We start from the raw sequence: 288,358 nt of genomic DNA, 5'->3' as shown, positions 1-288,358 counted from the left end.
AATTAGATGAAATCATTGTTGGATTGTTGATGTACATGATGAGATGAACACAGTGATATATCGTTTGTCCATTTTTGTGAAAGTTCGTTCATGTGCTGGAAATTTTGGAAGAACACTGAAGAACATGTTCAAAACCCTAGCCAAGGACGCGTTTGATCCTCATTTCGTTTGCATTGCATGTTTCTAGCGTTTTTCTCCCATGAAGCGAATCAAAACAGGCCACGCGTGATAGCAAAACGCGGCGTTTCACTTAGTGAACGCCTGAATTACAAGTTTGCCATTTTCAGTTAATAATTCATTTCGTTTCATTTTCTTTTTAATTTTTATTTCATTTTGATCTTCAATCTTAGAAAAATCATAACTCCTTCAATACTTGTCCAAATAATGTGGGATTTTTTTTTGAAATGTTCCTCATTATCTCTAGTTTTTTATGGTGATTTTTCCAGAAATTATGCACGTGTGGATTTTTGTTTTGCCTAGGGTTTGCTCATGTGTGTCCAATTTGCCTATGCTTTACCATTTTGCTTGTGAAATGATGATACTTAATCCAATGCCTCTCAAATTTTTTGTGCTTAAACTAGACATGTTCATGGTCATTTTGGTGTAGAGTTTGTGATTTTATCATTGCTGGTTGATGAGATATGATTTTTTGAATAGAGGTGTGACAATTTGTGTCACACCATTCTTGTCCAACTTCATGATTTTATTTGCATTGCTTGTAGACCTTGAAGTGAGCTGGATTTTGCATGATTGATCATATGAATGTTGAGAATGCTTGTGAATTTTTCTGGATTTATTGAGTTCATTTCCTATTTGTTTGATAATTTTTCCCCTGCTTGACCAATTGTTGACTTTTTGTGAGTCATGTTTTCATTTGATTTGGGAAATTCTTGTGGTTTATTGGATGAACTTGAAATTTGGCATGTGTATGTTAGACATCTTGAAGGTTGCCATGGCTTTGATCTCATTCATTTATCATGTTTTGTCTCTGTTTTATGATTGGCTGAAGTTGATGCTTGTTTTGATGCCATGTATGAGCTTGCTTGAACTTGTGTTGACTTTCTGAATTTCATTGACCTACTTCCCTTGATCCAAATGAGCTGAAATTTGGTGTGCTTGACATGTTGTGAATGCTGTTTGATCTTGAATTTTTTGAGGATTTATTGAAATGTTTTGATATTGATTTGATTGTGATCATTCTGTTTGGTCCTTTGAGGTTCTAAGTTGCATGTTTGATGCCTTTTCTTTCATGAAATGATAATGATGAATGATATGAACATGAGACCAATTGGATTTGATTCTTAATGGTTTAATCTTGATTTTGGATAAGTTTCATGTTCTGTTTTGATGATTTGATTTCATTTTGGCCCTAGTCTTGGACTAGAGGTTTGTGCTCTCACTTTTGAGTTGTGTTTCAGGTTAATAGCACAAATGGCCTATGCTTGATGATGTGCCTCCATTGGAGTTGACTTGTGACTTGTCTATGGCTAACTTTGACTTTGTTTTGCAGGGTTTGATACTTGAGTTTGAGCTTTAGGGCTTGCTCCTTTGTGCATTGTGATTGTGTTTGACTGTACAGATTAACTGTTGGCTTTTGCTGTTTAATGTTGGTTTGCCTGAGTACTGATTATATTGGATTAATTTCAGGTACCTTAGTCGCTTTAGTTCTATTGAGGACTTGCTTTGCTTTGCTTGATAGAATTTGCATTGAGGTATATTGATCTCTTCTCCATGTAGTCTGGAAGACCTGGTTTGTTACTTGGCCAGGCACCTGTCTGAAGTCCTCCTTAAGAGGCAATGCTTGTGTTTGTTTATATTTGTCCCCAAGCAGGTAAAGACCTTTTGATAAGGCAATTGGCAGAACCCAAGGGATGTGCAATCCATCCCCTGCTATTCTGTTGAGTCATCCCTCTGCTCACACCACTGTGTTGATGCATTGGGATACTAACCCAAGATCTTGTACAGTTGTACAGTTGAGTCAGTGTCATAAGTGTAGAAGGGTTCCCACTTTCTGGACCCACACTTCATTGTCTATAGCTCTCCCTGGCCAGGGATAAGAGCTGTGAAGTCCTATCTTCACTCACCTTTCATCTGCTTCACCCTGACTCTCAATGTCAGTGGTTAAGAGCAAAACTCACCCTGTACAGTTGGCCTGCTCTTGCAGCCTCACCCTTGTTTGAGCCTCACTTGTGTGTATATAGTGTGTGCTATCTGTGATTGTTTGCTTTGCTGTTTACCTGTCCTGAATAGGATAGGCTTGCTTCCTGTGCAAGTTAGCTAGAAACCTTAACTTAGGGATGATTTTGCATGATAACATCTAGGCTCGAGTTAGTCTCCCTAGTTGTGTCTCCCTCTGTTATCTGGTTAGGCTAGTCTTGTGTCCCTCCGTAGGGGAACTACGTTGCCCTGATCCTCATACCAGATGAGGTACGTAGGCAGGAGATGAGCAGATCTCTCCGGGCGCCTGTGTCTTTGTTTTGTCTTTGTATGTGTTAGGAGATGGATGTAAGCCCAGCGATTTGCATTCCGTATCCTAGTGCTTGTTGTGTGCTTGGAGTCCGGTATAAGTCCATCAAGTGGCATCTGGTTTCCAGTGTGGGTGTGTTTTGGGTTCGGAATCTGATGTAAGTCCAGCGATTGGCATTCGGATTCCACGTTTGCCTTTGTCTGTTGTGTTTGTTTGTGTGCGTGTTAGCCGAGCTACGGATGCTCTGATTCTCCTTCGTCCAAAGGAGATACGTATGCATAGGATGCGACATCCTAGCGAGCATGTGTCGTTTCCCCAGTCCGAACTACTTCGACTCTGATGTTTATGCCTGATAGACTAAGTAGGCCCAGGATGCGATATCCTGCCGAGTCAGTCTTGTTTGTTTTCTTGTGTCTCTTTCAGCCAGTGTGTGTGTGTGAGCAGTGTTTTTAGCAACCATTTTCCTTCCTTTTGTGCGTGGATCCCGTCGAGTACGACGGATGCGTAGGGGTGCTAATACCTTCCCTTCGCATAACCGACTCCCGATCCCACTTTCTTTGGGCCTGAGACCATGTCTTTTCCAGGTTTACTCTGAGCGTTTTCTTTCCCTCTTTTGGGATAAATAACGCACGGTGACGGCTCTGTTGTCTTCGTTTCCCGCCGGTTTTTCGCGTAATGCGACAACTACATGGAGAAGAGATCATTATACCTCAATGCTCAAGCTATCAAGCAAAGCAAGAACAAGTTCACAAGGGAACTATAGCAACTAAGGTACCTGAAATCAATCCAACATAATCAGTACTCAACTCAAACAAAAATCAACAGCAAAGGTCAACAGTTAACTGTACAACTGTACATAAGCAAACAACAGTCAATGCACAAAGGTGCAAGCCATAAGGCACAAGGTACAAGTCTCAAACCCTACAAAATAAACCAAAATTAGTCATCAACAATCAATAAACTAACTCCAATTGAGTAAGCATCATCAAGTTCAAGCAACTGTGCTCTTTGACCTGAAACAAAGCTCCAAATGTGAGAGCACAAACCACTAGTACAAGACTAGGGTCAAAAGGTGAGCAATAAACCAAAACAGAACATGAAACTTATCCAAAGTCAAGATCAATCAATTAGGAAACAAATCCAAGTGGTCTCACATTCATATCATCAACCCATATCATTTCATGAGGCAAAGAGTACAAAACATGCAATTTGAAGCTCATTGAACCAAACAGAATGATTCAATTCAAATCAACTCACAAACATTTCAACAAATCCTCAAAAAATTCATGGTTAAACAGCATTCATAACATGACAATCATACCAAATTTCAAGCCATTTGGACCAAGGGAAGCAAGTCAATTTAATCCATCAAGTCAACACAAGTTCAAACAAGCTCATACAAGGCACCAAAACATGCATCCACTTCAAGCAATCATAGAACAGAAACCAAACATGATAAATGAATGAAACCAAAGCCATGGCAAACTTCAAGATGCCTATAATACACATGCCAAATTTCAAGTCCATCCAATACACAACAAGAATTTCCCAAATCATATAAAATCAAGACTCACAAGAAGTCAACAATTGGTCAAACAGGGGAGAAAATCTCAATCAAATTGGAAATGCACTTAAAAAATCCACAAAACTTCACATTCAAACTTAACATCCAGAAGATTCAACATGCAAAAATTCAATTCATTTTAAGTTCATATGGCATGGTAATAAAAAATCAAGAAGTCAAGCAAGAAATGGTGTGACACCAATTGTCACACCCCTAATGATCAGGTCATATCTCACAAACCAAGTATGCAAAAATCACAAACTTTATACCAAAATGCTCCTTAAGGTGTCTAGATCAAGCACACAAAATTTCAGCTCCATCCAATTAAGCATCATGATTTCACAAATGAAATAGCAAGCATTGTGCAAGAAATGACATGTGAAAACAAACCCTAGGCATTTATTTTTTCCAACCGTGCACAATTCTTGAAAAAATGTCCAAAAAAAAGTAGACAACATGATGAACATTATGCAAAAAGAATCAAGAAATTTGGAATTGTATTTTTTGAGTTATGGAATTTTCAATGTGGTGAAAAAATGAAAAATGGAGAATGAAGCATGTAAACATGTGAACACAATTGAAATAAATGCCAAAAAGCCAAATGAAGAATGTCACGGATCAGAATCGAACACACGCGGTTTTTGAATGGGGGCGCTCACGCATGAAACGCGTCGTTTCATTTAACGACGTGGCAGAATGACCAGCAACGTATTTTTAGGGTTCATGAACATTCATCATGTTCTTCAATCATCAAGAACGAAACCTTCCATAAATCCATGAAACCTACACCATTCGAACCATCTTTCATCCCTCATTAACAATATAACCTCAATTTCTCCTAAATCTAATCACATCAACCAAATCGAGCAAAGTAACTTTCAACATCCAAACTTAGAATCAACCTAACTTCTTCAATATTCAATGAAAATTCAAGATCTAAAGTGCAGAATGACCAGCAACAAAGGATCTACAAGATGCATAGCTTAGATTCAACAATTATAAAGATCGAATTCCAACCTCTATGAAGATGCAGCGCTGGAATTGGAATTCTTTGGCCTTGCAATGTAGAAACAGTACTTCCTTGATGCTTAGGTTGATGAATGAGTGGAGATTCGAGGCTCAATGGTGCTTGATCTTGCTCTAATTCTGATCTGCCATGGATGAAGCTCTATGTAACAGCTCTTGAATTTGCTCGAAAATGGAAGATCCTGGCCTCAATCTTCTTCAGCAATGCTTGTGAATGCTTGAGCAATGAAGATCCAATGCAATGTTCTTGGAGAATTTGCAGAAAATGAAGAACAAAAGTTGAGAGAGTTTTGCTATTTTGGATCTAGATCTGTTTGGAATGAATGTTAATGTGATTTTCTATTATGATTAACCATTTATATGATGCACTAATCCATTTTGTTAATCAAGTTTAGCCAAATGTGAGTGAATTAGTTAAATGAGCGTTTATGTGCAATTTGATCCAACACCCTCCAAATGCATGGCATGCTACTACAGTGCACGAGTTTCTTGCTAAACACCCTCCAAATATGATTTAAAACCAAATTCAAATGGTAGGAAGCATGAAAAATGCATAGTTTTGAAAGTGACTTTTTTCCCTCCCTTTTTCAAATTCAAGCAAGTGAAAAAGTGCCATTTTTATGTGATGACTTTTGATGAAATGTTATGAAGGATTTAGACAGGGCATGTCAAATGTGAAATGTAGCAAGAAACCCCATTCAATTTGGCCAAATGGTGTGAAAGTTATCCCACTTTGAAGTTCAAAATTTCTTGACAATGATTTGATCATAACTTGCCAACCACACATGAGAAATGGATGTTATTGGACTTTTTGGAAAGGTGAGAGCAAGATCTTCAACTTTCATGTTGGACAAAATTCCATTTGAAGCTTGTATGATGATGTAAATTTGACAAGAAGACCTTTCCATTTTTGGCAGTTTGAAATTACAGGTCACTTACTATTTTTGGAAACTTTTCATCTGACCTCAAATTCTTCAATCTTGATCTTTGAAATGTCAAATGAGACTTGTATGGACATTAATGAAGCCTTTCAAACCATCTCCCACCTTCAAATCAATGAATTCATGCACAATTGACCACAGTTGACTTTCTAGGGTTTCAGATGAAATTCAGCTTGACTGTTGAGCTTTGATCATCCAATCTTTGGCCAAACCACATCAAAATGATCACATAATCATATGAACTTGATGAATCAACCATAGGGCTTTGCTTCAATAGGATATGCACATGCTTGCTTGTTTGACTGGTTCTCCTGACCAGTTGACCTAATCTTGTCTGATGACTTGCACTTGGGCAAAGGACAATGCAATGCTATGCAGTGGACTATGTAATGTTAATGACCTAATGATGAAAATGTATGTACAAAATGGGAGGTGAAAATTTGAGGTGCTACACCATGTTGATCGATCTGAAGAAGCTGCTGCTATCTTGGAAGAAGACGTAGAGGATTTGAGCAACTTCATCATTCCTGGTGGTGTCTGCCATAATTGGGTCGCTGTAGATGTTCCTATAGTCATTCATAAGTCAGAGTAATGGTTCACTTTTTTCAAAACCCTTCTCCCATGCCAAAAGGAGAAGTGATGACATTGTTGGCAGCATTTATACAATGATATTTCATTCAATTAATGCATTGTTAAACATTTGTTTTCCATTTGTTTTCACTTTTTGCTTTTTGCATGAAATCAGTGATCACAAAAAACCATAAAAACAAGAATAAAAACAATCTTTTTCATCTGCATAATGGTTTGCTTGTTTAAATTCTGAGGTTTTTTATTAACCAAAATCATTATGCAGGTTGATTCTAAAACCCATTGAACATAATGATCCAATGCCATCTCCCAATTTTGAATTCCCTGTATTCGAGGCAGAGGAAGATGTTTTTGAAGAGATTCCTGATGAGATTACCCATGTCCTTGAGTACGAGAAGAAGGTCATTCAGCCGCATCTCGAAGATCTGGAAACAGTCAACTTGGGGTCTGAAGATTGTGTTCGTATGGTGAAGATTGGGGCACTCCTTGAAGAGTCTGTCAAGAGAGAGTTGATCAGTTTGCTACGAGAATATTCAGATATCTTTGCTTGGTCGTATGAAGACATGCCGGGTTTAGACACAGATATTGTGCAACATTTCCTGCCTTTGAAGCCTGAGTGCGTGCCTATGAAGCAGAAGCTCAGAAGAACTCATCCAAATATGGCAGTGAAGATCAAAGAGGAAGTTCAGAAGCAAATTGATGCGGGGTTTCTGGTGACTTCTACATATCCTCTATGGGTGGCCAATATTGTGCCTGTGCCTAAGAAGGACGGAAAACTCCGTATGTGTGTGGATTACCGTGATTTGAATAAAGCTAGTCCGAAAGATGATTTTCCTCTACCACACATTGATATGTTGGTAGACAATACCGCTAAATTCAAAGTCTTTTCCTTTATGGACGAATTTTCCGGATATAATCAAATCAAGATGGCACCCGAAGATATGGAGAAGACAACATTCATCACACCTTGGGGAACATTCTGTTATCGAGTGATGCCCTTCGGTTTGAAGAACGCCGGAGCCACGTATCAACGAGCTATGACTACCTTGTTTCATGATATGATGCACAAGGAGATAGAGGTCTATGTTGATGATATGATTGCTAAGTCCCGGACGGAAGTTGAACATATTGAGCATTTGTTGAAGCTTTTTCAGCATTTGAGGAAGTTTAGACTTCGCCTGAATCCGAACAAATGTACGTTTGGAGTCCGTTCTGGCAAGTTGTTGGGTTTTGTTGTCAGCGAGAAAGGTATTGAGGTTGATCCTGCAAAGGTCAAAGCAATACAAGAGATGCCTGCACCCAAAACTGAGAACAAGTCCGAGGTTTTCTTGGCCGCTTGAACTACATTTCCAGATTTATATCCCACATGACTGCCACATGTGCGCCGATATTCAAGCTTCTTCGGAAAGATCAATCTCATGATTGGACCGAGGATTGCCAGAAAGCTTTCGACGGTATCAAAGAGTATCTGTCTGAACCTCCGATCTTGTCTCCGCCTGTGGAAGGAAGACCTCTGATTATGTATTTGACTGTTCTCGAAGACTCGATGGGTTGTGTACTCGGTCAGCAAGATGAATCAGGGAAGAAGGAATCTGCTATCTACTATCTCAGTAAGAAGTTTACTGATTGTGAGTCTCGATACTCTATGCTTGAGAAGACGTGTTGTGCTTTGGCTTGGGCTGCTAAGCGTTTGCGCCAGTACATGATAAATCATACCACTTGGTTGATATCCAGAATGGACCCGATCAAGTATATCTTCGAGAAACCTGCTTTAACTGGGAGGATTGCCCGTTGGCAGATGTTGTTGTCTGAGTATGATATCGAGTATCGAGCTCCGAAGGCTATCAAAGGTAGTATCTTGGCTGACCATTTAGCGCACCAGCCGATTGAAGATCATCAGTCTGTTCAGTATGACTTCCCTGATGAGGAGATTATGTATTTGAAAATGAAAGATTGTGATGAGCCTACACTTGATGAAGGTCCAGAACCTGGTTCCAGATGGACGATGGTGTTTGATGGCGCTGTGAATTAGTATGGAAATGGAATTGGGGCATTAATCATTACTCTTCAAGGTTCTCATATTCCGTTTACAGCAAGGCTAACTTTCAAATGCACGAATAATATGGCTGAGTATGAGGCCTGTATTATGGGACTGGAAGAATGCATTGATTTGAGAATCAAGCATCTTGACGTGTATGGTGATTCGGCCCTGATGGTTAATCAAATCAAGGGTGAATGGGAGACGAATCAGCTTGGTCTCATTCCGTATAGAGATTATGCAAGAAGGATTTCAATGTTCTTTACAGAAGTTGATTTTCATCATATTCCTCGAGAGGATAATCGGATGGCAGATGCTCTTGCTACGCTTGCTTCCATGATTGTAGTCAGACGGTGGAATGAAGTCCCCAATATTACCGTGATGCGCTTGGATAGACCAGCTCACGTGTTTGCAGTTGAAGAAGTGAATGATGACAAGCCGTGGTATTTTGATATCAAGAATTTCCTCCAGAACCAGGTCTACCCGCCTGGGGCATCTTTGAAAGATAGGAAAACTTTGAGAAGGTTGTCAGACAGTTTCTACCTCAGTGGTGAAGTGCTGTACAAGAGAAATTTTGACATGGTTTTGCTCAGATGCGTGGATAGACACGAAGCAAACCTGTTGATGATTGAGGTCCATGAGGGTTCATTTGGTACTCATTCCAATGGACATGCCATGGCTAGAAAAATGTTGAGAGCAGGCTACTATTGGCTGACAATGGAGTCTGATTGCTGCAAATATATGAGGAAATGTCACAAGTGTCAGATTTACGCGGATAAGATTCATATTCCTCCGACACTTCTGAATGTGATTTCATCACCATGGCCTTTCTCTATGTAGGGAATTGACATGATCGGTATGATTAAACCAAAAGCGTCCAATGGACACAGGTTTATTCTCGTAGCAATTGATTACTTCACCAAATGGGTTGAAGCCGCTTCGTATGCGAATGTGACCAGGCAGGTGGTCGTGAAGTTTATCAAGAACCAGCTGATTTGCCGTTATGGTGTGCCAGATAAGATCATTACTGATAATGGATCTAATCTGAATAATAAGATGATGGATGAGTTGTGCGCTGAGTTCAAGATTGCACACCATAACTCTTCTCCTTACAGACCTAAGATGAATGGGGCTGTTGAAGCTGCTAACAAGAATATCAAGAAGATTATCCAGAAGATGACTGTTACGTACAAAGATTGGCATGAGATGCTGCCATTTGCTTTGCATGGATATCGTACATCTGTACGCACTTCAACAGGGGCAACCCCTTTCTCTCTTGTTTATGGCATGGAGGTTGTTCTCCCAGTAGAGGTGGAGATCCCATCAATGCGAGTCTTGATGGAAGCCAAGTTGACTGATGCTGAATGGGTTCAGAGTCGTTATGACTAGTTGAATTTGATTGAAGAGAAGAGATTGACTGCCATGTGTCATGGTCAGTTATATAAGCAGAGAATGAAGAAAGCATTCGATAAGAAGGTCAAGCCTTGTGTGTTCCGAGAAGGTGACCTCGTGCTCAAGAAAGTCTTGTATTTCGTGCCCGATTCCATGGGCAAGTGGACTCCAAACTACGAGGGTCCATATGTTGTTAAGAGAGCCTTTTCAGGCGGTGCTTTGATGCTTACAACAATGGATGGGGAGGATTTCACTCGTCCTGTGAATTCAGATGCAGTCAAGAGATACTTTGCCTAAAAAAAAGTATATAAAAACAGAATAGCTCGCTAAGTCGAAAACCCGAAGGGGCGGCTTAGGCAAAATTGAGTGTCTCGGTGGTAAACCCGCAAGGGTAATCCAGGCAAAAATTAGAGACATGAAAAAAAAAAGTATATTTGTATCCCGCTAGATTGAGTACCTCACCCTGGGGCAATCTAGGCAAAAATTATGGATTTGGCAAGTAACTGCATCCTGACAAGACTTTTTGTCCCGCAGCTGTCTTTTCGTCAGAAATTCTCGATTCGTCGTCAACTGCAGCTTCGAATACATCGAGATTCAAATTGGTAGAGAAATGATCATTATGTTCAATGTAGCCCTCTTCCAATATATATCACTGATTTCAAATTTGTACAAATCTATGGAGTCTTGCCATTTGCAGGCTATCATTCCATCAAATAAATTTGAGCTTTTTATCCAATTATTTGCACTCTTATTTGTTTCAATTCAACAAATGTTTTGCATGTTTTAATTGATAAAATGTCATTGTTTTAAACAAATAAATTTTTCAAAATTGTTGTTTTAAACAAAGTGAACATTCACAATGATGAAAGGATACTTAAGAATTTCTCAGTGCTCTCCCAAGGGTGGCATGATTTCCAACATGTAAGACATTCGTTCATATTCCTGGCATGGCTGTATCCTTTTTCTCCAGACTGGTTGTTGGGGTTGTTCCCCAAGCAGAGCTGTTGTTGGGGTTGTTCCCCAAGCAAAGTGTTTGTTAGAGGCTTCATAGTCCTCTCCAGCAGCAGTCTCTCCTCAGCATGGATGCTTTCCTTTGGAAGATTCAGTGGTTGGTGGGTTGATATCCCGGTACTTCATCTATTTCCTCAGCACAGTCGCTGGCAGATTTGTTGATATGATATACTGCATTTATGCTATTGTCTCTCCATCAGAGTGCTTGTTGAGGTTTTCACCTCTTATTCCTTCAGCACAGCAGTGAGTATTTCTTCCTCAGCAGTTGTTGGTTTTCTCTTGGAAGGTTCGGTATTTGGTGGTTAATCCCCAGTCTCTTCCTCATTCCCAGTAAAGCCACCGGTAGATTTGTGGTATGGTGGATTGTATCCATATGATTTCCCTCCAGAGTCCCCTCCAGAGTTGGTATCCTTGACAGAGTTGCTGTTGTGGCAGTTTCTGCCTGTTGAAGTCTCTGTTTCCCCAGTAGGATTGGTTGGTGGTCTATCATCCAGAGATTTGGTTGATTCCTTGATGCTTTTGATCCTCAGTAGAGTGGCTTGTTGCAGAATCTACTTGTGTGATCTATGTTCCCTCAGTGGGTTTATCCCCAATAGAGTGACTGACAGTGTTTTCAATAGAGTTGCTTGTGCAGCCAGATTCTACTTGGGTGTTATGTTCTCTTCAGCAGTTCTTGCTTGTGAATTGAACTCTTGTTTCCCAGCTGATACTGAGGATCCCCTGCAGAAACCTCGGGATTTCTCCTTTTCCCCAACAGATTTGTCTTTGTGGCAGTTTCTTGCCTGTTGTGACTTTCTGTGCCCTAGTTGGGTTGATTGTTGATCCATCACTCAGAGATTTTGTGTTTTCTTGATATCTCTGATTTTGTTTGCTCCCCGCAGATCTTTTCTTGTTAGCATGTAGATCTCCAGCAGATTGACTTTCCAATTGGATTCTTGGTTTTTCCTCTAGAAGTGTAGTACCGGGCGTTTGATTCCTGGGCCTGTTTGTGTTAGATATGTCTGTTGTGTCAGCATTCATCAAATATAAATCACGCATATTCATGCATACTCATAAACATTCGGATATTCATGTTGCATTTTTTGCCATGTATCTTTTGTTTGTTGTCCCTGCTATTGGTGATATAGATCTCCTTTATAGATCTCCCCAAGCAGATTTCGGGTGTTTAATCTCTCCATATAGAGTCAGCCCCATAAGCAGAAAGCGTCTGTCCTTTCCTTCTGCAGTTCCCCACTGAGATATATCCTCGTGGATGATGGTTTCTTCCGTTTCCTCCCAACACATATATTGGGATGGATGTTCCTATTGAGTTATATCCTCATTAGGACAAGTTTTGATTCAGTCTGTCTTTTCGGCTTGATCCCGAACTGGCTTTTTGTCAACTATTTCTTGTATTTCCCTGTGGAATAAATGAATGAATTGCCCAGTAACCGACAATAATTCTTTTTATCCCCAGCGGAGTTTGGGCCTCTACCCTCATACCGGTAGTTGTAAGTCCTATGGTTCTTGCCCTCTTGGCGGAATTTGTGGTTATATACCTTTTATTCCTCAGCAAGAGTTGCTGGTTTTCTACCCAATAGTCGGTAGTCGTAAATCCTTATTTTGCTTGCTCTCCCGCAATTTGTGGTTTGTTATGAACCCTATTTTGTTTCCCGTGCGGATTTGCGATTCTTTCATTCCCCACGCGGAGTTGTGGTTTTCTACCCAGTATTCGGTAGATGTAAACCCTACTTTTTATTCCTCAGCAAGAGTTGATGGCTACTACCCCGTATTCGGTAGTTGTAAGTCCTATCTCTTTTCCCCTAGCAGAGGTAACCTTTGTGGTTCATTCTGGTTGATGGTGGATTTTGTGGTCTTCTACCCCGTATTCGGTAGTTGTAAATCCTTTTGTTGTGATTTTCTCCCCAGCGGAGTTTGATTCCTTGTGGAATAGTTGGATAATTGCTCAAGTATTCAGCAATTATTTCACTTTATCCCCAGCGGAGTCTTTGGTTCCCTACCCGTTTAGTTGGTAGTGGTAAACCTCTTGTATCTTCAGCCAGATCTTTGGTCTTCTACCCCGTATTCAGTAGTTGTAAACCCCAATTTCTCCTTTGCAGAGTTAACCTTGTTGTTCATCCTAACCGATGATGGTTACTCTTTGTGGTTATCTTCATTCAATATTCGATGTTGATATTCCCTCTTTGCTTCTGGATAATTGCCGTTTGCTAGCAATTGTATCCCCAACAAGTCCTTGTGGATAATTGCTATTTATGCAATTCATCCCCAGCGGGTCATCTTTCATTTACCCTTTTGTTGGTAATGTTGTTGCTCCCTTTGATCGGTTATCTTTATATACCTAGTTTTGGTATCCCGATGCCTTTCTTTTTGGTTGATTTATCCTTTATTAACCCAGTAACCGGTTGTGGATAATCTTCCATGCGAGTGTGTTATCCACGTTCTGACGGTAATGGATAATATATCTCATGCACTCTTCAGTCGAAGCCTTTTGTGTTTCCCCAGTCGAGTAAGATTCGTTATTCCTTTTGCAGAATCGAATATTCTTTCTTTCGGATAATTGCCGGATGCTTGCAATTTATCCCTTGTGAGTTATCTTTCGCTTACCTTGTTGTTGTCGGTAACGATTGTCTCTCTTTTAGGTAAGTCACCTATCATATACCCTGTAACTGGTATCTCTGGTGTCTCTTCCTTTCGAGTATATTATTCACGTTTTGACGGTAATGAATAATGTGTCTCATGCGCTCTTTGGTTGGAGTCCTTTGTTGATTTTCCCCAGTAGAGTAAGATTCATATTCTTTGTAGAATCGAATATCCATCCTTTAACCAGTTTGCGTTTTGGATGATGAGTGTTTTGGCATATATACCAATCCACGTTTTTGGTGGGTCACCTATTATATACCCCGGTATCCCTGGTGTTTCCTTCCATGCGAGTATATTGTCTACGTTCTGACGGTAATAGATAATATATCTCATGCGAGTATCTTATCCACGTTATGAAGGTAATGGATATTATATCTCATGCGCTCTTTGGGTTGTTCCCCAGCTGAGTAAGGTTCGCTTTCCCGTTGCGGATTCGAATGCCCATCCTGTAATTCGATTTGCTTTTTCAAGCCCTACTTTCAGATGATGAGTGTTTTGGCATATATACCAATTCACGTTTTGGTTGGTCACCTATTATATACCCCGGTATCCCTGGTGTTCCTTCCTTTCTGCTCCGTATTATGACCTCGGTCCCCCGTGGAGTCAGATTTTCCTGAGTTGATGTACCTTTTTCAGGTCTCTCTCAGATGTTTGGTTGATTGATATCTCTCACCCTTTACCGGTCTTAGATATTCATTCTTCCTGAGTTTGTTACCCTTATACCGGTAACACCTCATTCTTTGTTGCTTTCCCAGGAGTGTCTCGTTGTTAGACATTCCCCTGCGGAGTTTCTATTGTGATTTTACCCTTTTGGTGTATTGGCGTTTTCCCCAATATATGCAGGTTTTCCCCGGCATGGAGGTTCTTTGTGAATCTTTCCCAGTCCGAGTCCGGATTTTTATCCGATGTATCCTTTGTGGATAGTTTGAGTTAGCTTGTGTCTTTCCAATGGATGTGTTTTCCTTTGGAATTCTTCTTTCCCCAGTTTGAGTCCTTCACTCCCTCAGTGAGGTCTCCAGTCCAGTCGTGTCTTGTTCGCGCAGTGTCTAGTTTTGTTTCCCCTAACTCAGAGCCGTGTCCTGCTCACACATTTCTTTTTCTTTTTCTTATCCCCATGAGAGTCTTGCTAGAGTCTCTGTTCCTGGTGAGTGTATTACTCTGATGGATTGTCTTTTCTTCTGTGTGAACCATATCCCCACAGAGTTTGTTTGTCTCTTTTGCATGCATACATTTGCATCATGAGGTCTCTCAGGGACCAAAATTTGTCTCATTACTGTTATTTAAGCCCATTCTACCGCGTCGAGATGAAGATTTCTAAACTTCACTTCTCCGGCTAGAATGACCTTAAATAGGGGCATCTGTAAGACCCCAATTTTGTCCCTAAGATCCCTCATGGCATCATATCATATCACTGCATTGCCTCAAGGATCATTGTGCACCTTGCTTCCTTCCTTGTGGGTGGTGTCATACCCCGATTTTGGTCCTAAATCTTTGATGTTTGTTTGGCATGCTTGGCCTAACCTTACTTGGGTTTCATATGAAGTTTGTTTTTTTTTTATCCAAAGTTTTGGTGTTGTGATTGTGGATATTTCTATGGTCTGGGTCATCTGAACAACCAGGTTTCTTGTGTGGCAAGCCACTTACTAGTCATGTTATTGGTTCATGGATACTATGCCAAAACCCTAACCTTATGGTCTCATTTCATGGTTCCGTTCACTACCAGTCAAGTTATTTTCTTTTCAAGAGTCAAACATTCAAGTTATGATTAAACCAATTGTGAAACCAACTTCAAACCATTTTGTTAATCCATTTCAATTTTATTTCATTACATTTGATTCCATACAAAAAATACAAAATTTGGCATTTTTGACCAACTGTTGACTTTGGTCAACAGTTGACTTTTTGGTCAACTTTGACCAAAGTCAACCTCCCCATTTCTTGACCATCAAAAACCTAATCTAACCCATTTGGCCTTGATGCTTCATCCAAAGGTTTTGATTTGATATACTTTTGTTTGGTTTTTTCATTTTTAAGTAATTTGACTCATGTTCAATTTCATGTCCACCATGTCATATGTGTTGATGCACTTCCAACCCTAACTCCATCTGGCCAAACATGTCCTGCAATCACATAAACATGACCTGAGATACCTTGAAGCGCACATTGAAGCCTGACTGAATCCAAAACTCAGCAAGATGGAAAATCTCACCATGGCTGCAGGCGCATGAACCTTGTCCTGCCTTGTTTGCTGCTGTTGCCAATGCAAAATCCACACATCATGTTTACGCCCATAAACCAACACCCTGCAGCTTGTACAGCAGACCATAAGCCTGCAGTCACAAACGCATTGTATACCAATCCTGCTGCTGCAAGCATGACACCTCCCTGCAGAAATAATCCAGCATAACCAAACTCAGTCATGACATGTCAAAAACTATCAACAAGCCATACCAATAGTCAGGCTATAATGCACCAGCTACAGTTAAAGCATCAAGGTACAATAGCCTTATAAAACCAGTTCAGAGATGTTGCAAGGTATGACAACCAAGGTTTTTTTGTACATGAATATCCTACTACTACAACAGCCAACACACACGACAAACTCAGCTGTTCAATAAGCAAAACCAAGGAATGCCTTACTTGCTGCAGGGACATTAGCCAAGTTGGAGTTTGAAGCATTACCACTCAAGTGCCGTTTATGCTGCTGCACTACACTCCATTAGTCTTCCATTCCGAATATTACCAGTTGGGTCTACTGCAGATGCATGTTCTGTTTCTGGGATTGTGGATTTTCATGGACTTATTCAAATGTTATCAGGGCAAGGAAGGCAGAATATGGTGTCAATTCTGGATGTTTCCATGCCAACACCTGCTTTAACTGGGGGACAGAATGAAGTGTCTTTGTTAGAAAATTTTCAGCCGTTGACCCCAATGATTTCTGAGGACGTTGAAGACATACAGGCAATTGAACACTTGACAGTACATGGAGCTTTTGCATCAGAAGCTCGTCGCGCTTCAGTTTGTGAAGTAAAAGATTCATTGGATGCTGCTTTTGAGCGTGCCAATACAAGGCCAATTGCAGACCTCAATCACCCTGCTGCAGTACCTTGAAACCATCCTACAGTCCAACATAACATAACAACAAAGTCAGTCTTGACATGTCAAAAACCACCAAGAAACTTTATGCCAACAAACCATACCAATAGTCATCATGCAAACAGGCTGCAACCAGAGCAACTGACAGGCTAACCAATTCACAATGCATTACAAATGAACCTGCAATGTATCAATTGCATCTAAAGCACCAAAATTGCAGTTGGACATGAGGAAAAAAAAACATAGACTATAAGCAAGCCCTTCACAAGTTCTACAGTGAAACCAACTCACAAGTCAATATCCTTAAAACAAAGGAAAGAACGAGCAATGCATAAAAGTTCAGCAATACATGCTGACTTGCAAGCCACAAGCAAGATCACAAACACATCAATGCTCAGCTGACCTATTTCCAACCCAAGCACATGGTTGTTACCTTGCAAAACCAAAAAACCATGCTTAGCCACCTACCACATGCTGAACTGGAAGAAGGATTCAACATAATTTGCAAGGCCAAGTGCATAGCAGCAATGCATCCTCTTCACAATGAAATGCACACCTCAAAGCCAAACATATTCCAAGCCTGCATAAAAAAAAGCTACCATCGCTAAACCTTAATTTGAGATGATATACAAGTCCAGGCTGCAGCAAAAGAAACCAATGAGGGAAAGGGATTGAATACAAGCAGTGGGATTAAAACTTGTGAAGCGTGGAACCTAGTTATGAGCAGAGATTACATTCACAATGCCAACTCTCACCTGCTGCAGAGCTAAAGCATACACACCTGCAGGATGAAACACTGTGGCCATGCTGTTTGAGGCTCAAAATCATCTTCTTGTTGTAACCACGACCATTAAAACAACCTGCAGCAACATCAGTCTGCAACAAATGGACCTTTCTTGCATTCTACACAACCCGAAGTTAAACTGTAAACATAAACACATGGCATCCAAAACCAACATCCTGTAGTCGGTCATGATCATGAACTAGCATTCAATCCTGCACCATGAAGTAACCTGCAATGCATCAGACCTAACAAACACAATCCCATATTGCATCCACCAAGACCTGAACTATCCATCAAGCATATCCAACTTACATCAAACCAGAAATTACATGACAAAACCAAACAAAGGCCCTAATTTCCCAAACTTGGACCTAATCCCATGCTACTTTGCCTTAATTCATCACCAACAACCATGTCCTGCAGCATACAACAACACACCAAAATCAGTCCAATTCCAAAAAAGAGAAAACATATATTCAAGTGAGTTACAGTGGTGAATCTGTTTCTTACCAACAGTGAAGTTTTCACATGGAGAAACAAGCTACTCTTGCAAGGTTGAGTGTTGTTAACAGAAGCCTCAAAGTTCACTGCAGTAAAATCACAACAACTCGGTAAGATGGTAAAAATTCACAAGCAACAAAAATGAAACATTTTCACAGAAGAAGTACAAGGTACATGTTACCTTTTGCAGAGCAAACACCAAAATGGGATAGACAACAGAGCAGCACAAAGAAGAAAGCACTTCCAATTCCATACTCTTTTGATCTTATCCAAACCCTAGCAATGGGATTATAAAAAAGGAGAAATCAGTGAGGGACGAAAAAAACCCTAGAGAACAACAGAGAGCTGGAGGCGAAAATCTGAGAAGAAACCCTAAAAATCCCAAAATCAATTACCTGGAGGCCAGCTTCTTCGCGTCCTTCACCACCACCGCCGTGACACTTTGTAAGTACTTCTCTTTCTTTCTTTCTCATGTGCTTGTTGCTGAAAATATTGTGAGAGCTAAGAGTGATTGAGAGGGGTTCGTTGAGAGTGAGAGAGGGATTCGTGTGAGAGACGGAAAGATGCGAGTGAGTTGCTGAGGTACGAGCGATTGTGAGATTGAGAGAAATGTGAGGTTTGGCGTGAGGGAGATTGTGAGTGTTGATAAACATTACCGAGAGAAGAGAGAGTGAAGGAGTGAGTTTGGGAAGGTTGAGTTCGTGAGATGGGGAGGACGATGGCGATGAGGACGAACCTCTGTGTTTCCATTTTCTTTTTTTTCTTTTTTTTTAATTTTTCTTTTATTATTTAATTTATTTTGTTTTTAACACAAAAACCATAAAAAAGTTTATTTTGTTTTTATTTTAAATCTCTTTATTTTTTTTGCCCGGTTCATATATTTAACGTAGTATTTCAGTAGCAGATAATGGGGAGTGGTCTGGTGGAGAAGAGCAGTGTGTATATTCTTGAGTGGGGTGGGTTCAATACTCATGTGTGGTACTTTTTGCTTTTTATTTGATTTTATCTTCCTTTAGCATTTTTTATTCTTTTAGTATGTTGATTAATATCTTTTTTATGTTTATTATACTCATGATTTCATTTGTTAACAATGCAAAGTTGTTGTATTTTAATTTAATTCAAGACCATTTTTTTAAACTATAAAAATCATACTTTTCTCGATTTAATATCGAGCCCATTTTTTACACCCTTGTAAGTCGATTGCTTTTTAAGCATCGCCATCAACCTCACATAGCTTACTCTTGGGCTTCCTTACAATGAGACATGTCCCTTGCACTTACACTCATACATTGTTTATTGTTTATTATTTCATTCTTTGATTATTTGATTCGATTATATACTTGCACAAATATCTTATTGTCTGATTGACTGTCGCCTACTTGTATGATGTATGGGGCATATATTTATATTGTTTGATTGCCATGACAACCCCCATTCATAACAAATGTATCCCTCTCCCATGAAATGTATAATATTCTTTCATTCTTTATTCATCTGTTAATATAAGAATTAAAATGAACATTCGATAACCAGACCAAAACCAGACCAAAACCTCGATCCAACGTCGAGTAATCATTTTTCAAAACCTAACAGAACCAGCACGTATTCATCCACCCTTTTGTAAGTCGATTGCTTTATGCATCGCCATCAACCTTGTAAGTCGATTGCTTCATGCATCACCATCTACTCTTATCACTTTTCCTTGCTCCACTCGTCAACTCTTATTCCGATTAGGTAGCACCCATTAGATAGAACCCTTTGTATGATAACATAGATAGGTTTCCCATGACCCCCTTTGTATGATAACATAGGTAGGATTCCCATATCCTTTTGTATGATAACATAGGTAGAATTCCCATATTCTTTGTATGCTAACATTAGGTAGATATTCCCATTTGTAAATCCTAACACTTAAGTACATATTGCATGACAACTTTAGGGCAGAGCTTCCCCACTTCTAGACCTTTCCGAGCGTCTCCGATCTTGCGGCATGTAGTCCGTTCTATTGCAAAGAGGTAGCTGCCTAAGACTCGATTCAGTGAGCTGCGACACCTACTGCTAGGACGTGAACACATTGCCCACTCTCCTTTGACACAACTGGTGTCCTCCTTTCTAAGTCCATGTTCAGATGGCAACCCCACCAGGGGAACTACGTCGCCATGATTCTCATACCAGATGAGGTACGTAGGCAGGAGATCGTGCGAGATCTCTCCGGGTACCTTTTTTTCTTTCTTTTGTGTGTGTGCTTGACAGTTATAGGCTCGAGTTCCCGATTCCCTATTAATTTGTTTGGTTGTTGTGTGCTTGGAAGCTGATGTAAGTCCATCGAGTGGCATTCGGGTTCCAGTGTGTGTTTGCTTGGTTCGGATGCTGACGTAAGTCCAGTGATTGGCAGTCGGGCTCCACGTTTTCCTCTTTGTTTGTGTTTTGGTTCGGATGCTGATGTAAGTCCAGTGATTGGCAGTCAGGCTCCACGTTTGCCTGTGTTTGTTTGTTCGGCGTGCATGAGCCGAACTACGGCAACTCTGATTCTCATGTTCAGATGAGATACGTAGGCACAAGATGCGATGTCTTGCCGAGTTTGACTAACAACTAACAACTAATCCTTGTTTGCTTTTGCCCTCGTTGCGATCCTTTCTCTCGCCCTCGTTGCGATCGAGACCTTCCCTTTCTCTTGCCCTAGTTGCAATCGAGACCTTTGTTCCCGTAGTTAGTTTGAACTACATTTTGCTCTGATTCTCATTCCCGATGAGATACGTAGGCATAAGACGCGATGTCTTAGCGAGCACACTCCTCTTTAACCCATAGGTAGCCGAGCTACGAAGACTCTGATTCTCATTCCAGATGAGATACGTATGCAGTGGATGCGACATCCGTGCGAGTCATTTTCTTTGACCCTCTCTTTTAGTAAATAGTACATTAGATAAACATACACCCTTTAGACAAGAACAAAAAAGAGTGGATCCCGTAGAGTACTACGGATGCGTAGGGGTGCTAATACCTTCCCTTCGCATAACCGACTCCCGAACCCAAGATTTGGTTGCGAGACCTTGTCTTTTCCTTTCCTTTCTCCAGGTTTACTTCGAGCGTTTCCTTTCCCTCCTTTGGGATAAATAACGCACGGTGGCGACTCTTCTGTCATTTTCTCTCGCCGGTTGTTTTTTCGCACCTCTGTATTTTTTCAGGCTGCGACAGCTGGCGACTCTGCTGGGGACGTGGTTTCCCTAAGCGAGTCCCTCTTAGCTTTTGTAGGTTTCTTGTTTATTGGGTGTTTATTCTTTTGTACAGTTATTTATTTTCAGCATTTACCTGCTTTACCTTATTGCATTCATGTACATATGTTTGCTGTATCTGCTGCCGTTTATCTGTTTGTTGGGGTGGGGTGTTCTATGAGAGGTAAGCCCATTACCCAGGCTTGAGTGTACACACAAATTTTAGAGTGGATGTTCATGAGGCTTGCGTGGCATGTTGCTACGTTAAGTCGTTCGTGAAGAACCACACCCAGACGAGGTTTCTCTTGGATATATTATGTCCTACGGATGTTCCGTAACGACATGATGTTCCTCTAGAAATTGTCGACTCTGGTGACCATTTTCCGAGAACTCAGTCGAGGCCTCTCCTCCGAGACGTGATTATGTTAGCTCTGGTGGGCGCATTCTCGCTGATCAATCCGAGGACCCCGAGACTGGGAACTTGCTTTAGGATGTCCTGTTGAGGGGAGTCAGCAGAGGTTTTTTATCCCGTAATAATGCCAAACCTTCAGTGGTAAACGTATTATTCTCGACTGAAGGGCTGAAGCTGACAAACTTCTGTTCTTAGAACCTACCTGTGAGGGGAGGGTTTGATCTCTACAGATACAATTTCTGCTAGTGGTGCTGTGATGGTGACTTTGGTTCAGCCAAATTTATGGACGTTTATTTCTGGGACGCCGGAGTTCTGTCCGTGGTTTATCAGCGGGTTCCGTTTATTTCGGATCCCTGGGCTGAATCCGTGGGTGCTCACTCAGATGGTGACTCAGTTCTCCAGACATGGGTTCAGATGCCAGTTGATCAGATTGACTTTGGGTTTCAGATGGTTGTGATCAGAGTTCAAGCCGAAGCTTCGGATCCTGTGTGCCGAGATGCACAGCCTGCCAGTCTTGGCTCCATCATTTGCATCATAGCATGTTTATTTTCCAAAAAATAATAATGCATGAAAAAAGTTAACTCGCATGTGCATATCCTTTTCAGGATCATTCATGATAAAATAGCATCCGCATCATATGCATATCATGCACATATCATCCTTGCATTGCAGACATGCTTGGGAGAGACTTCTCACTCTGGGTTTTGACTGAGACTGGATTGTTGATCATCGTCCGCACCGCAACCAGATTGAATCATCAGAGGAGTATGGATCAAGTCCAAGCTGAGTTGGCTGAGATGAGGGCAAACATGGCTCAGTTCATGAGCATGATGCAAGGGGTTGTTCAGGGGCAAGAGGAGCTGCGTGCCTTAGCCCAGAGACAGGAAGCTGTGACTCTGCCGCCCAGTCGTGCTTCACCAGAGGGGGTCCTTGTCAATGATCAAATTACTGCTGTCACTATTCCCGTCAACAACTATGCCGTGGGTGAAGATTTGAGGGGTATTATAATCAGTGGACAGCCCCTTGCTATAGAGACTGTTAATGTCAGAGCAACTCTTGCTCCGGTTCGCCATCCTGGCTCTTCAAATCCTTCAAGTTCTAAAAAGCCATCCTCTGGGGCACCCAGAAGGGGAGAGGGTGAAACAAACGTTGTGCACCGTCGGAGGAGTGTGAACAAAGGACAGTATCGGCAAGTTGCTGCTGTGACTATTCCAGCCACTCAAACTCAACAACAACAGAGAAGACCAACTCAGCAATATCAGCATCAAAAACATCGTCCTCAGCAGCAGGCTTACCGGCCTCCCAATGGTAATCAAGCCAGTACGAGTAATGAGAGGAAGAAGATCATTTTTGATCCGATCCCTATGTCCTATGCAGAGCTGTATCCCTCTTTGATAGAGCGGAACTTGATTACTCCCAGAGACCCGCCGGCTATACCCGTCAACCCTCGGTGGTGGTATAGGCCTGAACAGCATTGTGTGTATCATTCGGGTGCTCCTGGTCATGATGTGGATAGTTGTTTCCAACTGAAGATGAAGGTTCAAGACCTTGTGAGGTCAGGGATTCTGAGCTTTGAAGACTTAGGTCCCCGTGTTAATCAAGCTTGAAGACGGCAAGTCCCGGGTTGGCGATGGTTGTTCTTCTGAGGTCTTCAACGAAGAGGTTTGTTCAAAAGCAGAAGTTGCTGATGCAAAGGATACTGACAGTTGTAATCCCTGGTGGGATCTATCACAAATGGGTCACTGTGGGTGTTCCTACAGTTGTTCAGAAGTCAGAGTAATAATCACTTTGTTTAAGAACCCTTCTCCCATGCCAAAAGGAGAAGTGATGACATTGTTGGCAACATTTTGTGCAATGATATTTTCATTCAAATAAATGCATGTTAAACATTTGTTTTTTCCAATTGTTTTCCTTTTTCGCTTTTTACATGAAATTGGTGATCACAAAAAACCCTAAAAAAACAAGAATAAAAGCAATCTTTTCATCTGCATAACGATTGTCTTGTTCGATTTTCAAAGAGCTTTTCATATCAAAATCTTTATGCAGGTTGTTTCTCAAACCCATTGAACATAGTGATCAGACGTCATCTCCCAATTTTGAATTCCCTGTATTCGAAGCGGAAGAAGATGATGTTGAAGGGATTCCTGACGAGATTTCCCGACTTCTTGAGCAAGAAAAGAAGATCACTCAGCTGCATCTCGAGAATCAGCAGAACAACCAACTGGGGCATCAAAAAAAAAAAAAGAGAAGAAAAAAAAGAGAAAAAAGAAAGAGGAGGGTGCAAAATCAAAAGAAACCCAAATCAAAAGAAAGAAAAAGAAAGAAAGAAACAAAAGAAAAATAGCACCCTCAAAGTCCCAAGTTGACTGATGCCGAGTGGATTCAGAGTCACTACGACCAAGTGAATCCGATCGAAAGAAAGAGATCAACTGCCATGTGTCATGGTCAGTCATATCAGCAGAGAGTGAAAAAGCATTCGACAAGAAGGTCAAGCCTCGTGTGTTTCGAGGGACCCTGTGCTCAAGAAAGTCTTGTCTTTCATACCCGATTCCAGGGGCAAGTGAACCCTAAGCTATGAACGCCCATAGGTTGTCAAGAGAGTCTTTTCAGGCGGTGCTCTGAGACTTACAGCAATGGATGAAGAAGTTCACTCGTCCTGTGAATTCCCGATGCAGTCAAGAAATACTTCGCAAAAAACAAAAAAAGAACAAAAAGCTCGCTAAGTCGAACACCCCGAAGGGCAACTTAGGCAAAAAGGAGCGTCTCGGTGGATTGAAAACCCGAAAGGGCGATCCAGGCAAAAGTTAGAGACATTAAAAAAAAAAAAGAATTCGCATCCCGCTAGATTGAGCACCTCACACTAGGGCAATCTAGGCAAAAATTAGGGATTTGGCAAGTAACTGCATCTTGACAAGACCGTGTTCTATATCTGTCATCCATCAGGAATCCTCGATGCATCGTCGACTGAAGCTCTGAATACATCGAAATTCAGAATGGTAGAGTAAGGGTCATTATGTTCAATGTAGCCCTCTCCAATATATATCACCGATTTCAAACTTGTACAGATCTATGGAGTCTCGCCCTTTGCAGACTACCATTCCATCACATCAATTTGAGCTTTTATCCAATTATTTGCACTCTTATTTGTTTCAACTCAACAAACGTTTTGCATGTTTTAATTGATAAAGTATCATTGTTTTTCAAAATAAATAAATTTTTCAAAATTGTTCTCAAACTAAGTGAATATTCACAATGATGGAAGGATACTTAGGAGACCCACAGTGCTCTCCCAAGGGCGGTATGATTACCAACAGGTAAGACAATTGTTCGTATCTCGAGCATGACTGTATCTTTTCCCTGTAGAACCTCTCATGGTTTCTCCTCAGCGAGATTGCCCAGTGTAGTGTTGGTTGAAGTTGTTCATCTTCATGTCCCCGGCAGTGCAGTTTTTTTTTCTTCCAAGTCCCTATTAGCACCTATAGTGGGGCATCCCCAGTAGAGTGCTGTTTGAGCCCTATTGTGGGGCATCCCTAGCAAGTTTGCTGTTTGGACGCTTTGTGTGGGGCAGTCCTAGGCAGAGCATTTATTGAAGACTTCAACTTTCCTCTCTCCAGCAGAGCAGTCTTCCTCCCTCCCCCAGCATGGGTGCTCTTCTTGGAAGATTCAGTATTTGGTGGATTGACATCCAATACTCCATCATGTCCTCAGATAGATCCCCAGCGGAGTTGTTAGCATGAGGAGCTTTATTAATGCCTATCTATCTTCATCAGAGATCTGGTTGCTTCTGAGTATCTCTGATTTCCAGCACGAGTTGTTGTGGCGCGTCCGCCAGTATGTTGAACTCTTTTCTCCGGTTATGACTGACGATCCCTCCGGAAACCTCTGGTGGCCTTCCTCCCCAGCAGGATGGTGTTGCTCCCTGATATCCCAGTCTCCAGTGGATTTTCTTGGCTCTCTGGTGACTTTGGTTTTCCCTCTGAAAGAGTGGTGCCGGATGGTTGATTCCCGGACCTGTGTGTTGAGCATGCCTGTTTGTCAGCATTCATCATACTTTTTTTTAGATATAATGCATGCATGCATAATCATAGCATTCAGATACTCATGATGCAGCTGTTGCCGTGTATCTGTTGATGGTTGTCTCCTGCTATTTGTTGATACAGATCTCTCCAGTAGATCCTCCTCTAGCAGATGTGGGTGTGTCTGATCTCTCCATGTAGATCCAACCCCTTAAGCAGAAAGTGTCTATCCTTTACTGCCATTTCCCCACTGAGATACATCCTCGTGGATGACGGTTGTTTCCGTTCCCTCCCTAATGGGATGGGTTTTCCCTATTGAGTTCTTTCCTCATTAGGATGAGTCCTGATTCAGTCTGCCTTTTTGGATCGATCCTAAACTGGCTTCCTGTTGGCTGTCTCCCGTGCTTCCCTGGGGCATAAATGAATATTCGCTCACTAACCGGCACTCATTCATCTCATCCTCAGCAAAATTTGTGGCTTCTACCTACAAACCGGTAGTTGTAAGTCCTATCTTTATGGTTTTCTACCTACTAGCTGGTAGTTGTAAAATCCCACTTTCATCCCCTTGTTGGAGTTAACCCTTTGTGCTCATCCTATCGATGACTGGTTACTTTTCCGTGGTTTTCTGCCTACTAACCGGTAGATGTAATCCCCTCTTTGCGGTTATCAGTACCCAGTTGGCGGTATTGATATTCTTTTCCCCTTTGGTTACTTGCCCTGATCAAGCAGTATTGTCCCCAGTGGGTCTTCCCCTTTCTTTTGGGTATTTGCTCCGAGTTAGCAACTTTATCCTCTTTTGATGGGTCATCTTTTGCATGCCTAGTCCTAGTACCCTGATGCCTTTCTTTTCGGTCGATTATTCATTTAACAACCTGCAACCCAATTATGGGTAATTTTCCATGCGAGTGTATTATCTACGTTTTGACGGCTATAGATAATATATCTCATGCACTCTTTGGTCAATCTTTCGATTGTTATCCCCAGCATAGGTCTTTGGCATGCGTGCCGGCTCACGTATCACTGTTTTGTTATCTTCGCCGATGCAGATAGACATGAAGAATTTTCCGGTGTTCAGACCGAGGCGGTATCCAGACCGAAGTGGCGTTCAGGCCAGTTCCCGGTATCCAGACCGAAGTGGCATTCAGGCCAGTTTTCCCGGTATCCAGACCGAAGTGGCGTTCAGGCCAGTTCCCGGTATCCAGACCGAAGTGGCATTCAGGCCAGTTTTCCCGGTATCCAGACCGAAGTGGCATTCAAGCCAGTCTTTCCCGATTTTCAGATCGAAGAAGTTCCCGGTATCCAGACCGAAGTGGCATTCAGGCCAGTTTTCCCGGTATCCAGACCGAAGTGGCATTCAAGCCAGTCTTTCCCGATTTTCAGATCGAAGAAGTTCCCGGTATCCAGACCGAAGTGGCATTCAGGCCAGTTTTCCCGGTATCCAGACCGAAGTGGCATTCAAGCCAGTCTTTCCCGATTTTCAGATCGAAGAAGTTCCCGGTATCCAGACCGAAGTGGCATTCAGGCCAGTTTTCCCGGTATCCAGACCGAAGTGGCATTCAAGCCAGTCTTTCCCGATTTTCAGATCGAAGAAGTTCCCGGTATCCAGACCGAAGTGGCATTCAAGCCAGTCTTTCCCGATTTTCAGATCGAAGAAGTTCCCGGTATCCAGACCGAAGTGGCATTCAGGCCAGTTTCCGATTTCCAGATCGAAGAAGTTCTCAACAATCAGGACGAAGAACTTATGGTATTCAGACCAGTTTTCCGGTATTCAGACCGAGGTGGTATTCAGACCAGTATTCCGGTATTCAGACCGAGGTGGTATTCAGACCAGTGTTCCGGTATCCAGACCGAAGTGGCATTCAGGCCAGTTTCCGATTTCCAGATCGAAGAAGTTCTCAACAATCAGGACGAAGAACTTATGGTATTCAGACCAGTTTTCCGGTATCCAGACCGAAGTGGCATTCAGGCCAGTTTCCGATTTCCAGATCGAAGAAGTTCTCAACAATCAGGACGAAGAACTTATGGTATTCAGACCAGTTTTCCGGTATTCAGACCGAGGTGGTATTCAGACTAGTATTCCGGTATTCAGACCGAGGTGGTATTCAGACCAGTTTTCCGGTATCCAGACCGAAGTGGCATTCAGGCCAATTTTCCGGTATCCAGACCGAAGTGGCATTCAGGCCAGTTTCCGATTTCCAGATCGAAGAAGTTCTCAACAATCAGGACGAAGAACTTATGGTATTCAGACCAGTTTTCCGGTATTCAGACCGAGGTGGTATTCAGACCAGTATTCCGGTATTCAAACCGAGGTGGTATTCAGACCAGTTTTCTGGTGTTCAGACCGAGGCGGTGTTCAGACCGAGGCGGTAGTCAGACCGAAGTCGCGTTCAGGCCAATTTCCGATTTTCAGATCGAAGAAGTTTCCGACATTCAAGTCGAAGTACTTGTGGCATTCAGGCCAGTTTTCCGATTTCCAGATCGAAGTGGTGTTCAGACCAGATTTCCGGTGATCAGACCAACATTGATACTCTCATATTCCGATGCCTAGTGTTTAGACTAATGTGCGGCGTTCAGGCCATGGGTATTCCTGCGTTACCATTTATTTTGGTATCCAGGTCAACTTTCTATTTCGGTACTCAGGCCGATTTTCACAGTACCAGACGGATTCTTCTTTTGGGATTGCTTCTTTGCCGATTCTGACAGACATGGTTAATTATTTCATAGGGATTCAGGATCAAAATCCGGGTCTTCTTAGTATTTAACCATCTCCCACATTGATCATACGAAGAACGTCTTGCTTCATATTCTCCAGTTGAAGATGTTTAAATAGGGGCAGCTGTCATACCCCGATTTTGGTCCTAAATCTTTGATGTTTGTTTGGCATGCTTGGCCTAACCTTACTTGGGTTTCATATGAAGTTTGTTTTTTTTTTATCCAAAGTTTTGGTGTTGTGATTGTGGATATTTCTATGGTCTGGGTCATCTGAACAACCAGGTTTCTTGTGTGGCAAGCCACTTACTAGTCATGTTATTGGTTCATGGATACTATGCCAAAACCCTAACCTTATGGTCTCATTTCATGGTTCCGTTCACTACCAGTCAAGTTATTTTCTTTTCAAGAGTCAAACATTCAAGTTATGATTAAACCAATTGTGAAACCAACTTCAAACCATTTTGTTAATCCATTTCAATTTTATTTCATTACATTTGATTCCATACAAAAAATACAAAATTTGGCATTTTTGACCAACTGTTAACTTTGGTCAACAGTTGACTTTTAGGTCAACTTTGACCAAAGTCAACCTCCCCATTTCTTGACCATCAAAAACCTAATCTAACCCATTTGGCCTTGATGCTTCATCCAAAGGTTTTGATTTGATATACTTTTGTTTGGTTTTTTCATTTTTAAGTAATTTGACTCATGTTCAATTTCATGTCCACCATGTCATATGTGTTGCTGCACTTCCAACCCTAACTCCATCTGGCCAAACATGTCCTGCAATCACATAAACATGACCTGAGATACCTTGAAGCGCACATTGAAGCCTGACTGAATCCAAAACTCAGCAAGATGGAAAATCTCACCATGGCTGCAGGCGCATGAACCTTGTCCTGCCTTGTTTGCTGCTGTTGCCAATGCAAAATCCACACATCATGTTTACGCCCATAAACCAACACCCTGCAGCTTGTACAGCAGACCATAAGCCTGCAGTCACAAACGCATTGTATACCAATCCTGCTGCTGCAAGCATGACACCTCCTTGCAGAAATAATCCAGCATAACCAAACTCAGTCATGACATGTCAAAAACTATCAACAAGCCATACCAATAGTCAGGCTATAATGCACCAGCTACAGTTAAAGCATCAAGGTACAATAGCCTTATAAAACCAGTTCAGAGATGTTGCAAGGTATGACAACCAAGGTTTTTTTGTACATGAATATCCTACTACTACAACAGCCAACACACACGACAAACTCAGCTGTTCAATAAGCAAAACCAAGGAATGCCTTACCTGCTGCAGGGACATTAGCCAAGTTGGAGTTTGAAGCATTACCACTCAAGTGCCGTTTATGCTGCTGCACTACACTCCATTAGTCTTCCATTCCGAATATTACCAGTTGGGTCTACTGCAGATGCATGTTCTGTTTCTGGGATTGTGGATTTTCATTGACTTATTCAAATGTTATCAGGGCAAGGAAGGCAGAATATGGTGTCAATTCTGGATGTTTCCATGCCAACACCTGCTTTAACTGGGGGACAGAATGAAGTGTCTTTGTTAGAAAATTTTCAGCCGTTGACCCCAATGATTTCTGAGGACGTTGAAGACATACAGGCAATTGAACACTTGACAGTACATGGAGCTTTTGCATCAGAAGCTCGTCGCGCTTCAGTTTGTGAAGTAAAAGATTCATTGGATGTTGCTTTTGAGCGTGCCAATACAAGGCCAATTGCAGACCTCAATCACCCTGCTGCAGTACCTTGAAACCATCCTACAGTCCAACATAACATAACAACAAAGTCAGTCTTGACATGTCAAAAACCACCAAGAAACTTTATGCCAACAAACCATACCAATAGTCATCATGCAAACAGGCTGCAACCAGAGCAACTGACAGGCTAACCAATTCACAATGCATTACAAATGAACCTGCAATGTATCAATTGCATCTAAAGCACCAAAATTGTAGTTGGACATGAGGAAAAAAAAACATAGACTATAAGCAAGCCCTTCACAAGTTCTACAGTGAAACCAACTCACAAGTCAATATCCTTAAAACAAAGGAAAGAACGAGCAATGCATAAAAGTTCAGCAATACATGCTGACTTGCAAGCCACAAGCAAGATCACAAACACATCAATGCTCAGCTGACCTATTTCCAACCCAAGCACATGGTTGTTACCTTGCAAAACCAAAAAACCATGCTTAGCCACCTACCACATGCTGAACTGGAAGAAGGATTCAACATAATTTGCAAGGCCAAGTGCATAGCAGCAATGCATCCTCTTCACAATGAAATGCACACCTCAAAGCCAAACATATTCCAAGCCTGCATAAAAAAAAGCTACCATCGCTAAACCTTAATTTGAGATGATATACAAGTCCAGGCTGCAGCAAAAGAAACCAATGAGGGAAAGGGATTGAATACAAGCAGTGGGATTAAAACTTGTGAAGCGTGGAACCTAGTTATGAGCAGAGATTACATTCACAATGCCAACTCTCACCTGCTGCAGAGCTAAAGCATACACACCTGCAGGATGAAACACCGTGGCCATGCTGTTTGAGGCTCAAAATCATCTTCCTGTTGTAACCACGACCATTAAAACAACCTGCAGCAACATCAGTCTGCAACAAATGGACCTTTCTTGCATTCTACACAACCCGAAGTTAAACTGTAAACATAAACACATGGCATCCAAAACCAACATCCTGTAGTCGGTCATGATCATGAACTAGCATTCAATCCTGCACCATGAAGTAACCTGCAATGCATCAGACCTAACAAACACAATCCCATATTGCATCCACCAAGACCTGAACTATCCATCAAGCATATCCAACTTACATCAAACCAGAAATTACATGACAAAACCAAACAAAGGCCCTAATTTCCCAAACTTGGACCTAATCCCATGCTACTTTGCCTTAATTCATCACCAACAACCATGTCCTGCAGCATACAACAACACACCAAAATCAGTCCAATTCCAAAAAAGAGAAAACATATATTCAAGTGAGTTACAGTGGTGAATCTGTTTCTTACCAACAGTGAAGTTTTCACATGGAGAAACAAGCTACTCTTGCAAGGTTGAGTGTTGTTAACAGAAGCCTCAAAGTTCACTGCAGTAAAATCACAACAACTCGGTAAGATGGTAAAAATTCACAAGCAACAAAAATGAAACATTTTCACAGAAGAAGTACAAGGTACATGTTACCTTTTGCAGAGCAAACACCAAAATGGGATAGACAACAGAGCAGCACAAAGAAGAAAGCACTTCCAATTCCATACTCTTTTGATCTTATCCAAACCCTAGCAATGGGATTATAAAAAGGGAGAAATCAGTGAGGGACGAAAAAAACCCTAGAGAACAACAGAGAGCTGGAGGCGAAAATCTGAGAAGAAACCCTAAAAATCCCAAAATCAATTACCTGGAGGCCAGCTTCTTCGCGTCCTTCACCACCACCGCCGTGACACTTTGTAAGTACTTCTCTTTCTTTCTTTCTCATGTGCTTGTTGCTGAAAATATTGTGAGAGCTGAGAGTGATTGAGAGGGGTTCGTTGAGAGCGAGAGAGGGATTCGTGTGAGAGACGGAAAGATGCGAGTGAGTTGCTGAGGTACGAGCGATTGTGAGATTGAGAGAAATGTGAGGTTTGGCGTGAGGGAGATTGTGAGTGTTGATAAACATTACCGAGAGAAGAGAGAGTGAAGGAGTGAGTTTGGGAAGGTTGAGTTCGTGAGATGGGGAGGACGATGGCGATGAGGACGAACCTCTGTGTTTCCATTTTCTTTTTTTTCTTTTTTTTAATTTTTCTTTTATTATTTAATTTATTTTGTTTTTAACACAAAAACCATAAAAAAGTTTATTTTGTTTTTATTTTAAATCTCTTTATTTTTTTTGCCCGGTTCATATATTTAACGTAGTATTTCAGTAGCAGATAATGGGGAGTGGTCTGGTGGAGAAGAGCAGTGTGTATATTCTTGAGTGGGGTGGGTTCAATACTCATGTGTGGTACTTTTTGCTTTTTATTTGATTTTATCTTCCTTTAGCATTTTTTATTCTTTTAGTATGTTGATTAATATCTTTTTTATGTTTATTATACTCATGATTTCATTTGTTAACAATGCAAAGTTGTTGTATTTTAATTTAATTCAAGACCATTTTTTTAAACTATAAAAATCATACTTTTCTCGATTTAATATCGAGCCCATTTTTTACACCCTTGTAAGTCGATTGCATTTTAAGCATCGCCATCAACCTCACATAGCTTACTCTTGGGCTTCCTTACAATGAGACATGTCCCTTGCACTTACACTCATACATTGTTTATTGTTTATTATTTCATTCTTTGATTATTTGATTCGATTATATACTTGCACAAATATCTTATTGTCTGATTGACTGTCGCCTACTTGTATGATGTATGGGGCATATATTTATATTGTTTGATTGCCATGACAACCCCCATTCATAACAAATGTATCCCTCTCCCATGAAATGTATAATATTCTTTCATTCTTTATTCATCTGTTAATACAAGAATTAAAATGAACATTCGATAACCATTTCAAAACCAGACCAAAACCTCGATCCAACGTCGAGTAATCATTTTTCAAAACCTAACAGAACCAGCACGTATTCATCCACCCTTTTGTAAGTCGATTGCTTTATGCATCGCCCTCAACCTTGTAAGTCGATTGCTTCATGCATCGCCATCTACCCTTATCACTTTTCCTTGCTCCACTCGTCAACTCTTGTTCCGATTAGGTAGCACCCATTAGATAGAACCCTTTGTATGATAACATAGATAGGTTTCCCATGACCCCCTTTGTATGATAACATAGGTAGGATTCCCATATCCTTTTGTATGATAACATAGGTAGAATTCCCATATTCTTTGTATGCTAACATTAGGTAGATATTCCCATTTGTAAATCCTAACACTTAAGTACATATTGCATGACAACTTTAGGGCAGAGCTTCCCCACTTCTAGACCTTTCCGAGCGTCTCCGATCTTGCGGCATGTAGTCCGTTCTATTGCAAAGAGGTAGCTGCCTAAGACTCGATTCAGCGAGCTGCGACACCTACTGCTAGGACGTGAACACATTGCCCACTCTCCTTTGACACAACTGGTGTCCTCCTTTCTAAGTCCATGTTCAGATGGCAACCCCACCAGGGGAACTACGTCGCCCTGATTCTCATACCAGATGAGGTACGTAGGCAGGAGATCGTGCGAGATCTCTCCGGGAACCTTTTTTTCTTTCTTTTGTGTGTGTGCTTGACAGTTATAGGCTCGAGTTCCCGATTCCCTATTAATTTGTTTGGTTGTTGTGTGCTTGGAAGCTGATGTAAGTCCATCGAGTGGCATTCGGGTTCCAGTGTGTGTTTGCTTGGTTCGGATGCTGACGTAAGTCCAGTGATTGGCAGTCGGGCTCCACGTTTGCCTCTTTGTTTGTGTTTTGGTTCGGATGCTGATGTAAGTCCAGTGATTGGCAGTCAGGCTCCACGTTTGCCTGTGTTTGTTTGTTCGGCGTGCATGAGCCGAACTACGGCAACTCTGATTCTCATGTTCAGATGAGATACGTAGGCACAAGATGCGATGTCTTGCCGAGTTTGACTAACAACTAACAACTAATCCTTGTTTGCTTTCGCCCTCGTTGCGATCCTTTCTCTCGCCCTCGTTGCGATCGAGACCTTCCCTTTCTCTTGCCCTAGTTGCAATCGAGACCTTTGTTCCCGTAGTTAGTTTAAACTACGTTTTGCTCTGATTCTCATTCCCGATGAGATACGTAGGCATAAGACGCGATGTCTTAGCGAGGACACTCCTCTTTAACCCATAGGTAGCCGAGCTACGAAGACTCTGATTCTCATTCCAGATGAGATACGTATGCAGTGGATGCGACATCCGTGCGAGTCATTTTCTTTGACCCTCTCTTTTAGTAAATAGTACATTAGATAAACATACACCCTTTAGACAAGAACAAAAAAGAGTGGATCCCGTAGAGTACTACGGATGCGTAGGGGTGCTAATACCTTCCCTTCGCATAACCGACTCCCGAACCCAAGATTTGGTTGCGAGACCTTGTCTTTTCCTTTCCTTTCTCCAGGTTTACTTCGAGCGTTTCCTTTCCCTCCTTTGGGATAAATAACGCACGGTGGCGACTCTTCTGTCATTTTCTCTCGCCGGTTGTTTTTTCGCACCTTTGTATTTTTCCAGGCTGCGACAGGTGGGTTATCTTTTGAGTGTGATTCTTGATCACCAAGCATGTCTTGCATTTGTATATCATTGCTTTTCTTTTTTACCACTAACCAAAAGTACAAAAATATGTCATCTAACCTTTGCCTTGCAGATGAAGCAATCACAGGTCAAAGCAGTCAAAGGCAGTCATTGAGCAATAGATGGTGGCCATTCTTGAGAATTTGGACCCCACAATTATTCACAAGAGTTCATTTGGACTCCACAATCATTTTGAAGCAAGATCCCAAGTGGTAGAGGCTTGAATTTCATCTGAACATTGCCAGGTCATCTGAAGGCCTAGGAAAGTCAACTACAAAGTCAACTAGGGATTTGGAGGTGGGAAGTGACTAGAAATACTTCATTCATGTTCAAACAAGTCTCATTTGACATTTCAAACATCAACATTGAAGAATTTGAGGTCCAGTCAAAACTTTCCAAAAATAGAAAGTGACCTATAATTCAAATTTGCCAAAAATGGAAAGGTTTTAACCTAACTTCAACTTCAAATTACATCATCAAGAAAGCTTCAAATGAAATTTTGTTGAACATGAAAGTTGTATATCTTTCTTTCCCATTTCCAAAAAGTCCAAGATCATCAATTTCTCATGTGTGGTTAAGGAGATATGATCAAAACTTGACAAAGTGAACATGAAGATTCAAATGGACATAACTTCTCAACCAAAGCTCCAATTCAAGTGGTTCTTTTTGCTAAATTCTCATTTTGACCTCTAGTTTCCAAATCATGCATTGCATTACACCAATTATCATCACATAATCATTTACAAGTTCTTGAATTTTTGGAGGGAAAAATTAAAGTTTAAAATTGGTGCATTATTTGAACATGGTACCATTGCATTTAGCTCCAAAACAGCATTTTGAGTGAATTTCAATCCAAATTCGTGCACTATTCACCATGCATTTCATGCATAGGGTGAAAATCCCAATTTGCACTTACACTCCATTTTTGCTAATCCACTTTGCCATTGGCCTAAACATGATTAAGGGATGATTAGCATGTCATATATATACTAAAACCCTAACTGTTTTTCAGAGGAACAATCACAAAATTCAAATCTAGATCAAAATCACAAAAAATTTCTCTCACTTTTTTTCTTGAAATTTCTTCACATTCCATCCATTCTTCTTGCTTAATTCTTGTTGCTGAAGTGTTTTTGAGCAGGATCACACGTGGAATTGAAGGAAACTGTGCTTGTTTTGTTCATCATTGAAGCTTGAAAGCAGCCATGGCAATGTCAAATTCTGTTGGATTCAAGAGCAGTTGAGCTTCGATTTCTCTTCCAATCATCCATACCAGTATTATAGAAGAACTTTTGAGCATTGCAAGGCCTTGAACCACGCGAATTCCACTTCTGCTCTTCAAAGAAGTTCCAAATCGATCTCTCTTTTTCTCAAAAATTTTATGCCATTGTTGTAGATCTTGCAATACTGGTTATTCTGAGCTTCGAACCATTGAATTTCATGCACTATAGGCTGAGTAATATGGATTTTAAGTTTCATGTGCAAATGTTCATGTGATCGATTCTCTTGATGTGTGTTGATTTAAGCTTAGCCATGCATATATCTGTGATCTATGATGAAAATACTACATGATTCTGAATCAATTGCTGCTAATATGCTACACTGATGAAGATGATCAAGCTTTCCTTTCACGGAATGGTGAGAAAATAAATCTCCCTGAGATTATCGATTCTGAATCAATTGCTGCTAATATGCTACACTGATGTTGAAAAATGATCTGTCTCTGCTGGGGGCATGAGCCAATCTGGTTTAAAACATGTATGCATATGTTTGAGTTTTCTATGGCGTAATGCTCCATACTAAATGGAAATGCTACGCGATTTGAGAATGCGAATGCAAATGATGATTACTATATGCAAGATGCAAAGGAAGGAAAACTCCTGCTGGGAAACCAAATGATCACTTTACTGAGCACACAATTTATGGTTCGATCTTCCAACTCTGTGGGGACATACAACAATTCTGCTGAGGATACTTACTGATCTGACATTCTCGGAACGGTAGAGAAACCAACTCAACGGGGGAGTCACTTGTTGGGAAAACACCAACCTCTCGACCATGCTGGGGAAACAAATTTTGAACTCGACTTAGACGACCCAACTTCTTACACGACTGGACAGTGTTGAAACAACAGGGTCTTCCTTCGAACAAACTTTGGCTCATCTACTTTAGCCATCAATCAAAGATAATAACCTGCAAAACGGCAAGACATACATGCCCCAGGGGATCGTATGGACAAAGTATACTCAAGTGTACTTAACATTCAAAATGATTTTCAGATGTTTTATCTTTCCGCACGTCATTGTCTAGCCTTCATGTTTTTAGATGCAATGCTTATCAAAACTTCGGACGTTTTTTTGCAAACAAAAACAGAAAAAATAAAAACAAAAGAGCAATTTGACCGAATAACGACTTTTATTGATTGAAAATGGCATATAAAGGCAAATACATCAGGAAGCAATTCCTAGGAAGAGGTAATTGTGCCAAAAGAGAAAATAAACTATCCTATTGGCAATGTGAACACGACATTCCACTATTTTCCAATTCTGTTATGACTCATAGATCTTCATTTTCCCCCAAATTCTTTGCTTTCTGAGAAGAGTGATTGGACCGATCATATCCTTCTAGATGGTAGACACTGAAATGCGATGAAATACAGATAACTCAGACTGTAGTCTTCGCTTTAATCCCTCTTTTGCCTGGACCGCCTTTTCAGGTTTTCAATCCACCGGGATACCCATTTTTGCCTAAGCCGCCTTTGCAGGTTTTCGACTTACCGGGTGTACATATTATTTTTATTTTTTATCCCTAACTTTTGCCCGAACCTTTTTCTTTTCTTTTTCTCTTGGTTCGCCGGGATGCCCCTTTTTGCCTGGACTTTCTTTTTTTGTCCAGCAGGTCAGTTTATGCGAAGTATTTTTTGACTACATCTGAATTCACAGGAGACGGAAAATCTTCACCATCCATTGTTGTAAGCATCAAGGCTCCACCAGAAAAGACCTTTTTAACAACATATGGACCTTCATAATTTGGAGTCCACTTGCCCCTGTTATTTGTACCGGGAGGAAGGATCCTCTTCAAAACCAAGTCACCTATCTGATAGCTTCGAGGATGCACTTTCTGATCAAAGGCCTTCTTCATCCTTCTCTGATATAGTTGTCCATGGCACACAGCTGCTAATCGCTTTTCCTCAATTAAATTTAACTCATCAAACCTGGCTTGAACCCACTCAGCCTCGTCAAGTTTTACATCCATCATCACCCTCAAAGAAGGGATTTTAACTTCTACTGACAAGACTGCCTCCATGCCATACACAAGTGAAAACGGAGTTGCCCCGGTTGACGTACACATTGAGGTACGATACCCATGCAAAGCGAAAGGCAACATCTCATGCCAATCCTTGTACGTCACAACCATCTTTTGCACGATCTTCTTAATGTTCTTGTTTGCCGCCTCTACAGCACCATTCATCTTTGGTCTGTAAGGGGAAGAATTATGTTGTTCAATCTTAAAGTCTTTGCAAAGCTCTTTCATCATCTTGTTATTGAGATTCGAACCATTATCAGTGATGATTCTCTCAGGAACCCCATAACGATAGGTAATTTCTTTCTTAATGAATCGAGAAACCACTTGTTTGGTAACATTGGCATAGGAAGCCTCTTCCACCCACTTGGTAAAGTAATCAATCGCGACTAGGATGAAGCGATGTCCATTAGAAGCAGTAGGTTCAATCTTTCCAATCATATCGATGCCCCACATCGCGAATGGCCACGGAGAATTCATAATATTCAGAGGGTTTGGTGGTACATGCACTTTATCTGCATAGATCTGACATTTGTGGCACTTCTGAACGTATTTGAAACAATCAGATTCCATGGTTATCCAGTAATAACCGGCTCTTAACAACTTCTTGGCCATTGCATGACCACCGACATGGGTACCGAAAGATCCCTCGTGTACTTCCTGCATTAACATGTCTGTTTCGTGTCTAACCACGCATCTGAGCAGAACCATGTCAAAGTTCCTCTTGTACAACACATCATCCTTGTTCAAGTAAAAGCTTCCAGTTAGCCTTCTCAATGTCTTCTTATCATTCTTTGACGCTCCTTCAGGATACTCTTGGCTTTTGAGGAAATTCTTAATATCATAAAACCACGGCTTCTCATCAATAACAGACTCGGCTGCAAACACATACGCAGGCCTCTCGAGTCGATTCACAGCAATATGTGGCACATGATTCTGCCAATGAACTTTAATCATGGAAGACAAAATGGCTAAGGCATCAGCCATTTGATTTTCATCTCGGGGTACATGATACAACTTTACTGTCTTGAAGAAAGTCAGGATCCTTCTGGTGTAATCTCTATAAGGAATCAAATGCGGCTGATGAGTATTCCAGTCTCCATTGACTTGGTTAATCACTATAGCAGAATCTCCATAAATGTCCATAGTTTTGATCCTTAGATCGATGGCTTCCTCAATCCCCATGATACAGGCCTCGTACTCAGTTTCGTTGTTGGTTACTTCAAAAGTCAAACTGGCGGAAAAAGGTATGTGTGCACCTTTAGGATTAATGAGTAATGCCCCAACACCATTTCCATTCACATTTACCGCCCCATCAAACATCAGTGTCCACTTGTCATCGGGATCCGGTCCTTCCTCGACAAGAGGCTCTTCACAATCTTTCATCTTTAAGTACATGATATCTTCATCGGGGAATTCAAACATCATCGGCTGATAGTCATCAATTGGTTGCTCGGCAAGGTAATCAGACAAAATACTACCCTTTATGGCCTTTTGCGACGTGTACTGGATATCATACTCTGTCAAAATCATCTGCCAACGAGCCACTCGTTCGGTAAGAGCCGGCTTTTCAAAGATATACTTTACTGGGTCCATCTTAGAAATCAACAAGGTAGTATGGTTAAACATATACTGTCTTAGTCGGCGAGCAGCCCATGCCAAAGCGCAACAAGTTTTCTCGAGCAACAAATATCTTGTTTCACAGTCGGAAAACTTTTTGCTAAGGTAGTATATTGCATGCTCTTTTCGACCAGACTCGTCATGCTGTCCCAGTACACACCCCATCGAATTCTATGTTACTGAAAGGTACATTATCAGAGGCCTCCCAGAAACTGGAGGTATAAGAATCAGAGGTTTCTGCAAATATTCTTTTATCTTATCAAAAGCTTTTTGACAATCGTTGTTCCACCTGATTGCTTGATCTTTTCTTAGCAATTTAAATATCGGTTCGCACGTAGCTGTTAAGTGAGATATGAACCGCGCAATGTAGTTCAGCCTCCCTAAAAACCCACGAACCTGCTTTTCCATTCTTGGTTCAGGCATTTCTTGAATAGCTTTTACTTTCGCTGGATCAACCTCAATCCCTTTCTCACTGACAATGAAACCTAACAACTTTCCAGATCTCACTCCAAATGTACACTTGTTTGGATTCAGCCTCAGTTTGAACTTTCTCAATCTTTTAAACAACTTTTGGAAGTTTACCAAGTGCTCATTTTCTGTCTGAGACTTCGCAATCATATCATCCACGTACACTTCAATTTCTTTGTGCATCATGTCATGAAAGAGAGTCGTCATAGCTCTTTGGTAGGTAGCACCGGCGTTCTTCAACCCAAACGACATTACCTTATAACAAAACGTGCCCCATGGTGTAATGAATGTCGTCTTCTCCATGTCTTCTGGCGCCATCTTGATTTGATTATAGCCATAAAATCCATCCATGAAAGAGAAAACCGAGAACTGAGCAGTGTTATCGACCAATACATCAATGTGAGGTAATGGGAAGTCATCTTTCGGATTGGCTCTATTTAAATCTTGGTAATCGACACACATCCTGACTTTACCATCCTTCTTCGGCACAGGTACAATGTTGGCCACCCAAGGGGGATAATTGGTAACTGCTAGAAAACCTGCATCCAACTGTTCCTGAACCTCCTCTTTGATCTTGACAGCCATATCAGGACTAGTTCTGCGAAGCTTCTACTTTACCGCACGACAATATTCTCTGAGAGGTAGCCTGTGCACCACAATATCTGTATCCAAACCGGGCATATCTTGATACGACCATGTGAATACATCCACATATTCTTGCAGCATTTCAATCAGCCCTCTCTTGACCTTTTCCTCTAAAGCAGCCCCTATCTTGATCTCTTTCTTTGCGTCCTCAGTACCAAGGTTAATGATTTCCAACTCTTCCTGATGAGGTTGAATGACCATTTCCTCCTGTTTTAATAGTCTGGCCAATTCTTTGGAGAATTCACAATCTTCTTCACTCTCCTCTTCGGCTTGGTAAATGGGATTATCGAAGTCATACTGAGCCCTAACAGAACTGTTTTTAATGGAATCCGCAAGATCAATTCTGCACGAACGATGTTTCATGCTTTATTTTAGAAAACAGTTCAAGGAAGTCACAAAAACATTGCCATTTTTAGTGTTTTGAAAATGAAAGTAAAAACAGAAAGACAGTGAACACAAATTTGATTGCAAAACGTCCTTTATTGATGATAATCATTGAAAATTTAAAACATGATGTGGCCCTACAATGAACCACTACGCCCTGGGAAGAGCATAGGGCTTTCATGCAAAATGAAAAACAAAAGAAAATTACTCTGTCTGAAGAGTAACTTGGACTATTTCTTCAGCAGTCCAGTTGTTGATCTTCTCCCCTGGAGCACACGGGCGCACCCAATTATCCATATCACAATCACTGTCACCATCTTCATTGCCTGTTGCAAAGACATCCCCGTGATTCATCAATCCAGCACTAGTGAAAGTACACGGCCCTTTCTGGTTCTGGACACCCTGCTCTGATGATTGAAAAGGCTGATAACCAATGCCAAACAGGTCTTCTTTTACGGGCACATCAATCACCTTGCCCCAGCCTTCCGCGTTACCTGAATGAATGACCTCCAAAGCTTGTTTATAGGATGCAATCGAGGTACCTGGTTTCTTCTGGTCAACGAAAGACACCTTCTCAATACTGACAGTCTCAAAAGCTTAACATAGAGTTTCATGAATTTCTCCAGCCATCTCCACATATTTGAAGGAGGATAAATGGCTCACAAAGATGTCCTCTTCGCCACACACGGTCACAACTTGACCATCCCACACATATTTTAGCTTTTGGTGGAGAGTCGAAGAAACTGCTCCGGCTCCATGTATCCAGGGACGCCCCAACAGACAACTATATGCTGGTTGAATATCCATCACATAGAAGACAATGTTAAATACTTCCGGGCCGATCTTCACAGGCAACACGACTTCACCACAAACCGATCGCTTGGATCCATCAAAAGCACGGACAACAAGATCACTTAGTGTGAGAATAACCCCTTCGACATCAAGCTTACTCAGAGCCTTTTTGGGCAGCACATTCAAAGAAGAACCGGTATCAACCAAAACATGCGACAAAACCGCGCCTTTGCATTCCATCGTGATATGCAGAGCTCTATTGTGATTGCGACCCTCAGGTGTCAAGTCTAGATCCGTGAATCCCAAACCATGTCTCATGTTAACATTTGCAATAACGCCTTCAAGCTGGTTAACAGAAATCTCTTGAGGCACATAAGCCATATTCAACATTTTCAACAGGGCGTTACGATGTGAGAAATCCTCTTCAAGAACACCTGTAATGATGCAAGAATGATATGTGTATGATGCGTATGCTATGTTTTATTATGAATAAACCTGAAAAATGATATGCACATGCGGGTTAACTTTTTTTTTCTTTTTTATGCATTATTTTTTTTTGAAAATAAACATGCTATGATGCAAAATGATGAAACAATGGTTGGTTGGCTGTGTGTCACGAGGCACAGAATCAGAACTTCAGCATGAATTCGGAACCGGGAACCATAGAACACAGTCATCAACTTAGAACCCATACTTCAGAACCAACGGTCACCAACAAGAACCAAACAAAAGTTACCAATGGAACAAGTCACCAACAGAACAAGTCACCATCAGAACAAGTCACCATCAGTACCTGTAAATGATTCATTCCCGCCCCACTCACGGGTGTAATCTAGGCTAGGGTAAGGTCAAGAGAAACGCAGGATAAACAATCCTTTCAAGAATTACATCATATGCACACCAGGTGTATGCAACGATAATACCCCATCAGAATCTGAACTGCTCGTGATACCATGTTCTGCTAAGTGGCGCCATACCACCCGCTTCCCATGAATCACTCTATTCCTAGGTGTCCTAAAGTTCACTCATAGCCTGTGTATTGGGCCTTTTACCTCTTGTGACTCCCACCCAACAACGAAACAGATACACAACCAACACAGTATGCATGAAATAGTAAAGCGCACATAGGATGCAATGCAAGCAGATAAGTATGCAAAGCAATAAATAAATAACACACAATACACAATAAACAAAAAAACGCTAGGAAAGGCCTAATAGGTAAAATAAATCCCCATCAGATTCGCCAGCTGTCGCTCCCCGGATTTCCCGTATCCAAGTACAAACGCGAAGAGAGTGGCGAGGAAAAAAGAGTAGAGTCGCCAGCTATGTACTTTTATCCCAAGAGGAGGGAAAGGTAGTACTGCATAACCAAGAGGGAACAGATAAAACAAAGTCTCGAACCAAAGAAAACCGAGTAAGGGGCCGGTTACATGAAGGGAAGGTTATCGCACCCCTTCACGTCTGTGGTACTCCACAGGATCCACGTTTGCTATTTATGTCTAAAGTGTGTGTATAAAAAGTCCTATATACAATGCGAAAGAGGGAAAATCAAAGTAGGGAAAATAAAGAGTTATTGCTCGCACAGGCCCTACCCTGCTGCATACGTATCTCAAGAAGGATTGAGAATCAGAGCACCGTAGCTCGGCTAACCTATTTTTGTTTGTTTTGTGTTTTTTAGATGAACGACGTTACTACGCAATCTACCGGATTCTCGACCTTTGGAGACTTACTCACCTGTAGTAGAAGGAGTTAACATGTTCTTAGGAGAAGAAAAATCAATGAGTTTGTTTGTGTTTTAGGAATGCTCATGCAAAAAAGGAAGTCCTAGACGAAGGAACCGTGCTACCTTAATTGACATGCAAACGAGAGACAATACGAAGCCTAGAAATCCTATGGGGAGACTGTAGCACCTCAAATTTGCACCCCCATTCATGCATTCATTTCACTTTTAGGTCATTAACATTACATTAACATTGCATAGTGCATTGCATCATATTCAACTGGCATGGGCATCAAGAGATCCATCAGTGCAAGAGAACAAGTATTTCCTTGAGTTGAGGGTCACATGAGTATTCTAGAGAGCTTATATGGATCAAGGTTCATTTTGAAGCAACTTGACCAAGTGCTAGAGGCTCAGAAGTCATCAGTACATGTCCAGGTCATCTGGGGTCCATAAAAGTCAACTGAAAGTCAACTGAGGGCTTGAAGGTGGAGAAATGGTTTGAGACATTTCATTCATGTCCAAAAGAGGTTTATTCGTCATGTCAAACATCTACCTAAAAGAATTTGAAGCCAAATCAAAAGTTTCCCAAAATGGAAAGTGACCTGTAATTTCAAGTTTCCAAAAATGGCAAGTTTTTGGACCACATTCAACTTGACTTTCCAACATCAAAGAAGCTTAAAATGAAATTTTGGTCAACATGAAAGTTGAAGATCTTTCTCTCCCATTTCCAAAAAGTCCAAGATCATGAGCATCTGATGAATGGTTGAGAAGATATGAGCAAATGATTGCAATGTGTGCATGAAACTTCAAAGTGCCATAACTTTTGATCTAAAACTCCAAATTGAGTGCCTCTTTTTGCATTATGCTCCTTATGATTCATATTTTCCAAATCCATCATTGCATTGCATGAAAAAATATCCCATGATCATTTGGCCATGCATGTGTTTTTTGGAGGGAAATTGAGGAATTTAAATTTGGTTGATCATATGAGTTTAATTCCAATCCTATCATGTTCATAAGCTCATTTTAAGTGTAAATACACCATGCATGCTACTGTTCACGTTCATATTTGCCATGCATAGGGTGAATTTCCAATTGTGCATAACACCTCATATCTCATTAATCTTCCATTAACCATGGTCTAATTACATTTTCAACATGATTAACACATAGTATAAAGCCTTAATCCTAACAGAATTTTTCAGTTTTAACTTATTTCTAGATCTAGATCCAAATTCCCTCCAAAATTTCTCTCATTCCAAATTTGAAAATTCTCCACATAGCATATGATTTTTATTGCATAATTGTGTTCAGCAAGTGTTATTGATGAAAGATCAAGCTGTGGATTGAAGGTTTTCGTGAAGAATCAAGCAAATCGTGCATGAACACATGAACATGGAACTTTGAGTTTCAGCTAGATCCTGACCAATTCAAGCATCAATTTGTGTACTAGACTTCATAGCAAGGTTGAGGAAGGAAATCTGGAGTTGGAGAGCACTTGAATCCATTGAATCAGTTCACTGTTCTTCAGGATGGTTAAAATTCGAGTCTCTTAATTCTTCAAATCATTGCCATGTTTAGGTAGATCTCATCATGCTGAGAATTCTGATGGTTATAGAATTGAATTTGGTTGAGATTTGGTTGAGATATGTTAGTTTTAAGTTTTGTCATGAAAAATGTTTTTGTTCGATTCTCTCAATTCATGGAGATTTAAGCCAAACAAATGTTAGATTTGAGTTCTACGTGGAATAAGCTTTCGAACCATGTACATATTGCTGGAATCTGGAAATTTTTGATGAGCATGCACTGTAGCTCCACCGTATCCATGAAGAAGACGGTGGAAACCACCGTCCCTACACTGTAGCGCCACCGTCTGCTAGGGTTTCTGCAAATAGGCGCATGAACATTCAAGACCAGGGTTCGATTCTCCCTGAGCGCATTTTCTTTTTCCCATTTAATTCTTCACTTGGCCAAACGACTGTGTTTTGGCAATGAAAAGCGCTTCTTGTGACCCTTGCGCCCAGGGTTCGATCCTGGATGATGGATGTTTTGTTTGTTTTCATTCATTTTTCACCAAGCGCCTATTATGAGCGTCAAGGCCTAGGTTCGAACCACGCCTCATGCTGTTTTATTTTCTTTAATTCAGTTCATTTTCTATTTCATTTTTCACATGGATTGTCACATTATTTCTTTCATTTTCATCAAATTGAGAAATTCATAAAAAATTGAAAACTAATCCAAATAATTCCAAATTTTTTCTCACATGCTCCTTGAAGTGTCTATTATTTTATGATGTGATTTTCTGATTTTTATCATGTCTGGATTTTTGAATGTGATGGATTGCTTGAACATGATGTACATTGTGACATGTTGTACCAATTCTTTTGTGAAATGCTCATACATTGGCCAATTGCTTTGAAATTTGGTATGTCGATTCCTAACATGTTGTATGATTTTTGAGGCTTGGTTGTGTATTTTTAGCATTTTTTATTTCTGTTTTCGACACATGAATGTATGGTGTGACAATGTGTGTCACACATTTTGATGTTGATCTTGTTCATTTTCATTCCTAGGCCACTTAAGCTCTTCTGATTCTAATTTTTTGCATCATGCTTGTCCATAACAAAATGAGCTTACATAAATTTTTTCATGATTATTGGATGTGTTTCTGATTTAATATGGAATTTCTCTTCTTGATATCCAATTGTGTGCATTGTGATTGTCTTTGCCTTATCATGATCAATAGATGGCCTTGCCTTGTGATTTAGACTTGGTCATTTTTAGGACATGTTCTTACTTGATTAAATGAGCTTCATGTGAAATATTGGTTGCTGTTTTGACTTTTTGCTTTACCTTTGACCCTAGTCTTTGCACTAGTGGTTTGTACTCACCATTTGAGCTTTGCATTTCAGGTTCAAGCTTCCAATACTAATGGTTGATGAGATATAATGGTTGAAATATAAGTTTGCATTGTCCACTAATCTTGATTGTGTTGTAGGTCCTTGGGTGGTGAACTCACTTGAGTTTTAGGACTTGCTTTATGTACATATTGGAAGTTGTGACACTGTTGACTGTTGGTTGTTTGTCTGAATGTGAATACTGATTGTTTGGCTTTTCTTACAGGTACTTTAGTAGCTTTAGCTCATTGCTTGAGCTTTGCTTTGCTTGTGGTTGGAATACCACCTAGGTAATCATCCTCTACTCCATGTAGTCTGGAAGCCCTGTCGTTTCTTTTGGCAGGCATTTGGCTGAAGTCCTCCTTAAGAGGCAATGACTATGTTTGTTTATGTCTGTGCCATGTACTTCAAGTCCTCCTAAGTGAAGAGGCAATTGACAGATAGAAGGGATTAACAATCAATCCCCTGTTAATCGTTAAGTCGTTCATTATGCTCGCACCACGTGTTGATGCTCTTGAACCTAACCCAAGATCCTTATATATAGAGTCAGTCAAGTGGAGTAGAGTCCCCCATTCTGGACTCCCACACTTTCATTATTCCAAGCTCACCCAGGCCCGGGTTAAGAGCTATGAGGTCTTACCCTCATTACCTTTTCATCTGCTCACCCTGACGGTCAATGTCAGTGGTTAAGAGCTTCATCAGATACCCTTCCAGTGTTGGCTTGTTTATCAAGGTTGATATGACCCCTTGACTAAAGCCCAGCCTTGTATGAGCCAATTGTTTGCATATAGTGTGTGATATATGTTCACCTGTTATTGCTTACTTGCTGTTTAGGCTAGCTTGCTTCCTGTGCGAGTTAGGTTCTGATTAGAGACCTCAACTTAGGGATCGTTTGCATGACAACTTCTAGGCTCGAGTCGTAGTCTCCCTATTAGTTTGTTATCTCCCTAGTCTCTGGTTAGGAAAGTTTTTTCCCTGTTAAGGGGAACTACGTCACCCTGATCCTCATACCAGATGAGGTACGTAGGCAGGAGATTGAGCTGATCTCTCCGGGCAACCTTTTCTTTTTTCAACCTTTTTGTTTTGTTTGGTGTGTGTTAACCCATCCTTTCTCTTTTCGACCTTGCTTGTGTGTGTTTGGAGTATGATGTAAGTCCAACCATTGGCATTTGGTTTCCTTGTTTGTGTGTGTGTGTGGAGTCTGATATACGTCCAACGATTGGCCTTCAGTTTCCCATTTGTTTCTCTGTTTGGAGTCTGATGTAAGTCCAACGATCGGCATTTGGTTTCCTGTGTGTGCTTGCTTGTTTGGAGTCGGATGTAAGTCCATTGATTGGCATTCCGTTTCCAGTTGTGTGTTTCGTTTGACGTCTCAGCGTCTCCTTTCCGTGTTTTGTTTCGGCGTGCGTTAGCCGAGCTACGAGTGCTCTGATTCTTACTCTGGTTAGAGAAGATACGTATGCATAAGATGCGATGTCCTAGCGAGCACACTTCCCGTTCCCCCGAACTACGTTGACTCTGATGTTTGTTTCTGACAAGCTACGTAGGCCCAGGATGCGACATTCTGCCGAGTTCGTTTCTGCCGAGTTACCTTCTTCCGTCTTCCACTTGTGTTTTATTCCAGTTTGTGCAATGTTTTGAGCAGTTTATTAGCAACCTTCTTTCTATTCTTTTGAGCGTGGATCCCGTCGAGTACGATGGATGCGTAGGGGTGCTAATACCTTCCCTTCGCATAACCGACTCCCGTATCTAGCAATCTCTGGTTGTGAGACCATTCCTTTCCAGGTTTACTTTGAGCGTTTCCTTTCCCTCCTTTGGGATAAATAACGCACGGTGGCGGCTCTGTGTCTTTTCCCGCCGGTTATTTTTCGCGAATGCGACAGCTGGTGACTCTGCTGGGGAGTATCGAGAAGTTGACCTCTTTCTGGTCCATCTTCCCAAAGCGAGTCAATCCTAGCGCTCTTTAGGATAGTTGTGGTTGCTTTTACTGCTTTATTTATTGCATTTATGATGATGCTGTGATTGTATATATTTGCATATATGTTTGCATGCATCATATTATCATTATGCTGGCTGTGTATCTGTTTCTATGTGGGGTGGGTATCACAAGAGGTAAAAGGCCCAATACCCAGGCTATGAGTGAACTTTAGGACACCTAGGAATAGAGTGATTCATGGGAAGCGGGTGGTATGGCGCCACTTAGCGGAACATGATATCACGAGCAGTTCAGATTCTGATGGGGTATTATCGTTGCATACACCTGGTGTGCATATGATGATATTCTTTAAAGGGTCGTTTATCCTGCGTTTCTCTTGACCTTACCCTGGCCTAGATGACACCCGTGAGTGGGGCGGGATTGAATCATATGCAGGTATTGATGGTGACTATGGTTCAGTTGGGCTTATGGATATCTATCTCTGACACGACGAAGTTCTGTCTGTGGTATCTATCAGCGGGTTCCGTTTATTTCGGATCCCCGGGTTGTATTTAAAGGTACCTGTTCAGAGGATCTTGTTGTCATCCATTCAGTGGATTTCCTGTGATGATAGTTATATATTCCCCGGTTCCGTTTATTTCGGAACTTCCCAAGTTGGATTTAAGGTTACTCGAGCCCTCAGATGATTGTAACCAGTTCAGAGACCGGTCCAGTACAGTTGATCTCCAGCTGACTTGGAGGATGTACAATGACTTGCATTCATGCATCTGCATCATTCCCATTTTGCATTCACCTGCATCCAACTCATGTCTATCCATATGGGGATCATATTATTGATTGAGATTCTGGTTGAGAGACATCCTGATGGAGGAATATTATTGTCAAATTATTGTCTGTCTCGATGAAGCCGGAATCGAAGGATGGAGTCTTCCTCATACGGATAGACATTGCATTCATGCGTGAGTCATATTAACCTATTTTCTGTTTTATAGGTGTCAGTATCTAACTTGTTCACCGCTCGTACACCGAATCATTCCTCTGCATAGACACCATACGCTGATGGATCCACCCAATGCCGACATTCTCGACCTGAAAAATAAGATGGCTGAGTTGTTCAACATCATGCAAGGGCTCGCCTTGGGGCAGAAAGCAATTGATGAGAGGTTGGAGAGGATTGAAAGCTGGATGAGAATGGGGGAAACACAGGGAAAGGCTCCGTCGTCCGGAGTGAAGAAGCCCTCTGGAAATGGTCAGTACAAGAAGGAGGTTGAATCCAGTGATGTGCATGCCAAAAGGGGACATGGTAAGGATCGTTACCACCCTTATGCTGCTGCAGTGACTATTCCTGCTGGTAATCAACCCGTACAACAGCAGCAGCAATCACCTCAACAGAGAGCACATAAAGCTGGGTGCCAAGCAAAAAGAGGTACGACGGATCGTCGGTTTGATAAGCCACCTGTGACTTATACCCTTCTGTTTAAGAGGTTGAGGGATCTTAGGTTAGTTCAGCCAAGGATATTGGTTCCTATAGGACTAAATCGGAGGCCTGCAAATTACGATGAGAACGCCAGGTGCGAGTTCCATTCTGGGGCACCCGGACATAATGTTGAGGGTTGTAGAGCTTTTAAGAATGTCGTTCAAGATTTGGTGGATTCTAAAACCATCAGTTTTGCACCAACACCGGATGTTAATGCTGACTCCGTGCCAATGCATGGTCTTATGGGAGTGAACGTGATGTCAAAGGACAAGAGAAAAATGGAGGTGACGGATATGGATCAGTTAAAAACTCCAATGTTTGTGGTCCAAAGGCATCTGATGAAGAGTGGCGCTTTCCCTGGTTGTGATAATTGTTGTGCGGCTGTCGCTACAAATGGGTATGTAATGATGAGGGAAGCGATCCAGAGAATGATGGAAGTAGGAATGGACGGTGTAATATGTGAAGCACCATGTCAGGAAGTTGAAACCGTCAAGGTGGAGAATGTCGTTGTTGCTGAGAAAGAGAAGAAGCCGTCCATTTCTTCTTATAAGCAGGCCATGGAAGTGGTGAAGAACGGAGGAGCCCAAGGCTGGGGAAAAATGGTAGACATTGTGGTGAAAGCAGATATGTTTGGGGTTGGCTATCAGCCGGGCCAAGACTCGTCTGGGCAAAACAGAGGACGTCGTGAACCGTTCCCGTTCATCAGTGCTGGAATGTTGGATCCAGGTCACGCCTGTGCGGTGGGTGAAAAGATCGACAGTGAGTGCGAGCTTGACTCGTGGATAAAATCGTGCGTACCAGGGAACTGGAAGGCCTAAAAGATCACCACTGTCACTCATCATGAAGAGTAATATTTCTGTTTTTCAAATCTGTTTGCAAGAAAGCCATACGTTTTGCCCGAAACGTAATGGTCCATTGTAAGGGCCGCCTCATGTGTTTCATTTTGCAACATTTTGCATCATTAATAAATGGATGTTTTTGTATTAAAAGCGGTGTTCCCTGTTTTTCATTTATTTTTGCAGAAATAATAAAAATGGCAATGTTTGTTTTCATTTTCCTTCCTTTTGATCTGTCTCGTTCCGACCTCCAAAGCAGTGCATGAATCAGTATTCATGTAGATGCAATCATTCTCCTGATCTCATTGATAACAATTCGGTTACACCTCTGTATGACTACGATAATCCGATCTATCATGCCGAAGAAGAAGGCGAAGAAGATTGTGATCTGCTGGAAGATTAGTCCGATTGTTGAAACAAGAGGAGAAGGTGATTCAACCGCACAAGGAGTGGGTCGAGATTGTTAATCTGGGCACCGAAGAGGTCAGAAAGGAAGTGAAAGATGGGGCCGCTTCAGAGACAAATGTCAAAAGCAGAATGGTAGCACTGGTGAAAAAAGTATGTTGATATCTTCGCCTGGTCTTATCAGGATATGCTAGGGTGGGATACCAATATCGTGGTGCACAAGCTACCATGGAGAGAAGACTGTCCTCCAGTGAAGCGGAAGTCGGTGCTGTAGCGGTGTATTCAATAATTTATGATTTATTGACTAAATCAAAAGCAAAGCATACAAAGATATAGAGTCGCCACCGCACTTTTATTTATCCAAAGGAATGGCTAAAAAGCGAACAAAAGCCTAAGAAGTTTTACACATAGAAAACCAATGAAAAGGTCAGAGATCTGGGTAAGGGGGTAATTATGCAAAGGGAAGGTGTTAGGCACCCAAAGCATCCTAGGTACTCCTAGGGAACCCTTTTCACAAATTGTTGCAAAAATATATTGTTTATGAAAATTTATTGTGCAAACATGAATGAGGGGATGAGAAAAGAATATACAAATTTTTATTATTTTTATGTTTGGATGGATAACCATTGCCTACGTACCTTTACAGGATCAAAACCTCGTAGTTCGGCTAAAAGATTTCCAAAACATGAGTGGATTGATTTTAAACAAAAGCCCTAAGGTCTTTCGTTATCCACGGGAGAAAACTCAACCTATACAACAACAAGTCCACCATGTGAGAAAAGCTTCAACTTGCTAGTGAGGGACCATGCCCTATAATAAGCAAGGAAGTCTTACAATTCAATCACTAAGGACAAAATGTGAGATTCACATCAACCACTAAGATAACTAAGATCTATGGCTAATGTATGAAAACTTATCAACAAGTGGACAAGAGCCACAAAAACAATTGAGTGAGTGGAATTAACCAATTATAAGTATTCACAAAGATGAAGTCAAAGTATGATTAGAATTCAATTCAAAAGAAGTGTTATGAAAATGAAGTTTGAAAATCAAAGGCATCAGGCCTAGGTTTCTAGTTTTGAAAAACAAGTGAAAATGTTTGCACAATAGTTTTCTGGTTTGGGTTAACATGCTCATGGAGGTTTGAAGAAATGAAAGGTGGGAGGGTGAGGGATGCAAAACTTCTTAGGTGTTCACCTCTTGAGATCATATGTAGATGATCCAAGTGATTCCTTTGGAAAAGGCAACAAGCAGATAACAGATAAACAATTAATCAGAAAAAAGCCAACATAAATGGAAACCAGATGCCAATCAATGGACTTACACTAATTTCACAAAACAAAGATGGATACCGGATGCCAATCAATGGACTTACACCAATCTCACAAAACAAAGATGGATACCAGATGCCAATCAATGGACTTACACCAATCTCACAAAACAAAGAAAACAAATGCAATAAGCAAGAGGAAACAAGTTGCCAATAAATGGTCTTACACTCGACTCCAAGGAAATGGAATGCCAATCAATGGTCTTAGTCCCAACTCCTACCAGATCACAAGAAACAAATGCCAATAAATGGACTTACAATTGACTCCTCAATGGACAAACAAAAATGTCACAAAGTATGAACAATGAACATGAGATGATATACAATTAATGCTCAAAGATGAAAGCAATGCACAAAGGCACACACAAACAATTATGCACATATGGGAAAATAAGCCAACAAGCAGTCACTTATCACACACTATACTCAATCAAGAGGCTCAATCAAGGTTAGGTTTTAGTCAAGGGGTCATATCAACCTCGACAAACAAACCAACTGTCATGGGGTGTTTTGAGCTCTTAACCCTAACATTGAGAGTTAGGGTGAAGCAGATGAAATGGAAATGAGGATTATGCCTCATAGCTCTTATCCCTGGCCTGGGAGAGCTTGAATCAAAGAATGTATGGGAGTCCAGAATGGGGAACTCTACTCCACAATGACTGACTATACAAGATCTTGGGATGTTTATTCAAATGCATCAACACATGGTGTGAGCAAAGTGAATGACACAACTGAGTAGCAGGGGATGGATTGCACATCCCTTCTATCTGCCAATTGCCTCTTAAGAGGACTTAACCTGCTTGGGCACAAAGATAAACAAATAAAGACATGGCCTCTTAAGGAGGGCTTCAGACAGGTGCCTACCAATAACAGCAGGTCTTCCAGACTACATGAAGAATAGGGATTATACCTAAGTGGTATGCCAACCACAAACAAAGCAAAGTTCAAATGAACTTAAAGCAACTTTGGTACCTGTGTAAACCACTAAACAAATCAGTACAATATTCAGACAAACAGACAACAGTCAATAATAAACAGACAATCCCAATGTACAACATATAAGCCATAAGGCAAACTCAAGTGACTTATCATCAACCTACAAAACAAGCAAATGTTAGCCATCAATAGCAAATATCAACATTCACATGATGAAGAAACATCAACCATGGAGATTAAGTGCTTGGTCCTGAAATTCAAAGCTCACATGTAAGTCCAAACCACCAGGTCAAAGCCTAGGGTCAAAGGTGAAGAAAAAATCTAAAACAGAAGCTAATATTCAACACAAAGCAACTTCAAACACATATCAACATGTCCTAAAAAGGATCAAATCCAAATCATCAAGAAAAGGCATTTCATGAGCAAGAGAAGTCCAAGACAATTTCAAAGCATGCAAATGGACATTGAGAATGAAAATTCCAAATCAAAACCGAAATGATTCAAACAATTACGGAAAAATTCATGAGCAATCAACACATCCAATACAATCATCGTACAAAAAATCAGAAGCATCCAAGATCATTTGATATGGAAATTAAATTGCACAAGTTGAACAACCAAATGTGTGACACAAATTGTCACACCATGCAAACATGTGTATAAAACAGAAATGATAAATGATAAAAATGCACAATCAAGCCTCAAACATCCATAAACATGTCAAGAAACATCATACAAAATTTCAATGCATTTGGATTAATATCAAGCATTTCACAATAGAAAGAGCAAGGCAAGGTCACAAAAGCACATATGATCAAATAGTCTAACACAAATCAAAAACCAGCCATGCACAACTTCAGAATTCATCATCATCAAATAGAAAACATCTCAATGAACAAGTAGCAAAAAACCAGGGATTATTTGGAGCATTTTTCAAATTGTTATGATTTTTGGAAGTAGGCAAAAAAAATTTGAAATGAAAATGAAGCATAGCATGAAATATGGAGGGAAAGCATAAAATGCTGAAGCAATTTGAAAAAGAGGCATGCGCTGGATTCGAACCTGGTACAAATTTGAAATGAAGCATGCGCTATACATGAAACGCACTGTTTCATTAATGACTGGACTTGCTAGTCAGCAGTCAAGCGCGCATGTGGCAAAGTCAAAACAATTGAGGCCAACCAAAATGCTAGCAAGGCAATTACATGGACGAATGGGACAAAAGCCCTAGGCCACCTCAGACTGAACCAGAGAGGACACAAAAATGGAAGCTACGGACGCTACATCGTCTTCTCCACGAAGACGATGATGAACAGTGAAGGTTCATGAACAAATTTTCCAGAAATTCCAAAATCATACATCATCATGAAGCTCTTTCAATGGTGATTATAGATCAACTCATATCTAAGCTTAAACCATCAAGATCAAAGAGATTCGAGCAAAAGAAGTTTGGTGCATAAAACTTAAATCACACATATCTCATGCTATAGCGCATCATTTTTCATGAAATTTCTATCAGATTAATCAGCATCAATAGATCTACATGAATATATGCATGGATTTGAGAATTAAGAAGTTTGCAAAATTAACCTCTTGAAGAGCAGGTTCTGGATTTGCATGATTCAAAGCTCCAAATGATCCAAATCTCCTTCTGAATACTTGTGATGATGCTTGATGAAGAAAAGGAAGCTTGGAACGGTGTAGATCTAGCTCAAATCAGAATCTCCATCCTCACCTTCATGAACTTGCTACACTTGATTCTTGCACGAATTCCACAATCCAAAGCTTGATCTGCACTATTTCAGTACCAGAGAACCAGAATATGAAATAAAATTGCAATGTTATTTGAAGAAAATTTGAATTATGATTGGAAGAAAATTTTGGAGGGAGAGAGAACTTGGATCTTGAAATGGTGAAAAATGATTAACCTCCTTCAAATTCTGTTATGCTTTAGTATTTATATGCTCTCTTAAACACCTTGCTAATCCACACTTAATTTGGTTAATTGAAATTAGGCAAAATGAGGTGTTTGGAAAAAATTCAAAAATGCATGGTGCATGGACTAATTCCACGTGAACAATACCATTTGCTTGATCAAAGTCACTCAAAATCATTTTTTAAACACATTGGCAATGGTAGAAAGTTCCCATGATGCACCATTTTTGAATTTTTGAATTTCCCTCCAAAATAAGCATGGAATAGCAAATGATCATATGATGAAAATTCATGCAATGTGATGCATGGTTTGGAAGCTTCATGTCATGACAAGAAAAATGCAAGAAGAACCACCAAATTTGGAGTTATGAATCAAAAGTTATGGCCATTTGAAGTTCCATGTACACTTGGCAATGATTGGATCATATCTCCTCAACCATTCATCAGACGTTCATGATCTTGGACTTTTTGAAAATGGGAGAGAGAGATCTTCAACTTTAGTGTTGGACAAAAATTCATTTGAAGCTTCTTTGATGTTGGAAAGTTGAGTTGAAGTTGGATAAAAAACTTTCCATTTTTGGAAAGTTGAAATTACATGTCACTTTCCATTTTTGGAAACTTTTGACTAGACTTCAAATTCTTCAACCTTGATCTTTGATATGATGAATAAGCATTGTTTGGACATGAATGGGATGAAGAAACTCAATTTCTCAATTCAAAACCCATAGTTGACTTTTCAGTTGACTGCAGTGGCCACAGATGACCTGAACATGTTCTGATGAATTTGAGCCTCAACCACTTGGGAATTTGCTCCAAAATGAACCTCTAGCTTATATGAGCTCAAAATAATGATCATATGATCCTCATATCAAGAAAATACCATCTGCTCTTTGTATCATGAATTCATCTGATGCCTTGACCTATTGACTGCTTAAGCTGCAAGTAACAAAGGTTAATGACATATTTTTGTACATTTTAGTTAGTGAACAAATGAGATAAGCAATGATATACAAATGCAAGCAATGCTTGGTGATCAAGAACCACTCTCAAGAAGATCCACCCACAAAGAAAGAAGCAAGGTGTCTAATGATCCTTGAGGCAATGCAATGTTATGCTATGATGCCATGAGGGATCTTAGGGACAAAATTGGGGTCTTACAAGTGCTGAAAAAGGATGAAAAGGAGAAAACGTGTGTGGTTAACCGGGAATTGAACAGAGCTAGCCCAAAAGATGATTTCTCATTACCTCACATTGATGTATTGGTTGATAACACTGCTTAATTCTCGGTGTTTTCTTTCATGGATGGCTTTGCTGGCTGTAATCAGATCAAAATGTCGCCAGATGATATGGAGAAAACGATGTTCATCACACCGTGGGGCACTTTGGGTTATAAGGTGAGGCCATTCGGTCTCAGGGATGCCGGTGCCACGTATCAAAGAGCTATGGTGACTTTGTTTCATGATATGATTCTTCATGAAATTGAATGCTATGTTGATGACATGATAGCAAAGTCCCAAACAGAAGTGGGGCATTCGGTAGACTTGGTCAGTTTGTTGGACCAGTTGAGACAATTCAGATTGAGGTTGAATCCGAATAAGGGCACTTTCGGGGTGCGGTCCGGTAAGTTGCTGAGGCTTATTATGAATGAAAGAGGAACATAGGTTGATCCTGCTAAAAAAAAAGGGGGGGAAAGTAAAAAAACAGTACAAGAAATACCTGGACCGAGAACAGAAAAAGAGGTTCGTGGTTTCGTAGGTAGATTGAACTGCATTTCACGGTTCACATCTCATCTAACAGCCACGTGTGAATCCAGATTCAAGTTGTTGAAAAAAAAGATCAAACGGTCAGGTGGATAATGATTGCCAAGGGGCATTGAAAAATAAAAGAATATTTATAGGTGTCGCATTACGCGAAAAACCGGCGGGAAAAAGAAATAGAGCCGCCACCGTGCGTTATTTATCCCAAAGGAGGGAAAGGAAACGCTCGAAGTAAACCTGGAAAGGAATGGTCTCACGACCAGAGATTGCTAGATACGGGAGTCGGTCATGCGAAGGGAAGGTATTAGCACCCCTACGCATCCATCGTACTCGACAGGATCCACGCTCAAAAGAATAGAATAAGGTTGCTAAATAACTGCTCAAAACTGGATAAAACACAGATGAAAGACTGAAGAAGGTAACTCGACAGGATGTCGCATCCTGGTCCTACGTAGTTTGTCAGAAACAACCATCAGAGTCGGCGTAGTTCGGGGAAATGGGAAACGTGCTCGCTAGGACATCGCATCCTATGCATACGTATCTTCTCTAACCAGAGTAAGAATCAGAGCACTCGTAGCTCGACTAACGCACACCAAACAAGACACAGGAAACGGAATGCCAATCGCTGGTCTTACATCCAACTCCAACAAAACAAATAAAATAGGAAACTGAATGCCAATCGCTGGACTTACATCAGACTCCAAACAAACAAACACATACGGGAAACCGACTGCCAATCGCTGGACTTACGTCAGACTCCGAACAAGAAAACACCAACTGGAAACCGAACGCCAATCGCTGGACTTACATCAGACTCCAAGCACACACAGACACACACAGGAAACCGACTGCCAATCGCTGGACTTATGTCAGACTCCAAACAAATAAACAAGCAAAACAAAAAGGTTGCCCGGAGAGATCAGCTCAATCTCCTGCCTACGTACCTCATCTGGTATGAGGATCAGGGCGACGTAGTTCCCCTTAACAGGGAAAAAACTTTTATCCTAACCAGAGACTAGGTGGATAACAAGCTACTAGGGAGACTACGACTCGAGCCTAGAAGTTGTCATGCATACGATCCCTAAGTTGAGGTCTCTAATCAGAACCTAACTCGCACATGGAGCAAGCTAGCCTAAACAGCAAATAAGCAATCACAAGCACAAGTATCACACACTATATGCAAACAATTGGCTCACACAAGGTTGGGCTTTAGTCAAGGGGTCATGTCAACCTCGACAAACAAGCCGGTACTGTCATGGGTGTTTTGAGCTCTTAACCCTAACATTGAGAGTTAGGGTGAAGCAGATGAAATAGGAAATGAGGGTAAGACCTCATAGCTCTTATCCCTGGCCTGGGAGAGCTTGGATCAATGAAGTGTGGGAGTCCAGAATGAGGAACTCTAGGTGTTTATTCAAATGCATCAGCACGTAGTGCGAGCAAGATGAAAGACTCAACTGAATAGCAGGGGACTGGCTACTAGTCCCTTCTATCTGCCAATTGCCTCTTCACTTAGGAGGTCTTTGAAGTACAAGGCACAAAGATAAACAAGCACAAACATTGCCTCTTAAGGCGGGCTTCAGACAGGTGCCTGCCAAAAGAACATGACAGGTCTTCCAGACTACATGGAGAATAGGAAGTTACCTAGGTGGTATGCCAACCACAAGCAAAGAAAAGTTCAAGTAATGAACTTAAAGCAGCTAATGTACCTGTGAGAAAAGCTAAATAATCAGTACTATGTTCAGACAAACAACCAACAGATAACAACAGTCAGACAACCGATATACACAACATGTCAAGCCAACAAGCAAACAACTCAAGTGAATTCCTCTCCAAGGAACCTACAACATAACAAATGTTAGTGGAACAAAGCATTTTGCATCTCAATTTATGAGATCAACATCAACCATCAAGACTAGAAGCTTGAACCTGAAATGCACAGCTCAAATGTGAGTTCAAACCACTAGCACCAAGGCTAGGGTCAAAGGTAAGGCAAAAAGTCAAAACAGTAATCGATTCTCAACATATAGAACATTTGATCTATCATGAACATGTCCTAAAAAGGACCAAGTCAAAAGCATTAAGCAAAGTCATCATTCAACCAAGAGAAGGCAAGGCAAGCAAAAGGTGCATACAATTGGTCACCAATAATCAAAATTCCATATTAAAACATAAATGACTCAAACAATTCTGGAAATTTTCATGAGTATACAACCTGTCAACCATAATCAACATGCCAAAAATTATAAATAGAAGAGCTCAATTGATAAGGCAATGAAAATGGAGAAGATCAACATCAAATTGTGTGACACACATTGTCACACCATATTAGCACATGCATAAAACAGAAATGAAAAATGATAAAAATGCACAACCAAGCCTCAAAAGTCACACGACATGTTGAGAATCAGCACACGAAATTTCATGACAATTGGATCATTATTGAGCATTTCACATTAGTTTGAATGAGGCATGGTCCAAATGTATACATGTTCAATTAGTCTAACACAATTAAAATTTCAGCCAAGCACAATTCCAGAAATTCACATCAAAAAATAGAAGACATTGATATGATCATGTAGAAAAAAATCTGGAATTAATTGGATCATCAAGCTATTTTTTATGATTTTTTGAATGAGCATGCATAAAATGAAATAAAAATTGAAAAGCATGAAAGATAATGTTGAAATGAATTGGAAATGTGGAAATGGCATCAGCAGGATTCGAAGTGAGGCCCAAAGCGCTACATGAAACGGTGTCGTTTCAAGGTCAGGGAACTAAATGAAAATGGATTTTCATTTTGTCACCAGTGGGAATCGAATAGAGGGACGCGCGCTAGCGAAACGGTGTCGTTTTTCCCTAGGGTTAGCAGACGGAGGCTTTACTATTCATACACGGCCGACTATGGTGGAAACCACCGTCTCCTACCTTGAGACGGTGGTGAACAGTAACTTCCAACATTTTTTTTTCTAGAAATTTCAAAGGCATATATGGTTGGACTCGTCTTGAAGCCAGGAACGCAAATCTACTATTATTTATGCCTAATTCTTCACGAAACATGAGAATCGAAGGAAAACATATTATGGATCCAAACATTCAAATCATCATATCTCCATGAATACTTGTCCATTTTTCAAGATTTTTATATCAGTAGAATCAGCAAGCAACAAACTACAAGTCTATGGCAATAAAAACAAGAATTAAGCTGCTCGAAAAATCTGAACTCTTGAAGCTCCAACAATGGCAGTAGTAGATTCAAGGCTTGGCAAGCATCCAAATCTCTTCTATCAACCTTGTTATGACTTCTGAAGCACGAACCAACTCTTGGAAAGGCTTGGATCTAGCTAGATCTTCAAAACTCCATGTTCATGTTCATGTATGGAATTGCTTGATTCTTCACCAGTTTCTTCAATCAATGGCTTGAATTCTACCAAATGAGGATCAAGAAAACAGAATATGCAATAAAAATCAAGAGTTATGTGAAAAAAATTTGAACTATGGTGAAGAGAAATTTTGGAGGGAAAAAAGTTTGAGATCTAGAAATGATGAATCCTGAGAATTCTGTTAGGATTTACTATTTATATGATATGTTAATCCATTTGCTAATGACAATTAAGCATGGTTAATGAGATTTTAGTGAGAAAAGAGGTGTTATGCAAAAATTGGTTTTTCACCCCATGCATGCAATCCCACGTGAACAGTACCACATGGCCATGCAATTCCACTTAAAACCATATTATGACCATGTTGGAATGGTTAAAAAGCTCACATGATGCACCAAATTCAAATTCATGATTTTCCCTCCAAAATGAGCATGAATGAACCAATGGTCATGTGATGAAATTTCATGCAATATGATGAATGATTTGGAAAATACATGTCATGAGAAGAAATATGCAAAAAGAGGCACTCATTTCGGAGTTATGAGTCAAAAGTTATGGCCTTTTGAAGTTCCATGCACACTTGGCAATGATTTGATCATATCTCCTCAACCATTCATCAGATGCTCATGATCTTGGACTTTGTGGAAATGGGAGAGAAAGATATTCAACTTTCATGTTGGACAAAATTTCATTTGAAGCTTCTTTGATGTTGGAAAGTCAAGTTGACGTTGGTCCAAAAACTTGCCATTTTTGGAAACTTGAAATTACAGGTCACTTTCCATTTTGGGAAACTTTTGATATGGCTTCACAATCTTCAAGGTAGATGTTTGACCTGATGAGTAAACCTCTTTTAGACATGAATGAAGTGTCTCAAACCATTTCTCCACCTCCTAGCCCTCAGTTGACTTGCAGTTGACTTTTATGGGCCCCAGATGACCTGAAACTGCACTGTGGACTTTGAGCCTCTAACACTTGGTCAAGTTGCTTCAAAATGAACCTTGATTCATGTAAGCTCTCTAGAACTACCATAGGGCCTTTATCTCAATAAAAACCCTTGCTCCTTGCACAGATGAGTTTTCTTGATACCAGTCTTGACTGATAAGATGCAATGTACTATGCAATGATACTATAATGTTAATGACCTAAAAATGAAATGAATGCATGAATGGGGGGTGCAAATTTGAGGTGCTATAGCAGGAACCTCCGATTCTGATGCCTCCTGTGGAGGGACGACCGTTAATCCTGTACTTGTCAGTCCTCGAGGGGTCTGTGAGGTGTGTACTGGGGCAGCATGACGAGTCTGGTCGAAAAGAGCATGCAATTTACTGTAACACCTCAAAATTTGCCCTCCTCTCTTGGGACTAGCTAACATATTGCATATCATTTTTAGGTCATTAGGCATTACATATTTGCATATCATGTGGTAACATTGTGCAAGTCATCCTCCTAAGTCTGGGTCAGAAGATAAAGAGGTTGAGATGTTCAAGCCTGAGGGTTTTCATTGAATGGACTGATCATTAGCCATCTGAGGATTGTGCTACAAATTAGGGTTTCTTGGTTCTCAAGGAGATTGATCTTCATCTTGGTTGAAATGATACATCATTATCATCATGGTCTTGTTATCATCCAAGAGATTCAAGAGATTGATCAGATACCTTGAGATTAGGGTTTTGACCACTGGTCAACCCTAATCATCTGCATTGGGCCAATCAGGGCTTGTCAAGGAGATGGGGTCTACAATGGATATGAGGATCATCATATGGTTTTATTGAGCTTATGGAAGCTAGGGTTTCGTCATTGAGCCATTTCATCAGGAGTTTGAGGCTCAAATTCCACAGTCAAGCTGAAATTCATCTATCAGTCAGAAAAGTCAATTGTGGTCAACTGTGCCTGAATTGATGGATTTGGAGGTGGGAGAGGGTTAGATACACTTCATTCATGTCCAAACAAATTTCATTTGACATTTCAAACATCAAGAATGAAGAAAATAAAGTCAGGTGAAAACTTTCCAAAAATAGAAAGTGACTTGTAATTGAAAACTGCCCAAAATGGAAAGTTTTTCTCCTCAAAATTACATGTATAAAAATGCTTCAAATGAAATTTTTTCCAACATAAAAGTTGTAGATGTTTCTCTCACCTTTCCAAAAAGTCCAAGAACATGAATTTCTCATGTGTGGTTGGCAAGTTATGGATTGATCATTGTTCAAAAAAGTTGAATTTCAAAGTGGCATAACTTTTGATTCACAAGGCCAAATTGAGTGAGGTTTCTTTGAGCAAACTCCATTTGACATGTACTTTCATAATGCATCATCATATTTCATCAAAAATCATCACATAAAAAGTCCATTTTTCAAGTGGACTTAATTTGAATTTGGTGGGAAAAAAGGTGATTTTGAGAATTAAGCATGGCATACACATAATTCTAATTGCAACAGCTCACAATGACCATTTGAAACTTGCTGCAACAAAAAAATTCTACTGTTGCATTGGTTTTGCATTAGAGGGTGAATTCACTAATTGGCCATTTTAGCATGAATTTGCATTTTTCACTAATCCACTTCATTAACACTAATTGTGATTACTAACATGTTTAATAATGCATATATAAACATAATCCTAACTGTTTTTTTGATTAACCATAACAGAATTCAACATTCTAGATCTAGATCACAAAAACCTCTTCACTTTCTCTCTCATTTTTTTTCCAAAAATCTCCACAAGTTCTACATTGTTCTTCATCAATTCATCATTCTCATGCATAATTGAAGCTGTTGGAAGTGAAATCTTGAAGAATCCAAGCTAATTCAAGGACTGTCACAAGAAGCTTCAACAATGGCAAGTTGAATTTCTGAGCAAATCGTGCACAATCAGTACATGAACCTTGCTTCATCCACTTCTACAAGCATCATAGAGTTTCTGTTTTGCCTTTTCCAAGCTTAATACACACGAATTCACAGCTGTGCTCAAATCAAGGTGATTTTTCGAATCCAATAATTCTTGAAATTGATTGATGATTTGGATAGATCTTTCTTAGTAGAAAATTCTGCAATTCGTTTCATTAAAATCGGTTGAGAAATGAGAGAGATACATGGATTTGAAGTTTCATACATGATTATGTTTTGCTTCATTTATTTTTGATCATGAAGAATTAGGCCTAATTATTTATGAATCCATGATGTACATTGAACGATGATTCCATTGATATAAAGATTGTATGATTTGGTTAAGATTTGTTCATGCTGGGTTTTGATGATGAACGCACGAAGAACACGTTCAAAAATTTCAAAAATAGGCTGTTTGATCCTCAAATTCGTGTTTGGCCTTGCTGTTAGCGTTCGTGAACAGTAGCGCGCGCTACTTGCTGTTTTGAATAGGGACTCGGTTCGATCCCGCTGTACAGCGGTTTCCTTTTTGCCTTGCCACATTAATTTCCATATGCTTTCATGTGCTTTACATACTTGTTCAACATTTTTTTCTTTTTTCCTCAACATCAAAAATCCATATCTCATTCGTTTTTAATCCAAATTTGATGCAATTTTTTGTGTCATTCTCCTTATGATGTGCTTTATTTTATGGTGATTTTTAATAATATTGTGCACGGGTAGATTTTGAAAATGCTTAGGGTTTGCTTTGACATGTCATTTTGTGCACCATGCTCACTCTTTTGTTCATGAAATGATGATGCTTCATTAGAAATTCATGAAATGTTTTGTGCTTAAACTAGACTCATTCCTGGTCATTTTGGTATATAGTTTGTAATTTTTGAGTTCCTGGATTGAGAGATATGACATGATCATTAGAGGTGTGACAATTTGTGTCACACCATGTTTTGCTGGACTTCATGAATTTCATTACCATGCCAAATGAACATGAAATGAGCTGAATTTTTGTATGTTGTATCTTCTGGATGTTAAGTTCACATGTGAAGTTTTCTGGAACTTTTGGATGTGTTTCCAATTTGATTGAGAATTTTCTTTCTGTTTGACCAAATGTGGACTTTGTGTGAGTCATGTTTTTAATTGATTTGTGAAATTCTGGATATGTGTTGGATGGACCTGAAATTTTGTGGAGTGATTTTAGACATCTTTAAGTGTATCTTAGCTTTGGTTTGGTGCATTTATCATGTTCTTACACTGTTTTATGCTTAATTGAAGTGGATGCATGTTTTGGTGCCTTGTTTGGACTTGTATGAGCATGACTTGACTTGATGAATTTAATTGACCTACTTCCCTTGATCCAAATGTGCTGAAATTTGGTATGATTGACATGTTATGGATGCTGTTTGATCATGAATTTTTTGAGGATTTATTGAAATGTTTTGGTATTGATTTGATTGTGATCATTCTGTTTGGTCCTTTGAGGTTCTAAATTGCATGTTTTGTGCTTTTCCTTCCATGAAATGATAATGATGAATGATATGAATGTGGAACCACTTGGATTGGATTCTTAATTGTTTGATCTTGATTTTGGATAATTTTCACTTGCTGTTTTGGAATTTTGATCTCATTTTGACCCTAGGCTTGTCCTAGTGGTCTTGTTTCTCATGTTTGAGTTTGTTTTTCAGGTTAAGAAGCAAATGCTTTAAGGAGATTAATGCAAGTTGATTGAGTTTGGTTGCTTGTTGTGAACTAACTTGTTTGTTTTGTAGGATGCTTAGCTCACTTGCTTTGGGCTTGTGCTTTGCACATGTGATTGATTGTGTTGACTGTTGGTTCTTATCTGTTTGTTTTGACTTTGTGATTGGTATACTGATTGTATTTGATTGATTTCAGGTACATTAGTTGCTAATAGTTCCTTGAGAACTTGCTTTTGCTGTGGCTTGGTTGTTTAACCAATAGAGGTAGAACACTCTAACTTCATGTAGTCTGGAAGACCTGGCCTGTTACTTGGCCAGGCACCTGTCTGAAGTCCTCCTTAAGAGGCAATGTTTGTGATTGTTTATTTTTGTCCCCAAGCAGGAAAAGTCCTTGATTAAGGCAATTGGCAGAACACAAGAGATGTGCAATCCATCTCCTGCTATTCTTGTTGAGTCATCCCTCTGCTCACACAACTGGTGTTGATGCATTGGGATATTAACCCAAGATCCTTGTACAGTTGTACAGTTGAGTCAGAGTCGTAAGTGTAGAAGGGTTCCCACTTTCTGAACCCACACTTCTTTGTCTGAAGCTCTCCCTGGCCAGGGATAAGAGCTGTGAAGTATTATCTTCACTCTCCTTTCATCAGCTTCACCCTGACTCTCAATGTCAGGGTTAAGAGCTAACACCACCATGATACAGTTGACTTGCCTTGGCAGTCTAACCTTTGTTTGAGCCCACTTTGACTGGATATAGTGTGTGCTATTTGGAATGTTTGCTTTGTTTTGTTTATGCTTGCATGCTTTGCTTTTGCCTGGTTAGGATTAGCCTGCTGCCTGTGCAGGTAGATAGAAAACTCAACCTAGGACCATTGTGGAATACATGATAACTATTAGGCTCGAGTCAGCTCCCTTCTAGTTAGTCATTTCCCAGTCTCTGGTTAGGAGATAGTTTCTCCCCTGTTTAGGGGAACTACGTTGCCCTGATCCTCATACCAGATGAGGTACGTAGGCAGGAGGTCGTGCGAGATCTCTCCGGGCAAACTCTTTTTTTTTCTTTGTGTGTGTTTGCTTGACAGTTGCTAGGCTCGAGTTCCCGACTCCTTAGTAGCTTGTTGCTTGTTTGTTCTTGCGTGTGTAGGAGATGGATGTAAGCCCAGTGATTGGCATTCTGTATCCTCTTGTTGTTTGCTTGGAGTCCGGTATAAGTCCATCAAGTGGCATCTGGTTTCCAGTGTGGGTTGTTTGGTTCGGAAGCTGATGTAAGTCCAGTGATTGGCGTTCGGGTTCCATGTTTGCCTGCTTGTGTTTGTTTTGATGTCTCAACGTCTGGGCGTGTGTTTTGTTTCGGCGTGCGTGAGCCGAACTACGGTAGCTCTGATTCTCGTTCCAGACGAGATACGTAAGCATAAGATGCGATATCCTAGCGAGCCCTCTCCCCTCTTCTCCCACCTGTGTTTCTTGTGTGTGTGATGTTTTTTTAGTAACCTTTTCTTTCTTTTAGAGCGTGGATCCCGTCGAGTACGACAGATGCGTAGGGGTGCTAATACCTTCCCTTCGCATAACCGACTCCCGATCCCATTCTCTTTGGTCGCGAGACCATGCTTTTTTCCAGGTTTACTCTGAGCGTTTCCTTTCCCTCTTTTGGGATAAATAACGCACGGTGGCGGCTCTGTGTTGTTTTGTTTTAGCCCGCCGGTTGTTTTTCGCGGATGCGACATTTACCTTAGCAAAAAGTTTACCGACTGTGAAACAAAATATTCACTGCTCGAGAAAACTTGCTGTACTTTGGCATAGGCTGCTCGCCGACTGAGACAGTATATGCTGGTTCATACCACTTCGTGGATTTCCAAAACGGATCCGATCAAGTATGTTTCTGAGAAGCCAGCATTGACCAGACGGGTTGCGAGATGGCAAATGATTTTGACTGATATGATATCCAGTATACCTCTCAGAAAGCAATTAAGGGAGTGTATTGTCTGATTACCTCGCCCAGCAACCCTTTGAGCAGTATCAACCGATGAAGTTTGAGTTCCCTGATGAGGACATTGAGGTTCTCAAATCGAAAGATTGTGAGGAACCAATCCCGGAGGAGGGGCCTGACCCTGAATTCGAACGGATTCTGATGTTTGATAGGGTCGTTAGCATGAATGGAAGCGGAGTTGGTGTCGCTTTGGTTACGCCAAAGGGATCCCACATTCTTTTTGCTGCCAAGATAGCATTTGAATGCACCAACAATCGTGGCTAAGTACGAAGCTGGTATCCTGGGTATCGATCTTCGGTGCGTGCGTCTACTGGGGCAACGCCTTTCTCACTCGTGTATGGGATAGAAGTGGTATTACCTATAGGGGTCCAGATCCCATCATGGAGAGTCCTGATGGATGTAAAATTGGAAGAGGCTGAGTGGATGAGGACTTGGTACGACGAGTCAGACCTGATTGAGGAAAGAGGCTGGCAGTTATTTTGTCATGGACAGTTATGCCAGCAGCGGATGAAGTGTGCTCTTGACTGAAAGGTGCGGTCTCGTGTTTACCACGTGGGAGACGTGGTGTTGAAAAGGATCCTTCCTCCTCAGAACGACTGGACACACGATTATGAAAGCCCATTCATGGTCAAGAAGGTTTTCTCTGGCAGAGCCTTGTTGTTGACGACCATGGATGGTGAGGATTCTCCATCCCCTGTGAATGCGGACGCAGTTAAAAAATACTTCGTAAAATTGACCCGCTGGATGAAAAGAATAAAATAGTCCAGGCAAAAAAAGGGCATCCCGGCGAACCAAAAAATGATGAATGAGTTTCGGGCAAAAGTTAGGGATAAGAATGAAAAAATATGTACACCCGGCAAGTCGAAAACCCCACAAGGGCGGCTTGGGAAAAAAAGGGTATCCCGGTGGACTGAAAACCCGAAAGGGCGGTCCAGGCAAAAGAGGGAATGAAACAAACAACTGCGTCCAGCATGATCGTTTGTACTTTGGTTGAGACACCTGGATAATCCCCGACAGAGATCGATCGGAAGCGTCTTGTTCAGAAGGCAAAAAGTGCGGAGAGTCTTGAGGACATATGGGGTGTAACTGAGTTGGAACTCGATGAGATCACGGTTTCACATTGCCATTAGGAGAGATTTTTCCTTTTGTGCGTAATTACCTCTTTTCAGGGATTGCTTCTTGTGTGTTGCTCAGTTGTGAGCCTCTTTTTCAATCAACAAATGCATATTCAGTCAAATAATTTTGTTTTTATTTTCATTACCGCTTTGATTGCAAAAACATCCGTTTATTTTGATAAAGAATCTTTGCATTTTGAGACATAGAGATCCCTTCCAATGCATGCTTATAGGATTGAAAACATGAAATCTTATTCGGAAGGTTGAGTGACCTAGGTGTTGAAATTTTGGCACGCCTGGGGCACGTTTTTATCTAACGATCTCTTTTGCAGGTACTGTTAGATATTATCACTCACTTGCAGGTTGTGATGTGAAGCAAAAGATCCCCGCAGAATCCAATCAGGGGCAAGGGATTGAAGAACGGTGAAAAGACGGCGAAAGAATGGCGACGATCCTAGAAGGTAATCAAGAAGACTCTTCAAAGTCTGAGGATTAGAGAATTGGCCCAAATCTGAGGAGATCAATTGTCTCGAAGCAGAGAGAAGTTGAGAACACAAGGTGATGAATCAGAAGAGACCAGATGAGTCTGGAAGCTCTCAAAAATGCAAAGCTGACACTGTGGTTGGATGGTGAACTCCAGTGTTCGACGAGTCGATGGGCGTTCCGTGTCAAACAAGCCGTATCTCCCTAGCGATTTGAGAGGGCTTGTCTCCCCAGCGCCGAGATCAGTGTTTCCTCAGCAGCAAGGCTTGAAGGTTGCCCTTTACCCAGCAAGTCGGAGGACTATTTTCTCCCCCAGCGAGTCTGAAGGTGGCTATTTCCCCAACGAAGGCGTCGATGGATAGTTTATTCCTCAGTAGCCAGGTCTGAAGTGCTGTAATCCCTAGCAGGGTTGAGAGAGTTTGTTCCTCAACAACCGGGCCTGAGTATGGCTTCCCCTAGAAGGGTTGAGAATGTTTTTCCCCAGCAAGTCTGAAGGTTGCTGTTTCCCCAGCGGATGTATGCGTTGGTAGTTTTTCTTCCCCAGCAAAGTCCCCAAGATGATCGAGTTCAGTGGAGGTCATCCCCAGTAAGGATTATCCTTTCCCCATCAATAGTGCTATTCCCCGGCAGGGTGGAGATCGAAATGATATTGAGTTCCTGAGCAGAGTTCCTCGAGAACCCCAGTCGAGTCCCCGGAGGGGGATATTTTTTATGCATTCATCATTTAGAAAAGCATGGCATATTGCATCATTAATTGCGTAGAATTTCCATGGTTATGGAGCATTACGCTAAAAAAAAACTCATGCATCAGCATCGCAAGCATAAGTTAACCCCAAGCCGTGGTTACCATTCGAGAATTGGTTTAGCCGGTTGGTGAAGATGTTATTCAAAAGAGTTTAGCATCGCAACGCTGGATCATTTGGGGTCGATTTCAGGATTGGTTTCCCCATCATGGTTGAGAGGTTGGTGTTTTCCCAACAAATAACTCCCTAGTTGAGTTGGTTTCTTTGCCGTTCTGAAAAGGTCCGATCAGCAAGCATCCCCAGCCGTGCTACACCCCACAGAGTTGGGAGATTGGATCAGAATCGTGTGTTCAACAAAGTGGTCATTCACTTTCCTAGCAGGAGTTGTCCTCCCCTTGATCTGGCAGGCTTGGATCATATCCCCGGCAAAGGTGGATCATTTTGCAACATCCGTATGGCACATTTGCAGCGGTGGCTCTTGGCAGCATTTAGGATTGATAAGCCCCAGAGAAGTTTATTTCCTCACCCGTTCGTGAAAGGAAAGCTTGTCTCCCCCAGAGTAGTCCCCGGCAAGTGTCTGGCCTTGTTTTGACATATGTAGATGTCATTCTTACGATACCAGTAGGTGTCACGTTGATCCCTGTGTGGGTCCTTCTTTTTTTGGTGTCTGTAGACATCATCTTTCGATGTCTGTAACATCGATTTGCTTCCCATTCGTCCGTTGGCGTCTGGTCGTGGTTTCTCTTCCCATTCATCCGTTGGCGTCTGGTCGTGGTTTCTCTTCCCATTCGTCCGTTGACGTCTGGTCGTGGTTTCTTTCTCCCATTCATCCGTTGATGTTTGGTCGAGTTTCTTTCCAGTCATCGGTAAATGTATGGTCGTCCTTTTTTGGTGTCGGTAAACGTCGAGTTTTTCGATGTCGGTAAACGTCGAGTTTTTTCCTATTCGTCCATTGACGTCTGGTTGTGTATCTTTTTGCCCAGTCATCGGTAAATGTCTGGTCGTCCTTTTTTGGTGTCGGTAAACATCATCTTTCAATGTCGGTAAACGTCGAGTTTTTTCCCATTCGTCCGTTGACATCTGGTTGTGTATCTTTTTGCCCAGTCATCGGTAAATGTCTGGTCGTCCTTTTTTGGTGTCGGTAAACACCATCTTTCGGTGTCGGTAAACATCGAGTTCCTTCCCAGTCATCGGTAAATGTCTGGTCATGTATCCTTTCTTTGATAAATATCAAAATCCCCAGTAGAGTCGTCGGTAAATGTCTGTTCTGGTTCCAGTTGTAAACATCTTTTTCCTCCCCAATCGAAGCCGCCATCGGTAAATGGCCCCGCTTTCCTTGATATCAGTGTATATCAAGTCGACTGTTCCACTAGCCGCCATCGGTAAATGGCCCTGCTTTCCTTGATATCATTGTATATCAAGTCGACTGTTTCTTTGATCATCCCCTGCAGAGTGCAAATTCTACGGTTCTTTGGTATTCAATCCCTGTTTACCTTGAAGGTCAGACAGCCGTTGCTCTCATCCGTTCAGGTTCCAAGTTGATTGAATAGGGGCAGCTGTAGCACCTCAAATTTGCACCCCCATTCATGCATTCATTTCACTTTTAGGTCATTAACATTACATTAACATTGCATAGTGCATTACATCATATTCAACTAGCATGGGCATCAAGAGATCCATCAGTGCAAGAGAACAAGTATTTCCTTGAGTTGAGGGTCACATGAGTATTCTAGAGAGCTTATATGGATCAAGGTTCATTTTGAAGCAACTTGACCAAGTGCTAGAGGCTCAGAAGTCATCAGTACATGTCCAGGTCATCTAGGGTCCATAAAAGTCAACTGAAAGACAACTGAGGGCTAGAAGGTGGAGAAATGGTTTAAGACACTTCATTCATGTCCAAAAGAGGTTTATTCATCATGTCAAACATCTACCTTGAAGAATTTAAAGCCAGATCAAAAGTTTCCCAAAATGGAAAGTGACCTGTAATTTCAAGTTTCCAAAAATGGCAAGTTTTTAAACCACATTCAACTTGACTTTCCAACATCAAAGAAGCTTCAAATGAAGTTTTGGTCAACATGAAAGTTGAAGATCTTTATCTCCCATTTCCAAAAAGTCCAAGATCATGAGCATCTGATAAATGGTTGAGAAGATATGAGGAAATGATTGCAATGTGTGCATGAAACTTCAAAGTGCCATAACTTTTGATCTAAAACTCCAAATTGAGTGCCTCTTTTTGCATTATGCTCCCTATGATTCATATTTTCCAAATCCATCATTGCATTGCATGAAAAAATATCCCATGATCATTTGGCCATGCATGTGTTTTTTGGAGGGAAAATGAGGAATTTAAATTTGGTTGATCATATGAGTTTAATTCCAATCCTATCATGTTCATAAGCTCATTTTAAGTGTAAATACACCATGCATGCTACTGTTCACGTTCATATTTGCCATGCATAGGGTGAATTTTCCAATTGTGCATAACACCTCATATCTCATTAATCTTCCATTAACCATGGTCTAATTACATTTTCAACATGATTAACACATAGTATAAAGCCTTAATCCTAATAGAATTTTTCAGTTTTAACTCATTTCTAGATCTAGATCCAAATTCCCTCTAAAATTTCTCTCATTCCAAATTTGAAAATTCTCCACATAGCATATGATTTTTATTGCATAATTGTGTTCAGCAAGTGTTATTGATGAAAGATCAAGCTGTGGATTGAAGGTTTTCGTGAAGAATCAAGCAAATCGTGCATGAACACATGAACATGGAGCTTTGAGTTTCAGCTAGATCCTGACCAATTCAAGCATCAATTCGTGTACCAGAATTCATAGCAAGGTTGAGGAAGGAAATCTGGAGCTGGAGAGCACTTGAATCCATTGAATCAGTTCACTGTTCTTCAGGTTGGTTAAAATTCGAGTCTCTTAATTCTTCAAATCATTGCCATGTTTAGGTAGATCTCATCATGCTGAGAATTCTGATGGTTATAGAATTGAATTTGATTGAGATTTGGTTGAGATATGTTAGTTTTAAGTTTTGTCATGAAAAATATTTTTGTTCGATTCTCTCAATTCATGGAGATTTAAGCCAAACAAATGTTAGATTTGAGTTCTATATGGAATAAGCTTTCGAACCATGTATATATTGCTGGAATCTGGAAATTTTTTATGAGCATGCACTGTAGCTCCACCGTCTCCATGAAGAAGATGGTGGAAACCACCGTCCCTACACTGTAGCTCCACCGTCTGCTAGGGTTTTTGCAAATAGGCGCATGAACATTCAAGACCAGGGTTCGATTCTCCCTGAGCGCATTTTCTTTTTCCCATTTAATTCTTCACTTGGCCAAACGACTGTGTTTTGGCAATGAAAAGCGCTTCTTGTGACCCTTGCACCCAGGGTTCGATCTTGGATGATGGATGTTTTGTTTGTTTTCATTCATTTTTCACCCAGCGCCTATTATGAGCTTCAAAGCCTGGGTTCAAACCATGCCTCATGCTGTTTTATTTTCTTTAATTCAGTTCATTTTCTATTTCATTTTTCACATGGATTGTCACATTATTTCTTTCATTTTCATCAAATTGAGAAATTCATAAAAAATTGAAAACTAATCCAAATAATTCCAAAATTTTTCTCACATGCTCCTTGAAGTGTCTATTATTTTATGATGTGATTTTCTGATTTTTATCATGTCTGGATTTTTGAATGTGATGGATTGCTTGAACATGATGTACATTGTGACATGTTGTACCAATTCTGTTGTGAAATGCTCATACATTGGCCAATTGCTTTGAAATTTGGTATGTCGATTCCTAACATGTTGTATGATTTTTGAGGCTTGGTTGTGTATTTTTAGCATTTTTCATTTCTGTTTTGGACACCTGAATGTATGGTGTGACAATGTGTGTCATACATTTTGATGTTGATCTTGTTCATTTTCATTCCTAGGCCACTTAAGCTCTTCTGATTCTAATTTTTTGCATTATACTTGTCCATAACAACTTGAGCTTACATAAAAATTTTCATGCTTATTGGATGTGTTTCTGATTTAATGTGGAATTTCTCTTCTTGATATCCAATTGTGTGCATTGTGATTGTCTTTGCCTTATCATGATCAATAGATGGCCTTGCGTTGTGATTTAGACTTGGTCCTTTTTAGGACATGTTCTTACTTGATTAAATGAGCTTCATGTGAAGTATTGGTTGCTGTTTTGACTTTTTGCTTTACCTTTGACCCTAGTCTTTGCACTAGTGGTTTGTACTCACCATTTGAGCTTTGCATTTCAGGTTCAAGCTTCCAATACTAATGGTTGATGAGATCTAAGGTTGAAATATAAGTTTGCATTGTCCACTGTCGCATTACGCGAAAAACCGGCGGGAAAACGAAACAACAGAGCCGCCACCGTGCATTATTTATCCCAAAGGAGGGAAAGGAAACGCTCGAAGTAAACCTGGAAAAGACATGGTCTCGCGACCAGAGATGGATGGGTACGGGAGTCGGTTATGCGGAGGGAAGGTATTAGCACCCCTACGCATCCGTCGTACTCGACGGGATCCACGCTCAGAAGAAAGGATAAGGTTGCTAAAGACTGCTCACACACTGCACACACACTGGAAACAAACACAGATGAAAGACGGAAGAAGGTAACTCGGCAGGATGTCGCATCATGGTCCTACGTAGTTTGTCAGACACAAACATCAGAGTCGACGTAGTTCGGGACAGGGGAAACGTGCTCGCTAGGATGTCGCATCCTATGCATACGTATCTTCTCTAACCAGAGAAGAATCAGAGCACTCGTAGCTCGGCTAACGCACGCCAACCAAAACACAAACAGGAAACCGACTGCCAATCGCTGGACTTACGTCAGACTCCACACAAACAGGCAAACCTGGAAACCGAATGCCAATCGCTGGACTTACATCAGACTCCGAACCAACAAACACACACAGGAAACCGACTGCCAATCGCCGGACTTATGTCAGACTCCACACAACACACCAGACAAAGGAAACCAACTGCCAATCGCTGGACTTACGTCAGGCTCCAAACACACACAAAGGGGGTGAAAACAAAAGGTTGCCCGGAGAGATCAGCTCAATCTCCTGCCTACGTACCTCATCTTGTATGAGGATCAGGGCGACGTAGTTCCCCTTAACAAGGAAAGAAGTTCTAACCTAATCAGAGACAAAGGGAGACACAAACTACTAGGGAGACTACGACTCGAGCCTAGAAGTTGTCATGCGTACGATCCCTATGTTGAGGTTTCTAACCTAACTTGCACAGGAAGCAAGCTAGCCTAAACAGCACAGTCAATCACAAGCACAAAAGCAAGCACACACACTATATGCAAACAGATGGGCTCATACAAGGCTAGGCTTTAGTCAAGGGGTCATGTCAACCTCGACAAACAAGCCACTGGAATGGGGGTGTGGTTAGCTCTTAACCCTAACATTGAGAGTTAGGGTGAAGCAGATGAAATGAGAATGAGGGTAAGACCTCATAGCTCTTATCCCTGGCCTGGGAGAGCTTTAGACAAATGAAAGTGTGGGAGTCCAGAATATGGGACTCTACTCCACATGACTGACACAACAAGGATCTTGGGTTTTGATTCAAAGTGCATCAACACAATGGTGTGAGCAGGATGAATGACACAACTGAATAGCAGGGGATGGATTGCACATCCCTTGTATCTGCCAATGCCTCTTCACTTAGGAGGTCTTTGAATGTACATGCACAAAATAAACAAACACAAGCATTGCCTCTTAAGGAGGGCTTCAGACAGGTGCCTGCCCACATAACAGGACAGGTCTTCCAGACTACATGAAGTCAGAGGGATTATACCTCAGTGGTAAGCAAACCACAAGCTAGCAAAGCAACTCAAGCAATGAGTTATAGCTACTAAGGTACCTGTGTAAATAGCTAAACCAGTCAGTACACAATTCAAACAAACAGACAACAATCAATGTCAGACAGACAGACAAGGCCAATCAAACAACAATGAGCACTCCATAAACACAAGTGAACCCTCATCAAGGCCTACAAAACACACAAATGTTAGTCCACAACAACCAATAATCAAGCTCAAAGGAAGAAGCATCATCAACCATAGAGATGTACTCTTGAACCTGAAATCACAATTCAACTGATAAGTCCAAACCACTAGGTCAAAGCCTAGGGTCAAAAGTGGATCAAAAATCCAAAACAGAACTTGATATTTAACATGAATCATCCTTAATCAATCAAGAACAACTCTCAAAAGGTCTCACATCAAAATCATTAGGCATATTCATTTCATGAGCAAAACATGGCAAGGCATGCAAAAGCTAGTCACATGGAGACATCAAGAAGAAAAATGCACATCAAATCAGAAATGACTCAAACAATCTTGGCAAAATTCATGAGTAATCCAAACATCTAACATGATCATCACACAAAAAATCAGAAGCATTGGACATCAATTGGCCTGGCAATCACATTGTACAATTCAAACAATCACATGTGTGACACAAATTGTCACACCAAGTTGGCACAAGCACAAAATAGAATTGGAGCATGGGAAAAATGTCAAACCAAAACCAAAATATCAACCAACATGTCTAGAAACTACACACAAAATTTCAGAGTCATTGGATCATTTTTGAGCATTTTATGAGGGAAAGATCAAGGCAATATCACACATGCATATGTATTCAAACAACCTAGCACAAAATATTTTTTCAGCCAAGCACAACTTGCAAATTTATGTTCATAAAGAACTAGATAGAATGAGGAGCATTGTGCAAAAAATTGGAGTGAAATTGATGCATTTTTTTATATTATATGATTTTTTGAAGTTGATGGAAAAATTTGATATCAAAAATGAGCTAGCATGGCCAAATAAGGAGGGAAACATGGAAAATGGCAAGGGAGTTTGAAAAATGCGCTCAGACGGACTCGAACCCTGTCCACTTTTGAATTTGGCGCTCAAATTGAAACGACATCGTTTCAGCCTAACCCTAGCGCCCAGAAATCCCAGAATTCGTAGCTAATCCTATGAATATTTCGTAGCTAAACCGAAGCAAACTCATAGCAAATCTGGAAATGCTATGAACTTCAAAGGTTGAAGATGAAGATGAAGATGATCTTCATGCAAAATTCCAGAAAATCCACAAAACGTCTAGAAATCAAAAATTTTAACACCAAACGATTCATCATTTCATGCTCATGCAAGATCAAACAATAATTTAACATGAATCATCATACATCATCCAAATTGAAGGAAATAAAAATTTGCATCAAACTTTCAATCATGCATAACTTTGCGTACAATGCACCATTTCAATCAAACTTTATACCAAAATGATCACCAATGAAAGATCTACATAATTATCATGATGAATTGCAAAATAATTGAACTCGAAACCTGACCTTCTTGAAGAGAAGAACCTGGAATCGTATGCTACAAGCTCAGCAATGCCTCAAATCTTCTCCACAATGCTTATTGATGTGATTGATGATGAATTGGATGCTCCAGCACACTTGAATCCAACTCCATTTGCAATCTCCATGAAACCTTCAAGCTTTGAGTATGGTCCAAACTGGCACGATTTGCTCCAAATTCACGTCCAATTCCACTCAAAAATGCTTCATGATCATGAATCAATCAATAGGAATGGCTTTTGTGTGAAGAATTTGCAAAATATTTTGAGAGAAAATTTTGAGTGATTCTTGAATCTACATCTGAAAATGGATGTTAATGATGAAAGCAGTTGTGTTTAACCTTATATATGCCATGCTAATCATACTGAAATCATGTTTAAGCCAAATGCAATTAAGATTAACAACTTATGAGGTGTATGTGCAAAATGGTATTTTCACCCTCATGCATGAAAAGCCACGTGAACAGTACCCAATTCTGATCCAAAATCACTTAAAACAAGCCCATGCAAGCTTTTGAATTGGTATTTTATGCCCATGATCAACCAAAATGATTTTATGAACTTTCTTTCAAAAAACTTCATGAGTGAGCACATGATCATGCAAGTGGAATTCATGCCATGTAATGAGATGTTTGGAAACTACAAGTCATGAGGATCAAAATGCAAAAAGAACCACTCATTTTGGAGCTTTGGTTCAAAAGTTATGCCCATTTGAATCTTTAAACACACTTTGCCATAATTGGATCATATCTCCTCACCCACACATTAGAAATTCATGCTCTTGGACTTTTTGGAAATGGGAGAGAAAGATATTCAACTTTCATGTTGGACAAAATTTCATTTGAAGCTTTCTTGATGATGTAAGATTGAGTTGAAGTTGGTCCAAAACCTTTCCATTTTTGGAAAGTTCAAATTATAGGTCACTTGCTATTTTGGGAAAGTCTTGTCCTGACTTCAAATTTATCAATGTGAGTGTTTTAAATGTAAAATGAGACTTTTTTGAACATGAATGAAGCATCTCTAACCACTTCCCACCTCCAAATCCACAGTTGACCTTGCAGTTGACTTTTGTTGACTTTCGTGGGCCTCAGATGACTTGCACATGCACTGATGAATTCTAAGCCTTCAACACTTGGCCAAACTACTTCAAAATGATCCTTGGGTCATGTAAGCTTATTGGAACCACCTTAGAGCTTTGATCTCATGGAGAATGCTCTTGTTGCCTTACACAGTTGAATCTCCTGACCAGTCTGACCTGATGAGATGCAATGGACTATGCAATGACAATGCAATGTTAGTGACCTAAAAAATGAAATGTATATACAAATGGGAGGTGCAAATTTGAGGTGCTACAGCTGCCCCTATTCAATCAACTGGGAACCTGAACAGATGAGAGCAACGGCTGTCAGACATTCAAGGTGAACAGGGATTGAATACCAAAGAACCGTAGAAATTTGCATTCTGCGGGAGATGATACAAAGAAAAGCTCGGCCATTTACCGATGGCGTCTTAGCCGGGAACTGGATATTTGATATTTACCGATATCAACGTCAACAAGACCATTTACCGATGGCTGCTGGGAAACAACATCCAAAAGAAGCAGGACCATTTACCGATGGTGGCTTCAACTGGGAAATTGATATTAAAGGGAAGCAAGACCATTTACCGATGTTGGATTCAAAGCAACTTGATATTTACCGATATCAACGTCAGCGAGACCATTTACCGATGGCTGTTAAACTGGGCATTCGATATTTACCGATATCAAAGAAAACAAGGCCATTTACCGATGGCGTCTCCAACTGGGAAGGAAAAAGACATTTGCAACTGGAACCAGACAAGACGTTTACCGACGACTTTACTGGGGATCTTTGATTTTTATCAAAGGAAGGGCACACGACCAGACATTTACCGATGACTGGGATGAGACTCGATGTTTACCGACATCGAAAGATGATGTTTACTGACATCAAAAAGGGATGACCAGGCATTTACCGATGATTGGAAAACAAGATGTACAACCAGACGTCAATGGACGACCGGGAAAAACTCAATGTTTACCGACACCAACGGAGAGGTGACCAGACATCAACGGATGAATGGACAAGAGGTAACCAGACGTCAACGGACGACCGGGAAAAGGATACAACTAGACGTCAACGGACGACTAGGAAAAACTCGACGTTTATCGACACCAACGGGGAGGTGACCATACATCAACGGATGAATGGGAAAGGAGAGATGTTACAAACATCGAAAGATTGATGTTTACCGACATCAGAAGAGGACGACCAGACATTTACCGATGACTGGAGTAAGACTTGATGTTTATCGACACCGAAACAATGGTGTTTACCGACACCAAGGAAAGAACATACGCGGGTGTTGACATGACATTTACCAGTATCACAAGGATGACATCTTCATATGTCAAGACAAGGCTAAAAACTTTTTGGGGATCTCACTGGGGAGAATCAAACTTTCCTTTCACGGACGGGTGAGGAAATAAACCTCTCTGGGAGTTATCAATCCTGAATGCTGTCAGGAGCGACTGTAGCAAATGTGTCGTACAAATGTTGAACAGTGATCCGCCTCGGCCGGGGATATGGTATGATTAGGTTTAACACATGAATGCATATGTTTGAATTTTTCCATGGCGTAATGTTCCATACCGAATGGAAATGCTACGCGATTTGAGGATGCAATGATTACTACATGCAATATGCAAAATGATGAAAAACTCCTGCTGGGGAGCAAATAATAGCTCTACTGAGCACACGAATAGATCCTCCAACTCTGTGGGGAGACGCACTGCTGGGACTGCCTTGCTGATCAGATACTCTGGGACGACAGAGAAACCAACTCGACTGGGGAGATTCTGGCTGGGGAACGCACCAACCTCTCACTCATGCTGAGGAATAGCACCGCTGCTGGAGAAAGGATAAATCCCACCGGACCACCTTCACTGAATCCAATCCACTTGGGGACTCCGCTAGGGAAACAACCAATGCTCACCTCTGCTGAGGATAGCTAGCAATGCACGGGTAAGATAAACTATACTGGGGATAATTTTCACCAACCCTGATCCACTTGGGGAACTTGCTGGGGAAAACCATCAACACAAACTCCTGCCGGGGAGATCTGCTAGAGGAAAACATTTACGACCCTGGCAGGGAAAGGCATTCACGACCCTACTGAGGATTACAGTACTTCCAACCCGACTGCTGGGGAATAAACTACTCACTAACACCTCCGTTGGGGATACGACATCCTTCCGACTCGGTGGGGATTAGCATTCTTCAGACTCAGCGGGGAACTGACAGCTTTCAGACTAGCTGGGGACAAATCCACTTTTAGGCCTGCTACCCAACTGCTAGGGAAGAACAGTTATAAAAGCTTTCAGACTTGCTTGGCGAAGCAGCCACTTCCAAGCGTGCTGTGGAACATTCTCAATCCTGCTGAGGAATCCCTGATCTTGAATACGCTGGGGAGACAAGTCCTGAACTTGCTTCATCTGCTGGGGAAACATCTTCCCACACTACTAGACAGTGCTGACGACATCCCTGAAAGAACCGTGGCTTATCCGCTTCTAGCCAGGAACCAAAGGTAACAACCTGCAAAACAGCACGACATACATGCCCCAGGGGATTGCATGGACAAGATACACCCAAATGTACTCAACATTCAAAATAATTTTCAAATGTTTTATCTTCCTGCACGTTATTGTTTAGCCTTCATGTTCTTATATGCAATGTTTATCAAAAATTCGGACGTTTTTGCAAACAAAACAGTAAAAATAAAAACAAGAGAGCAATTTATCTGAATAACGACTTTTATTGATTAAAAATGGGCCTAAAAAGGCGAATACATCGGGAAGCAATTCCTAGGAAGAGGTAATTGCGCACAAAAGGAAAACAAACTATCCTAATGGTAATGTGAACACGGCATCCAATATTTCCCAATTATGTCACGACTCACAGATCCTCAATTTTCCTCCCAAATTCCTTGCTTTCTGAGAAGAATGACTGGACCGATCACATCTTTCGAGATGGTAGACAATGAAACGCGATGAAGTACAGATAACTCAGACTGTAGTCTTTCGCTTTAATCCCTCTTTTGCCTGGATCTCCCTTTCGGGTTTTCAATCCACCGGGATACCCATTTTTGCCTAAGCCGCCCTTGCGGGTATTCGACTTACCGGGTGTACAAATTCTTTCCATTCTTTATCCCTAACTTTTGCCCGAACTTTTTCTTTTTTTTTTCGGTTCGCCGGGATGCCCTTTTTTGCCTGGGCTCTTTTGTTCTTTTCGTCCAGCGGGTCAATTTACGCGAAGTATTTTTTGACTACATCTGAGTTAATAGGGGACGGAAAATCTTTACCATCCATAGTTGTAAGCATCAAGGCTCCACCAGAGAAAACCTTCTTAACAACATATGGACCTTCGTAATTAGGAGTCCACTTGCCCCTATTATCTGTATCGGGAGGAAGGATCCTCTCCAAAACTAGATCACCAGTCTGATAGCTTCGAGGACGCACTTTCTGATCAAAGGCTCTCTTCATCCTTCTCTGATACAACTGCCCATGGCACACAGCTGCTAACCGTCTTTCTTCGATAAGGCTCAACTCATTAAACCTTGTTCGAATCCACTCAACTTCGTCTAGCTTGACATCCAACAAGACTCTTAGAGAAGGTATCTCCACTTCAACAGGTAGGACTGCTTCCATACCATACACAAGGGAGTAAGGGGTTGCCCCGGTCGACGTACGTACTGAGGTACGGTACCCATGCAAAGCGAAAGGCAGCATCTCATGCCAATCCGTATACGTCACGACTATCTTCTGCACAATCTTCTTGATATTCTTGTTTGCCGCCTCTACAGCACCATTCATCTTCGGTCTGTAAGGAGAAGAATTGTGATGTTCAATCTTGAAATCTCTGCAAAGCTCTTTCATCATCTTGTTATTGAGATTCGAACCATTATCAGTGATGATTCTCTCAGGAACCCCATAACGACAAATGATTTCCTTCTTGATGAACCGGGCAACCACTTGCTTGGTAACATTAGCATAGGAAGTTGCTTCCACCCACTTGGTGAAGTAATCAATCGCAACCAGGATGAAGCGATGTCCATTAGAAGCAGTAGGCTCAATCTTCCCAATCATATCAATGCCCACATCGCGAACGGCCAAGGCGAATTCATGACATTCAGAGGGCTTGGTGGTACATGCACCTTATCAGCATAGATTTGACATTTATGGCACTTCCGAGCGTATTTGAAGCAATCAGATTCCATAGTCATCCAGTAATAACCAGCTCTCAACAACTTCTTGGACATTGCATGACCACCAGCATGGGTACCAAAAGATCCTTCGTGCACTTCTTGCATCAACATGTCTGCTTCGTGTCTATCCACGCATCTGAGCAGAACCATGTCAAAGTTTCTCTTGTACAACACGTCATCCTGATTCAAATAAAAGCTTCCAGCTAGCCTTCTTAGGGTTTTCTTATCATTCTTCGATGCTCCTTCAGGATATTCCTGACTCTTGAGGAAATTCTTGATATCATAGTACCACAGCTTCTCATCAACAACAGACTCGGCTGCAAACACATACGCAGGCCTCTTGAGTCGATTCACCGCAACATGTGGCACATGATTCCACCAATGGACTTTGATCATAGAAGACAAAGTAGCCAAGGCATCAGCCATATGATTCTCATCTCGGGGAACATGATACAACTTCATCTTCTTGAAGAAAGTCAGGATCCTTCTGGTGTAATCTCTGTAAGGAATCAAATGCGGCTGGTTGGTATTCCAATCTCCATTGACTTGATTAATCACTAGAGCGGAATCTCCATAAATGTCCAGAGTTTTGATCCTTAGATCAATGGCTTCTTCTATCCCCATGATACAAGCCTCATACTCAGCCTCGTTGTTGGTTACATCAAAAGTCAGTCTGGCAGAAAAAGGTATATGAGCACCTTTTGGATTAATAAGCACTGCCCCAACACCGTTACCATTCACATTCACAGCCCCATCAAACATCAAGGTCCATTTGTCATCAGGATCCGGTCCTTCCTCGACAAGAGGCTCTTCACAATCTTTCATCTTCAAATACATGATGTCTTCATCAGGGAATTCAAACATCATTGGCTGATAATCGTCAATCGGTTGCTCGGCAAGGTAATCTGACAGAATACTACCTTTGATGGCCTTCTGCGACGTGTACTGGATATCATATTCTGTTAAAATCATCTTCCAACGGGCAACACGTCCGGTGAGAGCCGGCTTCTCAAAAATGTACTTCACTGGATCCATCTTAGAAATCAATAAGGTAGTATGGTTCAACATATACTGCCTCAGTCGGCGAGCAGCCCAGGACAAAGCACAACAAGTTTTCTCAAGCTGCGAATATTTGATTTCACGGTCGGTAAACTTTTTGCTAAGGTAGTATATGGCATGCTCTTTTCGACCAGACTCGTCATGCTGTCCCAATACACACCCCATCGAATTCTCAGTCACTGATAGGTACATTATCAGAGGCCTCCCAGAAACTGGAGGTATAAGGATTGGAGGTTTCTGTAAATACTCTTTTATCTTGTCAAAAGCTTTCTGACAGTCATCATTCCACCTGATTGCTTGGTTCTTTCTTAGCAATTTGAATATCGGTTCACACGTGGCAGTTAGTAGAGATACAAACCTTGCAATGTAGTTCAATCTCCCTAAAAACCCACGAACCTGCTTTTCTGTTTTTGGTTCAGGCATTTCTTGAATAGCTTTGACTTTTGCTGGATCAACCTCAATCCCTTTCTCGCTGACAATGAAGCCCAACAGCTTCCCAGATCTCACCCCAAACGTACACTTGTTTGGATTCAGCCTCAGTTTGAACTTTCTCAGTCTGTCAAACAACTTCTGCAAATTTACCAGGTGCTCCTCTTCTGTCGGCGACTTCGCAATCATATCATCCACATACACTTCAATCTCTTTGTGCATCATGTCATGAAAGAGAGTCGTCATAGCCCTCTGATAGGTAGCACCGGCATTCTTCAGCCCAAACGGCATCACCTTATAGCAAAACGTGCCCCAAGGTGTAATGAATGTCGTCTTTTCCATGTCCTCTAGCGCCATCTTGATCTGATTGTATCCAGAGAAACCATCCATGAAAGAGAAAACCGAGGATTGAGCCGTGTTATCAACCAATACATCAATGTGAGGTAATGGGAAATCATCTTTCGGACTTGCTCTGTTTAAATCCCGATAATCGACACACATCCTGACTTTACCATCCTTCTTCGGCACGGGAACGATGTTGGCCACCCACTGGGGATAAGTGGTTACTGACAGAAAACCCGCATCCAACTGCTTCTGAACCTCTTCCTTAATCTTAACAGCCATATCAGGACTAGTTCTGCGAAGCTTTTGCTTGACTGAAGGACAATCTTCTCTGAGAGGCAGTCTATGCACCATAATATCCGTATCCAACCCCGACATATCTTGATACGACCAGGCGAATATCTCCACATATTCTCTCAGCATCTCAATTAACCTTCTCTTGACATCTTCCTTCAAAGCAGTCCCGATCTTGATCTCTCTTCTGGCGTCCTCAGTACCAAGATTAATAATCTCCAACTCCTCCTGATGAGGTTGGATGACCCTTTCCTCCTGCTTCAATAATCTGACCAGTTCTTTAGGGAGTTCACAATCTTCCTCACTCTCCTCTTCAGCTTGGTAGATGGGATTATTGAAATCATACTGAGCCATAACAGAACTGTTCATAGTGGAGTCCGTAAGATCGATTCTGCATGTTAATGCTTTATTTTAGAAAAAAGAGTTCAAGATAGTCACAAAAACAAAAAACATTGCCATTTTTATTTTTTTGAAAAATGAAAAATAAAACAGAAAGACAGGGATCACAAAATTGTTTGCAAAACGTCCTTTATTAATGGTATCATTGAAAAACATGATGAGGCCCTACAATGAACCACTACGCCTTGGGCAGAACGTAGGGTTTTGTGCAAAATGAAAAATAAAAGAAAATTACTCTGTTTGAAGAGTAACTTGGACCACTTCTTCTGCCGTCCAATTGTTGATCAGCTCCCCTGGAGCGCACGGTCGAACCCAGTTGTTCAGATCACAGTCACTGTCACCGTCTTCACTACTGGCTGCAAAGACGTCACCATGATTCATCAGCCCAGTGCTGGTAAAGGTACTCGGACCTGTCTGAACACCCTGCTCCGCGTGCAGAGGTTGATACCCAATACCGAACTTGTCTTCTTTGATGGGCAGGTCAACCATCTTGCCCCAGCCTTCTGCATTGCCCGAGTTGACAACCTCCATAGCCTGCTTGTATGATGCAATTGAGGCACTTGGCTTCTTCTTCTCAGGAAAAGCCACCCTCTCAAGAGCAACGGTCTCAAATGCCTGGCATAGAGTTTCATGGATCTCACCATCCACCTCCACATACTTGAAAGAGGATAAGTGACTCACCAGAATGTCCTCCCCGCCGCACACAATGACAATCTGACCATCCCATACATACTTCAATTTCTGATGGAGAGTTGACGAAACTGCCCTAGCCGCATGTATCCAGGGACGCCCTAATAAGCAACTATATGCTGGCTGAATGTCCATCACATAGAAGATAATATCAAACACCTCTGGGCCAATCTTCACTAGCAACGTGACTTCACCAAAGACAGACCGTTTGGATCCATCAAATGCACGAACAATCAGATCGCTCGGAGTAAGGACAACCCCTTCAACATCTATCTTACTCAGGATCTTCTTGGGCAACACGTTCAAAGACGAGCCAGTATCCACCAACACGTGTGACAGCACTACGCCTTTACACTCTATGGTGATATGCAGGGCTTTGTTATGGTTGCGACCTTCAGGTGTTAGATCTAAATCTGTAAACCCCAAACCATGCCTAGTACTGACATTAGCAATAACACCCTCCAACTGGTTAACAGAAATCTCCTGAGGCACGTAAGCCAAATTCAGCATTTTCAACAAGGCATTACGGTGTGCCTCAGAGCACAATAGCAAGGAGAGTATAGAAATCTTGGACGGAGTTTGATTCAGCTGATCTACAATCTTGTAGTCACTCTTCTTAATAATCTTCATGAACTCCTCCACATCCTTCTCAAACGACCCCTCAGGCGCTTCCTTCTGGGCAGGTTCTTCCTCAACCACAGCCTGGTTACCCTTTGCTTTGGCGAGAGCCTCAACATTGTTGTCCCTCAACGGCTGCGGTGCAAACAAATGACCACTCCTGGTAAAACCTCCAGGTCCTCCCACATTGTCCACCACCGGACCAACAGTCACAGGAGTTCTACTAGGCACACCAATAGTCACCGGAGTCTGATTAGCTGGCCTTGCCTGACTTTCTGCCCTTCGGTTGTTGCGGTAAGCATTATCATACTTCCACGACACAACCCTACTGTTCTCAACCGGTCTTCTACTAGGCACAACAATAGTAGCGGGAGCATTGACAATTACTGGAGCAGAAATGGTAACAGGAGTACCAACAATTATAGGTGCACTAACAATTCTCTGGCCACGTCCCTCGGACGGTTTGAAATAAATGGTGACAGTTGACACCACTCCACGATCTTTCACGACCCGACTAAACTGCAAACAGCCCTCATCAATCAGATTCTGGATACCAACCCTCAACCTGTCACAACCATTCTCTGAACTCTCGCAGTATGAACAGCCCTGGTCATAGCCCGGGAACACTCCCCCATCCAACAGGCGCTCTTTCACAACAAACAACGAGGTCTGGACCTCTTCCACATCAGCTACCAAGTCCAGGGCCTCTCCTTCTTCCACATTATTCACTCTATGTGCACCATGCTGAGGCATAGGGTTGTTCACAACATTCGGCACAGGAGCAAAATTGATTATTTTGGCGTCATTTAAGTCCTGGACCTTATGATGAAAAGCCCGACAGTTTTCAATGTGGTGTCCTGGCGCACCAGAATGAAAGTCACAATGAACGTTGGCATCATACCCAGGTGGTATCTTTGTCAACGAAGCCATCGTGCGCAATTCAACGAACCCCAATCTGAGTAGTTCGGGCAGCAACTCAGCGTATGTCATGGGCAACGGATCGAAACGACGATCCGACATTCTCTGTCTCGGCTGATACGGACGTTGTTGTTGTTGTTGTTGTGGCGGTTGTTGAACTCTCTGTTGTTGCTGTTGTCGTGGTTGAGGTGCTGGGATGGTTACAGCAGCGACCTGACGGTACTGACTTCTGTTCACATTTCTTCTATGTTGCACAACATTAGTTTCACCCTCCCTTCTTCTGGGTGCCCCAGCAAATGGCTTCTTCGAAGATGAGGAACCAACATCTTGAATCTTTCCAGCTTTAATAAGGCTCTCTGTTCTCTCCCCACAAATCACCACATCAGAGAAACTACCGAATGGGCAACTCCCCATCTAGTCCATAAACACACCTTGTAAAGTTCCGATAAACATATCGGTCAACTCCCTCTCCAGCATAGGGGGTTGTACTCTTGCAGCCAATTCCCGCCATCTTTGGGCGTACTCTTTGAAACTCTCTCCAGACTTGTGACATAGACTCTGCAACTGAGTTCGACTCGGAGCCATGTCCATATTATTCTTGTATTGCCTCAAGAAGGCTTCACCCAGATCTCTCCAACTTCTGATAGATTCTCTTTTCAGCTCCATGTACCAATCCAAGGAAGCTCCCGACAAGCTATCCTGGAAGAAATACATCCACATTTTCTCATCATCCGTATAGGCAGAGATCTTCCTGTAATATGCCTGCACATGGGTGCGAGGACAAGAGGTACCGTTGTATTTGTCAAATGAGGGCGCCTTGAACTTATAGGGAATTCTCAACCCTTCAACCAAGCCCATATTCGTCACGTAAAAACCTAAAGAGTTTTGACACTTCATGGCTCTGATCTTTTCGGCAAGGGCATCAACTTTTCTGTCCCTCTCTTCAACTCTTCCAACATCATCATCCTCACTGAGCAGTGTAAACATGTCTTCCTGCCGGTCAACCAGCGGAGCAGGATGGCGGACCGGAGCCCGGGTAGCTCTGACATTAACAGTCTCTGCAGCCAGAGGCTGTCCATTGATTCGAATACCCCTCAATTCATCACCCACTGCATAATCACTAACGGGGGCAGCAGCAACATTGTCATTAACCGGAACACCCACTGGTGAAGCACGATTGGACGGTGGAATCACGACTTCCTGTCTCTGGGCTAAGGCACGCAGCTCCTCTTGCCCTTGAACGACCCCTTGCATCATTGTCATGAATTGGGCCATGTTAGCCCTCATCTCAGCCAACTCAGCTTGCACTTGGTCCATATTCCTCTATTGATTCAACCAGGTTGCGTAGCGGTGCGGACGTTGATCAGCAATCCTGCCTGAACACAGGAACCAGAGTGAGAAGTCTCGATCAAGAACACCTGTAATGCAAATGATATATGTATGATGCTTATGATGCGTATGATGCACATGATATGTTCATTTCTTAGGCATTCAAAAGCCTGATTCATCTTTCAAGAGATGGCAACCTGCAACAACGAACAACAAAGAAGCAAGCTACACAAGATAATGAGCACAAGGTGAACATCAACAATCTCATCTATAGACATGAGCAACAAGGATCATACAACAAAATTCAAGCAAAGATCCAAATGATCAGAGTACAAGGAATCCCATCCAACAATCCTGGAGGTGATTCTCAACATAAACAACAGATACAGGCTAGGGAAGATGTCCTCCAGGAATGAGCGTCTTCAAGTAATGGCACTGGTCTATCAACAGGTCACATTCTGAACACTCTGGCAGAGGAGTGAGCTTCTCCTTCAGTTGTCTTCTGAGCTCCACAACTTCTCCTCCAAGCTGGCTCTCTGATGCATGTCTCAACTCTACCTCTTTCTTCAGTTGGATATCTTTGTTCCTAAGTTGCTTTTCCAAGTCCCTTATCTTCTTCTAATAATTAACCTCAGCTTTCTGCAACCTCAAGCACTCCCGGTGTTCTTCATTCAACAAGGTCTCCATCTCCTCATAGGACCTCTTCTTGCTCTTCAATCTAGCAACATTTTCACCTTGCATGCCTTTGAGTTGATGAGCCAAGTTCAACTTATCAGCTTTGGCTTTGTAAAGCTCCATTTGGGTATCTTGTTCCTTCTCTTTCAACCGACGATTCTCCATCAAGGCTTGCTTGTACTGCTCAGCAGGCACACTCTCAGCAAGGATCAAAGGTGGTTGCTCTTGCAATGACTCCATCCTATCATAGGGCAACAACAAAGTTTCCACTCTCTTCTTGACCCACTCACGGTAGTCAGGCATAGCAACTGCAAACTTCTTCCCTAACACAGCTCCATCCTTGACACCAATAGTCTTCCAAGCTCTTCCTACTTGCTCCAATCTAGTAGGGTTACTCCGCTTCTCAAAATACACACTTTCAGCTATCTCAGCATCTAGTGGTCTTCCATTCATCACAAACCCCAACTGGCGAAGAGAAAGAACCGGGTTGTAATTGATGCAACCCTTTGTCCCTATGAGTGGCACATTACGAAACGCTCCACAACTCATGATGACGTCGCCCTGATCCTCATACCAGATGAGGTACGTAGGCAGGAGATTGAGCTGATCTCTCCGGGCAACCTTTTCTTTTTTCAACCTTTTTGTTTTGTTTGGTGTGTGTTCACCATTCCTTTCTCTTTTCGACCTTACTTGTGTGTGTTTGGAGTCTGATGTAAGTCCAACCATTGGCATTTGGTTTCCTTGTTTGTGTGTGTGTGTGGAGTCTGATATAAGTCCAGCGATTGGCCTTCGGTTTCCCGTTTGTTTCTCTGTTTGAAGTCTGATGTAAGTCCAGCGATTGGCATTCGGTTTCCTGTGTGTGCTTGCTTGTTTGGAGTCGGATGTAAGTCCATTGATTGGCATTCCGTTTCTAGTTGTGTGTTTCGTTTGACGTCTCAGCGTCTCCTTTCCGTGTTTTGTTTCGGCGTGCGTTAGCCGAGCTACGAGTGCTCTGATTCTTACTCTGGTTAGAGAAGATACGTATGCATAGGATGCGATGTCCTAGCGAGCACGCTTCCCGTTCCCCCGAACTACGTTGACTCTGATGTTTGTTTCTGACAAGCTACGTAGGCCCAGGATGCGACATCCTGCCGAGTCCGTTTCTGCCGAGTTACCTTCTTCCGTCTTCCACCTGTGTTTTATTCCAGTTTGTGTAGTGTTTTGAGCAGTTTATTAGCAACCTTCTTTCTATTCTTTTGAGCGTGGATCCCTTCGAGTACGATGGATGCGTAGGGGTTCAAATACCTTCCCTTCGCATAACCGACTCCCGTATCTAGCAATCTCTGGTCGTGAGACCATTCCTTTCCAGGTTTACTTCGAGCGTTTCCTTTCCCTCCTTTGGGATAAATAACGCACGGTGGCGGCTCTGTGTCTTTTCCCGCCGGTTGTTTTTCGCGAATGCGACACAGACGATCACACCATACAAAATTAACATGCATAAAATAAACACGCCAACAAGTGGGCTCAAACATCCGTGGGTAGGGCTTTAGTCAAGAGGGGTCATATCAACCTCGACAAACAAGCCATGGAAAGGTAATAAAATGGGCTCTTAACCACTGACATTGAACATCAGGGTGATCAGATCAAAAGGGTAATGAGGGTACGACCTCATAGCTCTTAACCCTGGACAGGGTGAGCTCATGACAAAAAGTGGGGATTCAGAAAGGTGGAACCCTCTCCACTGACTGACCGGACAAAAGATCTTAGGCTTTTCTTCTGAAGCATCGACACGTAGTGCAAGCATAAAGAACGACACACTGAATAACGGGGGATTGACTACTAATCCCTTTTATCCGTCAATTGCCTCTTCATGGAGGTCTTTAGCATTGGTGCCTCTTCTTGGAGGTCTTTAGGCACAAAAGTAAACACACAAAAACATTGCCTCCTATCGAGGTCTTCCAGCTAAGAAAGCGGTAAAATGATAGAAAGATGTAAAAGGGATCAAGAGATCTACCACACGGATAAAGATCCGAAGTAACAGCAACTAAAGAAATAAGAAATCCGGAGATTTCTCAGGCTAGCACCATCAAAGAAAACAAGTCAGCAAAGCAATCAGAATAAATCTCCAAATGGTATCCCACAAATAAAGTGGAATACCAAGCAAGCTATCTCTTCAAGAGTCATGCGAGCCCTCACAAAAACTCAACAAACAGGTTAGGGTAACAGGATGGAATCCGGAGAAAACATGCCATGACAAACACAAAATAGATTAGAGCAAACAGAAAAAAATTAATTACTGTCACGCTCGCTATTGCTTCGCTTAGCGAGGTGCTAGCGAGTGCCTGTGGGTTTTGGATTCTTCCTTGATAGCACTCTGATTTCAGTAACCCCAAATCCTATGGTATCCGTCTCAGAAACAAAGTGATTAAACATTCAAGGCATTATTTTACACATTCATGCGCATCTAAACCCAAATGCCTCATACATTTAGAAATTTCAAATTGAAGGCGTAAAATAATGGGAATAGGGCAAACCTGATTGGAGAGATCGGATGAAATTGAATTGCCCGGTGCCGTTTTCAAAGCGATCTTAGGGTTTATATGGGATGGGATTGATTCTTTGCAGATGAGTTCCCTTCAGTCTCTGGAGGTTGCTCTGAATTTTGTTAGCTCTTCTCTAGGGTTTTGTTCCAAGGAAACTTCAAAGTGTTTTCAGCTTTCATCAATTCTCCTCCTTCATCTTACTGAAAATTCAGAATTTATAACTTGATTTTCGTGGCTTTGTGGGCTCAAAATGAGGTCCAAGTCCAATATTTGTCTGTTATATATTTTTTTATTAAAATGCGTAGGCTTCACCTAGCGAAGGGCTTGCTCGCCTAGCGAGCATGATAGTTGAGCCTCGCTAGGTGACCCACTCTGCTCGCCTAGCGAGCATGACAGTTCAAGTCATCCTGCCAAATTTGTAATCTGTTCACTGGACCTTTGTTCCTTCAAGATTTGAATGATGAATAGACCCCAATGCAATATGAAATGTTAAATGACCTAAAATGAATGCATGAATGAGGGGGGCAAATTTGAGGTGCTACATATAAGTGCGTACTTCCTTCGAATGCGACGGATCTCGGTCTCAAAAGAAGCCTTCATCTGAGTCTTCTCAAGGACAAGTTGGTCAACAATCTTCTTCCAGGCAACAGAAGGCTGAGGAATGCTAGAAGATGAAACCTATGGCTCTCTCTGTCTCTTCGTCACTCGGTCTTCTAGTATCTCAATAAGTGCATCTTTGTCCTTAGACTCCAACTACAACTCTTCATGCTTCTTGCTCAAAGCACATAAGTGCTCTTCCCACATGTCCTTCTCTTGCTTCATCTTGATGAGCGCATCTTCCAACTCCTCTACATCCTGGTTAGGGAGAGTTAATGGCTCAACCACAACCATAGACATAGGTCTTTCACAATGATAAGGCATCTTCAACTCCAAAGCTCTCTTCTTCACCCAAAGAGTGTAAGCTTCCAAAGCTACACAATTGTGCGGACCAATCTCGAATCTTCCTTTCCTATGCACATTATGCCAAGCATGCACAATGTTATGCTTCAAATGTTGGGAATATTTACCCTCTTGATAGAAAAGACCTTCTAACAAAGTGTTATTAGGCTTGTCTCTCAAGGGGAACCCAAGTTGACGACGAGCCAAAACAAGGTTATAGTTAATTCCTCCTTCTGTACCAATAATCTCCAAACTTCTCAAAGACGGATCATACCAAACTATATCATCATTAGTGAGAGACATAAGTCTCTGAGACCACCTTAGATATTGTTTGTTCTCCACAAAAGTAGGTGTATGAGGCAAGTGCGAAATAAACCACTTGTACAGAAGAGGAATGCAATAAACAATAGTTCCACCACCCTTAGAATTCCTTAAATGCAAAGACAAATACATATCACCCAATAAAGTAGGCACATGATTCCCAATCAAGAAAAGTCTAATGGCGTTAACATCAACAAAACCGTAAATGTTAGGGAACAAAGCTAATCCATAAATGAGAAACACAAAGATAGCTTTGAAAGCATCCCCACTTCTGGCTTGAGCAAAAGTAGTAGCTTCCTTGATGAGGAAATCAGATGGCAATCCAAACAATCCTCCTTTCTTCACCCAATGAGCCTCTATCTCAGACTTCTTCAAGTGAAGAGCTTCAGCAATAAGATTAGATCGGGGAATCTCCTCCAATCCACTAAAAGGCACTCTACTAGAAATAGGTATCCCCAAAAGATGAGAATACTCCTCCAAGGTAGGCACAAGATGAAAATCTGGGAAAGTGAAACAACGGTAGAGAGGACCATAGAACTGCACTAGCACACTCAAAAGTCCTTAAACCACATAAGCAGACAAGATGGACAAAAGCTTCCCATGATGTTGTTTGAAGTCCAAGGGATCTAATACAAAAGATGCTAGCTTCCTTAACTCTTTCAAGTCGGGACATCTGAAACTGTACTTCTTAGTGTTCCTTCGTCCATAATCCATGGTATGAAAATATTTGCAAATAATACCTCAGTTCCTTGAAATTTTCGTGTGATGAATGTTATGATGCGCATGAATGCATAAATGCAACAATCACAAATAAGGGATCACACACAAGGAAAACAAAGGTTAAAGGATGAGTCAAGTCATTATCAAGATCAATCATCCATTTTGGTGGATTATGGTTTACACCTCATTAACACCCAAGTTCTATTGATATTGACAAGACTTGATTGGATCAACCAAGAATCAAGGGTTTGTTGTAAGTCAGGAGCATAGAGTCTGGGTAAGAACCATCCAAAAGGAGTGAACTAAGGATAAAAAGCTGTAGATAATGTTCTAAAAAGTTCCCAGATTCTTAATTCCATCTATCGAATATTATAGGTTAAGATGACTGACTCATCGACCCATAATATTCTCAAGAGAAACTCATCTGAGTGCAGTATCACGTAACAACTATTATCAAGCCCACACTTGAACAGTTTCTGCACTACGTCCTAAATAGGCCAAGAGGGGGTAAATGTTCTACGGTCCTCTGCTTCTTAGACCCAAATTGGAGATAGTAATGCCTAACCACAAATACTTGTGTGACATTTCCAAATCCAGAAGAGTCTCCACTGAGCGGATGGATCTCAAGCCAACTTGTTAAGGACTAATCCACACAAGTCGAACATGACTATACCATCCTCCTATCTTAATTGCACTCAAGTTCGGGTTAGAACTTATCTCACCACTCAGAGATCACCAAGCACAACAAGCAGATTATATCACATATACATATATACAAACATCACATATATACAAATATATACACATAATAAGTAGGCTAAACCCACTGGAGAATACTCCCCAGCAGAGTCGCCACTTAATTTCTGTAGCGGTAAATTCATGATCATCAAGCTATGGATAAGCTAGAGATCAAATAACAAGAATCGCCACCGCGCTTTTATTTTTTCCAAGGGAAGAGGGAAAAAGTACGAACAAAACTCAAAAGTAAGAAGTTTTCAAATCAAAACTAGTAAAATGTCAGAGATTACAGGTAAGGGTGTCGGTTACACAGAGGGAAGGTGTTAGCACCCAAAGTGTCCTAGGTACTCCTAGGGAGCCCTTTCTGTGTGCATATGTATTTTGTACAAAGTGATGTTTATAAACAAATAGAATGGGTGGATGAGAAAAGAATTCATTAATTATATTTTTGTGTTTGGCAAGACCTTTGGTCTTGTGCCTACGTACCAACATAAAAATGAGGGATCAAAACTTCGTAGTCCGTGATATAAATTTCAAAGTGGATGCATTGCTTTTAACAAAGATTAAGTTTGAAAGGCACAAAGGCCTAAAAATGGTTTGAATGAGTTAGTTATTTTTGGATTTTTGAAAGTTTAAGTCAAGTATAGTTAAGTTTATTTACATATTTGATTTAAGAAGAGAAGTTTGAAAATGCAATGGCATAAGGCCAAAGTTTCTATCTTTTTTGCAAAAGTGGTCAAAGTTTAGAGCAAAATAAGTTCAACCAAAGAAGATTTTTGAAAAGGGAGGGAGATATTTTGAAATTAAAGAAATAGGGAGAAGATGAAGAGACTAATCCTATGTACAAAAGTAAAAGTTTAGAGTTGAAAAGATCTGACCAAATGGGTAGCAATCCAATAGACAAGAATGTCAATAGAAACCCAGAATTCCCTTGGACTTTTAGAATCAAGCAACACACAAATGCACAATTATATTATCTTGAAGAGCAAGGCATCAAATAACGATGGCCACATCCAAGCTTATCCATTCCATGATCTTCTTCAAGGTAGCCCATGTAACAGATGGATTCCACAAGTCACAGGTTCAAAATAACAGCTTCACAATGATCATGTTGCAGGTGAACTTAGAGAGATCTTGAATGATGTATCAGATGAAGTTCAAATTGCAAGCACTTGGTTTCTCAATAAGTTGGCATTGGCCAAGTCCTTTAGCATAGGAATGTTCCCTAAGTTCTAAGTCCATTTGTCCAAGATCAAGCCAACAGTCCACACAAAAGTTGTTTAGGGTTTTTGTTGTTATTATGTACATTAATGGTCAAAGACCACATAAACAAACAAAGTATACACAAAATAAAATATATCACACAATATGGTCCAAGTGGACAAAGTGAAAATTGCATTAACATAAACAATTAGAATGATATGAACAATGGAAAATGTATAAAAGCTAGAATTAAATGACATTAAAGTAAAGGACTTGAAATTAAAAGTTAGTAGTTAATAAGTTAGAAGTTAGTATTGTTTTGCTTTTGCTTTTCATTCTTAGACATTCTTTGGAGAACACTCAACCCACTTATCACAAGCATGGATACTTGAACCAAGATATCTTTCAAAGGAAGGAAAAAAGGCCAAGTTTCCACACAATACCATGAAAGAGGGGAGACTTACAATCTCACTAACTAGAAAGCTATGCCTTTTATGTCACAAATTTAGCGCTATGTTAAGCAATCGTAATTGGACTTATGTAGAAGTCACAACTATTTGAGGTCGGGCAATAGAATTTTGGTGTTAATGCATGTTAAAAACATAGTATTATGAACTATGTTCATGAAACATACCACACACAAAAAGAAATGCAAAAGGTGTGGCCTAATCTCATCCATACTCATATTAATTTTTCAATCAACTAGCTTTAGAATTTTGAGATATCATAGGCCAAATGAGATAAATGCATAAAGAAGGGGAATGAGATGAAGTGGGAGGGGAATAGATGAAATCTCAAATTGATCAAAGGAGGACCTTTACCAAATTAATATCATTCATTCATTTTGGGAGATGGAATGTACATTCCATCAATCCCCTAAATCCAATGATATTAATTTGACAAAGTCAAATCAACCTTGATCAAGGCCCAACAACAAGAATCAAACATAAAGAAGTCATCACAATTGGTCAACAAAATTATTTGGCATTTATTCCAATTAAAAGTATTAAAATAATGCATTTAAATTAAATATGGTTTATCAAATTCCTAAAACCTCACCAAAACACCAAATAAATGGCCATGAGATTTATCATAGGTCAAACAAGATCAAAGGACCTTGGAGAATTTTGTTTAGATTTTTTAAAGACTTAAAAGTATTTTTAAACAATTAAAAACAAATGAAAAATCAATTAAATCAGGAAAACTATTAATAATGATCAAAAAAATAATTTTAATTCAGAATATGAAAGAGGAAAATATTTGAATTTTTTTGGTGAAACTCTCATATTTTTTGGATCAATATTAAAATTAATATGAATTAATGAAAATAAAGAAATTAAAATGAAATTCAAATAATCAGAAAAAACATGGACCACTTGAACTCCCTCATTAATTGCGGTGGCAGATCAAGTGGCCACCGACGCACGTTCCATGGTGCGCCTGAGTCAAACGTCCACACGCTTGGTAATTAAAACGTACGCTCATGATTAAAACAAATTGAACTCATATAATAGCTCAGGACCACTCCACATCATTTTCGGAGCAAAGCGTCGGTCGTCTTCTCAGGCGACCTTGGCCGGACTCGTCCATTCATCACCACATCATAAATGAAAAAGGAGGACATGATCTGAAAGGATAAATGGTGTAGATCACGAATATCACCTCAATTTTAACTAACTCCTCACATATAGAAAGATATGAGGAGTTGAAATTTGAGGTATGTCAACTGAGTTGCTTCGATTTGACCTCTAAGCAACTCAATCTTCTCGCCTACATTGGTAGGACTTCAGACAACCAAAGAATCAAGAGAATTGAGCAAGATTGAGAGAGAATCGAAGAGATGATTTTTTTTGGAAAATACCTTCAATGCAGGTCTGGATTCAACTGCTCTTGCCTTGGCTCGTGCTTGATCTCACTCAGAATGCTTGCAGGAGTATAATGAAATGCACAAAAGGTCTTAGATCCCTAGAGTTTTGAATCTCAAAACAGTGAGATTCAAACTCAATTTCAAGATGAAATTCTCATGTTTATCCTCTCAAATGGAAGGGTTAGGGTTTTAGGAGAAAAGCTGGCGTTGATGTCCTTAATTCTGATGCTAGATGGCTTTATTTATAGCTGCAGCTCATGATATTTGCACCTTCAAATTCACTTTCCAAAATTGGCAAACGATGATGCATGGGTGCATGGGCGTGTACATGCCCATGAGATCATTGCTTAAGGTCCACAAATGAGTGTGAGAGAGTCTGAAATCAACTTGGATTGCAAGGCAAGTGTGTGTGAAGATTTGAAGCTTGATCTTTGCCAAATGATGATACCATGTTCATGCCATGTGCAGCCTTAACAATTCTTGTCCAAAATGGATAAACCTGGACCTTTTGAAAAGGTTAGATCAAGAGGAACAACTTTCATGTTCAACACTTGTTCAATTGAAGCTTCTATCATAATGAATATTGAGGTGGAAGTTTGGAAATTTCAACATGTTGAAATTTTTTCTGTGTCAAGTCATATATTTCAATATTCCACCTTGCTTAAGTTTTTATGTGAGCTTCAAATGAGAAAAGTGTATTCATAAAAGTTGTATATATTTCAAATACCTTCAAAATGGTCACCAATTTCATGTAATTTGTATTTGAAATGATAGAGTTATGCATTTTTGAAGTTTGGAAAAATCACTTGTTCAATGGTATAGGTCAAAAGTGACCTGTAATGTAGCCTCATATCACATGCTCATAAAAGTTGAATTATCTCTCACTCCAAACATAAAAGTTGAATTAGACATCTTTAATTTGATTTTTCCACTTGTAAATCTTTCATCTCATAAAAATTGAGCAAGTTATGGCCTTGGGAAGTTGACTTTTAAATTAGGATTTAGACAAAATGACCTATAATGTTTCAACATAGAAAATGATTTTCCAAGAAAAACTAGCTCTAGGTATCAACATGAAAGTTGTTTGGAATGTCATTTAGAGTAAGTTTTATCTTGAAATCATTTTCATATGGTGAAAATTGTAGGAGATAGGGTCTATGGAGACCCAGTTTTGATCAGATGAATTCATCTTGCCAACCACCATCAACCAACTTGCTAACCTTCAATTCTATTGACATTCTAGGCTCATGATAGATCATATATGCATAAGATGATGAATTTTGAAGTGTCCCTTGAGAAATTTGATCAATTGGTGAGATAGCTTGTTGGAGAAGTTACTCAAGATACCCAGTCAAACTAGGGTTTCCAAGGCAAATCACCCTCAAACTCTTGAAGAAAACTTGATCAATATAACATGTAGGAATCAATGGAACTAATATATAATGCTCATAACCATTCTTGTATCAATTCATGGTTGTGCTCTTTGTTCATGAGGGTCTCAAACCCTAGATGTTAACTTGATAGATCAATGGAGATCATGCCCTACCTACAAAAGAGTTAGGCAAATGCAAAGACATATTTTTGGTATTTTGGTTAGTAAAATGATAATATACAAGTATGATACAATCACAAAGTACTTGGTGATCTCTCCTAAAACAAATCCAATGAAGGAGGGGTAAGGAGGATGCCAAGGTATGATCCCAATGTTAATGCTTATAATGAAATTGCACGAGGGATCTTATGGTCAAAATTGGGGTCTTACACCATCGACTCTATTGAATGTTCTAACTTCTCCATGGCCCTTTTCTATGTGGGGCATCGATATGATTGGGATGATAGAGCCCAAAGCTTCCAATGGACATAGATTCATCCCAGTCGCCATTGATTACTTCACGAAATGGGTCGAAGCTGCTTCGTATGCCAATGTCACTCGACAAGTGGTTACCCGATTTATCAAGAAAGAGATAATTTTCCGCTATGGGATACCTAGAAAGATCATTACTGACAACGCCAGTAACCTCAATAACACTATGATGAGGGAGTTATGCAAAGAATTTAAGATCGAGCACCATAACTCTTCACCATACCGGCCCAAGATGAACGGCGTCGTAGAAGCAACTAACGAAAATATCAAGAGAATCGTCCAGAAGATGGTCAAGACATACAAGGACTAGAATGAGATGTTACCCTTTGCTCTGCACGGCTACAGAACCTCAGTTCGCCCATCCACTAGGGCAACTCCATACTCTCTGGTTTATGGAATGGAGGTTGTCCTACCATTTGAAGTCGAGATTCCCTCACTCAGGGTCATCATAGAAGCTGATCTTGATCAAGCTGAATGGGTTCAATCTCGGCATGACCAGCTGAATCTGATTGAGGAGAAGCGTTTGACGACCGTCTGTCATGGTCAGCTATACCAAAGATGTCTCCAACAAGCTTTTGACAAGAAGGTTCTTCCTCGTACAACGTTGGAGAACTCGTGCTTAAGAGGTATTCTTCCATTCACTCAGATCCGCGAAGCAAATGGACTCCCAACTATGAGGGACCTTTCATCGTTAAAAAGGCCTTCTCAGGTGGGTCTCTAATCCTCACAATAATGGATGGGGAAGATTTGCCTTTGCTAGTGAATGCTGACATAGTCAAAAAATATTATGCCTAAAAAGAAATGATGAAAGCTTGTTAGGTTAACCTCTGCAAGGTTAACCTAGGAAAAAATAGCTATCCCGATGGACCAAAAAATGATTTGTCCATGCAAAAGTTAGGGAACACATATGAAGCTCGCTAAGCCGAAAACCCGAAAGGGCGACTTAGGAAAAAAGGAGCATCCCGGTGGACGAAAAGAATTGAAAGGTCCAGGCAAAAGTTAGGGATAAAGGCATTGACTATGATCCTCGAGCCCATATGCTACAAGCTAGATATCAGAGGGTCAAGGACCGATCCAATCACCGTTAGTCGAAGCAAGGTTTTGGAGATACAGGTTATGTGGTAGAATGAGGCCGATGTTGTAATCAATGGAGAATATCATACAAAAATACTTCCCATTTCCATTTCAATTATTTCTTCAATTTTCGCAACGTCCTCATTAAGGGCGTCTGCATCCTTGTACTCACCATATGTACAGATTCTATATCAATAAAATTTAGTTATTCCATCAAACATGTTATTCTATGTTTTGCATGCAAAATAATCTGTTTGTCTTACTCACCTAATGCTTTAAAATTTCGGGGAATAATAAAAAGCTCCACTAAAGAGAAACACTTTGCATTACTGTTGAAACCTGATAAACTTGATAGGTGATCAGTGACTTAACAATAGTGTTACTTGGATACCTGTGACATTCAATCAGCTGGGACACCGTGTTGGTTCCGGCCTTTCAGTGTTCCTTAACAGGCAGGGAATTCCGTAATGGCAGTATTGGCATCAATTAAAACTTCTCGATAATCATGTTCTAATTCTCGATGACGATTCAGAGTTCCCATCACAATACAAACATACCCCTACAAAGGACAAATAAGCAGACAAACATGCATCATAAAAAGTAAGATACATCATGCACTACATAAAGCATATTCCCTACACGGGCACGTAGGTATTTAATCACCTTCCACCTTGAATATCCGAAAAGCTCCTGCAATTATGATATTCAGGTTCAAGAAGATTAAATAGGGGCAGCTGTTGTACCCCAAATTTGCCCTTCCCTTTTCTCACCCATTAGTCCAATCACTTGATCAGAAGATCACTTGCATACATTCATAATTCACCCACATGCATCATTCCTCATGGATTTAGATAAAACTTGGGCTAACAAAGCTAGGGCTTGTGGGGATATCAAAGCCCAAGGACCATGTCACCAGCATGGGGATGTGAAACCCTAATTCCTCAAGACCTGGTCTCATGGAGTTTCCTAGGCCTTATCCTGGCCTTCAAAACCCTAATGCATGTTCACATACTGGAAGGGTGATAATTGGAACTTATGGCTTGATTCAAGAGATGTGCTTGAGGGGTAAACCTCAGGGAAACCCTAACTTGGGAGATGGTGAATCAGATGAACTTGGTGGCATAATTGTGCATCCATGACCCCTCAATCTTCACCTTTTATCAATATGTTTGGCCTAACCCTACTTTGGTCTCCTATGGGCATGGGTCTTGGTCTAAAGCCATGATATTGATTATGTGATTGTTGTTACACCTATGGTCTTAGTCATCCAAACCACCAGTCTTCTTGTGTCACAAGCCATTGCTAATTATGCCATTTGATTCATGGACATCCCACTCAAACCCTAGTCTTATACCCTCATTTCATGCCATATCAAGCCATTTCAATTCATTTCACATCATTCTAAACCATCATACATGATTCTACACAATAAAATAAAAAATTTGACATTTTGACCAATTGTTGACTTTGGTCAACAATTGACTTTTTGGTCAAGTTTGACCAAAGTCAACCCAGTGCCCTAATGCCCTAAAATTTCACCCTAATCATCAATCCATTGTCCATTTACAAGAAAAACACCAAAAAAATGAATATTTACAAATTGTTGACTTTGGTCAACGGTTGACTTTTGGTCAACTTTGACCAAGGTCAACCCTAGATCCTTGGTCATCCCTAATCACTAAATGACTAGTCCTAACTCTCATTTTATCCTTCATGTCCATGGTATCTTTGGTTTAACCACTTGAACTTGATTTCTTCACTTTAATGCCAACATGCTTGGTCATGCCTTGAACATTTGGAGATTTTGCCTTGCCAATTAACTTCCATCCTGCTGCATCTGCCCTATTATACCAACCTGCTGCAATGCCAAACCTGAATAGACCAAAGTCATAACCAACATAAAAGCCAAGCCATGAAGTGTGGCTAACATGCCATGAACTAGAGCCATGAGTTGTTGTCAATATCAAAGCCAAAACCTCATGTGAACATGAACCAGCAAAACCATTGCAAGGTGCAACACGAACCAAGGCAATGCCTTCTGCAGCTTCACAACCAACCATGGCCTACTGAACTCCTAGCCACAATACACCTAAGTCAGCCCTGCATACAAGTCAGAGATTGCCATAACTCGACAAGCATGATCCTATGAGAACCTAATGCACAAACAAGGGTAGGATTAAACCAAACCTTGAAGCCTAACCTGATTTGAAAGGCATGATTTACCTGCTGCAGAATGAGTAATGCAAGCATAAAAATTGCATTTCTGCCTCACAACACAACTTGCCATGAAATCAGGCTAACAGTTCGAACAAGGAAGCATCAGTAAGGCACAACATGAGTAAACCTGCAAAACCACCATTGAGGCCTAATGCAGAATGAGCACAGTCACACATATATGAATAATACCTGCCATGTTTCTGCAGCATCAGACCGAGCAAGTAGCAAACCCTATATAATCCTACATGGATGCTTCAATAACAGGTTCATCAAGGCAACAAGCAGGTAAGAAATAATGAATAATAGTCCTGCAGTGAAGCCAATTACAAGTCAGTGGCATCATGACCCTGAACCAGTCCACAAAACATCAAGCAGAAACACCTGCATGATGCCTATCAAGCCTGTACATCAGAGTTGCAGACCTATTGTAAAACAAGACCATAAGAAATACTTAGATGTCACATACCTAACTTGGTCAATGCAACTCAAAATCCATTATTACATCTGCAACAATAGATGACCATTCATCTTGCTCAATGTAATATACCAAGGAAAAACATTACAAACCCAGTGCAACCTTCAGTACAACATGATCCAGTGTTTACAACAATCATCATGACATCAACTTCCAATCAACTAACCTAACACAACCTACATCTGTAGCCAACCATGTAACCCCTGCAATGACATAACCATAATACCTACACAACATAGTTCACACACCTTAAACTAATACCCTGTTCCAAGCCTGCATCAAAATGATTCCATTGTTAGCCACAACCAAACCAAGTGTGAGCAAGAATTGCCACAAGGTGATGAAAACAAGCAGATATCTATGCAAAGCAAATTCAAACCATGACCACTGGCTAAATGAATTTCCTGTTATGCAAAAGTTCTGCAGCAAAGCCAAGGAGGTTATAGGAAGCAAAGCAAAGGAATGAGTGCAAGCAGTGGAAGTATACATATGTGTGAGTTTGTAGAGCAAGGTTCAAAACATAAGAAAAAGAAGTAACATTCACTATAATGCGAATCATTGGCCATGGGCATTCAAAGATACCTGTTCAGCAGGTCAAGGATTAAAGAACAAAGCCAAATCCACTTAACTGGTAACCTGCAGCAGCCAGTTGAAAATAAAAATCATTCACCAACTAACATAACTATCACCAACTAATTGAGTCATTCCTAACTAACTGAGTCATCAATTAACTCAGTGAGTCAACATTAACCAACTCCTAACCACACTTACCTAATTCCTAACCTCACTCTAAAGCTAACAAGTTCCAAGCCTAGCCTCTATTTAAGAAACTCATCACTCACATTTTGAAGCCCCCTGCAATTTTTGCTTGAACCTGCACTCTCTCTCTTGCAATCTCTTCCCTCACCTCACCAGAGCTCTATTTCTCTCTCAAAAAAGCCATTGAAGCTTCACATTAAAGCTTCAATCTCGCTTGAGCTAAGCCACACTATTCCTAATTTCCATTGTTCTAAGCCAGAGAAAGAAGAAAGAGACGAAGCAACGAGAAGAAGAAGAGGCAATCAAGGTTAGAAAACTCACTGAAGAAATATTCCGATCGTCTTCTCCGGTATGTAATTTCAGTTTCAGTTGAGTTTTCTTGATTTGAGCTCACCAATAGGTAGTATTTGAAACAGAGAGTGGAAGCCCTATGGCTGTGAGGTTGGATTCGCATCGTATGTAACACCCTAATTTTGACCCTAAGATCCCTCATGGCATCAGGTTATTGCACAAGTGCACTGCCTCAAGGATCATAGCATGTTTGGCTCCTTAACCCTAGGGTTGGGACTTGTTTGAGTGTTTTGAGATCACCAAGCATGCTTATATTGTATATTATTGCTTTTCAAATGCCCATAACTTTGTCATAGAAAACCTAAATGATGCAACATTTGAGTCTATATTGACCAAATTGTAAATATCTACAACTTTTATATTGAAGATTTGTTCATTTGAAGCTTTTATCATAACGACCGAGGGGTTTGATTAAGCTTACTTTTGGTGAACTTTTTTAAAATGATTTGAACATGTTTTGTACTTGAATTTTCCCAGCCAATTTTGATCAATTTGCACATGTCAAATGATATTTTTCCCAACATTACTTTTGGTCCTTATTTCAATAGCTTTCCAACCATTACTCACAATTGTCCTTGGGATATACCATTTGGGAGTTTTGAATTTCTTTTCATTAATGTGCATTCTTGATATTTTGTGCTAAAACTTGGTATGCAAGCATTTCCCACTTCATGTGCATGTCCAAATGCCTTCTATGTGAACTCATCAAGTCTCTTCAGCCATCCATGGGCCTCTCACACGCCCACAAAGGCTCATGCATTCAAATTCCAATTTCCATGCACACGAGCAAAGTGTGATGAGAAGCCACATTCAGCTATAAAGAAACACCTCATGAGCTTCATTTCAGAACCTTTTGGAGATCCCAATTGCTACTGCACTGAAACCATAGCCCTCACTAAAGGAATCACTCATAATTTTTCAGACTTTCGAGCTTGAAATTCAATATCATTAGCTGAGTTTTAAAGCTAGATTCCTTAGCCAATCATCTTCCATACACTCAAGGATCAAAGAGGAGCAAATATCTTGGAGAATTCATGGCTAGAAGTTCATCAATTCAAAGGTATAATCTCAAACTTTTTGGATTTGAAATTCCTAATTCAATGTAGATTTCTTACGTTTTGGTGGTTCTCTGAAGTCCTCATACTTGAGGCAAGATTTTGATGCATTTAATTTGCCATTTCATGAACAATCCGTGTGGACACCATGATTTTCTCCTTCATCTTTCTCTCAATATAGGAAGAGTGAGGGAAATTCAATGGTACAATGATGATCTACATCACAAGAGGTTTATTTCCATGGCGTTGTTTTTCATTTTCATTGAGATTTATTTTCTGCAACTTTTGGCTGAAATTTGTTGCTTCACCAGAGAAGACGATGGTTTCCACCGCCACCACCACGTGTGTTACTCCCTGGCCCTTGGATCTTGCTTCCATGATCTAATCGTGTGCATCCGTTTTAACTACTTCATTTAATTCTTTGTGTGGCGTGTTTGACTTATGTGTAGCGTGCGCCATCAGATCTAAGCCATCCATAAGTGCCACGTCAATTAATTAACTGGATCATGTGGCTCAGGCTTTTTCGCTTATTTCATTTTTCTTTTTATTTTCTGTTAATTCATTTCATTTTCAAAAATTCATTAAAAATTCATTTGAAGTCAGAAAAATATGAGACCAAATCCAAAATTTTCCTTGAAAAATCTAGTTTCATATTATGATTTTTAATTATCTTTGTGACTTCATTTTATATTTTTTATGAATTACTTGGTTTTTAATGATTTTACTTCATTTTAACATACTTTTTGACTTTTAAAAAATACAACAATATTTTCATAGCATTTATGGATCACGATAAGTCAATGAAAAATAGTTTCAACAATTTCTTGTTTGTTTTGAGATTATTTGAGAGTTTAATTCATATTGTGCTATTTTTGGTTGTTTTTTAATTGATTTTAATTACTTTCTGATTTCAAAAATTTGTGAGAAAATTAGTCAAAGTTTGTTTGACTATGTTGAACCTATGAGAATTTAATTGGACTTTTTGAAGTTGATTTGAATTGAATTTGAGGTTCAACTTTGTTTGTTTATTTTTTATTTGTGTTTTCTTTTAATTCAAAAAATAACAAAAAAATATTGTGGACTTCTTGACTTGTTATATTGATTCTTCTTCTGTTTGGTGTTGATTGAGGTTGATTTGATTCAATTTTGATCAAATTCATTGGATCTTGTGGTTTGAAAATCCTTAAGGATCATCACCTAAAAAGATGAATGAATTTGATCAAGGATGAGTTATCCCTTGATCAATTGGGCTTGGTTGTTGACTTCTTACCCCTTCCCTTCCCTTTCATCTTTTTCCCTTTCTTTCCATCAATGGCCAATGAGTTAAAGTCTTGAGGTTGGTCTTGACAAATAGAAGTTTAACCTTCTTTGATCCAAACCAAATTCAACTTGATCCATGATCAAGTGAATTATTTTGTGTCAAAGATAGGTTACTTCTTGGTCAAACAAATTACCAAAAGTCAATACAAGGCCCTTCCCCTTTTGTTTGGCATGACAAGTTTATCGAGCTTGGCTTACTAGTCATGACCTCTAACTTGTGTTCTTTGCCTATATTCTTATTGACCGGCCTCAGATAGGTGTGACTACTACATTAGTCCACTTACGATTGCTTAACATAGCGCTACATTATCTTATGACAAGCTAACATAACTCTACTAACTACTAACTTTAATTTGAGCTTTTAATTTCTTGTCATTTACTTTTAATTTCATTTATTTCTTGCTCATTATTCATCTTGATTTTTATCTTTGCTCACTTGAGCACATATTTTATGTTTATGCCATTTTTCTTTTGCTCATTTGAGCCCACTATTGTATATAAATATATTGCTATTTTGTGTTGTTTTTGTTTGTTTTGATGTGAACCAAAATGCAAAAGGAGAAAGGACTTAGAATTAGGATTTACCCATGCTTAAAGGAGTTCAAGAGCAACTAGGCCTCATGCCTTTAGAAAGCAAAATTTGTTGAAGAGCAACTAGGCTTCAGGCCTTTAGAATGCTAAAATTCATAGTTGACTTCAAAGGACTTCTCCTCAAACTTATTCTTTGTCCATTCCCTTTATTGTGTTGTGAGCTTTTTGATGTGTGCTTTTGTGTGATAGGAACCTCATCTTAAGATTGTGAAAAGAGGACCATTGTCATGAGTAGCCAAGTTGAGAGCCAAGCCAAATGGAGATCCTAGGAGCTTGAATTCAAGTTATTGATTGCTTGTTTATGTGCTAAGTCCAAAGGAAAGGAGAATCTTGAGTCATCTATATGACTCCAAGAAAAGGAACTCCAAGGGTTATCTTTCCCCTCTTATCTTTGTATGCTTTAGGAATATCCCTTCTCTCTTCTACCCATTCTAACCAAGCCAAAAATCATTTTCAAAACTTTGACTTTATTTCAAATTAGAAACCTAGGCCTTAGGCCTTTGACTTTTCAAAACCATTTTCATAAATACTCATTGTAAATAAACTTTAATCCAACTTTGACCTCATTTTGTAAATAAATTTAACTTGTAAATATAATCCATTTCAAGTTGTTTTGTGGTTCCAATGGCCACTTGTTAAAACCTTTTCAAAAACATTAGTCATAGGTTTTTAGTTATCATAGTGGTTGATGTGAATCTCAACTCATCCTTAGTGTTGGATTATAAGCCTTCCATGATTATTATAGGGTTAATCCCTCACTAGCATGTTGAAGCCTTCCTCACATGGTGGATTGTTGGTTTAGGTTGAGTTTTCTCCCTTTGATAACAAAAGACCTTACGGCTTTTGATTAAAATCAATTCACCAATCTTTGAGATTTTTACACTGAACTACGAGGTTTTGATCCTCCTTTGTGATGGTACGTAGGCAATGGGTTCATCCATTCAAACAAAAAAAATTGTAAATATAATCTATTCTCTTCTGACCCCTCCAATCTTTTACACAAATCTTTTCACAAATACCAACCCATAACACCTATTTCCAAAAAGGGTTCCCTTAGAGTACTAAGGATGTTTTGGGTGCGTAAAACCTTCCCATTTCATAACCAACCCCCTTACCTAGATCTCTGACATTTTTTAGTTTTTGATTTGAAAAACTTCTTACTTGGCTTTTGTTCGCTTTTTAGCCTTTCCTTTGGACAAATAAAAGTGCGGTGGCGACTCGAATTGTATGTTGACTTTTGGTTTAGTAAATAAACCTAAAAGTAACGAAAACTCCGCTACAAAAAAGTGGCGACTCTGTTGGGGACTAAAACCTCTAGTGGGTTTAGCCTACTTTTTGCTTGTATGTGTTGTATGTTTATATTTATTTGGGGCATATTCTTGTGCAAATTTGGGATGAATGTATTGTTTGTAATGTATGAATTGCTTGATATATATATTGCTTATATGCTTGGTGGTTTCTTGTGAGATGAGTTCTATACCCGAGCTCGAGTGCACTTATGATAGGAGAATGACATAGTCTTGTTGGCTTGTGTGGAGTTATTCCTTAACAAGTTAACTTGCAAGTCCATTCACTTGGTAGAGGTCTTATTGGGATCACTAATGTCACACGAGTAGTCGTGGTTAGGCATTACTCTTTCCAATAGGAACCCCAGAAACCAAGGACCTTAGATACCTAGCCCATCTTGTCCTATTTTAGGACGTAGTGTGAAGGTCGTTCAAGTGTAAGACTTGATGCGATTGTCACGCGATACTACACTCATAAGAGTCCCTCTTGAGAATATTTTTAGAAGACGAGTAGTCGTTTTATCCGATAATATCCGAAAGATGGGATGATGACTATGGGAACCTTTTAGAACATGATTGTCAGGTTTAACCATAGTACACTCCCGTTGGGTGGTTCTTAACCGAGACTTCATGCTCGTGACTTACAACAAACCCGTGATTCGCGGTCGATCCGTTCTCGTATATCCTCAAAATCGATGGAACTTGGGTGTTGATAAGGTGTAAACCATAATCCACCAAAATGGATGATGGATATTGACGATGACTTGAGCCATCCCGTGACCTTTGTATGGTGCGACTTACTTGATCCTTGAGTGTGTTTGTTGCATCCATGCATCCATGCATTCATTCACATTCATGTCATCGACAATAAGATTTTACAAGGAACTTAAAGGGTCTATTTGCAAATTTTCAGACATGGATAAGCAAAGAAGGAATACGAAGAAGTACAGTTTCAGACAACCCGACTTGAGAGAGTTAAGGCGTCTGACATCTTATGTATTAGAGCCTTTGGAGTTCAAAGCTCGCCATGGGAAGCTTCTAGCTATTCTCTCTACCAAGGTGGATGAGGGTTTGATGAGTGAGTTGGTGCAGTTCTACGATCCTTTGTATCGGTGCTTCACTTTTCCGGATTTCTAGCTTTTGTCTACACTGGAGGAGTATGCTTATCATGTGGGTATACCTATTCTTGACCGATTGCGATTCAGTGGTTTGGAGAAGATTCCGTCTTCTCAAGAGATTGCTGACATGCTTCACGTGGAGGTATATGACATTTTTGCCAATATGAATACCAAAGGTGGAGTTCAAGGTCTCCCGTCTGATTTTCTGATGGCCAAAGCTACCTTGTTTAGGAAGGCCGTGAGTAAGGAAGCTTTTGAAGCCATATTTGTACTCCTCATCTATGGGCTAGTGTTATTTCCCAACATCGACAAATTTGTGGATGTGAACGCTATTAGGATTTTCTCTTCTCTTAATCCCATTCTGACTCTGTTGGGTGACACTTATTTCTCTTTGCATATAAGGAATGCAAAGGGTGGTGGTTCTACTGTGTGATGTCTTCCTCTGTTGTACAAGTGGTTTATTTCGCACTTGCCTCAGACGCTTTCCTTCAAGGAGAACAAGGGATGTCTACGGTGGTCCACGAGACTTATGTCTCTCACTAATGATGATATCTCTTGATATAATCATGTTTATAATGGCGTTAAGATTATTGATTCTTGTGGTGAGTTCTCCAATGTACCTCTTCTGGGTACATGTGGTGGAATTAACTACAACCCTGCTTTGGCTCGCCGTCAGCTTGGGTTCCCCTTAAAGGATAAACCTAAGAACATTTCGTTGGAAGGCTTATTCTTTCAAGAGGGTAAAGATCCCCAAAACTTGAAGGATAGGATGATCCACGCCTGGCGCAAGGTTCATAGGAAAGGGAGGAATGAGCTTGGTCCGAAGAACTGTGTTTCTTTGGAGCCTTACACCTCTTGGGTAAGGAAGAAAGCCCTCGAGTACCGCATGTTATATGAGTATCCGAGACCTACCCCTATGGTTATGGTTGGGCCTTCAACCCTCTCTAATCAAGGAGTAGAGGAGTTGAGAAACGAAGTCTGTTCACGTGCTTGGGTTCGTGAGCATGAGGAGCTTCTTCAATAGCTCAAGGATAAGGATGCAATCATAGAGTTTCTAGAGCATCAGGTTATTGATGAGCCCGGTGATGTGGTTACTTCTCTCCTGCCTCACTCGTCTAGGTTTTGGAAGAAGAGATATGATCAGCTTGCCAAGGAGAAGGCCGACATGGAAGCAGCTTATGAGAGAGAGGTGAAGAGGCTTCGTGCGACGTATCTTCTGATCTCGAAGGCTTTAGACGACAGCTTCTAGGGCTCCATAGGATGTTTATTCTCCCTTTCTCTTGTATTGTATTTGGTTACCGAGACTGTACTACTTCTTTGGTGTAAAAAGTTTCCAAATATTATATTACTATGAGTATTCCACATATGTCTTAAAAGGTTCAATATTTTCAAAACATTTGTGAATAGATCTTTATAAAGTTCCTCCGATAAAAAACAAAGCATATGCACGAGCATTGCATGCATCATATGCATAAGCAGGTTTTGGTTCCGAGCTCTTGACACAGTGGTTTAACTCTTTGCTCTTCATTTATTTTGAAGACAAGTTAACGCACCGGTACAACACTCGAGTAAATCATTTGAAGATCATGGAACACCTTGAGCAAGAGAACCAAGATTTGAAAGAGGAGATTGCCCGACTGACTGCCATGATGGAGTCAGTTCTTGTTGCACAAAGCCAAGCTTCTCCAACTCCTACAACTCCTCCCGCGAGGACTGTGATTTCTGAAGTGGTTACATCTACAGTGCATGCTGCCAACGCCCACTTCACTCTGCATCTGCCTGTTGGATTCCCTTGGGGAATGCCACCCAATTTTGTACTAGAGGGTTTCGCTCCCAGTTTTGCTTCTATGTCGGCATCTAGCCCGATCATGTCTGTGCCACCTCCCGTTGTGCACACTTTTCTGTGTGTAGAAGACACCATCTATCACTCTGAGCCATCTGAAGGCCCGAACGTTTATGAGAAGATGGATGAGATGAAGGACCAATTCCTTGAGCTGCGCAAGGAATTGAAGACGTTGAGAGGCAAATATCTGTTTGGGAAGTGTGCTGCTGAACTGTGCTTAGCACCCAATATGAAAATCCCAGTCAAAATTAAAGTGCCTGACTTTGAGAAGTATAAGGGAAACTCGTGTCCACTCAGTCATCTTGTGATGTATGCCCGCAAGATGTCGACCCAGACAGATAATGATCAACTAATGATTCACTATTTCTAGGATAGCCTGACAGGTGTTGTGCTCCATTGGTATATGGGGATAGAGAGTGAAAGCATCCGCACTTTCAATGATCTAGGAGAGGATTTTGTGAAACAGTACAAATACAACATGGACATGGCTCCGGACAGAGATCAGCTGAGGGCGATGTCCCAAAAAGATAAAGAAACCTTCAAGGAATACGCCCAGAGGTGGAGAGAATTGGCACCTCAGATAGTGCCACCCTTGGAGGAGAAAGAGATGACAAAGATCTTTCTAAAGACTTTGAGCTCTTTCTATTATGAGTGCATGATTGCTAGTGCTCCCTCGGACTTTACCGAAATCGTAAATATGGGGATGAGGCTAGAAGAGGGAGTCCGTGAAGGACGTCTGTCCCGCGATGATAAGTTGGCACAGAAGTATGGAGGATTTTCCAGGAAGAAGGAAAGGGAGACTCATGTTGTTTCTTCCCATAGCAAGAAAATACCCTCTGTGAGGAGGAAGGAAGTGCAACCCGTCGTCAACCAACACCAGGTAGCTCATATAACACCTACTTTCAGAGAAGCTCAACAACCACAATAACAATCTCGTCAACAACAACAGGCCTACTAGCCTCGCAACAACAACAATAACACCAGCAACTATGAGAGGAAGAGGGTGACTTTTGACCAGATTCCTATGACCTATGATGAATTATATCCTTCCTTGATTGATAGGAAGTTGATAACTCCATGTGATCCTCCTGCTGTGCCAGCCAATCCTCAATGGTGGTACAAGCCCGAACTTCATTGTGTGTATCATTACGGTGCGCCCGGACATGATGTGGAGAACTGTTTTCCTTTGAAGACCAAGGTGCAAGACCTTGTGAGGAGTGGGATACTATTCTTTGAGGATGTAGGTCTGAATGTTAAGAAGAAGCCATTGCGCGAGCATGGGAAGGAATCTGTCAATATGGTTCAGGGTTGCCATCGCAAGTATAAAGTCCTTTATGTCAATGACATAAGGCAATCCTTGGTGGAAATGCATAGGCTGTTGTGTGAGCATAATCATTATGAGCACGATCATGATAGGTGCATTGTGTGCACTGTTAATGAAAGAGGATGCCGCAAAGTAAGAAAGGACATCCAAGAGATGCTAGACCAAGGGATGATTGAGATACTTCAAAATCGTAATGAGGACGAAGTTGAATTTATCACTCCTGTGATCAAAATTCCTGATCCTGTTGTCATTAAGTATGATGGCAGCAAGAAGAAGGTGGTGCCAACTCTTGTGATAAAGCCAGCGGGCCCTGTACCGTATGTGTCAGATAAAGCGATCTCGTACCGTTATAATGTTGTTATGCTGGAAGATGGGAAGGAGGTGTCGTTGCCCTCGACCTCTGTGGTAAGCATATCCAATGTAAGTGGAGTGACCCGTAGTGGTCGTGTTTTCTCGGCTCATTCGAAATCCCATGAAGACGTCGTGAAGAGAGATGTTGTCAGTTTTGCCGGTCCCGTGGGGACTTCTTCTTCAAATCATTTTATTCATGTTGTGAAGGGTGTTGACCCTGTTGTTGTCAAAGCTGATAAAGCTCCTATCCTGGTTGGCCAGTCTGGCATGTTGAGAAAGGATGGTGATGAGATGCTGAGGCTCATCAAGAGGAGCGAATACAATGTTGTGGAGAAGTTGCTTCAAACTCCATCAAAGATATTTGTCCTATCTTTGTTGATGAATTTAGAGCCACACCGTGAAGCGTTGCAAAGGGTGTTGGACGTGGCATATGTGGATCACGATGTCACGATTGAATAGTTTGATAACATTGTTGCAAATATAACTGTCTGCAACAATTTGAGCTTCTGCGATAATGATCTTCCCGAGAAGGGAAAAGACCATAATTTGGCCTTACATATCTCTATGAATTGTAAAGATGATGCCCTGTCCAATGTGTTGGTGGAAACAGGGTCATTACTTAATGTATTGCCAAAGTCCATTCTTGCCAAACTTTCATATCAGGGGCCTCCCATGAGGAAAAGTGGAGTGGTAGTAAAAGCTTTTGATGGATCGCGTAAGACTGTGATCGGTGAATTAGACCTCCCGATCAAGATTGGACCTAGTGATTTCCAGAGCACTTTCCAAGTTATGGACATACATTCGGCATACAGTTGTTTACTTGGTAGACCATGGATTCATAAGGCAGGTGCCGTGACATCCACCCTACACCAAAAGTTGAAGTTTGTCAAGAACAAGAAGTTGGTGGTGATAGGGGGAGAGAAGGATCTCTTGGTCAGCCATTTATCTTCCTTTTCCTACATTGATGTTGAGGATGAGGTTGGAACTCCATTCCAAGCCTTATCTATTGCTGAGCCTTCTAGGAAAGGACTTTCTTCAGTTGTCTCCTACAATGACGCAGAGTTGGCCATCGAGTATGGCGCAACTAATGGCTTGGGGAAAATGATAAAGGTGGAAGATAATAAATCTCGGGCTGGTATAGGGTATTCTTCCGGTGTTTCTAATGATCTTGGGTTGTTTCCGAGTGGAGGTTTCATCCACACCAATGAAGATCAAGAAGCTGCTGCCATCATTGAAGAAGATGAAGAGGAAGACCTCGACAACTTTGTCATACCTGGCGGGATCTGCAATAATTGGGTCGCTGTTGATGTTCCAACAGTTATCCATAAGTCAACGTAATATGTTCATTCTTGTTTAAAAACCCTTCTCCCATGCCAAAAGGAGAAGTGAAGACATTGTTGGCATAATTGATTAATACAATAATATTCATTCAATAATCGCATGTTAAATGTTTGTTTTCCAAATTATTTTTTATTTTGCTTTTCGCATGAAATTGGTGATCACCATAAAACCCTAAAAAAGAGAATAAAATCAATCTTTTCATCTTCATAATGATTTGCCTAGTTTAAATTCTGAAATCTCTTTTATACTCAAAATCATTATGTAGGTTAATCAAACCCATTGAACATAATGATCCAACACCATCTCCCAACTTTGAGTTCCCTGTATTTGAGGAAGAAGAAGATGATGTTGAAGAGGTTCCTGATGAGATTACCCGTCTGCTTGAGCACGAGGAGAAGATCATTCAGCCACATCTTGAGAATCTGGAAAAAGTCAACTTGGGGTCTAAAGATTGCATTCGTGAAGTGAAGATTGAGGCACTCCTTGAAGAGTCTGTTAAGAAGGGGTTGATTGAGTTGCTACGAGAATATGTCGACATCTTTGCCTGGTCGTATAAAGACTTGCCTGGTCTAGGTACTGATATCGTGCAACATTTCTTGCCGTTGAAGCCTGAGTGTGTGCCTGTGAAGCAAAAGCTCGGAAGAACTCATCCTGATATGGCAGTGAAGATTAAAGAAGAAGTTCAGAAGCAAATTGATGCGGGGTTTCTGGTGACTTCTACATATCCTCAATGGGTGGCCAATATTGTGCTTGTGCCTAAGAAAGACGGAAAAGTCCGAATATGTGTGGATTACCATGATTCGAATAAAGCTAGCCCAAAAGATGACTTTCCTCTACCACACATTGATATGTTGGTAGACAATACGGCTAAATTCAATGTCTTTTCATTTATGGACAGATTTTACGGTTATAATCAGATTAAAATGGCACCCGAGGATATGGAGAAGACAACATTCATCACACCTTAGGGAACATTCTGTTATAGAGTGATGCCCTTCGGTTTGAAGAACGCCGGAGCCACGTATCAACGTGCTATGACTACTTTGTTTCATGACATGATGCACAAGGAAATCGAGGTGTATGTCGATGATATGATTGCAAACTCGAAAACAGAAGTTGAACATGTAGAACACTTGTTGAAGCTTTTCCAGTGTTTGAGGAAGTACAAACTCCGCTTGAATCCGAACAAGTGTACATTTGGAGTCCGTTCCGGCAAGTTATTGGGCTTTATTGTCAGCGAGAAAGGTATTGAAGTTGATCCTGCCAAGGTCAAAGCAATACAAAAGATGCCTGCGCCCAAAACTGAGAAGCAAGTCCGAGGTTTTCTTGGCCGCTTGAATTACATTTCGAGATTTATATCCCACATGACTGCCACATGTGCGCCTATATTCAAGCTCCTCTGGAAAGATCAACGTCATGATTGGACCGAGGATTGCCAGAAGGCCGTTGACAGTATCAAAGAGTATCTGTCCGAACCTCCGATTCTGTCTTTGCCTGTTGAAGGGAGACCATTAATTATGTATTTGACTGTGCTTGATGATTCCATGGGTTGTGTCCTTGGTTAGCAAGATGAATCAGGAAAGAAAGAATATGTAATATACTACTTGAGTAAGAAGTTCACCGACTGTGAGTCTTGGTACTCAATGCTTGAGAAGACATGATGTGCTTTGGCTTGGGCTGCTAAGCGTTTACACCAGTATATGTTGAATCATACAACTTGGTTGATATCCAAAATGGATCTGATCAAGTATATCTTTGAGAAGCCTGCTTTAACTGGGAGGGTTGCCCGTTGGCAGATGCTGTTATCTGAGTATGATATTGAGTATCAAGCTCAAAAAGCCATTAAAGGTAGTATCTTGGCTGACCATTTGGCACATCAACCAATTGAAGATTATCAGTCTGTGCAATACGACCTCCCTGATGAGGAGATTCTATATTTGAAAATGAAAGATTATGATGAGCCTACGCTCGATGAAGAGCCAGAGCCTGGTTCCCGATGGGGTATGGTGTTCGATGGTGTAGCACCTCAAATTTGCACACCCCATCCATGCATACATTTTCATTTTTAGGTCACTAACATCACATTAACATTACCTTATCATTGCATATCATGGTGTATCTTATCAGTCAAGAGTGGTATCAGGAGAATTCATCTGTGCAAAAGGCAAGGGTTTTTCTTGAGATAAAGGCCCTATGGTTATTCTAGAGAGCTTATGTGAACCCAAGGTTCATTTTGAAGCAACTTGACCAAGTGTTAGAGGCTCAAAGTCCACAGTACAGTTTCAGGTCATCTGGGGCCCATAAAACTCAACTACAAGTCAACTGAGGGCTAGGAGGTGGAGAAATGGTTTGAGACACTTAATTCATGTCCAAAAGAGGTTTAATCAACATGTCAAACATCTACCTTGAAGATTTTGAGGCCAAATCAAAAGTTTCCCAAAATGGAAAGTGACCTGTAATTTCAAGTTTCCAAAAATGGCAAGTTTTTGGACCACTTTCGACTTGACTTTCCAACATCAAAGAAGCTTCAAATGAAATTTTGTCCAACATGAAAGTTTAAGATCTTTCTCTCCCATTTCGAAAAAGTCCAAGATCATGAGCATCTGATGAATGGTTAAGGAGATATGATCAAATCATTGCCAAGTGTGCATGGAACTTCAAAAGGCCATAACTTTTGACTCGTAACTCCAAAATGAGTGCCTCTTTTTGCATATTTCTTATCATGGCATGTATTTTCCAAATCATTCATCACATTGCATGAAATTTTATCACATCACCATTTGCTCATTCATGCTTATTTTGGAGGGAAAATCATGAATTTGAATTTGGTGCATCATATGAGCTTTTTAACCATTCCAACATGTTCATGAGATGGGTTTAAGTGAAATTGCATGGCCATGTGGTACTGTTCACGTGGAATTGCCACGCATGAGGTGAAAATTCCAATTTGGTCATACACCTCTTTTCTTCTTAAAATTTCATTAGCCAAGCCTAAGCATGATTAGCAATGTGATTAAGACATGGTATAAAAGACTAATCCTAACAGAATTTCTCACAATTCATGATTCTAGATCTAGATTCAAACTTTCCCTCCAAAATTTCTCTCCACCATATTTCAAATTTTTTCCACACAACACTTGACTTTTCTTGCATATTCTTGTTCTCTGATCACCATTTGGTAGAATTCAAGCTTTGGTTTGAAGGAATTGGTGAAGAATCAAGCAAATCCATACATGAACATGAACATGGAGTTTTGAAGATTTAGCTAGATCCAAGCCTTTCCAAGAGTTGATTCGTGCTTCAGATGTCATAAAAAGGTTGCTAGAGCTGATCTACACACTTGCAAGGCCTTGAACACGCTACTGCCATTGTTGGAGCTTCAAGAGGTGTGATTTTCGAATGTCTTAATTCATGATTCTATGCATATGTTTAGATAGATCTTTGATTGCTGAGCATGCTGATGTTTTTAGAATTAAAAATTATGCAATATTCATGGAGATATGGTGATTGGAAGTTTTGAATGCAAATATGTTTTGAATCGATTTGCACGATACATGTTGTGTTAGGCTAAGATGATGATAGATTTGAATTCCTCATGTTGTAAGCTTTCAAATGGTGTACGTATTAGCGAATTCTGCAAAAAAATTGTTGGTGACCACTGTTTATCCACCGTCTTCATGAAGAAGACGGTGGTTTCCACCCTTGCGCCGCCGTGCTGCATAATCCTAGGGCTTGCCTGGTTCAAGCTTTCAAAAACCACTGTGGAAGCACCTTTAACCATAGCCTCGTGTGTTCGAACCTTCGGCGTAGCGTTTCAATTTTTATTTCACTTTGACCTGGCGCTTGCATGGCTCTCTTGTGGCACTTCTATTGGACCATGCTTCATTGACTCATCCACGCAAGCTTGACTATTGATGTGGCTAGCCACATCAGATTAGTGGAACTGTGCGTTTTGGAGGCGCGCCTTGAGCCTCTAGTTCCTCAGTTCGAATCCACCTTGTGCCATTTCCAATTTCCATAGTCATTTCATATTTCATTTCAATATTTTCATGTTATTTCAATTTTTATTTCATTTTTATTCATGTACTTCAAAAAATCATAAAAAATATAAAATGAATCCAAATCACTTCCAATTTTTTTCTCCTAATCATGTGTTTGTCTAGTATTTTATGGTGTTGATTTTATGATTTTACCATGTCTGGATTTTTAATTATGTTGAATTAATTGAACATGTAACAAATGGACCATGCCTCATTCAAATTGATGTGAAATGCTCAAGAATGATCCAATTGCCATGAAATTTTATATGATGATTCCTAACATGTTGTAGGATGTTTGAGATTTTATTTGGCATTTTTAGCATTTTCCTTCTCTGTTTGGGGCACATGATTGTATGGTGTGACAATGTGTGTCACACAATTTGATGTTGATCTTATTCATTTTCATTGCCTTGCCAATTTAGCTCCTCTGTTTACAATTTTTGGCATGATGATTATGTTTGACATGTTATGTGCACATAAAAATTTCCAGAATTGTTTGAGTCATTTCTGTTTTAATATGGAATTTTGATTCTTGTTGACCAATTGTGTGCACCTTTTGCTTGCCTTTCCTTCTCTTGGTTGAATGATGACCTTGCTTAATGCTTTTGATTTGGTCCTTTTTAGGACATGTTCTTACTTGTTTAAATATGCTACATGTTGGGAATTGGTTGCTGTTTTGACTTTTTGCCTTACCTTTGACCCTAGCCTTGGTGCTAGTGGTTTGAACTCACATTTGAGTTGTGTATTTCAGGATCAAGCATCCAATCTCCATGGTTGATGTTGCCTCATCACTTGAGCTTTGATATTTGCTTTGCTTGCTAACATTTGATTGTGTTGTAGGTCTTTTGGTGGTGGATTCATTTGAATGAGTGCTCTTATGACTTTCTTGTTGTGTCTATTGGAATCACTATTGTTTGTCTGTTGACTGTTTGTCTGAATACCATACTGATTGTTTGGTTGTTTACACAGGTACATTAGCTGCTTAAGTTCATTACTTGAACTTTGCTTTGCTTGTGGTTGGCATACCACTTAGGTAATGACCTCTAACTTCATGTAGTCTGGAAGTCCTGCTATCTTGGCAGGCACCTGTCTGAAGCCCTCCTTAAGAGGCAATGTTTGTGATTGTTTACTTTTGTGCCTTGTACCTCAAGTCCTCCTAAGTGAAGAGGCAATTGGTAGATAAAAGGGATTTGCAATCAATCACCTGCTACTCAGTTGAGTCTTTCATCTTGCTCGCACTACATGCTGATGCATTTGAATAAACACCCAAGATCCCTGTATATAGAGTCAGTCATGTGGAGTAGAGTTCCTCATTCTGGACTCCCACACCTTCATTGATTGAAGCTCACCCAGGCCTGGGTTAAGAGCTATGAGGTCTTACCCTCATTACCTTTTCATCTGCTCACCCTGACGGTCAATGTCAGTGGTTAAGAGCTTCATCAGATACCCCTTCCAGTTGGCTTGTTTCTCGAGGTTGACATGACCCCTTGACTAAAGCCCAACCTTGTGTGAGCCAATTGTTTGCATATAGTGTGTGATACCTGTGCTTGTGATTGCTTATTTGCTGTTTAGGCTAGCTTACTTCCTGTGCGAGTTAGGTTCTGATTAGAGACCACAACTTAGGGATGTTATGCATGACAACTTCTAGGCTCGAGTCGTAGTCTCCCTAGTAGCTTGTTATCTCCCTAGTCTCTGGTTAGGATAGAAGTTTTCTCCCTGTTAAGGGGAACTACGTCGCCCTTATCCTCATACCAGATGAGGTATGTAGGCAGGAGATTGAGCTGACCTCTCCGGGTAACCTTTTTGTTTTGTTTGTTGTTTGTTTGGAGTCTGACATAAGTCCAACGATTGGCAGTCGGTTTCCTGTGTGTGTTTGTTTGTTTGGAGTCTGATGTAAGTCCAGCGATTGGCAGTCGGTTTCCTGTGTGTGTTTGGTTGTTCGGAGTCTGATGTAAGTCCAGCGATTGGCATTCGGTTTCCCGTTTGTTTGTTTGTATGGAGTTGGATATAAGTCCGTTGATTGGCATTCCGTTTCCAGTTGTGTGTCTTGTTTGACGTCTCAGCGTATCCTTTCAGTGTTTTGTTTGGCGTGCGTTAGCCGAGCTACGAGTGCTCTGATTCTTACTGTGGTTAGAGAAGATACGTATGCATAGGATGCGATGTCCTAGCAAGCACATTTCCTGTCCCCCCGAACTACGTTGACTCTGATGTTTGTTTCTGAAAAACTACGTTGGACCAGGATGCGACATCCTGCCGAGTTACCTTCTTCCGTCTTTCATCTGTGTTTCTATTCCAGTTTTGTGCAGTTTTGAGCAGTTATTTAACAACCTTATTCTATTCTTTTGAGCGTGGATCCCGTCGAGTACGATGGATGCGTAGGGGTGCTAATACCTTCCTTTCGCATAACCGACTCCCGTACCTATCAATCTCTGGTCGTGAGACCATTCCTTTCCAAGTTTACTTCGAGCATTTCCTTTCCCGCCTTTGGGATACATAACGCACGGTGGCGGCTCTGTTTATTTTTCCCGCCGGTTTTCCGCGTAATGTGACAGCTGGCGACTCTGCTGGGGACTAACAGAGAAGTCGACCTCTTGCTGGTCCATCTTCCCTAAGCGAGTCAATCCTAGCGCTCTTTAGGATGCTTGTGGTTGCTTTTACTGCTTTATTTATTGCATTTATGATTATGATGTGATTGTATATACTTGCATAGATGTTTGCATTCATCATATTATTATTATGCAGGCTGTGTATCTGTTTCTCTGTGGGGTGGGAATCACAAGAGGTAAAAGGCCCAATACCCAGGCTATGAGTGAACTTTAGGACACCTAGGAATAAAGTGATTCATGGGAAGCGGGTGGTATAGCGCCACTTAGCGGAACATGGTATCACGAGCAGTTCAGATCCTGATGGGGTATTATCGTTGCATACATCTGGTGTGTATATGATGATATTCATGAAAGGGTTGTTTATCCTGCGTTTCTCTTATTCTTACCCTGGCCTAGATGACACCCGTGAGTGGGGAGGGATTGAATCATTTGCAGGTACGGATGGTGACTATGGTTCAGTTAGACTTATGGATATCTATCTCTGACACGTCGGAATTCTGTCCGTGATATCTATCAGCGGGTTTCGTTTATTTCGGATCCCCGGGTTGAATTCGAGGATACTTGTTCAGAGGATCTAGTTGTCATCCGTTCAATGGATGTTCCTATGATGATGGTGGGATATTCTCTGTTCCGTTTATTTCGGAACCTCGTGAGTTGGATTTATGATGATTTGGGCCCTCTGATGACTGTGATTAGTCCAGAGACAGAGCTTCAGTACAGTTGATCTTCAGATGACTTGGAGGATACACAGTGACTTGCATTCATGCATCTGCATCATTCCCATTTCATATTCATCTACATCCAACCCATGTTTATCCGTGTTCAGGGTCCATTTTGATTGAAATTCTGGCTGAGAGACTTCCTGAGACTTCCTAATGTCAGTATCTAACCTTCGGCCGAGGATATTGGTTCCTGTAGAACTACATCGGAGGCCTGCAAACTACAATGAGAACGCCAGGTGCGAGTTCCATTCTGGGGCACCCGGACATAACATTGATGGTTGTAGAGCTTTTAAGCATGCCGTCCAAGATTTGGTGGATTCTAAAGCCATCAATTTTGCACCGACACCGGATGTTAATGCTAACCCCGTGCCGATGCATGGTCCTATGGGGGTGAGTGTGATGTCAAAGGACAAGGGAAAAATGGAGGAAACGAATGGGGATCAGTTAAGAACTCCAATGTCTGTGGTCCAGAGACATCTGATGAAGAGTGTAGCTTTCCCTGGTTGTGATAATTGCTGTGCGGCTGTCGCTACAAATAGGTGTGTAATGACGAAGGTGGAAATGGATGATGAAAAATGTGAAACACCATGTCTGGCAGTCAAAACCGTCGAGGTGGAGAAGGCCATCTATGCTGAGAAAGAGAAGAAGCTGTCCATTTCTTCTTACAAACAGGCTATGAAAGTGGTGAAGAACGGAGAAGCCCTAGGCTGGGGTAAGATCATAGACATTGTGGTGAAAGCAGATATGTTTAGGGTTGGCTATCAGCCATATCAAGATTCGTCTAGACAAAACAGAGGACGTCGTCAACCGTTCCCGTTCATCAGTGCTGGGATGCTAGACCCAGGTCACGCCTATGCGGTGGGTGAAGAGATTGACAGTGACTGCGAGCTTGACTCGTGGATAAAATCGTGCGTACCAGGAAACTTGAAGGCCTCGAAGATCATCACTGTCACTCATCCTGAAGAGTAACATTTCTATTTTTCAATTCAGTTTGCATGAAAGCCATACGTTTTGCCCGAAACGTAATGGTCCATTGTAAGGGCCACCTCATGTGTTTCATTTTGCAACATTTTGCATCATTAATAAATGGATGTTTTTGTAGTAAAAGCGGTGCTCCCTGTTTTTCATTTCTTTTTTGCAGTTTTAAAAAATAAAAAATAAAAGTGGCAATGTTTATTTTCATTTTTCTTTCCTTTTGATTTGTCTTGTTCCGACCTCAAAAGTGACTATTCTCCTGATCTCATTGATAACAATTCGGTTACACCTCTGTATGACTTCGACAATCCGATCTATCATGCCGAAGAAGAAGGCGAAGAAGAATGTGATCTGCTGGAAGATTAGCCAGGTTGTTGAGACAAGAGGAGAAGGTGATTCAACCGCACGAGGAGCGAGTCGAGATGGATAATCCAGGCACCGGGGAGGTCAGAAAGGAAATGAAATTTGGGGCCGCTTCAGAGGCAAATGTCAAGAACAAAATGGTAGCACTTTTAAAGAGTGTGTTGATATCTTCGCCTGGTCGTATCAAGATATGCTAGGGTTGGATACCGATATCGTTGTGCACAAGCTACCATTGAGAGAAGACTATCCTCCAGCGAAGCGGAAACCGGTGCTGAAAAAGGATGAAAAGGTGAGAACATGTGCGGACTACCGAGATTTGAACAGAGCTAGTCCGAAAAGATGAATTCCCGGTACCTCACATCGATGTGTGGGTAGATAGTATGGCTCAGTTCTTAGTGTTTTCCTTCATTGATGGTTTGTCTGGCTATAATCAAATTGAAAGGCCGCCAGATGATATGGAGAAAACAATGTCCATCATACCATGGGGCACCTTCTTGTTATAAGGTGACGCCAGTCGGTCTCAAGAATGCCGGAGCCATGTATCAAAGGTCTATGGTGACTTTGTTTCATGATATGATTCATCATGAAATTGAATGCTATGTTGATGACATGATAGTGTAGCACCTCAAATTTGAACCTCTCATTTTGTACATTCATTTTCATGTTTAGGTCATTAGCATTGCATTGTCCACTGCATAGCATTGCATTGTCCATTGCCTAGTGCAAGTCATCAGTAGAGACTGGTTAGGAGGTCAGTTGTGCAAGCAAGCAAGTGCATTTCCTATGGAAGCAAATCCCTAGGGTTGGTTCATTGAGTTCATGTGACCTAGGGATCATTTTGAAGTGGTTTGGCCAAAGGTTGGATGCTCAGGGCTCATCAGTCATTGATCAATTCATCTGAAACCCTAGAAAGTCAACCAAAGTCAACTGTGAAGTCAATCATGGATTTGAAGGTGGGAGATGGTTAGAACGACCTCATTCATGTCCATACAAGTTTCATTTGACATTTCAAACATCAACATTGAAGGATTTGAGGTCAGATGAAAACTTTCCAAAAATAGTAAGTAACCTGTAATTTGAAATTGCCAAAAATGGAAAGGTTTTCTCCTCAAGATTACATGACCAAGAAAGCTTCAAATGAAATTTTGTACAACATGAAAGTTGAAGATATTGCTCTTACCTTTCCAAAAAGTCCAAGAACATGAATTTCTCATGCATGGTTGAGAAGATATGGATCAATCATGGTCAAATGAATTTGAACTTCACAAGTGCATAACTTTTGAACCATAAGGCCAATTGAAGTGGTTCTTTTTGCAACATTCTTGTTTTGACATGCTCTATCCAATTCATGCATCATAGGCCATGCATTTTGATCACAAAAATATTTGACTTTCCATTTGAATTTTGGAGGGAAAAGTCAAATTCAAAAATTAAGCATTGTCCATGCATTCAAACACTTGCATTTGGTTCCAAAGTGGTTTTTCAAGTGAATTAACACAAGAATCGGGCACTGTTCCATCCATTTCATGCATGTGGGGTGAATTAGACAATTTGCATAAACACTTAGTTTTCACTAATTCCAATTGCATTGCTTAATCATGATTAGCAAACATGTTTAGTGCATTATATAAAAGGCAAATATTAACAGAAAATTAGATTAACACTGCATAATTTCCAGATCTAAAACTTTTTCTCCATTGTGCTCTCAAACTTTTTCTTGAATATTCATCAAAATTTTGCAAAAGCCTTGCCTTGTTCTTGGTTGATCCATCACATAGGAGCATAATTGAGTGTTTTGGAAGCAAGAATCGAAGGATTGCATGCAGATTTTGGAACTGTTGAAGCTAGCATCCATTAATGGCAGTTGAAGATTTGAGCAACATCAAGCACGATTGAGCACCAATTCTTCATCCATTCATACATCTAAGCATTGGAGATCGTCTGTTTCTGCATTGCCAAGCCTAGAACCATCAAATTCAGTTTTGTAGCCTCAATAAGGTACCTTAGTTGCTATAGTTCATTGTGAACTTGCTTTTGCTTTGCTTGATAGCTTGAGCATTGAGGTATAATGTCTCTGACTTCATGTAGTCTGGAAGACCTGTCCTATTACTTGGGCAGGCACCTGTCTGAAGCCCTCCTTAAGAGGCAATGTTTGTGTTTGTTTATTTTTGTCCCTGTACATATCAAAGACCTCCTAAGTGAAGAGGCATTGGCAGATACAAGGGATGTGCAATCCATCCCCTGTTATTCAGTGTGTCATCTGCTCTGCTCACACCACTGTGTTGATGCATTGTGGATATTAACCCAAGATCCTTGTACAGTTGTATCAGTCATGTGGAGTAGAGTCCCACTTTCTGGACTCCCACACTTTCATCTGTTTGAAGCTCTCCCAGGCCAGGGATAAAAGCTGTGAAGTCTCATCTTCACCTCCCATTTCATCTGCTTCACCCTAACTCTCAATGTTAGGGTTAAGAGTAAAACACACCCCATTCCAGTGGCTTGTTTGTCGAGGTTGACATGACCCCTTGACTAAAGCCTAGCCTTGTGTGAGCCCACTTTGTTTGTATATAGTGTGTGCTATTTGTGTGAATGTTTGCTTTGCCTGTGCTGTTTAGGATAGCTTGCTCCCTGTGCAAGTTAGATAGCAACCTTAACTTAGGGATCGTATGCATGACAACTTCTAGGCTCGAGTCGTAGTCTCCCTGGTAGTTTGTGTCTCCCTTTGTATCTGGTTAGGCTAGTCCTTTTTCCCTGTGTAGGGGAACTACGTCTCCCTGATCCTCATACCAGATGAGGTACGTAGGCAGGAGATTGAGCTGATCTCTCCGGGCAACCTTTTGCTTTTTGTATGTGTGTGTTTGTTGTGTGCTTGGAGTCCGATATAAGTCCCGCGATTGGCATTTGGTTTCCAGTGTGGGTTTGTTTGTGTGGAGTCTGACATAAGTCCAGCGATTGGCAGTCGGTTTCCTGTGTTTGTGTTTTGTTTGGTTTGGCGTGCGTTAGCCGAGCTACGAGTGCTCTGATTCTTCTTCGTCCAAGAAGAAACGTATGCATAGGATGCGACATCCTAGCGAGCACGTTTCCCCCTGTCCCGAACTACGTCGACTCTAATGTATGTGCCTGACAGACTACGTAGGACCAGGATGGGATATCCTTCCGAGTTGGTTTCTTTTGTTTCCTGTGTCTCTTTCAGCCAGTGTGTGTTTGTGAGCAGTGTTTAGCAACCTTATTCCTTCCTTTTGTGCGTGGATCCCGTCGAGTACGACGGATGCGTAGGGGTGCTAATACCTTCCCTTCGCATAACCGACTCCCGATCCCCTCTCTCTCTGTTCGCGAGACCATGTCTTTTCCAGGTTTACTTCGAGCGTTTCCTTTCCCTCTTTGGGATAAATAACGCACGGTGGCGGCTCTGTTGTTTCGTTTTCCCGTCGGTTTTTCGCGTAATGCGACAGCTGGCGACTCTGCTGGGGAAATAGAGAAGTTGACCTCTTGCTGGTCCATCTTCCCTAAGCGAGTCTATCCTAGCGCTCTCTAGGGTAGGGTTTGGTTGCTTTTGCTGTTTCGTTTATTGCATTCATTTGTATATACGTGCATTTATTGTTTGCATTTATTGTTTGCATTAATGTTCGCATTCATTCATATTCATCATCTGGCTGTGCTGTGTTCTCTCTGTTTGGGGTGAGAGTTACTCGAGGTAAAAGGCCCAATACCCAGGCTATGAGTGAAATCTAGGAAACCTAGGAATAGAGTGATTCATGGGAAGCGGGTGGTATGGCGCCACTTAGCAGAATATTGATATCACGAGCAGTTCAGACTCTGATGGGGTATTATCGGTGCATACATCGGGTGTGCACAGGATGATATTCTTGAAGGGGTTATTTATGTTGCGTTTCTCTCGACCTTACCCTGACCTAGATTACACCCGTGAGTGGGGAGGGAATGATCATTATTGCAGGTACCATTGCTGACTTGTTGGTGACTTGTTGGTGACTATGGGTACTGATGGTGACTTTGGTTCAGATGAACTTATGGGCACTTACTTCTGTCATGCCGGAATTCTGTCCGTGATAGCTATCAGCGGGTTCCGTTTATTTCGGATCCCCGGGTTGAATTTGAGGATACTTGTTCAGAGGATCTGGTTGTCATCCATTCAGTGGATTTCCTGTGATGATAGTGATGTAATCTCCAGTTCCGTTTATTTCGGAACTCCCCAAGTTGGATTTATGGTGACTTAGTCCCTCAGATGACTGTGACTGGTTCAGAGACTTAATGGGTCCTCAGATGACTTGGTGGCACAGTGACCTGCATTCATGCATTTGCATCGGTCTCATTTCGCATTCATTTGCATTTAACCCATGTCTATCCGTACTCAGGGTCCATTTTTTGATTAAGATTCTGGTTGAGAGACATCCAGATGTCAGAATGTTATCGATGAAAATTATCTGTCTCGATGAAACCAGAATCAAAGGACAGAATATTCCTAGTACGGATAGACATTGCATGCGTGAGTCATATTAACCTGTTTGTTGTTTTGTAGGTGTCAGTAGCTAACCAGGGCGCATAGCTCTTCCATTCGGAGATCCTGCCAGACTCAACAAATCCAGGCTGATGGATCCATCCAACGCCGACATCCTCGAACTGAAAGAGATGATGAGGGAGTTGTTCAGTGTTGTGCAAGGGCTTGCCTTGGGGCAGAAAGCCATGGCTGAGAGATTGGAAAAGATTGAGAAATGGCTGATAGTGAAGAAAGTTCAGGGAAAGGCTCCGTCATCCGAAGTAAACAACCCCTCTGACACTGTAGCAAAGAAACCCTCTGGCAGTGGCCCGCTCAAGAAGGAGGTTGAGTCAGTTGGTGTGACGACAAAGAGGGAACGCAGTCAGGATCGTTATCACCCTTATGCTGCCACTGTCACTACTCCTGTCGGTAATCCACTTGTACCACAGCAACAACCGCTACCTCAACAGAAAACACTGAAAGCTAAGAGCCAAGTGAATAAGGGGAAGGCGGATCGTCAGTTTGATGAGCCACCCGTGACTTATACCCTTCTATTCAAAAAGTTAAGGGACCTTGGGTTAGTTCGGCCGAGGATCTTGATTCCTGTGGAACCACATCAGAGGCCTGCACACTATGATGAGAATGCCAGGTGCGAGTTCCATTGTGAGATACCTGGACACAACATTGAGGGTTGTAGAGCTTTTAAGCATGTCGTCCAGGACATGGTGGACTCTAAGGCCATCAGCTTGACACAGATAATGAATGAGGATGTTAACCCCGTACCAAGGCAGGGCCCTGTAAAAATGAAGAGGGTGAAAAAGGACAAGAGAGGAATGGAGGTGACTGAGGAGGATCAGTTAAAGGTTCCCATGTCTGTGCTCCCAAAACCTCTGATGAAGGATGGAGCTTTCCCTAGGGTTGATAATGGTTGTGCGGCCGTCGCCACAGAGGGGTGTGTATTGATGGGGTATACGACCCAGAGAATGATGAAAGTAGAAATGGACGGTGGAAAATTTGAAACACTAAGCCGAGCAGTTGAAACCGTCAAGGTGGAGAACGTCGTTGTTGTTGAGAAAGAGAAGAAGCTGTCCATCTCCTCTTATAAACAAGCCCTAGAAGTGGTGAAGAACCAAGAGGCCTAAGGCTGGGGCAGGATCATTGACATAGTGGTAAAAGCAGACATGTTTGGGGTCGGCTATCAGCTAGATCAAGTGTCGTCTAGACCAAACAGAGGACGTCGTCCACCGTACACCTTTGTCAGTGCAGGAATGGTGGATCCTGATCATGCTTGTTCAGTGAGTGAAAAGATTGACCGTGACCGCGAGCTCGAGTTGTGGATAAAGTCGTGCGTACCAGGAAACTGGAAGGCCTCCAAAAGCATCACGGTCACTCATCCCGAAGTGTAGTATTACTGTGTTTCAACTTTGTTTGCATGAAAGCCATACGTTTTGCCCGAAACGTAATGGTCCATTGTAAGGGCCACCTCATGTGTTTCATTTCGCAACATTTTGCATCAGTAATAAATGGATGTTTTTGTAATTAAAAGCGGTGTTCCCTGTTTTTCACTTATTTTTGCAGTCTTAAAATAAATAAAAATGGCAGTTTTTTTCGTTTTCTTTCTTTTTGATTCATTTGGTTCCGACCTCAAAAGTGACCATTCTCCTGATCTCATTGATAACAATTCGGTTACACCTCTGTATGACTTCGACAATCCGACCTATCATGCCGAAGAAGAAGGCGAAGAAGATCGTGATCTGCTGGAATTAGCCAGGTTGTTGAAACAAGAGTAGAAGGTGATTCAATCGCACGAGGAGCGATTCAAGATTGTTATTCCGGGTACCGCCGAGGTCTGAGGTGAGTCGAGAGCAGAATGGTAGCCCTGTTGGAAGAGCATGTTGATATCTTCGCCTGGCTGTATCAGGATGTACCAGGGGGAAATACCAATGTTTGGGGCACAAGCTACCATTGAGAGGATTGTCCTCCAGAGAAGCGAAAACTGGTGCCGGAAGAGGTTGAGAAGGTGAGAATATGTATGGACTACCGAGAGGTGAATAGAGCTAGTCCGAAAGATGAATTCCCGGTACTTCACAATGATGTATTGGTTGGTAGTACCGCTCGGTTCTCAGTGTTTACCTTCATGGATGGATTTTTGGCCAAAAATCAAATTGAATTGCTGCCAGATGATATGAAATAAACAATGTCCATCATACCAGAGGACACCTTCTTGTTATAAGGTGATGCTCAGTCTCAAGAAGGTCGGTGCCACGGATCAAAGGTCTATGGTGACTTTGTTTCATGATATGATTCATTGTGGAATCAAATGCTATGATGATGATATGATGGCAAAGTCCCAAGCAGAAGTGGGGCATCCGGCAGACCGGGGCAAGTCGACTGACTAGTCGAGACAACTCAGACTGAGGTTGAGTCCGAATCAGTGCACTTGTGGAGTGTGGTCCGGTAGGTTGCTGAGGCTTATTGTGAGCGAATAAGAGGAATCGAGGTCGATCCTGCTAAAAAAAAACAAAAAAGGAAAAAAGAAAAAGCAAATACAAGAAATGCCTGAACCGAAAACAAGGAAAGAAGATCAAACAATCAGGTAGGGTAGTGATGGCCAAGGGGCATTGAAAGACAAAGAATAAGTTGCAGGAACCTCTGATTCTGATGCCTCCCGTGGAAGGAACAACTGTTAATCTGGTACTTGATAGCCCTCGAGGGGTCTATAAGGTGTGTATCGGGTCAGCATGACGAGTCTTGTCGAAAAGAGCATGCAATTTACCTTAGCAAAAAGTTTATCGACTGTGAAACAATACATTCACTGCTCGAGAAAACTTGATGTACTTTGGCATAGGCTGCTCGCCGACTGAGACAGTATATGCTGGTTCATACCACTTTAGGGATTTCCAAGATGGATCCGATCAAGCATAAGTTTGAGAAGATAACATTGACCGGATGGGTTGCGAGAGGGCAAATGATGTTGACTGAATACAATATTCAGTATACCTCTCAGAGAGCAATCAAGGGGAGTGTACTGTCTGATCACCGCGCCCAGCAACCCATTGAGGATTATCAACCAAGGAAGTTTGAGCTCCAATCGAAAGATTATCAACCAAGGTGATCTTCGGTGTGTGCATCTACTGGGGCATTGCTTTTCTCACTCGGATATGGAATAGAAGTGGTATTACTTGGAGAGTCCTGGTGGACATAAAATTGGAAAAGGCTGGGTGGATAAGGACTCGGTATGACGCGTTAAGCTTGACTGTGGGAAAAGGCTGGCAGTTACTTGTCATGGGCCAGTTGTACCCAGTGAATGAAGCGTGCTGTTGACCGAAGAGTGCAACCTCGTGCGTACCACGTAAGAGAGCTGGTATTGAAAAGGATCCTTCCTCCTCAACGATCGTGGGGCAAGCGGACACCCAATTATGAATGTTCATTCGTGGTCAAAAGGTTTTCTCTGGCAGAGCTTGGTTGACGATGACCACGGATGAAGAAGATGTTCCATCCCTTGGGAATGCAGACGCAGTTAAAAGATACTTCGTAAAAAAAGAGACCCGCTGGACGGAAAGAATAAAAGAGTCCAGGCAAGAAAGGGCATCCCGGCGAACTGAAAAAAAAAAGAGAAAGGTTCGGGCAAAAATTAGGGATAAGATGAAAAGAATCTGTACACCCGACAAGTCGAAAACCCCACAAGGGGCGACTTGGGCAAAAAAAGGGTATCCCGGTGGACTGAAAACCCGAAAGGGCGGTTCAGGCAAAAGAGGGAATGAAACGAACAACTGCGTCTAGCATGATCGTTTGCACTTTGGTGAAGACACCTGAATAATCCCAGACAGAGATCGATCGGAAGCGCCTTGTTCAGAAGACAGAAAGTGCGGAAAGTCTTGAGGACATATGGGGTGTAACCGAGTTGGAACCCGATGAGATCAAGGTTTCACATTGCCATTAGGATAGATTTTTTTCCTTTTTGTGCGCAATCACCTCTTTCCAGGGTTTGCTTCCTGTGTGTGTTGATCGGTTCTGAGCCACTTTTTTTGTTTCAGTCAATAAATGCGTGTTCAGTCAAATAATGTTGTTTTTGTCTTCATTACTGCTTTGATTACGAAAACATCCGTTCATTTTTTATAAGAATAGTTGCATTTTGGAGACATAGAGGTCCTTTCTGATGCATGATTATAAGATTGAAATCTGGAGGTCTTATTCGGAAGTTTGAGTGACCTAGGTGTTAAAATGTTGGCACGCCTGGGGCACGCTTTTATCTAACGACTCCCTTGTGCAGGTACTGTTAGATATCTTCATTCACTGGCAGGTTGTGATATGAAGCCTTTTGAAAAAAGGAAGATCCCCGTAGAGTCCAATCAGGGGCAAGGGATGGAAAAACGGTAAAAAGACGGTGAAGAATTACGACGACGATCCTGGAAGGTTAATCAAGAAGACTCTTCAAAGTCTGAGGACTGGAAGTTGGTATGAATCCCAGGAGTTCGATCTCCGTGGAGTACAGAGAAGTCAGGAATACAAGGTGATGAATCAGGAGAGTCCAGACGAGTCTGGGAGTTCTCAAAAGTGGAAAGTCTACACTGTGGTTGGATGATGAATGCCCATGTTCGACGAATCGACAGGTGTTCCGTGTCGGATAAGCCGTATCTCCCAGTAGGTTTGAGAGTGCTATCTCCCTGGCAAATTCGGGATCGGTGTTTCCTCAGCGAGCCTGGAGGTCGCCACATCCCCAGAGGGAGTGTCGATGGGTAGATTGTTTCTAAGGGTTGAGGACGATTCCCCAGCAGGCTTAAAAGTGGCCATTTCCCCAAGCAAGTATGGAAGCTATCAGAGCTATGTTCCCCTGCAGAGGCGTCTGTGGGTAGTGCCTTATATTCCTCAGCAGATCTAAGGATCGCCTATCCCCCAGCAGGCTTGTATTTTCCGTTTTCCCCAGTTGAGTTTCCAGCTGAGTTTGAAGATGAATTATCCCCACTGAGTTGGAAAGATGTTGTATCCCCCAGCGGAGTTGCCTGTTTCCCTAGCGGAGTCGTATTGTTTGTTTCCCAAGCAGAGTCCCCGAGTGAATTGGATCTGATGAAGGATGTCCCCCAGCGGAGTCTATCCTTTCACCAGCAGTGGTGCTATTTCTCTAGCATGAGTGAGAAGTCGGTGCTCTTCTCGCAGAGTGTTCCTCAAGCAGAGTCTCCCCACAGAGTTGGAGTATCTGATCAGTTTTGGCTCCCCAGTCGGAGCTCATTTTTGCGTTTAGCATGTAGTAATCATTGCATCCTCAAAATGCGTAGCATTTCCATTCAATATGGAGCATTACGCCATAGAAAAATTCAAACATATGCATGTATGTGTTGAAACCCAGTCAGACCATATCCCCGGCAGAGGCGGATCATTTGTTTAACATCTGTACAGCACGTTTGCTACAGTTGCTCCTGACCGCATTCAGGATTGATTTCCCCCTCCAGAGAGGTTTATTTTCTCATCCGTTGGTGAAAGGAAAACCTGTTTCTCCCCAGTGAGATCCCCAGCAAGTGTTCAGCCTTGCCTTGACATATGTAGATGTCATCCTTGCGATACCCGCGAGTGTCGTGGTTGTCCCCACGTGGGTCCTTTCTTTTGGTGTCCATAAACATCATCTTTCGATGTTCATAACGTCGTCCCCCTTCCCTAGTGAAGCATTCACCTCTCCGTTGGTTTCGATAAACGTCGAGTTTTTCCTGGTCGTCCCCAGTAGAGTTTACCCCTCCGTTGGTGTCGATAAATGTTTAGTTTTTCCTATGCGTCTGTTGACGTATAGTTGCTTGTTCCCCACAAATCGTTTGTTAAGGCCTCCTAATTCCCCACAGGGTCACCTCTCCGTTGGTGTCGGTAAACGTTGAGTTTTTCCCAATCGTCCGTTGATGATTGGTTGTGTTTACTTTTCCCCACAAGAGTCACCTCTCCGTTGGCGTTGATAAACGATGAGTTTTTCCTATATGTCCGTTGACTTATAGTGATATCTTTCCCCTCAGAGTTACCTCTCCGTTGGTTTCGATAAACGTCGAGTTTTTCCTAGTCGTCCGTTGGCGTCTAGTTGTACCCTTCCCCACAGGTCATCCGTTGATGTCCAGTTTACCTCTCCGTTGGTTTCGATAAACGTCGAGTTCTTCCTATTCGTCCGTTGACGTACAGTTCGGTCGTCCCCAGTAGATTCACCTCTCCGTTGGTTTTGGTAAACGTTGAGTTTTTCTCATTCGTCCGTTGACGTCTGATTGTATATCCTACTTCCCAGTTCATTCATTAATGTCTGGTCACCCTTCTCCGTTGGTGTCGATAAACGTCGAGCTTCTTCTTCTCCGTTGGGTTCGATAAACGTCGAGTTTTTCCTGGTCACCTTTCTCCGTTGGTGTCGATAAACGTCGAGCTTCTCCCGTTCGTCCGTTGACGTCTGGTCGAGTCTTCCCATTCATCCGTTGATGTCTGGTCACCTCTCCATTGGTTTCGATAAACGTCGAGTTTTTCCTGGTCACCTTTCTCCGTTGGTGTCGATAAACGTCGAGCTTCTCCCGTTCGTCCGTTGACGTCTGGTCGAGTCTTCCCATTCATCCGTTGATGTCTGGTCACCTCTCCGTTGGTTTCGATAAACGTCGAGTTTTTCCCATTTCGTCCGTTGACGTATGGTTGTATCTCCTTCCAGTCATTCATTAATGTCTGGTTACCTCTCCGTTGGTTTCGATAAACATTGAGTTTTTCCCAATCGTCCGTTGACGTTTGGTTGTATCAGCTTTTTCCCCAGTGGATTCTCCTTCTCCGTTGGTGTCGATAAACATCGAGCTTCTCCCGTTCTTCCGTTGACGTCTGGTCGAGTCCTTCCCAGTTCATTCATTAATGTCTGGTCACCTTTCTCCGTTGGTGTCGATAAACGTCGAGCTTCTCCCGTTCGTCCGTTGATGTCTGGTCGAGTCTTCCCATTCATCCGTTGATGTCTGGTCACCTCTCCGTTGGTTTCGATAAACGTCGAGTTTTTCCCATTTTGTCCGTTGACGTATGGTTGTATCTCCTTCCAGTCATTCATTAATGTCTGGTTACCTCTCCGTTGGTTTCGATAAACGTTGAGTTTTTCCCAATCGTCCGTTGACGTTTGGTTGTATCAGCTTTTTCCCCAGTGGATTCTCCTTCTCCGTTGGTGTCGATAAACGTCGAGCTTCTCCCGTTCGTCCGTTGACGTCTGGTCGAGTTTTCTCCTTCTCCGTTGGTGTCGATAAACGTCGAGCTTCTCCTTCTCCGTTGGTGTCGATAAACGTCGAGCTTCTCCCGTTCGTCCGTTGACGTCTAGTCGAGTCTTCCCATTCATCCGTTGATGTTTGGTTACCTCTCCGTTGGTTTTGGTAAACGTTGAGTTTTTCCCATTTCGTCCGGTGACGTATGGTTGTATCTCTTCCAGTCATTCATTAATGTCTGGTTACCTCTCCGTTGGTTTCGATAAACGTCGAGTTTTTCTTGGTCGTCCGTTGACGTCTAGTTGTGATTGTTATTCCCATTCATCATCTTTCGATGTCTGGATGTGACTGTACCCTTGAGAAAAAAAAATCAAAATCCCCAGTAATAAATATCATATCCCAGTTGAAGTTACTGTTGGATCCCCGCAGAGTGCAAATTTCTATGGTTCTTCGGTATTCAATCCCTGTTTATCCTGAAAGTCTGACAGCCGTTGCTCTCATCCGTTCGGGTTCCCAGTTGATTGAATAGGGGCAGCTGTAGCACCTCAAATTTGCACCTCTCATTTTGTACATTCATTTTCATGTTTAGGTCATTAGCATTGCATTGTCCATTGCCTAGTGCAAGTCATCAGTCAAGACTGGTTAGGAGGTCAGTTGTGCAAGCAAGCAAGTGCATTTCCTATGGAAGCAAAGCCCTAGGGTTGGTTCATTGAGTTCATGTGACCTAGGGATCATTTTGAAGTGGTTTGGCCAAAGGTTGGATGCCCAGGGCTCATCAGTCATTGATCAATTCATCTGAAACCCTAGAAAGTCAACCAAAGTCAATTGTGAAGTCAATCATGGATTTGAAGGCGGGAGATGGTTAGAAAGGCCTCATTCATGTCCATACAAGTGAGGTCAGATGAAAACTTTCCAAAAATAGTAAGTGACCTGTAATTTGAAATTGCCAAAAATGGAAAGGTTTTCTCCTCACGTTTACATGACCAAGAAAGCTTCAAATGAAATTTTGTCCAACATGAAAGTTGAAGATCTTGCTCTCACCTTTCCAAAAAGTCCAAGAACGTGAATTTATCATGCATGGTTGAGAAGATATGGATCAATCATGGTCAAATGAATTTGAACTTCACAAGTGTATAACTTTTGAACCATAAGGCCAATTGAAGTGGTTCTTTTTGCAACATTCTTTTTTTGACATGCTCTATCCAATTCATGCATCATAGGCCATGCATTTTGATCACAAAAATATTTGACTTTCCATTTGAATTTTGGAGGGAAAAGTCAAATTCAAAAATTAAGCATTGTCCATGCATTCAAACACTTGCATTTGGTTCCAAAGTGGTTTTTCAAGTGAATTAACACAAGAATCGTACACTGTTCCATCCATTTCATGCATGTGGGGTGAATTGGACAATTTGCATAAACACTTGGTTTTCACTAATTCCAATTGCATTGCTTAATCATGATTAGCAAACATGTTTAGTGCATCATATAAAAGGCAAATTATAACAAAAAATTGGATTAACACTTCATAATTTCCAGATCTGAAACTTTTTCTCCATTGTGCTCTCAAACTTTTTCTTGAATATTCATCAAAATTTTGCAAAAGCCTGTCGCATTACGCGAAAAACCGGCGGGAAACGAAAACAACAGAGCCGCCACCGTGCGTTATTTATCCCAAAAGAGGGAAATGAAATGCTCGAAGTAAACCTGGAAAAGACATGGTCTCGCGACCAGAGAGAATGGGATCGGGAGTCGGTTATCCGAAGGGAAGGTATTAGCACCCCTACGCATCCGTCGTACTCGACGGGATCCACGCACAATAGGAAGGAATATGGTTGCTAAACACTGCTCATAAACACACATACTGGCTGAAAGAGACACAGGAAAACAAACGAGACTGAAACTAACTCGGCAGGATATCGCATCCTGGGCCTACTTAGTCTATCAAGCATAGACATCAGAGTCAAAGTAGTTCGGACCGGGGAAAAACATGCTCGCTAGGATATCGCATCCTATGCATACGTATCTCACGCACGCCAGACAAAACGACACACACAGGCACACACCCAAAATGGCAAACATGGGACCCGAATGCCAATCGCTGGACTTACATCAGCTTCCGAACCAAACGCATCCACACTGGAACCCGAATGCCAATCACTGGACTTATATCAGCTTCCAAGCACACAACAAGAGGATACGGAATGCCAATCGCTGGGCTTACATCCATCTCCTGACACACACAAAGGAGACAACACAAAAAAACAAAAGGTTGCCCGGAGAGATCAGCTCAATCTCCTGCCTACGTACCTCATCTGGTATGAGGATCAGGGCGACGTAGTTCCCCTACGCAGGGACACAGGACTAGCCTAACCAGATAACAAAGGGAGACACAACTAGGGAGACTACGACTCGAGCCTAGATGTTATCATGCAAAAATCATCCCTAAGTCAAGGTTTCTAGCTAACTTGCACAGGGAGCAAGCCTATCCTAATCACAAACAGCAAAGCAACAATCACAAATAGCACACACTATATGCACACAAGTGAGGCTCAAACAAGGGTGAGGCTGCAAGAGCAAGCCAACTGTACAGGGTGATGTTAGCTCTTAACCCTAACATTGAGAGTTAGGGTGAAGCTGATGAAAGGTGAGTGAAGATGAGACTTCACAGCTCTTATCCCTGGCCAGGGAGAGCTTCAGACAAAGAAGTGTGGGTCCAGAAAGTGGGAACCGTTCTACACTTATGACACTGACTCAACTGTACAACTGTACAAGGATCTTGGGTTAATATCCCAATGCATCAACACAGTGGTGTGAGCAGAGGGATGACTCAACAAGAATAGCAGGGGATGGATTGCACATCCCTTGGGTTCTGCCAATTGCCTTATCAAAAAACTTTTCCTGCTTGGGGACAACAATAAACAAGCACAAACATTGCCTCTTAAGGAGGACTTCAGACAAGTGCCTGGCCAAGTAACAGGCCAGGTCTTCCAGACTACATGGAGAAGAGATCATTATACCTCAGTGCTCAAGCTAGCAAGCAAAGCACAAGCAAGTTCTCAAGAGAACTATATCAACTAAGGTACCTGAAATCAATCCAATATAATCAGTACTCAGCTCAGACAATAAGCAAACAGACAATTATAAGTCCACAACACAAACAGATAACAAGCATCAGTGCACAAAGGTGCAAGCCATAAGGCACTAACTCAAGTTTCAAAACCTACAAAACAAACCAATGGTTAGTCATAAACAATCAATAAAGCAACTCCAATTGAGTAAGCATCATCAAGTTCAAGCAATTGTACTCTTTGACCTGAAACAAAGCTCAAATGTGAGAGCACAAACCACTAGTGCAAGACTAGGGTCAAAAGGTGAGCAATAAACCAAAACAGAACATGAAACTTATCCAAAATCAAGAACAAACAATTAAGAATCCAATCCAAGTGGTTTCACATTCATATCATTCATCAATATCATTTCATGAAGGAAAGGGCACAAAACATGCAATTTAGAACCTCAAAGGACCAAACAGAATGATTCAAATCAAATCAATTCACAAACATTTCAATAAATCCTCAAAAAATTCATGATCAAACAGCATTCATAACATGTCAATCATACCAAATTTCAGCTCATTTGGATTAAGGGAAGCAAGTCAATGAAATTCATCAAGTCAACACAAGTTCATACAAGCTCATACAAGGCATCAAAACATGCATCCACTTCAAGCAAGTATAAATCAGAGACAAAACATGATAAATGAATGAGACCAGAGCCATGGCAAACTTCAAGATGTCTATAATACACATGCTAAATTTCAAGTCCATCCAATTAACAACAAGAATTTCCCAAATCATATAAAAACATGACTCACAAAAGGTCAACAATTGGTCAAGCAGAAGAGAAAATCTCAATCAAATTGGAAATGCACTCAACAAATCCACAAAAATCCACATGAAAAGTTAACATCTAGATGTAATCTCATGCAAAATTCCAGAGCAATTGGCAATCAAATGGCATGGAAAATAAAATCAAGAAGTTGCACAAGAAATGGTGTGACACAAATTGTCACACCTCTAATGATCATAGCATATCTCACAATCCAGGAACTCAAAAATCACAAACCACAAACCAAAATGACCAGGAATGAGTCTAAATCACACATATAAAATTTCAAGAATTTCTAATGAAGCATCATCATTTCATGATCAAAAGAGTAAGCATGGTGCAACAAATGACATGTGAAAACAAACCCTAGCCAATCCAAAAAACCACATGTGCACAATTTTTGCAAAAATATTCATTAAATTGTAGAGATCATGAGGAGAACAACAAAAAAAACCACAGCTCAATTGGATTAATGGTTATTGAGTTATGGAATTTTGATGTGGAAGGAAAAAATAAAAATGTATGAAATGGAATAGGAAGCATATGAAGCATATGGAAATAAATTGCAAGCCAAAAGAGGAATTGTCAACAGCCAAGGATCGAAGCCTGGCTCATTTCAAAAGCTGAAGCGCGCGCTTCTGCACGGAATGGACACATGGCACGGCTCCACTAGACGCATGAGCCAAAAACACGGAACGCATGCACATGAATGAAAGTATGGATCTAAGCACGATTCTGGAAAATTATTTCAACATTCATACGCGTTCTTGACCAAATTTCCAGCTCATGAACTTTTTTCACCAAATTGGACAAACTATATATCACCAGAATCCTTGTTCAATGTACATCATGGATATGTCATCAATTAAACCTAATTCTTGCTAGATAAAAAGAATCGAAGCAAAACATTCTTGCACATGAAACTTCCAATCCATATAACTCATTCAATACTTGATGAAATTCAATGAAACCAACTGCAGTTTGTTCTACTAAGGAAGATCTACCAAAAGCATGCTTTAATTTCATGAATCCTCACATTCAAAAACTAACCTTAATTTGATGACAGTGGTGAATTCGTGGTTTCTTGGCCTGGATAAGTTGAAACAGAAGCTCAATAATGCTTGGAAAGGTGAATGGATGATAGATCGTGGCTCAACCTTGCTTGATCATGCTCAAATCACCAGCTGCCATGGGAGATGCTTGGATGTAACAGTCACGATCTAGTTGAAACAGTGATGAATCCTTGCTCCAATTCACTTCCAATGTGCTTGTGGATGGTGAATCAATGAAGAATTGGTGTTGTGTTCTTGGAGAATTTGCAGAAAAATCAAGATGAAGAATTGAGAGAATCTTGCTATTTTTGATTTAGATCTATATGAATGAAGTGTTAATGTGATTTTCTGTTATGATTAACCATTTATATGTGCTGTTTAATCAATTCCTTAATCAAGCTTAGCCAAAATCAAAAGGATTAGTGAAAAATGCATTTTCATGTTAAATGGCCAAAGTAACCTTCATGTTCATGTATGACTGCTACAGTGCACGAAATTCAGCTCAAGCATATCCCAAATGTTGATTTAAGATCAAATGTGAAGCTTAAAAGTGTGGCAAATGCATATTTTGAAAGTCACTTTTTCAACTCTTCCTTTTTAAATTCAAGTCACTTGAAAAATGCCATTTTGATGTGATGATTTTTGATGAAATATGATGATGGATTATGATAGTACATGTCAAATGTGACTTGCTCAAAAAAGAATCACCCAATTTGGCCAAATGGTTCAAGAGTTATGCCACTTTGAAGTTCAACTTTTCTTGAAAATGATTTGATCACAACTTGCCAACCACACATGAGAAATGAGTGTTCTTGGACTTTTTGGAAAGGTGAGAGCACGATCTTCAACTTTCATGATGGACAAAATTCCATTTGAAGCTTGTATGATGATGTAAATTTGAGGAGAAGAACTTTCCATTTTTGGCAGTTTGAAATTACAGGTCACTTACTATTTTTGGAAACTTTTCATCTGACCTCAAATTCTTCAATCTTGATCTTTGAAATGTCAAATGAGACTTGTATGGACATGAATGAAGCCTTTCAAACCATCTCCCCCCTTCAAATCCATGAATTCAGGCACAGTTGACCATAGTTGACTTTCTAGGGTTTCAGATGAAATTCAGCTTGACTGTTGAGCTTTGATCATCCAATCTTTGGCCAAATCACTCCAAAATGATCACATAATCACATGAACTTGATAAACCAACCATAGGGCTTTGCTTCAATAGGAAAATGCACTTGCTTGCTTGCTTGACTGATTCTCCTGATCAGTTGACCTAGTCTTGTCTGATGACTTGCACTTGGGCAAAGGACAATGCAATGCTATGCAGTGGACTATGTTATGTTAATGACCTAATATGAAAATGTATGTACAAAAGGTAGGTGCAAATTTGAGGTGCTACAGCTGCCCCTATTCAATCAACTGGGAACCCGAATGGATGAGAGCAACGGCTGTCAGACTTTCAGGGTAAACAGGGATTGAATACCGAAGAACCGTAGAAATTTGCACAATGCGGGGATCCACCAATGGAAACGTCCACTGGGATCTGATATTTATTACTGGGTATTTTTGGGTTTTCTTTTCAAAGGTACAACCTCATCCAGACATCGACACACGATGAATGGGAACAGAAATCACAACTAGATGCCAACGGACAACTAGGAAAAACTCAACGTTTACCGAGACCAACGGAGAGGTAACCGGTCATTAATGAATCACCGGAAGAGATAGTGATACAACCATACGTCAACGGACGACATGGGAAAAACTCAACGTTTACCGAAACCAACGGAGAGGTAACTCTACTGGGACGACCAGGAAAAACTCGACGTTTACCAAGACCAACGGAGAGGTAGCCAGACATTAATGAATGAATGGGAAGACTCGACCAGACGCCAACGGACGAAAGGGAGAAGCTCGACATTTATCGACACCAACGGAGAAGGAGAAAACTCAACCAGACGTCAACGGACGAACGGGAGACTCGACGTTTATCGACACCAACGGAGAAGGAGAAAACTCAACCAGACGTCAACGGACGAAAGGGAGACTCGACGTTTATCGACACCAACAGAGAAGGAGAAAAGCATCACTAAGGAAGGGATACAACAACCGGAAACCAAATAGGACGCTCAACGACGACTCTACTGGGGATCCTGGATGGGAATCAACCAGACATTAACGAATAACTGGGAAATAGGGTATACAATCAAACGTCAACGGACGAATGAGAAAAACTCAACGTTTACCAAGACCAACAGAGAGGTAACTCTGCATGGGGAAGGGTACAACTAGACGTCATCGGATGACTAGGAAACACTCGACGTTTATCGACACCAACGGAGAGGAGGAAACTCTGAGGGGAATCATCTGGTACTACCAAATGATCTGTGGGGAATAAGCAACTAGACATCATCGGATGACTAGGAAAAACTCGACGTTTATCGACACCAACGGAGAGGAGGATTCTTCTGGGGATAACGAACACAACCAAATCATCAACGGATGATCGGGAAAAACTCGACGTTTATCGACACCAACGGAGAGGAGGACTCACTGGGGATCAAGGTCATGACAGGGAGTAGACAGGAAGGAACACCAAGGATACCGGGTTGTAGGCATAAAACAGGTGACCGACCAAAGCGTGAATTGGTTTGTGTTCCAAAACACTCAACATCCTGAAGAGAGCGAAAGCAAACTTGTTAAAGGATGGACATTCGATTCCACAAGGAATACGAATCTTACTCATTTGGGGAAACAAACAAAGGGTTCGACCAAAGAGCGCATGAGATATATTATCTATAGCCGTCAAAACGTAGATAATAACCTCGCATGGAAGATTATCCATAACCGGGTTGTAGGTTGTTAGATGGATAAACGACCGAAAACATCCTGAAGAGAGCGAAAGCAAACTTGTTAAAGGATGGACATTCGATTCCACAAGGAATACGAATCTTAATCAACTAGGAAGGACAAAACTTCGACCAAAGAGCGCATGAGATGTATTATCTATAGCCGTCAAAACGTAGATAATAATCTCGCATGGAAGATTATCCATAACCGGGTTGTAGGTTGTTAAATGGATAAACGACTGACATCATCCTGAAGAGAGTGAAAGCAAACTTGTTAAAGGATGAAAATTCGATTCCACAAGGAATACGAATCTTACTCTGCTGGGAGGGATGACACTTCGACCAACGAGCGCATGAGATATATTATCTATGGCCGTCAAAACGTAGATAATACACTCGCATGGCAGATTATCCATAACCGGGTTGTAGGTTGTTAGATGGATAAATCGACCGAAAAGAAAGGCATCGGGGTACCAGGACTAGGTATGCAAAGATGACCAATCAAAAGAGGAAACTGCAAACATTACCAGCAAATGGTGAATGAAAGAGGACCCACTGAGGATAAAATTGCTTACTCGGAGCAAGTATCCAAAAAGAAGGGGAAGACCCACTGGGGACAATACTGCTTGATCAAGGCAAGTATCTAGAGGGGAAAAGAATATCAATACCGTAAACTGGGTACTGATAACTGCAAAGAGGGGATTACATCTACCGGTTAGTAGGTAGAAAACCACAGAAAAGTAACCAGTCATCGATATGATGAGCACAAAGGGTTAACTCCACCAAGGGGAGAACATGGAGTTTACATCTACCGGGTAATAGGTAGAAGACCACAAAGATAGGACTTACAACTACCGGTTCGTAGGTAGAAGCCAACAAATTCCGCTGAGGATAAGATGAACGAGTGCCGGTTAGTGAGCAACTATTCATTTATGCCCCAGGGAAGCACAAGAGACAGCCAACAGGGAGCCAATTTAGGATCGATCCAAAAAGGCAAACTGAATCAAGACTCATCCTAATGAGGAAAGAACTCAATAGGGAAAACCCATCCCGTTAGGTGAGTAGGGAGGGAACGGAAACAACCGTCATCCACGAGGATGTATCTCAGTAGGGAAATGGCAGGAAAGGATAGACACTTTCTGCTTAAGGGGTTGGCTCTACATGGAGAGATCAGACACACCCACCTCTGCTAGGGGAGAATCTACTGGAGCGATCTGTATCACCAAATAACAGGAGGCAACCATCAACGGATACACGGCAACAGCTGCAACATGAGTATCCGAATGCTATGATTATGCATGTATGCATTATACCTAAAAATGTATGATGAATGCTGACAAACAAACATGCTCAACACACAGGTCCAGGAATCAACCATCCGGCACCACTCTTTCGGAGGGAAAACCGAAGTCACCAGAGAGCCAAGAAAATCCACTGGAGACTGAGATATCAGGGAACAATCATCATCCTGCAAGGGAGGAAGGCCACCAGAGGCATGTCAACAACTCCGCTGGGGATCTATCTGAGGATATAATGGAGTACTGGATGTCAATCCACGAGATACTGAGTCTTCCAAAGACAAGAACCTACGCCGGGGAGAGGAGAAGACTGCTCTGCTGGAGAGAGGAAAGTTGAAGTCTTCAATAAACACTCTGCTCGGGAACTGGCCCACAAAGTTGTTCCAATAGCAAACCTGCTAGGGATGCCCCACAATAGGTGCTAATAGGGACTTGGAAGAAAAATCTGCACTGCCGGGGACATGAAGATGAACAACTTCAACCAACACAGCACTGAGCAACCTCACTGAGGAGAAACCATGTGAAGGTTCTACAGGAAAAAGATACAGTTATGCCTGAGATACGAACACATGTCTTACCTGTTGGTAATCATACCACCCTTGGGAGAGCACTGTGGGTCTCCTAAGTATCCTTCCATCATTGTGAATGTTCACTTTGCTTAAGAACAATTTGTGAAAAAAAATTTGTTTATTTTGAAAACAATGATACTTTATCAGTTAAAACATGAAAAACATTTGTTGAGTCGAAACAAATAAGAGTGCAAATAATTGGATAAAAGCTCAAATTGATGTAATGGAATGGTAGTCTGCAAAGGGCGAGACTCCATAGATCTGTACAAGTTTGAAATCGGTGATATATATTGGAGAGGGCTACATTGAACATAATGACCCTTTCTCTACCATTCTGAATTTCGATGTATTCGGAGCTTCAGTCGACGACGCATCGAGAATTCCTGGCGGATGACAAATGTAAAACACAGTCTTGTCAAGATGCAGTTACTTGCCAAATCCCTAATTTTTGCCTAGATTGCCCCAGTGTGAGGTGCTCAATCTAGCGGGATGCAAATTCTTTTTTCAATGTCTCTAACTTTTGCCTGGATCGCCCTTTCGGGTTTTCAATCCACCGAGATGCTCCTTTTTGCCTAAGTCGCCTTTTGGGGTGTTCGACCTAGCGAGATGTTTGTTTTTTTGTTTTAGGCAAAGTATTTCTTGAGTGCATCAGAATTCACAGGACGAGTGAACTTCTCCATCCATTGTTGTAAGTGTCAGAGCACCGCCTGAAAAGGCTCTCTTGGCAACATACGGACGTTCATAGCTTGGTGTTCACTTGCCCCTGGAATCGGGCGCGAAAGACAAGACTTTTTTGAGCACAAGGTCATCTTCTCGGAACACACGAGACTTGACCTTCTTATCGCGTGCTTTCTTCACTCTCTGCTGATTAAACTGACCATGACACATGGTAGTTAATCTCTTCTTTTCGGTCGAATTCAGCATCAGTCAACTTGGGACTTTGAGGGTGCTATCTTTCTTTTTGTTTCTTTCTTTCTTTTTCTTTCTTTCGATTTCTTTTGAGTTCTTTTGAGTTTTTTTGATTTTGCACCCTCCTCCTTCTCTTTTTTTTTAAATATTTTTTTGTATATATTTTTTTTATGCCCCAGTTGGCTGTTCTGCTGATTCTCGAGATACAGCTGAGTGATCTTCTTTTCTTGCTCAAGAAGTCGGGAAATCTCGTCAGGAATCCCTTCAACATCATCTTCTTCCGCTTCGAATACAGGGAATTCAAAATTGGGAGATGACGTCGGATCATTATGTTCAATGGGTTTGAGAAACAACCTGCATAATGATTTTGATATGAAAAGCTTTTTGGAAAACAAACAAGACAATCGTTATGCAGATGAAAAGATTGCTTTTATTCTTGTTTTTTAGGGTTTTTTGTGATCACCAATTTCATGCAAAAAGCGAAAAGGGAAAACAATTGGAAAAACAAATGTTTTAACATGCTTTTATTTGAATGAAAATATCATTGCACAAAATGTTGCCAACAATGTCATCACTTCTCCTTTTGGCATGGGAGAAGGGTTTTTAAACAAAGTGATTATTACTCTGATTTATGAACAACTGTAGAAACGCCCACAGTGACCCAATTGTGATAGATCCCACCGGGGATGACAACTGTCAGAATCTCTTGCATTAGCAACCTCTGCTTTTGAACAACCCTTTCGTTGAAGACCTCAGAAGACAAGTCAGCGCCAGCCCGGGACTTATTATTTTCAAGCTTGATCAACACGGGGACCTAAGTCCTCAAAGTTCAGAATCCCTGATCTGACAAGGTCTTGAACCTTCATCTTCAGCTGAAAGCAACTTTCCACATCATGGCCAGGAGCACCCGAATGATACACACAATGCTGTTCAGGCCTATACCACCACCGAGGGTTGACGGGTATAGCCGGCGGGTCTCTGGGAGTAATCAAGTTCCGCTCTATCAAAGAGGGATACAGCTCTGCGTAGGACATAGGGATCGGATCAAAAATGATCTTCTTCCTCTCGTTACTCGTACTAGCTTGATTATCATTGGGAGGCTGGTACTGCTGAGTTGGTCTTTTCTGCTGTTGTTGAGTTTGAGTCGCTGGAATAGTCACAGCAGCAACTTGCCGATACTATCCTCTGTTCACATTCCTCCGACGGTGCACAACATTTGTCTCACCCTCTCCCCTTCTGGGTGCCCCAGAGGATGGTTTTTTAGAACTCGAAGAACTTGAAGAACCAGGATCTTGTATCTTTCCCGCTTTGATAAGGCTCTCAGTTCTTTCTCCACATATTACGACATCTGAAAAGCTACCAAACGGGCAACTTCCCATCCGGTCCATGAACACACCCTGCAGGGTTCCAATGAACATGTCAGTCAGTTCTCTCTCCAACATCGGAGGTTGCACTCTTGCGGCTAACTCACGCCATCTCTGGGCATACTCTTTGAAGCTCTCACCAGTCTTCTGACACAAGCTCTGTAACTGAGTCCGGCTCGGCGCCATGTCCATGTTATGCTTGTATTGCCTTAGGAAGGCCTCACCCAGATCTCTCCAGCTTCTAATTGATTCTCGTTTCAGATCCATGTACCAATCCAAAGACGCTCCAGACAAACTGTCTTGGAAAAAGTACATCCACATCTTCTCATCATCAGTGTAAGCAGAGATCTTCCTGAAGTCAGCCTGCACGTGGGTGCGAGGACAGGAAGTGCCATTGTACTTATCGAAAGAGGGCGCTTTGAACTTGTAGGGGATCTTCAACCCTTCCACCAGACCCATGTCGGTCACATCAAACCCAAGGGACTTCTGACATTCCATGGCTCGGATTTTCTCAGCAAGAGCATCCACTTTTCCATCCCTCTCTTCGGTTCTCACAACGTCATCGTCCCCACTGAGGAGAGTAATCATGTCCTCTTGTCCGTCAACAAGTGGAGCAGGATGACGAACTGGAGCCCGGGTAGCTCTAGCATTGACAGTCTCTGCAGCAAGAGGCTGTCCATTGATTCTGATACCCCTCAACTCATCACCCACAGCATAGTCATTGGCGGGAGCAACAGCAGCAGCATTGTCATTCAAAGGAACACCCACTGGTGAAGCACGACTGGCAGGTGGAATCACAACTTCCTGTCTCTGGGCTAAGGCACGCAGCTCCTCTTGCCCCTGAACAACCCCTTGCATCATGCTCATGAATTGGGCCATGTTCGCCCTCATCTCAGCTAGCACAGCTTGAACCTGATCCATACTCTGATGGTTGAGTCTGGTTGAGTAGCGGTGCGGTCTTCGATCAGCTATCCTGCCTAGGACAGGAACCAGAGTGAGAAGTCTTGTCCCCAAACATGTCTGTAATGCAAGGATGATATGTGCATGATATGCGTATGATGCGGATGCTATTTTATCATGAATGATCCTGGAAAGGATATGAGTATGCAAGTTAACTTTTTTCTTTTTCATGCATTATTATCTTTTGGAAAATAAACATGCTATGATGCAAATGATGGAGCCAAGACTGGCAGGCTGTGCATCTCGGCATACAGGATCAAAGCTTCGGAACCCAAAGTCATCTGAGGAACTGTCATCTGAACCCAATCTGAGGAACCAAATCACTATCTGAGCGAGTACCCTCAAATTCAGCCCAGGGATCCGAAATAAACGGAACCCTCTGATCAATACCAGGGTCAAACCTCCGGCGTCCAGAAATAAATGTCCATAATTCATAGTCACCATCAGCACCGAGAGTCACCAACTGTACCTGTAATAATGATCATTCCCGTCCCACTCACGGGTGTCATCTAGGCCAGGGTAAGGTCAAGAGAAACGCAGGATAAACAACCCTTTCAAGAATATCATCCTGTGCACACCCGATGTATTCACCGATAATACCCCATCAGAGTCTGAACTGCTCGTGATATCAATGTTCCGCTAAGTGGCGCATACCACCCTCTTCCCATGAATCACTCTATTCCTAGGTTTCCTAGATTTCACTCATAGCCTGTGTATTGGGCCTTTTACCTCGAGTAACTCCCGCCCCAAACAAGGAAACACAGCACAGCCAGCAGATGAATATGAATGAATGCAAACATAAATGCAAACAATAAATGCAAACAATGAATAAATGAATGCAATAAATACAGCAAACAGCAACCAAAACCCTAACCTAGAGAGCGCTAGGAGAGACTCGCTTAGGGAAGATGGACCAGCAAGAGGTCAACTTCTCCATTTCCCCAGCAGAGTCGCCAGCTGTCGCATTACGCGAAAAACTGGCGGGAAACAAAAAACAACAGAGCCGCCACCGTGCGTTATTTATCCCAAAAGAGGGAAAGGAAACGCTCGAAGTAAACCTGGAAAAGACATGGTCTCACGACCAGAGAGAATGGGATCGGGAGTCGGTTATGCGAAGGGAAGGTATTAGCACCCCTACGCATCCGTCGTACTCGACGGGATCCACGCACAATAGGAAGGAATATGGTTGCTAAACACTGCTCATAAACACACATATTGGCTGAAAGAGACACAGGAAAACAAACGAGACTGAAACTGACTCGGCAGGATATCGCATCCTGGGCCTACTTAGTCTATCAAGCATAGACATCAGAGTCAAAGTAGTTCGGACCGGGGAAAAACATGCTCGCTAGGATATCGCATCCTATGCATACGTATCTCCTTGGACTAAGGAGAATCAGAGCATTCGTAGCTCGGCTCACGCACGCCAGACAAAACGAAACACACAAGCACAAACCCAAAATGGCAAACATGGGACCCGAATGCCAATCACTGGACTTACATCAGCTTCCGAACCAAACGCACCCACACTGGAACCCGAATTCCAATCACTGGACTTATATCAGCTTCCAAGCACACAACATGAGGATACGGAATGCCAATCGCTGGGCTTACATCCATCTCCTGACACATACAAAGGATACAACACAAAAAAAAACAAAAGGTTGCCCGAAGAGATCAGCTCAATCTCCTGCCTACGTACCTCATCTGGTATGAGGATCAGGGCGACGTAGTTCCCCTACGCAGGGACACAGGACTAGCCTAACCAGATAACAAAGGGAGACACAACTAGGGAGACTACGACTCGAGCCTAGATGTTATCATGCAAAAATCATCCCTAAGTCAAGGTTTCTAGCTAACTTGCACAGGGAGCAAGCCTATCCTAATCACAAACAGCAAAGCAACAATCACAAATAGCACACACTATATGCACACAAGTGAGGCTCAAACAAGGGTGAGGCTGCAAGAGCAAGCCAACTGTACAGGGTGATGTTAGCTCTTAACCCTAACATTGAGAGTTAGGGTGAAGCTGATGAAAGGTGAGTGAAGATGAGACTTCACAGCTCTTATCCCTGGCCAGGGAGAGCTTCAGACAAAGAAGTGTGGGTCCAGAAAGTGGGAACCGTTCTACACTTATGACATTGACTCAACTGTACAACTGTACAAGGATCTTGGGTTAATATCCCAATGCATCAACACAGTGGTGTGAGAAGAGGGACGACTCAACAAGAATAGCAGGGGATGGATTGCACATCCCTTGGGTTCTGCCAATTGCCTTATCAAAGGACTTTTCCTGCTTGGGGACAAAAATAAACAAGCACAAACATTGCCTCTTAAGGAGGACTTCAGACAGGTGCCTGGCCAAGTAACAGGCCAGGTCTTCCAGACTACATCGAGAAGAGATCATTATACCTCAGTGCTCAAGCTAGCAAGCAAAGCACAAGCAAGTTCTCAAGAGAACTATAGCAACTAAGGTACCTGAAATCAATCCAATATAATCAGTACTCAGCTCAGACAATAAGCAAACAGACAATTATAAGTCCACAACACAAACAGATAACAAGCATCAGTGCACAAAGGTGCAAGTCATAAGGCACTAACTCAAGTTTCAAAACATACAAAACAAACCAATGGTTAGTCATAAACAATCAATAAAGCAACTCCAATTGAGTAAGCATCATCTAGTTCAAGCAATTGTACTCTTTGACCTGAAACAAAGCTCAAATGTGAGAGCACAAACCACTAGTGCAAGACTAGGGTCAAAAGGTGAGCAATAAACCAAAACAGAACATGAAACTTATCCAAAATCAAGATCAAACATATAAGAATCCAATCCAAGTGGTTTCACATTCATATCATTCATCAATATCATTTCATGAAGGAAAGGGCACAAAACATGCAATTTAGAACCTCAAAGGACCAAACAGAATGATTCAAATCAAATGAATTCACAAACATTTCAATAAATCCTCAAAAAATTCATGATCAAACAGCATTCATAACATGTCAATCATACTAATTTTCAGCTCATTTGGATTAAGGGAAGCAAGTCAATGAAATTCATCAAGTCAACATAAGTTCATACAAGCTCATACAAGGCATCAAAACATGCATCCACTTCAAGCAAGTATAAATCAGAGACAAAACATGATAAATGAATGAGACCAGAGCCATGGCAAACTTCAAGATGTCTATAATACACATGCCAAATTTCAAGTCCATCCAATTAACAACAAGAATTTCCCAAATCATATAAAAACATGACTCACAAAAGGTCAACAATTGGTCAAGCAGGAGAGAAAATCTCAATCAAATTGGAAATGCACTCAACAAATCCACAAAAATCCACATGAAAAGTTAACATCTAGATGTAATCTCATGCAAAAATCCAGAGCAATTGGCAATCAAATGGCATGGAAAATAAAATCAAGAAGTTGCACAAGAAATGGTGTGACACAAATTGTCACACCTCTAATGATCATACCATATCTCACAATCCAGGAACTCAAAAATCACAAACCACATACCAAAATGACCAGGAGTGAGTCTAGATCACACATGTAACATTTCAAGAATTTCTAATGAAGCATCATCATTTCATGATCAAAAGAGTAAGCATGGTGCAACAAATGACATGTGAAAACAAACCCTAGCCAATCCAAAAAACCACATGTGCACAATTTTTGCAAAAATATTCATTAAATTGTAGAGATCATGAGGAGAACAACAAAAAAAACCACAGCTTAATTGGATTAATGGTTATGGAGTTATGGAATTTTGATGTGGAAGGAAAAAATAAAAATGTATGAAATGGCATAGGAAGCATATGAAGCATATGGAAATAAATTGCAAGCCAAAAGAGGAATTGTCAACAGCCAAGGATCGAAGCCTGGCTCATTTCAAAAGCTGAAGCGCGCGCTTCTGCACGGAATGGACACATGGCACGGCTCCACTAGACGCATGAGCCAAAAACACGGAACGCATGCACATGAATGAAAGTATGGATCTAAGCACGATTCTGGAAAATTATTTCAACATTCATACGCGTTCTTGACCAAATTTCCAGCTCATGAACTTTTTTCACCAAATTGGACAAACTATATATCACCAGAATCCTTGTTCAATGTACATCATGGATATGTCATCAATTAAACCTAATTCTTGCTAGATAAAAAGAATTGAAGCAAAACATTCTTGCACATGAAACTTCCAATCCATATAACTCATTCAATACTTGATGAAATTCAATGAAACCAACTGCAGTTTGTTCTACTAAGGAAGATCTACCAAAAGCATGCTTTAATTTCATGAATCCTCACATTCGAAAACTAACCTTAATTTGATGACAGTGGTGAATTCGTGGTTTCTTGGCCTGGATAAGTTGAAACAGAAGCTCAATAATGCTTGGAAAGGTGAATGGATGATAGATCGTGGCTCAACCTTGCTTGATCATGCTAAAATCACCAGCTGCCATGGAAGATGCTTGGATGTAACAATCACGATCTAGCTGAAACAGTGATGAATCCTTGCTCCAATTCACTTCCAATGTGCTTGTGGATGGTGAATCAATGAAGAATTGGTGCTGCGTTCTTGGAGAATTTGCAGAAAAATCAAGATGAAGAATTGAGAGAATCTTGCTATTTTTGATCTAGATCTATATGAATGAAGTGTTAATGTGATTTTCTGTTATGATTAACCATTTATATGTGCTGTTTAATCAATTCCTTAATCAAGCTTAGCCAAAATCAAAAGGATTAGTGAAAAATGCATTTTCATATTAAATGGCCAAAGTAACCTTCATGTTCATGTATGACTGCTACAGTGCACGAAATTCAGCTCAAGCATATCCCAAATGTTGATTTAAGACCAAATGTGAAGCTTAAAAGTGTGGCAAATGCATATTTTGAAAGTCACTTTTTCAACTCTTCCTTTTTAAATTCAAGTCACTTGAAAAATGCCATTTTGATGTGATGATTTTTGATGAAATGTGATGATGGATTATGATAGTACATGTCAAATGTGACTTGCTCAAAAAAGAATCACCCAATTTGGCCAAATGGTTCAAGAGTTATGCCACTTTGAAGTTCAACTTTTCTTGAAAATGATTTGATCACAACTTGCCAACCACACATGAGAAATGAGTGTTCTTGGAATTTTTGGAAAGGTGAGAGCAAGATCTTCAACTGTCATGTTGGACAAAATTCCATTTGAAGCTTGTATGATGATGTAAATTTGAGGAGAAGAACATTCCATTTTTGGCAGTTTGAAATTACAGGTCACTTACTATTTTTGGAAACTTTTCATCTGACCTCAAATTCTTCAATCTTGATCTTTGAAATGTCAAATGAGACTTGTATGGACATGAATGAAGCCTTTCAAACCATCTCCCCCCTTCAAATCCATGAATTCAGACACAGTTGACCACAGTTGACTTTCTAGGGTTTCAGATGAAATTCAGCTTGATTGTTGAGCTTTGATCATCCAATCTTTGGCCAAATCACTCCAAAATGATCACATAATCACATGAACTTGATAAACCAACCATAGGGCTTTGCTTCAATAGGAAAATGCACTTGCTTGCTTTCTTGACTGATTCTCCTGATCAGTTGACCTAGTCTTGTCTGATGACTTGCACTTGGACAAAGGACAATGCAATGCTATGCAGTGGACTATGTTATGTTAATGACCTAATATGAAAATGTATGTACAAAAGGTAGGTGCAAATTTGAGGTGCTACAAAGCCTTGCCTTATTCTTGGTTGATCCATCACATAGGAGCATAATTGAGTGTTTTGGAAGCAAGAATCGAAGGATTGCATGCAGATTTTGGAACTGTTGAAGCTAGCATCCATTAATGGTAGTTGAAGATTTGAGCAACATCAAGCACGATTGAGCACCAATTCTTCATCCATTCATACATCTAAGCATTGGAGATCATCTGTTTCTGCATTGCCAAGCCTAGAACCATCAAATTCAGTTCTGTAGCCTCAATAAGGTACCTTAGTTGCTATAGTTCATTGTGAACTTGCTTTTGATTTGCTTGATAGCTTGAGCATTGAGGTATAATGTCTCTGACTTCATGTAGTCTGGAAGACCTGTCCTGTTACTTGGGCAGGCACCTGTCTGAAGCCCTCCTTAAGAGGCAATGTTTGTGTTTGTTTATTTTTGTCCCTGTACATATCAAAGACCTCCTAAGTGAAGAGGCATTGGCAGATACAAGGGATTTGCAATCCATCCCCTGCTATTCAGTGTGTCATCTGCTCTGCTCACACCACTGTGTTGATGCATTGTGGATATTAACCCAAGATCCTTGTACAGTTGTGTCAGTCATGTGGAGTAGACTCCCACTTTCTGGACTCCCACACTTTCATCTGTTTGAAGCTCTCCCAGGCCAGGGATAAGAGTTGTGAAGTCTCATCTTCACCTCCCATTTCATCTGATTCACCCTAACTCTCAATGTTAGGGTTAAGAGTAAAACACACCCCATTCCAGTGGCTTGTTTGTCGAGGTTGACATGACCCCTTGACTAAAGCCTAGCCTTGTGTGAGCCCACTTTGTTTGTATATAGTGTGTGCTATTTGTGTGAATGTTTGCTTTGCCTGTGCTGTTTAGGATAGCTTGCTCCCTGTGCAAGTTAGATAGCAACCTTAACTTAGGAATCGTATGCATGACAAATTCTAGGCTCGAGTCGTAGTCTCCCTGGTAGTTTGTGTCTCCCTTTGTATCTGGTTAGGCTAGTCCTTTTTCCCTGTGTAGGGGAACTACGTCGCCCTGATCCTCATACCAGATGAGGTACGTAGGCAGGAGATTGAGCTGATCTCTCCGGGCAACCTTTTGCTTTTTGTCTGTGTGTGTTTGTTGTGTGCTTGGAGTCCGATATAAGTCCCGCGATTGGCATTTGGTTTCCAGTGTGGGTTTGTTTGTGTGGAGTCTGACATAAGTCCAGCGATTGGCAGTCGGTTTCCTGTGTTTGTGTTTTATTTGGTTTGGCGTGCGTTAGCCGAGCTACGAGTGCTCTGATTCTTCTTCGTCCAAGAAGATACGTATGCATAGGATGCGACATCCTAGCGATCACGTTTCCCCCTGTCCCGAACTACGTCGACTCTGATGTCTGTGCCTGACAGACTACGTAGGACCAGGATGCGATATCCTGCCGAGTTGGTTTCTTTTGTTTCCTGTGTCTCTTTCAGCCAGTGTGTGTTTGTGAGCAGTGTTTAGCAACCTTATTCCTTCCTTTTGTGCGTGGATCCCGTCGAGTACGACGGATGCGTAGGGGTGCTAATACCTTCCCTTCGCATAACCGACTCCGGATCCCCTCTCTCTCTGGTCGCGAGACCATGTCTTTTCCAGGTTTACTTCGAGCGTTTCCTTTCCCTCTATGGGATAAATAAAGCACGGTGGCGGCTCTGTTGTTTCGTTTTCCTGCCGGTTTTTCGCGTAATGCGACAGATAGCAAAGTCCCAAACAGAAGAGGGGCATCTGGTAGACCTAGCCAAGTTGTTGGACCAGTTGAGACAATTCAAGCTGAGGTTGAATCCGAATCAGTGCACTTGTGGAGTGCGGTCCGGTAAGTTGCTGAGGATTATTGTGAATGAAAGAGGAATCGAGGTTGATCCTGCTAAAAAAAAAGAAAAAAAAGCAATACAAGAAATGCCTGAACCGAAAATAGAAAAAGAGGTTCGTGGTTTCTTAGATAGATTGAACTGAATTTCACGGTTCATATCTCATCTAACAGCCATGTATGAACCCATATTTCAAGTTGTTGAAAAAAAAGGGATCCAACGGTCAGGTGGAATAATGATTGCCAAGCGGCATTTAAGATAAAAGAATAAGTTGCAGGAGCCTCTGATTCTGATGCTCCCTATGGAGGGAGACCTTGTACTTGACAGCCCTCGAGGGATCTATGAGGTGTGTACTGGGGCAGCATGACGGGTCTTGTCGAAAAGAGCATGCAATTTACCTTAGCAAAAAGTTTACCGACTGTGAAACAATATATTCACTACTCGAGAAAACTTGCTGTAATTTGGCATAGGATGCTCGCCGACTGAGACAGTATGCTGGTTCATACCACTTTGTGGATTTCCAAGATGGATCCGATCAAGTATATCTGAGAAGTCAGCATTGACCGGACAGGTTGCGAGATGGTAAAAGAATTTTGACTGATTTTGATATACAGTATACATCTCAGAAGGCAATCAAGGGGAGTGTATTGTCTGATTACCTCGCCCAGCAACCCATTGAGGATTATCAACCGGTGAAGTTTGAATTCCCTGATGAGGACATCGAGGTTCTCAAATCAAAAGATTGTGAGGAACCAATCCCGGAGGAGGGGCCTGACCCTGAATCCGAACGGATTCTGATGTCTGATGGGGTCGTTAATGTGAATGGAAGCGGAGTTGGTGTTGCTTTGGTTACGCCAAAGGGATCCCACATTCCTTTCGCTGCTCGGCCAACATTTGAATGCACCAACAATGTGGTTGAGTACGAAGCTTGTATCCTGGGTATCGAACCTCAATGCGCACATTTACTAGGGCAACACCTTTCTCGCTCGTATGGGATGGAAACTGTATTACCTATTGAGGCCCAGATCTCATCATGGAGAGTCTTGATGGATGAGAAGTTAGAAGAGGCTGAGTGGATAAAGACTCGGCACGAAGAGTTGAGCCTAATTGAGGAAAAGAGGCTGGCAGTTCTTTGTCATGGGCAGTTGTACCAAGTGAACGAAACGTGCTTTTGACCGAGAGGTGCGACATCGTGTGCATCACGTAGGAGATGTGGTGTTGAAAAGGATTCTTACTCCTCAAAACAATCGCAGGGGCAAGTGGACACACAGTTATGAACTTCCATTCATGGTCAAGAAGGTCTTCTCTGGCGAAGCCTCGTTGTTGACGACCATGGATGGCGAGGGTTTTCCATCCCCTGTGCATGCGGGCGCAGTTAAAAAAAATACTTCGTAAAGAGACCCGCTGGACAAAAAGAATAAAAGAGTCCAGGCAAAAAGAAGGTCATCCCGGCGAACCAAAAAAAAAAGAGAAAAGGTTCGGGCAATAATTAGGTATAAAAGGAAAAACTGTACACCCGGCAAGTCGAAAACCCCACAAGGGCGGCTTGGGCAAAAAAGGGTATCCCGGTGGACTGAAAACCCGAAAGGGCGGTCCCGGCAAAAGAGGGATTGGAACGAACAACTGCGTCCAGCATGATCGTTGTACTTTGGTTAAGAGACCATGGATAATCACCGGCAGAGATCGATCGGAAGCGTCTTGTTCAGAAGGCAGAAAGTGCGGAGAGTCTTGAGGACATAAGGGGTGTAACCGAGTTGGAACTCGATAAGATCACGATTTCACATTGCCATTAGGATAGATTTTTCCTTTTGTGCGCAATTACCTCTTTTCAGGAATTGCTTCCTGTGTGCTGCTCTGTTACGAGCCACATCTCTTTCAGTCAATAAAATGCATGTTCAGTTAAATAATTTTGTTTTTGTTTTCATTGCCGCTTTGATTGCAAAAACATCCGTTTATTCTGATAAAGAATATTTGCATTTTTGAAACATAGGGGTCCCTTCCGATGCATGCTTATAAGATTGGAATCTGGAAATCTTATTCGGAAGATTGAGTGACCTAGGTGTTGAAATTTTGGCACGCCTGGGGCACGCTTTTATCTAACGATCTCTTTTGCAGGTACTGTTAGATATTTTCACTCACTTGCAGGTTGTGATGTGGGGCGTTTTGACAAAAAAATCCCCGCAGAGTCCAATCAGGGGCAAGGGATAGAAGAACGGTGAAAAGACGGTGAAAGAATTGCGACGACGATCCTAGAGGGTAATCAAGAAGACTCTTCAAAGTCTGAAGATTAGAGAGTTAGCCCGGATCTGAGAAGATCAATTGTCTCGAAGCAAGGAAAATCCGAGAATACAAGGTGATGAATCAGAAGAGACTGGATGGGTCTGGGAACTCTCAAGAGTGGAAAGATGACACCGTGATTAGATGGTGAACCCCAGTGTTCGACGAGTCGACGGGCGTTCCGTGTCAAATAGGACGTATCTCCCCAGCGGAGGTGTCTGTCAGAAAGTTTGTTCCTCAACAACCAGGTTTGAAATGCCTTTCCCCAGCAGGGTGGAGAGATGTTTTTCCCTGGGAGGGTTGAGTTTGCTGTAATCCCCAGCAGGGTGGAGAGATGTTTTTCCCCGGGAGGGTTGAGTTTACTGTAATCCCCAATAGGGTAGAGAGATGTGTTTCCCCAGGAGGTTTGAGTTTGCTGTAATCCCCAGCAGGGTGGAGGAATGTGTTTCCCTGGAAAGTCTGAAGTTGGCAGTTTCCCCAGCGGAGGTTCGCATTGGTTGTTTCCCCCAACGGAGTCCCCAAGTGGATCGGGTTCGGTGAAGGTCATCCCCAGTGAGACTATCCTCTCCCTAGCAGCTGTGCTATTCCCCAGTAGCAACGCTATTCCCCGACAGGGTAGAGATTGGAGTGGTATCCAGTTCCTCAACAGAGTTCCTCGAGCTCCCCAGTGTTGTCCCCGGAGGGGGATATGTTTTTGTGCATTCATCATTTAGATAAGCATAGCATATTGCATCATTAAGTGCGTAGAATTTCCATGGTTATGGAGCATTACGCTAAAAAAGAACTCTCATGCATCAGCATTGCAAGCATAGACTAGCCCTAAGCCGTGGTGACCATTCGAGAAGTGGTTTAGCCGGTTGGTGAAGATGTCATTCAGAAGAATTTAGCATCACAACGTTGGGGCATTGGGCTGATTTCAGAATTGGTTTCCCCAGCATGGTTGAGAGGTTGATGTCTTCCTCAACAAGTGACTCCCTAGTTGAGTGGGTTTATTTTCCGTCCTAAGAGTGACAGATCAGTAAGCATCCCAAGCAGTGCTAATCCCCACAGAGTTGGAATATCGAATCAGAGATTGTGCGCTCAGTGAAGTGATCATTCACTTTCCCAGCAGGAGTTTTCCTCCCATGGTATCTTGCAAGCTTGGATCAGTTCCCCAGCAGATGTAGATCATTTTTCAACATCCGTATGGCACGATTGCAGCGGTTGCTCTTGGCAGCATTCAGGATTGGCAATCCCCAAAGAGGTTTATTTCCTCACCCGTTAGTGGAAGGAAAGCTTGACTCCCTAGAGTAGTCCCGGGAATGTGTTTGGCCTTATCTTGACATATGTAGATGTCATTCGTACGACACCAGTAGGTGTCGTGTTGATCCCCATGCGGGTCCTTCCTTTTTTGGTGTCTGTAAACATCGTCTTTCAACGTCCCTAACATCAGCCTCTCTTCTCCCATTCATCCGTTGATGTCTGGTTAAGTCTTTCCTATTCGTCCGTTGGCATCTAGTCGTGGTTTCTTTCTCCCATTCATCCGTTGATGACTGGTCGAGTCCTTCCTATTCGTCTGTTGGGGTCTAGTCGTGGTCTCTTACTCCCATTCATTCGTTGATGTCTGGTTGAGTCCTTCCTATTCGTCCATTGGTGTCTAGTCGTGGTTTCTTTCTCCCATTCATCCGTTGATGTCTGGTTGAGTCCTTCCTATTCGTCTGTTGGCGTCTACTCGTGGGCTCTTTCTCCCATTCATCCGTTGATATCTGGTTGAGTCCTTCCTATTCGTCCGTTGGCGTCTAGTCGTGGTTTCTTTTTCCCATTCATCCGTTGATGACTGGTTGAGTCCTTCCTATTCGTCCGTTGGCGTCTAGTCGTGGTTTCTTTCTCCCATTCATCCGTTGATGTCTGGTCGAGTCTTTCCTATTCGTCCATTGGCGTCTAGTCGAGGTTTCTTTCTCCCATTCATCCGTTGATGTCTGGTTGAGTCTTTCCCATTCGTCTTTCGATGTCTGGTCGTGGTTTCTCTTCCCAATCATCGTCTTTTGATGTCTGGTCGTGGTTTCTTTCTCCCATTCATCCATTGATGTCTGGTCGAATATTTCCTATTCGTCCGTTGGCGTCTAGTCGTGGTTTTGTTTATCCCATTCATCCGTTGATGTCTGGTTGAGTCCTTCCTATTCGTCCGTTGGCGTCTAGTCGTGGTTTCTTTCTCCCATTCATCCGTTGATGTCTGGTTGAGTCCTTCCTATTCGTCCGTTGGCGTCTAGTCGTGGTTTCTTTCTCCCATTCATCCGTTGATGTCTGGTTGAGTCCTTCCTATTCGTCCGTTGGCGTCTAGTCGTCGTTTCTTTCTCCCATTCATCCGTTGATGACTGGTTGAGTACTTCCAATTCGTCCGTTGGCGTCTAGTCGTGGTTTCTTTCTCCCATTCATTCGTTGATATCTGGTCGACTATTTCCTATTCGTCCGTTGGCGTCTAGTCGTGGTTTATTTCTCCCATTCATCCGTTGATGTCTGGTTGAGTCCTTCCTATTCGCCCGTTGGCGTCTAGTCGTGGTTTCTTTCTCCCATTCATTCGTTGATGTCTGGTTGAGTCCTTCCTATTCGTCCGTTGGCGTCTAGTCGTCGTTTCTTTCTCCCATTCATCCGTTGATGACTGGTTGAGTACTTCCAATTCGTTCGTTGGCGTCTAGTCGTGGTTTCTTTCTCCCATTCATTCGTTGCTATCTGGTCGAGTCTTTCCTATTCGTCCGTTGGCGCCTAGTCGTGGTTTCTTTCTCCCATTCATCCGCTGATGTCTGGTTGAGTCCTTCCTATTCATCCGTTGGCGTCTAGTCGTGGTTTCTTTCTCCCATTCATCCGTTGATGTCTGGTTGAGTCCTTCTTATTCGTCCGTTGGCGTCTAGTCGTGGTTTCTTTCTCCCATTCATCCGTTGATGTCTGGTTGAGTCCTTCCTATTCATCCGTTGGCGTCTAGTCGTGGTTTCTTTCTCCCATTCATCCGTTGATGTCTGGTTGAGTCCTTCCTATTCGTCCGTTGGCGTCTACTCGTGGTTTCTTTCTACCATTCATCCGTTGATGTCTGGTCGAGTCTTTCCTATTCGTCCGTTGGCGTCTAGTCGTGGTTTCTTTCTCCCATTCATCCGTTGATGTCTGGTTGAGTCTTTGCCATTCATCTTACGATGTCTGGTCGTGGTTTCTCTTCCCATTCATCGTCTTTCGATGTCTGGTCGTGGTTTCTTTCTCCCATTCATCCATTGATGTCTGGTCGAGTCTTTCATATTCGTCCGTTGGCGTCTAGTCGTGGTTTCTTCCTCCCATTCATCCGTTGATATCTGGTTGAGTCCTTCCTATTCGTCCGCTGGCGTCTAGTCGTGGTTTCTTTCTCCCATTCATCCGTTGATGACTGATTGAGTCCTTCTTATTCGTCCGTTGGCGTCTAGTCGTGGTTTCTTTCTCCCATTCATCCGTTTATGTCTGGTTGAGTCCTTCCTATTCGTCCGTTGGCGTCTAGTCGTGGTTTCTTTCTCCCATTCATCCGTTGATGTTTGGTTGAGTCCTTCCTATTCGTCCGTTGGCGTCTAGTCGTGGTTTCTTTCTCCCATTCATCCGTTGATGACTGGTTGAGTCCTTCCTATTCGTCCGTTGGCGTCTAGTCGTGGTTTCTTTCTCCCATTCATCCGTGATGACTGGTTAAGTGCTTCCTATTCGTCGGTTGGCGTATAGTCGTGGTTTCTTTCTCCCATTCATCCGTTGATGTCTGGTCGAGTCTTTCCTATTCGTCCGTTGGCGTCTAGTCGTGGTTTCTTTCTCCCATTCATCCGTTGATGTCTGGTTGATTCTTTCCCATTCGTCTTTCGATGTCTGGTCGTGGTTTCTCTTCCCATTCATCGTCTTTCGATGTCTGGTCGTGATTTCTTTCTCCCATTCATCCGTTGATGTCTGGTCGAATCTTTCCTATTCGTCCGTTGGCGTCTAGTCGTGGTTTCTTTCTCCCATTCATCCGTTGATGTCTGGTTGAGTCCTTCCTATTCGTCCGTTGGCATCTAGTCGTGGTTTCTTTCTCCCATTCATCCGTTGATGTCTGGTTGAGTCCTTCCTATTCATCCGTTGACGTCTAGTCGTGGTTTCTTTCTCCCATTCATCCGTTGATGTCTGGTTGAGTCCTTCCTATTCGTCCGTTGGCGTCTAGTCGTGGTTTCTTTCTCCCATTCATCCGTTGATGACTGGTTGAGTCCTTCCTATTCGTCTGTTGGCGTCTACTCCTGGTTTCTTTCTCCCATTCATCCGTTGATGTCTGGTCGAGTCTTTCCTATTCGTCCGTTGGCGTCTAGTCGTGGTTTCTTTCTCCCATTCATCCGTTGATGTCTGGTTGAGTCTTTGCCATTCGTCTTACGATGTCTGGTCGTGGTTTCTCTTCCCATTCATCGTCTTTCGATGTCTGGTCGTGGTTTCTTTCTCCCATTCATCCGTTGATGTCTGGTCGAGTCTTTCATATTCGTCCGTTGGCGTCTAGTCGTGGTTTCTTTCTCCCATTCATCCGTTGATGACTGATTGAGTCCTTCTTATTCGTCCGTTGGCGTCTAGTTGTGGTTTCTTTCTCCCATTCATCCGTTGATGTCTGGTTGAGTCCTTCCTATTCGTCCGTTGGCGTCTAGTCGTGGTTTCTTTCTCCCATTCATCCGTTGATGTCTGGTTGAGTCTTTGCCATTCGTCTTACGATGTCTGGTCGTGGTTTCTCTTCCCATTCATCGTCTTTCGATGTCTGGTCGTGGTTTCTTTCTCCCATTCATCCGTTGATGTCTGGTCGAGTCTTTCATATTCGTCCGTTGGCGTCTAGTCGTGGTTTCTTTCTCCCATTCATCCGTTGATGTCTGGTTGAGTCCTTCCTATTCGTCCGTTGGCGTCTAGTCGTGGTTTCTTTCTCCCATTCATCCGTTGATGACTGATTGAGTCCTTCTTATTCGTCCGTTGGCGTCTAGTTGTGGTTTCTTTCTCCCATTCATCCGTTGATGTCTGGTTGAGTCCTTCCTATTCGTCCGTTGGCGTCTAGTCGTGGTTTCTTTCTCCCATTCATCCGTTGATGTTTGGTTGAGTCCTTCCTATTCGTCCGTTGGCGTCTAGTCGTGGTTTCTTTCTCCCATTCATCCGTTGATGACTGGTTGAGTCCTTCCTATTCGTCCGTTGGCGTCTAGTCGTGGTTTCTTTCTCCCATTCATCCGTTGATGACTGGTTGAGTCCTTCCTATTCGTCTGTTGGCGTCTAGTCCTGGTTTCTTTCTCCCATTCATCCGTTGATGTCTGGTCGAGTCTTTCCTATTCGTCCGTTGGCGTCTAGTCGTGGTTTCTTTCTCCCATTCATCCGTTAATGTCTGGTTGAGTCTTTGCCATTCGTCTTACGATGTCTGGTCGTGGTTTCTCTTCCCATTCATCGTCTTTCGATGTCTGGTCGTGGTTTCTTTCTCCCATTCATCCGTTGATGTCTGGTCGAGTCTTTCATATTCGTCCGTTGGCGTCTAGTCGTGGTTTCTTTCTCCCATTCATCCGTTGATGTCTGGTTGAGTCTTTCCTATTCGTCCGTTGGCATCTAGTCGTGGTTTCTTTCTCCCATTCATCCGTTGATGACTGATTGAGTCCTTCTTATTCGTCCGTTGGCGTCTAGTTGTGGTTTCTTTCTCCCATTCATCCGTTGATGTCTGGTTGAGTCCTTCCTATTCGTCCGTTGGCGTCTAGTCGTGGTTTCTTTCTCCCATTCATCCGTTGATGTCTGGTTGAGTCTTTGCCATTCGTCTTACGATGTCTGGTCGTGGTTTCTCTTCCCATTCATCGTCTTTCGATGTCTGGTCGTGGTTTCTTTCTCCCATTCATCCGTTGATGTCTGGTCGAGTCTTTCATATTCGTCCGTTGGCGTCTAGTCGTGGTTTCTTTCTCCCATTCATCCGTTGATGTCTGGTTGAGTCCTTCCTATTCGTCCGTTGGCGTCTAGTCGTGGTTTCTTTCTCCCATTCATCCGTTGATGACTGATTGAGTCCTTCTTATTCGTCCGTTGGCGTCTAGTTGTGGTTTCTTTCTCCCATTCATCCGTTGATGTCTGGTTGAGTCCTTCCTATTCGTCCGTTGGCGTCTAGTCGTGGTTTCTTTCTCCCATTCATCCGTTGATGTTTGGTTGAGTCCTTCCTATTCGTCCGTTGGCGTCTAGTCGTGGTTTCTTTCTCCCATTCATCCGTTGATGACTGGTTGAGTCCTTCCTATTCGTCCGTTGGCGTCTAGTCGTGGTTTCTTTCTCCCCTTCATCCGTTGATGACTGGTTGAGTCCTTCCTATTCGTCTGTTGGCGTCTAGTCCTGGTTTCTTTCTCCCATTCATCCGTTGATGTCTGGTCGAGTCTTTCCTATTCGTCCGTTGGCGTCTAGTCGTGGTTTCTTTCTCCCATTCATCCGTTGATGTCTGGTTGAGTCTTTGCCATTCGTCTTACGATGTCTGGTCGTGGTTTCTCTTCCCATTCATCGTCTTTCGATGTCTGGTCGTGGTTTCTTTCTCCCATTCATCCGTTGATGTCTGGTCGAGTCTTTCATATTCGTCCGTTGGCGTCTAGTCGTGGTTTCTTTCTCCCATTCATCCGTTGATGTCTGGTTGAGTCTTTCCTATTCGTCCGTTGGCGTCTAGTCGTGGTTTCTTTTCTCCCATTCATCCGTTGATGACTGATTGAGTCCTTCTTATTCGTCCGTTGGCGTCTAGTTGTGGTTTCTTTTCTCCCATTCATCCGTTGATGTCTGGTTGAGTCCTTCCTATTCGTCCGTTGGCGTCTAGTCGTGGTTTCTTTCTCCCATTCATCCGTTGATATTTGGTTGAGTCCTTCCTATTCGTCCGTTGGCGTCTAGTCGTGGTTTCTTTCTCCCATTCATCCGTTGATGACTGGTTGAGTCCTTCCTATTCGTCCGTTGGCGTCTAGTCGTGGTTCCTTTCTCCCATTCATCCGTGATGACTGGTTAAGTCCTTCCTATTCGTCGGTTGGCGTCTAGTCGTGGTTTCTTTCTCCCATTCATCTGTTGATGTCTGGTCGAGTCTTTCCTATTCGTCCGTTGGCGTCTAGTAGTGGTTCTTTCCTCCCATTCATCCGTTGATGTCTGGTTGAGTCTTTCCCATTCGTCTTTCGATGTCTAGTCGTGGTTTCTCTTCCCATTCATCGTCTTTCGATGTCTGGTCGTGGTTTCTTTCTCCCATTCATCCGTTGACGTCTGGTTGAGTCCTTCCTATTCGTCCATTGGCGTCTAGTCGTGGTTTCTTTCTCCCATTCATCCGTTGATGACTGATTAAGTCCTTCTATTCGTCCGTTGGCGTCTAGTCGTGTTTCTTTCTCCCATTCATCCGTTGATGTTTGGTTGAGTCCTTCCTATTCGTCCGTTGGCGTCTAGTCGTGGTTTCTTTCTCCCTTCATCCGTTGATGATTGGTTGAGTCCTTCCTATTCGTCCGTTGGCGTCTAGTCGTGGTTTCTTTCTCCCATTCATCCGTTGATGACTGGTTGAGTCCTTCCTATTCGTCGGTTGGCGTCTAGTCGTGGTTTCTTTCTCCCATTCATCCGTTGATGACTGGTTGAGTCCTTCCTATTCGTCCGTTGGCGTCTAGTCGTGGTTTCTTTCTCCCATTCATCCGTTGATGACTGGTTGAGTCCTTCCTATTCGTCTGTTGGCGTCTACTCCTGGTTTCTTTCTCCCATTCATCCGTTGATGTCTGGTCGAGTCTTTCCTATTCGTCCGTTGGCGTCTAGTCGTGGTTTCTTTCTCCCACTCATCCGTTGATGTCTGGTTGAGTCTTTGCCATTCGTCTTACGATGTCTGGTCGTGGTTTCTCTTCTTCCCTTCATCGTCTTTCGATGTCTGGTCGTGGTTTCTTTCTCCCATTCATCCGTTGATGTCTGGTCGAGTCTTTCATATTCGTCGTTGTTGGCGTCTAGTCGTGGTTTCTTTCTCCCATTCATCCGTTGATGTCTGGTTGAGTCTTTCCTATTCGTCCGTTGGCGTCTAGTCGTGGTTTCTTTCTCCCATTCATCCGTTGATGACTGATTGAGTCCTTCTTATTCGTCCGTTGGCGTCTAGTTGTGGTTTCTTTCTCCCATTCATCCGTTGATGTCTGGTTGAGTCCTTCCTATTCGTCCGTTGGCGTCTAGTCGTGGTTTCTTTCTCCATTCATCCGTTGATATTTGGTTGAGTCCTTCCTATTCGTCGTTGGCGTCTAGTCGTGGTTTCTTCTTTCTCCCATTCATCCGTTGATGACTGGTTGAGTCCTTCCTATTCGTCCGTTGGCGTCTAGTCGTGGTTTCTTTCTCCCATTCATCCGTGATGACTGGTTAAGTCCTTCCTATTCGTCGGTTGGCGTCTAGTCGTGGTTTCTTTCTTTCTCCCATTCATCTGTTGATGTCTGGTCGAGTCTTTCCTATTCGTCCGTTGGCGTCTAGTAGTGGTTTCTTTCTCCCATTCATCCGTTGATGTCTGTTGAGTCTTTCCCATTCGTCTTTCGATGTCTAGTCGTGGTTTCTCTTCCATTCATCGTCTTTCGATGTCTGGTCGTGGTTTTTCTTTCTCCCATTCATCCGTTGATGTCTGGTTGAGTCCTTCCTATTCGTCCATTGGCGTCTAGTCGTGGTTTCTTTCTCCCATTCATCCGTTGATGACTGATTGAGTCCTTCTTATTCGTCCGTTGGCGTCTAGTCGTGGTTTCTTTCTCCCATTCATCCGTTGATGTTTGGTTGAGTCCTTCCTATTCGTCCGTTGGCGTCTAGTCGTGGTTTCTTTCTCCCATTCATCCGTTGATGATTGGTTGAGTCCTTCCTATTCGTCCGTTGGCGTCTAGTCGTGGTTTCTTTCTCCCATTCATCCGTTGATGACTGGTTGAGTCCTTCCTATTCGTCGGTTGGCGTCTAGTCGTGGTTTCTTTCTCCCATTCATCCGTTGATGACTGGTTGAGTCCTTCCTATTCGTCCGTTGGCGTCTAGTCGTGGTTTCTTTCTCCCATTCATCCGTTGATGACTGGTTGAGTCCTTCCTATTCGTCTGTTGGCGTCTACTCGTGGTTTCTTTCTCCCATTCATCCGTTGATGTCTGGTCGAGTCTTTCCTATTCGTCCGTTGGCGTCTAGTCGTGGTTTCTTTCTCCCATTCATCCGTTGATGTCTGGTTGAGTCTTTCCATTCGTCTTACGATGTCTGGTCGTGGTTTCTCTTCCCATTCATCGTTTTCGATGTCTGGTCGTGGTTTCTTTCTCCCATTCATCCGTTGATGTCTGGTCGAGTCTTTCATATTCGTCCGTTGGCGTCTAGTCGTGGTTTCTTTCTCCCATTCATCCGTTGATGTCTGGTTGAGTCCTTCCTATTCGTCCGTTGGCGTCTAGTCGTGGTTTCTTTCTCCCATTCATCCGTTGATGACTGATTGAGTCCTTCTTATTCGTCCGTTGGCGTCTAGTTGTGGTTTCTTTCTCCCATTCATCCGTTGATGTCTGGTTGAGTCCTTCCTATTCGTCCGTTGGCGTCTAGTCGTGGTTTCTTTCTCCCATTCATCCGTTGATGTCTGGTTGAGTCTTTGCCATTCGTCTTACGATGTCTGGTCGTGGTTCTCTTCCATTCATCGTCTTTCGATGTCTGGTCGTGGTTTCTTTCTCCCATTCATCCGTTGATGTTTGGTCGAGTCTTTCCTATTCGTCCGTTGGCGTCTAGTCGTGGTTTCTTTCTCCCATTCATCCGTTGATGATTGGTTGAGTCCTTCCTATTCGTCCGTTGGCGTCTAGTCGTGGTTTCTTTCTCCCATTCATCCGTTGATGACTGGTTGAGTCCTTCCTATTCGTCCGTTGGCGTCTAGTCGTGGTTTCTTTCTCCCATTCATCCGTTGATGACTGGTTGAGTCCTTCCTATTCGTCCGTTGGCGTCTAGTCGTGGTTTCTTTCTCCCATTCATCCGTTGATGACTGGTTGAGTCCTTCCTATTCGTCCGTTGGCGTCTAGTCGTGGTTTCTTTCTCCCATTCATCCGTTGATGTCTGGTTGAGTCCTTCCTATTCGTCCGTTGGCGTCTAGTCGTGGTTTCTTTCTCCCATTCATCCGTTGATGACTGGTTGAGTCCTTCCTATTCGTCTGTTGGCGTCTACTCCTGGTTTCTTTCTCCCATTCATCCGTTGATGTCTGGTCGAGTCTTTCCTATTCGTCCGTTGGCGTCTAGTCGTGGTTTCTTTCTCCCATTCATCCGTTGATGTCTGGTTGAGTCTTTTGCCATTCGTCTTACGATGTCTGGTCGTGGTTTCTCTTCCCATTCATCGTCTTTCGATGTCTGGTCGTGGTTTCTTTCTCCCATTCATCCTTGATGTCTGGTCGAGTCTTTCATATTCGTCCGTTGGCGTCTAGTCGTGTTTCTTTTCTCCCATTCATCCGTTGATGTCTGGTTGAGTCCTTCCTATTCGTCCGTTGGCGTCTAGTCGTGGTTTCTTTCTCCCATTCATCCGTTGATGACTGGTTGAGTCCTTCTATTCGTCCGTTGGCGTCTAGTTGTGTTTCTTTCTCCCATTCATCCGTTGATGTCTGGTTGAGTCCTTCCTATTCGTCCGTTGGCGTCTAGTCGTGGTTTCTTTCTCCCATTCATCCGTTGATGTCTGGTTGAGTCTTTGCCATTCGTCTTACGATGTCTGGTCGTGTTTTCTCTTCCCATTCATCGTCTTTCGATGTCTGGTCGTGGTTTCTTTCTCCCATTCATCCGTTGATGTCTGGTCGAGTCTTTCATATTCGTCCGTTGGCGTCTAGTCGTGGTTTCTTTCTCCCATTCATCCGTTGATGTCTGGTTGAGTCCTTCCTATTCGTCCGTTGGCGTCTAGTCGTGGTTTCTTTCTCCCATTCATCCGTTGATGACTGATTGAGTCCTTCTTATTCGTCCGTTGGCGTCTAGTCGTGGTTTCTTTCTCCCATTCATCCGTTGATGTCTGGTTGAGTCCTTCCTATTCGTCCGTTGGCGTCTAGTCGTGGTTTCTTTCTCCCATTCATCCGTTGATGTTGGTTGAGTCCTTCCTATTCGTCCGTTGGCGTCTAGTCGTGGTTCTTTCTCCCATTCATCCGTTGATGTCTGGTCGAGTCTTTCCTATTCGTCCGTTGGCGTCTAGTCGTGTTTCTTTCTCCCATTCATCCGTTGATGTCTGGTTGAGTCCTTCCTATTCGTCCGTTGGCGTCTAGTCGTGGTTTCTTTCTCCCATTCATCCGTTGATGACTGGTTGAGTCCTTTATTCGTCCGTTGGCGTCTAGTTGTGGTTTCTTTCTCCCATTCATCCGTTGATGTCTGGTGAGTCCTTCCTATTCGTCCGTTGGCGTCTAGTCGTGGTTTCTTTCTCCCATTCATCCGTTGATGTCTGGTTGAGTCTTTGCCATTCGTCTTACGATGTCTGGTCGGTGGTTTCTCTTCCCATTCATCGTCTTTCGACGTCTGGTCGTGGTTTCTTTCTCCCATTCATCCGTTGATGTCTGGTTGAGTCTTTCATATTCGTCCGTTGGCGTCTAGTCGTGGTTTCTTTCTCCCATTCATCCGTTGATGACTGGTGAGTCCTTCCTATTCGTCCGTTGGCGTCTAGTCGTGGTTTCTTTCTCCCATTCATCCGTTGATGTCTGTTGAGTCCTTCCTATTCGTCCGTTGGCGTCTAGTCGTGGTTTCTTTCTCCCATTCATCCGTTGATGTTGGTTGAGTCCTTCCTATTCGTCCGTGGCGTCTAGTCGTGGTTTCTTTCTCCCATTCATCCGTTGATGACTGGTTGAGTCCTTCCTATTCGTCGTTGGCGTCTAGTCGTGGTTTCTTTCTCCCATTCATCCGTTGATGACTGGTTGAGTCCTTCCTATTCGTCCGTTGGCGTCTAGTCGTGGTTTCTTTCTCCCATTCATCCGTTGATGACTGGTTGAGTCCTTCCTATTCGTCTGTTGGCGTCTAGTCGTGGTTTCTTTCTCCCATTCATCCGTTGATGTCTGGTCGAGTCTTTCCTATTCGTCCGTTGGCGTCTAGTCGTGGTTTCTTTCTCCCATTCATCCGTTGATGTCTGGTTGAGTCTTTGCCATTCGTCTTACGATGTCTGGTCGTGGTTTCTCTTCCATTCATCGTCTTTCGATGTCTGGTCGTGTTTCTTTCTCCCATTCATCCGTTGATGTCTGGTCGAGTCTTTCATATTCGTCCGTTGGCGTCTAGTCGTGTTTCTTTCTCCCATTCATCCGTTGATGTCTGGTTGAGTCCTTCTTATTCGTCCGTTGGCGTCTAGTCGTGGTTTCTTTCTCCCATTCATCCGTTGATGTCTGGTTGAGTCTTCCTATTCGTCCGTTGGCGTCTAGTCGTGGTTTCTTTCTCCCATTCATCCGTTGATGACTGTTGAGTCCTTCTATTCGTCCGTTGGCGTCTAGTCGTGGTTTCTTTCTCCATTCATCCGTTGATGTCTGGTTGAGTCCTTCCTATTCGTCCGTTGCGTCTAGTCGTGGTTTCTTTCTCCCATTCATCCGTTGATGTTTGGTTGAGTCCTTCTATTCGTCCGTTGGCGTCTAGTCGTGGTTTCTTTCTCCCATTCATCCGTTGATGACTGGTTGAGTCCTTCCTATTCGTCCGTTGGCGTCTAGTCGTGGTTTCTTTCTCCCATTCATCCGTGATGACTGGTTAGTCCTTCCTATTCGTCGGTTGGCGTCTAGTCGTGGTTTCTTTCTCCCATTCATCCGTTGATGTCTGGTCGAGTCTTTCCTATTCGTCCGTTGGCGTCTAGTCGTGGTTTCTTTCTCCCATTCATCCGTTGATGTCTGGTTGAGTCTTTCCCATTCGTCTTTGTCGATGTCTGTCGTGGTTTCTTTCTCTCTCCCCATTCATCGTCTTTCGATGTCTGGTCGTGGTTTCTTTCTCCCATTCATCCGTTGATGTCTGGTTGAGTCCTTCCTATTCGTCCGTTGGCGTCTAGTCGTGGTTTCTTTCTCCCATTCATCCGTTGATGACTGGTTGAGTCCTTCTTATTTGTCTGTTGGCGTCTAGTCGTGGTTTCTTTCTCCCATTCATCCGTTGATTTCTGGTTGAGTCCTTCCTATTCGTCCGTTGGCGTCTAGTCGTGGTTTCTTTCTCCCATTCATCCGTTGATGACTGGTTGAGTCCTTCCTATTCGTCCGTTGGCGTCTAGTCGTGGTTTCTTTCTCCCATTCATCCGTTGATGATTGGTTGAGTCCTTCCTATTCGTCCGTTGGCGTCTAGTCGTGGTTTCTTTCTCCCATTCATCCGTTGATGACTGGTTGAGTCCTTCCTATTCGTCCGTTGGCGTCTAGTCGTGGTTTCTTTCTCCCATTCATCCGTGATGACTGGTTAAGTCCTTCCTATTCGGTTGGCGTCTAGTCGTGGTTTCTTTCTCCCATTCATCCGTTGATGTCTGGTCGAGTCTTTCCTATTCGTCCGTTGGCGTCTAGTCGTGGTTTCTTTCTCCCATTCATCCGTTGATGTCTGGTTGAGTCTTTCCCATTCGTCTTTCGATGTCTGGTCGTGGTTTCTCTTCCCATTCATCGTATTTCGATGTCTGGTCGTGGTTTCTTTCTCCCATTCATCCGTTGATGTCTGGTTGAGTCCTTCTATTCGTCCGTTGGCGTCTAGTCGTGGTTTCTTTCTCCCATTCATCTGTTGATGTCTGGTTGAGTCTTTCCTATTCGTCCGTTGGCGTCTAGTCGTGGTTTCTTTCTCCCATTCATCCGTTGGCGTCTAGTCGTGGTTTCTTTCTCCCATTCATCCGTTGATGTCTGGTTGAGTCCTTCCTATTCGTCCGTTGGCGTCTAGTCGTGGTTTCTTTCTCCCATTCATCCGTTGATGACTGATTGAGTCCTTCTTATTCGTCCGTTGGCGTCTAGTCGTGGTTTCTTTCTCCCATTCATCCGTTGATGTCTGGTTGAGTCCTTCCTATTCGTCCGTTGGCGTCTAGTCGTGGTTTCTTTCTCCCATTCATCCGTTGATGTTTGGTTGAGTCCTTCCTATTCGTCCGTTGGCGTCTAGTCGTGGTTTCTTTCTCCCATTCATCCGTTGATGACTGGTTGAGTCCTTCCTATTCGTCTGTTGGCGTCTAGTCGTGGTTTCTTTCTCCCATTCATCCGTTGATGTCTGGTCGAGTCTTTCCTATTCGTCCGTTGGCGTCTAGTCGTGGTTTTTTTCTCCCATTCATCCGTTGATGTCTGGTTGAGTCTTTGCCATTCGTCTTACGATGTCTGGTCGTGGTTTCTCTTCCCATTCATCGTCTTTCGATGTCTGGTCGTGGTTTCTTTCTCCCATTCATCCGTTGATGTCTGGTCGAGTCTTTCATATTCGTCCGTTGGCGTCTAGTCGTGGTTTCTTTCTCCCATTCATCCGTTGATGTCTGGTTGAGTCCTTCCTATTCGTCCGTTGGCGTCTAGTCGTGGTTTCTTTCTCCCATTCATCCGTTGATGACTGATTGAGTCCTTCTTATTCGTCCGTTGGCGTCTAGTTGTGGTTTTTTTCTCCCATTCATCCGTTGATGTCTGGTTGAGTCCTTCCTATTCGTCCGTTGGCGTCTAGTCGTGGTTTCTTTCTCCCATTCATCCGTTGATATTTGGTTGAGTCCTTCCTATTCGTCCGTTGGCGTCTAGTCGTGGTTTCTTTCTCCCATTCATCCGTTGATGACTGGTTGAGTCCTTCCTATTCGTTCGTTGGCGTCTAGTCGTGGTTTCTTTCTCCCATTCATCCGTGATGACTGGTTAAGTCCTTCCTATTCGTCGGTTGGCGTCTAGTCGTGGTTTCTTTCTCCCATTCATCTGTTGATGTCTGGTCGAGTCTTTCCTATTCGTCCGTTGGCGTCTAGTAGTGGTTTCTTTCTCCCATTCATCCGTTGATGTCTGGTTGAGTCTTTCCCATTCGTCTTTCGATGTCTGGTCGTGGTTTCTCTTCCCATTCATCGTCTTTCGATGTCTGGTCGTGGTTTCTTTCTCCCATTCATCCGTTGATGTCTGGTTGAGTCCTTCCTATTCGTCCGTTGGCGTCTAGTCGTGGTTTCTTTCTCCCATTCATCCGTTGATGACTGATTGAGTCCTTCTTATTCGTCCGTTGGCGTCTAGTCGTGGTTTCTTTCTCCCATTCATCCGTTGATGTTTGGTTGAGTCCTTCCTATTCGTCCGTTGGCGTCTAGTCGTGGTTTCTTTCTCCCATTCATCCGTTGATGACTGGTTGAGTCCTTCCTATTCGTCCGTTGGCGTCTAGTCGTGGTTTCTTTCTCCCATTCATCCGTTGATGACTGGTTGAGTCCTTCCTATTCGTCGTTGGCGTCTAGTCGTGGTTTCTTTCTCCCATTCATCCGTTGATGACTGGTTGAGTCCTTCCTATTCGTCCGTTGGCGTCTAGTCGTGGTTTCTTTCTCCCATTCATCCGTGATGACTGGTTAAGTCCTTCCTATTCGTCGGTTGGCGTCTAGTCGTGGTTTCTTTCTCCCATTCATCCGTTGATGTCTGGTCGAGTCTTTCCTATTCGTCCGTTGGCGTCTAGTCGTGGTTTCTTTCTCCCATTCATCCGTTGATGTCTGGTTGAGTCTTCCCATTCGTCTTCGATGTCTGGTCGTGGTTTCTCTTCCCATTCATCGTATTTCGATGTCTGGTCGTGGTTTCTTTCTCCCATTCATCCGTTGATGTCTGGTTGAGTCCTTCTTATTCGTCCGTTGGCGTCTAGTCGTGGTTTCTTTCTCCCATTCATCCGTTGATGTCTGGTTGAGTCTTTCTATTCGTCCGTTGGCGTCTAGTCGTGGTTTCTTTCTCCCATTCATCCGTTGATGTCTGGTTGAGTCCTTCCTATTCCCGTTGGCGTCTAGTCGTGGTTTCTTTCTCCCATTCATCCGTTGATGTCTGGTTGAGTCCTTCCTATTCGTCCGTTGGCGTCTAGTCGTGGTTTCTTTCTCCCATTCATCCGTTGATGACTGGTTGAGTCCTTCTTATTCGTCCGTTGGCGTCTAGTCGTGGTTTCTTTCTCCCATTCATCCGTTGATGTCTGGTTGAGTCCTTCCTATTCGTCCGTTGGCGTCTAGTCGTGGTTTCTTTCTCCCATTCATCCGTTGATGTTTGGTTGAGTCCTTCCTATTCGTCCGTTGGCGTCTAGTCGTGGTTTCTTTCTCCCATTCATCCGTTGATGTCTGGTTGAGTCCTTCCTATTCGTCCGTTGGCGTCTAGTCGTGGTTTCTTTCTCCCATTCATCCGTTGATGACTGGTTGAGTCCTTCCTATTCGTCCGTTGGCGTCTAGTCGTGGTTTCTTTCTCCCATTCATCCGTTGATGTCTGGTTGAGTCCTTCCTATTCGTCCGTTGGCGTCTAGTCGTGGTTTCTTTCTCCCATTCATCCGTTGATGACTGGTTGAGTCCTTCTATTCGTCCGTTGGCGTCTAGTCGTGGTTTCTTTCTCCCATTCATCCGTTGATGTCTGGTTGAGTCCTTCCTATTCGTCCGTTGGCGTCTAGTCGTGGTTTCTTTCTTCCATTCATCCGTTGATGTTTGGTTGAGTCCTTCCTATTCGTCCGTTGGCGTCTAGTCGTGTTTTCTTTCTCCCATTCATCCGTTGATGACTGGTTGAGTCCTTCCTATTCGTCTGTTGGCGTCTACTCCTGGTTTCTTTCTCCCATTCATCCGTTGATGTCTGGTCGAGTCTTTCCTATTCGTCCGTTGGCGTCTAGTCGTGGTTTCTTTCTCCCATTCATCCGTTGATGTCTGGTTGAGTCTTTGCCATTCGTCTTACGATGTCTGGTCGTGGTTTCTCTTCCCATTCATCGTCTTTCGATGTCTGGTCGTGGTTTCTTTCTCCCATTCATCCGTTGATGTCTGGTCGAGTCTTTCATATTCGTCCGTTGGCGTCTAGTCGTGGTTTCTTTCTCCCATTCATCCGTTGATGTCTGGTTGAGTCTTTCCTATTCGTCCGTTGGCGTCTAGTCGTGGTTTCTTTCTCCCATTCATCCGTTGATGACTGATTGAGTCCTTCTTATTCGTCCGTTGGCGTCTAGTTGTGGTTTCTTTCTCCCATTCATCCGTTGATGTCTGGTTGAGTCCTTCCTATTCGTCCGTTGGCGTCTAGTCGTGGTTTCTTTCTCCCATTCATCCGTTGATGTTTGGTTGAGTCCTTCCTATTCGTCCGTTGGCGTCTAGTCGTGGTTTCTTTCTCCCATTCATCCGTTGATGACTGGTTGAGTCCTTCCTATTCGTCCGTTGGCGTCTAGTCGTGGTTTCTTTCTCCCATTCATCCGTGATGACTGGTTAAGTCCTTCCTATTCGTCGGTTGGCGTCTAGTCGTGGTTTCTTTCTCCCATTCATCTGTTGATGTCTGGTCGAGTCTTTCCTATTCGTCCGTTGGCGTCTAGTCGTGGTTTCTTTCTCCCATTCATCCGTTGATGTCTGGTTGAGTCTTTCCCATTCGTCTTTCGATGTCTGGTCGTGGTTTCTCTTCCCATTCATCGTCTTTCGATGTCTGGTCGTGGTTTCTTTCTCCCATTCATCCGTTGATGTCTGGTCGAGTCTTTCATATTCGTCCGTTGGCGTCTAGTCGTGGTTTCTTTCTCCCATTCATCCGTTGATGTCTGGTTGAGTCTTTCCTATTCGTCCGTTGGCGTCTAGTCGTGGTTTCTTTCTCCCATTCATCCGTTGATGACTGATTGAGTCCTTCTTATTCGTCCGTTGGCGTCTAGTTGTGGTTTCTTTCTCCCATTCATCCGTTGATGTCTGGTTGAGTCCTTCCTATTCGTCCGTTGGCGTCTAGTCGTGGTTTCTTTCTCCCATTCATCCGTTGATGTTTGGTTGAGTCCTTCCTATTCGTCCGTTGGCGTCTAGTCGTGGTTTCTTCTCCCATTCATCCGTTGATGACTGGTTGAGTCCTTCCTATTCGTCTGTTGGCGTCTACTCCTGGTTTCTTTCTCCCATTCATCCGTTGATGACTGATTGAGTCCTTCCTATTCGTCCGTTGGCGTCTAGTCGTGGTTTCTTTCTCCCATTCATCCGTTGATGTCTGGTTGAGTCCTTCCTATTCGTCCGTTGGCGTCTAGTCGTGGTTTCTTTCTCCCATTCATCCGTTGATGACTGATTGAGTCCTTCTTATTCGTCCGTTGGCGTCTAGTTGTGGTTTCTTTCTCCCATTCATCCGTTGATGTCTGGTTGAGTCCTTCCTATTCGTCCGTTGGCGTCTAGTCGTGGTTTCTTTCTCCCATTCATCCGTTGATGTTTGGTTGAGTCCTTCCTATTCGTCCGTTGGCGTCTAGTCGTGGTTTCTTTCTCCCATTCATCCGTTGATGACTGGTTGAGTCCTTCCTATTCGTCCGTTGGCGTCTAGTCGTGGTTTCTTTCTCCCATTCATCCGTTGATGTCTGGTCGAGTCTTTCCTATTCGTCCGTTGGCGTCTAGTCGTGGTTTCTTTCTCCCATTCATCCGTTGATGTCTGGTTGAGTCTTTGCCATTCGTCTTACGATGTCTGGTCGTGGTTTTCTCTTCCCATTCATCGTCTTTCGATGTCGTATCGTGGTTTCTTTCTCCCATTCATCCGTTGATGTCTGGTCGAGTCTTTCATATTCGTCCGTTGGCGTCTAGTCGTGGTTTCTTTCTCCCATTCATCCGTTGATGTCTGGTTGAGTCTTTCCTATTCGTCCGTTGGCGTCTAGTCGTGGTTTCTTTCTCCCATTCATCCGTTGATGACTGGTTGAGTCCTTCTTATTCGTCCGTTGGCGTCTAGTTGTGGTTTCTTTCTCCCATTCATCCGTTGATGTCTGGTTGAGTCCTTCCTATTCGTCCGTTGGCGTCTAGTCGTGGTTTCTTTCTCCATTCATCCGTTGATGTTTGGTTGAGTCCTTCCTATTCGTCCGTTGGCGTCTAGTCGTGGTTTCTTTCTCCCATTCATCCGTTGATGACTGGTTGAGTCCTTCCTATTCGTCCGTTGGCGTCTAGTCGTGGTTTCTTTCTCCCATTCATCCGTGATGACTGGTTAAGTCCTTCCTATTCGTCGGTTGGCGTCTAGTCGTGGTTTCTTTCTCCCATTCATCCGTTGATGTCTGGTCGAGTCTTTCCTATTCGTCCGTTGGCGTCTAGTCGTGGTTTCTTTCTCCCATTCATCCGTTGATGTCTGGTTGAGTCTTTCCCATTCGTCTTTCGATGTCTGGTCGTGGTTTCTCTTCCCATTCATCGTATTTCGATGTCTGGTCGTGGTTTCTTTCTCCCATTCATCCGTTGATGTCTGGTTGAGTCCTTCTTATTCGTCCGTTGGCGTCTAGTCGTGGTTTCTTTCTCCCATTCATCCGTTGATGTCTGGTTGAGTCTTTCCTATTCGTCCGTTGGCGTCTAGTCGTGGTTTCTTTCTCCCATTCATCCGTTGATGTCTGGTTGAGTCCTTCCTATTCGTCCGTTGGCGTCTAGTCGTGGTTTCTTTCTCCCATTCATCCGTTGATGTCTGGTTGAGTCCTTCCTATTCGTCCGTTGGCGTCTAGTCGTGGTTTCTTTCTCCCATTCATCCGTTGATGACTGGTTGAGTCCTTCCTATTCGTCCGTTGGCGTCTAGTCGTGGTTTCTTTCTCCCATTCATCCGTTGATGTCTGGTTGAGTCCTTCCTATTCGTCCGTTGGCGTCTAGTCGTGGTTTCTTTCTCCCATTCATCCGTTGATGTCTGGTTGAGTCCTTCCTATTCGTCCGTTGGCGTCTAGTCGTGGTTTCTTTCTCCCATTCATCCGTTGATGACTGGTTGAGTCCTTCCTATTCGTCTGTTGGCGTCTACTCCTGGTTTCTTTCTCCCATTCATCCGTTGATGTCTGGTCGAGTCTTTCCTATTCGTCCGTTGGCGTCTAGTCGTGGTTTCTTTCTCCCATTCATCCGTTGATGTCTGGTTGAGTCTTTGCCATTCGTCTTACGATGTCTGGTCGTGGTTTCTCTTCCCATTCATCGTCTTTCGATGTCTGGTCGTGGTTTCTTTCTCCCATTCATCCGTTGATGTCTGGTCGAGTCTTTCATATTCGTCCGTTGGCGTCTAGTCGTGGTTTCTTTCTCCCATTCATCCGTTGATGTCTGGTTGAGTCCTTTCCTATTCGTCCGTTGGCGTCTAGTCGTGGTTTCTTTCTCCCATTCATCCGTTGATGACTGATTGAGTCCTTCTTATTCGTCCGTTGGCGTCTAGTTGTGGTTTCTTTCTCCCATTCATCCGTTGATGTCTGGTTGAGTCCTTCCTATTCGTCCGTTGGCGTCTAGTCGTGGTTTCTTTCTCCCATTCATCCGTTGATGTTTGGTTGAGTCCTTCCTATTCGTCCGTTGGCGTCTAGTCGTGGTTTCTTTCTCCCATTCATCCGTTGATGACTGGTTGAGTCCTTCCTATTCGTCCGTTGGCGTCTAGTCGTGGTTTCTTTCTCCCATTCATCCGTGATGACTGGTTAAGTCCTTCCTATTCGTCGGTTGGCGTCTAGTCGTGGTTTCTTTCTCCCATTCATCTGTTGATGTCTGGTCGAGTCTTTCCTATTCGTCCGTTGGCGTCTAGTCGTGGTTTCTTTCTCCCATTCATCCGTTGATGTCTGGTTGAGTCTTCCCATTCGTCTTTCGATGTCTGGTCGTGGTTTTCTCTTCCCATTCATCGTCTTTCGATGTCTGGTCGTGGTTTCTTTCTCCCATTCATCCGTTGATGTCTGGTTGAGTCCTTCCTATTCGTCCGTTGGCGTCTAGTCGTGGTTTCTTTCTCCCATTCATCCGTTGATGACTGGTTGAGTCCTTCTTATTCGCCGTTGGCGTCTAGTCGTGGTTTCTTTCTCCCATTCATCCGTTGATGTTTGGTTGAGTCCTTCCTATTCGTCCGTTGGCGTCTAGTCGTGGTTTCTTTCTCCCATTCATCCGTTGATGACTGGTTGAGTCCTTCCTATTCGTCCGTTGGCGTCTAGTCGTGGTTTCTTTCTCCCATTCATCCGTTGATGACTGGTTGAGTCCTTCCTATTCGTCCGTTGGCGTCTAGTCGTGGTTTCTTTCTCCCATTCATCCGTTGATGACTGGTTGAGTCCTTCCTATTCGTCCGTTGGCGTCTAGTCGTGGTTTCTTTCTCCCATTCATCCGTGATGACTGGTTAAGTCCTTCCTATTCGTCGGTTGGCGTCTAGTCGTGGTTTCTTTCTCCCATTCATCCGTTGATGTCTGGTCGAGTCTTTCCTATTCGTCCGTTGGCGTCTAGTCGTGGTTTCTTTCTCCCATTCATCCGTTGATGTCTGGTTGAGTCTTTCCCATTCGTCTTTCGATGTCTGGTCGTGGTTTCTCTTCCCATTCATCGTATTTCGATGTCTGGTCGTGGTTTCTTTCTCCCATTCATCCGTTGATGTCTGGTTGAGTCCTTCTTATTCGTCCGTTGGCGTCTAGTCGTGGTTTCTTTCTCCCATTCATCCGTTGATGTCTGGTTGAGTCTTTCCTATTCGTCCGTTGGCGTCTAGTCGTGGTTTCTTTCTCCCATTCATCCGTTGATGTCTGGTTGAGTCTTTCCCATTCGTCTTACGATGTCTGGTCGTGGTTTCTCTTCCCATTCATCGTCTTTCGATGTCTGGTCGTGGTTTCTTTCTCCCATTCATCCGTTGATGTCTGGTCGAGTCTTTCATATTCGTCCGTTGGCGTCTAGTCGTGGTTTCTTCTCCCATTCATCCGTTGATGTCTGGTTGAGTCTTTCCTATTCGTCCGTTGGCGTCTAGTCGTGGTTTCTTTCTCCCATTCATCCGTTGATGACTGATTGAGTCCTTCTTATTCGTCCGTTGGCGTCTAGTTGTGGTTTCTTTCTCCCATTCATCCGTTGATGTCTGGTTGAGTCCTTCCTATTCGTCCGTTGGCGTCTAGTCGTGGTTTCTTTCTCCCATTCATCCGTTGATGTTTTTGAGTCCTTCCTATTCGTCCGTTGGCGTCTAGTCGTGGTTTCTTTCTCCCATTCATCCGTTGATGACTGGTTGAGTCCTTCCTATTCGTTCGTTGGCGTCTAGTCGTGGTTTCTTTCTCCCATTCATCCGTGATGACTGGTTAAGTCTTCCTATTCGTCGGTTGGCGTCTAGTCGTGGTTTCTTTCTCCCATTCATCCGTTGATGTCTGGTCGAGTCTTTCCTATTCGTCCGTTGGCGTCTAGTCGTGGTTTCTTTCTCCCATTCATCCGTTGATGTCTGGTTGAGTCTTTCCCATTCGTCCTTTCGATGTCTGGTCGTGGTTTCTCTTCCATTCATCGTCTTTCGATGTCTGGTCGTGGTTTCTTTCTCCCCCCATTCCGTTGATTTCTGGTTGAGTCCTTCCTATTCGTCCGTTGGCGTCTAGTCGTGGTTTCTTTCTCCCATTCATCCGTTGATGACTGGTTGAGTCCTTCTTATTGTCCGTTGGCGTCTAGTCGTGGTTTCTTTCTCCCATTCATCCGTTGATGTTGGTTGAGTCCTTCCTATTCGTCCGTTGGCGTCTAGTCGTGGTTTCTTTCTCCCATTCATCCGTTGATGACTGGTTGAGTCCTTCCTATTCGTCCGTTGGCGTCTAGTCGTGGTTTCTTTCTCCCATTCATCCGTTGATGACTGATTGAGTCCTTCTTATTCGTCCGTTGGCGTCTAGTTGTGGTTCTTTTCTCCCATTCATCCGTTGATGTCTGGTTGAGTCCTTCCTATTCGTCCGTTGGCGTCTAGTCGTGGTTTCTTTCTCCCATTCATCCGTTGATGTTGGTTGAGTCCTTCCTATTCGTCCGTTGGCGTCTAGTCGTGGTTTCTTTCTCCCATTCATCCGTTGATGACTGGTTGAGTCCTTCCTATTCGTCCGTTGGCGTCTAGTCGTGGTTTCTTTCTCCCATTCATCCGTTGATGTCTGGTTGAGTCTTTCCTATTCGTCCTTGGCGTCTAGTCGTGGTTTCTTTCTCCCATTCATCCGTTGATGTCTGGTTGAGTCTTTGCCATTCGTTTACGATGTCTGGTCGTGGTTTCTCTTCCCATTCATCGTCTTTCAATGTCTGGTCGTGGTTTCTTTCTCCCATTCATCCGTTGATGTCTGGTTGTCTTCATATTCGTCCGTTGGCGTCTAGTCGTGGTTTCTTTCTCCCATTCATCCGTTGATGTCTGGTTGAGTCCTTCCTATTCGTCCGTTGGCGTCTAGTCGTGGTTTCTTTCTCCCATTCATCCGTTGATGACTGTTGAGTCCTTCTTATTCGTCCGTTGGCGTCTAGTTGTGGTTTCTTTCTCCCATTCATCCGTTGATGTCTGGTTGAGTCTTTCCCATTCGTCTTTCGATGTCTGGTCGTGGTTTCTCTTCCCATTCATCGTCTTTCGATGTCTGGTCGTGGTTTCTTTCTCCCATTCATCCGTTGATTTCTGGTTGAGTCCTTCCTATTCGTCCGTTGGCGTCTAGTCGTGGTTTCTTTCTCCCATTCATCCGTTGATGACTGTTTGAGTCCTTCTTATTTTTCGTTGGCGTCTAGTCGTGGTTTCTTTCTCCCATTCATCCGTTGATGTTTGGTTGAGTCCTTCCTATTCGTCCGTTGGCGTCTAGTCGTGGTTTCTTTCTCCCATTCATCCGTTGATGACTGGTTGAGTCCTTCCTATTCGTCCGTTGGCGTCTAGTCGTGGTTTCTTTCTCCCATTCATCCGTTGATGACTGGTTGAGTCCTTCCTATTCGTCGGTTGGCGTCTAGTCGTGGTTTCTTTCTCCCATTCATCCGTTGATGACTGGTTGAGTCCTTCCTATTCGTCCGTTGGCGTCTAGTCGTGGTTTCTTTCTCCCATTCATCCGTGATGACTGGTTTAAGTCCTTCCTATTCGTCCGGTTGGCGTCTAGTCGTGGTTTCTTTCTCCCATTCATCCGTTGATGTCTGGTCGAGTCTTTCCTATTCGTCCGTTGGCGTCTAGTCGTGGTTTCTTTCTCCCATTCATCCGTTGATGTCTGGTTGAGTCTTTCCCATTCGTCTTTCGATGTCTGGTCGTGGTTTCTCTTCCCATTCATCGTATTTCGATGTCTGGTCGTGGTTTTTTTCTCCCATTCATCCGTTGATGTCTGGTTGAGTCTTCTTATTCGTCCGTTGGCGTCTAGTCGTGGTTTCTTTCTCCCATTCATCCGTTGATGTCTGGTTGAGTCTTTCCTATTCGTCCGTTGGCGTCTAGTCGTGGTTTCTTTCTCCCATTCATCCGTTGATGTCTGGTTGAGTCCTTCCTATTCGTCCGTTGGCGTCTAGTCGTGGTTTCTTTCTCCCATTCATCCGTTGATGTCTGGTTGAGTCCTTCCTATTCGTCCGTTGGCGTCTAGTCGTGGTTTCTTTCTCCCATTCATCCGTTGATGACTGATTGAGTCTTCCTATTCGTCCGTTGGCGTCTAGTGTGGTTTCTTTCTCCCATTCATCCGTTGATGTCTGGTTGAGTCCTTCCTATTCGTCCGTTGGCGTCTAGTCGTGGTTTCTTTCTCCCATTCATCCGTTGATGTCTGGTTGAGTCCTTCCTATTCGTCCGTTGGCGTCTAGTCGTGGTTTTCTTCTCCCATTCATCCGTTGATGTCTGGTTGAGTCCTTCCTATTCGTCCGTTGGCGTCTAGTCGTGGTTCTTTCTCCCATTCATCCGTTGATGACTGGTTGAGTCCTTCTTATTCGTCCGTTGGCGTCTAGTCGTGGTTTCTTTCTCCCATTCATCCGTTGATGTCTGGTTGAGTCCTTCCTATTCGTCCGTTGGCGTCTAGTCGTGGTTTCTTTCTCCCATTCATCCGTTGATGTCTGGTTGAGTCCTTCCTATTCGTCCGTTGGCGTCTAGTCGTGGTTTCTTTCTCCCATTCATCCGTTGATGACTGGTTGAGTCCTTCCTATTCGTCCGTTGGCGTCTAGTCGTGTTTTCTTTCTCCCATTCATCCGTTGATGTCTGGTTGAGTCCTTCCTATTCGTCCGTTGGCGTCTAGTCGTGGTTTCTTTCTCCCATTCATCCGTTGATGTCTGGTTGAGTCCTTCCTATTCGTCGGTTGGCGTCTAGTCGTGGTTTCTTTCTCCCATTCATCCGTTGATGTCTGGTTGAGTCCTTCCTATTCGTCCGTTGGCGTCTAGTCGTGGTTTCTTTCTCCCATTCATCCGTTGATGACTGGTTGAGTCCTTCCTATTCGTCCGTTGGCGTCTAGTTGTGGTTTCTTTCTCCATTCATCCGTTGATGTCTGGTTGAGTCCTTCCTATTCGTCCGTTGGCGTCTAGTCGTGGTTTCTTTCTCCCATTCATCCGTTGATGTTTGGTTGAGTCCTTCCTATTCGTCCGTTGGCGTCTAGTCGTGGTTTCTTTCTCCCATTCATCCGTTGATGACTGGTTGAGTCCTTCCTATTCGTCCGTTGGCGTCTAGTCGTGGTTTCTTTCTCCCATTCATCCGTTGATGACTGGTTGAGTCCTTCCTATTCGTCCGTTGGCGTCTAGTCGTGGTTTCTTTCTCCCATTCATCCGTGATGACTGGTAAGTCCTTCCTATTCGTCCGTTGGCGTCTAGTCGTGGTTTCTTTCTCCCATTCATCTTGATGTCTGGTCGAGTCTTTCCTATTCGTCCGTTGGCGTCTAGTCGTGGTTTCTTTCTCCCATTCATCCGTTGATGTCTGGTTGAGTCTTTCCCATTCGTCTTTCGATGTAGGTCGTGGTTTCTTCTCCCATTCATCGTCTTTCGATGTCTGGTCGTGGTTTCTTTCTCCCATTCATCCGTTGATGTCTGGTCGAATCTTTCCTATTCGTCCGTTGGCGTCTAGTCGTGGTTTCTTTCTCCCATTCATCCGTTGATGTCTGGTTGAGTCCTTCCTATTCGTCCGTTGGCGTCTAGTCGTGGTTTCTTTCTCCCATTCATCCGTTGATGTCTGGTTGAGTCTTTCCCATTCGTCTTTCGATGTCTGGTCGTGGTTTCTCTTCCCATTCATCGTATTTCGATGTCTGGTCGTGGTTTCTTTCTCCCATTCATCCGTTGATGTCTGGTTGAGTCCTTCTTATTCGTCCGTTGGCGTCTAGTCGTGGTTTCTTTCTCCCATTCATCCGTTGATGTCTGGTTGAGTCTTTCCTATTCGTCCGTTGGCGTCTAGTCGTGGTTTCTTTCTCCCATTCATCCGTTGATGTCTGGTTGAGTCCTTCCTATTCGTCCGTTGGCGTCTAGTCGTGTTTCTTTCTCCCATTCATCCGTTGATGTCTGGTTGAGTCCTTCCTATTCGTCCGTTGGCGTCTAGTCGTGGTTTCTTTCTCCCATTCATCCGTTGATGACTGGTTGAGTCCTTCTTATTCGTCCGTTGGCGTCTAGTCGTGGTTTCTTTCTCCCATTCATCCGTTGATGTCTGGTTGAGTCCTTCCTATTCGTCCGTTGGCGTCTAGTCGTGGTTTCTTTCTCCCATTCATCCGTTGATGTCTGGTTGAGTCCTTCCTATTCGTCGGTTGGCGTCTAGTCGTGGTTTCTTTCTCCCATTCATCCGTTGATGTCTGGTTGAGTCCTTCCTATTCGTCCGTTGGCGTCTAGTCGTGGTTTCTTTCTCCCATTCATCCGTTGATGACTGGTTGAGTCCTCTTATTCGTCCGTTGCGTCTAGTGTGGTTTCTTTCTCCCATTCATCCGTTGATGTCTGGTTGAGTCCTTCCTATTCGTCCGTTGGCGTCTAGTCGTGGTTTCTTTCTCCCATTCATCCGTTGATGTTTGGTTGAGTCCTTCCTATTCGTCCGTTGGCGTCTAGTCGTGGTTTCTTTCTCCCATTCATCGTTGATGACTGGTTGAGTCCTTCCTATTCGTCCGTTGGCGTCTAGTCGTGGTTTCTTTCTCCCATTCATCCGTTGATGACTGGTTGAGTCCTTCCTATTCGTCGGTTGGCGTCTAGTCGTGTTTTCTTTCTCCCATTCATCCGTGATACTGGTTGAGTCCTTCCTATTCGTCCGTTGGCGTCTAGTCGTGGTTTCTTTCTCCCATTCATCCGTTGATGTCTGGTCGAGTCTTTCCTATTCGTCCGTTGGCGTCTAGTCGTGGTTTCTTTCTCCCATTCATCCGTTGATGTCTGGTTGAGTCCTTTCCCTTCGTCTTTCGATGTATGGTCGTGGTTTCTCTCTTCCATTCATCGTCTTTCGATGTCTGGTCGTGGTTTCTTTCTCCCATTCATCCGTTGATGTCTGGTTGATCTTTCCTATTCGTCCGTTGGCGTCTAGTCGTGGTTTCTTTCTCCCATTCATCCGTTGATGTCTGGTTGAGTCCTTCCTATTCGTCCGTTGGCGTCTAGTCGTGGTTTCTTTCTCCCATTCATCCGTTGATGACTGATTGAGTCCTTCTTATTCGTCCGTTGGCGTCTACTTGTGGTTTCTTTCTCCCATTCATCCGTTGATGTCTGGTTGAGTCCTTCCTATTCGTCCGTTGGCGTCTAGTCGTGGTTTCTTTCTCCCATTCATCCGTTGATGTCTGGTTGAGTCGTTCCATTCGTCTTACGATGTCTGGTCGGGTTTCTCTTCCCATTCATCGTCTTTCGATGTCTGGTCGTGGTTTCTTTCTCCCATTCATCCGTTGATGTCTGGTCGAGTCTTTCATATTCGTCCGTTGGCGTCTAGTCGTGGTTTCTTTCTCCCATTCATCCGTTGATGTCTGGTTGAGTCCTTCCTATTCGTCCGTTGGCATCTAGTCGTGGTTTCTTTCTCCCATTCATCCGTTGATGACTGATTGAGTCCTTCTTATTCGTCCGTTGGCGTCTAGTTGTGGTTTCTTTCTCCCATTCATCCGTTGATGTCTGGTTGAGTCCTTCCTATTCGTCCGTTGGCGTCTAGTCGTGGTTTCTTTCTCCCATTCATCCGTTGATGTCTGGTTGAGTCCTTCCTATTCGTCTGTTGGCGTCTACTCGTGGTCTCTTTCTCCCATTCATCCGTTGATATCTGGTTGAGTCCTTCCTATTCGTCCGTTGGCGTCTAGTCGTTGAGTCCTTCCTATTCAGGATTGGCAATCCCCAAAGAGGTTTATTTCCTCACCCGTTAGTGGAAGGAAAGCTTGACTCCCTAGAGTAGTCCCGGGAATGTGTTTTGCCTTATCTTGACATATGTAGATGTCATTCGACGACACCAGTAGGTGTCGTGTTGATCCCCATGCGGGTCCTTCCTTTTTTGGTGTCTGTAAACATCGTCTTTCAACGTCCCTAACACAGTCCTCCTTCTCCCATTCATCCGTTGATGTCTGGTTGAGTCCTTTCCTATTCGTCCGTTGGCATCTAGTCGTGGTTTCTTTCTCCCATTCATCCGTTGATGACTGGTCGAGTCCTTCCTATTCGTCCGTTGGGGTCTAGTCGTGGTTTCTTTCTCCCATTCATCCGTTGATGTCTGGTTGAGTCCTTCCTATTCGTCCGTTGGTGTCTAGTCGTGGTTTCTTTCTCCCATTCATCCGTTGATGTCTGGTTGAGTCCTTCCTATTCGTCCGTTGGCGTCTAGTCGTGGTTTCTTTCTCCCATTCATCCGTTGATATCTGGTTGAGTCCTTCCTATTCGTCCGTTGGCGTCTAGTCGTGGTTTCTTTCTCCCATTCATCCGTTGATGACTGGTTGAGTCCTTCCTATTCGTCCGTTGGCGTCTAGTCGTGGTTTCTTTCTCCCATTCATCCGTTGATGTCTGGTCGAGTCTTTCCTATTCGTCCGTTGGCGTCTAGTCGTGGTTTCTTTCTCCCATTCATCCGTTGATGTCTGGTTGAGTCTTTCCCATTCGTCTTTCGATGTCTGGTCGTGGTTTCTCTTCCCATTCATCGTCTTTCGATGTCTGGTCGTGGTTTCTTTCTCCCATTCATCCGTTGATGTCTGGTCGAATCTTTCCTATTCGTCCGTTGGCGTCTAGTCGTGGTTTCTTTATCCCATTCATCCGTTGATGTCTGGTTGAGTCCTTCCTATTCGTCCGTTGGCGTCTAGTCGTGGTTTCTTTCTCCCATTCATCCGTTGATGTCTGGTTGAGTCCTTCCTATTCGTCCGTTGGCGTCTAGTCGTGGTTTCTTTCTCCCATTCATCCGTTGATGTCTGGTTGAGTCCTTCCTATTCGTCCGTTGGCGTCTAGTCGTGGTTTCTTTCTCCCATTCATCCGTTGATGACTGGTTGAGTCCTTCCAATTCGTCCGTTGGCGTCTAGTCGTGGTTTCTTTCTCCCATTCATCCGTTGATATCTGGTTGAGTCTTTCCTATTCGTCCGTTGGCGTCTAGTCGTGGTTTCTTTCTCCCATTCATCCGTTGATGTCTGGTTGAGTCCTTCCTATTCGTCCGTTGGCGTCTAGTCGTGGTTTCTTTCTCCCATTCATCCGTTGATGTCTGGTTGAGTCCTTCCTATTCGTCCGTTGGCGTCTAGTCGTGGTTTCTTTCTCCCATTCATCCGTTGATGTCTGGTTGAGTCCTTCCTATTCGTCCGTTGGCGTCTAGTCGTGGTTTCTTTCTCCCATTCATCCGTTGATGACTGGTTGAGTACTTCCTATTCGTTCGTTGGCGTCTAGTCGTGGTTTCTTTCTCCCATTCATCTGTTGCTATCTGGTTGAGTCTTTCCTATTCGTCCGTTGGCGTCTAGTCGTGGTTTCTTTCTCCCATTCATCCGTTGATGTCTGGTTGAGTCCTTCCTATTCGTCCGTTGGCGTCTAGTCGTGGTTTCTTTCTCCCATTCATCCGTTGATGTCTGGTTGAGTCCTTCCTATTCGTCCGTTGGCGTCTAGTCGTGGTTTCTTTCTCCCATTCATCCGTTGATGTCTGGTTGAGTCCTTCCTATTCGTCCGTTGGCGTCTAGTCGTGGTTTCTTTCTCCCATTCATCCGTTGATGTCTGGTTGAGTCCTTCCTATTCGTCCGTTGGCGTCTACTCGTGGTTTCTTTCTCCCATTCATCCGTTGATGTCTGGTCGAGTCTTTCCTATTCGTCCGTTGGCGTCTAGTCGTGGTTTCTTTCTCCCATTCATCCGTTGATGTCTGGTTGAGTCTTTGCCATTCGTCTTACGATGTCTGGTCGTGGTTTCTCTTCCCATTCATCGTCTTTCGATGTCTGGTCGTGGTTTCTTTCTCCCATTCATCCGTTGATGTCTGGTCGAGTCTTTCATATTCGTCCGTTGGCGTCTAGTCGTGGTTTCTTTCTCCCATTCATCCGTTGATGTCTGGTTGAGTCCTTCCTATTCGTCCGTTGGCGTCTAGTCGTGGTTTCTTTCTCCCATTCATCCGTTGATGACTGATTGAGTCCTTCTTATTCGTCCGTTGGCGTCTAGTCGTGGTTTCTTTCTCCCATTCATCCGTTGATGTCTGGTTGAGTCCTTCCTATTCGTCCGTTGGCGTCTAGTCGTGGTTTCTTTCTCCCATTCATCCGTTGATGTTTGGTTGAGTCCTTCCTATTCGTCCGTTGGCGTCTAGTCGTGGTTTCTTTCTCCCATTCATCCGTTGATGACTGGTTGAGTCCTTCCTATTCGTCCGTTGGCGTCTAGTCGTGGTTTCTTTCTCCCATTCATCCGTGATGACTGGTTAAGTGCTTCCTATTCGTCGGTTGGCGTCTAGTCGTGGTTTCTTTCTCCCATTCATCCGTTGATGTCTGGTCGAGTCTTTCCTATTCGTCCGTTGGCGTCTAGTCGTGGTTTCTTTCTCCCATTCATCCGTGATGTCTGGTTGAGTCTTTCCATTCGTCTTTCGATGTCTGGTCGTGGTTTCTCTTCCCATTCATCGTCTTTCGATGTCTGGTCGTGGTTTCTTTCTCCCATTCATCCGTTGATGTCTGGTCGAGTCTTCCTATTCGTCCGTTGGCGTCTAGTCGTGGTTTCTTTCTCTCCATTCATCCGTTGATGTCTGGTTGAGTCCTTCCTATTCGTCCGTTGGCGTCTAGTCGTGGTTTCTTTCTCCCATTCATCCGTTGATGTCTGGTTGAGTCCTTCCTATTCGTCCGTTGGCGTCTAGTCGTGGTTTCTTTCTCCCATTCATCCGTTGATGTCTGGTTGAGTCCTTCCTATTCGTCCGTTGGCGTCTAGTCGTGGTTTCTTTCTCCCATTCATCCGTTGATGACTGGTTGAGTCCTTCCTATTCGTCTGTTGGCGTCTAGTCGTGGTTTCTTTCTCCCATTCATCCGTTGATGTCTGGTCGAGTCTTTCCTATTCGTCCGTTGGCGTCTAGTCGTGGTTTCTTTCTCCCATTCATCCGTTGATGTCTGGTTGAGTCTTTGCCATTCGTCTTACGATGTCTGGTCGTGGTTTCTTCTTCCATTCATCGTCTTTCGATGTCTGGTCGTGGTTTCTTTCTCCCATTCATCCGTTGATGTCTGGTCGAGTCTTCATATTCGTCCGTTGGCGTCTAGTCGTGGTTTCTTTCTCCCATTCATCCGTTGATGTCTGGTTGAGTCCTTCCTATTCGTCCGTTGGCGTCTAGTCGTGGTTTCTTTCTCCCATTCATCCGTTGATGACTGATTGAGTCCTTCTTATTCGTCCGTTGGCGTCTAGTTGTGGTTTCTTTCTCCCATTCATCCGTTGATGTCTGGTTGAGTCCTTCCTATTCGTCCGTTGGCGTCTAGTCGTGGTTTCTTTCTCCCATTCATCCGTTGATGTCTGGTTGAGTCTTTGCCATTCGTCTTACGATGTCTGGTCGTGTTTCTCTCCCATTCATCGTCTTTCGATGTCTGGTCGTGGTTTCTTTCTCCCATTCATCCGTTGATGTCTGGTCGAGTCTTTCATATTCGTCCGTTGGCGTCTAGTCGTGGTTTCTTTCTCCCATTCATCCGTTGATGTTTGGTTGAGTCCTTCCTATTCGTCCGTTGGCGTCTAGTCGTGGTTTCTTTCTCCCATTCATCCGTTGATGACTGGTTGAGTCCTTCCTATTCGTCCGTTGGCGTCTAGTCGTGGTTTCTTTCTCCCATTCATCCGTTGATGACTGGTTGAGTCCTTCCTATTCGTCTGTTGGCGTCTACTCCTGGTTTCTTTCTCCCATTCATCCGTTGATGTCTGGTCGAGTCTTTCCTATTCGTCCGTTGGCGTCTAGTCGTGGTTTCTTTCTCCCATTCATCCGTTGATGTCTGGTTGAGTCTTTGCCATTCGTCTTACGATGTCTGGTCGTGGTTTCTCTTCCCATTCATCGTCTTCGATGTCTGGTCGTGGTTTCTTTCTCCCATTCATCCGTTGATGTCTGGTCGAGTCTTTCATATTCGTCCGTTGGCGTCTAGTCGTGGTTTCTTTCTCCCATTCATCCGTTGATGTCTGGTTGAGTCTTTCCTATTCGTCCGTTGGCGTCTAGTCGTGGTTTCTTTCTCCCATTCATCCGTTGATGACTGATTGAGTCCTTCTTATTCGTCCGTTGGCGTCTAGTTGTGGTTTCTTTCTCCCATTCATCCGTTGATGTCTGGTTGAGTCCTTCCTATTCGTCCCTTGGCGTCTAGTCGTGGTTTCTTTCTCCCATTCATCCGTTGATATTTGGTTGAGTCCTTCCTATTCGTCCGTTGGCGTCTAGTCGTGGTTTCTTTCTCCCATTCATCCGTTGATGATTGGTTGAGTCCTTCCTATTCGTCCGTTGGCGTCTAGTCGTGGTTTCTTTCTCCCATTCATCCGTGATGACTGGTTAAGTCCTTCCTATTCGTCGGTTGGCGTCTAGTCGTGGTTTCTTTCTCCCATTCATCTGTTGATGTCTGGTCGAGTCTTTTCTATTTGTCCGTTGGCGTCTAGTAGTGGTTTCTTTCTCCCATTCATCCGTTGATGTCTGGTTGAGTCTTTCCCATTCGTCTTTCGATGTCTAGTCGTGGTTTCTCTTCCCATTCATCGTCTTTCGATGTCTGGTCGTGGTTTCTTTCTCCCATTCATCCGTTGATGTCTGGTTGAGTCCTTCCTATTCGTCCGTTGGCGTCTAGTCGTGGTTTCTTTCTCCCATTCATCCGTTGATGACTGATTGAGTCCTTCTTATTCGTCCGTTGGCGTCTAGTCGTGGTTTCTTTCTCCCATTCATCCGTTGATGTTTGGTTGAGTCCTTCCTATTCGTCCGTTGGCGTCTAGTCGTGGTTTCTTTCTCCCATTCATCCGTTGATGATTGGTTGAGTCCTTCCTATTCGTCCGTTGGCGTCTAGTCGTGGTTTCTTTCTCCCATTCATCCGTTGATGACTGGTTGAGTCCTTCCTATTCGTCGGTTGGCGTCTAGTCGTGGTTTCTTTCTCCCATTCATCCGTTGATGACTGGTTGAGTCCTTCCTATTCGTCCGTTGGCGTCTAGTCGTGGTTTCTTTCTCCCATTCATCCGTTGATGACTGGTTGAGTCCTTCCTATTCGTCCGTTGGCGTCTAGTCCTGGTTTCTTTCTCCCATTCATCCGTTGATGTCTGGTCGAGTCCTTCCTATTCGTCCGTGGCGTCTAGTCGTGGTTTCTTTCTCTCCTCCCATTCATCCGTTGATGTCTGGTTGAGTCTTTCCATTCGTCTTCGATGTCTGGTCGTGGTTTCTCTCCCATTCATCGTCTTTCGATGTCTGGTCGTGGTTTCTTTCTCCCATTCATCCGTTGATGTCTGGTTGAGTCTTCATATTCGTCCGTTGGCGTCTAGTCGTGGTTTCTTTCTCCCATTCATCCGTTGATGTCTGGTTGAGTCCTTCCTATTCGTCCGTTGGCGTCTAGTCGTGGTTTCTTTCTCCCATTCATCCGTTGATGACTGATTGAGTCCTTCCTATTCGTCCGTTGGCGTCTACTCCTGGTTTCTTTCTCCCATTCATCCGTTGATGTCTGGTCGAGTCTTTCCTATTCGTCCGTTGGCGTCTAGTCGTGGTTTCTTTCTCCCATTCATCCGTTGATGTCTGGTTGAGTCTTTGCCATTCGTCTTACGATGTCTGGTCGTGGTTTCTCTTTCCATCCATCGTCTTTCGATGTCTGGTCGTGGTTTCTTTCTCCCATTCATCCGTTGATGTCTGGTCGAGTCTTTCATATTCGTCCGTTGGCGTCTAGTCGTGGTTTCTTTCTCCCATTCATCCGTTGATGTCTGGTTGAGTCTTTCCTATTCGTCCGTTGGCGTCTAGTCGTGGTTTCTTTCTCCCATTCATCCGTTGATGACTGATTGAGTCCTTCTTATTCGTCCGTTGGCGTCTAGTTGTGGTTTCTTTCTCCCATTCATCCGTTGATGTCTGGTTGAGTCCTTCCTATTCGTCCGTTGGCGTCTAGTCGTGGTTTCTTTCTCCCATTCATCCGTTGATATTTGGTTGAGTCCTTCCTATTCGTCCGTTGGCGTCTAGTCGTGGTTTCTTTCTCCCATTCATCCGTTGATGACTGGTTGAGTCCTTCCTATTCGTCCGTTGGCGTCTAGTCGTGGTTTCTTTCTCCCATTCATCCGTGATGACTGGTAAGTCCTTCCTATTCGTCGGTTGGCGTCTAGTCGTGGTTTCTTTCTCCCATTCATCTGTTGATGTCTGGTCGAGTCTTTCCTATTCGTCCGTTGGCGTCTAGTAGTGGTTTCTTTCTCCCATTCATCCGTTGATGTCTGGTTGAGTCTTTCCCATTCGTCTTTCGATGTCTGGTCGTGGTTTCTCTTCCCATTCATCGTCTTTCGATGTCTGGTCGTGGTTTCTTTCTCCCATTCATCCGTTGATGTCTGGTTGAGTCCTTCCTATTCGTCCGTTGGCGTCTAGTCGTGGTTTCTTTCTCCCATTCATCCGTTGATGACTGATTGAGTCCTTCTTATTCGTCCGTTGGCGTCTAGTCGTGGTTTCTTTCTCCCATTCATCCGTTGATGTTTGGTTGAGTCCTTCCTATTCGTCCGTTGGCGTCTAGTCGTGGTTTCTTTCTCCCATTCATCCGTTGATGATGGTTGAGTCCTTCCTATTCGTCCGTTGGCGTCTAGTCGTGGTTTCTTTCTCCCATTCATCCGTTGATGACTGGTTGAGTCCTTCCTATTCGTCCGTTGGCGTCTAGTCGTGGTTTCTTTCTCCCATTCATCCGTTGATGACTGGTTGAGTCCTTCCTATTCGTCCGTTGGCGTCTAGTCGTGGTTTCTTTCTCCATTCATCCGTTGATGACTGGTTGAGTCCTTCCTATTCGTCTGTTGGCGTCTAGTCGTGGTTTCTTTCTCCATTCATCCGTTGATGTCTAGTCGAGTCTTTCCTATTCGTCCGTTGGCGTCTAGTCGTGGTTTCTTTCTCCCATTCATCCGTTGATGTCTGGTTGAGTCTTTGCCATTCGTCTTACGATGTCTGGTCGTGGTTTCTCTTCCCATTCATCGTCTTTCGATGTCTGGTCGTGGTTTCTTTCTCCCATTCATCCGTTGATGTCTGGTCGAGTCTTTCATATTCGTCCGTTGGCGTCTAGTCGTGGTTTCTTTCTCCCATTCATCCGTTGATGTCTGGTTGAGTCCTTCCTATTCGTCCGTTGGCGTCTAGTCGTGGTTTCTTTCTCCCATTCATCCGTTGATGACTGATTGAGTCCTTCCTATTCGTCCGTTGGCGTCTAGTCGTGGTTTCTTTCTCCCATTCATCCGTTGATGTCTGGTCGAGTCTTTCCTATTCGTCCGTTGGCGTCTAGTCGTGGTTTCTTTCTCCCATTCATCCGTTGATGTCTGTTGAGTCTTTGCCATTCGTCTTACGATGTCTGGTCGTGTTTCTCTTCCCATTCATCGTCTTTCGATGTCTGGTCGTGGTTTCTTTCTCCCATTCATCCGTTGATGTCTGGTCGAGTCTTTCATATTCGTCCGTTGGCGTCTAGTCGTGGTTTCTTTCTCCCATTCATCCGTTGATGTCTGGTTGAGTCTTTCCTATTCGTCCGTTGGCGTCTAGTCGTGGTTTCTTTCTCCCATTCATCCGTTGATGACTGATTGAGTCCTTCTTATTCGTCCGTTGGCGTCTAGTTGTGGTTTCTTTCTCCCATTCATCCGTTGATGTCTGGTTGAGTCCTTCCTATTCGTCCGTTGGCGTCTAGTCGTGGTTTCTTTCTCCCATTCATCCGTTGATATGGTTGAGTCCTTCCTATTCGTCCGTTGGCGTCTAGTCGTGGTTTCTTTCTCCCATTCATCCGTTGATGACTGGTTGAGTCCTTCCTATTCGTCCGTTGGCGTCTAGTCGTGGTTTCTTTCTCCCATTCATCCGTGATGACTGGTTAAGTCCTTCCTATTCGTCGGTTGGCGTCTAGTCGTGGTTTCTTTCTCCCATTCATCCGTTGATGTCTGGTCGAGTCTTTCCTATTCGTCCGTTGGCGTCTAGTCGTGGTTTCTTTCTCCCATTCATCCGTTGATGTCTGGTTGAGTCTTTCCATTCGTCTTTCGATGTCTGGTCGTGGTTTCTCTTCCCATTCATCGTCTTTCGATGTCTGGTCGTGGTTTCGTTCTCCCATTCATCCGTTGATGTCTGGTTGAGTCCTTCCTATTCGTCCGTTGGCGTCTAGTCGTGGTTTCTTTCTCCCATTCATCCGTTGATGACTGGTTGAGTCCTTCTTATTCGTCCGTTGGCGTCTAGTCGTGGTTTCTTTCTCCCATTCATCCGTTGATGTTTGGTTGAGTCCTTCCTATTCGTCCGTTGGCGTCTAGTCGTGGTTTCTTTCTCCCATTCATCCGTTGATGACTGGTTGAGTCCTTCCTATTCGTCCGTTGGCGTCTAGTCGTGGTTTCTTTCTCCCATTCATCCGTTGATGACTGGTTGAGTCCTTCCTATTCGTCGTTGGCGTCTAGTCGTGGTTTCTTTCTCCCATTCATCCGTTGATGACTGGTTGAGTCCTTCCTATTCGTCCGTTGGCGTCTAGTCGTGGTTTCTTTCTCCCATTCATCCGGGATGACTGGTTAAGTCCTTCCTATTCGTCGGTTGGCGTCTAGTCGTGGTTTCTTTCTCCCATTCATCCGTTGATGTCTGGTCGAGTCTTTCCTATTCGTCCGTTGGCGTCTAGTCGTGGTTTCTTTCTCCCATTCATCTGTTGATGTCTGGTTGAGTCTTTGCCATTCGTCTTACGATGTCTGGTCGTGCTTTCTCTTCCCATTCATCGTCTTTCGATGTCTGGTCGTGGTTTCTTTCTCCCATTCATCCGTTGATGTCTGGTCGAGTCTTTCATATTCGTCCGTTGGCGTCTAGTCGTGGTTTCTTTCTCCCATTCATCCGTTGATGTCTGGTTGAGTCTTTCCTATTCGTCCGTTGGCGTCTAGTCGTGGTTTCTTTCTCCCATTCATCCGTTGATGACTGATTGAGTCCTTCTTATTCGTCCGTTGGCGTCTAGTTGTGGTTTCTTTCTCCCATTCATCCGTTGATGTCTGGTTGAGTCCTTCCTATTCGTCCGTTGGCGTCTAGTCGTGGTTTCTTTCTCCCATTCATCCGTTGATATTTGGTTGAGTCCTTCCTATTCGTCCGTTGGCGTCTAGTCGTGGTTTCTTTCTCCCATTCATCCGTTGATGACTGGTTGAGTCCTTCCTATTCGTCCGTTGGCGTCTAGTCGTGGTTTCTTTCTCCCATTCATCCGTGATGACTGGTTAAGTCCTTCCTATTCGTCGGTTGGCGTCTAGTCGTGGTTTCTTTCTCCCATTCATCTGTTGATGTCTGGTCGAGTCTTTCCTATTCGTCCGTTGGCGTCTAGTAGTGGTTTCTTTCTCCCATTCATCCGTTGATGTCTGGTTGAGTCTTTCCCATTCGTCTTTCGATGTCTGGTCGTGGTTTCTCTTCCATTCATCGTCTTTCGATGTCTGGTCGTGGTTTCTTTCTCCCATTCATCCGTTGATTCTGTTGAGTCCTTCCTATTCGTCCGTTGGCGTCTAGTCGTGGTTTCTTTCTCCCATTCATCCGTTGATGACTGATTGAGTCCTTCTTATTCGTCCGTTGGCGTCTAGTCGTGGTTTCTTTCTCCCATTCATCCGTTGATGTTTGGTTGAGTCCTTCCTATTCGTCCGTTGGCGTCTAGTCGTGGTTTCTTTCTCCCATTCATCCGTGATGACTGGTTGAGTCCTTCCTATTCGTCCGTTGGCGTCTAGTCGTGGTTTCTTTCTCCCATTCATCCGTTGATGACTGGTTGAGTCCTTCCTATTCGTCGGTTGGCGTCTAGTCGTGGTTTCTTTCTCCCATTCATCCGTTGATGACTGGTTGAGTCCTTCCTATTCGTCCGTTGGCGTCTAGTCGTGGTTTCTTTTCTCCCATTCATCCGTGATGACTGGTTAAGTCCTTCCTATTCGTCGGTTGGCGTCTAGTCGTGGTTTCTTTCTCCCATTCATCCGTTGATGTCTGGTCGAGTCTTTCCTATTCGTCCGTTGGCGTCTAGTCGTGGTTTCTTTTTCTCCATTCATCCGTTGATGTCTGGTTGAGTCTTTCCCATTCGTCTTTCGATGTCTGGTCGTGGTTTCTCTTCCATTCATCGTATTTCGATGTCTGGTCGTTTCTTTCTCCCATTCATCCGTTGATGTCTGGTTGAGTCCTTCTTATTCGTCCGTTGGCGTCTAGTCGTGGTTTCTTTCTCCCATTCATCCGTTGATGTCTGGTTGAGTCTTTCCTATTCGTCCGTTGGCGTCTAGTCGTGGTTTCTTTCTCCCATTCATCCGTTGATGTCTGGTTGAGTCCTTCCTATTCATCCGTTGGCGTCTAGTCGTGGTTTCTTTCTCCCATTCATCCGTTGATGTCTGGTTGAGTCCTTCCTATTCGTCCGTTGGCGTCTAGTCGTGGTTTCTTTCTCCCATTCATCCGTTGATGACTGATTGAGTCCTTCTTATTCGTCCGTTGGCGTCTAGTTGTGGTTTCTTTCTCCCATTCATCCGTTGATGTCTGGTTGAGTCCTTCCTATTCGTCCGTTGGCGTCTAGTCGTGGTTTCTTTCTCCCATTCATCCGTTGATGTTTGGTTGAGTCCTCCTATTCGTCCGTTGGCGTCTAGTCGTGGTTCTTTCTCCCATTCATCCGTTGATGACTGGTTCAGTCCTTCCTATTCGTCCGTTGGCGTCTAGTCGTGGTTTCTTTCTCCCATTCATCCGTGATGACTGGTTAGTCCTTCCTATTCGTCGGTTGGCGTCTAGTCGTGGTTTCTTTCTCCCATTCATGTTGATGTCTGGTCGAGTCTTTCCTATTCGTCCGTTGGCGTCTAGTCGTGGTTTCTTTCTCCCATTCATCCGTTGATGTCTGGTTGAGTCTTTCCCATTCGTCTTTCGATGTCTGGTCGTGGTTTCTCTTCCCATTCATCGTCTTTCGATGTCTGGTCGTGGTTTCTTTCTCCCATTCATCCGTTGATGTCTGGTCGAATCTTTCCTATTCGTCCGTTGGCGTCTAGTCGTGGTTTCTTTATCCCATTCATCCGTTGATGTCTGGTTGAGTCCTTCCTATTCGTCCGTTGGCGTCTAGTCGTGGTTTCTTTCTCCCATTCATCCGTTGATGACTGGTTGAGTCCTTCTTATTCGTCCGTTGGCGTCTACTTGTGGTTTCTTTCTCCCATTCATCCGTTGATGTCTGGTTGAGTCCTTCCTATTCGTCCGTTGGCGTCTAGTCGTGGTTTCTTTCTCCCATTCATCCGTTGATGTCTGGTTGAGTCTGTGCCATTCGTCTTACGATGTCTGGTCGTGGTTTCTCTTCCCATTCATCGTCTTTCGATGTCTGGTCGTGGTTTCTTTCTCCCATTCATCCGTTGATGTCTGGTCGAGTCTTTCATATTCGTCCGTTGGCGTCTAGTCGTGGTTTCTTTCTCCCATTCATCCGTTGATGTCTGGTTGAGTCCTTCCTATTCGTCCGTTGGCATCTAGTCGTGGTTTCTTTCTCCCATTCATCCGTTGATGACTGATTGAGTCCTTCTTATTCGTCCGTTGGCGTCTAGTTGTGGTTTCTTTCTCCCATTCATCCGTTGATGTCTGTTGAGTCCTTCCTATTCGTCCGTTGGCGTCTAGTCGTGGTTTCTTTCTCCCATTCATCCGTTGATGTTTGGTTGAGTCCTTCCTATTCATCCGTTGGCGTCTAGTCGTGGTTTCTTTCTCCCATTCATCCGTTGATGACTGGTTGAGTCCATCCTATTCGTCCGTTGGCGTCTAGTCGTGGTTTCTTTCTCCCATTCATCCGTTGATGACTGGTTGAGTCCCTCCTATTCGTCTGTTGGCGTCTACTCCTGGTTTCTTTCTCCCATTCATCCGTTGATGTCTGGTCGAGTCTTTCCTATTCGTCCGTTGGCGTCTAGTCGTGGTTTCTTTCTCCCATTCATCCGTTGATGTCTGGTTGAGTCTTTGCCATTCGTCTTACGATGTCTGGTCGTGGTTTCTCTTCCCATTCATCGTCTTTCGATGTCTGGTCGTGGTTTCTTTCTCCCATTCATCCCTTGATGTCTGGTCGAGTCTTTCATATTCGTCCGTTGGCGTCTAGTCGTTGTTTCTTTCTCCCATTCATCCGCTGATGTCTGGTTGAGTCCTTCCTATTCGTCCGTTGGCGTCTAGTCGTGGTTTCTTTCTCCCATTCATCCGTTGATGACTGATTGAGTCCTTCTTATTCGTCCGTTGGCGTCTAGTTGTGGTTTCTTTCTCCCATTCATCCGTTGATGTCTGGTTGAGTCCTTCCTATTCGTCCGTTGGCGTCTAGTCGTGGTTTCTTTCTCCCATTCATCCGTTGATGTTGGTTGAGTCCTTCCTATTCGTCCGTTGGCGTCTAGTCGTGGTTTCTTTCTCCCATTCATCCGTTGATGTCTGGTTGAGTCCTTCCTATTCGTCCGTTGGCGTCTAGTCGTGGTTTCTTTCTCCCATTCATCCGTTGATGACTGATTGAGTCCTTCTTATTCGTCCGTTGGCGTCTAGTTATGGTTTCTTTCTCCCATTCATCCGTTGATGTCTAGTTGAGTCCTTCCTATTCGTCCGTTGGCGTCTAGTCGTGGTTTCTTTCTTCCATTCATCCGTTGATGTTTGGTTGAGTCCTTCCTATTCGTCCGTTGGCGTCTAGTCGTGTTTTCTTTCTCCCATTCATCCGTTGATGACTGGTTGAGTCCTTCCTATTCGTCTGTTGGCGTCTACTCCTGGTTTCTTTCTCCCATTCATCCGTTGATGTCTGGTCGAGTCTTTCCTATTCGTCCGTTGGCGTCTAGTCGTGGTTTCTTTCTCCCATTCATCCGTTGATGTCTGGTTGAGTCTTTGCCATTCGTCTTACGATGTCTGGTCGTGGTTTTCTCTTCCCATTCATCGTCTTTCGATGTCTGGTCGTGGTTTCTTTCTCCCATTCATCCGTTGATGTCTGGTCGAGTCTTTCATATTCGTCCGTTGGCGTCTAGTCGTGGTTTCTTTCTCCATTCATCCGTTGATGTCTGGTTGAGTCTTTCCTATTCGTCCGTTGGCGTCTAGTCGTGGTTTCTTTCTCCCATTCATCCGTTGATGACTGATTGAGTCCTTCTTATTCGTCCGTTGGCGTCTAGTTGTGGTTTCTTTCTCCCATTCATCCGTTGATGTCTGGTTGAGTCCTTCCTATTCGTCCGTTGGCGTCTAGTCGTGGTTTCTTTCTCCCATTCATCCGTTGATATTTGGTTGAGTCCTTCCTATTCGTCCGTTGGCGTCTAGTCGTGGTTTCTTTCTCCCATTCATCCGTTGATGACTGTTGAGTCCTTCCTATTCGTTCGTTGGCGTCTAGTCGTGGTTTCTTTCTCCCCATTCATCCGTGATGACTGGTTAAGTCCTTCCTTTCTATTCGTCGGTTGGCGTCTAGTCGTGGTTTCTTTCTCCCATTCATCTGTTGATGTCTGGTCGAGTCTTTCCTATTCGTCCGTTGGCGTCTAGTAGTGGTTTCTTTCTCCCATTCATCCGTTGATGTCTGGTTGAGTCTTTCCCATTCGTCTTTCGATGTCTGGTCGTGGTTTCTCTTCCCATTCATCGTCTTTCGATGTCTGGTCGTGGTTTCTTTCTCCCATTCATCCGTTGATTTCTGGTTGAGTCCTTCCTATTCGTCCGTTGGCGTCTAGTCGTGGTTTCTTTCTCCCATTCATCCGTTGATGACTGATTGAGTCCTTCTTATTTGTCCGTTGGCGTCTAGTCGTGGTTTCTTTCTCCCATTCATCCGTTGATGTTTGGTTGAGTCCTTCCTATTCGTCCGTTGGCGTCTAGTCGTGGTTTCTTTCTCCCATTCATCCGTTGATGACTGGTTGAGTCCTTCCTATTCGTCCGTTGGCGTCTAGTCGTGGTTTCTTTCTCCCATTCATCCGTTGATGACTGGTTGAGTCCTTCCTATTCGTCGGTTGGCGTCTAGTCGTGGTTTCTTTCTCCCATTCATCCGTTGATGACTGGTTGAGTCCTTCCTATTCGTCCGTTGGCGTCTAGTCGTGGTTTCTTTCTCCCATTCATCCGTGATGACTGGTTAAGTCCTTCCTATTCGTCGGTTGGCGTCTAGTCGTGGTTTCTTTCTCCCATTCATCCGTTGATGTCTGGTCGAGTCTTTCCTATTCGTCCGTTGGCGTCTAGTCGTGGTTTCTTTCTCCCATTCATCCGTTGATGTCTGGTTGAGTCTTTTCCATTCGTCTTTCGATGTCTGGTCGTGCTTTCTCTTCCCATTCATCGTATTTCGATGTCTGGTCGTGGTTTCTTTCTCCCATTCATCCGTTGATGTCTGGTTGAGTCCTTCTTATTCGTCCGTTGGCGTCTAGTCGTGGTTTCTTTCTCCCATTCATCCGTTGATGTCTGGTTGAGTCTTTCCTATTCGTCCGTTGGCGTCTAGTCGTGGTTTCTTTCTCCCATTCATCCGTTGATGTCTGGTTGAGTCCTTCCTATTCATCCGTTGGCGTCTAGTCGTGGTTTCTTTCTCCCATTCATCCGTTGATGTCTGGTTGAGTCCTTCCTATTCGTCCGTTGGCGTCTAGTCGTGGTTTCTTTCTCCCATTCATCCGTTGATGACTGATTGAGTCCTTCTTATTCGTCCGTTGGCGTCTAGTTGTGGTTTCTTTCTCCCATTCATCCGTTGATGTCTGGTTGAGTCCTTCCTATTCGTCCGTTGGCGTCTAGTCGTGGTTTCTTTCTCCCATTCATCCGTTGATGTTTGGTTGAGTCCTTCCTATTCGTCCGTTGGCGTCTAGTCGTGGTTTCTTTCTCCCATTCATCCGTTGATGACTGGTTGAGTCCTTCCTATTCGTCCGTTGGCGTCTAGTCGTGGTTTCTTTCTCCCATTCATCCGTGATGACTGGTTAAGTCCTTCCTATTCGTCGGTTGGCGTCTAGTCGTGGTTTCTTTCTCCCATTCATCTGTTGATGTCTGGTCGAGTCTTTCCTATTCGTCCGTTGGCGTCTAGTCGTGGTTTCTTTCTCCCATTCATCCGTTGATGTCTGGTTGAGTCTTTCCCATTCGTCTTTCGATGTCTGGTCGTGGTTTCTCTTCCCATTCATCGTCTTTCGATGTCTGGTCGTGGTTTCTTTCTCCCATTCATCCGTTGATGTCTGGTCGAATCTTTCCTATTCGTCCGTTGGCGTCTAGTCGTGGTTTCTTTCTCCCATTCATCCGTTGATGTCTGGTTGAGTCCTTCCTATTCGTCCGTTGGCGTCTAGTCGTGGTTTCTTTCTCCCATTCATCCGTTGATGACTGATTGAGTCCTTCTTATTCGTCCGTTGGCGTCTACTTGTGGTTTCTTTCTCCCATTCATCCGTTGATGTCTGGTTGAGTCCTTCCTATTCGTCCGTTGGCGTCTAGTCGTGGTTTCTTTCTCCCATTCATCCGTTGATGTCTGGTTGAGTCTGTGCCATTCGTCTTACGATGTCTGGTCGTGGTTTCTCTTCCCATTCATCGTCTTTCGATGTCTGGTCGTGGTTTCTTTCTCCCATTCATCCGTTGATGTCTGGTCGAGTCTTTCATATTCGTCCGTTGGCGTCTAGTCGTGGTTTCTTTCTCCCATTCATCCGTTGATGTCTGGTTGAGTCCTTCCTATTCGTCCGTTGGCGTCTAGTCGTGGTTTCTTTCTCCCATTCATCCGTTGATGACTGATTGAGTCCTTCTTATTCGTCCGTTGGCGTCTAGTTGTGGTTTCTTTCTCCCATTCATCCGTTGATGTCTGGTTGAGTCCTTCCTATTCGTCCGTTGGCGTCTAGTCGTGGTTTCTTTCTCCCATTCATCCGTTGATGTTTGGTTGAGTCCTTCCTATTCGTCCGTTGGCGTCTAGTCGTGGTTTCTTTCTCCCATTCATCCGTTGATGACTGGTTGAGTCCTTCCTATTCGTCCGTTGGCGTCTAGTCGTGGTTTCTTTCTCCCATTCATCCGTTGATGACTGGTTGAGTCCTTCCTATTCGTCTGTTGGCGTCTACTCCTGGTTTCTTTCTCCCATTCATCCGTTGATGTCTGGTCGAGTCTTTCCTATTCGTCCGTTGGCGTCTAGTCGTGGTTTCTTTCTCCCATTCATCCGTTGATGTCTGGTTGAGTCTTTGCCATTCGTCTTACGATGTCTGGTCGTGGTTTCTCTTCCCATTCATCGTCTTTCGATGTCTGGTCGTGGTTTCTTTCTCCCATTCATCCGTTGATGTCTGGTCGAGTCTTTCATATTCGTCCGTTGGCGTCTAGTCGTGGTTTCTTTCTCCCATTCATCCGTTGATGTCTGGTTGAGTCCTTCCTATTCGTCCGTTGGCGTCTAGTCGTGGTTTCTTTCTCCCATTCATCCGTTGATGACTGATTGAGTCCTTCTTATTCGTCCGTTGGCGTCTAGTTGTGGTTTCTTTCTCCCATTCATCCGTTGATGTCTGGTTGAGTCCTTCCTATTCGTCCGTTGGCGTCTAGTCGTGGTTTCTTTCTCCCATTCATCCGTTGATGTTTGGTTGAGTCCTTCCTATTCGTCCGTTGGCGTCTAGTCGTGGTTTTTCTTTCTCCATTCATCATCCGTTGATGACTGGTTGAGTCCTTCCTATTCGTCCGTTGGCGTCTAGTCGTGGTTTCTTTCTCCCATTCATCCGTTGATGACTGGTTGAGTCCTTCCTATTCGTCTGTTGGCGTCTAGTCGTGGTTTCTTTCTCCCATTCATCCGTTGATGTCTGGTCGAGTCTTTCCTATTCGTCCGTTGGCGTCTAGTCGTGGTTTCTTTCTCCCATTCATCCGTTGATGTCTGGTTGAGTCTTGCCATTCGTCTTACGATGTCTGGTCGTGGTTTCTCTTCCCATTCATCGTCTTTCGATGTCTGGTCGTGGTTTTCTTTCTCCCATTCATCCGTTGATGTCTGGTCGAGTCTTTCATATTCGTCCGTTGGCGTCTAGTCGTGGTTTCTTTCTCCCATTCATCCGTTGATGTCTGGTTGAGTCCTTCCTATTCGTCCGTTGGCGTCTAGTCGTGGTTTCTTTCTCCCATTCATCCGTTGATGACTGGTTGAGTCCTTCTTATTCGTCCGTTGGCGTCTAGTTGTGGTTTCTTTCTCCCATTCATCCGTTGATGTCTGGTTGAGTCCTTCCTATTCGTCCGTTGGCGTCTAGTCGTGGTTTCTTTCTCCCATTCATCCGTTGATGTCTGGTTGAGTCCTTCCTATTCGTCCGTTGGCGTCTAGTCGTGGTTTCTTTCTCCCATTCATCCGTTGATGACTGGTTGAGTCCTTCCTATTCGTCCGTTGGCGTCTAGTCGTGGTTTCTTTCTCCCATTCATCCGTTGATGTCTGGTTGAGTCCTTCCTATTCGTCCGTTGGCGTCTAGTCGTGGTTTCTTTCTCCCATTCATCCGTTGATGTCTGGTCGAGTCTTTCCTATTCGTCCGTTGGCGTCTAGTCGTGGTTTCTTTCTCCCATTCATCCGTTGATGTCTGGTTGAGTCTTTGCCATTCGTCTTACGATGTCTGGTCGTGGTTTCTCTTCCCATTCATCGTCTTTCGATGTCTGGTCGTGGTTTCTTTCTCCCATTCATCCGTTGATGTCTGGTCGAGTCTTTCTATTCGTCCGTTGGCGTCTAGTCGTGGTTTCTTTCTCCCATTCATCCGTTGATGTCTGGTTGAGTCCTTCCTATTCGTCCGTTGGCGTCTAGTCGTGGTTTCTTTCTCCCATTCATCCGTTGATGACTGATTGAGTCCTTCTTATTCGTCCGTTGGCGTCTAGTTGTGGTTTCTTTCTCCCATTCATCCGTTGATGTCTGGTTGAGTCCTTCCTATTCGTCCGTTGGCGTCTAGTCGTGGTTTTTTCTTCTCCCATTCATCCGTTGATGTCTGGTTGAGTCCTTCCTATTCGTCCGTTGGCGTCTAGTCGTGGTTTCTTTCTCCCATTCATCCGTTGATGACTGGTTGAGTCCTTCCTATTCGTCCGTTGGCGTCTAGTCGTGGTTTCTTTCTCCCATTCATCCGTTGATGTCTGGTTGAGTCCTTCCTATTCGTCCGTTGGCGTCTAGTCGTGGTTTCTTTCTCCCATTCATCCGTTGATGTTGGCTGAGTCCTTCCTATTCGTCCGTTGGCGTCTAGTCGTGGTTTCTTTCTCCCATTCATCCGTTGATGACTGGTTGAGTCCTTCCTATTCGTCCGTTGGCGTCTAGTCGTGGTTTCTTTCTCCCATTCATCCGTTGATGACTGGTTGAGTCCTTCCTATTCGTCCGTTGGCGTCTAGTCGTGGTTTCTTTCTCCCATTCATCCGTTGATGTCTGGTCGAGTCTTTCCTATTCGTCCGTTGGCGTCTAGTCGTGGTTTCTTTCTCCCATTCATCCGTTGATGTCTGGTTGAGTCTTTGCCATTCGTCTTACGATGTCTGGTCGTGGTTTTCTCTCCCATTCATCGTCTTTCGATGTCTGGTCGTGGTTTCTTTCTCCCATTCATCCGTTGATGTCTGGTCGAGTCTTTCATATTCGTCCGTTGGCGTCTAGTCGTGGTTTCTTTCTCCCATTCATCCGTTGATGTCTGGTTGAGTCCTTCCTATTCGTCCGTTGGCGTCTAGTCGTGGTTTCTTTCTCCCATTCATCCGTTGATGACTGATTGAGTCCTTCTTATTCGTCCGTTGGCGTCTAGTTGTGGTTTCTTTCTCCCATTCATCCGTTGATGTCTGGTTGAGTCCTTCCTATTCGTCCGTTGGCGTCTAGTCGTGGTTTTCTTTCTCCCATTCATCCGTTGATGTTTGGTTGAGTCCTTCCTATTCGTCCGTTGGCGTCTAGTCGTGGTTTCTTTCTCCCATTCATCCGTTGATGACTGGTTGAGTCCTTCCTATTCGTCCGTTGGCGTCTAGTCGTGGTTTCTTTCTCCCATTCATCCGTTGATGACTGGTTGAGTCCTTCCTATTCGTCTGTTGGCGTCTACTGTCGTGGTTTCTTTCTCCCATTCATCCGTTGATGTCTGGTCGAGTCTTTCCTATTCGTCCGTTGGCGTCTAGTCGTGGTTTCTTTCTCCCATTCATCCGTTGATGTCTGGTTGAGTCTTTGCCATTCGTCTTACGATGTCTGGTCGTGGTTTCTCTTCCCATTCATCGTCTTTCGATGTCTGGTCGTGGTTTCTTTCTCCCATTCATCCGTTGATGTCTGGTCGAGTCTTTCATATTCGTCCGTTGGCGTCTAGTCGTGGTTTCTTTCTCCCATTCATCCGTTGATGTCTGGTTGAGTCCTTCCTATTCGTCCGTTGGCGTCTAGTCGTGGTTTCTTTCTCCCATTCATCCGTTGATGACTGATTGAGTCCTTCTTATTCGTCCGTTGGCGTCTAGTTGTGGTTTCTTTCTCCCATTCATCCGTTGATGTCTGGTTGAGTCCTTCCTATTCGTCCGTTGGCGTCTAGTCGTGGTTTCTTTCTCCCATTCATCCGTTGATGTTTGGTTGAGTCCTTCCTATTCGTCCGTTGGCGTCTAGTCGTGGTTTCTTTCTCCCATTCATCCGTTGATGACTGGTTGAGTCCTTCCTATTCGTCTGTTGGCGTCTACTCCTGGTTTCTTTCTCCCATTCATCCGTTGATGTCTGGTCGAGTCTTTCCTATTCGTCCGTTGGCGTCTAGTCGTGGTTTCTTTCTCCCATTCATCCGTTGATGTCTGGTTGAGTCTTTGCCATTCGTCTTACGATGTCTGGTCGTGGTGTCTCTTCTTCCCATTCATCGTCTTTCGATGTCTGGTCGTGGTTTCTTTCTCCCATTCATCCGTTGATGTCTGGTCGAGTCTTTCATATTCGTCCGTTGGCGTCTAGTCGTGGTTTCTTTCTCCCATTCATCCGTTGATGTCTGGTTGAGTCCTTCCTATTCGTCCGTTGGCGTCTAGTCGTGGTTTCTTTCTCCCATTCATCCGTTGATGACTGATTGAGTCCTTCTTATTCGTCCGTTGGCGTCTAGTTGTGGTTTCTTTCTCCCATTCATCCGTTGATGTCTGGTTGAGTCCTTCCTATTCGTCCGTTGGCGTCTAGTCGTGGTTTCTTTCTCCCATTCATCCGTTGATGTTTGGTTGAGTCCTTCCTATTCGTCCGTTGGCGTCTAGTCGTGGTTTCTTTCTCCCATTCATCCGTTGATGACTGTTTGAGTCCTTCCTATTCGTCCGTTGGCGTCTAGTCGTGGTTTCTTTCTCCCATTCATCCGTGATGACTGGTTAAGTCCTTCCTATTCGTCGGTTGGCGTCTAGTCGTGGTTTCTTTCTCCCATTCATCTGTTGATGTCTGGTCGAGTCTTTCCTATTCGTCCGTTGGCGTCTAGTCGTGGTTTCTTTCTCCCATTCATCCGTTGATGTCTGGTTGAGTCTTTCCCATTCGTCTTTCGATGTCTGGTCGTGGTTTCTCTTCCCATTCATCGTCTTTCGATGTCTGGTCGTGGTTTCTTTCTCCCATTCATCCGTTGATGTCTGGTTGAGTCCTTCCTATTCGTCCGTTGGCGTCTAGTCGTGGTTTCTTTCTCCCATTCATCCGTTGATGACTGATTGAGTCCTTCTTATTCGTCCGTTGGCGTCTAGTTGTGGTTTCTTTCTCCCATTCATCCGTTGATGTCTGGTTGAGTCCTTCCTATTCGTCCGTTGGCGTCTAGTCGTGGTTTCTTTCTCCCATTCATCCGTTGATGTTGGTTGAGTCCTTCCTATTCGTCCGTTGGCGTCTAGTCGTGGTTTCTTTCTCCCATTCATCCGTTGATGACTGGTTGAGTCCTTCCTATTCGTCCGTTGGCGTCTAGTCGTGGTTTCTTTCTCCCATTCATCCGTGATGACTGGTTGAGTCCTTCCTATTCGTCGGTTGGCGTCTAGTCGTGGTTTCTTTCTCCCATTCATCTGTTGATGTCTGGTCGAGTCTTTCCTATTCGTCCGTTGGCGTCTAGTCGTGGTTTCTTTCTCCCATTCATCCGTTGATGTCTGGTTGAGTCTTTCCCATTCGTCTTTCGATGTCTGGTCGTGGTTTCTCTTCCCATTCATCGTCTTTCGATGTCTGGTCGTGGTTTCTTTCTCCCATTCATCCGTTGATGTCTGGTTGAGTCCTTCCTATTCGTCCGTTGGCGTCTAGTCGTGGTTTCTTTCTCCCATTCATCCGTTGATGACTGATTGAGTCCTTCTATTCGTCCGTTGGCGTCTAGTCGTGGTTTCTTTCTCCCATTCATCCGTTGATGTCTGGTTGAGTCCTTCCTATTCGTCCGTTGGCGTCTAGTCGTGTTTCTTTCTCCCATTCATCCGTTGATGTTTGGTTGAGTCCTTCCTATTCGTCCGTTGGCGTCTAGTCGTGGTTTCTTTCTCCCATTCATCCGTTGATGACTGGTTGAGTCCTTCCTATTCGTCCGTTGGCGTCTAGTCGTGGTTTCTTTCTCCCATTCATCCGTTGATGACTGGTTGAGTCCTTCCTATTCGTCTGTTGGCGTCTACTCCTGGTTTCTTTCTCCCATTCATCCGTTGATGTCTGGTTGAGTCTTTGCCATTCGTCTTACGATGTCTGGTCGTGGTTTCTCTTCCCATTCATCGTCTTTCGATGTCTGGTCGTGGTTTCTTTCTCCCATTCATCCGTTGATGTCTGGTCGAGTCTTTCATATTCGTCCGTTGGCGTCTGGTCGTTGTTTCTTTCTCCCATTCATCCGTTGATGTCTGGTTGAGTCCTTCCTATTCGTCCGTTGGCGTCTAGTCGTGGTTTCTTTCTCCCATTCATCCGTTGATGACTGATTGAGTCCTTCTTATTCGTCCGTTGGCGTCTAGTTGTGGTTTCTTTCTCCCATTCATCCGTTGATGTCTGGTTGAGTCCTTCCTATTCGTCCGTTGGCGTCTAGTCGTGGTTTCTTTCTCCCATTCATCCGTTGATGTTTGGTTGAGTCCTTCCTATTCGTCCGTTGGCGTCTAGTCGTGGTTTCTTTCTCCCATTCATCCGTTGATGACTGGTTGAGTCCTTCCTATTCGTCCGTTGGCGTCTAGTCGTGGTTTCTTTCTCCCATTCATCCGTTGATGACTGGTTGAGTCCTTCCTATTCGTCTGTTGGCGTCTACTCCTGGTTTCTTTCTCCCATTCATCCGTTGATGTCTGGTCGAGCCTTTCCTATTCGTCCGTTGGCGTCTAGTCGTGGTTTCTTTCTCCCATTCATTCGTTGATGTCTGGTTGAGTCTTTGCCATTCGTCTTACGATGTCTGGTCGTGGTTTCTCTTTCCCATTCATCGTCTTTCGATGTCTGGTCGTGGTTTCTTTCTCCCATTCATCCGTTGATGTCTGGTCGAGTCTTTCATATTCGTCCGTTGGCGTCTAGTCGTGGTTTCTTTCTCCCATTCATCCGTTGATGTCTGGTTGAGTCCTTCCTATTCGTCCGTTGGCGTCTAGTCGTGGTTTCTTTCTCCCATTCATCCGTTGATGACTGATTGAGTCCTTCTTATTCGTCGTCCGTTGGCGTCTAGTTGTGGTTTCTTTCTCCCATTCATCCGTTGATGTCTGGTTGAGTCCTTCCTATTCGTCCGTTGGCGTCTAGTCGTGGTTTTTTTCTCCCATTCATCCGTTGATGTTTGGTTGAGTCCTTCCTATTCGTCCGTTGGCGTCTAGTCGTGGTTTCTTTCTCCCATTCATCCGTTGATGACTGGTTGAGTCCTTCCTATTCGTCTGTTGGCGTCTACTCCTGGTTTCTTTCTCCCATTCATCCGTTGATGTCTGGTCGAGTCTTTCCTATTCGTCCGTTGGCGTCTAGTCGTGGTTTCTTTCTCCCATTCATCCGTTGATGTCTGGTTGAGTCTTTGCCATTCGTCTTACGATGTCTGGTCGTGGTTTCTCTTCCCATTCATCGTCTTTCGATGTCTGGTCGTGGTTTCTTTCTCCCATTCATCCGTTGATGTCTGGTCGAGTCTTTCATATTCGTCCGTTGGCGTCTAGTCGTGGTTTCTTTCTCCCATTCATCCGTTGATGTCTGGTTGAGTCCTTCCTATTCGTCCGTTGGCGTCTAGTCGTGGTTTCTTTCTCCCATTCATCCGTTGATGACTGATTGAGTCCTTCTTATTCGTCCGTTGGCGTCTAGTTGTGGTTTCTTTCTCCCATTCATCCGTTGATGTCTGATTGAGTCCTTCCTATTCGTCCGTTGGCGTCTAGTCGTGGTTTCTTTCTCCCATTCATCCGTTGATGTTTGGTTGAGTCCTTCCTATTCGTCCGTTGGCGTCTAGTCGTGGTTTCTTTCTCCCATTCATCCGTTGATGACTGTTTGAGTCCTTCCTATTCGTCCGTTGGCGTCTAGTCGTGGTTTCTTTCTCCCATTCATCCGTGATGACTGGTTAAGTCCTTCCTATTCGTCGTTGGCGTCTAGTCGTGGTTTCTTTCTCCCATTCATCTGTTGATGTCTGGTCGAGTCTTTCCTATTCGTCCGTTGGCGTCTAGTCGTGGTTTCTTTCTCCCATTCATCCGTTGATGTCTGGTTGAGTCTTTCCCATTCGTCTTTCGATGTCTGGTCGTGGTTTCTCTTCCCATTCATCGTCTTTCGATGTCTGGTCGTGGTTTCTTTCTCCCATTCATCCGTTGATGTCTGGTTGAGTCCTTCCTATTCGTCCGTTGGCGTCTAGTCGTGGTTTCTTTCTCCCATTCATCCGTTGATGACTGATTGAGTCCTTCTTATTCGTCCGTTGGCGTCTAGTTGTGGTTTCTTTCTCCCATTCATCCATTGATGTCTGGTTGAGTCCTTCCTATTCGTCCGTTGGCGTCTAGTCGTGGTTTCTTTCTCCCATTCATCCGTTGATGTTGGTTGAGTCCTTCCTATTCGTCCGTTGGCGTCTAGTCGTGGTTTCTTTCTCCCATTCATCCGTTGATGACTGGTTGAGTCCTTCCTATTCGTCCGTTGGCGTCTAGTCGTGGTTTCTTTCTCCCATTCATCCGTGATGACTGGTTAAGAGTCCTTCCTATTCGTCGGTTGGCGTCTAGTCGTGGTTTCTTTCTCCCATTCATCTGTTGATGTCTGGTCGAGTCTTTCCTATTCGTCCGTTGGCGTCTAGTCGTGGTTTCTTTCTCCCATTCATCCGTTGATGTCTGGTTGAGTCTTTCCCATTCGTCTTTCGATGTCTGGTCGTGGTTTCTCTTCCCATTCATCGTCTTTCGATGTCTGGTCGTGGTTTCTTTCTCCCATTCATCCGTTGATGTCTGGTTGAGTCCTTCCTATTCGTCCGTTGGCGTCTAGTCGTGGTTTCTTTCTCCCATTCATCCGTTGATGACTGATTGAGTCCTTCTTATTCGTCCGTTGGCGTCTAGTTGTGGTTTCTTTCTCCCATTCATCCATTGATGTCTGGTTGAGTCCTTCCTATTCGTCCGTTGGCGTCTAGTCGTGGTTTCTTTCTCCCATTCATCCGTTGATGTTTGGTTGAGTCCTTCCTATTCGTCCGTTGGCGTCTAGTCGTGGTTTCTTTCTCCCATTCATCCGTTGATGACTGGTTGAGTCCTTCCTATTCGTCCGTTGGCGTCTAGTCGTGGTTTCTTTCTCCCATTCATCCGTTGATGACTGGTTGAGTCCTTCCTATTCGTCTGTTGGCGTCTACTCCTGGTTTCTTTCTCCCATTCATCCGTTGATGTCTGGTCGAGTCTTTCCTATTCGTCCGTTGGCGTCTAGTCGTGGTTTCTTTCTCCCATTCATCCGTTGATGTCTGGTTGAGTCTTTGCCATTCGTCTTACGATGTCTGGTCGTGGTTTCTCTTCCCATTCATCGTCTTTCGATGTCTGGTCGTGGTTTCTTTCTCCCATTCATCCGTTGATGTCTGGTCGAGTCTTTCATATTCGTCCGTTGGCGTCTAGTCGTGGTTTCTTTCTCCCATTCATCCGTTGATGTCTGGTTGAGTCCTTCCTATTCGTCCGTTGGCGTCTAGTCGTGGTTTCTTTCTCCCATTCATCCGTTGATGACTGATTGAGTCCTTCTTATTCGTCCGTTGGCGTCTAGTTGTGGTTTCTTTCTCCCATTCATCCGTTGATGTCTGGTTGAGTCCTTCCTATTCGTCCGTTGGCGTCTAGTCGTGGTTTCTTTCTCCCATTCATCCGTTGATGTTTGGTTGAGTCCTTCCTATTCGTCCGTTGGCGTCTAGTCGTGGTTTCTTTCTCCCATTCATCCGTTGATGACTGGTTGAGTCCTTCCTATTCGTCCGTTGGCGTCTAGTCGTGGTTTCTTTCTCCCATTCATCCGTGATGATTGGTTAAGTCCTTCCTATTCGTCGGTTGGCGTCTAGTCGTGGTTTCTTTCTCCCATTCATCTGTTGATGTCTGGTCGAGTCTTTCCTATTCATGCGTTGGCGTCTAGTCGTGGTTTCTTTCTCCCATTCATCCGTTGATGTCTGGTTGAGTCTTTCCCATTCGTCTTTCGATGTCTGGTCGTGGTTTCTCTTCCCATTCATCGTCTTTCGATGTCTGGTCGTGGTTTCTTTCTCCCATTCATTCGTTGATGTCTGGTCGAATCTTTCCTATTCGTCCGTTGGCGTCTAGTCGTGGTTTCTTTATCCCATTCATCCGTTGATGTCTGGTTGAGTCCTTCCTATTCGTCCGTTGGCGTCTAGTCGTGGTTTTTGTCTCCCATTCATCCGTTGATGTCTGGTTGAGTCCTTCCTATTCGTCTGTTGGCGTCTAGTCGTGGTTTCTTTCTCCCATTCATCTGTTGATGTCTGGTTGAGTCCTTCCTATTCGTCCGTTGGCGTCTAGTTGTCGTTTCTTTCTCCCATTCATCCGTTGATGACTGGTTAAGTACTTCCAATTCGTCCGTTGGCGTCTAGGCGTGGTTTCTTTCTCCCATTCATTCGTTGATATCTGGTCGAGTCTTTCCTATTCGTCCGTTGGCGTCTAGTCGTGGTTTCTTTCTCCCATTCATCCGTTGATGTCTGGTTGAGTCTTTGCCATTCGTCTTACGATGTCTGGTTGTGGTTTCTCTTCCCATTCATCGTCTTTCGATGTCTGGTCGTGGTTTCTTTCTCCCATTCATCCGTTGATGTCTGGTCGAGTCTTTCATATTCGTCCGTTGGCGTCTAGTCGTGGTTTCTTTCTCCCATTCATCCGTTGATGTCTGGTTGAGTCCTTCCTATTCGTCCGTTGGCGTCTAGTCGTGGTTTCTTTCTCCCATTCATCCGTTGATGACTGATTGAGTCCTTCTTATTCGTCCGTTGGCGTCTAATTGTGGTTTCTTTCTCCCATTCATCCGTTGATGTCTGGTTGAGTCCTTCCTATTCGTCCGTTGGCGTCTAGTCGTGGTTTCTTTCTCCCATTCATCCGTTGATGTTTGGTTGAGTCCTTCCTATTCGTCCGTTGGCGTCTAGTCGTGGTTTCTTTCTCCCATTCATCCGTTGATGACTGGTTGAGTCCTTCCTATTCGTCTGTTGGCGTCTACTCCTGGTTTCTTTCTCCCATTCATCCGTTGATGTTTGGTCGAGTCTTTCCTATTCGTCCGTTGGCGTCTAGTCGTGGTTTCTTTCTCCCATTCATCCGTTGATGTCTGGTTGAGTCTTTGCCATTCGTCTTACGATGTCTGGTCGTGGTTTCTCTTCCCATTCATCGTCTTTCGATGTCTGGTCGTGGTTTCTTTCTCCCATTCATCCGTTGATGTCTGGTCGAGTCTTTCATATTCGTCCGTTGGCGTCTAGTCGTGGTTTCTTTCTCCCATTCATCCGTTGATGTCTAGTTTAGTCCTTCCTATTCGTCCGTTGGCGTCTAGTCGTGGTTTCTTTCTCCCATTCATCCGTTGATGACTGATTGAGTCCTTCTTATTCGTCCGTTGGCGTCTAGTTGTGGTTTCTTTCTCCCATTCATCCGTTGATGTCTGATTGAGTCCTTCCTATTCGTCCGTTGGCGTCTAGTCGTGGTTTCTTTCTCCCATTCATCCGTTGATGTTTGGTTCAGTCCTTCCTATTCGTCCGTTGGCGTCTAGTCGTGGTTTCTTTCTCCCATTCATCCGTTGATGACTGGTTGAGTCCTTCCTATTCGTCCGTTGGCGTCTAGTCGTGGTTTCTTTCTCCCATTCATCCGTGATGACTGGTTAAGTCCTTCCTATTCGTCGGTTGGCGTCTAGTCGTGGTTTCTTTCTCCCATTCATCTGTTGTTGTCTGGTCGAGTCTTTCCTATTCGTCCGTTGGCGTCTAGTCGTGGTTTCTTTCTCCCATTCATCCGTTGATGTCTGGTTGAGTCTTTCCCATTCGTCTTTCGATGTCTGGTCGTGGTTTCTCTTCCCATTCATCGTCTTTCGATGTCTGGTCGTGGTTTCTTTCTCCCATTCATCCGTTGATGTCTGGTTGAGTCCTTCCTATTCGTCCGTTGGCGTCTAGTCGTGGTTTCTTTCTCCCATTCATCCGTTGATGACTGATTGAGTCCTTCTTATTCGTCCGTTGGCGTCTAGTTGTGGTTTCTTTCTCCCATTCATCCATTGATGTCTGGTTGAGTCCTTCCTATTCGTCCGTTGGCGTCTAGTCGTGGTTTCTTTCTCCCATTCATCCGTTGATGTTTGGTTGAGTCCTTCCTATTCGTCCGTTGGCGTCTAGTCGTGGTTTCTTTCTCCCATTCATCCGTTGATGACTGGTTGAGTCCTTCCTATTCGTCCGTTGGCGTCTACTCGTGGTTTCTTTCTCCCATTCATCCGTGATGACTGGTTAAGTCCTTCCTATTCGTCGGTTGGCGTCTAGTCGTGGTTTCTTTCTCCCATTCATCTGTTGATGTCTGGTCGAGTCTTTCCTATTCGTCCGTTGGCGTCTAGTCGTGGTTTCTTTCTCCCATTCATCCGTTGATGTCTGGTTGAGTCTTTCCCATTCGTCTTTCGATGTCTGGTCGTGGTTTCTCTTCCCATTCATCGTCTTTCGATGTCTGGTCGTGGTTTATTTCTCCCATTCATCCGTTGATGTCTGGTTGAGTCCTTCCTATTCGTCCGTTGGCGTCTAGTCGTGGTTTCTTTCTCCCATTCATCCGTTGATGACTGATTGAGTCCTTCTTATTCGTCCGTTGGCGTCTAGTTGTGGTTTCTTTATCCCATTCATCCATTGATGTTTGGTTGAGTCCTTCCTATTCGTCCGTTGGCGTCTAGTCGTAGTTTCTTTCTCCCATTCATCCGTTGATGTGTGGTTGAGTCCTTCCTATTCGTCCGTTGGCGTCTAGTCGTGGTTTCTTTCTCCCATTCATCTGTTGATGACTGGTTGAGTCCTTCCTATTCGTCCGTTGGCGTCTAGTCGTGGTTTCTTTCTCCCATTCATCCGTTGATGACTGGTTGAGTCCTTCCTATTCGTCTGTTGGCGTCTACTCCTGGTTTCTTTCTCCCATTCATCCGTTGATGTCTGGTCGAGTCTTTCCTATTCGTCCGTTGGCGTCTAGTCGTGGTTTCTGTCACCCATTCATCCGTTGATGTCTGGTTGAGTCCTTCCTATTCGTCCGTTGGCGTCTAGTCGTGGTTTCTTTCTCCCATTCATCCGTTGATGACTGGTTGAGTCCTTCCTATTCGTCTGTTGGCGTCTACTCCTGGTTTCTTTCTCCCATTCATCCGTTGATGTCTGGTCGAGTCTTTCCTATTCGTCCGTTGGCGTCTAGTCGTGGTTTCTTTCTCCCATTCATCCGTTGATGTCTGGTTGAGTCTTTGCCATTCGTCTTACGATGTCTGGTCGTGGTTTCTCTTCCCATTCATCGTCTTTCGATGTCTGGTCGTGGTTTCTTTCTCCCATTCATCCGTTGATGTCTGGTCGAGTCTTTCATATTCGTCCGTTGGCGTCTAGTCGTGGTTTCTTTCTCCCATTCATCCGTTGATGTCTGGTTGAGTCCTTCCTATTCGTCCGTTGGCGTCTAGTCGTGGTTTCTTTCTCCCATTCATCCGTTGATGACTGATTGAGTCCTTCTTATTCGTCCGTTGGCGTCTAGTTGTGGTTTCTTTCTCCCATTCATCCGTTGATGTCTGGTTGAGTCCTTCCTATTCGTCCGTTGGCGTCTAGTCGTGGTTTCTTTCTCCCATTCATCCGTTGATGTTTGGTTGAGTCCTTCCTATTCGTCCGTTGGCGTCTAGTCGTGGTTTCTTTCTCCCATTCATCCGTTGATGACTGGTTGAGTCCTTCCTATTCGTCCGTTGGCGTCTAGTCGTGGTTTCTTTCTCCCATTCATCCGTGATGATTGGTTAAGTCCTTCCTATTCGTCGGTTGGCGTCTAGTCGTGGTTTCTTTCTCCCATTCATCTGTTGATGTCTGGTCGAGTCTTTCCTATTCGTGCGTTGGCGTCTAGTCGTGGTTTCTTTCTCCCATTCATCCGTTGATGTCTGGTTGAGTCTTTCCCATTCGTCTTTCGATGTCTGGTCGTGGTTTCTCTTCCCATTCATCGTCTTTCGATGTCTGGTCGTGGTTTCTTTCTCCCATTCATTCGTTGATGTCTGGTCGAATCTTTCCTATTCGTCCGTTGGTGTCTAGTCGTGGTTTCTTTATCCCATTCATCCGTTGATGTCTGGTTGAGTCCTTCCTATTCGTCCGTTGGCGTCTAGTCGTGGTTTCTGTCACCCATTCATCCGTTGATGTCTGGTTGAGTCCTTCCTATTCGTCTGTTGGCGTCTAGTCGTGGTTTCTTTCTCCCATTCATCTGTTGATGTCTGGTTGAGTCCTTCCTATTCGTCCGTTGGCGTCTAGTTGTCGTTTCTTTCTCCCATTCATCCGTTGATGACTGGTTAAGTACTTCCAATTCGTCCGTTGGCGTCTAGGCGTGGTTTCTTTCTCCCATTCATTCGTTGATATCTGGTCGAGTCTTTCCTATTCGTCCGTTGGCGTCTAGTCGTGGTTTCTATCTCCCATTCATCCGTTGATGTCTGGTTGAGTCTTTCCCATTCGTCTTTCAATGTCTGGTCGTGGTTTCTCTTCCCATTCATCGTCTTTCGATGTCTGGTCGTGGTTTCTTTCTCCCATTCATCCGTTGATGTCTGGTCGAGTCTTTCCTATTCGTCCGTTGGCGTCTAGTCGTGGTTTCTTTCTCCCATTCATCTGTTGATGTCTGGTTGAGTCCTTCCTATTCGTCCGTTGGCGTCTAGTCGTGGTTTCTTTCTCCCATTCTTCTGTTGATGTCTGGTTGAGTCCTTCATATTCATCCGTTGGCGTCTAGTCGTGGTTTCTATCTCCCATTCATCCGTTGATGTCTGGTTGAGTCCTTCCTATTTGTCCGTTGGCGTCTAGTCGTGGTTTCTTTCTCCCATTCATTCGTTGATGACTGGTTGAGTCCTTCCTATTCGTCTGTTGGCGTCTACTCGTGGTTTCTTTCTCCCATTCATCCGTTGATGTCTGGTCGAGTCTTTCCTATTCGTCCGTTGGCGTCTAGTCGTGCTTTCTTTCTCCCATTCATCCGTTGATGTCTGGTTGAGTCTTTGCCATTCGTCTTACGATGTCTGGTCGTGGTTTCTCTTCCCATTCATCGTCTTTCGATGTTTGGTCGTGGTTTCTTTCTCCCATTCATCTGTTGATGTCTGGTCGAGTCTTTCATATTCGTCCGTTGGCGTCTAGTCGTGGTTTCTTTCTCCCATTCATCCGTTGATGTCTGGTTGAGTCCTTCCTATTCGTCCGTTGGCGTCTAGTCGTGGTTTCTTTCTCCCATTCATCCGTTGATGACTGGTTGAGTCCTTCCTATTCGTCCGTTGGCGTCTAGTCGTGGTTTCTTTCTCACATTCATCCGTTGATGTCTGGTCGAGTCTTTCCTATTCGTCCGTTGGCGTCTGGTCGTGGTGTCTTTCTCCCATTCATCCGTTGATGTCTGGTTGAGTCTTTCCCATTCGTCTTTCGATGTCTGGTTGTGGTTTCTCTTCCCATTCATCATCTTTCGATCTCTGGTCGTGGTTTCTTTCTCCCATTCATCCGTTGATGTCTGGTTGAGTCCTTCCTATTCGTCCGTTGGCGTCTAGTCATGGTTTCTTTCTGCCATTCATCCGTTGATGACTGGTTGAGTCCTTCCTATTCGTCCGTTGGCGTCTAGTCGTGGTTTCTCTTCCCATTCGTCGTCTTTCGATGTCTGGTCGTGGTTTCTTTCTCCCGTTCATCCGTTGATGTCTGGTCGTGGCTTCTTTCCCATTCGTCTGTTGGCGTCTGGTCGTGGTTTCTCTTCCCATTCATCGTCTTTCGATGTCTGGTCGTGGTTTCTCTTCCCATTCGTCCGTTGGCGTCTGGTCGTGGTTTCTCTTCCCATTCGTCCGTTGGCGTCTGGTCGTGGTTCCTTTTTCCGATAAAAATCAAAATCCCCAATAGAGTCGTTGGTAAACGTCTTGTCTGGTCCATATCAAATCCCCAGTGGTGGTTGCCATTGGTGAACATCCTTTTCTTTGATCCGCGCAGAGTGCAAATTTCTACGGTTCTTTTGGTATTCAATCCTTGTTTACCTTGAATGTTTGACAGCTCTTCCTCTCACCCATTCAGTTTCCCAGTTGATTGAATAGGGGCAGCTGTAGCACCTCAAATTTGCATCCCCCATCCATGCATACATTTTCATTTTTAGGTCATTAACATCACATTAACATTACCTTATCATTGCATATCATGGTGTATCTTATCAGTCAAGACTGGTATCAGGAGAATTCATTTGTGCAAAAGGCAAGGGTTTTTCTTGAGATAAAGGCCCTATGGTTGTTCTAGAGAGCTTATGTGAACCCAAGGTTCATTTTGAAGCAACTTGACCAAGTGTTAGAGGCTCAAAGTCCACAGTGCAGTTTCAGGTCATCTGGGGCCCATAAAATTCAACTGCAAGTCAACTGAGGGCTAGGAGGTGGAGAAATGGTTTGAGACACTTCATTCATGTCCAAAAGAGGTTTAATCAACATGTCAAACATCTACCTTGAATATTTTGAGGCCAAATCAAAAGTTTCCCAAAATGGAAAGTGACCTGTAATTTCAAGTTTCCAAAAATGGCAAGTTTTTGGACCACTTTCAACTTGACTTTCCAACATCAAAGAAGCTTCAAATGAAATATTGTCCAACATGAAAGTTGAAGATCTTTCTCTCCCATTTCTAAAAAGTCCAAGATCATGAGCATCTGATGAATGGTTGAGGAGATATGATCAAATCATTGCCAAGTGTGCATGGAACTTCAAAAGGCCATAACTTTTGACTCATAACTCCAAAATGAGTGCCTCTTTTTTCATATTTCTTCTCATGGCATGTATTTTCCAAATAATTCATCATATTGCATGAAATTTCATCACATCACCATTTGCTCATTCATGCTCATTTTGGAGGGAAAATCATGAATTTGAATTTGGTGCATCATATGAGCTTTTTAACCATTCCAACATGTTCATGAGATGGTTTTAAGTGAAATTGCATGGCCATGTGGTACTGTTCACGTGGGATTGCCATGCATGAGGTGAAAATTCCAATTTGGTCATACACCTCTTTTCTTCTTAAAATTTCATTAGCCAAGCCGAAGCATGATTAGCAATGTGATTAAGACATGGTATAAAAGACTAATCCTAACCGAATTTCTCACAATTCATGATTCTAGATCTAGATTCAAACTTTCCCTCCAAAATTTCTCTCCACCATAATTCAAATTTTTTCCACACAACACTTGATTTTTCTTGCATATTCTTGTTCTCTGATCACCATTTGGTAGAATTCAAGCTTTGGTTTGAAGGAATTGGTGAAGAATCAAGCAAATCCATACATGAACATGAACATGGAGTTTTGAAGATTTAGCTAGATCCAAGCCTTTCCAAGAGTTGATTCGTGCTTCAGAAGTCATAATAAGGTTGCTAGAGTTGATCTACACACTTGCAAGGCCTTGAACACGCTACTGCCATTGTTGGAGCTTCAAGAGGTGTGATTTTCGAATGTCTTAATTCATGATTCTATGCATATGTTTAGATAGATCTTTGATTGCTGAGCATACTGATGTTTTTAGAATTAAAAATAGTGCAATATTCATGGAGATATGGTGATTGGAAGTTTTGAATGCAAATATGTTTTGAAACGATTTGCACGATACATGTTGTGTTAGGCTAAGATGATGATAAATTTGAATTCCTCATGTTGTAAGCTTTCAAATGGTGTACGTATTAGCGAATTCTGCAAAAAAATTGTTGGTGACCACTTTTCATCCACCGTCTTCATGAAGAAGACGGTGGTTTCCACCCTTGCGCCGCCGTGCTGCATAATCCTAGGGCTTGCCTGGTTCAAGCTTTCAAAAACCACTGTGGAAGCACCTTTAGCAATAGCCTCGTGTGTTCGAACCTTCGGCATAGCGTTTCAATTTTTATTTCAGTTTGACCTGGCGCTTGCATGGCTCTCTTGTGGCACTTCTATTGGACCACGCTTCATTGACTCATCCACGCAAGCTTGACTATTGATGTGGCTAGCCACATCAGATTAGTGGAACTGTGCGTTTTGGAGGCGCGCCTTGAGCCTCTAGTTCCTCAGTTCGAATCCACCTTGTGCCATTTCCAATTTCCATAGTCATTTCATATTTCATTTCAATATTTTCATGTTATTTCAATTTTTATTTCATTTTTATTCATGTACTTCAAAAAATCATAAAAAATACAAAATGAATCCAAATCACTTCCAATTTTTTTCTCATGATCATGTGTTTGTCTAGTATTTTATGGTGTTGATTTTATGATTTTACCATGTCTGAATTTTTAATTGTGTTGAATTGATTGAACATGTAACAAATGGACCATGCCTCATTCAAATTGATGTGAAATGCTCAAGAATGATCCAATTTCCATGAAATTTTATATGATGATTCCTAACATGTTGTAGGATGTTTGAGATTTTATTTGGAATTTTTAGCATTTTCCTTCTCTGTTTGGGACACATGATTGTATGGTGTGACAATGTGTGTCACACAATTTGATGTTGATCTTATTCATTTTCATTGCCTTGCCAATTGAGCTCCTCTGGTTACAATTTTTGGCATGATGATTGTGTTTGACATGTTGTGTGCACATAAAAATTTTCAGAATTGTTTGAGTCATTTTTGTTTTAATATGGAATTTTGATTCTTGTTGACCAATTGTGTGCACCTTTTGCTTGCCTTGCCTTCTCTTGGTTGAATGATGACTTTGCTTAATGCTTTTGATTTGGTCCTTTTTAGGACATGTTCTTACTTGTTTAAATGTGCTACATGTTGAGAATTGGTTGTTGTTTTGACTTTTTGCCTTACCTTTTACCCTAGCCTTGGTGCTAGTGGTTTGAACTCACATTTGAGCTGTGTATTTCAGGATCAAGCATCCAATCTCCATGGTTGATGTTGCCTCATCACTTGAGCTTTGATATTTGCTTTGCTTGCTAACATTTGATTGTGTTGTAGGTCTTTTGGTGGTGGATTCATTTGAATGAGTGCTCTTATGACTTGCTTGTTGTGTCTATTGGAATCACTATTGTTTGTCTGTTGACTGTTTGTCTGAATACCATACTGATTGTTTGGTTGTTTACACAGGTACATTAGTTGCTTAAGTTCATTACTTGAACTTTGCTTTGCTTGTGGTTGGCATACCACTTAGGTAATGACCTCTAACTTCATGTAGTCTAGAAGTCCTGCTATCTTGGCGGGCACCTGGCTGAAGCCCTCCTTAAGAGGCAATGTTTGTGATTGTTTACTTTTGTGCCTTGTACCTCAAGTCCTCCTAAGTGAAGAGGCAATTGGCAGATAAAAGGGATTTGCAATCAATCCCCTACTACTCAGTTGAGTCTTTCATCTTGCTCGCACTACTTTGCTGATGCATTTGAATAAACACCCAAGATCCCTGTATATAGAGTCAGTCATGTGAAGTAGAGTTCCTCATTCTGAACTCCCACACCTTCATTGATTGAAGCTCACCCAGGCCTGGGTTAAGAGCTATGAGGTCTTACCCTCATTACCTTTTCATCTGCTCACCCTGACGGTCAATGTCAGTGGTTAAGAGCTTCATCAGATACCCCTTCTAGTTGGCTTGTTTGTCGAGGTTGACATGACCCCTTGAATAAAGCCCAGCCTTGTGTGAGCCAATTGTTTGCATATAGTGTGTGATACCTGTGCTTGTGATTGCTTATTTGCTGTTTAGGCTAGCTTGCTTCCTGTGCGAGTTAGGTTCTGATTAGAGACCTCAACTTAGGGATCGTATGCATGACAACTTCTAGGCTCGAGTCGTAGTCTCCCTAGTAGCTTGTTATCTCCCTAGTCTCTGGTTAGGATAGAAGTTTTCTCCCTGTTAAGGGGAACTACGTCGCCCTGATCCTCATACCAGATGAGGTACGTAGGCAGGAGATTGAGCTGACCTCTCCGGGCAACCTTTTTGTTTTGTTTGTTGTTTGTTTGGAGTCTGACATAAGTCCAGCGATTGGCAGTCGGTTTCTTGTGTGTGTTTGTTTGTTTGGAGTCTGATGTAAGTCCAGCGATTGGCAGTCGGTTTCCTGTGTGTGTTTGGTTGTTCGGAGTCTGATGTAAGTCCAGCGATTGGCATTCGGTTTCCCGTTTGTTTGTTTGTCTGGAGTTGGATATAAGTCCATTGATTGGCATTCCGTTTCCAGTTGTGTGTCTTGTTTGACGTCTCAGCGTCTCCTTTCAGTGTTTTGTTTGGCGTGCGTTAGCCGAGCTACGAGTGCTCTGATTCTTACTCTGGTTAGAGAAGATACGTATGCATAGGATGCGATGTCCTAGCGAGCACGTTTCCCGTCCCCCCGAACTATGTTGACTCTGATGTTTGTTTCTGACAAACTACGTAGGACCAGGATGCGACATCCTGCCGAGTTACCTTCTTCCTTCTTTCATCTGTGTTTCTATTCCAGTTTTGTGCAGTTTTGAGCAGTTATTTAGCAACCTTATTCTATTCTTTTGAGCGTGGATCCCGTCGAGTACGATGGATGCGTAGGGGTGCTAATACCTTCCCTTCGCATAACCGACTCCCGTACCTATCAATCTCTGGTCGTGAGACCATTCCTTTCCAGGTTTACTTCGAGCGTTTCCTTTCCCGCCTTTGGGATAAATAACGCACGGTGGCGGCTCTGTTTCTTTTTCCCGCCAGTTTTTCGCGTAATGCGACAGATGGCGCTGTCAATCAGTATGGAAATGGTAGTGGGGCAGTGATTATTACTCCTTAAGGCACACATTTTTCTTTTACAGCAAGGCTAACTTTCAAATGCACGAATAATATGGCGGAGTATGAGGCTTATTTTATGGGTTTGGAAGAATGTATTGATCTTAGGATCAAACATCTTGATGTTTATGGCGATTCGGCCCTTGTTGTTAATCAGATTAAGGGTGAATGGGAGATGATTCAGCCTGGCCTCATACCATATAGAGATTATGCAAGGAGGATTTCAACTTTCTTTACTAAAGTTGACTTCCATCATATTCCTCGAGATGAGAATCAAATGGCGGATGCTCTCGCTACGCTTGCTTCAACGATTGTTGTCTATTATTGGAATGAAGTCCCAAATATTACTGTGATGCACTTGGATAGACCAACTCACGTGTTTGCAGTTGAGGAAGTAAAAGACGATAAGCCGTGGTATTATGATATCAAGTGTTTTCTCCGGAGTTAGACTTACCCGCCTGGGGAATCTATTAAAGATAAGAAGACTTTGAGGAGATTATCTGGCAATTTTTACCTTATTGGTGATGTGCTTTACAAGAGGAATTTTGACATGGTTCTGCTTAGATGCGTGGATAGACACGAAGCAGACCTGTTGATGACTGAGGTCCATGAGGATTCATTTGGTACTCATTCCAATGGACATGCCATGGCGAAAAAGATGTTGAAAGCAGGCTACTATTGGCTGACAATAGAGTCTGACTGCTGCAAGTTTGTGAAGAAATGCCACAAGTGTCAGATTTATGGGGATAAGATTCATATTCCCCCGACACTTCTGAATGTTATTTCCTCACCATGGCCTTTCTTCATCTGGGGAATTGACATGATTGGAATGGTTGAGCCTAAGGCGTCGAACGATCATCGTTTTATTCTCGTAGTCATTGATTACTTCACCAAATGGGTTGAAGCGGCATCGTATCCAAATGTGACCAGGCAGGTGGTTGTAAGGTTTATCAAGAACCAACTCATATGTCGGTATGGTGTGCCAGACAAGATCATTACTGATAATGGATCTAACTTGAACAATAAGATGATGAAAGAGCTGTGTAGTGAGTTCAAGATTGCACATCATAATTCTTCTCCCTATAGACCCAAGATGAATGGGGCTGTTGAAGCTGCTAACAAGAACATCAAGAAGATTATTCAGAAGATGGTCGTTACATACAAAGATTGGCATGAGATGCTACAATTCGCTTTGCATGGCTATCGTATATCCGTCCGCACTTCAACAGGGGCAACCCCTTTCTCCCTTGTACATGGCATGGAGGCTGTGCTCCCCATAGAGGTCGAGATCCCAACAATGAGAGTCTTGATGGAAGCCAAGTTGACTGAGGCTGAATCGGTTCAGAGTCGTTATGACCAACTGAATTTGATTGAAGAGAAGAGATTAACTGCCATGTGCCATGGTTAGTTACATCACAAAGGATGAAGAAAGCCTTTGATAAGAAGGTCAAGCCTGGTGTGTTCCGAGAAGGTGACCTCGTGCTCAAGAAAGTCTTGTCTTTCGCGCCCGATTTCAGGTGCAAGTGGACTCCAAACTATGAAGGTCCATATGTTGTTAAGAGAGCCTTTTCAGGCGGTGCTTTATTGCTCACAACTATGGATGGAGAGGATTTCACTCGTCTTGTGAATTCAGATGCAGTCAAAAAATACTTCGCCTAAAACTAAAAACAGAATGTCTCGCTAAGTTGAAAACCCGAAAGGGCAGCTTAGGCAAAAATGAGCATCTCGGTGGATTGAAAACCCGAAAGGGAGATCCAGGCAAAAATTAGAGACATGAATATATCCCGCTAGATTGAGTACCTCACCTTGGGGCAATCTAGGCAAAAATTAGGGATTTGGCAAGTAACTGCATCTTGACCAGACTTTGTTCGATGACTATCATCTGTCAAAGATTCTCGCTCAGTCATCATCAACTGAATTTTCGAATACAGTGGATTCAAAGTTGGTGGAGAAACGGTCATTATGTTCGATGTATCCCTTTTCCATGTATATCACCAATTTCAAATTTGTAAAGATCCATGGAGTCTCGCCATTTGCAGACTACCATTCTTTTAAATAAATTTGAGCCTTTATCAAATTCTTTGCACTCTTGTTTGTTTCTGTTTAACAAATGTTTGCATGTTTTAATTGATAAATATCATTGTTTTAAACAAATAAAGTTTTCATAAATAAACTGGTTTTAAACAAAGTGAACATTCACAATGACAGAGAGGATAAGTGGAATATCCTCAGTGCTTTCCCAAGGATCGTATGATCACCAAATGGTAAGACATTTGTTCATATTCTGGCATTCTTGATCCCTGTATCCTCTTAATCAGCTTTCAAGTTGTCTCCCCAGCGAGCGCAAAAAGAGTAGTACATCATCAGCTTCCCAGAGAGTCTGGTATGAGGAATTCTCCTTGATGGCAGTGGTTTAATCGGTCTTATGGATTGCTTTCCCCTAGAAGATTTTTGGATGTTCATCCAATGCATCCCCGGGTTTTTGCCTCGATGTTTTAGAGATGTGTATCCCTCTATATCAGACACTAGCATTTATGTTTTATCATTTGTATGGTTGTCATCCCTTGTGTGGACTGACCTAAAATCCCTTATAGATTGATAAAAGTTGATATGCTATCTACTCACGAGGAAGTTTGTCTTTCCCCAGCATGAGTAAGAATCTCCAGCGGAGTAGGCATGTCTTCCCTGCAGAGCTATCTTTCCAGATATTTGTCTCCTCAAAAGGAAGTTGCCTAGTGCAGTTGATGAAGGGCTTATTTCCCGTTTCATTTATTTTGAGAAGAGGTATCCCCGGTATGTCGCTTGTTGGTGAAGGATTCATTTCCAATTTCCCCAGCCAGGGTAGTTTTCCTCAAGAGCATTTGCAGCTTGTCCCAGTAGGGTTGCCAGACCAGAGTTTGATGTTTCTATCTCCTCCGAGTCTGAAAATTTCTTCTAGCATTCAGAGCTGGTGGTGAAGATGTTTATTTCCTTCCCTAGTGGAGCAAAATGTTATTTTTCCCCTTTGTAGAGTTTCCTCTCCAGCAGATAGAAGGGAGTGTTTTGATTGGTATACATCTGATTGGTGGTTGTTCCCCACAGAGATTTACATCATTCCTTGATAAGCTTCCCCAGTAGAGTTCCTTCTCTGGCGGATCTTATTAAACCACCTGTCCCCGAGAGAGTTGATGGAAACTCCCCGACAGATTTTCTGCATCTTCCTTATGTCAGGATTGTTTTCTCCTGGAAGACTTCTCATTTGCAGAGTATTATTTCTTGCAGTTGGAAGCTTTGACTTTGCCTATCCCCAGCTATGGTTAAGGTCTTCCCTTGTTTACTCCTATTCCAGAGATGATCCCCATCAGAGTTGAGTTCTCTGTTTAATCGTCTTCTTTCGCTGCTCCTGAATACATTTTCTTTGTATCCTCAGTGAGTGTAGCTTTGGGATAGGGTTCTATATCCTCGATGATTTATTTTCATCCTTCTCGGGTTGTTCCCAAGCTGAGTTCTCTAGTAGGCTTCGCCCTTCTTGTCGAGACGTTTTCCGAGTGTCTGTTCGTGATTCTTGGATTTGTTTGTGTTAGATATGTCTGTTTGTCAGCATTAATCATACACAAATCATGCATATACATGCATAATCATAGCATTCAGATATTCATGATGCATTCTTTGCCATATATCTTTGCTTGTTATCTCCTTCTATGGGTGGAAAGTTCTTCCCCAAGCAAATGTTTGCGTCTGATCTCTCCATACAGAGTCAACCCCATAGGCAAAAAGTGTCTATCTTTTCTTCTTTCTTCCCCACTGAGTTATGTCCTCGTGGATGATTATTCTTTCAGTTTCCTCCCCAGTTGTATATCAGGATCCCCTGAGTTATATCCTCACCGGGTTGAGTCTTGTTTGATTGTGTCCTTCTAGTTTGTTCCTAGATGGATTTTCTTTCTTATTATCCCCTGTAGTTCCATGTGGTTTAGTTGTTTAATTGCTTAGTAACCAGTAATTGTTCATCCTTTCCCCATCGGATTTTCTGGCCTTCTACCCAGTAACTGGTAGTTGTAAGTCCTATTTCTATGGTTTTCTACCCAGTAACTGGTAGATGTAATCCCCTCTTTGTTGGTTATCTTTACCCAGTATTCGGTATTGATATTCCTTCGTTTTTGAGTATACTACCCAATAATCGGTGATATATCTCTTGGATAATTGCTTTTGTCAGGAAATTTATCCCTAGTGAGTCATCTTTCATTTACCCTTATTGGGTGATGATTGTTTCTCCTTCTGATTGGTCATCATTGTATACCCAGTAACCAGTATCCCAATGTCTTTTCTTTTCGCTCGATTTATCCTTTATTAACCTAGTAACTGGTTATGGATTATCTTCCATGCGAGTATCTTATCTACGTTTTTACCCATATAACGGTAGTAGATAATATATCTCATGCTCTCTTCAGTCGAAGTCTTTTTCTTCCCTAGTCGAGTAAGATTCGTATTTCCTTGTGGAATCGAATGTCCGTCCTGTAAGTCAAGTTTGCTTTTTCAGCCCTCCTTTCGGATGATGAGTGTCTTGGATATGTTCCCAATTCACGCCTGGTTGGTCTCCTATTATATGCCCAGTAACCGGTATCCCTGGTGTTCCTTCCTTCTGCTCCCTATTATGACTTTTTGTCCCCTATGGAGTCATATTTTTCTGAGTTGAGATGTGCCTTTTAGGTCCTCCTCAAATGTTTTGGATGATTGATATATTTCACCCTTATACCAGTCTTAGATATTCTTTCTCCCTGAGCATGTTGTTCTCTCACCCAGTAACCGGTGTTTTGATAACATGTCTCTCTTTGAGTTTATTACCCAATAACCGGTAATATCTCGTTGTTTCTTTCTCAGCTGAGTCCTTTGTGGACATCCCCGTCTGAGTCCAGATTTTTTATCCGATGTGTCCTTTGTGGATAGTTTTACTGTATTGGCATATTCCCCAATACATGCATCTTTGCGTCAGCTCGAGTCTTTCCATCTATTTATTTTCATGGAACCCCCTCGTGTCTCCCAGCAAGTTTTCAAGTCGTGACCTGCTCACGCATTTTTACTTTATTTCCCCCCAGAGTCTCTGTCTCCCTAGTGAGTGTGTTACTCCTATGGATTTTCAGTTTCTCCCAATTTCTTTTCCTTGGTGGCAATTATTCACCATGAAGATTTTATTTTTTGCATACATACATTTGCATCATGAGGTCTCTTAGGGACAAAATTTTTGTCTCTTTGTTATTATTTAAGCTCATTCTATCTCGTCGAGACGAAGATTTTAACCTTCACATCTCCGACTAGAATGACCTTAAATAGGGCATCTGTAAGACCCTAATTTTGACCCTAAGATCCCTCATGGCATCATGTTATTGCACAAGTGCATTGCCTCAAGGATCATAGCATGTTTGGCTCCTTAACCCTAGGGTTGGGACTTGTTTGAGTGTTTTGAGATCACCAAGCATGCTTATATTGCATATTATTGCTTTTCTTATTTGATTACTAACCAAAAGCACAAAAATATGTCACTAACTCTTTTGGTTTTGAAGCTCAAGTGATCATGTGCTCCACAATGCTCCTAGGAGGCTCCTAAGCCCAATGCAATGGCTAGATGAAGATGAGAAAAAGCATGACAATGGTCCACAAAGTTCCTAATCATCATATATGTCTCCCAAGTATCTCAATTTGCCAATTTAATCAAGATAACCCAAAGGGCTTGAAGATTGTTTCCCAACGAAACTCTAATTTCACTTTGCTTTGACTGTGCCTTGCCTATGAAGCAATCTCAACCTATGATCAAATTTAATCAAGGGAAGTTCTTTCATTTATCATTTTATGTGTATATGAGCCTATTTGAGGCCCCTCAATCATTTATTCATCAAGATTGGAAGTTTGACCTTGAAAAGTTGACTAGTCAAGTCATCTGACTAAGCTGAGGATCAATGAGCTATAATGTTTGATGTGTTTGTCAAATGAATATGACCCCAAGAGAATAAATGTTCCTAAGAACCATATGAACAACTTTCATGTTCATGAAAAATCCATTTGAAGCTTTTAAGGTCATCATTAATTTCAAAATATTATAGGTCATTTTGACTGAAACCCTAATTTTGGGTCACCTTACCAAGGGCATAACTTCCTTAATTTTTATGATTTTGAGGTGAGACAAAAGGAATTGGAAATATTGAGATGTCTAATTAAAATTTTATGTTAGACAAAATTTCATAATCCTAAAATAAATGCATGTGATAATGAAAAACATTATAGGTCATCTTGGACCTAATTCATTGAATTTGAAAAAAGTACCCAACTTCAAATGCCCATAACTTTATCATATAAAATCTAAATTATGCAAACTTTGAGTCTAGATTGACCATCTTGAAAATATATACAACTTTGATGATGAAGCTTTTTTCATTTGAAGCTTGTATCATAAAGACATAGGGGTTTGATTAAGCTTACTTTTGGTGAACTTTTTTAAAATGATTTGAACATGTTTTGTACTTGAATTTTCCCAGCCAGTTTTGATAAATTTGCACATGCCAAATCATTTCTTACCCAACATGACTTTTGTTCCTTATTTCAAGATATTTCCAACCATTACTCACAATAATCCTTGGGGTCTACCATTTGGGAGTTTCGAATTTCTTTTCATTAATGTGCATTCTTGATATTTTGTGTTAAAACTTGGTATGCAAGCATTTCCCACTTCATGTGCACGTCCAAATGCCTTCTATGTGAACTCATCAAGTTGCTTCAGCCATCCATGGGCGTCTCACACACCCACAAAGGCCCATGCATTCAAATTCCAAATTCCATGCACACGAGCAAAGTGTGATGAGCAGCCACATTCAGCTATAAATAAACACCTCATGAGCTTCATTTCAAAACCTTTTGGAGATCCCAATTGCTGCTGTACTGAAACCATAGCCCTCACTAAAGGAATCACTCATACTTGATTAGGAATTTTTCAGATTTTCGAGCTTGAAACCATAGCCCTCACTAAAGGAATCACTCATAATCTCAAACTTTTTGGATATGAAATTCCTAATTCAATGTAGATTTCTTACGTTTTGGTGGTTCTCTGAAGTCCTCATACTTGAAGCAAGATTTTGATGCATTTAATTTGCCATTTCATGAACAATCCGTGTGGACACCATGATTTTCTCCTTAATCTTTCTCTCAATATAGGAAGAGTGAGGGAAATTCAATGGTACAGTGATGATCTAAATCACAAGAGCTTTATTTCCATGGCCTTGTTTTTCATTTTCATTGAGATTTGTTTTCTGCAACTTTTGGCCGGAATCTGTTGCTTCGCCAGAGAAGACGGTGGTTTCCACCGCCATCACCATGTGTGTTACTCCCTGGCCCTTGGGTCTTGCTTCCATGATCTAATCGTGTGCATCCGTTTTAATTACTTCATTTAATTCTTTGTGTGACACGTTTGACTTATGTGTAGCGTGTGCCATCAGATCTAAGCCATCCACAAGTGCCACGTCAATTAATGAACTGAATCATGTGGCCCAGGCTTTTACGCTTATTTCATTTTTCTTTTTATTTTCTATTAATTCATTTCATTTTCAAAAAATCATTAAAAATTCATTTGAAGTCAGAAAAATATGAGACCAATTCCAAAATTTTCTATGAAAAATGTAGTTTCATATTATGATTTTTAATTATTTTTGTGACTTCATTATATATTTTTTATGAATTACTTGGTTTTTAATGATTTTAATTCATTTTAAAATACTTTCTGACTTTTAAAAAATACAAAAATATTTTCATAACATCTATGGATCATGATAAGTCAATGAAAAATAGTCTCAACAATTTCTTGTTTGTTTTGAGATTATTTGAGATTTTAATTCATAATATGCTATTTTTGGTTGTTTTTAATTGATTTTAATTAGTTTCTGATTTCAAAAATTTGTGAGAAAATTAGTCAAAGTTTGTTTGACTATGTTGAACCTATGAGAATTTAAGTGGACTTTTTGAAGTTGATTTGAATTGAATTTGAGGTTCAACTTTGTTTGTTTATTTTTTATTTTTGTTTTCTTTTAATTCAAAAAATACCAAAAAAATATTGTGGTCTTCTTGACTTGTTATATTGATTCTTCTTCTGTTTGGTGTTGATTGAGGTTGATTTGATTCAACTTTGATCAAATTCATTGGATATTTTGGTTTGAAAATCCTTAAGGATCATCACCTAGAAAGATGAATGAATTTGATCAAGGATGAGTTATCCCTTGATCAATTGGGCTTGGTTGTTGACTTCTTACCCCTTCCCTTTCATCTTCATCCCTTTCTTTCCATCAATGGCCAATGAGTTAATGTCTTGAGGTTGGTCTTGACAAATAGAAGTTTAATCTTCTTTGATCCAAACCAAATTCAACTTGATCCATGATCAAGTGAATTATTTTATGTCAAAGATAGGTTACTTTTTAGTCAAGCAAATAATCAAAAGTCAATACAAGGCCCTTCCCCTTTTGTTTGGCATGGCAAGTTTATGGAGCTTGGCTTACTAGTCATGACCTCTAACTTGTGTTCTTTGCCTATATTCTTATTGACCGGCCTCAGATAGGTGTGACTACTACATTAGTCCACTTACGATTGCTTAACATAGCACTACATTGTCTTATGGAAAGCTAACATAACTCTACTAACTACTAACTTTAATTTGAGCTTTTAATTTCTCATCATTTACATTTAATGTCATTTATTTCTTGCTCATTATTCATCTTGATTTTCATCTTTGCTCACTTGAGCACATATTTTATGTTTATGCCATTTTTCTTTTGCTCATTTAAGCCCATTATTGTATATAAATATATTGCTATTTTGTGTTGTTTGTGTTTGTTTTAATGTGAACCAAAATGCAAAAGGAGAAAGGACTTAGAATTAGGATTTACCCATGCTTAAAGGAGTTCAATAGCAACTAGGCCTCATGCCTTTAGAATGCAAAATTTGTTGAAGAGCAAATAGGCCTCATGCCTTTAGAATGCTAAAATTCATAGTTGACTTCAAAGGACTTCTCCTCAAACTTATTCTTTATCCATTCCCTTTATTGTGTTGTGAGCTTTTTGATGTGTGCTTTTGTGTGATAGGAACCTCATCTTAAGATTGTGAAAAGAGGACCATTGTCATGAGTAGCCAAGTTGAGAGCCAAGCCAAATGGAGATCCTAGGAGCTTGAATTCAAGTTATTGATTGCTTGTTTGTGTGCTAAGTCCAAAGGAAAGGAGCATCTTGAGTCATCTCTATGACTCCAAGAAAATGAACTCCAAGGGTTATTTTTCCCCTCTTATCTTTGTATGCTTTAGGAATATCCCTTCTATCTTCTCCCCACTCTAACCAAGCCAAAAATAATTTTCAAAACTTTGACTTTATTTAAAATTTGAAACCTAGGCCTTAGGCCTTTGACTTTTCAAAATAATTGTCATAAATAATCATTGTAAATAAACTTTAATCCAACTATGACCTCATTTTGTAAATAAATTTAACTTGTAAATATAACTCATTTCAAGTTGTTTTGTGGTTCTAATGGCCACTTGTTAAAACCTTTTCAAAAACATTAGTCATAGGTTTGAGTTATCATAGTGGTTGATGTGAATCTCACCTCATCCTTAGTGTTGGATTATAAGCCTTCCATGCTTATTATAGGGTTTACCTCTCACTAGCATGTTGAAGCCTTCCTCACATGGTGGATTGTTGGTTTAGGTTGAGTTTTCTCCCTTTGATAACAAAAGACCTTAAGGCTTTTGATTAAAATCAATTCACCAATCTTTGAGATTTTTACCCCGAACAACGAGGTTTTGATCCTCCTTCTTGATGGTACGTAGGCAATGGGTTCATCCATTCAAACAACAAAATTTGTAAATATAATCTATTCTCTTCTCATCCCTCCAATCTTTTGCACAAATCTTTTCACAAATACCAACCCATAACACCTATTTGCAAAAAGGGTTCTGTCGCATTACGCGAAAAACCGGCGGGAAAAGGAAACAACAAAGCCGCCACCGTGCGTTATTTATCCCAAAAGAGGGAAAGGAAACGCTCGAAGTAAACCTGGAAAGGAATGGTCTCGCGACCAGAGATGGATGGGTACGGGAGTCGGTTATGTGAAGGGAAGGTATTAGCACCCCTACGCATCCGTCGTACTCGACGGGATTCACGCTCAAAAGAATAGAAGAAAGGTTGCTAGAAACTGCTGAAAACTGCACACACACTGGAAACAAACACAGATGAAAGACGGAAAAAAGGTAACTCGACAGGATGTCGCATCCTGGTCCTACGTAGTTTGTCACACAAACATCAGAGTCGACGTAGTTCGGGGGAAGCGGGAAACGTCCTCGCTAGGATGTCGCCTCCTATGCATATGTATCTTCTCTAACCAGAGTAAGAATCAGAGCACTCGTAGCTCGGCTAACGCACGCCAAACAAAACACAAACAGGAAACCGACTGCCAATCGATGGACTTACGTCAGACTCCACACACACAGGCAAACATGGAAACTGAATGCCAATCGCTGGACTTACATCAGACTCCGAACCAACAAACACACACAGGAAACCAACTGCCAATCGCTGGACTTATGTCAGACTCCAACACAACACAAAGGGACACGGGAAACCAACTGCCAATCGCTGGACTTACGTCAGATTCCAACTCAACACAAAGGGGTTGAAAAAGGAAAAGGTTGCCCGGAGAGATCAGCTCAATCTCCTGCCTACGTACCTCATCTGGTATGGGGATCAGGGCGACGTAGTTCCCTTTAACAAGGAAAAGAACTTCTATCCTACCCAGAGACAAAGGGAGATAACAGACTACTAGGGAGACTACGACTCGAGCCTAGAAGTTGTCATGCATAGGATCCCTATGTTGAGGTCTCTATCCTAACTTGCACAGGAAGCAAGCTAGCCTAAACAGTACATCATCCAACATAAGCACAAGAGAGCAAGCACACACACTATATGCAAACAAGTGGCTCATACAAGGCTAGGCTTTAGTCAAGGGGTCAAATCAACCTCGACAAACAAGCCATCTGGAAAAAGGGTGTTGTTAGCTCTTAACCCTAACATTGAGAGTTAGGGTGAAGCAGATGAAATGAGAATGAGGGTAAGACCTCATAGCTCTTATCCCTGGCCTGGGAGAGCTTCAGACAAATGAAAGTGTGGGAGTCCAGAATGTGGGACTCTACTCCACATGACTGACACAACCAGATCTTGGGTTCTTATTCAAAGTGCATCAACACAGGGTGTGAGCAGGATGACTGACACAACTGAATAGCAGGGGATGCATTGCACATCCCTTGTATCTACCAATGCCTCTTCACTTAGGAGGTCTTTGAATGTACAACGCACAAAGATAAACAAACACAAGCATTGCCTCTTAAGGAGGGCTTCAGACAGGTGCCTGCCAAGGTAACATGACAGGTCTTCCAGACTACATGAAGATCAAGGAATTATACCTCAGTGGTATGCCAACCACAAGCACAAAGCAAAGTTCAGATGAACTTAAAGCAACTTAGGTACCTGTGGAAACAGCTAAACCAATCAGTATAAAATCCAGACAATCAGACAACAGTCAATATCAAACAGACAACCCAATATGCAACACATGAGCCATAAACACAAGTTAATTGCTCTCAGAGCCTACAAAACAAACCAATGTTAGCCAACAATAACAAATGATCAAGCTCAAATGAAGGAGCAACATCAACCATGGAGATGTATACTTGAACCTGAAATTCACAACTAAAATGTAAGTAACAAACCACTAGGTCAAAGCCTAGGGTCAAAGGTGAATCAAAAATCCAAAACAGAAGCTCAAACTCAACATGAATCATATTTATTCAATCAACAACAAGTCCTAAAAACGACCAAACCAAAATCAATAGGCAAGTTCATGTATTAGGCAAGAGAAGTCAATGACCAATTTAAGGCACACATTTGATCATCATGAATGAAAATTTCCAATCAAAACAGAAATGATTCAAATAATTCTGGAAAAATTCATGAGCATTCAACACATCTAACATGATCATCACACAAAGAATCAAAAGCATTAGAGGTCATTTGGCATGGGAATCAAATTGCACAAGCAAGACAACCAAATGTGTGACACAAATTGTCACACCATGCAAACATTGGCATAAAACAGAAATGGTACATGATAAAAATACCAAACCAAGCCTCACAGGTCCATCAATATGTCAATCACCATGTAAAATTTCAAGTCCATTGGATTAAAATCAAGCATTTCATGATAGAAAGAGTAAGGCAATGTCACAAATGCACCTATGTTCAATCAACCTAGAGCAAATAAAATTCCAGCCATGCAAAACTTTCAAACTCATCATCATAAAAAACTAGACAAAACAAGGATCATTTTGCAAAAAATTGGGAGTGATTTGATGCATTTTTCAATTTAATATGAATTTTAGAAGTTGGAGAAAAAATGAAAGTCAACATGAACATGTGCATGGAAATTTGGAGGGAAAACATGAAAATATGATGAACATTTGAATTATTGCCTTCGCTGGGAATCGATCCTAGTACATTTTCAAATTGAGCGCGCCAAGGCATGAAACGACACCGTTTCCATTCAAAACCCTAGAATTGCCCATAATCTGTCACTAATGTCCAGAAAACCGATGCTACGCATGCATCTTCATCTTCTTCATGATGAAGATGATGAATGTTCTTATCAAATTTCCAGAAAATTCCAGAAATGTCCAGAAATCAAAAAAATCTATATCATTGGAACGGTTACATCATGAGGATCACAGATCAAACAATATTTCATGCTAATTCATCAAGAATAGGGAGAATCAAGCAAAATCATTTTTGAATACAAAACTTCAAACGCACATAACTCAATGAATAATACACCATTTCACACAATTTTTAGCTCAGAATTCACAGCAAACAAAGATCTACACAAATATACACATAGATTTGAGAATTGTGAAGGTCAAAAAACTCACCTCTTGAAGAGCAGGTTCTTGTTTTGCACGATCCAAGGCTCCAAATGATCCAGATCAATTCCAGGATGCTTGTAGAGGTGATTGATGAAGAAATTGAAGCTCCAACACGTGTGAATCCTGCTTAATTTGAAAACTCCATTAACACCTTCAAGCTTCAAGGATGATTGAATATGGCACGAATTCTTCAAAATGCACGTTGAATCACACTCTAAACTTCACCAGGATCCACAATTATGCAAGGAAATGAGTGTTTGTGTGAAGAATTTGGAAGTTCTTTGTGAGAGAATTTTTTTATCAAAATTCCAAATCTAGATCTGAAAATGTGTGTTCCCTCCAATTCAGTTGTGATTAAGCTTTTATATGCTTTGCTAATGAATCTGAAATTAAGCTTAAGCCATGTTTAATTGGGATTAGAAAGAAATAAGGTGCATGCACAAATTTGCATTTTCACCTCATGCATGAGATGTACACGTGAACAGTGCACACCAAGGCCCAAATTCACTCAAAATTACTCCATGCACACATTAAAATTGGAATTACATGCATGTGATCAACCAATTTTGATTTTGGCAAATTTCCTTCAAAAACTTCATGAATAAGCAAGTGACCATGTGATAACAATTCATGCAATGTGATGAGGTATTTGGAAAGTATGAGTCAAAAGGAGAATTTTGCAAAAAGAACCACCAAATTTGGAGTCTTGGTTCAAAAGATATGGTCATTTGAAGTTTTAAGCACACTTTGCCATGATTTGATCATAACTCCTCAACCATTCATCAGATGCTCATGATCTTGGACTTTATGGAAATTGGAGAGAAAGATATTCAACTTTAATGTTGGACACAAATTCATTTGAAGCTTCTTTGATGTTGGAAAGTTGAGTTGAAGTTGGTCCAAAAACTTGCCATTTTTGGAAACTTGAAATTACAAGTCACTTTCCATTTTGGAAACTTTTGATCTGGATTCAAAATCTTCAAGGTAGACACTTGAAATGATGAATGAACCTCTTTGGGACATGAATGAGGTGTCTCACACCATTTCTCCATCTCCTAGCCCTCAGTTGACTTGCAGTTGACTTTTATAGGCCTCAGATGACTTGGACATGTACTGATGACTTTTGAACCTCTAGCCTTTGGACAAGTTGCTTCAAAATGATCCTAGATTCATGTAAGCTCCCTAGAACAACCATAGGGCCTTTATCTCATGGAAAAACCCTTGCTCTCTTGCATAGATGGATTCTCCTGATCAGTTTTGACTGATGAGATGCAACATGATATGCAATGACAATGTTAGTGTAATGTCAATGTGATGTTAGTGACCTAAAAATGAAATGAATGTACAAATGGGAGGTGCAAATTTGAGGTGCTACAGGTTCCCTTAGGGTACTAAGGATGTTTTGGGTGCGTAAAACCTTCCCATTTCATAACCAACCCCCTAACCTAGATCTCTGACATTTTTTAGTTTTTGATTTGAAAAACTTCTTAATTGACTTTTGTTCACCTTTTAGCCTTTCCGTTTAATTTAGCTTTTAGAGATTAGGTTTCTTCCCTTTAGAGGTGCGATTTGGCCAGGGCAAGGAGTGCCTCTCTGATTCACATCCATTTTGGTACTCAACATGGCGTGACGTTTCGAATGAGGTAGAGTTTGAGGCCTTAAGCTGACATCAGCGTCGGCGACGGTCGCCGGTGCAATGAATCAAGATGGACGGTGAGTTACGCACGTTTGGAATTAAGTTTAAAACCTGTTTACTTGTATAAGTCAATAGGGATGAGTGTTTGGGCTCAATCATTGAGGCCCATGGAAATTTTCTCTTTACACACCGTTTCTCTGATACACCCCCCAGCGTTTATAAAGGAAACTGAAACGGGCTTCACCAAGCCCATTTGGGCTCTTGCTAACTCACCCTGAATTTCAGTTTACACCCCCTGTTTGGAGTGTTGAGACACTGATTGGGCTCCAGAAGCCCATTTTCATTTACACTGCGTGCACCCCCTTGTTTTTGGTTTGCTTTGACTGAACAAAAACCAGTAATGGGCTCACTAGGCAGCCCATTAACCTGGAATCCTATACACACCACCATTTTTTTTGGAATCAACTTGCTATACAAAAACAGCAGTGGGCTCGCTTTACAGCCCATTAACCATAATTCAACTCACACTCCCCATTTGACATTCACACATCCTTTTCCAATTTTATTTGCTTTCTCTATTTTCTTTTGTTTTACATCTTAATTAGGGTAATTAGTATAATTAGTTTAATTAGGATAATTGTTAGATATGGAATTTTAATCTTGATCATTAGGACATTAGAAATTAACTAGAATTTCCCTTAGAATTTAATTAGGAGTTTTCTTTTGAATTTTTAATTAGGTTTTAGATTCTAATTAGAAATGATTTAGCTTTTTATTAAATTGAGAATTACACCATTTTAATATTATGTTAAGATTCATCTTAGGATTTAATCAACTTTAGGCCATGAATAAAATTAGGCATATTTTGGTAAATGACTATTTTGCCCTTATGGGCTTATTTTTTGGTATTTTTGTGTTAGAATTGCATGCTCCCTTAGGACTTCTAACCTAGAATTTTCAATCAATTTTAATAAATCAAAGCATGATCCCTTAGGATAGTATCTAACAATTACTAACTTTGGTTAGATCCAAACATAGTTCTCTAAAACCAAAACAAAACCCATGATTAAATTGATCAAAAGCAATTTTGATTAATTAAATCCTTTGAACTTGTATAATCCCACAGTCTAAATTGAGTGACCAAAAGACCCTTGGTCACTTAATAAGACTTTTTTTCCAAGCTGTGGAGCTCAAGGCCTCAAGACAAGATCTTCAATCAAGGCATCCTCAGTCACACCAAGCAGCAGATTATATAAGACAAATCAAAGGTCAACACTTGGTAAATACGATTCAAAGTGTACGAAACGAGCCTTAAGTAATAAGGAATGATGAGATGGAGTCTCTCCTATCCTTGTATAGAGAGACTTTGCATATGGGGCGTATGCCCCAAATATTCAAAGCGTTCGCCCTTATTCATAGACTTTAGTACAATACGAATCGATTAAACTACCAAGTATTTCTTCATACAAGTTCAACATCGACACAAGGATCAACAACAAAGGTTATTCACCAATAACTTGTCAGTCAAGAGAAGTATCATGCGCTTCGAGTCTTAAGTAATAAGGAATGATGAGACAAAGTCTCTCCCATCCTTATCTAGAGCGACTTTGCGTATGGGGCGTATGCCCCAAATATTCAAAGCGTTCGCCCTTATTCATAGACTTTAGTGTGATTCCTATCAATCGATCATCAAGTCTGTTATAACTTCACTCTCCATTCCATTCTAATCAATTCAATCTCAATCATTCATTTCTTTTGCCTCCATCATCTAGTTTTCAGCCATAGTGGGCTGGACTACGAAAGCTCTGATTTCCTCATTGCACTATGAGGGTACGTAGGCAGGAGAACCCGGTTTCTTCGCGAGCTCTATCTTATCTATATCTTATTTATCAATCTACCTCATCTATCCCATGGATCACTCTCCATTCACTCAACCAATACCATATTTTTTAGATCAATCATACTTCTCCTTGGACTCCTTGTCCATCCTTTTAGGACGTCCTGATGATAGTCCATCTCTTGGATCGAGAGTTGTTTGGCTCTTATCCCAAACATTTAATTCATTATTTTTGGCTGACACGCCCCTTTTCTCTTCGATTAAGAGCCTATCCCTCTCTCGGATCCAAGCTATTATCCTGATTTGATCTCAAATTGTCGATTCCCCAACAAGTGATACATTACTCCTTGCATTCTAGTACTACAAATATCTCTCTTTATATTCCCTTAGTTCGGAACTATGATTGCTCTGGCTTTCTCATTGCACGATGAAAATACGTAGGCACGAGGATGCGAATCCTTGGCGAGCATACTCCTAATTATTCCTCTTTCACCTTAAGGCATCATTCATATCTTTCACTATCCATTATCTACCTTCGATCATAAACCGTTCACCCAGTGACATACTGTCTCTTTGATATCGAAATACACTTCCTTTGGAATTCCATACATACCCTTTTAGGATGCCTAACGAATAGTCTGCATTTCATACCTAGAGTTATTTGGCCCTTATCCCAAACATTTAATTCCTTCTTTTTTGGATGATACCTTATCGCGGTCAGAGTTGTTTCCCTATATCGTAGAAATCTCACTTATCTTATGGATTCCAATACACTTTCACCTTTCAATTTCAAACAATATTTCTTCAGTCACTTATCACCAGGTATTTATTTTTGTGACTTCGGTCACTTCACTCCGTTCACTTCGTGATACACTCATAATCTACCTTCCTTCATTCCACGTGATATACCTTTATCTTTGAGCCTAATACACTATATCTTTGTGCTCCATCTTGTATATCCTTGTGAACCAAGAGTTGTTTGGCCCTTATCTCAAGCACCTAATTCCTCTCTTTTTCGGTTGTTCCAGTACAATGATACAAGTGTTATACGCCCTCACTTGTTGGTTCATACCTGTTTACTCTTGGGTTCACGTTTTCACTCTCTTTTGGAGCCCGAATCACACAATTCTTTGGTTCAAATCCTACCTTCTATCACACTTCTTTCCACCTCCTGCCTCTAGTTCCTTGAACTACGAAGCTCTGAATTCCTCATTGCACTATGAGGATACGTAGGCATGAGGGCCCTAATTCTCACTGAGCACTCTATCTATTTCTTTTCCTTTCCCATTCTTTTTTGAGTAATCTTAGATATCACACCTATTTGAGCTAGAACAATCCAAATGGTTCCCATGGAGTACCATGGATGTTTGGGGTGCTAATACCTTCCCCTTGCATAACCGACTTCCTTACCCAGTGTATCTCTTTCCCCCGGTTTTTATCGATGTTTTCCCTTCCCTTTGGGGATAAATAAAGTTCGATGGCGACTCTATTGTATGTTCGAACGTGCGATACGTTCGGGTATATTTCCGCTAGCTTCAGATAGGATCTAGGGAACCCTAGTTTTGACCAGTTGGCTTTCTCTTGTCAACCACCATGAACCAACTTGCAACTTGATATTCTCTTGATATTTGGGACTCAGGGAGGATAATATATGTGTGGGATGATGTAATATGAAGTATCCCTTGAAATATATTATCAAATGAGTAAGAAACTTGTTGAGGAAGTCACACAAGATACCCAGATGAATTAGGGCTTCCAAGGCAAACAAGCTTCAAACTCTTGATGATTTCTTGATCAAAATGATATATGAAGACCATGGGGATCCATCTATGATGTATAGAGCCAATGTAAACCATCTCTTGATTGATCTTATTGCATTGAGGGTCTTAAACCCTAGATATGAGCTTGATGGAGCATGGGTGATCACACACACTACCTACAAAAGCAACAAACAATACATTGACATATTTTTGGTATTTTTGTTAGTAAATAGTGAAAAACAAAGTATGATACAATTAAATGTGCTTGGTGATCTCTCCCAATGCAAACCCAATGAATGGGGGTAAGGAGGATGCCAAGGTGTGATCCCTAAGCCAATGCATATGATGAGATAGCATGAGGGATCTTAGGGTCAAAATTGGGGTCTTATAGCTGCCCCTATTTAAGGACATTCTAACTGAGGATGTGAAGGTTAAAATATTTATATCAACTCAGTAGAATGAACTTAAATAACAACATCTAGAAACGAATTTTGGTCCCTAAGAGACCTCATGATGCATTGGATATGTGTCACACCCCGATTCTGGTCCTGAATTTTTTTCCATTTTTTCATTTTTCATTTGGCACTTGGCCTAAAGTTCGTTTGCATACATTCATGACCAAAGGCAACCGTCCATTCCCAAATCCATATTTTTGATAAACATTGGTCATTATCTAGGCTTTTTGATCATGGTGCTTTTTGATTATAAAATGGATTTTAGTTATCTGACTTTTTAAATTTTCAATTTGATTTTAATTTCAAATTAAGTCTAATTCCAAATTTCAAATTAATCTTAATTGTGTTTTTACTAATGATTCAAACTCTAATTGATTTTAATTTCCAAATAAATGTTAGAATTGATATCAAAGTAGTTTTAACAAATTATAGATTAATTGATTTTAATTGGTTTTGTTGGTTTTTTTATTTTAAATTGACATTTAGATTAGTCTTGGATTATTTCTAAAAATCCATATTCGTTTTATAACCAAACATCCATTTCATAAACCAAGGTCTCGCCATTCTTATCACATTTTACAAACACATCAACCAAGCTCAAATTACAATCACAAATTCATTTCATTCAAACCAAGTTTGTTACAACCATTTTTTTATGTAAATGTCATAAGTTTCCGACACTATATAACCATTGCATTTGCCAATTTCATTCCAATTCCAAAATATATTTGCGCTCAAAGCGCATAAATCACAAAACCATGACATTGCATTACAACATTTCCATAAATTACAAAGTCATGTTCCAAATTACATTTGACAACATTTTCTTACAAGTTCATCGTATTACATAAATCCTACAAGTACAATCCTAATGAACAATCAAAGCTCCATCAAGAATCTAAATTCAAGCATTCCAATAATTCATTCCAAAAAAGAGTTCAACAACACATGATAACAAATCAATATCATAACAGAAGGTTTCAACATCGCTTTCCAATTCCTAATAGAACCTTCAACCCGCAATCTCACAATTCAATATGTTTCCAACCCAATCCCATAAGAATTCCCAAACAGCCCCCCATCCAATGCGCTTCGTAGCCGCATCCAAACACCATTTCATTTGTCTTGGACCCTGCAGTAGACAACAATCACCAAGCCTCATTTGAGCCAAAACCTGCAGTGGAAACATGTTACAAAAGTATAACCACCATGATCCTCAAATCTGCTACAAGTCCAAGTACCTACTGCTACAACATCATGTCACTAAATTCCTGCAACAACCATGATTTTACCACCAAGTAGTAGCAGCAGCCTGCAAAACCAGTGCACCATAAATCAACAGGTTGTTGTGCAAAGATCCATTTGATTAAGCTAACAATGTTCAAGGGTTTTCTAAAGGGTTAACCTGCATCAGATGACCAGGGCAATGATGTCCCTTTAAACCAAGCTAAAAGTCCTGCTGCAACACACCAAATCACAAGGAAAACTTCAGGCCAGCCTTATGGAAACCAGAGCTTATCTGCAGAAGCGCAACATCATACAACAGTCCAGTCGCAAAACCCACATTCAAGACATTCTGCATCATCATCCTGCTGTCAGCAAACCATTAACCTACAACACACTTGCTAATGAACATAAGCCAAATGCAACATAAAAGCCTATAGTTATCGCCATACATTGAAACATGGACCAACATGAGGTTAAATTCTTACAGGCTTGAAACAATCCTTCAATACACCAATCCATGAACCAAGTACCTGACTTGCAACATATATAAGATCCAAGAACCTGCAACGGTAATGTACATGATCAAACCTGGAATGTAAGCATGATTCAAACCCAAGCTTTTGCAATAAACATCAGAGCTACAATGCTACAAACCAAAACCAGAATGATGAGTGTATCCTACAAGGTCATAATGATACATCAAATTGCAGAAGTCAAACCATGCTGGATGCACAAGCCAGCCAAAACCGAGTTTAAAACCAAATCCATGTGGAAAACAAAAGCTCCTCATCTTTTCACCGAATTCACTGCAGTAAAACATAAAGCAATTAGCTAAAACAGTAAATTTTGAAAAATATCCCAAAATAGAGTTGAGACAAAATTCAAAGAAAAAGCATAGGTTCAGGTTACCTTTTCCAAATCCAAGCATCAAAGAGACCGATCCAAATTGAGTCCACCAAAAGGATTTCGCAGAGATACTTGTTCTGGATCACCATACAACAACCCTAAACCCTAATCTGCTGGATATAAAAAGTGGGTAGAGGAGAATCAGAAAAAAAAGGAGGAGGCGGACGAGAGACGAAAAAGAACCCTAAATTCGGAGGCGACGAAAACCCAGAAAAGAGACGAAAAATCAGAGGCTTGCAAGCTCACCGCCACCGCAGGAATCATCACCGAAGGTGAGTTTTTATCTGTTTACTGGGAGCACAAAATCAGAGGCTTGCAAGCTCACCTCTACTGGGAGCACAACTTCCATGCAATAGACAAGACAGAAAGGGGTTGCCCATATTAAAGTGTGGATGGATGTATGGTACCCATGCAGAGCAAATAGGAGCATCTCATGTCAATCCTTGTACGTCACAACCATCTTTTGAATAATCTTCTTGATGTTCTTATTTGCAGCTTCAACAACCCCATTCATCTTAGGTCTGTAGGGGGAAGAATTAGGTGTGCAATCTTGAAGTCTTTGCAAAGAGCTTCCACCATATTTTTGTTCAAGTTCGATCCATTTTCAGTAATGATCTTGCTTGGCACACCATACCGGCATATAATCTGATTCTTTATAAACCTTACAACAACTTGCTTGGTTACATTTTCATATGATTCCGCTTCAACCCACTTTGTGAAGTAGTCAATAGCCACCAGAATGAAACAATGTTCGTTCAAAGCTTTGGGCTCGATCATAGCAATCATTTCAATTCCCCACATAGAGAATGGCCATGGAAAGGAAATGACATTCAATTGTGTCGGAGGAACATGCATTTTATCTGCATCAACTTGACACTTGTAGCTTTTCTTTACAAACTTGCAACAATCATATTCCATTGTCAGCCAATAGTAATCTGCTCTCAACATCTTTTTTGCCATAACATGTCCATTGGAATAAGTACCAAAGGAACCTTCATGGACTTCAGTCATCAATAAGTCTGCTTCGTGTCTATCCACGCATCCGAGGAGAACCATATCAAAATTTCTCTTATAAAGCACATCATCATTCAGGTAGAAGTTGCCAGCTAGTCTTCTCAAAGTCTTCTTATCTTTCAAAGATGCCCCAGACGGGTAAATTTGACTTTGGAGAAAACATTTGATATCAAAATACCAAGGCTTTTCATCTTTAACTTCTTCAATAGAAAATATATGAGATGGCCTATCAAGACGCATCACAGTCAAATTGGGATCTTCATTCCAAAATTTCACCACAATCATGGAAGCCAACATTGAAAGAGCATATGCCATCCGATTTTCATCTCAAGGGATATGATAAAACTCAACCTTTGTAAAGAAAGTTGAAATCCTCCTTGCATAGTCTCTATACGGTATTAAACCGGGTTAATTCGTCACCCATTCACCTTTGATTTGATTCACAACCAAAGCTGAATCCCCATAGACGTAAAGATACTTGATTCTGAGATCAATGGGCTCTTCGAGCCCCATAATGTGAGCTTCATACTCAGCCATATTGTTTGTACATTTGAAAGTCAATCAAGCTGTAAATGAAAAATGAGTACCTTGAGGAGTAATAATCACTGCCCTAATGCCATTACCATATGAATTAACACCTCCATCAAATACCATGCCCTAGCGAGAACCAGGTTCTGGCCCTTCTTCAAGCAATGATTCATCACAATCTTTCATCTTTAAGTACAAAATCTCTTCATCAGGAAAATCATACTGCACTGACTGGTAATCTTCAATTGGTTGGTGAGCCAAATGGTCAGCCAAGACACTACCCTTAATCACTTTTTGAGATCGGTATTCAATATCATACTCGAATAAAAGCATCTGCCAACGGGAAATTCTCCCAGTTAAATCAGGCTTCTCAAAAATATACTTGATTGGATCCATTTTGGATATCAACCAAGTAGTATGATTCAACATATACTGTCACAGACGTTTAGCAGCCCAAGCCAATGTGCAACAAGTCTTTTCTAGCATAAATACCGAGTCTCACAGTCGATGAATTTCTTACTGAGGTAGTAAATTGCATACTCTTTCTTTCCAAATTCGTTTTGCTGACCAAGAACACAGCTCATACTCTCATCAAGCACAGTCAAATACATGATCAAAGGTCTTCCTTTAACACGAGGAGACAGAATCGGAGGCTCAAGAAAATACTCTTTGATACTATCAAAAGCTTTCTGACAATCTTCAGTCCAATCACGAGACTAATCTTTCCGAAGAAGCTTGAAAATAGGCGCACATGTGGCAGTCATATGCGACATAAATCTTGAGATATAATTCAAGTGGCCGAGAAAACCTCTGACTTTCTTCTCAGTTTTGGGCGCATGCATCTCTTGTATTGCATTGACCTTGGCAGGATCAACATCAATTCCCTTTTCGCTGACAATAAAGCCCAACAACTTACCAGAACGAACACCAAACGTACATTTATTGGGATTCAAGAGGAGTTTGTACTTCCTCAAACGCTGGAATAGCTTCAACAAGTGCTTAACATGTTCTTCTTCATCACTTGATTTGGAAATCATATCATCAACATAAACTTCAATCTCTTTATGCATCATATCATGAAAAAGAGTGGTCATAGCTCTCTGGTACGTTGCACCAGCATTCTTTAAACCGAAAGGTATCACTCTATAACAAAATGTTCCCCAGGGTGTAATGAATGTGGTCTTCTCCATATCTTCAGGTGCCATCTTGATCTGATTGTAGCCGAAAAATTTGTCCATAAATGAAAAGACTTTGAATTTAGTTGTGTTGTCTACCAGCATATCAATGTGTGGTAGAGGAAAATGATCTTTCGGACTAGCTTTGTTCAAATCTCTATAATCAACACACATACATACTTTTCCATCTTTCTTAGGAACAGGCACAATGTTGGCTGCCTACCGCGGATACTCAGAGGTTACAAGAAAACCAACATCAATCTGCTTCTACACTACTTCTTTGATCTTTACTGCCATATCAGGATGAGTTCTCCTCAACTTCTGCTTGACCGCCGAGCATTCTGGCTTCAACGGAAATCTATGCTCAACAATCTCAGAATCCAAACTAGGCATGTCTTGATAGGACCAAGCAAACACATCAGAGTATTCTCGAAGAAGATCAATCAACCCCTTCCTAGCCTCTGGACATAGTTGAGACCCAATCTTGACTTCCTTCACATTGTCTTCGGAACCCAAGTTGACTAATTCAATATGCTATTCAAATGGCTGGACGAGTTTTTCCTCATGCTTAAGTAAACGAGATAATTCATCATATACGTCATCATCGGTTTCTTCCTCAGCTTCGAACACAGAGAAATCAAAGTTTGGAGGGGGAGTAGGATCATTGTATTTAATGGATTTAAGAACCAACCTACATAATGATTAGATATTTTGATTTTAGAGAAGTGAATTGTGACCAAATATTATGCAGATGGAAGATTATTATTTATTTATGTTTTTTGTGATTACCATTTTTAGAAAAGCAAAAAGTAAAAATAAAACATCATAGTTGTGGATGAATAAAATTGTCTTTTATTGATGATAATTAAAATGCCCAACAATGCCCACTTCTCCCTTAGGCATAGGAGAAGGATTTTTCTTTAAATGAAAAACAAATTACTTAGAGCAATGAATAACAGTAGGAACATCAACAACAACCCAATTGTTGCAATTTTGGTCATGCGTCACAACGTTGGCGCAAGCTTCATCTTCATCGTCACCATCCTCAATCACAGTAGCTGAGTGTTGATCATTACCATGAATGAACCCTCTACTGCGGAAACGCGGTTGCATAACTTCAGTCTTGATGTTGAACGACCCTGGTTTAAATCCACATCTGGCCGTATTCTTGTTCTCATCAATATCTACCATACGGCCCCATTGATCAGTGCTTCCAGCCTCGATAGCCTTTTACGCATCCTTTAAAGAAGACATGGGTGCCCCAGTTTTCTTTACTTCATCAGCAATAGGTAAGGCTTGGAATGGCGTTCCAACCTCCTCCTTTGCTTCAACGTAAGAAACGGATGACAAATGGCTCACCAAAAGTGCTTTTTCTCCACCAACAACAACACGCTTTTCGTTCTTCACAAATTTAAGCTTCTGATGTAGAGTAAACGTCACTGGCTAGACAGAGTTGACTTTGGAAGCATGTTCAGTGATGACCTAGTGTCAACCAACACATTGGACATAGCGTCCTCCTTGCAGTTCATTGAAATATGGAGCGCCAGATTGTGATTTATGCCTTCCTTGGGAAGCTTTTCATCACAAAAACTCAAATTATTGCAAGTAATATTGGCAACAATGTGGTCACACTGGTCCACAGTCACAGCATGCTCAACATAAGCCTGCTCTAGCACTTTCTTTAATGCCTCCCTATGTGCCTCAGAATTCATCAATAAGGACAACACGAAGATCTTTGACGGGGTTTGGAGAAGCTTTTCCACCATATTAAACTCACTTCCTTTTATTAGCTTCAAAACTTCATCATCATTAATAACCTTCAGTTTGCTGGATTCACCAGACTGACACAATGGAGTGCTAATCGGATTCACTATTGGAATATTTGCCTTCTCACTAATTGCAACATCTTCTACTTCCTTTGGGAAAACTGGACCAAACACAAGACCACTACGGGTCACCTTTGCAATATCAGCAATATTTTCCATAGAGTTTGCAATTGTTAAAGGAACCACTTGACCATTCTCCACCATTGTGGCATTATACTGATAAGGCATGGCTTTATCGGATGCATACGGAACAGGTCCCACTAACCATATAACCAACGACGATATAAATCTATTAATGTTGTTATTGCTATCAAACTATATAACTACCCGTTCAGGGATCTTAAATACAGGCACAATTACATTCACATCATTTACATCTCTCGATTGGAAAATTTGGATAAGACCATCATCCATCAACCTCTGAATATCCCTCTTGACAATAACACATCCTCGAGAGTTCACACTGCATATCACACAATCATCATGGTCATGCTCGCAGTCACTGACCAAACAAATATCTTTATGAATTGCCACCAAAGATTGTCTGATATGGCGAACAACATAAACCTTGTACTCACCAGGACAACCATATATCATGTTGACAAAAGCATTACTGTGAGTAGACAATGGATTAGCTTTCACATTAGGCGCTCGGTCCTTAAAGGACACCATCCCACTTTTCACAAGCTTTTGTACTTCATACTTCAACGGATAGCAGTTCTCTATGTCATGGCCAGGGGCTCTCTGGTGAAAGGCACATCGAAGTTCATGTTTGAACCACCATGGAAGTGGCTCAGGAATTTGCGGAGGATTTCTGGGTCGAATAAGGTTCTTGAGAACCAAAGACGAGTACAATTATGCACAGGACATAGGAATAGGGTCAAAGGAGACCTTCTTCCTCTCAAAGTTTTGATGATTGTTGTTGTTGTAGTTGGTTCTTTGTTGCAGTTGTTGTGGACGTTGTTGTTGAATCAGAACAGATTGATTGTTGGAATTGTTTGAAAAACTGGAATCACTGAAGAAACTTGATGTTGATGTTGATGAGGTTGAGAACTCCTTCTAACATGAGGCCTCTTCTGCCTCCCCACAGTCACTGAATTAGTTTCCCCCCCCCCCTTTATTTAGGAGAAACTACCCCCATACTTCTTGCTAGATGATGCTACTTCCTTAGAGAGACGTCCTTCTCGGACTCCCTCTTCTAACTTCATCCCCATATTCACCATTTCGGTAAAGTCATTGGGGGCACTGAAAATCATATGTTCGTAATAAAACGAACTCAGCGTCTTCAAGAAAGTCTTCGTCATCTCTTTTCTTACAATGGTGGACTAATCTGGGCAGCAATTTCCCTCCACCTATGGGCATACTCCTTGAATGTCTCGTTATCTTTCTGAGACATAGACCTCAGTTGGTCTCTATCGGGCACCATATTAATGTTGTATTTGTACTGCTTAGGAAAGGCCTTGCCCAAGTCATTGAAAGTACGAACACTTGCACTGTCTAGACCTATATACCATCTCAAAGCAGCACCAGTCAAACTGTCTTGGAAGTAGTGATTCAGCAACTGATCATTATCAGTTTGAGTTGACATCTTTCTGGCGTACATCACAAGATGGCTTAGCGGACAAGTATTTCCCTTATAATTTTCAAGGTCAGGGACTTTGAACTTCATCAGGATCTTCATATTGGGTACCAGGCAGAGCTCAGTAGCACTCTTCCCAAATAAATCCTTCCCTCTCAGAGTCTTCAACTCTTTACGCAGCTCGAGGAACTGATCCTTCATTTCATCCATTTTCTCGTACACATCTGGACCCTCAGAGGGCTCAGAGTGGTAGATGATGTCCTCAACACAAGGCAGAGTATGAACAACTGGAGGAGGTACTGACATGACCAGGCTAGATGTCGGCCGAGAAATAAAAGTGGGTGCATACCGTTCAGGCATAAAGTTTGATGGCATTCCCCAAGGGAATCCAACAAGCATGGAAGGACCGGATTGGCTGGAAGCAATAGGAATAGTCGAGGTAGAAACCTCAGAAATAACAGTCCTCTGGTGAGGAGTTGCAAGAGTTGGTGAAGACTGATTCTGTGCAGCAAGAACAGACTCCATCATAGCAGTTAATCGTGCAATTTCATCATTCAGCTCTCTATTCTCTTGCTCTAAATGCTCCATGATCTTCGGTTGTTCAATGTGAGTGTTGTATTGGTGAGTTAACTTGGCTGAAGGACAGAAGAATAACCAATAAGACATTTGGTGGAATAAAACCTGATATGCAAATGATGCATGAAATGCAATGTTTGTTATTGCTTAATTTCAAGGAACATATGAAGTTCTATTTGCATAATAACAATAGTAACAATTTGATTGACCATAAAATCTCCCTTTTTTTTATTCATAATATTTGGAAGGATTACACTGAGTACAATGTCAAAAACCAAAATACAAATACAAGAGAAAAGGAAACTAATCATCCTAAGGATCCCTTAGCAACGGGATCAGATGATCTGGCTGCGGGCGCGTACTTCCTTCAGATGCGTCGAATCTCGGACTCAAAGGAGGTCTTCATCTAAGCTTTCTCAAGGACAAGATGATCAACAATCTTCTTCCAAGCACCAGAAGGCTGAGGCATACTAGAGGATGGTAGACCCTCTGGCTCTCTATATCTCTTCAATGCTCGGTCTTCAAGAAATTCAATAAGTGAATCCTTGTTGTAGCGGCAAATTCATGATCATCAAGCTATGGATAAGCTAGATATCAATTAAACAAGAGTCGCCACCGCACTTTTATTGTTTCCAAGGGAAAAGGGAAAAAGTATGAACAAAACCCAAGAATAAGAAGTTTTCAAATTAAAACTAATAAAATGCCAGAGATTACAGGTAAGGGGGTTGGTTACACAAAGGGAAGGTGTTAGCACCCAAAGTGTCCTATGTACTCCTAGGAAGCCCTTTCTTGTGTGCATATGTGTTTTTGTACAAATGATGTTTGCAAAAAAATAGAATGGCGGGATGAGAAAAGAATTCATTAATTATATTTTTGTGTTTGATAAGACCTTCGGACTTGTGCCTACATACCATTATAAAAATGAGGGATCAAAACCTCGTAGTTCGTGGTATCAATTTCAAAGTGAGTGCATTGCTTTTAATAAAAATTTAAGTTTGAAAGGCACAAAGGCCTAAAAATGGTTTGAATGAGTGTTAGTTCTTTTTGGCTTTTTAAATTTTAAGTCAAGTATAGTTAAGTTCATTTACAACTTTGATTAAGAAAATTAGTTTGAAAATGCAATGACATAAGGCCAAAGTTTCTAGTTTGCAAAAATGGTCAAAGTTTAGAAATCAACAAACACAAGCAAAGAAGAATTTTAAAAAGAGGGAGAGATTTTGAAATTAAAGAAGTGGGGAGGAGATGAAGAGACTAATCCTAAGTATAAAATTTAAATGTTGAGAGTCGAAAAGATCTGACCAATGGGCTGCAATCCAATAGACAAGAATGTCATATAGAAACCCAAATTTCCCTTGGACTTTTGAATCAAGCAACAAATAATATACAAATAGCAATTGAAGAGCAAGGCATCAAATAAAGATATCCACATCCAAGCTTAGCAACTCCATGATCTTCTTCAAGTTTGCCCATGTAGCAGATGAATTTCAAGATGGCACAAATCATTGGTTCAATATAACGACTTCACCATGATCATGTTACAGATGAACTCATATGGATCTTCAATGATGTATCAGATGGAGTTTCAAATTTTAAGCACTTGGTTACATAAATGTTGGCATTGGCCAAGTCCTTTGCATAAGGAGTATTGCCTAAATTCTAAGTCCAATCGTCTCAGATCAAACCAACAGTCCACACAAGATATTTTTTAGGGTTTTTTTTTCTTATTATGTACATTAATGGTCAAAGACCACACAAACAAACACAATATACACAAACAAAATATATCACAAAATATGGTCCAAGTGGACAAAGTGAAAATGACATTAATATAAACAATTTGAATAGTATGAATAATGGCAAATGAATAAAGTTCAAAAATTAAATTGCATTAAAAATAAATGACTTGAAATTAAATGTTAGTTGTTAATGAGTTAGAAGTTAGTATTGTTTTTGCTTTGCTTTTTTTTTGTTTAAGTCATTCTTTGGAGAACACTCAACCCACTTATCACAAGCACGGATCCTTGAACCAAGACATCCTCCAAAGGAAGGAAAAAAGGCTAAGTTTCCATACAATACCATGAAAGAGGGGAGACTTACAATCTCACTAACTAGAATGCTATGCCTTTTGTGTCAAAATTTAGCGCTATGTTACGCAATTGTAGTTGGACTTATGTAGAAGTCACAACTATTTGAGGTCGGGCAATAAAATTTTGGTGTTAATGCATGTTAGAGACATAGTATGATGAACTATGCTCACGAAACATACCACACACAAAAAGAATATGCAAAGTGGGGGTCCTAGTCTCATCCATACTTATGTTGATTTTGCAATCAACTAGCCTTGGGATATTAAGATATCATAGGTCCATAACATGAATGCATAAAGAAGGGGAATGAGATGAAGAGGGAGGGGGAATGAATCAAACACAAATTGGACAAAGGAGGACTTTTACCAAGTTAAGATCATTCATTCATTTTGGGAGATGGAATGTACATTCCATCAATCCCCTAAATTCAATGATCTTAACCTAACAAAGTCAAATCAACCTTGACCAAGGCCCAACAATACAAGTTAATTTCACAAAGTCAATTAAAATGGCTCTACACAATTAATTTGGCAATTAATCAATTAAAAATATTAAAAATAATGCATTAAATTAAATATGGTTGGTCAACTTCCTAAAACCTCATCAAAACACCTAAGAAATGGCCATGAGATTTATCATAGGTCAAACAAGGTCAAAGGACCTTGGAAAAAAAAATTCAGAATTTTTGGAAACTTAAAAGTATTTTTAAATAATTAAAAATATTCATAAAATCAATTAAATCATGAAAAATATTAACAATGATCCAAAAAATAATTTTAATTTAGAAAATGAAAGAGGGTTTTATTTTAAAAAAATGGTGAAACTCTCATATATTTTGGATCAATATTAAAATTAATATGAATTAATGAAAAACAAAGGAATAAAAATAAAAATCAGATAATCAAAAAAATGTGGACCACTTGATCTCCCTCATTAATTGAGGTGGCAGATCAAATGGTGGAGAGTGCGCATTCCATGGTGCGTGCTAGTCAACATTCCACACGTTTGGTAATCACAATGAGCACTTTAGATTAAAACGTTTTAAATCAAATCAATGGCTCTGAACACTTCCAGCTCATCGTTGAAGCCAAAGGCCGATCATCTTCTCTAATGACCCTGGCTGGACTAGTTCATTCATCACCATATTATAAATGAAAAAGGAGGACATGATCTTAAATAAGAAATGGCATAGATCACAAATATCACCTCAATTTAACCTAACTCCAAAGATGTTTGATCCTAAGATCAATACATTCCTCCAAACCCATAATACAGGCATCATACTCCGCCATATTATTCGTGCATTTGAAAGTTAGCCTTGCTGTAAAAGGAAAATGTGTGCCTTGAGAAGTAATGATCACTGCCCCAATACCATTTCCATATTGATTAACAGCGCCATTGAATACCATACCCCATCGGGAACCAGGCTCTGACCCTTCATCGAACGTAGGCTCATCGCAATCTTTCATCTTCAAATACAGAATCTCCTCATCCGGGAAGTCGTACTGAACAGACTGATAATCCTCAATTGGTTGATGTGCCAAATGGTCAGCCAAGATACTACCTTTAATAGCCTTTTGAGCTCGATACTCAATATCATACTCAAACAACAACATCTGCCAACGGGCAATCCTCCAAGTTAAAGCAGGCTTCTCAAAGATATACTTGATTGGATCCATTTTGGATATCAACCAAGTTGTATGATTTAACATATATTGGCATAAGCACTTAGCGGCCCAAGCCAAAGCACAACATGTCTTCTCAAGCATTGAGTATCGGGACTCACAATCGGTGAACTTCTTACTCAAGTAGTATATCGCATATACTTTCTTCCCTGATTCATCTTGATGACCCAATACACAACCCATGGAATCATCAAGCACGGTTAAGTACATAATCAATGGTCTCCCTTCAACAGGCGGAGACAAAATCAGAGGCTCGGACAGATACTCTTTGATACAGTCAAAGGCCTTTTGGAAATCCTCGGTCCAATCATGACGCTGAACTTTTCGGAGGAGCTTGAATATAGGCGCACATGTGGCAGTCATGTGGGATATAAATCTCGAAATGTAATTCAAGCGGCCAAGAAAACCTCGGACTTGCTTCTCAGTTTTGGGGGCAGGCATCTCTTGTATTGCTTTGACCTTGGCAGGGTCAACTTCAATACCTCTTTCACTGACAATGAAGCCCAATAACTTTCCGGAGCGGACTCCAAATGTACACTTGTTCGGATTTAGGCGGAGTTTGTACTTCCTCAAACGTTGAAAAAGCTTCAACAGGTTGTCTACATGTTCAACTTCCGTTTTCGACTTTGCAATCATATCATCGACATACACCTCAGTCTCCCTGTGCATCATATAACCGGAAAATCCGCATCAATTTGCTTCTGAACTTCTTCTTTAATCTTTACTACCATATCAAGATGAGTTCTTCTGAGCTTCTGCTTCACAAGCACACACTCAGGCTTCAACGGCAAGAAATGTTGCACAATATCAGTATCTAGACAAGGCATATCTTCGTATGACCAGGCAAAGACGTTGACATATTCTCGTAGAAACTCAATCAACCCCTTCTTAATAGACTCTTCAAGGAGTGCCCCAATCATTACTTCACGAATGCAGTCTTCAGACTCCAAGTTGACTGTTTCCAGATTCTCAAGATGCGGCTGAATGATCTTCTCTTCGTGCTCAAGCAGATGGGTAATCTCATCAGGAATCTCTTCAACATCATCTTCTTCCGCCTCAAATACAGGGAACTCGAAATTGGGAGGTGGTGTTGGATCATTATGTTCAATGGGTTTGATCAACCTGCATAATGATTTTGAGTATAAAAGAGATTTCAGAATTCAAACAAGGCAAATCATTATGTAGATGAAAAGATTGATTTTATTTTCTTTTTAGGGTTTTATGGTGATCACCAATTTCATGAAAAAAGCAAAAAGGAAAAATATTTTCGAAAACAAACATTTAACATGTGATTATTGAATGAATATCATTGTATTAATCAAAATACGCCAACAATATCATCACTTCTCCTTTTGGCATGGGAGAAGGGTTTTCAAACAAAATGAACATATGACGTTGAATTGTGGACAACTGTTGGAACATCAACAACGACCCAATTATTGGAGATTCCACCAGGTATAACAAAGTTGCCAAGGTCTTCCTCTTCATCATCTTCAACAATGGCAGCAGCCTCCTGATCTTCAACAGTGTGGATGAAACCCCGACTCTTGAACAACCCACGGTTATTGGAAACACCGGAAGAATACTCTATGCCAGCTCGGGACTTGTTATCTTCCAACTTGATCATTTTCCCCAAACCAGTAGTTGCACCGTGTTCAATGGCCAACTTCGCATCATTATAGGAGACAAATGAAGAAAGTCCTTTCCTAGAAGGCTCAACAATAGACAAGGCTTGGAACGGAGTCCCAACCTCATCCTTAACATCAATGTAGGAGAAGAAAGATAAATGGCTAACCAAAAGATCCTTCTCTCCCCCTATCAACACCAACTTTTTGTTTTTAACAAACTTCAACTTCTGGTGTAAGGTGGATGTCACGGCGCCTGCCTCGTGAATCCATGGTCTTCCAAGCAAACAGCTGTAAGATGGATGAATATCCATGACCTAGAAAGTGATATGGAAATCACTAGGTCCAATCTTGATCGGGAGTTCTAATTCGCTGATCACAGTTTTCCGCGATCCATCAAACGCCTTCACAACCACTCCACTCTGCCTCATGGGAGGCCCCTAGTAAGAAAATTTGGCAAGAGTGGATTTTGGCAACACATTAAGTGATGATCCTGTGTCTACCAACACATTGGATAAGGCATCATCCTTACAGTTCATTGAAATGTGTAGAGCCAAATTGTGGTCTTTTCCCTCATTGGGAAGATCAGCATCACAGAAGCTCAAATGGTTGCAAGCGGTTATATTTGCAACAATGTTATCAAAATGCTCAATGGTGACATCGTGATCCACGTATGCCACGTCCAACACCCTCTGCAAAGCTTCGCGGTGTGGCTCTAAATTCATCAACAAAGATAAGACAGATATCTTTGATGGAGTTTGTAGTAGCTGATTAACAACATCATATTCACTCCTTTTGATGAGCCTTAGCATCTCATCACCATCCTCCTTTACAATGCCAGACTGGCCAACCAGGATAGGAGTACTTTTATTCTGAACAACAACAGGGTCAACATCCTACACAGCAGGATTAGAAGAAGAAGTCCCTACGGGACCAGCAGTATTAACAACTATTCTCTTCACAATGTCTTCATAGGGTTTCGACGGAGCCGAGAAAACACGACCACTACGGGTCACACCACTGACATTAGAAATGCTCACTATGGAAGTTGAGGGCAACGGTACCTCCTTTCCATCTTCTAGCATCACAATGTTATACCGGTAGGGAACAGCTTTGTCAGATACATACGGGACAGGGCCCGCTGGCTTGATCACAAGAGCTGGTGATACCTTCTTCTTGCTGCCATTATACTTGACGATAACAGGCTCAGGAATTCTGAATACAGGGGAGATAACATCGACTTCGTCCTCATTACGATTCTGAAGTATTTCAATAATCCCTTGATCTATCATCTCTTGGATGTCCTTTCTTACTTGACGACATCCTCTCTCATTGATAGTGCATACCTGGCACCTATCATGGTCATGCTCGTAGTGGTTGTGTTCACACAACAGCTTGTGCATCTCGACCAAAGGTTGCCTTATGTCATTAACATACAAGACTTTATATTTTCCAGGGCATCCCTGGACCATGTTAACAACAACTTTCCCATGCTCGGGCAATGGGTTCTTCTTAACATTAGGACCTACGTCCTCGAAAAATAATATCCCACTTCTAACAAGGTCTTGCACCCTGGTCTTCAACGGGTAACAATTCTCCATGTCATGTTCGGGAGCACCGGAATGATATACATAATGTAGTTCTGGCTTATACCACCATTGAGGGTTGGTTGGTACAGCGGGAGGGTCTCGTGGAGTGATCAATTTTCTATCAATCAAAGAAGGATAAAGCTCAGTATAAGTCATCGGAATCGGGTCAAAAGTTACCCTCTTCCTCTCGTAGTTGCTGGTGTTGGTGTTGTTATTGTTTCGAGGCTGGTAGGCCTGTTGTTGTTGACGATGTTGTTATTGTTGTTGTTGTTGTTGATGAAGAACTTCTCTAAAAGCATGTGCTATATGAGCCACCTGGTGTTGGTTGATGGCAGGGCACACGTCCTTCCTCCTTACAGATGGTTTTCTTTTAATATGGGAGGACATAACATGCGTCTCTCCCTCCTTCTTCTTAGTAAAACCCCCATACCTCTTTGCTGAAGAGTTGTCTTCTCTGGATAACCTTCCTTCACGGACCCATTCTTCCAATCTCATCCCCATATTCACCATTTCGGTGAAGTCTGAGGGAGTACTAGCGATCATTCTTTCATAGTAGAAAGAGCTCAAAGTCTTCAAAAAGATCTTTGTCATCTCCTTCTCTTCTAGGGGTGGCACTATCTGAGCTACCAACTCACGTCATCTCTGGGCGTACTCCTTGAAGGTCTCCTTGTCCTTCTGCGACATCTACCTCAATTGGTCCCTGTCAGGAGCCATATCCATGTTATATTTACATTGCTTGACGAGGCCTCTCCAAGATCGTTGAAAGAGCGGATGTTCGCACTCTCCAGCCCCATATACCACTGGAGTGTAGCACCTGATAGACTATCTTGGAAGTAATGGATAAGCAGCTGGTCATTATTAGTTTGTGTTGAAATCTTCCAAGCATACATCACAAGATGGCTGAGCGGGCATGTGTTTCCCTTATATTTCTCAAAGTCAGGTACTTTGAATTTAATAGGGATCTTCACGTTGGGCACTAGGCACAACTCAGCAACACTCTTCCCAAAGAGGTCCTTACCCCTCAGAGTCTTTAGTTTCTTGCGCAGCTCAAGGAATTAGTCTTTCATTTCGTCCATCTTTTCATAAACATCCGGACCCTCAGACGGCTCGGAGTGATAGATGGTGTCTTCAACTCGGGGTAAGGTGTGCACAACGGGAGGTGGCAGAGATAGGACTGGGATAGATGCCGACAGAGAAGCGAGAGTATGAGCAAAACCCTTAGGCACAAAATTGGCAGGCATTCCCCAAGGGAACCCAACTGGCATAGATGGAGCAAAGTGGGCTGTTGCAGCAGGCACAGTAGAAGATGCTACCTCATACATGAGAGTCCTCGCGGGAGGAGTTGCGGGAGTTGGCGATGCTTGACTTTGGGCAGCCAGGACTGACTCCATCATGGTAGTCAGCCTAGCAATCTCGCCATTCAAATCCCGGTTCTCTTGCTCTAAGTGCTCCATTATCCTCGGAAGATTACCTCTGGTGTTATAGCGGTGCGTCAGCTTGTCTTAAAAATAAATGAAGAGCAAAGAGTTAGACCACTGATCAAGAGCTCAGAATAAAACCTGCTTATGCATATGATGCGTGCAATGTTTGTGCATATGATTTGTTTTTATTAGAGGAACTTTATAGAGATCTATTTGCAAATATTTGAAAATATTTAACTTTTAAGGCATATATGGAATACTCATAGCAATAATATTTGGGAAAAGTTTTACACCAATGAAGTAGTACAGTTTTGGTAACCAAATACAATACGAGAAAAGGAGAATAAACATCCTATGGAGCCCTAGAAACAATCGTCCAAAGCCCTCGAGATCGGAAGATAAGCTTCACGAAGCCTCTTCACCTCTCTCTCATAAGCTACTTTCATATTGGCCTTCTCCTTGGCGAGTCGATCATACTTCCTCTTCCAAAACCTAGATGAGTGAGGAAGAAGAGAATTAACCACATCATCAGGCTCATCAATAACCTTATGCTCCAGAAATTCTATCATTGCATCCTTATCTTTAAGCTGCTGAAGTAGTTCTTCACGTTCACGAACCCATGCACGCGACCGGTCTTCATCTCTCAACTCCTCTACTCCTTGGTTTGGGAGGGTTGAAGGCCCAACCATAACCATAGAGGTAGGTCTCAGATAGTCATAAGGCATGCGGCACTCAAGAGCTCTCTTCCTCACCCAAGCGGTGTAGGGTTCAAAAGCAATACAATTCTTCGGACCAAACTCCTTCCTTCCCTTCTTATGAACTTTGCGCCAGGCGCGGACCATCCTATCCTTCAAGTTCTGGGGATCTTTACCCTCTTGAAATAACACACCTTCCCACAAAATGTTGTTAGGTTTATCCTTCAAGGGGAACCCAAGCTGACGGCGAGCCAAAATAGGGTTGTAGTTAATTCCACCACATGTACCAAGAAGAGGCACATTGGAGAATTCACCACAAGAGTCAACAATCTGGACGCCATCATACACACGGTTGTACCAAGAGATATCATCATTAGTGAGAGACATAAGTCTCGCAGACCACCGTAGACATCCCTTGTTCTCCTTGAAGGCAAGCGTCTGAGGCAAGTGTGAAATAAACCACTTGTACAACAGAGGCAGGAAACACACAATGGATCCACCACCCTTTGCATTCCTCATATGCAAAGAGAAATAAGTGTCACCCAATAGAGTCGGAACGGGATTAAGAGAGGAGAAAATCCTAATAGCGTTCACATCCACAAAATTGTCGATGTTGGGGAATAACACTAGCCCATATATGAGAAGTACAAATATGGCTTCAAAGGCGTCCTCACTCATGGCCTTCCCAAACAAAGTAGCTTAGGCAATGAGAAAATCAGATGGGAGACCTTGAATTCCACCTTTGGTAGTCATATGAGCAACAATATTAGATACATCTATGTGAAGCATGTCAGCAATATCTTAGGAAGAAGGAACGCTCTCCAAACCACTGAACGACAACTGATCCAGGATAGGTATACCCACATGATAGGCATACTCCTCAAGTGTAGGCAAGATCTAGAAATCCGGAAAAGTGAAGCAACGATACAGAGGATCATAGAACTGCACCAACACACTCATCATACCTTCATCCATATTGGTAGAAAGAATAGACAGAAGCTTCCCATGGCGAGCTTTGAACTCCAAAGGCTCTAATACATAAGATGTCAAACTCCTTAACTCTTTCAAGTCGGATTATTTGAAATTGTACTTCTTCGTGTTCCTTCTTTACTTATCCATGTCTGAAAATTTTCAAATAGACCTCTTAAGTTCCTTGAAAATCTTCATTGTTGATGATATGGATGTAAATGAATGCATGAATGCATGGATGCAACAATCACACTCAAGGATCAAGCAAGTCACACCACACAAAGGTCACGGGATGGCTCACGTCATCGTCAATATCAATCATCCATTTTGGTGGATTATGGTTTACACCTTACCAACACCCAAGTTCCATTGATATTGAGGATATACGAGAACGGATCAACCGCGAATCAAGGGTTTGTTCTAAGTCACGAGCATGGAGTCTTGGTTAAGAACAACCCAATGGGAGTGTACTATGGTTAAACCTGGCAATCATGTTCTAAAAAGGTCCCCATAGTCATCATCTAATCTTTCGTATATTATCGGATAAAATGACTACTCGTATTCCAAAAATATTCTCAAGAGAGACTCTTATGAGTGTAGTATCGCGTAACAATTGTATCAAATCTTACACTTGAACGACCTTCGCACTACATCCTAAAATAGGCCAGGATGGGCTAGGTATCTAAGGTCCTTGGCTTCTAAGGTTTATATTAGAAAGAGTAATGCCTAACCACGACTACTCGTGTGACATTATTGATCCCAACAAGACCTCCACCAAGTGAATGGGCTTGCAAGTCAACTTGCTGAGGAATAACTCCACATAAGTCAACAAGACTATATCATTCTCCTATCATAAGTGCACTTGAGTTCGGGTAGGGAACTCATCTCACAAGGAACCACCAAGCATACAAGAAATTGAATATATCAAGCAATTCGTACATTACAAACAATACAGTCATCCCAAATTTGCATAAAAATATGTCACAAATAAATATAAACATACAACACACATAAGCAAAAAGTAGGCTAAACCCACTAGGAGTTTCATCCCCATTGGAGTCGCCACTTTTCTGTAGCGGGGTATTCGTTACCTTTAGGTTAATTGACTAAACCAAAAGTAAGCATACAATTCGAGTCGCCACCGTACTTTTATTTATCCAAAGGAAAGGTTAAAAAGCGAACAAAAACAAAGTAAGAAGTTTTATCAAATCAAAAACTAATAAAAATGTCAGAGATTTGCGTAAGGGGGTTGGTTATGAAATGGGAAGGTTTTATGCACCCAAAACATCCTTAGTACTCTAAGGGAACCTCTTTTTGCGAATATGTGTCATAGGTTGGTGTAGCGGGGTATTCGTTACCGTTAGATTTATTGACTAAATCAAAAGTAAATCATACAATTCGAGTCGCCACCGCACTTCTATTTATCCAAAGGAAAGGTTAGAAAGCGAACAAAAACCAAGAAGTTTTATCGAATCAAAAACTAATAAAAATGTCAGAGATCTGGATAAGGGGATTGGTTATGCAATTGGAAGGTTTTAAGCACCCAAAACATCCTAGGTACTCCTAGGGAGCCCTTTTCACAATGCTGTAAGGTAGGTTGGTATTTGTGAAAAAAAAACATTATTTGTGCAAACATGATTGGGGGGATGAGAGAAGAATGTACAAATTATTTACAATTTTGTGTTTGAATGGATAAACCCATTGGCAATGTACCATCTTAAAAAATATTAGGATCAAAACCTCGTAGTTCGGGGTAAAAATCTCAAAACAAGTTGGTGAATTGATTGGTTCAAAAGCCTTAAGGTCTTTTGTTATCAAAGGGAGAAAACTCAACCTAAAACCAGAAATCCACCATGTGAGGATAGCTTCAACATGCTAGTGAGGGGTAAATCCTATAATAAGTATGGAAGACTTATTGTCCATCACTAAGGATATAGGTGAGCATTATATCAACCTCAAGGATAGCTCAAACCTAATAGTTGATGTTTATGAAAAGATTTAGCAAGAAGTGGCCATTGAAACCAGAAAAACAATTTAAAGAGTTGTATTTACCAATGAGAAGTATTTATAAAGTATGGTCAAAGTTGACTTAGGATTCCATTCAAAATAAGTGTTATGAAAAGAAGTTTGGAAAATCAAAAGCATAATGCTTAGGTTTCTAATTTTGAAAACAAATGTTAATGTTTGCACAGAAGTTTTGGCTTGGGTTAGAGTGGATGGAAGAAGAAGAATGACTAAGATCCTAAACATGCAAAGGTGAAGGAGGAGAAATAAAACCACAATGGAGTTCCCTTCTTGAGATCATAGTGATGATCCAAGTAGCTCCCATCCTTTGGAATAAGCAAGCAAATAATCAAATACTCAAGAAAACAAGCACACAATCAAACAAGCTCCTAGGAATCTTCCAATGGCTTTTGTATCTCTCACTTTAGATGCTCATGACAATGGTTCTTCTATTTGGCTCAAGTTGGAATCCCTAACACAAGAACACACACATCAAAAAGTTCCACAATGCAAACAAAGAATGGACAAGAGTGAGTTTAAAGATTAGGTCCTTTCAATTCATCTTCAACATTAAGCATTCTAAAGGCATGAGGCCTAGTTGCTCTTTGACATTTATAGCACTCTAAAGGCATAAGGCCTAGTTGCTCTTTGACTCCATTTTGCATAGGGAATATCCTAAAGTCTAAGTCCTTTTGTCCATTTGCATTTGGTTCACAACAATCAAAACAAAACACAAGCACAATAGTATATACACAATTATGTGCTCAAGTGAGGAAAAGGCAAATTGCATTAACATAAACATGAGCTCAAGTGAGCAAAGGGAAAAAGCAAATGAAATAATGTACAGGAATGTTAAATTGCATTAATGTAAAGTGCAAGAATTAAAATGTTAGTGGTCAATAGTTAGAGTGAGTGTGCCATAAGGCAATTTAGCGCTATGTTAAGCAATCGTAAGTGGACTAATGTAGTAGTCACACCTATCTGAGGTCGGTCAATAAAAATATAGGCAACAAACACAAGTTAGTGACCTTGACTAGTAAGCCAAGCTCCTACAACTTGCCATGCCAAAAGAAAAAGAAGGATGATCTTGTATGGATTTAGGTTTTTTGCTTGACCAAGAAGCAACCTATCCTTAATGCAAAGCCATTCACTTGATCTTTGATCAAGATGAATTAGATTTGAATCAAGGAAGGTTAAGCCTCCCATATGTCAAGGCTAACCACCAATCTTTAACTCATTGATCAAAAAAGAAAAAGATGAAGAAGAAGATGAATAAGAATGTACATGAATTGAAATTCAAATGAAATAAGCAAAGTACAATGACCAAAGATGAATGGAATCAAGGTCAAACAATAGTAAACAGAAGCAAAATGAAACTTAGAAGTCAAGAAACAAATAAAATATTTTTGGTATTTTTTTAAAATTAAAATAATACTGGAATTAAAATAAACAATTAAAGGTCAAACTTCAAATCCATTTCAAATTAACTTTGAGAAGTCCAAATGGATCATCCTAAGTTCAACAAGGTCAAACCAAGTTTGACAAAAAAATTCCGTATTTTTAGAAACCAGAAACTATTTTTAAACAATTAAAAATGAATAAAAAATAACCTAATTGAACTAAAATCTCAAATAAATTAATAAATTGATGAGAATATTTTTCATAGATTCATCATCATTCAAAGAGGTTAGGAAAATATTTTTGTATTTTTTGAATATCAGAAACTATTTAAAATGAATTAAAAATAACCAGAAAGAGAAAATTCACAAAAAATATCAAATGATAAAATAAAAAATATTAAAAATCATGTTTAGAAACTAGAATTTAAAAGGGAGATAATGCAATTGGTCCCATATTCTTTGGAACTAAAATGAAAGAGTTAGGATTTTTTAAAATAAAAAGGAAATAAAAAAAATAAAAAGAAATTAAATCAGAAAATGGAAAATGGAAAAAGATCTGGCGCGTTGGATCAACCTCATTAAATGAGGTGGCACATCCAAGGATCCACATTGCGCGCGCACGATAGTCTTCAGTCAACTAAGCAACACAAATAATTAAATAAAGTCATAAGATCTGATGGCTAGGATTTAAACTGGAAATTGAGATCAATGGCCTGGATTCAATCTGGCAAGGGGACGGTGGTGTACACCATCGTCTTTTCCGGCGAGCTCAAGGATTCCGGCCAGAGTTGCAGGTCAACAAAATTAACCAAATGAAGCGATCCTCATATCATTGGAAAGCTGGGGTGATGTACATCACCCATGTACCATTGGTTTTCTCTCTAAATCCTCATAGGAAGAGAAATCAGAGGTGGAAAATAATGGAGTTCAAACTGAACTTAATGGATTTGTAAAATTAAGAACACAATTCAAATGCCTCTTATGAGAGGACTTCAGACCAGACAATAAACACAAGAAATGAGCTATAATCAGTGAGTTTTGATTGAAAAAAGTTTGAGCGTCAACCTTGGAAATGCAGATCTATGGAGCACGATCCTTCACCAATCTTGATTGCAGTATGTTCTTGGGATAGAGATGGAGCAAGGCTAAGGAATTTAAGTCCAATAATCAACCAATGAAGTTGAAAATTGGATCTGAAAAAAGAAAGTGAAATTGCACAATTTCTTTAGAGTGAGGTTTGGATGGAGTTCTGCAGCATATAAGGCGCCTTGAGGTTAATGAAGGATGAAGCCAAGCAACTCTATTTATAGCAAATGGCAATGGAAGCATGGGAATTTCATGTGCATGTGTGATGAGGGCCTCCATGCATGGGCCTGTACAAGCGCATGGAGGGCCAAAATCCAATTGGAAATGCAAGCTTAACATCAGCATAATAGTTTTGGACGTGCAGATGTAATGAAATTGGAGTGTGCGTGGAGTTTTCAAATGGTTTCTAAAAATGCACATGAATCTTCTCCTCTTCGAAACTACCTCTTACCAAAATGAAACATGGCCTTGTGTGTAATGGTTGGAAAGGTCTTGACATGAGGATCCATTGTTATGTTGAACCAAAATCCATTTGGAATTGGGAAATTAATGAAAATTGGTCATAAAGTTCAAGGTGCAAAACATGTGGATGTGAAATTTTCCAAAATGGACCAACTTCAAGCCCTTATGTTTCAATGATGCAAGCTCCAAATGACAAAACCTTAAACATTAAAGTTATAGATCTTTTCAAGACAACCCATTTGGACTCCAATTTTGCATCATTTGGATTTTGTATGAGAATGTTATGAGCACTTGAAGTTGGACTTTTTCACATTTCAATGACTTTGGTCCAAAGTGACCTATAATGTTTTGTATTATCAGATGTGTTTATTTTAGGATTATGAAACTTTGTTAAACATAACAAATGAAGTATACATCTTAAAGTTTCCAATGCATTTGATCCCACCTCAAAATCATAAAAAATGAGTGAGTTAGGTTCTTGGGAAGTTGACCCACAATTAGGGTTTCAGTCAAAATGACCTATAATGTTTTGAAATGGATGATGACCTTCCAAGCTTCAAAATTTTTTTTGTTGAACATTAAAGTTGTTAATACGCTTCTTAAGAACATTGTTTCTCTTGGGGTTATCTTCATTTGACAAACACATTAAAAGTTAGGTCTCAGTGGATTTCAAAATAGTCAGATGAATTGATTGATCAACTTCTCAAGTCCAAAGCTCAAATCTTGATGAATTGATGATTGATGACATTCAAATAAGCTCAAATATGCATGAAATGATGAATGAAAGAACTTCCCTTGATTTTATTTGATCATGGGTTAAGGTTGCTTCATGAGTAAGGCACACTTGATGCACAGATGAATTAGGGTTTCCTTGGGAAACAATCCTCAAGCCCTTTGGTTTTCTTTGATCAAATTGACAAATTGAGATGCTTTGGGAGGCATATATGATTGAATGAGAGCTTTGTGAACCATTGTCATGCTTGCTTTCAACTTTATCTGGCCATTCTTTGAGCATATGTTCTCCTAGGAGCCTTGGATCTTATGATTGCTTAAGCTACAAAACAAAACATGTTAGTGACATATTTTTGTGCTTTTTGTTAGTAAACAAGATAAGAAAAGCAATAATATACAATTCAAGCATGCATAGTGGTCTCAGACCAACTCACACAAGTTCCCACCCTAGGGTTAGGAGCCAAGATGTCATGATCCTTGAGGAAAATGCAATGTGCAATGATATGATGCCATGAGGGATCTTAGGGTCAAAATTAGGGTCTTACAGATGCCCCTATTTAAGGTCATTCTAGCCGGAGAAGTGAAGGTTAAAATCTTCGTTTCGACGAGGTAGAATGGGCTTAAATAATAACAAAGAGACGAATTTTGGTCCCTAAGAGACCTCATGATGCAGATGTATGTATGTAAAAAGAAATACTCTGTGGGGATATATGTCCACAAAGAAGAAAAGAAATCAGGAGAAACTGAAAATCCATATGAATAGTACACTCATAAATGGGACAGAGACTCTAGGGACTTTACTGGGAAGTAAAGGGGATAAAAATGCGTGAGCAGATCACGACTTGAAACTTGTTGAGAGACACGAAGGGATTCCATGAAAATAAATCAATGGAAAGACTCGAGCTAACGCAAAAATGCATGTATTGGGGAATATGCCAATACAGCAAAACTATCCGCAAAGGATACCTCGGATAAAAATCCGGACTCGGATGAGGAAAACACACCAAGGGACTCAAACTAGGGAAATCCATAAAGGACTTAGCTAAGGAAGGAACAAATGAGGTATTACCGGTTACTGGGTAATAAACTTAAGGGACATGTGGTCAAACACCGGTATAAGGGTGAGAGAACAACACGCTCGAGGAGAATGAATATCTAAGACCGGTATAAGACTGAGAGATATCAATCATCCAAAACATCTGAGGAAAAACTAAAAAGGTATATTTCAACTCAAGAAAATCTGACTCCACAGGGGACAAAAGTCATAATAGGGAGCAGGAAGGAAGGAACACCAGGGATAGCGGTTACTGGGCATATAATAGGTTACTAACCAGGCGTGAATTGGGGAGTATTTCCAAGACACTCATCATCCGAAAGGAGGGCTAAAAAAGAAAACTCGATTACAGGATGGGCATTCGATTCCATAAGTGTCGCAACCTGAAAAAAGGAATGCGAAAAAAAAACAACCGGCGAAGAAAGACAGGAGAGTCGCCACCGTGCATTATTTATCCCAAAGGAGGGAAAGGAAACGCTCGAAGTAAACTTGGAAAAAGGAAAGGACAAGACAGGGTCTCGCAACCAAATCTTGGGTTCGGGAGTCGATTATGCGAAGGGAAGGTATTAGCACCCCTACGCATCCGTAGTACTCTACGGGATCCACTTTTGTAGTTCTTGTCTAAAGGGTGTGGGTTTATCTAATGTGTTATTTACTAAAAAAAGGGTCAAAAGAAAATGACTCGCACGGATGTCGCATCCACTGCATACGTATCTCATCTGAATATGAGAATCAAAGTCTTCGTAGCTCGGCTACCTAGGGGTTAAAGGGAAGTGTGCTCGGTAAGACATCGCGTCTTATGCCTACGTATCTCATCTGGAATGAGAATCAGAGCAGGCCGTAGTTCGGCTAACTACGGGGTTATGGATTGGGTTTTGGACGAACGACGTTACTACGCAATCTACCGGATGCTCGACCTTTGGAGACTTACTCGCCTGTAGTAGAAGGAGTCAATGTGTTCTTAGGAGAAGAAAAATCAATGAGTTGGTAGGGTTAGGGATGCTCATGCAAAAAGAGTCCTGGACAAAGGAACCTGCGTAAAGTAAACACAAAAACATTGCCTCCTATCGAGGTCTTCCAGTTAGGAAAGTAGTAAAATGAGGGAAAAATGTAAAAGTACCACACGGATGAAGATCCGAGGTAACAGCAATTAAAGGAACGATAAACCCTGAGATCCTTCCAAGCTAACATCATTAAATAAAGTGGGTCAGTATAGGTAATCGGAATGAACCTCCAGGGGGTATCCCATAAATAAAGTGGGAAATCACGAAAGTTTTCCCTGCAAACGTCATGTGAGCCGTCACAAAAAAACTCAACAAACAGGTTCGAGAAAAAAAAATAGGGTAATCAAGGGTTGCCCCCAAATCAAAATGTAACCACATGAATCATGCCCTTTCAATTCACAAAAAGCTCACAAAAAGCAACCAAGGGTAGGAGGCCTAAACCTCTTATCAAACACATGCATCAAAAGGGTATCAAATTCACCCATAATACCTCATACATTCAGAGTATTCAAATTGAAAGCATAGAGATGATGGATATAGGGCAAACCTGATTGGAGAGATTGGTTGAAATCAAATGGGACGGCTGGATTTGCAAACCAATGTTAGGGTTTGCTTGAGCTGAAAGTGTGTGAGTCAGAATGAACCTTTCAGAGTTGCCTGGAGGTTGCTTCAGCTTAATTCTCACTCTTCCTGTCTAGGTTCCTCTTCAGGTTTTGTCCAGGGTTGTAGGAATGGAATCTCTCACTATCTTTTTCCTTGTCAGGGTAATAGGAATAGCATGAATATTTGTTTCACTGAAACTCTGAATTTATAACCTGATTTTTGTGGACCTGTGGGCTCAAATGAGAGAGGTCCAAGTCCAAGATTTTTCTTTTATTTATTTATTATTTATTTATTTATTTTCGTTTATTTTCGTTTTCTTTTTTTCGTTTTTTTTCGTTCTTTTTTCGTTTTTTTTTTTTGCAAAACACGTGGGCTTTGCCTAGCGAGCATGACAGCTCATGAACAAACCTTTGCTCCTTCAAAATTAACATTTTGACTGACGAATAGACCCTTGTTGGAAGTAACTCAAATCTTTCCCTTGTGTTGACTGGTCATCTAAATAGAGCCCACAAAGTGTCCTGGATGATGTTCAAGCTTCTTGGATCCGATTCCGATTGCCATGATGAAATGCAAATGCTAAATGACCTAAAAATAAATGCATGCATGAGGTGTAAAGCGTATGCTTCCAGGAAAAATGAAGGGTAAATTTTGGGGTATTACAGCTGCCCCTATTCAATCAACTAGAGACCTGGAAAGAAGATAGCAGCAACTTTCGTGCTTTCGAGGTATCAAGGGATTGAATACAATAAAATCCCGAATATTTGCACTGAAGTGAAGTGAAGTAACAATGCCTGTCAGAATCGGCAAAGAGGTGGTCTTGAAAGAAGAATCTGTATGGTACGGTGAGAGTTAGTCTGAATACCGAAAAAGAATGTTAACCTGGATACCAAAATAAATGGTAACATAGAAATAACCATGGCCTGAATGCCGCTCATCAGTCTGAATACCGAAAATGACTTCGATCTGAACATCGGGAGATATGAGATTATTAATATCGGTCTGAACACCGAGAGGCTGGCCTGAATGCCACAAGTTGCGTCGACCTGAACGTCGGAAACTTCTTCGATCTGAACGTCGGAAAACTGGCCTGAACGCCACTTCGGTCTGAATACCGGAAACTTCATGCCTGTCAGCATCGGCAGAAATAGGGAACGATAATAGAGGCGGCGCATGGGCCAATGACACTTGCTGGGGATAACAAAGGTAATTCATGAACAATCTTCAGTCTGAGTACTGGAAACAACTTCTGGCTTATCACTTGGGATACCGAGAATGTTTTATGCTTACATGCGTATGTTTGAATTTTTCAATAGCGTAATGCTCCATGAAAATGGAAATGCTACGCGATTTGGGAGGATGCAATGTAATATGATTCTACATGCAGGGATACGAAATGATGGGTAGAATACCAAGCTGAGGCAAGGGGATCTGCTGGGGAAATGATCACCATCTTCTGGACCCTGGCAAGGCTGCTGGAGATGCACAGCGCAAAGAATTCTATGGGGAAATGACCCGCCACACGGTGTTCTAGCAATGACGAAATACCGAGATTCTGACTGGGGAGAGAACGGCACTGAAAATCTGTTGTTGAGGAAAGCGACAGTGGTTCTAGCAACCATAATCTACGAGAGAGACGGCTTAGCAGGGGAAGCTGTCGCATTACGCGAAAAACCGGCGGGAAAACGAAACAACAGAGCCGCCCCCGTGCGTTATTTATCCCAAAAGAGGGAAAGGAAACGCTCGAAGTAAACCTGGAAAGGACATGGTCTCGCGACCAAAGAGAGATGGGATCGGGAGTCAGTTATGCGAAGGGAAGGTATTAGCACCCCTACGCATCCGTCGTACTCGACGGGATCCACGCTCAAAAGGAAGGATAAAGGTTGCTAAAAACTGAACACAAACTGCACACACTGGCTGAAAAGAGACACAAAAAAGACAAAAGAAGCTAACTCGGCAGGATATCGCATCCTGGGCCTACGTAGTCTGTCAGGCACAGACATCAGAGTCGACGTAGTTCGGGATAGGGGAAACGTGCTCGCTAGGATATCGCATCCTATGCATATGTATCTTCTCTAACCAGAGGAAGAATCAGAAAACTCGTAGCTCGGCTAACGCACGCCAAACAAAACAAGACCCAAACACGGGAAACCGACTGCCAATCGCTGGACTTATGTCAGACTCCACACACACACACAAAGGCAAACCTGGAAACCGAATGCCAATAGCTGGACTTACATCAGACTCCGAACCAACAAACACACACAGGAAACCAACTGTCAATCGCTGGACTTACGTCAAACTCCAACTCAACACAAAGACAAAAGCAAAAGGTTGCAAAAACAAAAAGGGTGCCCGGAGAGATCAGCTCAATCTCCTGCCTACGTACCTCATCTGGTATGAGGATCAGGGCGACGTAGTTCCCCTTAACAGGGAAAAAGGATTAGCCTAACCAGATACAAAGGGAGACACAAACTACTAGGGAGACTACAACTCGAGCCTAGAAGTTGTCATGCATACGATCCCTAAATTAAGGTTGCTATCTAACTTGCGCAGGGAGCAAGCTATCCTAACAGCACAAACAGTCATACAGAAGCACAAAGCAAGCACACACACTATATACAAACAGAGGGGCTCAAACAAGGCTAGGCTTTAGTCAAGGGGTCATGTCAACCTCGACAAACAAGCCACTGTATCAGGGTGATGTTAGCTCTTAACCCTAACATTGAGAGTTAGGGTGAAGCAGATGAAATGGGAAGTGAAGATAAGACTTCACAGCTCTTATCTCAGGCCTGGGAGAGCTTCAGACAAATGAAAGTGTGGGAGTCCAGAATGTGGGACTCTACTCCACATGACTGACACAACATGATCTTGGGTTAATATCCACAATGCATCAACACAAGGTGTGAGCAAGGTGGATGACACACTGAATAGCAGGGGATGGATTGCACATCCCTTGTATCTGCCAATGCCTCTTCACTTAGGAGGTCTTTGATATGTACAAGGACAAAGATAAACAAACACAAGCATTGCCTCTTAAGGAGGGCTTCAGACAAGTGCCTGCCCAAGTAACAGGACAGGTCTTCCAGACTACATGGAGTCAGTGAGTTATACCTCAAATGGTTAAGCAACCAAGCAAAGTTCAAAAGGAACTACAAGCAACTTATGTACCTGAAAACAATCTAACACAATCGGTTTACAACTCAAAAGAATCAAACAGACAACCAATATTCAACAGTCAACAGACAAATCAGACAGTCAAGCAATGCAAGCCACAAGCCAATGTGCACAACACAAATGACTTGGCATCAACCTACAAAACAACTCAAGATTAGTCAACATTGACTAATTATTCAACTCAAGCATGTGAATCAATCCCATTATGGCCATGTACTTCTTAACCTGAAAACAAAGCTCAACTGTGAGAGGCAAACCACTAGGTCAAGGCCTAGGGTCAAAGAGAGAGAAATAATTCAAAACAGAACATGAAATTCAACATGAATCAAGCTCAATCAATTAAGAACACCATCCAAAAGGTCTCATGTCCATAGCATCAACCAAATTCATTTCACAAATCAATCATGGAAAAGTATGCAAGTTGAGATCACATTGAAGCAATTGAATGAACAAATGCACATCAATTCAAAAATGATTCAATAAATCTCAAGAAAAATCATGGCTAGACAGAACACATAACATGATCAACACACCAAAAATTAGGGCAATTGGACAAGATTAAGCATGGCAATCAAATTCCATAAGGCAAGGTAATCAAAACAAGCTCAAATGAGGCTCCAAATGCTACATCAACTTAGCACAACGAAACACATGAGATGACCCTTACAATGGACCATTACGTTTCGGGCAAAACGTATGGCTTTCATGCAAACAAAATTAAAAACCAGAAATACTACAGTTCGGGATGAGTGACCGTGATGATCTTGGATGCCTTCCAGTCTCCTGGTACGCACGATTTTATCCATGACTCCAGCTCGCGGTCACATTCAATCTCTTCACCCACTGTATAGGCATGGCCAGGATCCAGCATTCCTGCACTGACAAAGGTGTACGGTGGACGACGTCCTCTGTTTTGTCTAGACGACTCTTGATCTGGCTGATAGCCGACCCCGAACATGTCTTCCTTTACCACGATGTCTATGATCCTTCCCCAGCCTTGGGCCTCTCTGTTCTTCCCCACTTCTAAGGCTTGTTTATAAGAATAAATGGACAGCTTCTTCTCTTTCTCAGCAACAAGAGCGTTTTCCACCTTGACGGTTTCAACTTCCAGACTGGGCGCTTTAAATCTTACATCGTCCATTTCTACTTTCATCATTCTCTGGATCGTGTCTCCCATCACTACACACCCCTTTGTGGCGACGGCCGCACAACAATTATCAACACTAGGGAAAGCTCCATCCTTCATCAGAGGTTTTGGGACCACAGACATTGGAATTTTTAACTGATCCCCCTCAGTCACCTCTATTCCTCCCTTGTCCTTTGACACCATTTTCACTTTTGCAGGACCCTGCCTGGGTACGGGGTTGACATCCTCATTCATTATCAGTGCCAAGCTGATAGCCTTAGAGTCCACCATATCTTGGACGACATGCTTAAAAGCTCTACAACCCTCAATGTTGTGTCCGGGTGCCCCAGAATGGAACTCCCACTTAGCATTCTCATCGTAGTTTGGAGGCCTCCGTTGCTGTTCTACAGGAACCAATATCCTCGGCCGAACTAACCCAAGATCCCTCAACCTCTTGAACAAAAGAGTATAAGTCACAGGTGGCTGATCGAACTGACGATCCGTCTTCCCCTTCTTCACTTGGCTCTTAGCTTTCTGCGCCTTTTGTTGAGGTGGCGGCTATTGCGGTTGTACAGGTGGATTACCAACAGGAGTGATTACAGTGGTAGCATAAGGGTGGTAACGATCCTTACTGCGTTCTTTCTTTGCCTGCACACCATTTGATTCATCCTCCTTCTTGAGCTGACCACTACCAGAGGGCTTTTTTACTACAGTGCCAGAGGGGTTTTTTACTTCGGATGACAGAGCCTTTCCATGAACTTTCTCCTTGATCATCCAGCCTTCAATCCTTTCCAATCTTTCCGCCATTGCTCTCTGCCCCAAGGCGAGCCCTTGCACAACTTTGAACAACTCCCTCATCATCTCTTTCAGTTCGAGAATGTCGGCGTTGGGTGGATCCATCAGCTTGGATTTGTTGAGTTTAACTAGATATCTGAGCGGAAGAGCTATGCGCACCGGTTGGATAGTGACACCTACAAAACAGAAAACAGGTTAACATGACTCACACATGCAATGTTTATCCGTATGAGGCATTGTCCTTGATTCTAGCTTCACCGAGACAGATAGTTTTTCATCAATAACATTTTGACATCTGGATGTCTCTCAACCAGAATCTTAATCAAAAAATGTACCCTGAGTACGGATAGACATGGGTTAAATGCACATGAATGTGAAATGGGACTGATGCAGATGCATGAATGCAGGTCACTGTACCACCAAGTCATCTGAGGACTCATTAAGTTTCTGAACCAGTCACAGTCATCTAAGGGACTAAGTCACCATAAATCCGACTTGGGAAGTTCCGAAATAAACGGAACCGAGGGATATACCACTATCATCACAGGAACATCCATTGTACGGACGACAACCAGATCCTCTGAACAAGTATCCTCAAATTCAACCCGGGGATCCGAAATAAACGGAACCAGCTGATAACTGCCGCGGACAGAATTCCGGCGTCTCAGAGATAAGTATCCACAAATCCATCGGAACCATAGTCACCATCAGTTCCCAGAGTCACCAACAAGTCACCGACAAGTCACCAACTGTACCTGTAATAATGATCATTCCCTCCCCACTCACGGGTGTCATCTAGGCCAGGGTAAAGTCGAGAGAAACGCAACATAAATAACCCTTTCATAGAATATCATCATATACACACCCAAAGTATGTAACGATAATACCCCATCAGAGTCTGAACTGCTCGTGATATCAATGTTCCGCTAAGTGGCGCAATACCACCCGCTTCCCATGAATCACTTTATTCCTAGGTTTCCTAGATTTCACTCATAGCCTGGGTATTGGGCCTTTTACCTCAAGTAACTCCCACCCCCAACAGAGAGTCAACACAACACAGCTAGGTGAACGGATGAATATGAATGAATGCAAACATAAATGCAAACCATAAATGCAAACAATAAATAAATGAATGCAATAAATGAAACAACAAAAGCAACCAAACCCTATCCTAGAGAGCGCTAGGAGAGACTCGCTTAGGGAAGATGGACCAACAAGAGGTCAACTTCTCTATATTCCCCGGCAGAGTCGCCAGCTGTCGCATTACGCGAAAAACCGGCGGGAAAATGAAACAACAGAGCCGCCACCGTGCGTTATTTATCCCAAAAGAGGGAAAGGAAACGCTGGAAGTAAACCTGGAAAGGACATGGTCTCGCGACCAAAGAGAGATGGGATCGGGAGTCGGTTATGCGAAGGGAAGGTATTAGCACCCCTACGCATCCGTCGTACTCGACGGGATCCACGCTCAAAAGGAAGGATAAAGGTTGCTAAAAACTGAACACAAACTGCACACACTGGCTGAAAAGAGACACAAAAAAAGACAAAAGAAGCTAACTCGGCAGGATATCGCATCCTGGGCCTACGTAGTCTGTCAGGCATAGACATCAGAGTTGACGTAGTTCAGGACAGGGGAAACGTGCTCGCTAGGATATCGCATCCTATGCATACGTATCTTCTCTAACCAGGGGAAGAATCAGAGCACTCGTAGCTCGACTAACGCACGCCAAACAAAACAATACCCAAACACGGGAAACCGACTGCCAATCGCTAGACTTATGTCAGACTCCACACACACACACAAAGGCAAACCTGGAAACCGAATGCCAATAGCTGGACTTACATCAGACTCCGAACCAACAAACACACACAGGAAACCAACTGCCAATCGCTGGACTTACGTCAAACTCCAACTCAACACAAAGACAAAAGCAAAAGGTTGCAAAAACAAAAAGGGTGCCCGGAGAGATCAGCTCAATCTCCTGCCTACGTACCTCATCTGGTATGAGGATCAGGGCGACGTAGTTCCCCTTAATAGGGAAAAAGGACTAGCCTAACCAGATACAAAGGGAGACACAAACTACTAGGGAGACTACGACTCGAGCCTAGAAGTTGTCATGCATACGATCCCTAAGTTAAGGTTGCTATCTAACTTGCGCAGGGAGCAAGCTATCCTTACAGCACAAACAGTCATACAGAAGCACAAAGCAAGCACACACACTATATACAAACAGAGGGGCTCAAACAAGGCTAGGCTTTAGTCAAGGGGTCATGTCAACCTCGACAAATAAGCCACTGTATCAGGGTGATGTTAGCTCTTAACCCTAACATTGAGAGTTAGGGTGAAGCAGATGAAATGGGAAGTGAAGATAAGACTTCACAGCTCTTATCCCTGGCCTGGGAGAGCTTCAGACAAATGAAACTGTGGGAGTCCAGAATGTGGGACTCTACTCCACATGACTGACACAACATGATCTTGGGTTAATATCCACAATGCATCAACACAAGGTGTGAGCAAGGTGGATGACACACTGAATAACAGGGGATGGATTGCACATCCCTTGTATCTGCCAATGCCTCTTCACTTAGGAGGTCTTTGATATGTACAAGGACAAAGATAAACAAACACAAGCATTGCCTCTTAAGGAGGGCTTCAGACAGCTGCCTGCCTAAGTAACAGGACAGGTCTTCCAGAATACATGGAGTCAGTGAGTTATACCTCAAATGGTTAAGCAACCAAGCAAAGTTCAAAAGGAACTACAAGCAACTTATGTACCTGAAAACAATCTAACACAATCAGTTTACAACTCAAAAGAATCAAACAGACAACCAATATTCAACAGTCAACAGACAAATCAGACAGTCAAGCAATGCAAGCCACAAGCCAATGTCCACAACACAAATGACTTGGCATCAACCGACAAAACAAATCAAGATTAGTCATCATTGACTAATTAGTCAACTCAAGCATGTGAATCAATCCCATTATGGGCCATGTACTTCTTAACCTGAAAACAAAGCTCAACTGTGAGAGGCAAACCACTAGGTCAAGGCCTAGGGTCAAAGAGAGAGAAATAATTCAAAACAGAACATGAAATTCAACATGAATCAAGCTCAATCAATTAAGAACACCATCCAAAATGTCTCATGTCTATAGCATCAACCAAATTCATTTCACAAATCAATCATGGCAAAGTATGCAAGTTGAGATCACATTGAAGCAATAGAATGAACAAATGCACATCAATTCAAAAATGATTCAATAAATCTCAAGAAAAATCATGGCTAAACAGAACACACAACATGATCAACACACCAAAAATTAGGGCAATTGGATAAGATTAAACATGGCAATCAAATTCCATAAGGCAAGGCAATCAAAACAAGCTCAAATGAGGCTCCAAATGCTACATCAACTTAGCACAAGCCTAAAACAGAATTCACACATGATAAAGACCTCCAATCAAAGCCACAACTAACTTCAATACGTCTAGAAACAATGTGCAAAATTTCACATTCATAGGATAAACAACCATCATTTCACAAATCATTGAAGTTCAAGACTATTCAAAAGCTCATAAATGACAATCCAGAAAGAAAAATCCCAAACAAATCAGAAACCAATCCATAAATTCTACAAAAAATCATGATCACTCACAACATCCACAAGTAGCATAATTAAAAAAATCACATCATTTGGCATTTAATTGGCATGGCAAAGAAATTCATCAAGTTGAGCAAGCAAAGGTGTGACACATATTGTCACACCTACATTAACATGAACATATCTCAGCAACCACAAACGATAAAAATGAAAACTCAACACCACAATGTCCATCAAGATGTCTAGTTTAAGCATGCAAAGTTTCAAAGGCATTGGATTAAAACTCATCATTTCACAAAGCATATAGCAAGCAAGGTACAAAATAGCACATGCATAAACAAACCCTAGGTCCAAATTAATTCCAGCCATGCACAAATTGTGGGAAAATGCTCATAAAAAACTAGACACAATGAGGAGCAAGATGCAAAAATCCACACATTATTTGGATGAATATTTATTTAATTATGAATTTTTGAAGTGGAGGAAAAATAAAAAAACACATGAAACAAGGTACATGAATGGATGAGGAAAATGTGAAATAATGCAAAAGCAATATTTGGATTTTCCCTCGCCGGGATTCGAAGTGGAACCACATTTGAATGAGCGCGCTTAGTTAGTGAAACGCACCGTTTCACTTAACTGATGTGGCACTGCAAAGCGCTCATGGCCAATCAAATTGCCACGCACATGACACTTGGACCAGTACATGTCCAGAAACATAAACAAACATGCAAAACACGCCAGGCAAGATCAAACATAGTTTCTGGAAAAATATTTCAACATCTTCAAGCGCATTCATCATGTTCATACAAGCCAAGAACAAATGTTCACAGAAACAAAAACCAAGCACATCATCGTGTTCCTCTCTCATCATACATCATGAATACATGCCTGGTTTACTCTCATTCAACGTATATCCAAAGAATTGAAGCCATACATTTTTACACATGAAACCCTAATCCATCATATCTAACTCATTTCTACATGGAATTCAGTGATCTAAAGCTCAGTGTACTCAGCGTTGAAAGATCTATCACAAGCACATAACCATTTCATGAATTATGGAAATCGATTCTGACCTTGTTGAAGATGCAGAAGTGAAATTGGTGATTTCAGGCCAGGAGAAGCTCAAACAGATGTTCCTCAATGCTTATATGGATGAATGAATGAAGGTTTGAAGGTTACTCGAGCTTGATCCTTGCTGAATTTGCAACTGCCATGGATGGATGCAAACTTTGAAACAGCTTCCAATTGCACGATTCTTGCTGTATCTTGCTTCAATAATGCTCCAATATGCTTCTAGGTCATGAATCAATCAAGAACAAGGCAATGTATGTAGAGAAAATTGAAGAATAAAGTGAGAGCAAAGTTGTGAAAAGTGGATCTAGATCTGAAAAAGTGATGTGTTCTTGTTGAATTCTGTTAGGATTAGGTTTATATAGGTCCTCTTAATCATGTTGTTAATCATGCTTAGCCAATGCAAGTGTAATTAGTGAAAATAAGGTGTGGATGCAAATTTGAATAATGCACCTTATGCATGGAAAGGCAATGTAACAGTGCACGGATCAGCTTTGGAATTCACTTGAAATGTTGTTTGGCAACCAAATGCAATGCTAGCATATGAAAACAATTCACCATTTTCAAATTTGAACTTTCCCTCCAAAATTCAAATGAAAAACCAAATATTTTTGTGATGGAAATGCATGGCATATGATGCATGTTTTGAATAGTGGAGATCACGAGAAAAATGTTGCAAAAAGAGCCACTCCATTTGGACATTTGGTGTGAAAGTTATGCACTTTTGAAGTTCAAGTTCACTTGGCCATGATCGATCCATATCTTTTCAACAATACGTGAGAAATTCATGATCTTGGACTTTTTGGAAATGGGAGAACAAGATCTTCAACTTTCATGTTGAACAAAATTTCATTTGAAGATTTCTTGATAATGTAATCTTGAGGAGAAAACCTTTCCATTTTTGGCAATTCCAAATTATAGGTCACTTACTATTTTTGGAAAGTTTTCATCTGACCTCAAATCCTTCAATGTTGATGTTTGAAATGTCAAATGAGACTTGTATGGACATGAATGAGGCCTCTCTAACCATCTCCCACCTTCAAATCCATGATTGAATTGACAGTTGACTTTTGTTGACTTTCTAGGGTTTCAGATGAATTGGTCATTGACTGATGAGCCTTGAGCATCCAACCTTTGGCCAAATCACTTCAAAATGATCCTTGAATCATATGAACTCATTGAACCAACCCTAGGGCTTTGCTTCCATAGGAAATGCACTTGCTTGCTTGCACAACTGATTCTCCTGACCAGTCTTGACTGATGACTTGCACTAGGCAATGGACAATGCAATGCTATGCAGTGGACAATGTAATGCTAATGACCTAAAATGAAAAATGTATATACAAAATGGGAGGTGCAAATTTGAGGTGCTACAGAAGCGAACACCGATACGGTACCGAGATTCTGCTTCAAGGAAAGAGACCATGGATCTGGCATTGGGATTATCGATCTGGCATCGAACTCTAAGGAGCGGCCGCTTCTGCTGGGAAGATACAGTCTAGCACTGTCAACTCCGCTGGAGGTACATAGTCTGACACTGTCAACTCTACTAGGGAGTGTATAATCTGAAATCACCGCTTGGGGGAAGGTACAATGGTGAGAACCTGCTGGGGATTGAAGAACCCAACGCTCTGATCAGCTATGCAGGGATAAGATACCGAATTCGTCTGTTGGGGGAAAACATTCACGATCATCTGCAGGGGATTTTAAGGAAATGCCCCGAGGGTACCTGTTCTGAATAGACAATCCAAAGCACTTAAAATTTACAGCAATTTTAAATGTTTATTAAGCATGTACCTGTAAAGCTCTTATGTGTCATGATGCAATGTTTATCAAAAATTCGGACGTCATTCTTGCAAACAAAACAGTAAAATGAAAATGAAAACAGAGATATACTGAATAACATGATTTTATTGATTGAATGGCCTCTGAATAGGCATTTACATCAAGAAGCAATCCCTGGAAAGAGGTACTCGCACAAAAGATAAAAACAGACATTAATCTAATGGCAATGTGAAATGGATTTCTATTGGGTTCCAATTCTGCTATGACTTGCTCGTCTTCAAGATCCTCCAGATGATCAGCTTTCTGAAAGAGTGATTGCACTGTTTCCTATCCTTCAAAAGTTTCCAGTCATTGCCACGAGATGAGATTCAGAACTACTCAGAACACAGTCATTCGCTTAATCCCTAACTTTTGCCTGGATCGCCCTTTTCGGGTTTTCAATCCACCGGGATACCCATTTTTGCCTAAGTTGCCTTTTCAGGTTTTCAACTTACCGGGTGTACAATCTTTTCACTTTTAATCCCTAATTTTTTCCCGAACCTTTTTCATTTTCTTGGTTCGCCGGGATGCCCATTTTTGCCTGGACTACTCTTTCTACTGTCCAGCGGGTCTATTTTATGCGAAGTATTTTTTAACTGCGTTTGAGTTCACAGGGGAAGTGAGGTTTTCACCATCCATAGTTGCAAGCATTAAGGCCCCAACATCAAAAACCTTAGTGACAATATACGGTCCATCATAGTTAGGAGTCCACTTGCCCCTGTGATCTGTCTGAGGAGGAAGGATCCTTTTCAACACTAAATCTCCGACCTGGAAGCATCGAGGACGCACTTTCTGATCAAAGGCTCTCTTCATCCGACTTTGATACAACTGCCCATGACAAATGGCTTCCATTCGCTTCTCTTCGATAAGACTTAACTCATTGAACCTTGTCCGAATCCATTCAGCTTCGTCTAACTTGACATCCAACGAGACTCTTAGAGAAGGAATCTCCACTTCAACAGGTAGGACTGCTTCCATACCATACACAAGGGAGTAAGGGGTTGCCCCGGTCGATGTACATACTGAAGTACGGTACCCATGCAAGGCGAAGGTTAGCAGCTCATGCCAATCTCTGTACGTAACGACCATCTTCTGCACAATCTTCTTTATGTTCTTATTTGCCGCTTCAACATCACCGTTCATCTTAGGGCGGTGTCGCATTACGCGAAAAAACCGGCGGGAAAAAGAAATAGAGCCACCACCGTGCGTTATTTATCCCAAAGGAGGGAAAGGAAACGCTCGAAGTAAACCTGGAAAGGAATGGTCTCACGACCAGAGATTGCTAGATACGGGAGTCGGTTATGCGAAGGGAAGGTATTAGCACCCCTACGCATCCATCGTACTCGACGGGATCCACGCTCAAAACAATAGAAGAAAGGTTGCTAAATAAAACTGCTCAAGACTGCACAAGCTGGAATAAACAGGGAAAGGAGACGGAGGAAGGTGACTCGGCAGGATGTCGGATCCTGGGCCTACGTAGTTTGTTAGACACAAACATCAGAGTCGACGTAGCTCGGGGAAACGGGAAACGTGCTCGTTAGGATGTCGCATCCTATGCATACGTATCTTCTCTAACCAGAGGAAGAATCAGAGCACTCGTAGCTCGGCTAACACACGCCAAACAAAACGCTAAACAGAGACGCTGAGACGTCAAACGAAACACACAACTAGAAACGGAATGCCAATCAATGGACTTATATCCAACTCCAGACAAACAAACACAAACAGGAAACCGACTACCAATCGTTGGACTTACGTCAGACTCCAAACAAACAAACACACACGGGAAACCGAATGCCAATCTCTGGACTTACATCAGACTCCAAACAAACAAACACACACGGGAAATCGAATGCCAATCGCTGGACTTATATCAGACTCCAAACACACACAAGAAGGTGAAAAGAAGAAAGGTTGGAAAAGAAAAAAGGTTGCCCGGAGAGATCAGCTCAATCTCCTGCCTACGTACCTCATCTGGTATGAGGATCAGGGCGACGTAGTTCCCCTTAACAGGGAAAAAACTTCTATCCTAACCAGAGACTACGGAGATAACAAGCTACTAGGGAGACTATGACTCGAGCCTAGAAGTTGTCATGCAAACGATCCCTAAGTTGAGGTCTCTAATCAGAACCTAACTCGCACAGGTAGCAAGCTAGCCTAAACAACAAATAAGCAATCACAAGCACAGGTATCACACACTATATGCAAATAATTGGCTCACACAAGGCTGGGCTTTAGTCAAGGGGTCATATCAACCTCAAAAAACAAGCCAACTAGAAGGGGTATCTGATGAAGCTCTTAACCACCGGCATTGACCGTCAGGGTGAGCAGATGAAAAGGTAATGAGGGTACGACCTCAATGCTCTTATCCCTGGCCTGGGAGAGCTTCAAACAATGAAGGTGTGGGAGTCCAGAATGGGGAACTCTACTCCACATGACTGACTCTATGTACAAGGATCTTGGGTGTTTATTCAAATGCATCAGCATGTAGTGCGAGCAAGATGAAAGACTCAACTGAATAGCAGGGGATGGACTAAACATCCCATATATCTACCAATGCCTCTTCACTTAGGAGGACATAACCTGTATGCCTCGACAAGGAGGTCTTAAGCACAAAGATAAACATACACAGACATTGCCTCAGAAGGAGGACTTTAGACATATGCCTGCCAAAAGAAAATGACAGGTCTTCCAGACTACATGGAGAATAGTGTCGCATTACGCGAAAAACCGGCGGGAAAACAAAACAACAGAGCCGCCACCGTGCGTTATTTATCCCAAAAGAGGGAAAGGAAACGCTCGAAGTAAACCTGGAAAAGACATGGTCTCGCGACCAAAGAGAGATGGGATCGGGAGTCGGTTATGTGAAGGGAAGGTATTATCACCCCTACGCATCCGTCGTACTCGACGGGATCCACGCTCAAAAGGAATGATAAAGGTTGCTAAAAACTGAACACAAACTGCACACACTGGCTGAAAGGAGACACAGGAAAGACAAAAGAAACTAACTCGGCAGGATATCGCATCCTGGGCCTATGTATTCTGTCAGGCACAAACATTAGAGTCGACGTAGTTCGGGACAGGGGAAAACATGCTCGCTAGGATGTCGCATCCTATGCATATGTATCTTCTCTGACAGGAGAAGAATTAGAGAACTCGTAGCTTGGCTCACACACGCCAAACAAAACATAAATACAAGAAACCGACTGCCAATCGCTGGACTTATGTCAGACTCCACACACACACACAAAGGCAAACCTGGAAACCGAATGCCAATCGCTGGACTTACATCAGACTCCGAACCAACAAACACACACGGGAAACCAACTGCCAATCACTGGACTTACGTCGGACTCCAACCAACACAAAGACAAAAGCAAAAGCTTGCAAAACAAAAAGGTTGCCCGGAGAGATCAGCTCAATCTCCTGCCACGTACCTCATCTGGTATGAGGATCAGGGCGACGTAGTTCCCCTTAATAGGGAAAAAGGACTAGCCTAACCAGATACAAAGGGAGACACAAACTACTAGGGAGACTACGACTCGAGCCTAGAAGTTGTCATGCATACGATCCCTAAGTTAAGGTTGCTATCTAACTTGCACAGGGAGCAAGCTATCCTAACAGCACAAACAGTCAAAAGCACAAAAGCAAGCACACACACTATATACAAACAGAGGGGCTCAAACAAGGCTAGGCTTTAGTCAAGGGGTCATGTCAACCTCGACAAACAAGCCACTGTATCAGGGTGATGTTAGCTCTTAACCCTAACATTGAGAGTTAGAGTGAAGCAGATGAAATGGGAAGTGAGGATGAGACCTCACAGCTCTTATCCCTGGCCTGGGAGAGCTTCAGACAAATGAAAGTGTGGGAGTCCAGAATGTGGGACTCTACTCCACATGACTGACACAACAAAGATCTTGGGTTAATATCCACAATGCCTCAACACAATGGTGTGAGCAAGGTGGATGACACACTGAATAGCAGGGGATGGATTGCACATCCCTTGTATCTTCCAATGCCTCTTCACTTAGGAGGTCTTTGATATGTACAGGGACAAAGATAAACAAACACAAACATTGCCTCTTAAGGAGGGCTTCAGACAGGTGCCTGCCCAAGTAACAGGACAGGTCTTCCTGACTACATGAAGTGAGTGAGCTATACCTCAAATGGTTAAGCAACCTAGCAAAGTTCAAAAGAACTATAAGCAACTTAAGTACCTGAAAACAATCTAACTCGATCAGTTTACAAGTCAAAAAAGTCAAACAGACAGTCAATAGTCAACAGACAACAATAGTCAAACAAGCAATGCAACAAGGTGCAAGGCACAAGCTCAACTCAAATGAGCTAAAAGCCACCTACAAAACAAGTCAAGATTAGCCAACATCAACCAAATAATCCATCCAAATGAGTGAACCACTTCACTTAAGGCAATGTGCTTCTTTAACCTGAAACCAAAGCTCAAACATAAGCACAAACCACTAGGACAAGGCCTAGGGTCAAAGAGGGAGAAATAATTCAAAACATAACATGAAATTTGACATGAATCAACTTTAACTAAATGAGAACATAATCCAAAAGGTCTCATGTCAATAGCATTAACCAAATTCATTTCACAAATCAATCATGGCAATGTATGCAAGTTGAAAGCACATTGAGGCAACAGAGTGAACCAATCCACATTGATTCAAAAATGATTCAATAAATCTCAAGAAAAATCATGGCTAAACAGAACACACAACATGATCACCACACCAAAAATTAGGGCATTTGGACAACATTAGGCATGGTAATCAAATTCATCAAGTTGAGACAATCAAAACAAGCTCAAATGAGACACCAAATGGTACATCAAATTAGCACAAGCCTAAAACAGAATTGACAAATAATAAAGAGCTCAAACCAAAGCCAAAACAAACTTCAATATGGCTAGAAACAATGTGCAAATTTTCACATCCATATGATAAAGCATAAGCATTTCACAAACAATTGAAAATCATGACAATCCAAAAGTGCACAAATGACCCTCCAGCAAGAAAAATCTCAAACAAATCATAAATGAATTAAAAAATTCCACAAAAATCATGATCAATCACAACATGCATAATAAGCATCATACAAAAAATCACATCAATTGGGATTTGTTTGGCATGGCAAAGAAATTCATCAAGTTGGGCAAGCAAAGGTGTGACACACATTGTCACACCTACATTAACATGAGCATATCTCAGCAACCACAAATGATAAAAATGCAAACTCAACACCAAACTTTCAAGCCAAATGTCTAGTTTAAGCATGTAAAATTTCACAAGCATTGGATTAAATCTCATCATTTCACAAGAGATATGGAAAGCAAGGTACAAAAAACATGTATGTTCACAATCCCTAGCACCAATTAATTTCCATCCATGCACAAATTGGGGAAAAATAATAAAAAGAAAACTAGAAATAATAAGGAGAACAATGCAAAAATTCCCACATTATTTGGATGATTTATCATTTAGTTATGAATTTATGAAGTGAAAGAAAAAATGAACAAAACATGTAGAAGCATAGCATGAACATGTGGAAATAAATGGAAAGCATTTGAAAGAATTGCCACAGGCTGGAATCGAAGTGAGGATGATTTTAAAATGAAGCGCGCTAGCTGCAAAACGCAGCGCTTCATTAATCCTAGGTGGCATCAACAAGCATCTCTGGCCAATCATCTTGCCACGCCACTGCCAAATGGACCAGTACATGTCCTTCATCCTAAAAACACATGCAAACACGCGGATAGCCAATTGAACGGATCAAACATGCATTCTGGAAAATATTTCTCAACCTTCATCGTGTTCATCATGTTCTTCATGCTCAAGAACAAAAGTGCACAGAAATTAGAAACAAGCACATCAATGCGTTCATCTCTCATCACTCAACATGAATCCATGCATATTCTAACCTAATTCCACATATCATGAACAAATCGAAGCTAAGAACATTCACATGTCAAACTTTAAATCCTCATAGCTAATTCAATTCTACATGAAAATTAATGATTCGAAGCTCAGTTTGCTCAGTGTTCAAAGATCCACCATAATCACCTAATAATTTCAAGAATTGAGACATTCGAATTCTAACCTTGATGAAGATGCAGAAGTGGAACAACTTGATTCAGGCCTTGAACAGCTCAAACAGATCTTCCTCAGTGCTTGTATGGATGAATGGATGAAGGTTTGAAGCTTAGATGTGCACGATCCTTCCAGAATTCTCAACTGCCATGGATGAGCTTCAAGCTTTGAAATGCTTCCAATTTGCACGAAATCCCTTGGATCTTTCTTCAATAATGCTCCACAATGCTTCCAGGTGATGAATTAATCAAGGAATATGCAATGTATTTGAAGAAAATGGATGAAAGTTTGAGAGAAATTTTTTGACAAAATGGATCTAGATCTGAAAAAGTGATGTTGCTAATGCTGAAATCTGTTATGATTTGGCTTATATACCTGCTCCTAATCAAGCTGTTAATCATGTTTAACCATTTGGCAAGTGGATTAGGGAAATGAGAGTGTGGATGCAAATTTGGATAATGCACCTTATGCATGAAAGTTGAATGGAACAGTACACGAAAATGCCTTGGAATTCACTTGAAAGATCATTTGGAAGCCAATGCAAGTGGTAGAATGTGAAAACAATGCTTCATTTTCAAATTTGAATTTTCCCCCCAAAATTTAGGTGAAATTTCAAATAATTATGTGATGGAAGACCAGACATTTACCGATGACTGGGGTAGGACTCGATGTTTACCGACATCGAAAGAATGATGTCTACCGACACCAAAGAAAAGGAGACCAAGACATTTGCCGATGACTGGGCTAGGACTCAATGTTTACCGACACCGAAAGATGGTGTTTACCGACACCAAAGAAAGAACGCACGCGGGTGCTGACAGGACACTTACCAGTATCACAAAAGGATGACATCTACATATGTCAGGGCAAGGCTAAACACTTGCTGGGGATCTCACTGGGGAGCATCAAACCTCTCTTCCACGGGTGGGTGAAGAAATAACCCTCTCTGGGGCATTATCAATCCTGAATGCTGTCTGGAGCAACGGTAGCAAATGTGCCGTGCAGATGTTGAACAATGATCCGCCTCTGTCGGGGATATGATCTGATTAGGTTCCAACACATGAATGCATATGTTTGAATTTTTCTATGGCGTAATGCTCCATATCGAGTGGAAATGCTACGCAATTTTGAGGATGCAATGATTACTACATGCAAGACGCAAAATGATGAACTCCGGCTGGGGAGCCAAGAGATCAGATACTCCAACTCTGTGGGGAGACTCTGTCTGAGGAATACTCTGCGGGGAGAGCATCGACTTCTCACTTATACTGGCGAAATAATATTGTTGCTGGGGAAAGGATCCCAATCCAATCGCGGACTCCGCTTGGGGAAGCAATCAATACGACTCCGCTGGAGAATAAACAAGGCGACTTCACTGGGGAGAGTTGCCAATCCACAAGAAGGATAAACTCTGCTGGAGATAACGGCTGTCAGACTTTCAGGGTAAATAGGGATTGAATACCGAAGAACCGTAGAAATTTGCACACTGCAGGGATCCACCAACGGAAACATCCACTGGGATCTGATATTTATTACTGGGTATTTTTTCCAAAGGTAAAGCCACATCCAGACATCAACACACGATGAATGGGAACGGAGATCACAACTAGATGCCAACGGACAACTAGGAAAAACTCAACGTTTACCAAGACCAACGGAGAGGAAACTCTGAGGGGAATCATCTGGTATCACCAAATGATCTGTGGGGAATAAGCAACTAGACATCATCGGACGACTAGGAAAAACTCGACGTTTATCGACACAAACGGAGAGGAGGACTCACTGGGGATCAAGGTCACGACAGAGAGTAGACAGGAAGGAACACCAAGGATATCGGGTTGTAGGCATGAAACAGGTGACCGACCAAAGCGTGAATTGGTTTGTGTTCCAAACACTCATCATCCTGAAGAGGGCTAGAAAAGCAATCTTGTTAAAGGATGGACATTCGATTCCACAAGGAATACGAATCTTACTCGACTGGGAGGGACGACACTTCGACCAACGAGCGCATGAGATATATTATCTATAGCCGTCAAAACGTAGATAATATACTTGCAAGGAAGATTATCCATAACCGGGTTGTAGGTTGTTAGATGGATAAACGACCGACATCATCCTGAAGAGAGCGCAAGCAAACTTGTTAGAGGATGGACATTCGATTCCACAAGGAATACGAATCTTACTCAACTGAAGAAAGACAAAACTTCGACTGAAGAGTGCATGAGATATATTATCTATAGCCGTCAGAACGTAGATAATAACCTCGCATGGAAGATTATCCATAACCGGGTTGTAGGTTTTTAAATGGATAAACGACCAAAAAGAAAGGCATCGGGTACCAGGACTAGGTATGCAAAGATGACCAATCAAAAGGGTAAACTACGAACATTACCAGCAAATGGTGAATGAAAGAGGACCCACTGAGGATAAAATTGCTCACTCGGAGCAAGTATCCAAAGGAAAGGGGAAGACCCACTGGGGACAATACTGCTTGATCAAGGCAAGTATCCAAAGGGGAAAGGAATATCAATACCGCAAACTGGATACTGATAGCCACAAAGAGGGGATTACATCTACCGGTTGGTAGGTAGAAAACCACGGAAAAGTAACCAGTCATCGATAGGATGAGCACAAAGGGTTAACTCCACCAAGGGGAGAACATGGAGTTTACACCTACCGGTTAGTAGGTAGAAGACCACAAAGATAGGACTTACAACTACCGGTTCGTAGGTAGAAGCCACCAACTTCCGCTGAGGATAAGATGAATGAGTGCCGGTTAGTGAGCAACTATTCATTTATACCACAGGGAGGTACAAGAGACAGCCAACAGGAGGCCAATTTAGGATCGATCCAAAAAGGCAGACTGAATCAGGACTCATCCTAACGAGGAAAGAACTCAATAGGAAAAACCCATCCCGTTACGAGGGTAGGGAGGGAACGGAAACAACCGTCATCCACGAGGGCATAACTCAATGGGGAGCGCAGAAGGAAATGACAGACACTTTCTGCCTAAAGGGCTGACTCTATATGGAGAGATCAGACACACCCACATCTGCTAGGGAGGATCTACTGGAGAGATCTGTATCACCAATTAGCAGGAGGCAACAATCCGAAGATACACGCGGCAACAACTGCAACATGAGTATCTGAATGCTATGATTATGCATGTATGCATTATACCTAAAAAATGTATGATGAATGCTGACAAACAGACATGCTCAACACACAGGTCCGGGAATCAACCATCTAGTACCACCTGTCTAGAGGGAAAACCAAAGTCACCAGAGAGCAAAGAAAATCCACTGGAGACTGGGATATCAGGGAACAATCATCATCCTGCAGGGGAGGAAGGCCACCAGAGGCTTCCGGAGGGATCGTCAGTCACAACCGGAGAACAGAGTTC

At 42.3% G+C, this 288,358-nt stretch overlaps 1 pseudogene; it reads left to right on the top strand.

The window, feature by feature from the left end:
* Nucleotides 1-112,429: 112,429 nt before the first annotated feature.
* LOC127081972 (uncharacterized) lies at nt 112,430-223,008 on the top strand (annotated as a pseudogene).
* Nucleotides 223,009-288,358: the final 65,350 nt, after the last annotated feature.

This window comes from Lathyrus oleraceus, chromosome 5 (genome assembly GCF_024323335.1).
Source record: "Lathyrus oleraceus cultivar Zhongwan6 chromosome 5, CAAS_Psat_ZW6_1.0, whole genome shotgun sequence".
Classification (NCBI taxonomy): domain Eukaryota; kingdom Viridiplantae; phylum Streptophyta; class Magnoliopsida; order Fabales; family Fabaceae; genus Lathyrus; species Lathyrus oleraceus.
Note: the sequence above shows the minus strand (reverse complement) of the source record. Positions and strands in the feature narration are given on the sequence as shown.